The 288358-nt window shown below is 41.6% G+C and overlaps 12 protein-coding genes and 2 long non-coding RNA genes across 30 annotated transcripts in view; 7 read left to right on the plus strand and 7 right to left on the minus strand.

The window, feature by feature from the left end:
* The window catches only part of LOC124178825, a 6871-nt gene extending 6149 nt beyond the window's left edge, over positions 1-722 (plus strand). Inside the window, exon 1 of the mRNA XM_046562528.1 lies at positions 1-722. This exon is cut by the window's left edge and continues 6149 nt beyond it. The gene's annotated coding sequence lies outside the window, so the exon portion shown is untranslated.
* Positions 723-8117: 7395 nt separating this feature from the next.
* Positions 8118-10644, minus strand: LOC124178836 (autophagy protein 5). Its single transcript, XM_046562569.1, has 5 exons — positions 10598-10644; positions 10162-10338; positions 9685-9887; positions 9157-9479; positions 8118-8955 (listed from the first exon to the last, which is right to left on the minus strand). The coding sequence occupies exons 2-5, from the start codon at positions 10315-10317 to the stop codon at positions 8822-8824; spliced, it is 816 nt and encodes a 271-aa protein (XP_046418525.1). The 5' UTR covers positions 10318-10338; positions 10598-10644; the 3' UTR covers positions 8118-8821.
* A 26176-nt stretch (positions 10645-36820) lies between these two features.
* On the plus strand, positions 36821-60375 carry LOC124178912 (zinc finger protein GLI4-like). 4 transcript variants are annotated; one of them, XM_046562710.1, is made up of 4 exons: positions 36821-37064; positions 52263-52625; positions 58326-58469; positions 58582-60375. In XM_046562710.1, exons 2-4 carry the CDS (start codon positions 52264-52266, stop codon positions 59747-59749), a joined length of 1674 nt encoding a protein of 557 aa, XP_046418666.1. In that variant the 5' UTR covers positions 36821-37064; position 52263; the 3' UTR covers positions 59750-60375. The 4 variants fall into 4 exon arrangements, with proteins under 4 accessions (XP_046418666.1, XP_046418668.1, XP_046418667.1 ...); XM_046562712.1 differs by having other exon boundaries at positions 36824-37064; positions 52413-52625; XM_046562711.1 differs by lacking the exon at positions 36821-37064 and adding an exon at positions 50652-52171.
* A 1274-nt stretch (positions 60376-61649) lies between these two features.
* On the minus strand, positions 61650-67057 carry LOC124178911 (nuclear pore complex protein Nup54). Its single transcript, XM_046562708.1, has 5 exons — positions 66748-67057; positions 64008-64466; positions 62902-63809; positions 62147-62374; positions 61650-61922 (listed from the first exon to the last, which is right to left on the minus strand). Exons 1-5 carry the CDS (start codon positions 66845-66847, stop codon positions 61800-61802), a joined length of 1818 nt encoding a protein of 605 aa, XP_046418664.1. The 5' UTR covers positions 66848-67057; the 3' UTR covers positions 61650-61799.
* On the plus strand, positions 65372-66516 carry LOC124178915. Its single transcript, XM_046562715.1, has 2 exons — positions 65372-65514; positions 66047-66516. Exons 1-2 carry the CDS (start codon positions 65479-65481, stop codon positions 66419-66421), a joined length of 411 nt encoding a protein of 136 aa, XP_046418671.1. The 5' UTR covers positions 65372-65478; the 3' UTR covers positions 66422-66516.
* A 1415-nt stretch (positions 67058-68472) lies between the features above and the next one.
* Positions 68473-78110, minus strand: LOC124178910 (gamma-aminobutyric acid type B receptor subunit 1). 6 transcript variants are annotated; one of them, XM_046562707.1, is made up of 14 exons: positions 77984-78109; positions 77660-77794; positions 76800-76944; positions 76404-76502; positions 76184-76318; positions 75929-76099; positions 75301-75799; positions 75056-75183; positions 74690-74982; positions 74339-74582; positions 73374-73581; positions 72851-73245; positions 72534-72672; positions 68473-70094 (listed from the first exon to the last, which is right to left on the minus strand). In XM_046562707.1, exons 3-14 carry the CDS (start codon positions 76932-76934, stop codon positions 70075-70077), a joined length of 2466 nt encoding a protein of 821 aa, XP_046418663.1. In that variant the 5' UTR covers positions 76935-76944; positions 77660-77794; positions 77984-78109; the 3' UTR covers positions 68473-70074. The 6 variants fall into 6 exon arrangements, with proteins under 6 accessions (XP_046418663.1, XP_046418662.1, XP_046418660.1 ...); XM_046562706.1 differs by having other exon boundaries at positions 73374-73617; positions 77984-78108; XM_046562704.1 differs by having other exon boundaries at positions 68473-72672; positions 73374-73617; positions 77669-77794; positions 77984-78110.
* Positions 78111-78239: 129 nt separating this feature from the next.
* Positions 78240-81374, plus strand: LOC124178914 (mediator of RNA polymerase II transcription subunit 22). The gene is made up of 2 exons (XM_046562713.1): positions 78240-78964; positions 79670-81374. Exons 1-2 carry the CDS (start codon positions 78862-78864, stop codon positions 79987-79989), a joined length of 423 nt encoding a protein of 140 aa, XP_046418669.1. The 5' UTR covers positions 78240-78861; the 3' UTR covers positions 79990-81374.
* A 971-nt stretch (positions 81375-82345) lies between these two features.
* LOC124178909 lies at positions 82346-115562 on the minus strand. The gene is made up of 4 exons (XM_046562700.1): positions 112492-115562; positions 93812-93985; positions 84508-84694; positions 82346-83235 (listed from the first exon to the last, which is right to left on the minus strand). Exons 1-4 carry the CDS (start codon positions 115261-115263, stop codon positions 83033-83035), a joined length of 3336 nt encoding a protein of 1111 aa, XP_046418656.1. The 5' UTR covers positions 115264-115562; the 3' UTR covers positions 82346-83032.
* Positions 115563-117950: 2388 nt separating this feature from the next.
* Positions 117951-120270, plus strand: LOC124178728. The gene is made up of 2 exons (XM_046562299.1): positions 117951-118359; positions 118713-120270. Exons 1-2 carry the CDS (start codon positions 118335-118337, stop codon positions 119558-119560), a joined length of 873 nt encoding a protein of 290 aa, XP_046418255.1. The 5' UTR covers positions 117951-118334; the 3' UTR covers positions 119561-120270.
* Positions 120271-125916: 5646 nt separating this feature from the next.
* On the minus strand, positions 125917-126636 carry LOC124178731. The gene is made up of 3 exons (XR_006869886.1): positions 126279-126636; positions 126063-126159; positions 125917-125972 (listed from the first exon to the last, which is right to left on the minus strand). It is a non-coding gene; the product is annotated as an uncharacterized LOC124178731 (long non-coding RNA).
* A 190-nt stretch (positions 126637-126826) lies between these two features.
* On the plus strand, positions 126827-205007 carry LOC124178727. Of its 6 annotated transcripts, XM_046562298.1 has the most exons (6): positions 126827-129022; positions 171634-171797; positions 198857-199070; positions 200734-201041; positions 201676-202012; positions 202626-205007. In XM_046562298.1, the coding sequence occupies exons 3-6, from the start codon at positions 198873-198875 to the stop codon at positions 202800-202802; spliced, it is 1020 nt and encodes a 339-aa protein (XP_046418254.1). In that variant the 5' UTR covers positions 126827-129022; positions 171634-171797; positions 198857-198872; the 3' UTR covers positions 202803-205007. The 6 variants fall into 6 exon arrangements, with proteins under 6 accessions (XP_046418254.1, XP_046418250.1, XP_046418251.1 ...); XM_046562294.1 differs by lacking the exon at positions 171634-171797; XM_046562295.1 differs by lacking the exon at positions 171634-171797 and having other exon boundaries at positions 126840-126874.
* Positions 179056-184342, minus strand: LOC124178730. Its single transcript, XR_006869885.1, has 3 exons — positions 184213-184342; positions 179732-180072; positions 179056-179605 (listed from the first exon to the last, which is right to left on the minus strand). It is a non-coding gene; the product is annotated as an uncharacterized LOC124178730 (long non-coding RNA).
* Positions 205008-206561: 1554 nt separating the features above from the next.
* On the minus strand, positions 206562-213211 carry LOC124178726 (PHAF1 protein CG7083). 2 transcript variants are annotated; one of them, XM_046562291.1, is made up of 8 exons: positions 212999-213211; positions 212326-212408; positions 211261-211509; positions 210870-211088; positions 210334-210483; positions 209864-210028; positions 209167-209346; positions 206562-209071 (listed from the first exon to the last, which is right to left on the minus strand). In XM_046562291.1, exons 1-8 carry the CDS (start codon positions 213060-213062, stop codon positions 208874-208876), a joined length of 1308 nt encoding a protein of 435 aa, XP_046418247.1. In that variant the 5' UTR covers positions 213063-213211; the 3' UTR covers positions 206562-208873. The 2 variants fall into 2 exon arrangements, with proteins under 2 accessions (XP_046418247.1, XP_046418248.1); XM_046562292.1 differs by having other exon boundaries at positions 211282-211509; positions 212999-213210.
* A 1345-nt stretch (positions 213212-214556) lies between these two features.
* LOC124178725 (phosphoenolpyruvate carboxykinase [GTP]-like) lies at positions 214557-228680 on the plus strand. 3 transcript variants are annotated; one of them, XR_006869883.1, is made up of 11 exons: positions 214557-214571; positions 221251-221384; positions 222307-222667; positions 223239-223499; positions 224451-224635; positions 224747-225141; positions 225262-225609; positions 225672-225938; positions 226040-226551; positions 227434-228101; positions 228180-228680. XR_006869883.1 is itself a non-coding variant. In XM_046562289.1 (8 exons), exons 2-8 carry the CDS (start codon positions 222384-222386, stop codon positions 226496-226498), a joined length of 2199 nt encoding a protein of 732 aa, XP_046418245.1. In that variant the 5' UTR covers positions 221242-221384; positions 222307-222383; the 3' UTR covers positions 226499-227015. The 3 variants fall into 3 exon arrangements, 1 of the variants encoding a protein (XP_046418245.1); XR_006869884.1 differs by having other exon boundaries at positions 228423-228680; XM_046562289.1 differs by lacking the exons at positions 214557-214571; positions 227434-228101; positions 228180-228680 and having other exon boundaries at positions 221242-221384; positions 226040-227015.
* Positions 228681-288358: the final 59678 nt, after the last annotated feature.

Raw genomic sequence — 288358 nt, forward strand, 5'->3', positions numbered from 1 at the left:
GAAAACAAAACAATTGAAATACCAGTACACGAAATATCACGATGGTCCAATGTAAGTTATATAATATGTTGATTATAGGGTGTATTTATATGAATATATACACATAAACACACACGTGTATATATATATATTCAATACCTGTGCCTTAGAAACTGTCGTATCGTTAGATTTAAACTTTACGAATTTAGTAAGAGTGCATAAATTATTGACGATCGTGTTCATAATAAAAGTTTTAATCCATGTCGACTAATCAACTGTGAATCATGCCTTATGTAATACAGGGAAAATCATAATAACAGAGGCCTTCATAGAAATTTTTAAATTAAAAACTTGAAACACTCTTGATAAGAAAGCTATTATATTGTATAAGAATAGAAAGGGAAGAAAAATCATGTAAATTTAAGCCATAATAGTTGAATAACGCCATAATCCTTACTCAATAAAAAAAAATAGTATTGTTGAATGACTGACAAAAGAAAATAATAATGTAAATCTTAATTATGTATATGTGATGAATGATCAGTATCTATATTACCGGTTGTACAGCCTCCAGAGTCTAATACTAGAGCAATATATATATATATATATGTATATGTATATATATATATATATACTAAGCGATTGAGTAATAAAAAGATCTAGATTTATATTTATCAAAATTATATTTTAATACAGGAGTTCAATTGTTATAGCAAGAATGTAGAGCGCGTGCCTCTGAAATTTTTCACTGACAAAAATCTTTGTGCCTAATTTTTGCAAAAACAAAACGGAATAAGCAAAATAGAACAAAAGAGAAGCGAAGCAAAAAAGGCCGCAACAATTCTGTAAACTTTGCCGAAGGCAGCTCAAGGTGTGATATCGAACAGTAATTTTATTGACTAATTAGTTAAACGATAATGATACATGTATTCTAAATTTTTGCAGTTGAGAGTTTCAGGCGCCTACTGATATTCTATTAAACATAAATACAAATAATATTCTATATTTACTATTGAACAATTCACGTTCACACGAGTGTATATTGTTCGCATATCAATACATAAAATATCATTTTTATAACGTGATTCATCGGCAAGCAATTAATTTTTTGTACATTCGAAAAATATCTATTGTATAATTAATAGTGTATTATATAAAGAAATTTACTGACCTTGGAAGCAAATATAAGAGATTATTTTTAAACAAATGTATAATTGATTAATTTACATTCCGCTGTTTAATCATTACAGTTTTCCTCCTTCGTTCTGGGCACGGCTACTAAAGTCCAGCTAATGGCCTACCACAAAAAATCTGGTGTAGAGGTACAAGATGCTGGTTCAATTAAGCCGAATTAACAAAGTTCATGTTTACCAGTGAAACACCAGCATTACCGCGTCCGCAACGTCACGCCTCACACAGGAAGTACTAAAATATTTTTGTGCGTAATCCCTTCTAACTCGTGTGTCACAAGTCAAAAAATAGAATCTCGCGTTTTTAGTGACAATTTTTCGTAGGTCATTGTTCCCTGATATCGCACGGACACACCACGACGAAGACGGACTTCATTGTCAGCTAAATAAACGTATAATAAATTACAATAAATTACATGGGTGAATCTATAATAACAATATATATTCGTAGGTTTGACTACGCTAGTTTTATGCCTAGGTGTTGAGAGTGCTCCCTGTACTCATTGATGACGCAATGTAATAACTCGCGTATCGCCATCGGTGTATCATTGTCAACTATCAGCTTAACAAGAAATTCTTGTCGGATGACGCTGTTTTCGATTAGAGGAAATCAGATAAATTCTCGTTGCCTTTTCTGGATATAGAAAAACAAAAGTGAACCGGTTATTCTTTTGTCAGGCTTACAGAAAAATATTCCATTAGACGCGGGTGCGCGGTTGGGAATCCATAACATTTTCCACTGATTGTGAAATAATATAATCGAGACGGCAATATCATTGTAGGTATACCACTTCGAGCATATACCTATGTACACCTATGCATACATACTCGTTACAGTATATGTCGCATATAACGGACTAGTTAATGATTGCCGCTCTCTCTAACGAGTACGAATATTGAAGTAAATCATTCTTAACAGTATTTCTGGAAATGAAATACAGTACGATGGTTGAAAAAGCATCAACCATCGCTGCAAGCCCTGATCGGGAACAGAATAACTCGCAGAATACCAGAGCTTTTCGATTACACAGGAAATGAGGTAAATGATATTGTGTCCGGATTTTGCTAACAAACCTTCGGTGACACACAATAAATTTAGTCAAGAATCCACGGAGTGAACCGAACTTGAACGCAATATGAAATTATAATTCAGTTATCGCGCCCGCATTGTTAAATTATCCTTGGGAACTGACCACAGCTAACAATGGGAAGCCGACTATGGTTATAATTATTTTCCTTGATGTCATACGCGAATCTCACGGTACCGCGGAGACAGTAAACGGCATAGATATTAATCACAAGGCTGCAGATATCGTGAGTCATTTCGCGATGCTTCGGCCTCGTCGACTCGTCGTCGGTCGTTATCGCATATTCGCATCGTCGTTTTCGCACGCGCGTTTGATTGCGTCAATTCTCGGTAAAGTTGACCGGCTGCTAACTAATTGTGAGATTATTTTTATTTCTTGTCATTACAAATCCCTGCAGATAAAAATTCCTGATACGAATACCGTTTCCAATTGCGGCAGAGCGGCTGCTGATACCGCGCCAGGAGGATTTGCAACGTGTTGTGAAAAGACGTCAACCTGCCACTGCCGTGGACTGGTACGATGATTTGAAAAATCAACAAGTACGGTAGAACATTTTCACCAAAAAGCACCTCGTGTGCAAAAACCTTGCGCCTAATACGTTATATTGAAATCTACCAAAAAAAGTTTACTTTGCAACTTAGAAACCACCAAAATGACGGTCTATACTGAAATGAGTACCAGTAATGATACCCTTATCTGCAAAAAATACTGTAATCGATATCTTTATTACCAAGTGCAACGTAACTTATTTGCAAAAATATGAAATCGACACGAAAAACCAACAATTCGGGACTAATAAAAAATTCGGAACACCTACTTGGTGAGCTACTACTTTGTATAAAATGAAGAATGTTGAAAAATGCTGATGAATTGTTTACAAAATTAAATCGTGTACCACACCACCGTGTTATCATAACTAGACCGTAGTATCGCTTTATTTTCGTCTCCATGTAAGTTTCGTATGGGTCGAGTGACTTTCTACATCATTTTTATACTCATACTGCAATTCTCTTATTCCATCGACCAAATATAGCTAGATTGACACGCGCTCTTGTTTCTGTCTCCATGTAACTTTGGCATAGAGCGGTACCTTTCTATGTTATCTTTATGCTCGTACAACTTTCAAGCGAAAGTGGTCTGAAGACGACGGAGACGAAAATTCTTCGGAGTATATCTCAGCTCTCCGTTCACTGATTTCATTGAAATAGATCCATTGATTAGATACCCACGTTCTAAAATTCTCCAATTTCGCCATTAATCGTCAAAGGGGAGAAATATGTGATAATATTTTCGCCGTATTGGCCGTAGGCTTCTCTTCACGTTAAAGAGACTACGTCGGCTTGTGCGTGAATTTTTTTTTCAATGTACTCACAATCAGTGCGTGACTCTACTGAGTCTCTTGATGCATCGGCTCGCGAGTAAATAAAAATTTTATCATTTTTAAATATACTTGGCGCGAGCCTACCGAGGGTCTTGATACACGAGAAACTCTTATTCGGTCTTTTTCGTAATATATCTGCAGCATTCACGCATTGTTCTCTGAGATTGATACGTGTCTGCGTATTGGAAAACGCACGTGTCCAGTATATTCTACATATACGTATTGTCGAATTTCACAGGTACGTTGAGATGTGTGATTGCGGATTACTCTACGGAATAGCAATGCTTTCGGGACGTTTCTCATCACTAATCGCGAACCGTGACGATAGCTCTGCCGCATATTTGGACGCCTAATTGTCCCGTTTTCGCACGGGCGTAATATGTTTGCTAGCACGCAACGAGTAGGCACATGATGATGATGATGATGATAGAAACGGGGCAAGGTATGCAATGTGTATAAACCACGCGCATAGTTATTCTGTTACGCAAAGGTATAAGCGCAGTTGGGGACTTGCGCAAGTTCTCTCAAGTCAAGACGAAGTCAATACGTCAGACTTGCCGTCCGACGTGCAATGAGCAGGCTGTTATTATAAGCTGTGATTGCTCTTATTGTTTATTTACGATTAAATACCAGAGAAGAAGGCCTACATGAATTCACAGCCTCAAAGCTCGACAGTGGTTTTATTCAGTGATAAACTCTCAAAATTAATTATTGCGGTAACAATTGCAAACCGATCTAATTATAGTATATTTACATATGCTAATCAAAAATTATATCATCTACTTTGAAAGTTGGCCTGCCAAAATCAAAACTCTGTGAAAATTTCATAGCATAAAAATATATTGAGGTTATACATTCACGTGTTCACTGATGAATTAGCGCAGCGTTTTTCTTATTTAATCAATTCCTTAATCAATTTAGGAAATGAACTGCGATAGTGATTTACTTCAAATACCGCGATGAAATATCGTTACTTTATTATGCGTCATATTAACACAGAACCTTACGATTTCTCCGATAAATATTCTGAAATAATATTTGTTAATAAATTTTGAAGAGAAAATTACAAACCTTTTAAGGCTTCCCTACGAAGGCCTTAACGGTTTTCTCGATTCACAGGAATTTGACGTGGGAAAAGGCGTACCGTTCCACGCTCGTTATTCAAATGGGAAAGCGTGTATAACCCGATTGAGTTACCCTATACTCACATATGTGTGCTAGTTCTAGCCAGAATGCTATATATATTAAAAGTTTGTATGCTGTTATAGGTATTTTTGGCCAATCAATGCAGGAACACCAACCAGCCGTCCAAGATTTACAACGATTTCTTCTCTTATAGGTTTACTCCGTATTTACCTATATATAATACCACAATATATATTATATCTATATGCGCGACTGGCAGGCACGACTACTTCACGATGCACATTCGGGACCCAGGCACGTAGGATATATGTATATGTGTGCTCGTGCACATTTGCACCGAATGCGAATGTTAAATGCACTCCCGGCTTGGTGCAGTCTACGTCAAAGTAGAAAAAGATGGAAATAAAATAATAAAAGACATATGTAATAAAATAAAAAAAATAAAAAAAAAAAAAACAAAAGAGATTTACGGAGCGTAGTAGCGGGCATTGTGTTCCTTATCGAGAATGGTTGCAAGCGAAAGCAATTGCAGACCAGATGGTTGCAGCCACAGAGCGTACGCGGAGTTACTGTAGCGGCAGCCTGCAGCAGCCATTGGCCTCAACGGCAACACCAGCAGCGCTAAACAGAGCGCAATTGTTGTTGCTAGAAGAGTTGAGACCCGTTACCAAAGGCCACGATTATACCGCATACCTGTGCATAATTGCACTGTGCGGTCACACTGTTATCAAATTAACCGCAGATTTGGATCCGAGATTAAACCTAACGCATTTTCAATACGCACCTGTCTCGGCTTGCATGTTTGCAGACGCATGCTTATGCAGTTTATTATGCTTTACCGTAGAAATATTCGCGAAAAATGTCAAATTTTGAGGTAAGTTTTTTGCCCAAACTTTGTAGGTTTTGTCTCTGTCTTGTGCAATAACTACGTGTGGCGTATGCGAAAAACCTATATCTGCGGTAAAAATCTAGTCAGCTGCATGAATGTAGCTTTTCAACGAATACGAATATTTCATATATTTTCACTTCATATTTCCAAGTTCGCCTTTCAGCCCGTTGCTAATTGTGAATATTTAGGCACTACGCAAACTGGAAGTGCGGTAACACCAAATCAACGTATTTTTACGCAATCGTCTACCTTAACAAAGGGTCCGTTTATTAGCCGTTATTGCTACCGTATGATATTACAGTCTATTAAGATGTCAATTGATATACACCAGCCTGTAAAAATCTTCAACAAGAATTGGCCCGACATTATACACGTGCGGGTAATTAGACACGAGATTAATACGACAACCGAGCAGACTAATGCTCTCCGTTATGCACATGGACCACCCTTCGCGATCCATTGTTCGCTATTAATTTAACATGCTTTCACGACTCGATAACGCATATCCCTCTCCTGAACAGAATTAGGAATAAAAACGTTGCAGCAATTGATTTATGAGCAAAACCGACGAGTTTTTTTCCCCTAAAATCAGGTACACGTAACGTGCCGCCGTATAACGATACATAACGCGTATGTGCAATGCAGATAGAAATACGCAGGCACGTAGGTGTAATTATAATAGTTAACAGCGTTGCCTCTTCTGCGGATGTGGAAAAGCAAAGGGGGAATATACTAGATTTGGCCCGGGGCCAATTTTCAGCGTATAGACACGCAGCGGCGGCATCGAGCCACGGCTTCTCTGCGGCGGTAGATGTCCACCGATTTTTCTTTTATTTCCTCCTTGACTTTTTGCTCCTTCGCTCTTCCCCGCAGAGTCTACAATTCTCTTTGTGTAATGCACTCGCTTACAGTAGCCGTATTATTTTCGAACAGCCGCGCTGTCTCGAGAGCTTTCAGTGGGCGACAAGTTCGGAGTAACGAAGAGCGTACGTAAGAACAAGGGAACGAACTCGGTTGGAGATTAGCTGGAAGGCGACGAAGAGCGCTGTGCGTTACGAGAATACACATACCTGTAACCCACATGTTAGCCTGCGTACAATACGGAGGCGAAATGGATTCGATCATAGTGACACGTGGCGGAGCGTCTTTGTTAGATTGCATATTTTTCGACTCTGTTAAGCGTACGTACAACGGAGAGTCCGAAATGCATTTCTCATAACGGAGTATAATCCAGCTGCAGTAACTAGTTTAATACTTAATGCTGCTCCTTAGCTCTGTTCTTAATTGCAGTCGAGGTAGAATGTTGTTTCTACGCGTTGCAAAAGCGTTAGAAATGTATTTTTGTCTCGATTCACGCTACGCCACTCCGTTCCGACACCGTGTTATTATAGACAGAGGCGGCAAAATATATTCTTACGTCATTATTATACCCTAGTCGCTGCGAAAAAAGAAAATGTGTAATATAAAAAGTCATCTTAACGTAGCTCTCGCAGCAATTGCGCCTGAATGAAAAGACCTTTCAGATTTTTATTCCAACGTCACATCGTGCGCCACGACCACAGGTTGGCGCCATCGGTTGGCGCAGCCTCAATATTATCGACCGATGCTCTGTCGGTAAGCCAGAATGGCTACAATACAAAAAGAGGTTGGACAGGAGTTTACGAAAATTCCGGATTGATTCTTAAACATATTTTCGAATGCAGTGAAAACGCATTTTGATTTTTATCTTTTTTCCCAAAATTCCTCACAGATGATGGCATACAATTTGTTACAGCGGCATCGAAGTTGAAACTGGACTTCAGGATGGTGAAAATATACGTAGTAAAATTTCGTTATCACAGTTGGCCGATTGTGAATTAATAGATGACTGCAAGATACGAATGTCCGGATCACATAAAAGGACCCCAAGACATTCACAAACGCTATCAGGACACAGCTCTGGTGATTTTTAAGGTATTGACATTTTTTTACCGTATACCAATTATAGAATATATTGCCATTAGCACAAGGGAATGAAAATTGATCGTAATAAAACGTTGATGATTTCAGGAACATCAAAACCGACCATGCTTGCAAAATTACCTGAGCTTTGGTCCGAGTCGCAAAACAATGGAATATAGCAATAATGGTAACGACGCAGTAATTGTTAAAAATGTTGCGAGATCAACGCCGAACACGACAAACGCTGGAGAGATATCAATGAAGCCAAATGCAGCTTGCTCAATAATTTGATAACGATACACACGTACAATAATAAGTATTAATGCGGTTTACTAACGAATTTGTGGTCAGTTCGAATGCGATGCTTGAAGAGATGTGGGAACTGAAGTAAGAAGTAAAATTGAAAGAATCAAGAAAACGGCTTCAAATGACGTGAATGCGTAAGAGCAGTTAAGCGATGTAGTGTTATGTCTTTGATACAAGTAAAAAATATAGCGGCAAACTCATAGTAATTATTTTATTCATCACTTATAAGAAATCCAGCACATATATACATAGAAATGATTAAATATATTACTTATGCAATAGTATAATATTCGAATTTCATTCAAAATTTCGTCTATATTACTTCGGGTAAACCGAAATTCATTGTGAAACAAATATACCCAATTGATTACTTGACTTTGAACCCCAATATAGTGTCAAGTGAATATGAAGCACCATAAATTTCGATGTTTATTCGCACGGAATTCAATAATTTCACTTGTTTTCAAAAAGTTTTTCATTATCACTGGATTTAACCATTGCGAATTGAATATAAATCAGAAGAATCGTTCATAAAACAATCATGAAATAAGATATCCATACGAGTATATCATTGGCTAAGACTCGTTACTGTAATGAGGAATCTAAAGTTCATGCGTAAAAAGTTATAAGAATTAAACCTGAGAGTTGATCTTAATCTTGCATTTTCAATACATAGTTGTACACAGGTAGCCAGTACGACAGCGAGTTAAATGAACATGTACCTGCCTGATACGCGACAATTTACCAAGTCCTTATCGCCCGTTAAATTATGAACAATACGTTGGTGTGCAAACTCCGTCAATAATGGCATTGCATCGAGATGCTGCATTCGGACTATTTTTCATCGAAAATAGTGCGACAAAGAAGAACAGATACAAGTCACGTATACTTTCGTCAGTATCTACTTCGAGGTTACTTCTGGTGACCAGTTTATTAGACATAAATGCAAAAAGTTATCTGGATAGCTGAGATGCTCTGATAGCCATTGAAGCGGTGTTTCTGGTAGAGGGGTAATTCCATGTGTTCTCACAACCACTGTTTAAAAAAAAGAAGTTTTGTGAGTCTTACACCTTATACCTTAGATACTAGACAAATAATACATATACACGGCTGGGAGTAACATAAACTATCTTCTCATCAATTTGATTTCACTACCAATTTAATAAATACCACTGCTTCAGAATGAGTGACAATAACTAATTTACGAGTTTGCAATGAAAAAAAGTAATTGCAAACCTTTTTCTTGGTCAGGAAAGACTTCCGACAACAAATGGCCTAATTTTTTTCTCTGCCCCTCTTCGTTAACAGGTTTCACCAATTTTTGAATGTACTTTTCTTCACTGAGGTAACATCTAAAGGGTATATATTTGAAACCATCGTCATTGCTAGATTCCATAAGACGCCTGTTGATGGCCCAAAATTGGTCAAATTTATCATTCAGTAACCCAAGCCACAATTGATTATGATCTTTCTTTTGCATACTAGATACGACTTGTCCTCTGTGTTTCAGTACATCAGATTCTTTGATACAGGCCAGGAAATACGATTCCACTACTTCCCTAGAATCAAATGCATATGGTTTAAATATAATTTCCACTTTGCAGTAACGTCAACTTTGCACTACACTCAATAATTTAATTGGGTAGAACAATGTTGATGGTTTAATTTATTTTATTTCATGTATGATCATAATGGTACATGTACCCTTTAAAGTTATTCCATCTTGTCTGTAACTAAAATTAGCAACACAGAAGCAATTCATACTTATTCTGACAGTGCATAATGGCATTTTCTGGAAATTTGTCAAAATGGACAGTGATATTCCAAGGCAGTTGAATATCTATGGCATGCAGGTCAAGTAATACGCCGATTGGTAGGTGCCATTTCAATGGCGCTCCATTGAATTCTAACCACATTTCATTATCCTGTTTATCCTTCTGTATGTGGCGCGTGAAATGTTTGCGAACCTAAAATGCACAAAACTTCTAGAGCTGAAATAAAAAGTAGGTGTATTCTGTGTATATTGTTTGACTTATCAATAGTCTATACATTTTACACAGATAATGATGCAGATAATAGCTGCGTGATTTTCTCAACATCAATTCGTTAAGAGTTATTTATTGATGAATGAAAACCTACCCTGAGACGTATAGATTGTTCGAAAATATTCTATTAACTTCAAGTTACTGGAGATAATTGTACTTAATGATATTGTGTAATGTGCAGATTCATTTTACTCACCTTGTCAACGCAGAGAGGAAAATAACTTAACCTAGGGACCATCAAATAATAAGGAGCTGGAGCCTGAAGTTCACAGACTTCTTCTGAATCAAGTTGAAAGCAGACTGGAACCTTGCCTTCCCATATCTCCCGTAAAACTTCTCTGTCGTTAGCCATGGTGACGACCAATTGACAAACCTAAAGAACAATTTGTCGACCTTTGATGCTTACTTTCTAGCTTACACTGACGGGTAATCACTTATTGAATAGGTTATGCCCTCCATCACTTTATCTTAACGCCGTGACACAAGTGCAAACTGAGTGACTGACTAGCGAGGCATAAATTGGGTGGCGAATATAGAGGAATAATTATACGTTCCAGGAATGACTATCGCCGTTTTATCACATGACAATTCGACTTTCATCTCCGATTTCAACTCGGGATTTGTGAAGTTACCCAGGTATAAGTTGTGACCGAGTTGCTCGAGGTGTAACCACGACATACACGAGAGCTTAGCAGTTAGGTGGATACTAATGTACACTGTTTTACCTTGGAATACGTTCTGACTCTGCCGGGGTTCTTGCTGAAAAACAAAATTACCGGTAGGTGGCATCTTCGGCTCAATGTAAAGCTTACTAAGGTATATAATATTCTGTTATATTTTATTACCTTAATACTCTCGTTGATTGAGGAATATAAAAACAGTTGCCCTAATGGGCTTTGGTGTGGCAACTGAAAATCGTTGTGCGCTTGCGCTCCCTAAGATGTTCCAATAGTAGAGTTGAAAACTTATTGCAGGACATCAGAGAGTTACCGATTTCGACATGATGTTGGCTGCATTCACCTTCCGAGTAACACTATCTTCGCAATGGTAAGTCCAAGCCGGTACTTAGCCTGTGTGTGCTTACGGACTTGTCGGCGATAGAAGAAATCAATAATGAGAAAAAATTTCTTCCGAAATTCGTAGCAATACAGTGATTTAATTAAAGTATAGGTACCCGAGAGAAGAATTTATACATAGATCATAAATGATAATAGATCAAATGTGATAATGATGCAGAGCCAAAAAGTATACATATATATGCGGTCCATGAACGATATTAATACATATGATCCATTTACGATTAATACGTGATGAATACTACAAATTTTATAATTTTCCGAGAGACGAAATAGATTATCTACAATAATCGGCTATAATATGAAAATCGAAGAATTATTCATTTCGAAATCGGATTCTATTCGACACGCGCTTGATGTATTCCATAACATTAGTATTCATAATTATTCCAACAACTTTTCATTTGCCCTCTCGAACTTAAATTTTCGTAGGCATAGAATCGAAACGCTGTTTTAGCTAGTCGAAATTGAAGTATCTACGTTGGGTAGAGAAGCAGAATTGTTTTTCGAAACGTGTTCGTATGGAAAAACATTCAGAGTAACTGTGATACATCACGGATCAACTAATTTTAACCAAAATAAGATGGATGCTCCGTATACGAGATAGTATTTAACGCAGTGTCCTGATTTAAAGAACTAAAAAGGTGATTGTCGACGATTTTTGTGTTTTTGACAGGGAGAGATGGAACGAAGCTTCTTAGAACTTCGAGTGTATTTGACAACACATATGAAAAGTACGAGCAAATATTTTTATCATCCAACCGTCACAAAACGGCAGTGTTATTAGCTGACCCGTTAAAATTGTGAAACCTAAAATCATTATACATCTTATCATATCATCATACATCATACATCGTACATCATACATCGTGCATCATACATCATCATACACAGTATTAAAGGTCGAAACCAAAGTTTGGATGTCGGATGTTCAGAAAGTGACGTCACCAAATCAAAATCAGCTAGCCGAATTCCTCAGTCTGGAAACAACCGCGCAGTAGAGCGGACGGGTGAGAGTCGCGCTCCGCAAATTTCGAGTACCAGGTTCTCAACCTCCCGGATCCCGCGCTTCGGGTCCGCTACGTATTTCGAGTACCGGGTTCTCAACCTCCCGGATCCCGCGCTTCGGGTCCGCTACGCGGTGAAACTCGACTTCCAGGATAAGCGCTCCGTGGTTCCTCGTTCATGTTTACAATAAATTATTTCAATTCGTTTTTCGCGCAACCCCAAATTCGGTAGCTGTCAGTCCGCTAATAAAATTTCTCGACTTCCAGGATAAGCGCTCCGTGGTTCCTGGTTCATGTTTACAATAAATTATTTCAATTCGTTTTTCGCGCAACCCCAAATTCGGTAGCTGTCAGTCCGCTAATAAAATTTCTCGACTTCCAGGATAAGCGCTCCGTGGTTCCTCGTTCATGTTTACAATAAATTATTTCAATTCGTTTTTCGCGCAACCCCAAATTCGGTAGCTGTCAGTCCGCTAATAAAATTTCTCGACTTCCAGGATAAGCGCTCCGTGGTTCCTGGTTCATGTTTACAATAAATTATTTCAATTCGTTTTTCGCGCAACCCCAAATTCGGTAGCTGTCAGTCCGCTAATAAAATTTCTCGACTTCCAGGATAAGCGCTCCGTGGTTCCTCGTTCATGTTTACAATAAATTATTTCAATTCGTTTTTCGCGCAACCCCAAATTCGGTAGCTGTCAGTCCACTGATAAAATTTCTCTACTTCCAGTATAAGCGCTCCGTGGTTCCTGGTTCATGTTTACAATAAATTATTTCAATTCGCTTTTCGCGCAACCCCAAATTCGGTAGCTGTCAGTCCGCTAATAAAATTTCTCGACTTCCAGGATAAGCGCTCCGTGGTTCCTGGTTCATGTTTACAATAAATTATTTCAATTCATTTTTCGCGCAAGCCGAAATTCAGTAGCTGTCAGTACGCTAATAAAATTTCTATAACTTTACAATCTTCTCATAATCTTTTTGGTAAAATATGTCGATAAAAAAATTATATTAAACCTTACACATTATTTTTGATTTGTTCTCATGCTGAAAATATTTATTAGTATTCGAGGTATAACTCGAGGTGGTTGGCGGTGGTTAGGGGTGGTTGCGGGTAATCTCGGTGATTCAGAAAGGGGGACGAGGATTTGTGCTCGGTGAGTAAAACACTTTTATAATATTTGATGGCAATTATAATTATATTTCATCTAAAATATTTCAAACTAGTCATGTTTACATTAAATTATTTCAATTCATTTTTCGCGCAAGCACATATTCAGTAGCTCGAATAAGCTTATACAATTTATTATATTATTAATTAATTAATGAATATTCTTATAATATTTAATGGCAATTGTAATTATGTTGTATTCAAAATTTTTCAAACTTGTCATGCTTGCAATAAATTATTTCAATTCGTTTTTCGCGCAAGCACAAATTCAGTAGCTATGAATAAGCTTATACAATTGATTATATTATTAATTAATTGATTACTCAATTACTCAATTATATTAATCGTTACACAATATTTTCGATGTGTTCTTATACTGAAAATATTTATTACTATTCAAGGTATAACCTGAGGTGGTTGAAGGTGGTCGGAGGTGGACGAGGAGGAGGACGAGGAGGACGAGGAGGACGAGGAGGACGAGGAGGACGAGGATTTGTGCTGGGTGAGTAAAACACTTTTATAATATTTGATGGCAATTGTAATTATATTTCATCTGAAATATTACAAACTTGTCACGTTTACAATAAATTATTTCAATTCATTTTTCGTGCAAGCACATATTTAGTAGCTATGAATAATCTTATACAATTTATTATATTATTAATTAATCAAATAATATTCTTATAATATTTAATGGCAATTGTAATTATATTTCATCTGAAATGTTACAAACTTGTCACATTTACAATAAATTATTTCAATTCATTTTTCGTGCAAGCACATATTCAGTAGCCAAGAATAATCTTATACAATTTATTACATTATTAATTAATTGATTGATTACATTAATCCTTACACAATATTTTTGATGTGTTCCTATACTAAAAATATTCATTACTATTCCAGGTATTACCCGAGGTGGTCGGAGGTGGACGAGGAGGAGGACGAGCTGGACGAGGAGGAGGACCAGGTGGACGAGGAGGAGGACGAGGTGGACGAGGAGCAGGCGGGGTAGGTCGTGGGAGAGGACCTCTCCTCTCCTCAGAGGAGGGGAGGGGGGGGGGGGGCAGGGAAGGGGTAGAGGTGGGCGGGGAGGGGGAAGGGAAGGGAAGGGAAGGGGTGGGGTGGGGAGGGGAAGGGTGGGGTGGAGGACGGGAGGGAGGGAGGGAGGGCGGGAGGGAGGGAGGGAGGGAGGGAGGGAGGGAGGGCGGGTGGGCGGGAGGGAGAGAGTGGAGGACGGATGTCGATGCGAGCCCGTTAGAGTTAATAGAGCAGAACACCTCCCCGCCCTCCCGCCCTCCCTCCCTCCCTCCCTCCCTCCCGCCCTCCCTCCCTCCCTTCCGTCCACCACCCCACCCTTCCCCTCCCCGCCCCTCCCCTTCCCTTCCCTTCCCTTCCCCCTCCCCGCCCACCTCTACCCCTTCCCTGCCCCCCCCCCCCCCTCCCCTCCTCTGAGGAGAGGAGAGGTCCTCTCCCACGACCCACCCCGCCTGCTCCTCGTCCACCTCGTCCTCCTCCTCGTCCACCTGGTCCTCCTCCTCGTCCAGCTCGTCCTCCTCCTCGTCCACCTCCGACCACCTCGGGTAATACCTGGAATAGTAATTAATATTTTTAGTATAGGAACACATCAAAAATATTGTGTAAGGATTAATGTAATCAATCAATTAATTAATAATGTAATAAATTGTATAAGATTATTCTTGGCTACTGAATATGTGCTTGCACGAAAAATGAATTGAAATAATTTATTGTAAATGTGACAAGTTTGTAATATTTCAGATGAAATATAATTACAATTGCCATTAAATATTATAAGAATATTATTTGATTAATTAATAATATAATAAATTGTATAAGATTATTCATAGCTACTAAATATGTGCTTGCACGAAAAATGAATTGAAATAATTTATTGTAAACGTGACAAGTTTGTAATATTTCAGATGAAATATAATTACAATTGCCATCAAATATTATAAAAGTGTTTTACTCACCCAGCACAAATCCTCGTCCTCCTCGTCCTCCTCGTCCTCCTCCTCGTCCACCTCCGACCACCTTCAACCACCTCAGGTTATACCTTGAATAGTAACAAATATTTTCAGTATAAGAACACATCGAAAATATTGTGTAACGATTAATATAATTGAGTAATTGAGTAATCAATTAATTAATAATATAATCAATTGTATAAGCTTATTCAAAGCTACTGAATTTGTGCTTGCGCGAAAAACGAATTGAAATAATTTATTGCAAGCATGACAAGTTTGAAAAATTTTGAATACAACATAATTACAATTGCCATTAAATATTATAAGAATATTCATTAATTAATTAATAATATAATAAATTGTATAAGCTTATTCGAGCTACTGAATATGTGCTTGCGCGAAAAATGAATTGAAATAATTTAATGTAAACATGACTAGTTTGAAATATTTTAGATGAAATATAATTATAATTGCCATCAAATATTATAAAAGTGTTTTACTCACCGAGCACAAATCCTCGTCCCCCTTTCTGAATCACCGAGATTACCCGCAACCACCCCTAACCACCGCCAACCACCTCGAGTTATACCTCGAATACTAATAAATATTTTCAGCATGAGAACAAATCAAAAATAATGTGTAAGGTTTAATATAATTTTTTTATCGACATATTTTACCAAAAAGATTATGAGAAGATTGTAAAGTTATAGAAATTTTATTAGCGGACTGACAGCTACCGAATTTGGGGTTGCGCGAAGGACGAATTGAAATAATTTATTGTAAACATGAACCAGGAACCACGGAGCGCTTATCCTGGAAGTCGAGAAATTTTATTAGCGGACTGACAGCTACCGAATTTGGGGTTGCGCGAAAAGCGGATTGAAATAATTTATTGTAAACATGAACGAGGAACCACGGAGCGCTTATCCTGGAAGTCGAGAAATTTTATTAGCGGACTGACAGCTACCGAATTTGGGGTTGCGCGAAAAACGAATTGAAATAATTTATTGTAAACATGCACCGGGAACCACGGAGCGCTTATCTTGGAAGTCGAGAAATTTTATTAGCGGACTGACAGGTACCGAATTTGGAGTTGCGCGAAAAACGAATTGAAATAATTTATTGTAAACGTGAACCAGGAACCACGGAGCGCTTATCCTGGAAGTCGAGAAATTTTATTAGTGGACTGACAGCTACCGAATTTGGGGTTGCGCGAAAAACGAATTGAAATAATTTATTGTAAACATGAACGAGGAACCACGGAGAGCTTATCCTGGAAGTCGAGAAATTTTATTAGCGGACTGACAGCTACCGAATTTGGGGTTGCGCGAAAAACGAATTGAAATAATTTATTGTAAACATGAACCAGGAACCACGGAGCGCTTATCCTGGAAGTCGAGAAATTTTATTAGCGGACTGACAGCTAACGAATTTGGGGTTGCGCGAAAAACGAATTGAAATAATTTATTGTAAACGTGAACCAGGAACCACGGAGCGCTTATCCTGGAAGTCGAGAAATTTCATTAGCGGACTGACAGCTACCGAATTTGGGGTTGCGCGAAAAGCGAATTGAAATAATTTATTGTAAACATGAACCAGGAACCACGGAGCGCTTATCCTGGAAGTCGAGAAATTTTATTAGCGGACTGACAGCTAACGAATTTGGGGTTGCGCGAAAAACGAATTGAAATAATTTATTGTAAACGTGAACCAGGAACCACGGAGCGCTTATCCTGGAAGTCGAGAAATTTTATTAGTGGACTGACAGCTACCGAATTTGGGGTCGCGCGAAAAACGAATTGAAATAATTTATTGTAAACATGAACCAGGAACCACGGAGCGCTTATCCTGGAAGTCGAGAAATTTTATTAGCGGACTGACAGCTACCGAATTTGGGGTTGCGCGAAAAGCGAATTGAAATAATTTATTGTAAACATGAACCAGGAACCACGGAGCGCTTATCCTGGAAGTCGAGAAATTTTATTAGCGGACTGACAGCTACCGAATTTGGGGTTGCGCGAAAAGCGAATTGAAATAATTTATTGTAAACATGAACCAGGAACCACGGAGCGCTTATACTGGAAGTAGAGAAATTTTATCAGTGGACTGACAGCTACCGAATTTGGGGTTGCGCGAAAAACGAATTGAAATAATTTATTGTAAACATGAACGAGGAACCACGGAGCGCTTATCCTGGAAGTCGAGAAATTTTATTAGCGGACTGACAGCTACCGAATTTGGGGTTGCGCGAAAAACGAATTGAAATAATTTATTGTAAACATGAACCAGGAACCACGGAGCGCTTATCCTGGAAGTCGAGAAATTTTATTAGCGGACTGACAGCTACCGAATTTGGGGTTGCGCGAAAAACGAATTGAAATAATTTATTGTAAACATGAACGAGGAACCACGGAGCGCTTATCCTGGAAGTCGAGTTTCACCGCGTAGCGGACCCGAAGCGCGGGATCCGGGAGGTTGAGAACCCGGTACTCGAAATACGTAGCGGACCCGAAGCGCGGGATCCGGGAGGTTGAGAACCTGGTACTCGAAATTTGCGGAGCGCGACTCTCACCCGTCCGCTCTACTGCGCGGTTGTTTCCAGACTGAGGAATTCGGCTAGCTGATTTTGATTTGGTGACGTCACTTTCTGAACATCCGACATCCAAACTTTGGTTTCGACCTTTAATACTGTGTATGATGATGTATGATGCACGATGTATGATGTACGATGTATGATGTATGATGATATGATAAGATGTATAATGATTTTAGGTTTCACAATTTTAACGGGTCAGCTAATAACACTGCCGTTTTGTGACGGTTGGATGATAAAAATATTTGCTCGTACTTTTCATATGTGTTGTCAAATACACTCGAAGTTCTAAGAAGCTTCGTTCCATCTCTCCCTGTCAAAAACACAAAAATCGTCGACAATCACCTTTTTAGTTCTTTAAATCAGGACACTGCGTTAAATACTATCTCGTATACGGAGCATCCATCGTATTTTGGTTAAAATTAGTTGATCCGTGATGTATCACAGTTACTCTGAATTGTTTTCCGTACGAACACTTCTCGAAAAATAATTCTGCTTCTCTGTCATTTCAGTTTCTACATTTTCGACAAGAAATACGCACTTCATCTTTCCTGCCGATTCCAGACTCAAGCGACTTCAGGGACAAGCACTCAGTGATTCCTGTGCTCCAGGTCCGCTACCTGGTGAAACTCCACTTCCAAGGAGAAGGAGGAGAAGGACGAGGTAGACTAGGAGGACGGAGATAGTCGAAGGTGATTGAAAGTAGTCGGAGGTGGTAGGAGGTGGTTCAGAGATGCTAGAAGGTGGTAGGGGGTGGTATAAGGCGGCAGGGGGCAGTGGGGGGTGGTAGAAGATGGCTAGAGGTGGTCGGTGGTGGTAGGAGGTGGACGGAGATGGTAGGAGGCTTTTGGAGGTGGTTGGTGGTGATCGGAGATGATCGAGATCGACGAGGTCGAAGAGGACGACGCGGGGAGGAAGGAGGAGACGAAATTGGCGGAGAGGGAAGAGGTGGACTCGAAGGACGAAGGTGCTCGGAGGTGGCCGGAGGTGGTTGACAGTGGCTGAAGGTGCTCGGAGGTAGTTGGGGGTGGTTGGCGGCGGCTACGGTGGTCTTTGGAGGCGGTTGGCGGTGGACGCAGTTACGCGTCTTCTCACGGGCTGATCGAGTTGACCGACATTTCTATGTCGCCGTCGACAAGTAGTCTTACGTACTCACTTTGTACCGACTCAATCTCAAGCTTCCATACCGACACTACTTTGGCTGCTTTGAATGTCGGTGCGAGCACGTTAGGTAGAGTCGATAGAGCAGAACCCTTTTACGCTCCCAAGCCCACCCTGGGCCCACTTGCCCGCTGAAAACTAGTTACAAAAATTTACCCAGGGATATCCGTCCATATATTCTTCGGTCAACGGTACTCACAATTAGCCTCTCATCTACCCCGATTGAATTAATTATTTCGGGAATCGATTGGGAATCGAGTGTAGGTGATTGAAAGCGTAATCCCGAAGTTTGATAATCAATAAATTATTCATAAAAATTAGAGCAAATTCGTCTAGGGAATTCAATTGACGATTACCCCTCATTCACCATATTTTTCGTCAAATCCCATGTTATATAATGTAATCGTATGTTCGTTGTTGGCGGGTATTTATTATCGTACCCTCGATCTTCAATAATTAACCGTGTAGGTACTTGTAGAAATTAAAGAAGGTTGGTTCATGAATATGAAATTTTTTCGATTTTATATAATTGCCCCAAACCTCAGGAATTTCGCCGAGAACTTTCTATTTTTCTATTTTGGTGATATAATATGTTCGTTCTTTTCATACACAATCGCAAGGAGCACAATCGTTTGTAGCTCGTTCGGAGTTCTTTAATAGAGGTTCCCTGACGATTAATAGTCGATTGTTTATTCATGAATATTAGAAACCCATTCATCTAGGGAATTGAATTATGTTTCCATTTTTTCAAGTGCGATCGTTTTGTAGTTTGTTTTCGCCTGCCAATTTTTTGTAAAATCAGAGTCGGGTTATTAATTCTTTCACGTAACATTGTCGAATCTCTAATTCCTATGACTTCCCCGAATCGACTTGGAATCGTTTCCACTCTTCAAAAAAAGTCGAGGCATAATGTCCCGGTATCCGAAATCTTCGTCCCTACCCGTAGTATTCCCTGTAGCTTTGCCGAAGTTATATGAAGACTCACAGCCCTGGGTTATTTTTCGTGACAGATCGGTGGGTCTGGGCGAGTTTGATCAGATTTGGGGTTTTAATCATCGAGAAATTCACAATTTGTGCCGAAAATTTATAATTTTGTGAAATAAAAGTGTCAATAATTGGGTCCAAGGGTGTCAATAACTTCTACACTTACCTTAACCTGATGGTTGACAAGTAACGGAAAACCAATTTTCTGCGTATTTTCTTTGTATTCATTCAGCTGTTGTTCTTTTGCTGTATTTCGCATTCTTGGATGCTCTATAAGGACGTGATTTTGCGACAGGAATTGATTGCGCGCAGTCCGAATACACTACGAGCAACGGATCAAGGGTAACGACCAGAAAAAGAAAATTTGCACCAACTTTCCAAAGGAATGTGGAAGATGAACCTCAAACTCATAGATTCATAGTTTCAATTTCAGTTTATTTAAGATTCCTTAATCGTAAAACAGGTGTTCTGGTGTCAGTTTATAGTACTTCAACAAGTTGCCAAATAGTACTCAAAGGGAAAACAGTAAAAAATGCAGGAAAATAATTAGATATGACATGAAGAATCTAACTAATGTATGACAGAAGAGAAGTGCAACATACATAATCTTAGGGATTATTATTATTAGAAATTATAAAAAATATAATACTATATCGATATGATTGTACTTTGTGAGTACCTAAATATCAATTAAATAAATTCATTTCTTCGTATTTTCTGCGTAATTCCTTTGCCGTTGGTCGCACGCCCTTTTTGGTGCATTTTCTGTGCTGCTGGGGGTCCAATTATTCAAAAATGGGTCATACAAATCGAATCTAAGACAAAAAATTTTTAGCCCAAAAAAACAGTAAGGCTAACCCCTTTGCATTTTAGGCGAAAATTTTCGCGATTTTGAATGTTGCTAAAGTCAATTCTTTGATGCACTATTCCGACACTCTCCTGTGTGCTACAATTCGAAGTATAGCAATTACAATAATTTTTCACTCAATCTTGTCATCGTACATTTAATTATCGTTGCATGAAAAATGTTGCCGTTCTTAAACGGGTAGTTGAGTGCTCAGGTTTTTCTCAATATGCATACCAATAATATTATGCAGACATAGATCTTATTGTTAGTAGTTTTCGAAAATTTATAGGAAATACTGCAATCATAGACGTACGGAGAAAAGTAAACGTTGAAAAATGCATTTACAGTGTCAAACTTTCTTGGTGCTGCTCCGTCTAATAGTTGTTCTAAAACATTTAGATTACACGTACAGTATTAACACTCTTCAAAGTGTATTTTCAATTTTCCGTAAAGTCGTAATTGGAAGTTAACTAACCCGTGATATGCATTCCGTTAATTCGATTAAATAATAGGTTATTGAGTAATTATTAAGTCCCATTAGTAGATTAAACGGTCAATCATTATCCACATCTTGATTATTATTTATGATTAAGTAAGATTATTAAGACTCGTTATCTATCGGTGTAAAGTACAGTGCATGAAAATGCTGGAGAACAGCATTCATTAAACGAAACATTATTGTTCAAAGTTCTGCTCCAGTAAGAAAATTGGTTCAACAACACACACAAATCAGATTCGTCAGCTTATTTCAATTAGGCTAATTAGAATAGTTATCCAGTGAAAATTTAACGACGTTTAATTACGCCTTCATTCGAATAACGATAAGCTAATTATGAACTTTGGCGTCAGTCTCTAATCGGCAATGAATTGTGATGATACGCAGTGGTAGCTGACGGCAGCGCAGAAACAGTCTCTTGTTTTAGTCGTTTTTCAATAAAATATTAAAAGATTTAGACATTTATAACCGAGATGTAGACGTTATAGGTATGTGTAAGTTTAATGTGTTAAAAGAGTATCGATTGACTTGATCTATGGAAGTTGAGTATCTGGTAAAAGATACATTGAAAGGACTTTTTTCCCGCATGCATGAAGCTATAACGGTCAAAAGTCGAGTAGATAACATGGCACACAATTTCTCAGCAAATATTAGACGCCGGTATTATTATATGGCTACGAGATTCATGACAGGGTCATTGTTCTGCTGCCCGAGTGGCAAATCAGATAAGAATTAGTAAGTACACTGTGCCCAACTCATTGCAGGAGGAGTAAACCATTGTTATAAACGTCGTTCTTCTTACTCACGATCCCTCGTTTAGCTTGTTAGAAATGCATAGATATTCGGTGGTTACCACCCGCAATCCGTTGTTCGAAAGTCACCTACCATCATTTAAATATCTTCCCAGTTTTCAACCGGATTTCCCTAAACGTGTCAGCGGTTGTGTTGCTTAGGCTTTCATCCCACTTCTATAGGGAAACCTTGCACACTGACTAGTTAAGTATAAGGGTTGGGCTAGGTTCGGCTAAGTGGCGGTGCGGTGGGCGCGGCGTCGGGAGTTTGAGTTATGAATATCGCTGAATATGGGCTCGTTTCCGGTCTCACCGGAACTTGGCGTTAGCAGTAGTTGCCGATGTAGCAGGTACTTCGTGTATAGGTATATGTATACTGACTGCCAGGGCTTACCAGGAGTCATTTCACGCGTCGCAGCTCACGGAAGCAAACGTTTATTTGAGATTTCATCCATAAATCTACCCTCTATATATAATACATAATGTGTTTACGGGGGGTTAAGCATTTGACTAATAATTGCCCCACTTGCCCGCTCTTTTGTAATTAATAAACGACCGTGTTCGCGTCGCTTTGGCCGTGAGAAACTAGGTGTACACAATTTTACGAAAGGTGATTATCAATCTTCTGACAATTCCCTGCAAACAACCTTTCCTCATTTTCCTGACATGCTTGTTATGCCTTTCGCGCCGATCTGGAAACACCTATGATTGTAAACTTTCCGTATATGTTACGCTCGAATAATCTAATAAGAAATTACCGTAACGTTGTCTAGCTTGTCATTCTTGTAAAGCGGCTTCCTTCGACATTGACTGAAGTTTGTTTAAAAATAATCTGTCGCACCGTTCACCAATTATCGATATTTTTTAAATCCAACAAAAATCCCAGTTTTGATTACGATTCCAATGCAGGACTCTGTAAGACCCGGAAATCTCATTCAATTAAATTCGTATTGTCCTTTTCACGAGCGGCTTGAACCACCTCCGGCTAGATTGATAGGTTGCCCTAATGGCGATACCATTAATGATTGGAGAGGTGTGATTGCCGGAGCCTTTCATCGACGGTATAGTGCGACGGCCTTCAAAATACGTGTTCAGGTTAGAGCTGATGGCAACACTTTTGCCATCTGTCGCCCGTGTCCGACACATGTTACGTTTTCTATCGAAAACAATCGTAACCTCAGCCAGGTACTTTCGTTTAGGTTCACTCTGAGGCGCTCTCCGTATGTCGGGTAGTCACCTGTTAAATCGAACCGAATCAAAATAATATCACGGTGGGTGCAAGAAAACCAGGAGGAACATCGATGGGCGAGTGGGGGAGAATAAGCTAGGCCATCGCACCAAAGCCTCCTTAAATGCAGCGAACGTTTGCGTACTCACAGCTCTAAATTTAACCGAGTTCAGAGATAAGAGGCCGTGTTTGTGCCTTACAATTAGATAAGATTTTAACCTATGTCAATTGTCAAACTTTCCTATACGCCTGTCGGCTATTGTAAATATTCATTATTAGTAACCGTTTTATATGTATTTGTATGACAGAAGTTTCGATAATATCGACGGGTCCTATGGAAACAAAGGTATTTTCTTCTAAATTTTGACTAAAACGGGCATATCTTGAAAGACGCTACAGCAAGTGCAAACAAAGCTTTATACACATCTTTTAGAGCCGATTGAGATACGTCCGTTCTACGTTTCTCGGCGAAATAAGACCGTTCTAAACGCCTCGCCGAAATACGTCGGTTTCCATACCAACTTGGCTGAACGTTTTCCTAGACTGGTTACGAATCTTAAACCTTGACGGGATTCTCTCACCGCGCCGGCATCGAGCATTCCACATTAGTGGTCCCTCAGTGCCCACATCCGACCCTTGAATGATCATGTACCGTTCAATGAAGCCTGCAAGTAGTCGCCGTGATCGGTGTCCTTTGGAATGGGGGCCATTCTCTGTAGCTGACGAGGCGACAAGAGGGATGCTCACGAATCCTTCGGATTGCTATTCGTACGCTGATCCTGGCATTCTAGCAATACTTTCACCTGAATCCGATTTTATAGTTTAGCTCCATGCTGCTTTTGGGAAGAGAAAACGATGATCGCCTACTCCGACGAAACGTCTGGCAATCGACCAGGGTCGTCACTGTTCCAGGAGATACGAAATTCCATCGATGCAGAGAAACGATTTTTCCTTAGTAAAGAAGGCGGACCGCGAGAGCCGGAGGGCGCAAGAGAGCCGCTCGCTCTCTCGTGAGAGGCAAGTGTCTCACGGGGCCTGGATCGGGCCCCACGAAGGAGAAACGAGACGCGCAATCTGAGGAGAGGGGGGAATCACCTGCGGTGCACCTGCTGCGCAGGGGGCTCACCTCGGGCCGCGTATTAAAACTATCGCCCTGCATCCTCCGTCGACACGAAATGATGATCAGGCCTCCCGCCTCCCGCTCGAGCGCATTGCCAACGTACTTCCAGTCCGCGTCTAGCCCTCCGCTTTGATCCGGGGCCGAGGAGGTGAGCGGGGCGCCAAGAAAGACGGTTACGGAGGTTTCCGCCGAAGGAGGCGACGTTGGGTGACTCGCCGCCCCGCGTGGGACCCACCAAGGGTCAGGTGGACGCGGAGGACTTCGCCGCGGCGGACGACGGGCCTCGAGCCCCGAACCTCGCGCACCTGCTACACACCTGTTGCTCCAAACCCGTACGCAAAGAACGCCAAGAGCTTCTTCGAGGAGACTCTCCTCCTGTATCTGTCCCTGATCTAATGGTTCCCGGCTATTATCGCGACGCGACCGTTTCATACCTCCATAGCCCCACCCGGCTGTCGGTTCCTCCGGAAGCCGAACCGAAATTCTGTCAAAGATACGAGTCGTTCGAAATCACCCTGGATTGGTGATTATAGTGATTGTATTCGAGAATCAGTTGCATTGCTCGACGTGTTGTTCGGTATTTGGTACCGCGTTGCTGTACTCGTCCGGGATGACCTGATCGTTGGAAAAACGTAATTATACTCGCTTGCGGCTGAAATAACTAGATCTTTTTCATAAACACTGTCTAATGTCTCTCTATCGACTGGTATTTTTCTTCAGCCGATATGCAGCCACGATGATATACAAGGTTTGCGTTATCATAACTATCCAGCATATACTTCAGGTGCGGTTATAGGTTATCCTTATCAGCGATCACACGAGACTTTGCAAGAATTTTCTCCGAATCTGTCCAGCAATATTTTCAATGAATAAAACAAATATCCACAGCCTGCAATCAATATCTCTGTTTATTGTTTACGGTGTATAATTACGACTTGGACTGTGTTCGCATGCTCATTGGCGTTACCAAATGAAGAACGAAAACAATAGCAAATTTCACACCGTATGGAATAACCCCGTCGACAGGGGGACCTACGCAAGACTTATAAAGCAACAATGGAAGCATAATTGCAGTCTGTGAGCAACCGTTGAAAAAACGTTCGACGTCGCGTCAGGTGCCAGGTGCCATTTGCTCACCACGAAGGATACAAGTGTATCGAGGCAAGTGTATCGAACAAGTGCCGGTATTTAAGTGGATGCACTTAACGACGCTCCGGCGTCCCTTGCCCTCGGCACCCCATCGCACCCTCTCGATTCTGACATTTCTGACCCGGCCACATATCTCCCGCACTTGACGTGCAGCGTCGTGTACATTGAATTCGAGGGAACGCTACACTTTCTACAAATTTCCGTTGCTCAACGTCTTCGGATGGCCAATCCCCCACTTTCGTTCGTGTCCTCGAAGGTGCACCTTACCGTCCAAGGGCCAGCCTACCGGTCGCCGGCCGGTCGCTCGGTCGTTCGGCAGGTTGCTTAGGCCGCGGTAGCAGCTGTATCGAGCATACAGGTGAAACGCATCACCCCAAGCTATCGCATCCTCTCTCTTTTCAACTCTCGCGTGAACGCCCGATGCTCCCTCTCAGTTTTTTCTCTTCTCCTTTTTCTGATCCCTGCCGCCATAAACAATTCTTTGACAGTAGACACACGACGGATTCGAACCCATCCCATGTTGCACTTCCGAGGTGTGGTCGCTCGCGCTACGCACCTATAATTGCCAATTAGCCATCAACGAGATGCAGTTTTGAGAGTAATCACTGTTCCTCGTTTCGCTGGGTTACTTAGGCATTTTTTCCGATCCTGCTAATCAAAATTTCCATCACAACTGCAGAGTCAATCTTGTACACCTTTCGACTCGGTGGAGAAGATTTCAAATTGGAAATGATACAACTGCGAAAGGGATGTAATATTCTTATTCATCCAAAAATCATAGCCTATCACAGGGCCGGTGAAGAATTTATACAGTATACCACAATCGGCAAGTATTATTTTTACCCTGATCATGTATACGTTTACGGAGCCAAAATATAAAAGAACAGACGGCAGGACGTTCGGAGGATAAAAATTGACAAATCTGAGACAGTGGTTTTGTTTTCCCCAAGCGCATCACGGCGTGGGGCTCCCAGGGGACCGGGTCCAAGATCTTGGCTGTCTAGGTAATAAATCTACGGGGTCGACGAGAGGATTTTAAGGTTCCTGTCTTCGAGGAGGCTCGCGCCCTGAGAAGAAGAAGCTGCTGCGCAAGCGCGGGCGTTGTGGGAACCCGAAGCAACCCTTTGAGACGCCGACGACTAGCATCTCTTTCCTTTGGCTGGGGGTGAAATGAAATTGATACCCAGGAGATCGGTTTCACGGACTATATTTGAATTTCATTAACGCAGCATCACCGCGTTCCAGTGAATTCGAATAACTCAGGGATAATTTCGAACGTGTCCCTAACTGCTGCCGTGTTTGAAACGCCGAGGAATCAGAGCCGAGGGACCGAATAGCCAATGGTCCATGAATTTCAATTCAGAGAGTTCAGGGCTGACGTGTAACGACCGCAATTCAGGTAATCAACATAATTAGTGCAACTGTAACCTTATACCCACGTTTCCAGTGTAATTTGATCCACTTTGGGTCTCCACGGTGATTCGAGTGATAGTGAATCAGCTTTGTCGTAACCACATCTTTCCAAGTTTTACTTAAGGGTCGTGTCCCGCCGTAATTATCCTGTACATACCTACTCCGCTGGAGTTCACCTCTGGCGATATCACGTCTGCTGGATACTAACGAGGCACGACTAGAAATAAATATCGTAGGACTTGAAGTGTGACAACGACTAATCGAAAGAGCGGACTCACCTCGGCCCTCAAGTGTGGCATCGCCACCTCATTCGCCGTGCACGCTCCAAGGCCAGTATATTAATCTGTATTCGAAGGAACCTTGGGAGGTGTGTATGAGATTGTTGACGAAGAGTATAAATGTACGGGAGTGAGGATTCTCCTCTTGAATTGCCTGGCAACAATAGCGACACACCTTTACACGCGAGAAATACCTACCTTCTCCCACATTCACCTGCTGCTCGTCCGACAATCAGCTGCCGTGTAACGGCCAAGACCTCACCGCACCGCGCCGTGCCGAGCCGTGCCGCGCCCGGTTCAAGAAGAAGACGGCGATCAGCGGACAGGGGCATGTGGAGAGTGCGGAGGAGCCAACCAGCACCTTGCGCCTTTCTTTCAGACCTCTTTATGCCCTGCACTACCCATATGCCTCCTCGCACATGCACTCGCACCCTGACGTCGAGCCCTCTCGCAGTGATCAGACCGGAGCAATTTGATTTTGTCCTCGCGTAGCTGGACCGCGAACATTCTCGCTTCTTCGGCTGCACGTTCATGCCCATCGGTATATCATCCGCGTACAAGGACACGCCTCGGGTTTGTTCAGGTTCGCAAGACGGTAAATGAGTTGAGGAACAGGGCATATGCGATAGAGGAGAAAAGCTGCGCGGAGGAGAGCTGCCGGCATGCAGTGACCAAAGCACCCACAACCACCTTCGAGCTCCCTCGACAAGGAAGTAGCAAGTGCCCGGGGTGGGAACTGGGCACGCACACACGCGGCTGTGGTCATCGAATTAATAAGCCATCTGCTCCGTTTCTTAAGGAAGTCAATGTTTAGGAAGTCCATGGGAAGCGGGGGCAACGGAAAACTCCACAAGTGTACGAGACATGGGAACTTGAAGATACTGGGTTCCGTTTGCCAAGAATTCCCGCCGCGCCCACCGAACCTCAAGAAACCGGTGGCCAGCAGGGTTGAAAGTCTGTGTAGATAGCGTAGAAGTAAACATATGACGTAACATCACGAGAAATACTGGATTTAAATTGGATGAAAATTGCTCCGCGCCGAGTCCTGCGGCGGAGGGTACAAGCTGAGATGAATCTTTGGAATGAGATGAAAGGGCTGGGGTGGAGGAATGGAGGGGGAATGAAGGTGGTTGGGAGGCTGGGTACGCAACTAAGATAGGATCTGGGATGGCTCCCGTCTTGAGCGTGACTGGAGCCGAATACTGGCACCGTCCTTTGATAATTGCCGACGTATATAAGCCCGCTGAGAAATATTGTTTTGACGTTCAATTAGATTTTTTCTTATTACAACCTTCCGTATCAATTCCTGACCGGTGACGCATCGGTGCTTATAATACGTATAGTCCGTGGAGCGCTTTAAACAAGTTCGCGGAGCACGATCGGGAATAAAAAGAGAACTCGACCTTCTCTTCTCCCTGGTATTCCCGGCCCTCGCACAGCTCAGGCCCTTGGGGGCAGCTCCTTTTAAAGCTGGACCCAAAGGAGAAAAATGGGCCAAGAGGGAGACGAAACGATGCATAGAAATTTAAAAAAATTAAAGAAAGGGTCCTGGGGCCATAAGGAAACTAGTTACCGGCAAAGGCGTCCACACAATGCGAGCCCTGGGCTCTCCTAGGCGCCTTCTTCGTCTTCTATTCAACGTTCTTTTGAATAGAGTTTGAAAAAAAGAATATATGTGTATATATATGTATGTATATACGTGTGGGTGGGTGTATATAAAAAACGTGAGTCGCCCTATTTTCACAAAGCGTACATACTCCTACGTGTTGATGAAATATCAAAAGGCTTCTCCAAAAATATGTTCCTCGGTGTGCTCAACCTATGTACATACATGCTGATTATTCTGTTCTGGCTAGTATACTCTAGATTGCTACACGAGCGCTAACTATTTACAATCTTCCACGCACAAGTTAAACTCAACAAAAAACTTTCCGTCCTTCTTATCGCAATAACACACCAGCTTGTACGTGCACCTCTTTTATCCAATTTCTAAATCAATTCTATCAAGACTCACGACCGCGGGGGAAAACGCTGACATTGTTCACTTACATAAAGATACAAATAGCTGCTTGATAAATTCTCTGCAGCACACCTGTAAGTATACATTAGTTTGTCTTATCGAATGTTGACTAAAACTATGGGTAATTAATCGCGGTATTCAAATTTCAAGCAGCAATGTATATCAGTTGGGCTGAATGACTATTGTCAAAATTCGGTCATAAATTTTAGAGGCCCTGACCTGATGGTCTCTAGACACAATGAACGCGTGACGTAACTGCTGTGGTAGTTGGATTGACACGTCGAACTTGGTACATTGATTATTGTAAAGTGTAAAAACCTGCACCATGAACGGTGCGTAGGTTCTAATAAGGCAATTATCGCGACAAATGACCGTTTCCAAATCTATACAACATTGGGGCGCTGGTACTTATAGGGCATACCTTTGATTTGGTTGGTAATTTGGTGTAACACTGAGAGTTACTGAAGCGCAGGATAACCCGTTCCAGGCAGACGTCATGGTCACGTACTCACGCCCACCGCTCCTCCTTGTCATCTGTCCTACTCGTGAATACGTTAACGGTTAAGGGGTACATAATATCTCAGCTGGAAGGTCGAAAGAGCGGCTGAATATCAGATATTTTTCCTTTATGGTCACAGCTTTGAAACCAGGCATTCTAAGAGTCGCAAAATCTCTGTTCAAGACGTCCCGCAGCTTCCAAAGTATAAATATTGCACTAACCCCAAGCAAAAGTCCGTGACATTGCTAGATGTTCCCGGTATAATACAGATTGTACCGAATATACCCTGGGGAATGTATCTGTATAGAATGAAATCAGCGATAGCACAATTTTCGGCATTCTCTGAAAAGCATGTCTATTTCAAATACAACTGACGACAAACTTTGAACCCGTCTATTTTCCCGTCATATAAACAAAACAATCCACTAATTCTCAACCGAAATTGAACGAAGTCCCTCAGATGCTGTTATCAGACGAAACACATTGTCCGCTCTGTTCAAAGCCTGCAACGCCGGTGCATCACCGACGCAATAATGTCACCGCGTTCTTGCGATCAGTCGAAGCCGTGTGTGAGCGCAGATTTTGACTATACGAAACACGGCTTTTACTGCGGTGTCGCAGGCCTTAGACTGCACCGAAAGGGCTCTTGCATTACGCAATGCCGCATTACGTCGTAAAGCACGAAAGCCGAGAAGGAGGAGCAGGAGGGTAGTGGAGGACCAGGCCAGGAGAGAAGAGCCGGAGGGGTCGGGGGGGGGCGGGTTCCAGGCGGGTGCACGGGTGCTCCTCCGTCGACGCAGACTGCGTATCCACCTGTTGCCCCCCTTTCTCCCTCACATCCTTGGAGCCTGGCCTTTCGGGCCTCCGGTTCGGCCTCTCCTTCTCGCTCGCAGAGAGAAAGAGCGGCACACTCGCGACCGACACATGAACGCACACGAAGAGGCTCACCCTGCAGATCCGAGGGGCCCCGGCGGCCGGAGGAAGGGGGGCGACCCCGACGGACGTAGAATAAAAAAGAGAAGAGGCCGTCGGGAGAAAAAAGGTAAGCAAGCCGCCCCCAGCAGAGCCGAGCCGGCAGCCTCCTTCTCCTCCTCCCACTTCACGTCCTTCATCCTCCTTCATCCTACCCGGCCTTCCTTTGGCCCACGACGATGCACGCTGCGCTCCGCCAACGTTCCTTTTACGTGCGCGCATGCAGAGGGTACTTTCGGGCAGGAAATCAAACCTCTGTTGGTCGCCGCGTAACCGAAAAAGTAATCTGTCTCATTCCCGCGGTCTGTTGTAGCCTTTCCCTGACCAGACCGTGAGGACTTATCGCGGGTTCCCTGTGCCGGTGGAGAGAGCTTCGTTCCGCTTCGGGGTGCAGGACGAGCTCTGGTCCACTTGTTCGATTAGTACCTGAAGGCCGTATAATGCCCACCTTAAACAGGGGTGTCGGTGGAGGAATCTTTTAACAACCCTCCACGCCTTATGCCACCGGTTCGTCAGCCTTTTGAGGAACAGTCAAGTCAAAATCAGGATCTATTCGCAGTGGAGCCGTCCATTCCTGACCGCAGAGTGAGATCTCCGGAGCTGGTAACGCGTTTTTTATTATTATTTTGAATTTATTTTCTCGCGCAGATACAGTGCACGGAATAAAATTTTACTAAGGAACTTTCGGTAAAGGATCAAGTCCACGCCTTGCATGTCGACAGCTTTCACTGTGATTTCATCCAACAGTTGGGAGTTCTACGAGCTCACTGATCCTGAAGCGTACCTCATTATTATACGATATTTCATAAGCTTAGTAAACTGAACGTATTAAGTAACTAAGCTAAGCTCCGGGCTATGTAATTATTTCCTTGAAAATTTAATAAATACGAGTAAGCGAACATACAACTGGATCGTCAATATGTTTGATTTATTCTTCTACTTTATAATTCCAGTGAGCAGGATATTCGGATAATTTACAGAAGAAACTTCTGCTTGAACAGTTGAAAGTATAGAAATTTTAAGCGGTAGAATGTCACCGGTATATTGGAAAAATCTGGGGAATATCCCATCCAGCGTCGCTAGATTAAAGGAACTTCACTAAAGCGTAATAAAACGGTTTATAAGAAGAAGAAAAAACAGTGGCATCATTCGTAAAACTGCTTGACATGGACTTAAGAACAAAACAAATAAACATTTCATCAATAAGAATAATATGTTGATTATAATAAATGCGATTTGCGCGGTGAATTCAGCCAAGCGTTCGTCGAGTAACAACCTTGGGCGAAACGCATGAAATTGCATTGAATTGAAAGGCTACTAATGACGAGTGATTAGATGAGAGAGTATCTGTAACTAGCACTGTAATCACAGTATCAATTGCAGCTGACGTTTCGCTTTGTCCGTTTCAAAGCGTTTGAGTGAGCAAAAAATATCTCTAAGGGGCAGATGGCAGAGCCAGAGAGGCAGAAGGAGTTTCCGGAGGTCAGAACACGAGACTTTCACGCCTTCGGAATGACAGATAAAAACTTGTAATCCGAGTCCGTAGGGATTTTGCTCAAAGTTTGAAAAATTCCATTCAGGTAAATCGAACGGCTGCACAATTACGACCGCCTTGTACTTTGATACCGAGGTTAACAACCTGTGAGCTTCTATTCGTGCGGGGACCTGGAATAGTTATCGTCTAGACTCGGTGGGTTCCTTGTGCCACCCGCATAGCAGAGCCCTTATGGCCAAGGTTTTACAAGACGATTTCATAAGCGATTAGATAAGGCGGTCCCATGGCCCGGGATCAGACCCCAAGGTTTCGTAAACTGGATTTTTATCAGAAAAACAAACACGTCATTTTAGGTTGACGATAAGAGGTCCCTTCGGCACCGGTGACGGGGAATCAGTTTCGATCCACCGTCTCTCTGAACCCCTAAAAACCTCGAGTCCGGACGGTCGAATACGGTTTCCGGTCTTCTTACCTCGCCTTGGTAAAGTTTTAAAAAAACACACTCGATGGACTAGTAAGGCGCGATAGAGACTTGTTACGTGTCAAGTGTTTACGTGCAGCTTCAATACGCTCAATAGCACTCAGTTCGCAAGATAACAGTAATACAATCTGTTACATTGACTGCAGTTCCACAGCGATAAGGTAGGTCATCCGCCGATTGACGAGCTTGCACTCTTCTACGCGTCTTCAGATTCAACGCATCGCTCTCACTGCAATCTCTCACAGAATTAAAAATAGTCACTGGCACTAAGGTTCGATTTCTATAGTTAGTCGCCGATAAGCAATAATTGCATAACAGCGAAAATAGTCTGCTGCGGATAGTCGCTTCCAGCCTCGGATTCATCTCTCAATCTCTGCTTAGTTCAAATTCACGGAAAGCCTTTATTATCGAAACCACGTGCCCGTGGTAACGAAACGGAATGGATCCGCTGATGGAGTTGATGCGGCAAAAAAGTCTAAGCAGAAAAAACAACTTTTTACGGTTTGACAGTGTCGAACAAATTCGTAACCGAATTTTAGCGAGCAGGGGGACGCGTCACGGATGGTTTCCCTCAGCGAAGCCCGGAGGGGTTCCTCAGGGGTCTTAAGGGGGCCTCGGAAGGATCGCAACCTGAGCCTTCCTCGTGATCCCAAGTGACCTAATTGGGACCACCGGGGTGGCCCAAAATCACTCGACCAATCCCAGCGCGTCCTCGAACATCTTCTAACTTCTAATTGGCTTGATTTATTTCCAAAGGTTTCGATATAACCGGCTTAGTTTTCCGAAATTCCTCGAGGAGTTATCGATATTGGCGAAAGGATTCCGCCCGGGCCTTTGGCTAAGTTCGAGGTCAAGAATTTTGACGATGTTAACGTTTCAATTTTTTAGTCTTGAACCGGATCCTGGAACATGACCCACTGAATGGGATAGCTGAGCTATCCGGGACTCAATGGGGGACTTTTCATTCAAGGAATCACATCTGTTTCTCTCGTAGTCTCGTCGTGTTGCAGTAGAAGCCGATTAATTCACGTAGGACACCACGTTGCAAGTCTCATCTACCGTATGGTGACCGGTAGACGAATCTTATCAGCAATTGAACGTTACGCTTCGGAATTAATCCGTATCATATACGCTATGGTCTGCACGTTTTTCTTGTCTTATCACCCTCTCAAACTGATTTATTTCTTGAATCTACTCTACCATCTGCGTTTGGTGCAATGCAAGAAGAGCTACTCTGCGTGACCCCGTCTCTCACAGCCAGCGGCAAGCCGTGCAGCAAAATCTAGACAATCCATGAATTTCGATGGATGTTCAGTCCGCAAACTATAGCATTGGGAGCATCGAGGTCGTTCCCAAATCTTCAATCTAACAATAAGTGAAACGAATATTCTACTCGATACACTTGATACAGATACGACATGACGCAACCATTTTCAAATACCTTATTATATAATAAAGATAGGGTTGTTTTGTCGCCGTCAAATTCCTCGAACAAAGATCGTTCGTTATTAGACGGATTTTCCTCTCACCACTTCACCCTGTTGTTATTATGAACTTGATTTGAAGTACAAAGACGTCCGTGCTTCTTTAGCGTCTTTCTGAGAATAGCTTGCGAGTCGCTTAAAACGGATGGCGTCACACTGATGCAGAAAATTCGGCGGAATGTCGTGATCGGCGGAAATGCAAAGAAAGACAACGACAACGCCCAAATATTTACGAATTCGAACTTTCTTCGTACTTTACTCCCAACTTGTGGCCTTTCGAATGAATCTTGGACTTAAAATTAAATTACTTTTCCGAGTGTTATGTAACGAGGAATGGGAAGAGACTTTACGAACCGGTTAATTCGAGATAATGATCCACGTTTAAACGATAGTCACTTCACCATATCGCAGTCTGTATAATAGGTCTCTAAAGAACGACTGTCACCGTCAAACTCCGTCGTAGAGTCTCAACAACTGTGTCCCAAGTATGCCGCCGCTGTTACACGGCGTTTCTCTTGCCTTACAATTACCTATAATCGATTGCTGTACAAATTGACACGCCTAAAAACGTTTCTGTTTGCAAGTTACTTGAACCTGGCACAGAAACACTCAATAATTATACACATTTGAACACCCACCAAAATATTCCTCTTACTATCATCTCACAATAAGATTTTGATTCTAGCAGAAGTTTCCTCCTACTAACATTATTGTCATATATTATACTTACCGGTCCAATTTGCCGTATACTTAGTAGACTTTCAACGGTCCAGATTTAAGAAATTTCCGTCCGATCACGGCACACAATCTGTTCCACAAGCAAATACCCCGCGGCGTATTACGAGCGTGATAAAACTTTCTTCCAGCATTAGGCATGAGTGTCCGACGTACGCTTATCGTCACGAACAGCGCGGGATCACCGATAGTGCGAGGACCTCGATTTCATAACCGCAACGCGCATGAGTAGCTCCGCGGTAATACGCGGGGGGCAAAGGGGGCAAGGGTTTAGAGGAAGGGGTGAGTCAACCCTCTCGGATCAGCATTCCCCGGAGGAAAGCCGATCCTTGAGTGATCTCGGAACATGCCTGCGTACACGTATCTCTGAAACAAATATGCGTGACGGGTGACAGAGAGCCCCCGTCAGGGTACCGTGCGTGGGACAGAGAGTGTGCGTTCCTCGCCCTCGCGTGGGCACCTTGCGTCCGTCCGTGCGCAGGCCGCAGGTATCGAGGCGGCTCGAAGACGGGGGATTGTTGCCGGTGGGTAACGACCACCGGCAACGTGCCGTGCGCGCAGGGCGCAGGTACGCAGCTCACGCATGCACGGACGCATCGCGCACGCACAAACGCAGGTAGGACCCGGGGCCCTCCTCGAGGGATAAAGGCCCGGCACAATAACGACAGCGGCACGGTATCGAGAGTGCCTCGAGGTGCGGCTCCGAGTCGCTTATTCTTACCCTTCTGGACGTCTTCGCGACGTTTCCATCACCCGCGCGACGGCGCCGGAATCAGGCGATCTCTGGGTGAACAAGGCGTACACAGAGGGAGAGAGAGAGAGAGAGACGGTTGTGGGATGAGTAGAGTGAGGAGCCGTCGTTGTGCCGTGGCAGGGGGCCGTCGTATATTAGGATGATGCTCGCGTATATGCGCGCGCCCGGTGAAGAACCGCTGGGTTGTTTGAGCCCTGGTGCACCTCCGCAGCGCAACGGGAAGAAGCTGCCTCCCTGCACGGTTGTAAGTACATATATGTACGTAGGTGCGTGCGTGCACACCTAGTAACTACCATGAGTAAATTCGACCTCCTCTACTAGTGCAGGCGGCGCTCGACGACCCCGCGGGCTCTCTCTTATTCTTCATTCGCTCTCGCAGGGGATTCTCTGCAGGACCCGGCGAGATGCTGTGCGTGTATCATTTTCTCGCGTGTACGTAGGTACATGTGCGGCCCGCACTCCAACACTAGCATACCAATGCTCATGGTGTGCACCAGCAGCGGCAGCAACAGCAGCAACGGCAGCAACGGCAGCAACAAGAGTGTGTGATGCGTAGGTTGGCGAAGCGCGCGCATCATGCGTGGAGAGCCTGCCTGCCTCCTCCTCTCCTCCTGCCATACCCCCCTCTTTCCCTCCACCCTGGCCCCTTCCCCCTCCCCCGGCCTTCTCCTCCTCGCCGCCGTTTCCTCCGCTCTCCGGGACGCGTATCGGGGCCCTTCGGGGCCCTCGAGGCCCGCGCCACACCATCAACCACGCGTATAGAGACCCTGAAAAAAGAGAGACCCAAATCCCATGCTCGCCAACCGGCCGGGGACTCGCCCCGGACCCGCTACGAAGTCGGGTAGGACCTTCCTCCGTGACTCGCCGCTCAGTCAGAAACCATCCTTGGGATCACGCGGCCAGCCTGCGAGCGCTGTCCATGAAAATTCGAGAGTAGAGAAACCCACGTGTCGTACCATTGTATGCCTACAAGTAAACAGTCGTTGGCTGTTTGGCACTTTGGTTGAATTTATAGTTGATTTTTTTTTTTTTTTTTTTTTTTACCAGTTGTTTGCTTTTTCCACTTTACTCTCTCACTCTCTCACTCTCTCTCTCTCTTCTCTGCGTTACAAACGGTCGTTTGTTATTGTTGTCTCTGTGAAACTGATCATCGTTCTCACCCTTGAAGTTACCTGGATCTGAGGGGTTTTTTCAATATTTTCGTTATTGAGATACTCGTATAGTTTTACACGATCATTCTATTACTTCTTTTTCAACTTTTATTTGTTGTGTGAACAATTCGTAACAGTGACATGAAGAAGGTTCTTCAGTTTCAAAGTTGATCCCTAAAAACGGATAGTTTGACCCTGCTGACATACTATTGGTGAGTACCGTCACGGAGTTATTCCTCTTCCTAATTCCTATACGTATATGTATGTACTCTTTTCGCCGTCATTGTTGGGTTTGGTCAACCTTATACCGGATCTGGACCTTGTCGCCTCAATAATCAAACGCAATCGACCTTTCTTCATTATTTTACCTGTTGTAAGATTTACGTACACGCAATATGTACGAAATGTTTCTGTCGAAATTTTTTGTTGAGGCGACAGCAGTTGCTTCATTAGCATCGTATTGTACAGATAATAACAATAATAATAATAATACGACCGATTATTCAAAGACGTGCAGAGTATTTGTTAGAATGAAATGTAATTGACTAACGAGCAAGTCGGCCAATGTCCATGATCAAATGAAGAACAATGCAGTTTGTACGCCAGGTAGAAATATGCGACCGGAGGTATTCATTTCGAATTCATTCCAAGCGATAACCCGTTCGGAAGCTAATCGGGATTCAGAAGCATTCGAGGGAAATTAGTTAACCGTGTTTTAATCAACTCGACTCACTCCAAGTGAGCCAAAGAAAGATAAGCGAGGATACACGATGCCGCTCGGACCGAAACGTACTCTGGCCTCCAGCCCGCATCAATTTCTGTCCTCTGGATCATGATTGTTCGTTACAGGCGAGAATTCTCGCGTTTGCGTTATGTGAAAGAATTGAAATGGACGACAATGAGAAATAATCGAGTAAAAAATCACTGAGCATGAACGACAGGGAAAGCAACAAGCAAGTTTTAACGTAATCACGAATTAAGAAACCGTCAATTCGGTTGTAACGAAAGAGTATCAGGAGCGTTGATCACTGAAAAACAGTGTAAGTGAATTCAAAGTCTATATGCGAGGTATTCGTGTTGGTGGAAGGCAGCTTCCTCTCGTCTCGAAGAAATACGTTGGCAATTTTTTCTTTTCCACGTGTGACATAAGAAGCGAGAAAGATCTCGTCAGCAGTCTCCCACACTTTGTATGGACGTACGATTTTGCGCAAGGGCATTGAGACGCCTGCATGGGGGGATACGAAACTCCGACAATCGATTATTGTTATGGCATTTGGTGGTACTCAGAATCCGAAATCTCTGTACCTGACCTGAGATAATCCCATCCTGGGGACCCATAGAATACACGCTCGGTCCCCCATGGACAGAAATGGTAACCTTAGGGGTGTAGGCCAAACCCCGGTTATTGTCACGGTGTAGCGAATCTCACAGCGTTGTCACCCTGAGCTGTGGGCTCCTAGTTAGGGGAAAGTTGTGCGTTTCCTTCTCTCTGGTTTTGGAAAAGGGGATGGAAATGTCCGTCTTTCTGTATCTATGGGAAAATTTTTTTAAAGTTTTCTTTCCCTTTTCTCAAATCGAAAAACCGTTTTCCCGCAGAATATTCTCTCTTATATTTCTACACATGATTGATTGCCATGAAAACAAAATTAGTGCAATTCTCTACTAACGATAAGCTGTCTGTAGAAGATTTAATTTTCAATCTCAGAAATCAGTGTCAGATGTAGTTTAAATTGCGTGATACATTATTCATCGAACCAAAATTAAACCAATAAATCGTAAACGATTATATCAATCCCCTTTATAATTGTTCAGCATCGAGATTGACAACGCCACGTTAAATCCTCGTCACAAATTCTTCTCAAGGATTAGCCGAGGACCGACCAGCAATTCTATTTTGAACACGTACTGTGTATATTTATCATTGCTCGACGATCTTTCATCAAACTAGTGATATAACATTTTTTTCGTAGCTTGTAAAAATAAATTCAAACATACCTTGACCGTTTTTGAACTGTGATAATTCGTCTGAAAAAAATAACGAAATTATATTAATACGCTGGTTAAAAAACTTGATCATACGTAGAACCAGAACGAAAAACCGGACCTCAGCGATCGTTGTACACGAAGAAACAAATGTATAATACCAAGATAAAGTCACCGTCTAACGATCGCCCGTATACCAAAGCCGGCAATGGACGTAGGTCCGTTACCAGCTACATCCGTTGGACGAGAATAGAAGAGAAAGAGTGAATCTCACCTATGAACCGTGGGCAACCGTTAGATCGAGTCCGGGCCGTTTTAAATTTTTTAATCACGGCTAGAAACACCTTAAATCGGGGATAGCGCCTCGCAGTACGGGACGAAAGGTCCCAAACGGCGATCCTGATGAACCGGTATCTTCCCGCAGGACCGTTGCAATTTCTTCTCCCCGTGTCCCAAATGGGAAAGACAACTCGTGGGGTGTGACTTGTCCTCGTCTGCAAGAATACCGAATATACAGGTTTCATTCATTCGTATGTTAATGCCCCTCTCGTGGAGGTTTTTTGGCCGCGCATGGCAAGGGAGAGCGAAGGAGAAAAAGTAGGAGAGAGAGAGAGAGATACGGATAGTACCGGCTTCCGCAGTGTCCCACCGAGGAATCTTGCGCGTTACACATTTGCATACCTTCGTCCCGCCTGGGGAATCCCTGCAGGTTACCTACCGTCCGTGGGAACACACGCCACGCGGCGTATCCGCTCTCCGCGTCTCAACAAAGTCTATAGAGGCGGATTCTGGTCTAGGTGTGCGTGCCCCGTCGATGATGATCCCAACGGTCGGTCGGTTGCCGCGATCCTGCAACAAACGGACGGAGGAAGGACGGATCCGTCCGCGGGGGTTCGAAGGCGTCGCCGATGTGTGCGTGTCCGGCAAAACAACCACCGTCTCTCGAACAATGCGGTGTGTTTGGGTCGATTTTCGTTACGCGACCGCATTGTGCGCCACCCGCTGCAGGAACCAACTTTGTTGGGACCTTTGTGGTCGAGGAGGTTGCTGGCAAAGGCCGTAAAGAGATACCAGCAGCTCCGCGTGCTACCTAGAGACGTCCGAAACGTTGGACCACCACGAGTCTCGCCGAGCCAATGCAATTAGCAACAATGCCGAGCGGCCCCCCCGCCAGGATGCGGCCGAGAAGCTCTCCGCGCCTTAGACGCCTTCTACGACCTTTCAACTCGCATAAATCTTTACGCGTATATCAAGCCGAGTTTCATATACGTTTTTACGGCGTCGCGTCGCCACCGCGGCCGGTGACTTCGCGCCATTCGACTCGGTAGTAAACATATCGAAGGTGGATATTTATCCCGGTAACAAACGCACACCTTCACCTTCGCGCATATGCTTAACGGAAAGGTGAACTACGCGCAACGTTGCGGGGTATTGACCACCGACTCATAACGCGACACCTTTGACTTTCCCCTTACCGATTTACGATCGGTACAATCCGCTACCCTCGTACGACGGTATTTATTATCAAATTATTGTTTGGAAATCGCGGTAAGAAATACGCAACTGTAGGTGCGCGAGTGTGATCAAACGTAACGTTTATACCTGTAAAGCTGTATTCCAGATAAGCGAGAGCAAACGATTTGTCGTAGACTTTGAACGACAAGTAAAATTTTTTACTTCGATAGTAAATTTCGGACAATATTGTAGAGGATTCATTCTCGTGCACATCGATTAATTCCTTTGAAAATTTACCATTCGTGTTATAGGTATAGTGGAACATTGTTTATTGACCGTTTACGACTGTGATAATAATTAAGACTGTAAACCGTTGCGAAGGCATTAACCAAAACACTTCCATGATCATATCCCTCGAGAATGCAATGAAACGTAAACAGTATTAGTATCAGTGCTTTTGCTAATCGACATCCGGTCGGCGTAAAAACCTGGACAGAGGCGTGCAGCGTGTGTAGGTTCTTCTACTAATGTTATAAATATCGCTAGATCATCAATATCGCTTTATCGCTGCACACAGGATGCATAACGCGTTAAACGAGAACGACGCAGTTTTCAATTGAACCAAGTTGACTCGAGAAAAATAAAAAAAAAAACTCGTTTTTGGTTTTCTTCAATACCAATTCAACAAATCCCAGTGAATTTTCTTGTGCTTTCAACTGCGGGATCTATCTAAATGGTCTTTTCGTCCGCGAGTAATATTTTACAATCAATTTGTCAAGATCGTACGAACGTGATCGGGTACGAACGTGAATAATACACCGATCCATTGAACAAGTCGTTCAGCGAGACAGCCTACTATCGGATAGAATTGCAAGACTAACAAATCAAAAGTACGGTCCGTATCGTTAACAAAAAAAGGACTTGTATATCGCTTGAATAAGAATAATGATCGGCGAAATATTTGTAGGAAGAAACGTACTATAACCACGTTCGTGATACCGGATTGAAATTTTGTCGATCCGATGCGATACCAAGGTATTACAAGGTATATGACACGGTCATAAATAATCATAAGAAGCGGGCGTCTCTACTCGTTACAAAAACACAGGTACGCGGCGAACCGAGTTTCAGGATGTTTCTCATAGCCACAGTGTAGGCGATTAGATTGATTGGCCCCGAATCGGTCGGTGCATGTAATGGCCTGAATTACGCGCTGTGAACCATTCCGCTGCGGTCGTCGGTGAAACACCGTTCGAGCATTCGTTCCCTCCTGCCGCTTGCACACCGAACCGCGACTTTCGGCCCGGATCGGGAGTTTTTCCACAGCGTTACAAGGAGCCGCGATGCGGAAGACGGACGAAGAATCCCGGCCGTCGACGGGAAGAGCTCTCGGATCTTCGTGTGTGGTCCTCGCGGTCAGCGAGAAGTGTCATTCCCCGTCGTGTGTGGCGCGGACCGTGGCACGAAACTATCGCGCATTTTTTTTCCCCTCTTTTCCGCCTCTACAGGCTTGGTGACATCTTACAATATCCTCTTTTAGGTCGCTGCTCTGTATATGGTCACCGCTAAGACCGGCTGAAAGAGGACAAAGAGAACCTCGTGGGCGCCGAAGGTGATGCAGGCCCGTGTACGAAGGGAAAGGTGAAAAGAAAGAGAGAAAGAGATAAGGAAAGAAAAGAATCGAAGAGTGATAAAGAATGAACCCACACGTTTTATTGCCGGCGGAGAATTAATCCCGATAGATATATCCGTAGAAGTGCGTAATCTTCCTTGTCCTTGTTTCTCTTTTCACTGCGGATCCCGCATTCCGTCCTGCGGGGGGAACCACGCGTGCGGCCTGAAAAACACCTCACGGAAAATACTCAGCAGTAATTACCGTTCGGAGCCTTTGGTCTCAAAAAGATCCTAATCTTTTCCCTAAACGCCCACGCAAGCCAATAATTAATCACAAATTTCACACCTCGGTGGATTCACCCTGCCGCTGCTGACTGCAGGCCCGTATACGCGTCCAGGGATGTTCGGCTTTAGGTATACCCGTGCGCACTAGACGGTGCAGACCTGCGGGACACTCCTTCTGGGTCTTCCCCCGAACGGCGGGAATGAATAGCCCTGAGACGCTTCGCCGTAAAACGCCATGAAACTCCATGGAACGCCGTGGTAGTGCGACGAATGGGTAAACTGACCCGCATTGACAAATGATTTGGTTCTACGGTGATGCAGTCTAGGTGCGGAGACCTCCCACGTCGCCTGTCTGCCGTCGGCTCGGTCAAGAGAGACGGAGAGAGGGAGAGAGACGGTGCCTGGTAAACGATCCTTCAATTTTCCGGCATCCTTCTTACGCAAGGCCTTTACGGATGCATACCTGTGTATATATATATATGTATATACTTGTATATATGCATGTACAAGAAAGGATGTGACGTAACTGCGTGGGTAATTGACGGGGTCGTGGAGGTTCGCGGTTAACATTGACGCCCAATTTCCTTACATTTTATCAAGTGATTCGGTCCCGAGTTCCGTGATGCTCGTAGCCTTGCAAACACACTCATTATGCAAACTTGACGTGTCAGTAGCTTGAAGGGTTGATAACTGGGAACGTCAGTTTTGAAAAAAAAGAGTGTGCGAATGCGCGGTCCGACCGCGGGCCGAAGACGAGCCGCAACTCTCGGTGAGAAACTGAATAAAAATCAACCAAGTCTACCCCCGTTGCCCTTCATTTTGAAAATCAACATAATATATTCCTCCCAGGGGGCCGGATGCCCCCTGTAATTTGAACCCGAATGGATGGATCCGGCGATACGGTATCCCCCCGCAGAATGCATTTCCATAATTCGTTCTTTAAACATTATTTTTAATAGGTTCGTGGCGCCAGCAACCGACAAAGGGGCTAAGGGCAAGGGCGAGTGAGTTAGTTATAGCAATATACCTGTGGACGCGCCTATATACGCGTGCATGCACGCCAGCTTGCACGCACACCTACGAACGCCCGGCGAGAATAGGTAAAAGTAGCCGGTCGAGTTGAGTCGTTCCGCGTCTCGACTCCGCGTGGGATTCGCAAGGGATTTGAGAAAACGACGGGTGAAAGTTCAGGCGAAGTCGTTCCTCTCGCGCTGCCACGCAGACGCGTGGGGTGTCTCTCCGGGGTGAAACATAAATACGACTCACCCGATACGGTTCACCGTATTTTCCCGAAACACGACATTGCAGGCTGCGTGTGGTCCTCCCTCTCACATACCATAAAACGACTCCGTTTACCGGAATCTGCCGAGATTTGCATTTGCTTGACGCACGGTGGGTATAGCGGAGGGTATAATACTCCGGTGTTTACATTTGTCGAAGGGTACCGGGCCCCCTCCTTTGCTTGGGACAATATTGGACGACGGCCTCGACCGCAGCCAGCCTGCGCACTTTCGTCGGGGGAACTACCCTGCGGGCATTCCTCTTCTCTTTAATTCGTCCTTGAGGGATAAAAAAGCGAAGAAAGCTTAGAATCGGAAAGAATTTATAACTGTACGAATCGGTCACATTCTTGATACAAAATATAAATAAATATGCGCAGTCTTCGAATGGCGAAATGATTGCATTCTTCCTCCGATCAGAATAAAAAAAATAAATAAATAAATAAAAGAAAAAATATTCGTTCAACTTGAGGTACCTGTACACGAAATTGCGCCGGTGGGGCTAATTTATCGTTTATTCTGGCTAAGAGTGGAATATTAATATTGCAATGGCGTGTCGAGCTCGAATATAACGAACGAGACAGAGCACGGCTACTGGTCGCAGCGGGAGACCGCGGTAGGGGTCCAGGTCCACGTCCCGCAGCCGCTGCTGCTGCTACCAAGAAGATTCTCTGCTCTTGGTCCCTTCCTCGGCCCCCGAGGCATCATCAACAACAACCACCGTCCGCGGCGGCGCGCGGCGTACTATATACTTCGGTTTGTTCCCTCCGACATACAATATAAGGTGCAACATGTAACGTCGCCATTGCTGCACGGCCGCTGATGTCCTTCTCCCGTAGATCATGCGGGCGGCTACGATTTGCCCGAGTGTGCGTGAACGGGCGTTACACTATACGCACCTTGTTCTCGGTAACGCTGCAGGATCTGTGTGTGTGTGTGTGTGAAGAGTACTCCGAAGGAAACGACGGGATTAACCAAACGAGCAAACCGAGTTATTCATCTTCGGTTATAGACATTCTTCGTAATTATCATCGACCGGCCCTGAGGACCTGCAGAATTTTTCGTCGTTCTTCGGACACGTCGACGTGCAGAGAGAGAGAGAGAGAGAGAGAGAGAGAGAGAGAGAGGGAGAATGAGAGAAAGATCTCCTCACTGACAAAACGAGATAAGGGGGGGGCGCGAGGACAAGAATGCCCCTTAAGCTGCTACCGGGCTGATGGGTAATTTGAAGACTATACCTCCTCCCGGACTGACCGAGAGATATTTCGGATCGGTATGGAATCTAAATGAAAAATCTTTCGGCCCCTATCGCCGCGGGATCTTAATCTATAAATACCCTCCATATTTCCTCCGGAGTTTCGAACGACGACACTCCGCCATCAGCGACGAAGAAGGAAGAAGGGTGTGCGCCGTGATACTGACGGCTCTGGCCCGGGCCAGGAACAAGAACAGGACCAGGACCCCGGTCGCCGTAGTGTCGGCATCTTCTCTACCTGTTTGCCCCCTTCCGAAGATCAAAAGGCGCCGCCCCGCGGCACCGTTGTTCCCGGGGTGTCATATAGAGTGGCACCGGGGGAGATGAAGCCTCCCATAGCCTGCCCTAATGGTCCGGTCGAATCTTTGGATCCGGGGGTGGCTTCGCCCTTAATAAAACGCAAATATACATCAATTTTACCTCGCGCCGATCCGAAGTGAGGAAATTATCCATTCACGGAGAAAGGTAAATGTTCGTCACAAATTTGAAATTATCGTTCCGTATACCTTCCCGTCATCCGTATTGCTCCGCAGCGATACGTGTCGGTCAATTAATTTTATTCGTCAGTAGATAATTAATTGATGTCCGGATGACATAGGTACTTCCTGCTGGATCGTTTCAGCCTGAAATTGAAGAACGGAGAAAAAAAGAAATGGGGGGGGGGGGGGGGGAGGAATCACAAGACACCGATTAAAGTCTACTGTAAATTAAGATTTCCTCAGTCGCACCGTATATCAAAGTGACTTACCTGCGCGAATGAAAATTATAGAGCAAAAGATTTACGCCACAGCTATACCTGCGTAGATACGTCACACGAATGCCTAATCGCTTCGACGCCTGCCAGCTCGCACGGTCCTCTTTTCGCAACAATGAACCGTTCCGTTCTTTTTTCATTTTTTCCTTATCACGGTGTTCCTGGTTGGGCGTGACCGCGCGAGGCAAAGGGCAAGAAAACGGTTGCGAAGCATCGTATTGTCGCCAAGCTGAATACGATTGTAAAACGTTGCATGCACGGCAGAGCGCACGTGACAAGGTTGACATTGAGTGCCTACACCTAGCCACTCACGGTATCGCCGTTTCGAGATATGTCCCCCGTAAAGCGTAACCAGTCTAGACGCGATGTCAGATTAGTTATCTGCGTCTGCGAGATGTTTCAACAGCGAACATTGTACGATGTTATAATATACTACACCTGGGTAGATGCTTGTCGCTGAAAAAGTTATAACCACTTTTGTTGATTCAAAGCCGATCGTCAGATAAGAATGTAGATGAAAACTCACCATTTCAAAGCTCCTATCTTATGTACGGGTGTCGAGACTTCACTTCCTAGCCGCGCTCACCTCGGGCCTCATTTCATTATTATCAGTAACATTATTAGTACATGCCGCTCGATGGACTTTGCTCGAATCCGATAATTTCACAATCAGATTTCGGACAGCGTATAGTATACGTATGCGTATGTACATATATCTATAATATCCTTTCAGACCTCTTATCGATCTGCGACGAAGATGAGAAAAGAAAACCTACTGGTTTAAGATTGTGGCGCCTCTGCGACGAAGGACCGTTTGAAATTCTATTATAAACGTGGAGCGAGAACAAAGCGTGGTTTTAATTTTGAAACGGGTATAGGGATGCACGCGATGCGGCGTCTCGTTTTCCTCGTATAAATACCCCTAGGAAAAGTGCGCGAGATTGCAAGCCATCGCGTCTCAAGTACTCGAGTATAGGTACGCGTAGCCCGCAACGTGCATGTAAGGTCATGCACAGCGGGGGTATATTTCGAGTAGAACCATAAGGTATTTTAGTTTCGCTGTTGGGGGCTCGAAGGAGTTTTTTAAATACCCTTTGGTTGGCCTCCAAGAGGCTAAGAAGTGGTCCCTGCCTCTAAGGGCCGTGGGAGAGCCCTGATACGTTTTCACCGCTTATATTTCGCCGTCCGACGACGAGGCGTAGAAGGATTGGAAGAAAAAAAAAGGAAATGGAATCGAAATCGATTTCACAACGCGCCCGGGTCGATAAATATTCATCACGTATATGTATATTGCCACAAACGTGCCGTAAGGCATCCGAGAGGTACTAATTTTGCTGAAAAATTTCAACGAATCTAAGCCCCCGGTTTCGTAAGTAAAGTGCACTTATACAATGCACGCGATGATCGAAGGGAAAATAGTGTCGCGTCGTGACGAGTGATAAAGTTCGATCTTACACGGTACCATATATTAAAAAATCTCGAAGAACGTCGTTAAGATCATTCGGATAAAATCGTTTAGAGCGAGCGGCATGCCCCGGAAAAGATCATCTTGGCAGTTAAGGCACAGAACATTGTGGCGGTCGTGTTTCCCGAGACATTCTCAACTTTTCAAATCCTATCTCTGACCCGGCATCTCGGTCGTCGCTGAAAATTTTTACAATTTCGTATTCAGGTCCCTTCTTTCCGTCTTTCATCTTTGATTCTTCATCTGCGATTTTACGCAGGTTGTACTCGTATGTTATGGCAAAAACAAAAATAATACGTGCCTCGGAATTCTTTCACCCACATTTCACTTAATTCGGTAACTGTTACTCTTCTGGTCCAAGGCTCTAAGCATCGTATATGCAGGATAGGTTCTTCGACCACTGTATTACTCGGGTAATTTGCACCATTAATTCTAATCCAGACGGTAATTGACACACGTTAAGTTCGCGAGCTGATATGAAATGTAAGTAAGCAATGTATAATGTACGTATGTTACATTTGCATACCTGCACCGTAGTTTTACCACGTGCTATTCCCGCGTTTACACGCGTATTTCGGAGATCAGAAATACGCCTGTAAATTAGACGTCAATTTCAAACGTTGGATTTAAAACGAACGGTGTCGATTATGATTACGATTATGATTATTATTATCTTCGACCTTGCTTCAAATACGAAGTAAAAATATCTGAACAAGGATTAGAGAATCACAGATGAAGTATGGATGGATATGGATGACAGGTTACATCATACCCAGTTCTATTTCTCGATTCTCCGTTATTACTCAATTTTCTCATACCAAATCCCGCTTATCGTAATCTTTATGAGTAACGGATGGTTGTGTTATTTTTATTTATTTTTTTTTATTTTTTATTTTTATTTTACTCACAGGACAAAAAGTTTGTTTGCAAATAAATTCACATTCAAAGATTTTCTACATCGAATCAGTACACAAACAAAAAAAAAATAAAAATTATGCACATTCATTAACGTAATGACTTCGCAATTACATTATACGCAACACTTACATAATTACTGCCAAATCAGACTAACTGGTATACGTATATGATAAAACTCAATAAAAAAAAAAAAGATAATAAACCGCACCGAGATTTGGCACATGTGTTTATACGTCTGTTACGTATGTCTGCGTGTTAATGTCTTCCACGCGCGTGTAAATAAGCATGACTACTCTTGCTATATCGGATAACGCACACTAGCGGCAGTAAATCCTCGGTATTCCCTTTATCTACGTTTATCAGCAAAAGATATCGTCCGGATGGCCTAAAATTTTCCTCTCCAGCAGCGACCGGATTTCGCTTACGCGATACATACACAAACTGCAGGTCGAACTCGTTCTTCGCGGAATATGATAACGGGTTAGGCAGCAATTACACAACACTATTATTAACAATAATCGATGTAGACACGATAACTAAACTTTTACATCAATTTCAATCACTGTGTTATCTATAAGTTTTAATTTCTCGGATGAAAGCGTCGCGGTAGATATAAATTTTATCGCAAGACAAGAATACTAATTGGACTCTGTATTATTGTTGTTTATAATATTGTTAATCGTACGTATTGCGAGTAAAGAAAAAAAGAAAAACTGAACATGTACACACCTGTTTGAAGTAAATTTCATTATTCGAACTTGCGTAATATCTTTGGAATGTGTTGTTAACGATGCATTAAACAAAATACCGTTGTTTTTAACTCAATTAAATTTTCAACAGACTTTATTTACAGATTCATAATTTCAGAGATTCTCGTATAACGTTGATGCTGCTGCATGCTCATTGTCGGTACTTCCGTGCTGTAGGAAGGAAAAAAAGAAGAGAGGATCAATGCACCACATGTCAGTCCTCGAATTCAAAAATTGTGAAAATTAGTATACTTTTCTCCAAAAGTGCTACAATAGTTGGCTAATTCAATTTGCCCAATTTTAAGTCCACCTCTAGATACATTCGCCAACGAACAGGATAATTTCCCGAACGGAGTTATCAGGCGATCGTTTAGCACTCGTTATGTAAGTTTGTTTCTCCCCACTTAAATAGGCCGCAGACAGACATCAGCTATAAGGGGGATATTTAACTCGGTAGGTGATAATTTATCTAATTTCTAAAGTAATTACCACACGTGAATACTGTGTGTGCGAAAGGATTAGATAGAGCGGTTCGTAAATGGAATAGCTATACAGGGTATTACTGTTCACGTGAGCAGCGAGTGCTTTTATTTCCATTACCCCGCCCGCCCGTCTGTGCAGCGGTATAAATTTCGGCGACGTGTGTATTCATCGTGTATAACCACTGCCAGGGCGAAAATTAGTCTTTGATAGCACTTACTGTTAAATTTATTCATTTCGCGCAATTGATTCGTACCTATAATAGTGTTGACGGCGTTAATTTAGCTACGGCGTTCACGAAAGAATCCGTACAAAGACATATGTATGGAGAAAAGATTTGTCAAATTCTTGAATAAAACGAATAACGTTTTAATTAACAATATAAATGATCTTTCTTCGGTTATATGAAGGATTTTTCGGTAATCGAAGAGGAATTCCTATTTCTGGACATCAACCGGCATAACATTTGTCTGGAAAAATCTGTCTTACGCTATCGCTATCAGTCGCTTATATCTCCGTCACAGATAGACAATATGTTATAACGTTCAATAAACTAATAAAGAAATTACCGCTCAACCGCGGTACACCGCCTTCATGATTCAATATTACCCATCGATGGTTTTTTCCAATACTCTTGTCGAATACGCCACCACATAAAAGAATGATCTTCCACTCTGGTAAATTTCCGATTTATCTATTTACTCATCTGTTTATCTATTTATCTACAGTTAACGAGGCATCGCAAGGCGTCCGATAGCATGAATTAAAGTCACCCAAACACTGCAACATCTCTGTAATTTTTTCATCTTCTAAACGTTGGTATACACGGCGACGAAACCACTTATCGGATAGACACACTTATTATTATTACTATTACTGTTATGCTTCTTTCTTCATTTTTCACAAGATAGTCTACTGAGGATTCATTTCGGTACGTTTGTCATCGATACGACGTTTCTAGACGGGAGAGCGACATGGTTACAAAACGTATTTGCGGAGACCCAACGAAGCAAATACAAAGAAATTTGATAATTTCAATTTCAAACTTGTCAGGCTTAGCAAAAAATGCGTCGTTTAAACCGAAGCAAAACATACATAATAAGTATTATAATAGCGCGTATATATTTGCCTCTACCGATAAAACTTGATAAAGTGTAAAGGGTTTATCTGACCGGCAGGGGGTCGAGTATCCGGTTACTTGCGGTGAAAACCGGGCAGATTATTTGCGCTGAAACATGCCGCGTGAAATTATAAGATTACCGCGGTCGTACGAGTGCGCCTCACGTACGCGGGCCTCGCGTGTGCGAATACGCGAAGAAGCAACGGCACTCGTGGGGTCTTAGACCATTTGATGAACGTGTGTAGGTGACCCGTGCTATCAACGCGTCACTCGCCAGACGTCTGGTGATGCGAGAGCCGGGAACGAGGCCCGTTTGTAAGCCGCGTCGCGGCGCAGCTTCGCGTGTGTTAGCGAGCATTCCGCGTTATCAATAGTTCTAATTGACCGAAGAGTGGGGACGACGAGATAGCGCCTAAGTATATAGGGGGCCCGGTACCGGGGCGAGCGTAGTTTGCCGCTTGGCTCTTCGACGGATATTTGAAGGACACCGAGAGCGAGAGCACCTTCTCATCTGCGCTCATTCGAACCTACGAGCTTTCTCAGCCTTTGTCTCAGTCGTTCGGATTTTCAACCCTGCATCGCGCGTTCGGTCGGAAAATCATACCCGTGTAAGCGACCCGCTGACGGCTCTTCGCCGCAACAAGTCTGCTCCGATTTTCGCGGCAACCGGATACCAATCATCGACGAACGAGAGAAAGGGAGCGCGCAGAGGCGTTGGGTGGAAACCGATCGAGTGTCAATAAAAGTCGATTTATACCCTTCGACGCGACTTGACAAAACTGCAGCCTGCTGAAATCGCTTGAGCTGATTCGGGACACGGTTTTGTTCGAGAAAGCCTGGAGTCGAGTTACGAGACGTGAAAAACGCCACATCATTCCTCATGGCTACTAACAGTGAGAAAGCATTTTCCTAGCATAGGAGAAAAACCTCGTATCCAGGGAAGTCTTGGTTACGAGTGTGGAAGGCTGCGAGACGTGGTCTAGACGCAGGTTTGAATTTTAGAACGATTCGTCTGTTCTTCAGACAATTTTTACGACGACTGAAAGAATAATTGAAACGCGTAGACATTCAACGTGCAGTTTCGTCAGTGTTTTTCGTGTGGTAGAAAAATAATTTCCTACAATTCTCTCCGAAGTGAATCAACCGTGTTTGTCAAAACTATTTATCCGATCGAGTATAGTTATGTGTTCCATAAAATACAGCAAGCAGTTTCTCAGCTATCGCATACTAAAATCAAACCGGTTCAAATACATCTGACGATACGGACTCGGGCTAAATTGTTGTATCAGTGCGCTATAGTGTTTACGCCCTATTTGTGATAGCTGCGGTTCCGTCGTCGCAGCCCCGCATGACCTGAAACGTCTTGCGAAGATCAAATACTAAGCTTCGAATGAACAAGAGCTGGGAGTCCGTCGTTCTCAACTAAAATCAACCGGGAAAAAATTTCATACGAGCTTTGGCAAAAGAGGAATTATCGATCCCTTGAAAGTCGTTAGTTAGGCGAAGATTTCAGGATCGAAACAAGGAGAAGAAAAAAGTCTCAACCCTGCTTCGAAGAAAATTAAGCGGCAAAGAAGGAGGAGAGGAGAGGAGAGGAGAGGAGAATAGAGAATAAACCTTAACAACAAAAACGTTACTATTACTCGTTCGGTAATCGTTAATTAAAAGTAATACTATCGTGTATAGCGTGTATCGCGTGGCGCACCGATAATTTTATTTCTTGTCAACACGATCGTAAAGAAGACGATATCTACTGTCAGTAAAAATTCGCTTTTCCCGGGCCCCGAGTCCACAACTCGGGATCCGCCAAAAACGGCCCTCAAAATAGCAACCTAAGACCGGGGGCAGAGGTAAAAAATTGATAAAGTACCGATTCAACATCCGGGAAAAGTTCATCGCCATACCCGACAGAGAATATAAATAAAAAACCGAAAAACCAAACACATCTGCACGTCTTTGAGGTACCGCAAGGAGAAAGACCACCCGAAACCTATAAAATAGCCTATTTCGAAAGTATCTGAAGTAAAAAATGATCCTTTACGTTCCCGGCAGAATGCCAACCCACGTTAACCCCTACGGCGTGGCTCGCTACCCGGGCAGCTTCCTGGGCAGCGCTCCTGCGGGCTACCAAAGCCTGGCGAACACCTTCTCCGGCGTACCGATTACCACCAACTACCCTAATCTGAGCCTGCACCACCCTAGGCCGGACTTCTCGGCGTGGCCGCATAGGATGCCCGTCGAGGAAGAGCTGGGGACTTCCCCGCCAGCAGGACTCCCTAGCCTCGGGGCTTCCCCGAACTGCAGCCTCGGCACCGCGGGTCCTCCGAGTCCAGCCCACAGCGACTCTGACGCTTCAAGTTCCAGCCTGGAACTCGGCTCCGTGCGGAAAGGAGAGAACACGCAGCTAAAATGCAGGTGAGCTTCTCCACGATCTTTGTTGTTTCGCTGGACTTTGCGTGATTTCGATATTACTTTTCTGCTACTCTAATTAATATCGCCCCTGCAAGGTGACGCTGGAATTCTTCTTTGCATTGCGATTTTCTTCTGTATGATAAACTTTGTCGAATATCGGAATTATTTCTCTGATGTTAGTGTAATTATGCAGTTTATGCAGGGAAATTAATAACTCCCATTTCGTGTGTATACGACTGCGTCATGTAATGACACCGTGTGGAATTTTCCGCAATACACGGAAAGCGGCTCTTTCAGCCTCGTGCAGTGAGAGGCTAAATGACTGCTAATTACAGGGCAGACACACGTCAGCCAAAACTGATGAATGACCACCGTTGGCGATTAGCACTTTCACCGACAGACGGTATTGACTTGGAATCATGTACTCTTGTTGTTAGCGTAGTGCGAACTGCAGGCCAATCACGGCATCGTATATTCGCGAGTCAATCGGATGTCGATTATGACGTCTGAATTTGCGACTAGAATGAAAGGAACTGATACACAAGTCGAGAAATTATAACGTTTCATTTCGGTAGGGCTCCAATTGCTTATAAGGACACATATTAAAAAAAAAAAGAAGCAGAAGATATTCTAGCCGTGCGGGACTCGTGAAACTCATACGAGACGTGGAGTTCCAGATAAGTGAATCGTTATCAAGCTGGATAGTCTACCGGGAGATAAAGTATCCCGGGGAATACTGCGACGCAGAAATATATTTGATCTTATGTTAGTCATCTTCAAATATTTATTATATAATAATATTGTTCCGTTAAAATGGGACTTTGCAGCAACGGAGTTAGGTTGAGTGACCGGTTGCTTGTTGTCATACCGTGCAGTATGCAATATTTTCAGGAAATTTCATCGAGAAATACGTTTATAGCTGTAGTCCTTCCTTCAATAGCATACGCGACATATGTACATACATACGTGCGTGTTGAGTTATTATTCTGCAATGCGGGATAAGTACGCATACTGACGATGAGAGAAAAGTCGTTGAATCAAAAGAAATAAAAAAATTGTTTTGATCAACTAAATGCGGGGTTTACGGGCGGCGAAACGAATATTTGGTTATTACAACAATTTAGAATTTGCACGAGCTAAATGAAAATTACTTCTGTTGACTAAATTATTATTTACCACGAATACGAGGATGTACGGTAAACGAAATATTAAGTTGTATCAACGACCTGTATTATATAGTTAATATGAAAATCATTTTCTTAATCTGAATATCCTAGTTTTTGATCCAACGAACGTTTGATCTATGCAATATCATGTTTATTCTTCAGTAACGCAAATAACTCATAATTGTTCGCAAGTCGGATAAAACGCATATGTAGTTTCCAATTAAACCGCGCGATTTTTTTCAGGATTCGAACCAGGGACCGCTTGCAAATATCTATCCTCCTACCTAGTCGCACATCTGTATTCACTGCGCCAAACTATCCCACAGACTTCGGGTTAATTTTTGCTCAGTTAAATGAGATTTACTCGACATAAATATTTCGTTCGTCATTGGCCCAACACACTAAAAACTTGGATCAACGAAGCAAGTAGTATCTACAAGATGTAGATTTGTCTCGGCTAAGAAACTTTATTTTTCTCCTTCAATCATCAAAAGTTCTTGACAAGAAACATATTTAGTTCGTTCAACCATACGTATTCAACAATGTATAAGTTTGAACGGAAAGAATAAAAATTAGCTAGTTCGACGAAATCAATTTGTTAACTAAATCACATGTAGGGGTTGATTCAAGAAGATGAAACTTGATTCCGCGGAATAGTGAAGTCTTTGACTACAAAAAATTGTCAGTTGAAGCGATTGCACGCGTTCAATCGAAGGTGCCCCCTTCTTCAACCGGATCATTGAGTTGACGTAACTGAATATTGTTTGGACCTATCACATTTTCGATCAAATTAAACGCATAATTCAAATAACTCGTTCGGTTGATTCGACCTGACAGAATTTATGATGCTAACTACGGTATGTTCATTTTCAGAAAACAATGATCGAAGGTGTGTAATATCAGGTTTGGCTCCGATGAATCGCCCACAGGGTCAGACTGCGTCTTTGGGAATAAAAGATGTATTTGAAAGATAATGATAATAAATAAGGGAGGATAAGAAAGTAACTGAGACTAGAAGAATAATCGCAGTGTTGTAACGTGAGTAGCGCTGTATCGAAAGAATCTGAAAAGTAAAGAAACAATGTTAATTCGTGGTTGATTGAAAAGGCTTGTCCAGAAATATAGGCACAGGTTGGGTATTTTAAAAGGTGAGTAGACAACGTATCCAGAATTGAAGGAAGGAGTACACAGAATGCGTTTCAGTATTGTAACCGAACAAGTCGATCGGAGAACATCGCGCGAACTAAGCGCTGTAGACAAGATTACACGAACTAGGTGTAATCAAGTCTAGGGCGTGAATTAAATGCTCTTAAGAAGGTTGCGCGAACTAGGTGCAATGAAATAGAAGAGGGTACTCATTGTCAACCTTTTATGTAACCAAGGTATGGGGTCTTTCGATGATCGAAGCTGATGTCAACTCGGCGCTGGTCAGACTAGAAATGAGCGTCGCTCCGCGGTGACGCTTTTATAAGAAGTGGTTGGTCGTATCATCGAGCGTTCAGCAATCGCTCGGTGACGTCACAATTTTAGAAATAGCGACCGAAAGATTCTCTTCTCCCTTGCCGAATTATGCTCTTAGGTGATCATTCATTCATTGTAAATTTATACATGCCAAATTTGTTAGTTTAACTACAATAAAGAAACATATAACTGTAAGGTTATTAAACAGAAGGAACAATTTTTCGTCCAACTAAATCGATTCGGTTGATTCAACGACGTTTTTCTCCGTGTACCTATACTCTGTGTAGGTTGTTTGATAGTAAATAACGTCACATTTCGATGTTATTGTTAACTTCTTGACGTGGTGTTGGTGGTCAACTGCTGTAAAAATACGCCGTATTTATGAAATGCAGTATCTCGTGTTATTGTATTTAGTTATAACCGGTTACTAGACATCATTATCAGCCATCACAAGTCTGTCTGAAGACGATGAATTGTTGTAATTAATCGCCAACAATATTCAATAGCGGTGGGTCGGCTCGACGTGGATTATAAGTAAAAAAAAAAAAAAAATACAGGGAGCATAGAAAATCATTAGCGGTACAAAATTATTGTCTCAAACAAATATGAATACTTATTTAAAAGACATTAATTTGAAACGATTAATGACGTAACATTGGATGTTAAACAGTAATTATTCAATTCCGACTTGTACTCGCTTACATTGTACTTTTGTTTACTTCGAGTAGGTAGGTACATTAATTTTATTCAAATAAATTAAACTTGCGTTTCATATCTCGGATGAATGCTAATTGAACTGGTTCTTCGAGCATTCTCGATTCTCTTTTACATCTCACACTTGTAATTTGCAACGTAATTGACAGAGTTTCTTTACGTGCAAGAATTTCACATAACTAATTGATTTTCTTGCATCAATCAACTGCATTTATCAAATTTTATGAATGCTTTGATTTGTCTTATAAATGTTATTCAATAAAAAAGTTCAAATTTTAATTTCCTACTCGATGTGAATCTATATATATATATACGTATGACATTTGAATTAATTATTTTTTTTACATGGAAAACATGTGATCAAACAAACGTAAATATAAAGTAAGAAAAATAGAACTCCACGTTACGTTTCTACTTATGTGTAAGTATATTGATACAAGAACTTCTAATGGCGACAAATGAAACTTTTTTTTTTCTTTTATTATTTTACACGAATTGAAATAACTCCTCTATAGACACGTTTTTCTTCGTACACTCGTTTACCTCGGAGCTGTAAATACGCCGCGAAAGAATTTCGAGTCCGCTGCTATTGATGGGATATCGCGCTCTCGTTGGGTTTCGTCGATTTTAACCGCAACGCAAAATACTCGTAGCGGAGTCGAGTGTAAGTATAAATAATACATGTGATCATCACGTGAAAGATAAGGACGTCGTTCAAATCACAGAAATAATTCATTGTATAACACTATACACAGTGCATCGTTGTAAAAACAAGTTCAACTCGACTGGTTGCAGAAATTATAAATTCATGTTACATTACACATGGGAGAACGTCAAGCATGGAGTTCACTAATTGAGGTTCAAGGAAACGCTGCCATCGCAAACATCATCCTTCGCCTTGAGAGTCTTACATGGCTCGATGGCCGGCATTTTGCCGCTTGTACGCGTTACATATCGGACGAGCTAATCTCGAAATGTACATATTTAGGAGAATGTTGAACGTGAAAACACCCGCGGCGGCACAAACAGTGCATCTATATCTGTGCAGTGTGTACGAAGCACGTGTACGAATAAGGAGACCCCATTATGCTTCGTTTCGTATCACCGTAATCGTCCAGCAGACGCACGAAATGCCCGGGATTCAATTCGCAGAGGAATTCAGAGGCGTTTCTTTCTCCCATTTTTTCTTATTTTTATTTTATTTCATTTTTTTTTTTACCAAAACGCCGCATTGAATACCCGAAAGAATTCGTGCACACATTGTTACCATACGTCTATGTGTATATACATATACATACATAAATATGCGCATGTATACACACGCTGTGTATGTGCAGGCTTGCAAGTTTAACATTGCCTTGGTCTCTTGACCCGCGCCGGTCTTCAGTCAGTGTCTATTTATTCGCGCAATATCATCGTCGTTGATTATATGAAAGGGTTGAATTTAGTCGCTGTGGTACATAACGACTCTCGGAATAGTGTATACTATATCAGGATCTCGCGGCTCGAGAGATAAAGTGAGGTCAAACGGAGCCAATTGTAAAAATGAGACCGTCGTCAATTGATAAAAATGTTTCATTGAATGCCGATGACGCGGTTCCATTGAAATTTCATGAACGTTCGTCGTTATTATTTCCAATTTCAAAGTGGATATCTTTGATATCAAAATTATACGAAGTCAAGTAGAATCTACTATTCCCCGCCATAAAAACGATTTGTGTAATTTCAACAGCAGAACTTGAACGCAGTGCAAAGTTTACACAGTAAAGACTTTTAACACGGTTAGCCAATCAATGACAAATACCAAATGATACGAGAGACAATCGAATGCTGAGTTTAGAATCGGTGCTAGACTGCCGAGGTGGTGATTTTAGTAAACAGGAAAAGCTCAACAACCAAAAACAGTAATAAAATCGACACTGTAATTTTAAAGATAGGTGTAGCTTAAAAGCAATTTACACGTTTACGTCTATTATCAGAGAAATACGAATATAAAGACGCCCAACTGAACTTGATGCCGAACGGTGGTTATACTTGCGATGTGGGAGAGGCAGCGGAAAAGGAAAATAAAAAAATAACCCAATAACTTACCTATAGTATTTCGTTTAGCCTGTCAGTCGCTACAAGCTCCGAAAACTTGTTTCATTTATATTAAGGACGTTGAAGGTTTCTTCTCCTCCGGGGTAATTACGGTTCCCCGAACGAGGAGTTGATGGGCTGTAAATAACGAAGAATGAATTAGACTTAAAATATAAACTCAAAGACTATAAAAATTGAAATAAATTAGATACTCGAGGTATGCTTACCGATATTAATTTTCCTTTACCTTTTCTTATATTCTCTATTTTCTGTTTTATAACAGGTGGATAAATTGCGGTCGGTGGTTCGCGTCTCTGGAACAACTAGCCGGACACGTTGCGAGACTGCACGCTGCTCCCGGGCCAAAGGGGCTATTTTACTGCGGATGGGAAAGCTGCGCGAGAGGCGATCGCGGATTTAACGCCAGGTGAATATTTACAGATTCCATTTACTGCGCGTAAAACGGGAACTCGTCCATTTGTCACAGAATTGAAAATTTTCATCGATTCCTTTACTGACGACCTCCGCTCTGGTTGCAGGTACAAAATGTTGGTGCACGTCCGCACTCACACTAACGAGAAGCCGCACCATTGCTTCCAGTGCGACAAGAGCTTCAGCCGTGCGGAAAACTTGAAGATTCACGCCCGTTCTCACACCGGTGAACGTCCCTACGTCTGCCCGGTTGAAGGGTGCAATAAAGCGTATTCAAACTCGTCGGATCGTTTCAAGCATACGAGAACGCACGCGGTGGATAAACCGTATTGCTGCAAAGTGCCGGGCTGCCCTAAGAGGTACACGGATCCGTCATCGCTGAGGAAACACGTGAAGACGTATAGACATTACGTGAACAACAACGACAAGATGCTGCAGGTGAAGAGTTTCGACGATAATGTTAGCCAGGATAAGACGAGCTTAGTCAAGTCCGAATCGGACAAGAAGGATTCTAGCATCGAAAGCAACACGAGTTTGAGTCCGAAGATGAGCTACAGCTTCGAGGAGCAACAAAAGTTTGTCGAAAGGAACAATTTTTACAATCTTGAACAGCAGGATCAGGAGCATCAAGTTTCGCCGTCGAAATTCGAACAGGATGTGAAAATTTATCCAAGAGTTTACGACGAGAATTACATCTTACCGCAGAGAATTCAAGTGAATCCGCTCTACGGGCAGAGTCCGAGCGACGACGTATCATCGCCACTTACTAGTCCGCCCCAAGAAATATATCCCAGAATTAGCATGCAGTCGACCCCCATAAAGATCGAGGAACCGAGCGTATGTCCGAAAACGACTACCGTCGACTACCGAAACATCGAATCGATCGTAAACAGCACACCGAAAAAGGAATCGTCGATTTGCGAAGTGAGGAATTCTGTGATAAGGAGGGCCGAGGATGTCAAGATGGACGTGGAACAACGGACGAACACCAAAGAACAAAACAGCGAATGCTGCTGCCACCGAAAATGTTGCATTCACGACAACGACAGCATACTTAAAAAGACGAAAATTCTCTCTGATCTGATTTTGAAGACGCAAAACCCGCTGTTTAGGCATCTTCTAGGAACGGTTGACTTGCAATACGGCCTTCAAAACATGTGGAATAATATGGCTGACACGACAAATACTTGCGGGCAAGATTTGAGGGTGAAGAATAACGACACCGTTACCGAAATGGAACAAGATCTACCTCTAGATCTGACGATTAACAAGTAATTACATCAATATCGTGCCTACCAAATACTGTATATTCAAGATTCAAATCTCTTTCAGTAAATACGATCCACCTGAACGAATAGCGAACGTTCCACCATGGGAAATGTACATGTAAAAAAACTGGAAAAGATGATCGAACATTCGTTACTCGACGAGTGCCTTATGAAAGGGATTTCAATCCATGTAACCGGTGTACAAATTCCGTAACTGTTTTGATCAAATAGTAAAGCCAAATATATTACGTGTAAGAATCGATCGGATATATTCGACAATCAAATATGATTTGCTCAATATAATCTATTTGCCTTATCATGCCTTAACTATTAAGTTACAATACTACGCTCCAAGTTTGTGCCAAAATGTTGTCACTCACCACTAGCTTATATAATCGAGCACTGTTATGTAATATACTCAACATGTATATACATATGTTCACACTCATAGGCGACATATATGTATATATTTACGAGCGTTCAACTCACATGATGAAAAACAAAAGTGAGCAGCATTTTGAGTTAATATCTTTTTGTATTTAAATAAAAGTATGAAAAAAGTGCCTTATTCTGTGAGAAAAGCTGTATAACAATGTGACTAGCTAATAAACCGTATTATTTATATGAACACTATCCCTGAGTCTGTTATCTCTTGCCTACTTCTACCGCTGGCGCATGATTCGGCTGATAATACGTTGTATTCGAGATAGATGGCAAGAAAAGATGTAGGCTACGTTCAATGCCCTGTGCAAACATGCATTAATAATAATTAAGATAATAATGCCAACCATTGTTACGTTACGGAGAACTAAATGCACTGTAAATTATTTACTACTAGAACAGTCCGTAAGTAATAACGTTGTCTTGAAACGGGGACAGTACAATGCACACGAAATTTCTTCAAGTGCTAATAAAACAAAAAATGAGATTGTAGTATTATTGAAAGCGTAATGAAATACAGCATTTTTAAACGCATTATATTATTGTGCAAAGTGCATTCTTTTTTCATTTTCATTTTGTTTTGTAAATTTTCGCTACTCTGTTTTCAGAGAGGAGGCGTAGTTATTACAATGACCCCGAAAATGAGAATTCGAGTTGTAACTAAATTTCCGCCTTCTTAACCCTTTCGGCCCGAGCGGTGACTATAGTCACCCAACGCCCGACGCTCGCTCTGTACGAGTGGTGACTGTACGCTTGCCGCGACTGCTCGGTCAGCGGAGACGGCGCGACGTAGAATGCGTCCGTACCGAAAGGGTTAAGAAATAAGACTCGCATCCAATGCAAATTTTCAAATGGACTTCTGTCTGTGTGCGTGCATATTATGTAACATTACAATTCACCGTGGCGGTTTTCCTCATTTCGAAATGATTAGAGTTTCAATAGAATCGCTTCAACAGTTTCTGAAATGTATTGTAAATTCTGCTATTTCAAATAGCTGTAAATAGTCGCTTCATCATAGCTGTACACACACGTATATTCATATAAATGTGGCAGACTTGGATAAATGTCTTTTAAATTTTGATGAGTAACATTTTGATTCACGACATTAAAGTAGTCTGAATATGAACATGATACTTCATCATTGCAAGAAAAATTTTTATAAAGCGGGACGGTTTTGTCAGTCACTTACCCCCTACAGTCTGATATATCAAAATGATAGTTGATATACCAACTTTTACACACATCGTACAAGGGATTTACGCTGATTCAATTATTCGTCATCAACACACATCCGATACATTTATAAGACGTGGAAAATATCCATTTATGAATTGGATGTGGTTATGTATGCGACGGTTCAATAAATGTGGCGAGTCTTTGCTTAAGCAATGAATTCACTTTCAAAACAGGGTGGGAAATTCACTGCTGACGGGTGTCCGGCATTATTACGAATCAAGTACGGTAAATTACAGCAGTTTCAAAGAAGTTTATTACATAATTGTCCGTAATAGATAGAAAGCCACTTCCCCTCGTTTTCCGCCATCGCAACTTGGAAATTGCATGACCGGTGCATTTTTTTTCAAAAGACTTGACGATAATTAACGATACGCTGTATTTCAAGAGATGCTGTGACTCGTGAGGAGATCGGACATGCCATCCTTAATTATTTTCAGGCACTCCAGATCAGCGTTGATTGTAGAAATGAGTTGAGACATTCCTTGCTGTTCCATAGTTAAATACTGCAACGAAGGACAATACATATTAATTGATATTAGCTAATGTAAAGCAATGTAAGGATACACTTGTCTCGTACATCCTAAGCTGATACTGATCAGTTTTGTTAAAAACAAAAAATTAGTTTTAAATGTTGACCACAAAATTGACTCTGGTCTTGCAATTGTGATAACTTCATAATTAGGAAGAGTAAACTAAATTTTGTACTAAAGATATGAAATACACTCACGGTTTTAATATCGTCTTGGGCAATAGGATCCATAGTATATCGTTCGTGGTTTTGAGAGTCCATATGCCGTCTCATTCTCAGTTGTGAAAGCATTTCACTGATTCTTCCCTTAAACTGTGTCGGAGCACTTATTTGCGAATGCATTGCTTCAAACCTATTTGTTAGCACTTCTTCTTCAGGTTGTAATGCTAACCCAACCTTGCGCGTTATTTCTTGACGAACCAGCACCTAGAAATTCATTTATGAAACGTATTATTACATTAAGTAATGCAGTATGATGGTAAAAAAATTTGACCAACCCAAATGAAATGGCCCAGTATACGGAGTAAGTAAAAAAAAATCGCACCAAATTTAAACGTGAATAAAATCCGAATGCATTGACTTTATTATGAAAATTTTCTTTTTTGCTTCAAATTAGGACAATAAACAATTTGTTTCGCGTTTGAAAATTTGAACTTCAAATCACAATTTAAGATGGAAATTCAGCTAAACATTCTTTAATAATAATTTTTTTTTATCCTCCCAGCGAATTTTGCAAAATCTGTTTTTCAAGATCGTGTATCTCAGCAAGGATGAAGATTTTTTAGATTTCCGAACACAAAACGAAAGGTTTATGTTTTTAATTTCGAGTACAAAGAGTTTCGAAAATTGGTCGATGCGTTCGAAATTTATTCACGTTTTAACTCGGTCCGGTTTTTTTGGCCCACCCAGTGCGTAGAAGTAGAATGAAATAAAATTATCAAGATCCTCTTCACCTGTAAAACTCGGTGTTGCAGCTCGAGTAAATTTCGTCGATGTTCTTTCAATCTTGCTTGAGTTGCAGTGTGTTGTCTCTGTAAACTTTGAATTCTTTCTGCAGCCAAGTCTAGAAATGCTCTATGCTTGGCTGTTTCTTCTTCTTGGCATTTCAATCTATATTTAACTTGATTGAACCCAATCATTGGCACTGGAATATATTTCTCTGGGTTTGGATTATCTAATTGCGCTTGCTTCCATAATCTGGGATCAATAGACGACGGTGGGTTATCCAAATATTCCTTCAGTTGACTAGGGTCTAATTTAACCTGTGGAAAAATATTTTCCACGCCCATTTGGGCCAGCTGTTGTTTTTGCATAGTCTGTGTAAAGAAGCTAACTAACTCGTTTGCCGGAATTTTCCTAGACAATCCTGTCACACCTTTTTCAGATACGCAAATTGTCACGTGACTTTTATTGTCATCTGTCGATTTTATAGTATCAACAGTTAATGTTAAATTTGGTTTATTTCCGAGAATGGTGTTGAGTGATGTGATCAACGTCTGTTTTCCATCTTTTAATTCCTGTTCTTTTTTGTTGAAACAAATAACGACCAGTCCATCATTGTTATCTGCATCTGGCATACAGCTATAACCAATAGCTTTGAATCTACACAAAGGATTTTCTTGTGTCAAATCTATAGGAGGTGCCACTGACGAGTAGTAAGCTTTTCCAGTACCCCATAATGCTTGGATCAAGTTCCATCTTGCTATGGTATTATCACGTTCGTCATTAAAAAGTTGGCAGTTAAATACTGCATTATAAAGTGCTTCCGATATCGCATTCACAGATTGTTGCTGCGGTTGTTGCTGTTGCTGCTGTTGTTGCGGTTGGGTAAGAGTTGTTCCTAACCCAGTAAGACCAGAACCTGAAAAATAACGTCTTAGGTAAAACCATGTCTCTCATAGTGGTGAAAATATTTCAAGTACGGGCAATTAAAATATAATTATCTGTCCTTTCTCCTCTAGCGTTTGAATGCATTAAGATTGTATTAGTACAAGAGTTCCAGAGTGCTTGGAAAATATATTATTTCTAATATTTTTTCCAAATTTGGATTTCAGTTAACCTGTTCCAAAGCTGCTGAAGCCTGTTGTATTTACTGCAGCTGGCTTAGCACCAAATCCACCAAATCCTGTTGTGCCGAATCCTGTTGTTGTTGTGCCTGATGTGCTAAAGCCACCAAATAAGCTCGGTGCTGAAGATGTCGCCATGGTTGGGAACGAGCCAAATCCACCGAAACCTGTTGAACTTGTAGTCGCAGTTGTCCCAAATCCACTGAATCCTGTAGATGAAGTTGCTGGCGTACCACCAAATCCTGCACCTGTCCCAAACCCGAAAGATGAACCTGGAGTGCCAAATGTTATCGTACTCGTGGCTGGTGTTCCAAATCCTCCGACTGTTGATGTACCAAAGCCACCGCTAGTTCCAAAGGCAGGTGCTTGTGTTGCAGGGGTACCAAATCCTCCAAGAGCTGGTGCTGATGTAGCTGGAGTGCCGAATCCAAACGATGGTGTACCAAAACCAGCTAAGATAATATAAATAAAATGAATTACTCTTCGAAGCAAACTTTTTTCAATTAAAAAACAAATTATTACTTGACTATATTTCTAAATTACAAGTGTGATAATTCTGCTGTCTCTTTTTACACATTATTCAATAGTTTGATGTGTTGGCGGGTGTGAGCGTATTATATTATTTAATGGACTTGGTACAGAAATTAAATTCATGGTGAATAAATACCCCATTTCTTAAATCTTTCAAACTTGTCATGTAAGAATTTTAGCATTGTGCCCTAGTTGCAGATAATACAATTATGTTCACTATTCGGAAATTGAATAGGCAGGGTCTCATGTATATGCAAAAAGCAACTCATCTGAGGCAATGTAATATTCTGAAGTGTCAAACGCATCCTTGAACTTTTATTCCAGTGTATTATGAAAATTTCCGATTTACATCAGAGTTCAAAGATCAAATGTTCGCTATAAAGGCAATTGTACCAAGCCGTCAGATGTTTTCCCCAGAAATCATGGATGACGTGGTAATAAAAATCACTGCTCGACAAAAGACAACCAGGTGTGTCTAACAATTTCAATATGTAGACAGATTTCTAGGGGAAATGTCAAAACGTGACCAAGTTTTTGATGTCAAGAAACATGAAATTAATTTTCTTCTGAAGTTCTATTTATCGAATTGTAATTCTGACTATATTGATGAAGTATAATTCTTACACAATATTTGGTAAGAGGGGTTTCCTATCTATTAAAATTATGTATCACGAAAAATATGAAGTAGCACAAAAGACGAAGATTTGCCTACGATATAATGTTTCTTTCGTCATTTCTACGTATCTCTGTGGTGGGAAAAACCGACCACGAACATCCGGTTAAATATGACTTCAACAAGTTGTCGGAAACTGATACTTTCCTTGTTCCAGCTTTGAGGGATTCTCGGCTGCTCAAGCATCAACAGGGTTTAATGACTATAAAGCTGTCAGTGAAGGTAAACGTAGTGTGACTATTTATTTTTCGCAAATCAAGATGAGCTTTTCCAAAAACGTAAAACACCAACGGCTGGTACGTATATCAATATTGTACTACTATTATCATACTTTATAATCAACTAAGCTGATTCAAAATTTGGATACCATGTAGATTAACAATGTGTTTGTTGACTTTACAATACAATTAACATAAAATTACCTCAGTTTCTCATTCACCCATTGCAACGCAATAAGAATAATGGAAATACTTTACCATGCTTCCAATTCTAATCCAAAGCAACTAAATCATTACTCATACGATGAACACACCCATCCCTATCCACGCCAAGTGAGTACTAGTCCTGTTGACGAAGTTACGGAGTTTGAAAATGAACTGGGAACCACAGGGGAATCATTTGGAGTAATTTAAAGTTCCCTTTATACATATTCGATTACCGTCATTGTCAGAAATTCCGCACTCCTTGCTCATTGTAACTAACCAAAGTTGATGAAACACACATATATATAGATAATAACTTGTGTGCAATAATGATGTGATGAAGATTTTTTGCTTTGTTCTCAGACTCAATATTACAATATTTGGTACTTTATTATTTTATTTCCAGGATACTACAGCCGATATGTCCACTATACTGCATGAACTATCTGAAAGCACCACGCCGATTGTTACTACTCAGACTACCACCACCGTGCAATCCATTGCATCTGGTCAAAATGGATCTTCAGACGAATCGAGTCAAACGATATTGATAGTTTTGGGATTGCTCTTAGGAATTCTCGTGCTAGTATGCTGCGTTCTTGCCTGCATACTTGCCAGACTTAGGAGAAAAGGTTTTTGCACAGTGCAAGGTAGAAATCAAGAGACGTGCGACGAAGAGTGCCCAGGAGAAGATATGGATCTCGGACAATCAACAAAGAATTCAGAAGCATCAGTGAAACATATGAATTCTCGGTCGTCGGATCAATTGCTCAAGAAGTAACCTAACGCAATAGATGTTTCATACTCTGAGGATGATTTTATAGGTTGGAGATTACGACTGAGCTAGGATTTGGAATAAAAAATGTCATATTAACTGGAAAGAGCGGAGTGTCGTGGTCAATCTTTGGTAAAGCTTAAACTACCCAGACAATTCGATCGCTCTCTACTGCCTTAAACACATCGTAGTGCAATTCGTAAGAACGTAGATACTTTTTTCGTGCCGATCACATCAGCGAATTTAGAACTAATAAGTAAAATTGATTGTTATGAATTCGTAGTCATTTAGGTTATTGTTTGAAAATACACCAAGTTCTAGTTCATACTTACTCGGTTTCGCTGCTGTGGCTGTGCCTGAAGCTTGCGCCCCAAATCCAAAATTTGGTGTTGCTGAGGGGGTAGAAGTCCCAAATCCAGTACCAAAGGACATTTTGATAATTTGTTTATTTGAAGAATTAGTACAAATTAAGAAACATAACCCCAAATAACACTGGCTAATACACAGTCGGAAGTTCTATCATACAACACGCGCACACGAAAGTGATATTCTATGTATTATTCGACCAGAAATAAACTCCCAGCTGTTAATTGGCCGTTCGATCAACTCTGTGATATGATTGGCTCGCAAAGCACGCTTGCGCTCTGTAATCGTTCGTCAGGTCCACGGCGTGGTTTTGTTACAATGAATATCCCCGAGCAATCGAATTGCTTACTCGTCAGTGACGTCACTTGCGCGCAATTTATTTGAATGATAGTAATCACTGTACTATACCTATATCATGTACAGATATTTGAAATTTGGATAAGATTGAACTATCAAACTCCGCTTTTACAGATTGATACCACTCTTGTATATGTTTATTTATGTATAACCAAGTATTTACACGCACCGTTGACTGAAGACTTATAGTCTTCAGTCAACGCACGCACCTTGTACTACAATTATTAGACACTTTGTTAATAAATCATGACTTTTGTGCTTTTTTAAATTTGCGTTTTTCTCGACTAGTTACTAAATATATGACGAATTTATCTCACGTAATAGTAAGAATTATATTTTTTTGAAGCATCTTCCTATCGTTGGCTCTAATGATTTGAATTATGAATTGAAGAGTTACTCTCATTTCAATATCATGATTTTACAGCAGGGAGGTTTTACAATATTTTCCATAATTAGAGAAGAATAACCACTTAATTTCATTCTAATGGAAAAAAATTGCTACTGTATTTGCGTAGTGTCCTATACATGAAATTTAATTTCAAGTTCTTGAAAGTAGACAAGGATATTTGTACATTTACTTTATTTGTTTGCCATTATACGCTAATAAAATAATACTGACCCATCAAGCTCATAACTCGACTGTTGGACTTGTGTCACCAGGACCTGTGGAATTTACTAAAGTATATCCGATTAAATAAAACGAATAAAAGATCCAATTAAATTATTTAAGGATGTATAGGCGTGTGAATCAAAATAGTGCTAGGTCAATGAAAATTATACAAATTGTTCTCACTTTTATTTTAAATGCCTAACTGTTTTCCATAAGAATCAGTGTAAGATCACGAAAAATTAAAAGTATAATAACTCCGGCATGATTTAGACAATAGCTTAAAATTTTAAACGGATATTCAAAATAAAAGTGAGAACAATTTGTACAAATTACGTCTTGCTTGATTTATAAATCGAAACATAACATGCACAATCGTTATTAGATAGTACCTCTCTCCTTATAGTGGAGGCTATAAGAAATATTGCGATTGCTGGAGAAAACGTCCTTATTTAGTCTTTCTCCATCCATGGCTGGAACGTCATGTAATTATCCAGTTTTCCGAAAAAAATTTCTTGCACTCTTTGTTTGTCTTCCACTGTAGTTTCCTTCTTCTTCTATTTATATGGTTAATCTGCGTTTCCTTCTATAAATGGACTCGTGTCTGTGACAAATTTTCAATGATTCTATCAACGGCACCATAATGCTTATTGTGTAATTTGCGCAACCTAATGTTGGCAGAAAAATATAAGTTTAAGAAAAAATCGTAAGATACAGCACAGCATTATTGAATTATACTCGCTTTATTGACACATAATGTCTTATAAGAAAACGATCTGTTAGTCTAGTTGCGTAGATTTGAAATATTCTTGTAGAATCTTTCCGAATACTTTTATTATAATTATATTGTTACCGAACGAAATAAACGTTCCAGTTATTCTTTGCGTACATCAGCAAATGAAGTAATTACCTCAGTTGTTTGCTCGAAATTGTACAGATTGCATTACAACAATAAAATGATATCGTAAAACAATATTTTCACAGAGTTTGTTATGTAACAGCCAACATTTATGTAATTCAATTTCATGTAGAAACACTCAATAAAAACTCCTATTTTCTATAACGTACATATACATGTATTAATATATATATTTTACTTTCTTCAACGTTTGATATTACTTATTTAAAATTTGTAAAACTCCAACAGTGCTCCAATTTCTCATAACGTACACTATAATTAGATTGAAATAATAAGTATATAGAATATCGTAGCCAGAAATCATAATTAACCCTCAGAATGTGATGAACAATAGTTGGAGAGTAAGTGAAAATCTAATTTCATACAAGTCTGAGGTGGAAATTTTTGAACACTGTAGTTCCCTTATGTATACCTAAATTACACGAGGCAAATAAAAATCTCATAAACTACCGATGATCCAGTATATTGAGCGTAAGAAAAAATAAAATAAATTTCATTAACTTCGTGTTATTGAATTTCTGATTTAAGATATTACAAACCGGAATTTCTCCAACAAATTAATCAATTGAACAGCTATCTATGTATCTATGCGTAATTGTTACTATGAGCATCTCAAATATCGTCGTGACACAATGCGAATATAAATAGCAAATCATTGTCCAATTTTCGTCAAACATACCTGAAAAATTGATATAATTTTTTATAGTTTACATGAAAAAAAGGTGAAAAAAATAACAGAAAACATACTATTTTCTATTAATCGACAGTATAATGACATCCCCTAAATTCTAATTGTCATATTTTAGCTGACTATTCAGATATACCTACTAATATACTACACATGTTGGCTAAATTTATATCAACTATATTGGATTTTTTAATTGCAGTCAAATCACAATAAAAACTTAGATGTTTTTGAAATATTCAAGACTTGTAGTAAATTTTTACTTGTCATCTTTATATTTCAAATTAAACACGTGAGCAAAACTATTATAATCATATGTAAAATAGATATCAAAATTAAACTTTGGTATTGAACCATTTTACATTTTGCTAATCATTTATCGTTTGACGTTATAATATGAGGAAAAATCGTATTGCTTATTATATATGTATGATATTTGACGTCGAATTTATTTGTAAAGAGAAGATGAACAAATCGTATGATTTCGTTTGATAACTGACTCTGTTGTATTTTTGTAATACGACTATTAATAAACATATGGCAAGTAGTAAGGACATTTCGAATTAAAAAAATTGCTCTTCTCTGAAGTCAAATCACCGTAGTCAAATCCAATAACGTACATAGTTGGTTTTAAGGTATACAAGTAGAATTGCTTGACTGGCTGAAAATCTTTTAGTTAGTTTCTTTATCTAATAACTTTTCATCTAAAGGACGACAGCCCCCAGTCACCCAGCGTGGTCCGTTTCTAAAAACAAAAAGTTAAATTCCGTTTTTTTGAAATATCATAAACTTGTCACACACATATATAGCGGTTTGTCGCATTCATAAATAATTTTGATTTCACATTGATCACTTGATGGCTCATTTGAAATGATTTCTCTCCATTGATCTAGTTATCGAAGGCTTGCATGAAAGCTACAATGTTATACTACCTCATCAAGACTCCCAAATAATTTATGAATGGACACGATATTAAGCGTTTAAATCTCGTTAGCATGTCTAAATATCACTTAGTCAAGTCATTATTCTACATTTTATTTTAATTTGGGAGTAAGCTTCATGAGGTTTACATTAATATGGAAGTACTTTAATATTATAAGATTTTGTCTAACGAGATTTAACTGCAATTATTACATCTAATTCTAAAACAGTCACTAATTCTGAGAATAAATAATTTATATCTCAACTTTACTGTATTATAAAGCCCAATTAGAAATTGCATTTGTATTTTCAAAGAGTAAAAAAGTGTTTCTTTTGTTTTGGACCCATCAGACTAAATTTGTCATAGGCAACAAAGATTATTTTATATCCATGACGAAAGTGCATCAACAGACGCGGAATTATTTAACGGAACAAAAATAAATATAACCGTATACACTAATTACATTAAACATCGATTATCATAAAATGCATTTATGCGTATAGATCTTGTCGTTGTGAGATCAGAAAAAACTTATTTAGGCCGCAATCTATCATTTCTATGAGATCGATTTTGTGCACTTTTAATTGTAATAGGTCCCAAATTTTTTTCGGATGAGACAATTTTATGCAGATTATTCGTTAATCTCGTTACATACGGGGTTACTTACAATAGACACGATAATTTATGTGCGCATAATCTACATATTCCTGCACATCTCATCACTTTCAATATATGAACGCTGCTAATTCATTGATATTCGAACGTTTAGCATTGCATTTTTTCCATCACAAGCCATTGCCGACTTGATAAACATATGTTAGTTATGACAAACAAATAACTATAAGATGAGGATTAGGCGAATAGAACTACTCGAATGTCGATAAAGATTGTCTTTTGTACTGAATCATGACTGACATTGATTTGAATTTACAAAAATTAGTTACCGATATGCATGGAACATAAACTTCTGATAATTGGTAATTGATATAATGATTCGAATTTTTCGTAATATAAAAGCATTTGGCCCGATTTCTCATATATTATATATCAGAGAAAAGCCAAGTCGTCGGTTGAAAGCAACAACATCCTATCTCAGAATTTGGCTCAACAAAACTTCATATCAGATTTTAGTTCAACAAAACCCTATCTCAGAATTTTGTTCAAAATCATTGTATTTCCTCGAAGATTACTTTGGACATACAACGTTGTTCAACGAAATTCTAAGATGGGGTTTTGTTGAATCAAAATCTGAGATACGATGTTGTTGCTCTCAGCCGATGAAGTTATCTTTATTGTTTCGAAGTTAAGATGAAGAAAGATGGTTAACAAACTGTAATTCAAATGTAAATACGCCATTATTTTGACGTGGATCATTTGAAAAATTTATTACAGTATTTATTATCTCGTAATCTGAAAACTCAGTTTTTTCCAATTGTATGAGTAAAATTTCGATCATACAGGGTCATTCATTGGTTCCTCAACCTGATCCTTGAGCAGGAGAGTTAAAATCGGTTGCGTTAATCGCACTCGTTTTCATTATCCGATGAATGGCTCGAGAAGTTCTCTGTGAAGCTGTATTTCTATAATAATCCAATACATCCCCTTGCAATTGAAATTATATGTGATTTTCTAGATACATTTCTCATTCAAATAGTGATATAAACGGGTCAGAATTACAAAAGAAACTTTTTAATTCACAAAAAAAGATTGACCTGGAAAATATGAATAAGAAAATGATATGAATAACATGATACATATTCAGTGAATTTTGTACAAAATGCAAGTAATGATAGTCCATTGAAACACGAAAAATAAATCTACAAGTATTGCTCAGCGGACAGAAAATTATAATCTGCAATTCTGTTTAAAAGAGTTTGCAATCAATTCTCTGTAGAAAGATTGAGTGTTGAAATATAACACCACGAATAAAAACAACTTATTTATATACAAACAATAAGGTGATCGTAACAGCAACAAAAACAGTATATACGGCGCTATGATTTAGCAAGGTTAGGAGATAAATGAAATAACAGAAAGAATAATTTAAAAAATCATAGAACATTTCCAACCGTAGCCCATGTGTTGTAATACTTGGAAGAATTTATCTAGCGTTTGGACAAAAAAAATTTGCAACTGCTATGCGAAATACTTTGATTTATAAAAGAGGAAATAGAACTGAAACATTTTACAGATAAGATTCTGAGAACTCAAAATCAGAAGCTGAAGCACGAGATGATCTTGTATATATGGAAATGCCCCCACCAATCGCACTATCAGACGTTCCTTCTCCGGTTACAAAGTCTGCTACAATCAAGGAATCCTTCGGAATATTTATTGGACCTCCCTTAGTCGCATCCCTCTCGGCTAATCGTTGTTTCAACATTCTGATTTTCTCCTCTTTCTATCGTACAAAGAATAAAATGTTACAAGAATCCTCCACACCCGCTATTAAAACCATATATATATATTCAGTACTACACATACATAATTAATACTCTTGAATGAAAGTCATCGACATACACAACATTGGAAACACAACTGTACATTCAAACGTATAATTGATGTGAGGTATTGCTTACCGCTGCAATGAGCTTTTGCAACTCGTCATTTTCGATCAACAACTTCTGATATCTTTCTTCATCCTCTTTGCATATACCAACATCAGGATTATACTTAGATTCTGCCTTATCCCTTGGATGCCGTATAACTTCGATAACTTTGGGTACAAATATTAAAGCCATGCTTAGAAAGCAGCAGAATATGATAGCTAATGCAACAAAGGCAAAACTCGCATCCTGTTGACTTGCAATCACCATTGTTACCGGGGCTGTGATAAGGCATAATACTACGACATTGTAAATCGACATTCCCACGTAACGTGAATCGTTAATCTGCTTCACTTTAATACTGCGTGTCTCATAGGCCAAAAATAGACCAAATACCAATACAATGCCTTTATACCCATATATTAAACCTGAAATACATATTCACTCACTTTTAGTTAAAGTTTGGCTTGGAGCGAGATGTTATATTCTGTTGCAGGATTATAATTTAAGTATAATATCAACTTAGATTCGTAAAGTGTTAGGAGAAGCTATTCACCGAGCCATATTATGTTATGATCACTTTCGCAGTGCTCTAACTCCGGTCTAATCCTGGCATCGTCATCTCCATACAAAGATGGCTCTAATTGGAAGACCTCTATGCGCCGCTGCAGTGGATCTAACAACTGCCATGCGCTCAGAATTATAACGTCGATTGTCAGGAGTGCGCTCACCATTGTATAGAGCTTCCACGGCTGAATTTTCTTCTGTATAGATGAAACTTTTTGTTTAACCAAAAATAACTAGAAAAAGGGTAAATATTACGAATACAGGGCTGAATTGTGACCGATCTGAAAAACATGCAGGATCAATCAATTAGTAATCTTTGCACTATAGTTACTACATGTGGCAAATATCTATTCTATGTCAAAGTGATATATCACACAAGGGTCAATTCTTTATGGGGGGTGCATAATTGGTGTAATATAATATGCCGTGTAGTTTGATAAAAAGCACATTTCCACGGATGTAATGGTAAAATATATCGATGACCTGGGCAACATACATGATAGAAAACAATACCTAAATTGTTTACGGCTTGCATTCAAACTTAAACATACCTACTCTGCAATATTATTTACTTATACCTATGCGTGGACACGTATGTTCTCATTACAATTTGCCAATGAGTCTATATCATGCTACTAAATCGCTGCATTCCTCGATTTATATAACCAGGAGACGTTCTATGCTACTTGTGAAAAAGTTGGTATCATATCAATGATTTTCTGTATTAACTTCTAGTCTATTCATTGTTATTTAACTTCGTAAATGGAATATAAAAAATGTATCTTGAAATTTATCTTACTCCAAACCCTTCGATGTTATTTTAGAAAGCGTACAGATTACTTTTATGGAATTTTACATTGTGGAAGTTTCCTAGTTGAAAATCGGGCTTTTTCATTAAAAATAGGATTTCAGGTAGGCATTAGCGCACAGAATATAAACACATCTATATCTCACCTTAGCTTGGTCGGCTTTAGTTTTGGTCGTCAGTCTATGTACCCTCCAAACTTTGCTGAACATCGCTCCAAAAGCCAAGGTAAATCCAGTCGATAACATCCAAGCTCTAGCTTGACAAATGTTTGGATACTCGGATGGTTCCACAAATCGCCCGTCAGCTCCCAGTAAAAATACAGATACTAAGCAAGTGATAACACCCGTTAACATTATTGTATTGCAAATTGGATGTGACGACATGATCACTCTGGAAGTAAATGGCACAATGTATAAACAGTATTAAGCATTATTGCAGTGGAAAAAGTTATCTACAACAAATTACAATTATTCTTTCAAAAATGCAAACGATTTTACCTCCTATGTCTATTCCAACTATTAAAAACGATCAAGGCCATCGCTATTACGATTCCTGCCGATGATACCGTGCCCATGCATATGAATAAAGGCAAAGAAACTGTTCGCAGGACTCTTCGAACAATTGTTCGATCTTGTGGGGCTTTACCACCAATCCACCTCTCCTTGTCTAGCCACGTTAAATTATCACTTTGAGTGTCATAGTATCCAAGTTTCACATACGTCCCACCTACAACCTGTTCTATTTGCGTCAAAGCAATTCGATCTCCTTGGGAACTGAATGCTACATATCCCTGAAAACAAATGTGCGTCAAATTAAATATTGGTCTGATAAAGGCTTATTATCCATAACATTAAGTGACTTACAGAAACTCCAAGGAATTGTGTTGAGTTTATTGCTGAATAAATGTCATCGGCTATCTCTTTATCGGTATAAGTGAAATTTTTCAAACTCTTACCAAGTCTATTCAGTTTTTCCATTGTTTTGTTAAATGCTGAAATGAATCACACATAAAATCTTTAAATTTGACAATATTGTGAATAGCCACGAATACCTAGATAGTGTGATGATTTTCACAGTTTTAAAAAGCGATTCATATAAAAGCTCTCACCCAGAGCTACCGACCAGACAGCATCATAAGCAAGTGGTGCCTCTTGATAACCCTCAGGATATCTATTGTTATCAATATCATAGCCATGTGCCTTTAACATGTCATTCAATCTTTGTCTGAAATCCTCTGAAGTCATTCCGCTAATTGTTTTCTGATTATTCTGGTTCCACATAAGGGCTTCAGTCGTCAAATGGCCCTCTGCGGCCTGTCGCATTTGTTCCTTTGTGCAAGTTATGCCTTCCTTATCCAAATTCCTTTCAAACCAGTCATCTTCGTACCAGCCGATAAAAAACCATACGTAACTCTTGCCATAAAGCTTTTGATGGTAAAGTTCGCAGAGTACCCGTCTGGCTGCAACGACGTAAAATAAACCCACTATTACTCGGGCATCTTGACGACGTAAATTTCTAACTGCGTCCGCAGGGTCTGACAAAAAACTCTGGCGTGTTACAATTTCAATTCCAGCCTCCTTGCATCGTGCTTCCAAATCTTCCACGGTCTACAGAGAAATTTGTGTGTAATAATTAATGTTACGGAATTACATACTGCGCTGATGAAAAGTTTCGTTCGACTAAATTGCTAAAATCGACTGAATTTTATACAGTTAATAAAAGTCTTTGCCACATACAGAGATGAATACTTCTTCGGCTTGCTGTAAAATGGCCACTCGAGACCATCCAAATTTTTGGAGTAGCTTGATTCTCGTTGGATTATGTACCGTGGCTGACGGATGAGTTCTGAACAGTGTAGGAAAGCGATTACGATCTGATAAAGCTGGTGATGAGGCGCCATAGCATAACTGAAAATATAAGGATATGTATTATTTTTATTGCGTATAGTCAAATGTGTAATTTGCATTCGTCGAATATAGCTAAGTACTTACAACTACCAAATTCCACATTTTAGCAGCTTCAGCAACTGTGGTACAAACTGTGCTGCAGCCAGCTAGTAACATTAACTTCTGAGGTTTGTTGTATAATAAATTGTACATGACAGATGCTCCCAGTCCTGGCTCGCACTGAAATAAATAATTTGAAAACTCAACCTGTTTCATTTAATATACCAACTTCGTAGATAAAAATTTGTTTTGTTTTTGCAATTACCTCGCTGTCATTTGAATGTAACTTTAAAGTAAATCCAGGTAGTAAATCTTTTTGACTATTCACATCATCCAGGGCCAGGTTTGCTGCTGGCATGCATGCCTAAAAAGCAATATTTATCCCTTCGTATTTCTTTTATTTCAGTACAACTTTGTAAATTATATAAATGATAACAAAGTAAATTATACTCAGCATAACAAGCAACTGAAACTACAGCTAGCAATATTTTGGCAAAGAGGAAATTTCACAATGCAAGTTACGGAGCAGCAATTTTATTATATTCGTTCAGGCCAATTTCAGTTATATAGCCTAGTGTTTCAACTTCATAATGTGTATAATATAAAATATAAAAATATCACTGCAGATTTCTTGAGATTTGAAAGTTCAATATCGACGTACCTGACCTCCCTGCCATCCGCCTTCTCCAGCAATGGGAAATATGCCACCAATGTGCAAGACGTTGTCCTCTGGAGGTAACAATCCTCGAACGACGATTGGAATCAATGTAGTCACAGCAATGAAAAGTATGAACATGGTTGAAGAACTGAAAAAATAAATTCTGTCTTATTTTAGTGGAAATTCATATGGATGTATAAAATCTATTCCATTCCTTGCAGAATAATATCTCTACAATTTCTATGAAAATTTTAACTTCCTGACGTTCCGCACAAATTGGAATCTAGCCATTTCTGAAAAATTTCTAATCAATCCTTCTTAATACCTTATACAATTATTTATTTTTCAACTTTGTCCAGAACTCATCTTGTATTGAACACTTTCTAAAAGACTCTAAGAATATATTATTTCCAGAGATAATCACAAATTATTTAAAAGAATTTTCCCATCAGGAATATTGTTCCCCATATTCATTTATCAATTGATCTACCCACCACCCATGGTTATCAAATAGTATGAGGCCAGCTGATGCTGGATGTTGAGAGATTTGCCATACAAATTATTATGAAGCTGAAGCTACCAACCAAAGTTAGGGGCCAAACCTTTTAAACTTTTTGGTATCAGAAAAATGCAGTTCAGTATTATCCTCACAATTCTATAAAATTATTGTGAGTTCAAGGTATTTCACATAATTTTGATTTTCGGACTTCACTACTTTATTCGAATGAACATTAGAACGTTTGTCTGCCAATTCTGACGACTAGCTTCAGCCTCGTCACATTATTCTTATCAAAGCAGTTACTAAAACACGAATATGTATAAAATATCATATACTATGTAAATGACAAACGTAAAATTAATACCTTGCTTACGAGAATATTCAGTATAAAGTTAGACCATCAGTAGCTCAATCTCCAATCATTGAGATGTGAACTTTGGGTCGTGAATGACTGAGAAAATCCATTGTAATGAGGCCAAAAATCGAAAGTCAACAGGTGCTGTAAAAATTAATTTCTGTATAGCTTATTCCTTATAATAAATCAAAAACTCCCTCAATTCATTAATAGACACCTCACTAAAATACCTTTGAGAAGAACTAATCTTTATCAGATTCAGGGTTGGATTCTAAATCAATTGATGATAAAAAAAATGGTCTAAGCAAGTTTTTTTTCGCAGTTTTTACCCACCTTGAGCACCAAGCCCTGCTGAGGAGTGATTTTACTAAACCAGGATGGCTCTTGTGTGTAATTCACTTCATATTGATTTCAGCGCCTGGCCCTGGCCCAGAGGGCTGTGTGTGAAAGAGACTTGAGGTGGTGGGGGGTAGATATGGAATCCGTGTGTCACAGCTTGAGGAAAGTCCGTGCTAGCGATGCACCTTTATGTTAGAAGAAACCGAAGAAACTTCATCGCCGAACAGCATCTTCGTAAATTTTAAAATTGCGTGACTGAAATATGACGATTGACGACATTAATTTTAATCGATATTAATATATGTACACATATAGACCGTAGCTGGTGATAACCGCGAATAAAATTGTTGGATTACAAGTTAAATTTCAAGGATTTAAAAACAGTGTAACGAAACTAAAGCTAAAATTACTGAACATTTCAACATAAAGAACATACATGTCCATGGATTACTGACAATGAATGCTAACATGACACGTTGACTGAACATCTTCAGTCAACGCATGACATTAAAACATGGCAACAATGAATTGCAGGTGTACGCTAAAATTAGAGCATTTAACGGTATTCTGAAATATCGGAGGTACATGCCAAGGCGGATCACCTTTACTTTGTTCTGGGAATGTTTTGGCAATTCGTTTGGCGCTTGAACATGTTCAAATTCGTAAATACCTCATGCGATAAGTCGGTGACGTCATTCCCTAACCGGCTGTCAGCTGATCGCCAACATGGCAGTCAAAGCTGAGAGATGCCTCTTCGGTAGTTTGGTGAGAGCCTTCGAGCCACTTCGAGCGTTGTGTTTCTGCTGCGGTGAACTGTCAATTCCGTATATTCTTGATGTTATCAATTCGTGAAGTAAAATATCTGTCAAAAAATGTCGGCCCAGCGAGCTCTGCCTCAAAGCAAAGAGGCATTATTGAAATCTTATACAACAAGACTGAAAGACGATGTCAAATCGATGTTGGAAAACTTCGAAGGTATAACATAACATAACCTCAAACAGGTTTTATATATTTTATATTTGGTTTGCTATTTATTCTCCTTTCTCTAATTGTATTCAAAATGAGTATCACTATAAATTATTAGAATATTTCATTCTCACGTGGCTTTACCTCAATTTAATTGCCAATAATTTTGAATTCATTCATCACGGATCTGTTGACATCCGTGTCTATCGACAAATTCCAGTATACTGAATTCCCTAGGTGTGACTTACTAACAAAGTAAATGTCCAGAACTGCAAAACTTGTCCTCGTATGGATAGATGCCATTGAAGTAAAAACTGTAAAAAAGAAAGTCTAGGCTGATTTTTCGTTTGGTATAAATACATCTTTCACTTACGACATCTTGGGTCAAATGAATAGTCTACTAAACAGGCTCAGTTTGCTTAAGATGACAATATATGATGATTTTCTATTTTTTATACAATACTTGAGCAAACATTTTTGGAAGTATAAAATCAACTCAATACTAAAGTGTCCGTATCATGGCGATTCGTTCATGTTCAATGCCGTCTTGTGATAATTGTTTCTAATTCCAGGGTATCTAACTGAGAAGTGAGATTTTTTTCATGACTGACTAGATTAATATAAATTCCATAAATTGATATGTATTAAATAAAGAAACTGTGTTAATAGACAACAATTCATTAATTGATGAAATGTTTCTTGGTATTTTTACAGAAATAGTTAAACTGGCGAAAGGTGAAAATGATACCCAACTATCACGCATGACACAGTGTGAACAGGATACATACGAAATGCACGTCAGAGCGGCAAACATTGTTCGTGCTGGAGAATCTTTAATGAAGCTCGTATCTGACATAAAGCAATATTTAATTTTAAATGATTTTCCATCTGTCAATGATGCGATTACACAGAATAGTAAATTATTTCGAACTAAACAGGCTGAATGTGATCAAAAACTTGCTTCTTTAAGAGATGATATGGCTGCCGATCTATATGACTTGGAAGAAGAATATTACACGTCGATTTATAAGTGAAAAAGTGTTTTGCACTCAAGAGAACTGAGAAAAATCAGAATATTCATTATAAGCTCGGCTTTGAGCCAGTGTAGATATAAGGCAGCCCTGTCTCAAATTGTAATGCAATGAGTAAAATTACCCATCTATTCTAGTGAAATATTTTGTATAATTGAATAAATAATTGATTTTACTAAAGAAAAGTCCGAGAATTTCTTCCATATCTCACTTCTTCAAGTGTTACTTATTTGTAGTGCATAAAAATTATAAATATTTTAAACTGAGGCGAAAGAATATGAAAGTGATTTACCTGCGAATAGTAACTGGTATAACAATCATCTACAATATAATTTCAATCAGTATTGTATTTACGGTACTGCGAGTAGAATGAAAGGAATCAATTTGCATTTCAACGGAAATCAGGCAGATTTCGAAGCTACGTAATCATTGCACGCATGATAAAACAGTGGAAAACCGTCGTGACCATAGTTTTTAGTTTAATGATTTCTTTATTACTTCAATATTTCGTAACACGTAGTTTCCAGTACAGTAGATACATCACACAGTTTTTTTATATTTAATATTTTTTTTAATTATTGTTTTGCTAATCAATATGTATGATTTTAGTATAAATCAATGCTTCGTGGTAATTATAGTCTTATGATTAATGTAATACTAGTTGTTTAATCAAATGATGTAATATAATTAACATCTTGCATACTATGCCGATGGATATATTACGATACTGTACAATAATAATTTACATAAACTTACGGAGCCTGCGCAAATATATCAAAAGAAACTTAATGGAACGATGTAACAATGTTCTCACACAGTTGAGGGTAAACAGATTTACCGACTCTTGGAATGTGTAATGTTAAGTAACCACTTCAGATTTTTCTAGCCAACCAAAACCAACTGTACTAGCTTCAATAGGCTACTAAACAATAAGGGTAAAACTAGTACATAAAAATCGTACTAGACACAGGAGTACAGTAAATCTTGTTATTAATATTATTGGTTAATCCATTCAGTTACATCACGCAGACTCAAAGGAAAATTTGAAATATTCCGCAAGTGAACAAATTTAAAAGAAAAAACATTACGATGACAGGTAAATGCCGTGACATTGACGTACCAGCTAAATTACAATAAAAGAAAAAATAATAACATTCAAAATGAATAGTAATAAAGAAAAAAAGGAGAGCAAAATTACGAAGAATAAAACATTACATCACAAAGATGAAATTCTATGAAATGATTCACTCTTTGCATACAGATTTTCAGTTTTAAATATCACCTTTGTATTATTGTACATATAGTGAGAAGTTTTTTGGCGGTCGTCTGACATAGCTTTGGTATATCAAAAAACAGAGTATACCAAGAAATAGTTTACGTCAATCATACTCGCCAAAAAATACTTGTCGATGATGAACTTTTGATCGAAATTTTAAAAAATTTGGCTTTCAAAACTGGAATTTTCAAACTTACACTGAACTAAGTAAGACTTTATCACGAGACTTTTAATACCAGTGCTAACTGGTCACTGAGCACTGAATGTAAACGATTGAACCGTTCCATAGCTTCAATTTAAGTTATATACTTATATCTATCATATTTTTATTCAATCACACTTTAAATACTACACTTAATATTTTTAAAGGGAATATTATTTTGAACATTACGGGTTCAGTTGATTTCAGCTCCGAAACACCAATAAAAAATCATCAACGAATAACACACTGAATGACAAATTATGACTCATAGTTATACTTTTAAATCAATAAGAAGTTATTGAATTTTTCTTTATCGGAAACGTTGACAAAGACCGTATTCCAATATGACTTAAGACCAACAATAATTTAATATATACAAAATTTAAGTCACTTAAGATTAATAATCATAATTAACAATTAGACTTTCCAAATTGGTACTTTACCCTAGAATTCATCAATTTTGACAAATACATGCTCTTGGTCCACATCCAAACACAACATGTGAGGATGAAACACATGTAACTAATTCAAGACCTTATTGTATTATTTCTTCATTTATTTCATTCAATGCTCACCCTGCGGCTTGATTCGACAATAAGTGATGCTCGAGTAAAAAAAAAAAATTCGATTTAATAATTATCTTCTTAAGTCGTTAGAAAATTGGAAATTTCATACAAAAGGTAGGAATGGATGAAAATTCACTTCAATGTGCAAACCACTGTACGGAATGAAAGAATCTGGAATTTTCAATTACATTTTATCGTTTTAAAAATAATACGCGGTAACTCATCCTAAGTAGACTTAAACTCTACTTTGGCAAAACGTTTACAAGTCTAAACTTTAGTGGGTTTTTCTATTTTCACAAATTTTTCACGATCTTGTATGATTAGTTTTTTATTTATTAATTTTTTTTTTTTTTTTTTACTTTTCTTGTTCTTTTTATACAAAGTTCACTCAAAAGCACGCCATATTTTTTTTTTTTTTTTGCTAAAATCCCATTACTATCATAATTTGAAATAATCTCAAAAGTGACTTTGAATTATCTTAAAACGTCCTAGTAAACTTTTCTCAAAACTGATATGCACCATCGTCGTCCCTCTCTTACAGAGGACAAAATATTTGGGCTTTAAAAATATATTGAAAGGGTGGTGTGTTACATTTGGCAGTTATGTTACGCTAATTCAGTATTCAGAAAAGCCTGACTTACACAACAAATATATATGTATACATATATGTGTATATTGTATAGAGTAAATGCATATACTTGGAATGATGCTGTTCACAGGTTATTTCGCTGATTAAGCATTTTCTTATTATTCTTGTTATCCACGAGTTGCTTCTTACGTTATCAGCAACAACTCGATCGCTAATTCACTACCAGAATATATTTCTAAAGTGTATAAGTATATGTATAATTAAATTAATAACTATGTATCATGCTTTCGTACTGTGAGCATTCGTCCAGCCAGTATCCTGCGCTTAACTAAATTGTATAAGCATATAAATAGGTTTTCTTCCTCATTGCTTTTTAATGACCATTCAAAGTCTTATGATCGAACTAAACATTATTAAAACAGCAAATCTGCCGTCGTTTCGGATCCCCATGCACCGGCGTCTTGGGCTGGTTTCAAGTAGTCGACTTCCCCCAAACTTTCGGGTTGTTCAACGCGCGAAGCGGTCGAGGATGGCGATGCCCTGGTGACCCCAAGTTCAAATCCTTCCGAGGCCAGGTCTACTTTGCTCGGAGTGTAACTGGCTAAACCACCTCCACCTGCGAGGGACAAGCACTAGCGGTGAGCAACTTACATGACGTAGTACAAAGCATCTAATATTATACCTACACATTACGGGAAATAAAAAGGTAACTAGGACCGTTTTATTGAGGACAATGGAAAAGATCTCGGAGGCTTTTGTCCCATGCCGTTAGGTTTGCAGTAATTAGTGTGAGACGTCGTGCCGCCGTTAAACAATTAAAAAAATTACGTCTTCCAGCTACCTCAATTAACAATTTTCATAATATTTGGTAAAATGAAATTGTCAAACTTTCGGATCTGGCTACATATGTATATACACATACAGATTATATCGAATGAAAACTCAATGGAAATTACCAGCAGTAACATTAAAACGTGGGTGGGGCGGAAGAGCAATCTTTTTACTAGCAATGTGAGTAATAATTACGATAACCAATCTATTAATGAAAACGATATCAGATGCGGATTCATCATCAATACCATCAATCTTAAACAGTCTACTGATAAGTAAGGATTTCCTTTTTTGGTAACTGAATATAACGTACCAGGTTGTTGAAGTAAGTAACGTTAACGTCACGGAACATCAGGAAGAAATAAGAATAAGTTCATGTACTGATTATTTTTCAACTGCGAATTTTTCGCAAGTGCAAATACAACCCTACTTAACGTGATGTTAACTACACAAAAGACTCTACCATTGGGTCAAAGTCAAGCAAACACTGCGAGGAACTAGGGTTTACTAAATCGAAGCAAGGTTTCGTTTCTTCATCTGTAAAATACCCGAAAAATACCGAGAAGAGTTAGTGAAGATATATCATTAAATACCGTGATTATTAGTGAGTTGATTAAGAGTTTGATTAAAAGAGATTAGTGATACATTATAGCATGCCGTACAGAATTTCGGCAAAAAATTGTTTACACTTCAGCTGCTGCTACGAATTGTTTGTTGTCGAAAATAAAAAAAATTATGAAAATCTCTGTTTATTAATCTGCCATTAATATCGTCAATATTCGTCAAACGCCGTACGTAGCATGTTGCGAAAAGTGTGCATTGCGCATTCGGTGATTGACATAAAATTTTGCATGTTTGCATATTTTATATTGTTTACACTATTTTGTTAGCCTTTGTTATTCGGCCTTGCCAACGTCGTTTTTCCTACCACAATACACGCCGTGTATATAAAATTCCAAACTTTATATTATTAAAAAACGAACGAGGAAAAAAAACAATAGAATAAATTAATGTGCGTCGAGTTGACTCGACGACTAGTAGAAAATTTTAAATTTACCTAAAACAGATGGAACGCCCGGCGTTGGGCTGACTGACGGTGGTCGGTTATCTACAGCATCTCTGGTAGAATCTGATCGGTCAATCGAAGAATCTGATGCAATTTTACTACTCTCCCCTACGAGCATCGACGCCTCGCTTGGATATTCAAAAGTTCGTGTCGCCGTATCGTCAAATTGAATGCGATGCTGAAAATGAAAACACACAAAATTTAATCACTCATATGTGCGGGAAAAACTGTACAACTGTTTCTTATATAATACATTGAACATTGCGACGGAAGATGGTATAAGCATCTGATAAAAAAATAAGAAGCGGATTTCCTGGCGTGGTATATAGTGGGGGGGGTGTTAATATAGAATCTCTCACGATAATACATTTTTGTGTCAGGTTATTTATATTTGATTACCATTACGCATAAGATCAAGGATAGTAAAATTGATGAACACGTCGTATTTGCCGTCTGGCCATAGCTTTAAAGGATCCTGTATTCCATTTATAACAGTAACTAGTCACACTCGCTGAGTTTTTGACTGAATCGAGAATGGCGTCATCGCCGGTATAACACCTATTCATTGCAGGAAAGAAGTCGTCATCTTCATTTTTGTATACAAGTAAAAGTATTTTCATATTCAACCAGAAACCCGTATGTAACAGGAATATGAACGTACATTGCGTGTACTGCAAGATATGTGAGAGAAAAAAAAAAAAAAAAGTTATCGCTGAATGACGAGTGATTGAAAAAACACGTGCCTGAAAATTAAATTCATACAACAGTTAGTTGTCGTCGAACATTATACTGACAATCTTTATTGGTAAAGAACGACATAAAAATTGCTTCATTATTTCAGAATTATGTATATCAAGAATGGCACGCGCAGTTTTTCCGACAGGATTGTTTTACATATATAAACATTATAACATTATTACAATACCGTATAGCAATACTTCTGAATACATCGTAACCGTACCGGTGATTATTTCAAGCACGAGATGACTGCTTACAGCGGTTAATTAAATGAATCCACCGTTGTTGCTTTACGCTGCTGTGACTATATAATGATATCATTTTGAAAGAGCGCCGATTCCACTGCACGCCGCGTATTTCATGCAGCGAAATTAAATAAGTATAAATAAGTAGGTACAAGTAACCTTACTAGCTCCGCGAGACTTTTTCCTACACTCTTTTACTTTTTTTCGTTTGCTCTTCGTTTTACAACAAGAGAGTGTAGTTACTTCGTACAGCATGCAGTTTCCCGGTCTGGTAGTTCAAGCGATAATAAAAACCGTTAACACAAAGATAAAAAATGAACTAAACTTCAATGAGTAGGCATCATAGATATTGAAAATTGCAAGTATACAGAAAGTATGATTCAGTGTCCAATAAATGTCCGCTTGAGTAAGAAATTGAGTCACCATATTTTTGCCCTAGGCCTAAAAAGATGACAAATGATTGAGTAAATTATGGTTCCAAGTATGTGCAGCGCGCACACTTACAAACCATGAATGTACTTCGGCATGTTCGCCATCGAGACCCTTTTAATTACCGGGCAAAGTACATGAATAATCGACAATTGCATAGTACGTGGCAAGACATATGCGTGCGTATACCGACTTCGGGGAAGAATTTCTAACGGTGTTAATCGCGGTATAGTACCTACAGCGTCAAATAGTTTACAATTATTGTATAAAATTACCCGCCAGCGTCGGATGCGGCAAAAGCAGCAAGAAAAATGCCATCAAGCGTATAATTTCAGCGTATAAGGATAATACCAGAGTAGCTTGCCTAGCGGTCGGTAGATGCAGTAGTGAGTCGGTAAATAACCTGCATGCGTTGCGTCGAGTGTGCGAAATTCAACAGTCAAAGCGGGCGCGACACACACACGCGCCTATAAATGATACACACGGATGTACACCGTGTGTTATTATAAACGGCGAGTAATGTAAACAGTAAACAATAAAGCCATTCCTCGTCGGCGTTCACGTTTTATCACAACGAAAGCCGATATCCCCACGCAATTTTCACAAAGTGTGTGCAGTAAGAGACAGAGCCTAGCGCATCGGATCACGGATAGCAGAGGACGAAGCGCGAACAGCTATCTGATCTCTCACCGCAACCTATGGCAAATTCCATGCAAAATTTTTTCGCGCAAGGCTTTCTTATTTTGTAATAAACGTGTATAAGTTTTCACGTGATTATCCTCCGTCCATCCGCGATATTTGCGGGCACAGACACACATCCGACAGTTTGCGAATATCGATAGATAGAAAGTCAATTCCCGCTTCGTTCTGAACTCTGCAAACTCGTATGAACAGCCTTTCTTTACGGCGCAGCCGATACCAGTCACAGGTTTCTCGAACTCGAAACAACGCTCTTTTCGTGTACACTGTACACACGATACGGTATTGTCATTGAACATGATAAACGCTTGGTCAGAGATTGAATTTCCACTCGTCGACACGCCTCGATTGTTGAGCAATTCCGACAAGTTCACGCAATGATGTATGCGTTGAACCCCGTAATTGGAACGCCGGCGATGACAACAAGAAACTGTGATCGTATTTATTCCGGTTCAAGTCACGGCGCGTTCGATCCGCTGCTATAGTTATCAATTTCTCAGGACGAATTGAGCCTGGCAAACTCTTTCACCTTCTAATTGAAAGATTGTACAATTTCTCGACGTTCACTTTACGCGAATGATACGAAAAAGAAAAGTATCTTGTCAGACGTAAAGGCGCATTTCTAGTGCAGTAATGGTCGATGAAACAAAGTTCATTAAATGGTTCTTACAAAATGAAATTGGAAAACAAATTTCTTCGAATTGCTTTCATTAAAAGAGCTTCTCATCGTTAAGATCTGATCAAAGTACCTCGTTATTACCTTTGGTGTGTACAAACATAGTGTTTGATAATAGACTCTGAACACGTAACTGACCAAAACTTTGACTTTGGGTTTAATGGAAACAACAATTGTATTCTACTACAATTACATTCATTTCGGGAATGTTGGACATTGCGTGCATAAATAGCGTTAATAATGTGGTTGCATGACCAACTGGTGTCATTGATTTTTCACAAAAATTAGTAAACTGGTAACTACGGAAATAAAACGGTTAATCAAACTACTTGTTTCGCTGTACGTTCCTTCAAAACGGAATCTCATAATGCATAACGGTATGTATAAGATAAACGTAAACTGCACCGGCAGCAACTATGCATCGCACAAATTGCGACGCAAACTCGGCTCAACTCTCATTCAAGACGTAATTATGAAATTATTTCATTTTCTCAAGTAAATTACCCCTGAAGTTGTGGTTTTTATTCTTATAATTTTTAAATCGAAATACTTTACGAGGGCAAACGACCAAATTGAACCTTCGAAGCAAACAATGCTGACATAGTACGCTAGTAATATAAAGCTTCTTACGGTGTGCACGGATAATTTATACCTTGAAGTGAATGTCCGAAAATTCTTCAGGCTTCGACGATCACTTCCAGTGAAAACAATCGGTAACCCTCGAACGTATAAACTTCTATGAAAATAATTCTCTAATTTTTGGTACCTATTCGTAAGTTATATTATTTTTAATTTCCACATCATAACAATTTTTTACTATACGAATATTGAATTCATTAATAAAAATGAATACCATACGTAGAGCGATATTCTTCTTATAATTTTTTCAACCGTCCGCGTTTTCTCACCGCCTTCTGGATGCCGAAATTCATCCCACTACTATAAATACCGTTACAGCAATCAGACGGCCGTCGCGTTGGAGTTCATTGCGTCTCAGGTATCCGTTTGTCTATCATTTACATACGCAAACGACCTAGCCCGAGGCCCATGCCTTGCTGCCCATAATTCTCTTCACCTCTCTCCGTAATTTTCTTGCCCCCGAACTTGTACATACATCCCTTTTCTCCACGACATTCCGGGTCGGAATTAAAAATTGAAAAATGCCGGTACCTCACTCAAGTGTAAAGTATGTACTTGACAAGAAAAAAAACAAACGTTAGAATCATGCCAATGTTGCAGCAACCAAGTTTATTGCTGACTTGCACAATTCCGTGGTCTGGAGAACATTCAAAATTATTCTGTCCTGCAAAGTATTCAATTTTTTAAACTAATATACATATATATTCTCGTTCTGCTTCTATTTTATCATCTATAACGGTTATAATCGAGTTCCACAGATAAACAATGATAAAAATATTTCAGGTACTTCCCAACGCTTTGCAGTGTACAATTTTCACGTTAGACTTAATTACCAAATACCTGCCTTAATCTACTGTGAATAAATACACCGTGTAACGTTGCGGAATCGGTATTATATACGAGTCTCGAAGCTGTGTCCATTCAAGACTATAACCGTAAAACACAATAACACACGTATACAGGTGAACCTATTTCACTGATCGGTGTTGAAAATCAATTCTTAGTACAGTACTGTGGATATTTTTACAGCGTGGATAGTTACTAAAGTTGCAACCTGCTCTCGAGATTAGGTTTAAATCGCTGCACAGCCTTGGGAGTCGGCCATATCGCGTCTCGTGGACGACCACGCTTTACACCAAGATATATTATTATATACTTTCTGTGGTTATTATCCTTTCGCAATCGACGACCACCAATCGCCAGCATTTTATCTTTGACTTATATAAATTATGTGCATCGTGTAATGAAAATCGAAATTTATCGTTAATCCGTGAAATAAAATCGGCATTCAAATCCAAACTCGAGACTCGTCTCTGATAGATCGTGTCGTACGAAATTCTCCAGAATGTTTATTATGTAAGTATATCGGAAAAACATGGGGATAAAAATACGAGAAATAAACATCGATGATTTATAACGGTTGAAAAAAAATCGATTAATTATTCAGAATCTACCTACAACTGCAGTTGTCATACGTTATTCGATAAGGTCAAACGAAGCGCCGCAACGATTTTAGCGGGTACAGAAAACCGGTAAGACCGATAATCGATCCAATTCCCATTGGTGACGCAATGCGATAAAATATATCTAGGCGTCCGAGTGAACCCACGTCTGTATATTAAAGAAGAGCGTCGTAATTTTCAAATCTATCAGGTGAACATGAAAATAATCTATAACAATCTCCGTAGTCGATACGTAACGCGATCGGCGCGAGATGGAAAAATTCATACCTACAATTCGAATCGACTTGAACGGTTAAAGGAATAAAAAATAAATATTCATATATAACGAGATAAATTTATTTTTTGTCAAGGAGTCTCGCACGGGAAACTTGAGATCAGGCCGCAACTTTCGCAGCGGCCTTGATAAAACGTTCGCTGCGAATTAAATCGACTGCAACTGACCTCGCGACAGTACGAGTTTGACAAATACACGCCCAACAATTAACGGTCCTTAAAGACTGGGACAGGCCGCAAAGTCCGGGTTGCGGAATGGTGTTGATATAATTCGAGGTCCCAGCGGCGTCTCGAATATCCCTGCAGCCAATCTGTCCGAGGCGTTAAAAATTACGATATGGACAGTTCCGTTGAACGATAAAAATTTCACGAACGTCATCGTGTAGAGGGTTTCAAAATTTCCCACGGTAACCGAGAGATTGTATTACGTACCATAGATTGAAAATTGAGGAGCGCAATGTCCGTATCTACGGAATCTTTTTACTACCCCGAAGTGATCATGGAAATATTGTAGTAATGTTTCGTAAATATGGATTTATGCGACGAACGAATGGCAGGTAGAATGGTACTCGGTATTATCGATTTACGGCCTATTCTTCGAACGCTTCGATGATCTCTGGAGAGCAACTTCGTTCAATCGCGCAGTTATACGTTTACTCGCATACATGTACAGAGAAAGCTCAGCAATGACCGTAAAAAACGTGAAGGTATATAACAGCAACCCGGAAACTCAATGAATAGACAAGTTATTTTGCAGAACAATAAAATGTTAATGTCAACGTTCACGCGGAGTAGTTTGTTCCCCGCTCGCGAATAAGCAAGTATAATTTGAGCTGTAGAAGCCTCGAGGCCGCAGCGCCGGTGATTCGAAGAGCATGGCAAGACAAATTTGCGAGTAATCAAGCGGTGAAAAGAGTCCGCAAGATTAACGCCAGGTTCCACCTCGATTCCCGTACAGTGAATGCATCGTGAAAGTGATAAGCGTTACAACGGCTGGACAGTCGATACTCGTAGAGAAGTGGTAAGTAAGGTGTACCGGAATCGCTGTCCGCATCGGCAAAGAGAAATTGTTCGATGATCCTAACAAAGTGGATCGTAAAACGAAATTATCCGTCGTATCTGCTTCTTTGAGCATGCGGAACACAGAAGAAGTGTCTAATAATTTTCATGGGAAAGTAGTTTCGACTTTTATAATGAAGCATTTCGCTGATGGTTTAATAGGTTTGACCGCTGCTGCTGCAGCGGGGAATTTGTAGAGCCATGTTAGTTTACAACGTGTGCGTTTCGGTGTTTTTCAAAAATCCCAACTTTCACAAGGGGCATACGATATCGGTATAACCGGTTTACAGTCGACGTTCGGAAGATAACGTCTTTTACGGCGATATATGGAAAGAAATAAGAAAAAAATTATATATAAACAAGCTCTGATGCTACTAAGGTGGAATCTATATCCTACATTCACAGAAACATGAAGATTTCTATTTGGAATATCGAGAACGCGTGTCATACGTTTCTCTACAAAAAAAAAACCAAGAATACACTGTAACAAATGCAACCCTTGTTACTTCTAATTTTGAATAAATACTACAGTTTCACGGTGAAAAATGATCATCTTTTCCAAAAATTTTTAACCCACTTGAATTATTCAAATACTAGCAGTAACAATACGTGATTCGTGACTTAGGCAGTCAAGAAATCAAGAGAACGTTTCAACCCTGCTAATCACTGTCTATCCAGGTTCGGCTCAACTTCTTAGCCCGCAATTTAACTCGCGTGCATCACACACACCAAGCGTTGTTAATCGTTTTTTATTACGTCGATAAGATAAATCTTATCTTTCCCTTATCGCTTTACGGATATAAATTATCAAGATTCATGCTAAAAACAATCCTCTGGGTAAACTCTGAAATAGCGCTGAAGATCGATGTCCGTGTATTTTTGGGGTTATTCGCCGCAGGCGGGCGTCGCGGCGTCGCGACGCGACTTGCAAGGGCAAGTGGAGTTCACACACGAACGAGTCGCAGAGAAAAAAGGAAGAGAAAAAAAAACCTCGGCGTGGGATCAGTTGGGATTTTCACGTGGTTTAGATAACCGATATTTATACTCTCGAAGAGCTATGATAATCATAACACGTCGTTCTTGAGTCGAAAGCAAATATAATTAAATATTATAATGTGCAGATTTATAGGCGAGAAAATGAAAGGAGAAAAAACAGAATCTGATATCGATCTGTAGTGATTACGAAATTTTAAGAAATTCTTGCGACAGAAGAAATAAACTATTTTTTTTTTCAGTTTTTGGAATCCAAGTTTTACATTCGTTACGTGTGATTGGCGCAATTGATAAGTTTTCATTTACTTCAATTTGTTGCTCTAGGATCAAAATTAACTTTTTCAACACTTTGCACTCTTTACCAAATTTCAACATCGATTTTTTTACACTGAGTACATCGTAGTCTCCATCACGTATTGTGTGATCTGAAAAGACGATATTATATAAGGTGTTGCGACGTTGTAGCAGGCGCACACGTGTCTTTTAAAAATAAAACAACCAATCGATCAACCGATGAAGCTAATGAATGACTGCGTGTCATGATATAAAATCCCAGTGAGTCAAGAGACCGAGAGAAAAAAAGTGTGTGGGCTCAGATACAAGCACATATATACCCCGTGAGTCGTAGATTATTTTTTAATCTAGACAGCTACGAGTTTAACGCCAAAATGCATGGCGGGGAAAATTTTGCACAAAGCATCGCAACCGGGCGTTGTTCGAACTCGCGATATCGCGAATTCGATCAGTTTCATGGTACGGACACCTTGTGAACTTCAATCTTAATCGTGAATTTCAATATTTTTATCTACGTACGTATAATATATCATATACATAAACACTTTCGAACATCCGCGATCAATCAAATAACCCAATACAGCAATAACGCTGGAAATCGTAAATTTTTTTTTTCTTTCAAGTGCAGAGCAACAATCGCTTACCACCGGCAAATAAGCATCGCGGTGCGGTGGATCGGTGCATATGATAAATAGCGAATCGATGCTTCGTTAAACCGAGACGGTATACGCATACCTATACATGCGGAGATATTGCTGCAGTGCGTACGATGCGTTAGTTACGCGCAGCGATGAGGGAGGAGGGATGCTCCGGGAAATCCGTTATGCGTCACCCCTGCATCGAGGGGTTGGCAAAAGTGCAGGGATGACGCACCCCGAGTCATCGTCGTAACGCGGCATGAATCTTTTCTGGAGCAGAGCCAGAAGCGAAGCGCCGACGGAATAATTGATTAACGCGAAGTTTGGGCAGAAATTTCCTGGCGCCAGGGATGCTGGCTGACTAAACGTGCGTCGTTCATGCATGGTCCGGGACTGCAGAAGGACGATCGCATTAAGGGACCATTCGTAGTATAGCGGGTCGAAAAATAGCTGATATTCGCGATTTCGCGATAATCGGTCCGATTTTTTACGTCAAATCAAAGCACTCTCACGTAGCACAGAAAATTAATTTTCATCGTTTTTTTTTTATTTATATTTTTTCAACGGTTTTCTCAAAACGTGGTGTTTCAAAAGAGTTTTCGAGCTACCTGTCTCAAATTTGGACGTAACATTCTTCACGCCATTCTTTATCTTGCTATGGAAGCTTTTTTTTGTAATCTTCATATTTTTCTTAACGAGAAACTGTCGAAAAAATAGGTTAAATTCGATATTTTTTTTTCAAGCCACCTATGTTCCGTCAATATGTATAAGAAAGAAAAAATAAATAAATAAATAACCTCTATAGCAAGATAGCGGCTTTCATACTGATTATTAATCTTTTTACAAATTTTGTTTCATATAATATTTACGGCCACCGAGGGGACTCCTTTTTTTCCAAGTGAATTTCAACCTTACAAAATGAATTTAAAAAAAAAATGAAATTTTGAAAATTTGTTTACTGTTCTTTACGAGTACTTTGATTTGACATTGAAAAATCAGATTGGTTAGCGTATTTCAACCATCGAAAAAACAATGGCGAAAAGCAGATACTTTTTCACCAGTTTCGCTAGAATGATTCCTCAAGGAGACGAGCTCGCAATGCCTACAGCTGGGTGTAAATGAAGGGTAATCGTATGTGTCAAGTACTACCTTGTGGTTGCGAGGTTGTTTCGACAAGTTGCTCCTGCCATTGATGAGGATATTGTCATTGAGGAAACTAACGTTGCAGGGCGACGGCGGTCCTCCAGTCATTTCCCATTCGGCGTCGTCGGTCGTCGATGCATCCAACGTGGCGTCCAAGACTATAATGCCTCCTTCGCCAGCCTGCAACCAAGGAAGTGAAATATGGCTGTTATTCATCGCGAGGACGGGTTCAGAGTGAAAACCAGAGAAATGATTGGTTATTTGAATATGTACATTTGCGCGAGTATAAGGTTACCTTGACATGGGTAACCATAAACACGTGACAAAGGTTAAAGACGCGGGCGAGCGACCACGTTGTGAGAGAGAGAGAGAGAGACAGAGAGGTGCTTAAGCACCTCGACTGGCCGACGGTTATTTTAATTGCGATAAGTGAAATTTACCCTTATCCACATCCAAACGTGATCTAACGATGGCCGTACTATATCGCTATAACGAATCGATAAATCGAAGTTAATTGAAACGTCATGTATGTGATTATGATTAATGCAGAAGCGGACAGGCGCCGAGAGAGATGGAGAACATCGATCGCGGCTGACGGTATTTTAACGTGGTTACGATCTGTGCAGCGCGTTTACACGTGTCTCTGTCAGCGGCGTCAATCTCGTGGCTTGAAACAGGAAACCGAAAGTGGGGTAATAACATACCTATATAGGTACATAAGCTGTACCAACGTTTAAACGACGACGCAGGCAAGTTCCGTATTACCGATATTGATGATATGTTTCAAGAAGAAACACTATCTCAAAGGTCAAGTTTCGGTCTTGACACAAATTCACACATCCCAAAGAGAATTTCTCTCATAGTAGAAAATCTCTCGCACAGCAATACGGATAAATGCTTTAATCTTCCGGCTAACTTTTTTTCGGTCCGAAATAAAACGCGAGTTAAATTCTGTACGAATTATGTGACAATGGCTGGCGATGCAGCTGACGTGAGAAAACGGACTGCATTGTAGCATAAATCGTATAAACTCGAAGTCGCATTTTATTTCAGACCAAATAGAAGTTAGCCGAAAGGTTAATGCATTTATGCATATTACCGTACATGTTGTACCTAAGCTATACGTCGTTGGAATAGTACATTTTGCTGAAACAATCCAAACCCAGTTCAAAATCGTCAGACATACATGCAAAACGGTATGAAATTCCGCAGGTATCGAAAGGAAAGGTAAGTCTGTAATTCGCTCAGAGAAAGTGAGTCTTTATCGATACTTCGGTAATCGCGTGTTACCGGACACACAACGGAGGGTGATTGGCGAAGAACGACGAAGAAGCAAGAGCATTTTCCACACGCTAGTCGCACACACCGCAGTGGCGACGATGCTTCGACGTACCTACAATAGGTGCCTACATCCATCCTACAGCCGGCGAACGTGAGTATACCACCGCATACGTGATACAGGCACCGGGACGCTTGTTATTACGGTCTCTTTTCAATTCCATCGTCAATGGGACATCCTGTCGTCTCGCCAAGTCACGCGAAAGAAGGACGGACGGATGCCTACACGGTATGAAAGGATGAACTCGGATGCCTGCATCTGGTCTGATGTCAGTGGCAGCCTCGAAGAACCTCGCACCGTCGATGTTGTCATTAAAACCGTCTCAGCCGGTTCCGCTCGAGGATTTAATATCGTGCAGGTGATGGAAAAACCGCGAAGAACCGTGTATCCATCCTCGTGTTACCGTCGATATTGATATGACTGAAAAATCGTGATATCGAAGGTTTTTAGTGAGGCTCGGACGGCGGTTAGTTAGTACACTACCTTACAGGCGAGCTCTGCCGTAAAAGAATTACCGATAGTATCTCCCTGGCGCGTCAATACTGTAACATATGTTTACATGGTAATGGAGAAAATCAGATTAAAGGTGGCCGCGAAACTTGGTGAAGTGTAAAGCACTTATTCACGTATAAGAGTATAATTCATCTTGACAGCAGATCACATCTCTGCGGATAATCTCGTTACAAAACGTGTACGTATGTATGTACCTACGTGCGTGCCTACGAATGTCGAAATAACGCCGCACGAAATTCTGGACAATGGCTAAGGTTTTTTGATTGCTGTGCGATTTTGATATTACGATACGCAAATTCTCATGATTGTCCTCGTTTGAATCGGTAGATACTGAAACTATCTTTGCTTACAGATAACGTTTCAAATACTACAAAAAAGAAAAAAAACTGTAGCTTAGTTAACTTTGCATGAGGAACCAAATTGGAATATCTGGTATTAACTGACCGAATTTACAAGCGTATGTGTAATGTAACATTACATGTAGTACAATGGTAGGAACAAGTTTTTGTCGGATGCCTCGTCGTCTAACGAATCGAAAGAACGGTTTGTTTAATGACTTGACTCGTACGATTTCTCGCTGGTAATACATTCCCTACCTGGCCTGTTATATGATCTTCTTTACTTTTCGTTTTGTTTTATGTTCTGTGTTGTTGTTTATTTTTTGTCAATTCTTTTACTCGTTTGCCGGTCGCTACTCCAGTGAATATCTATAGAAGTAAAAAAGAAGTTTTAGTGCTCGCAGATTCGAATTGCGAATTAAATATCCATATATAAATCAGAATGCATGGCGTCTTGGGAACAGATCCACCACGACGATACCCGTACGGCATTGGATAAAATTTTCAGTAGCCGTTCCGATTCTTAACACAAATGAACGTTACACGGCTAGCTGTAAACATGATCGTATAATTACAAGTGTCGTTTGAATTACTTTCAGACCCTCGCCTCGCGGTCACTCGGTCTAGAAATTTTTAATCTTGCAGCAATTAACGTTCGACAATAATTGTAAAAGAGATTCAGTTAACTGTTATCTAGCTCAGCCGTCATTCGACGACAGTCGATTAGATCGTCGGTAATTAGTACTGATTTCATTAATACTCGGATGGAAATGAATTATCGAGAGCATGCCATTGCTGTTGCAATTTCTGCCCTACATTATTTATCAAATCTGAAACTTGATTGCGTGTATCATCGTCTTTCTCGTCAAAGAAATAACACTTACCGCATAAAGAAAACTTTGCTCATCGCCATATAAAGGCCTGAAGCAGCGTGCGGTCCGATGATGAAACGGTCAGTCAGTGACTGGAACCGGAAATACAGTTGCGGCAGACAATTATACCATACAACCACTGCTACTATTTTATATCCGTCACCTATTTTCATTTTTCCAACAAAAGTAGAGTACATTCTATGCTCATGTAGTGCTAAGGTGACTCGTGTCACTGTCGCCCGACATTTAAAGTCGCGTTCTTTGTCCTACTCAACTAATTGCCGGTCCTCCACATTCAAGTTCGGTTAGACGACATGACTTTCGTCGACCTATTATGCCACGTATCTTCGTTTCGGCTGCTACTTCTTGGCGAAAAACTTTATATATTTCTACTATCCCGCTGAAGACAAGTATCCATTTGTTAATGATGTATTCGCTATACATTCTCAACAAAAAGTGAGTCACGTCGACAATATCGAATACTTTACGATTAGATAATAAATCGGAAAAAATTCAATCACAATAAATACGCTAAGAAGATTGAATTTGAATAACAACAATGCCCAAAGGTTACCTATAAATTGTTTAACAATTATACAGGGAATTTTTTTTTTCGTCATGGAAAATGAATTCGTTGATTTTTCTAAATACATGCGAATATTTAAAGAATTTTCTCATTAGTTTGAAAATTGGATTTTCGAAAATTTTTAAAGACTGTGTTTACGAAACTATTCGTTCAATGTCCCGGAAACTTCCAAATTGTAATACACAAAGTTTTTACGAAGTGTTTAGAAATTTTGTTGAAAATTATTATCCTTCTACTTTGCCGTCTGCGTTCAGTTTACGGTTGCACGATCGAATTCATGGTTAATAGATATGCGAATTTATGCTCAAACGTTCCGACGATTTGGACGTGTGGTATTTCCTGTTAATTTCCGACTGGAAACAGGCCGATTAAAGGCCATCAGTTGAATCGCCGAGGAGTCAGAATTCCGACGCCGGAAATGTAATTCTCTCTGTCAACGAGCATGCTGCTGGAAAGCATCGTGGTTACATTGAGAAGGAGGAGATGGACCGTCCCGCGATCAACAAATTCGAAACCCCGAGAGCCTGAGGGCAGGCAAGCGTGAAGCGACATACCTGATCACCTCATTTTTCGAGTATTCAGGTTAAACTTTAACCACGTTCTAGCGTTACGACTTGCGGTCGCCGAATTAAGGTCGCAAACGTTGCGCACTTCTTTGTTACAGGGGCTTCAAGCCCGGCATCGCGTTGTTTAAAATTTGATTAATCCGGTTGGCACGCAGTTAGGTTAACGCGCGTCATCGAACCGGTCTCAGGGGAACCGATAACGTGAAGGGATAATGAGGATACCGAAGATGATAGGAAAAATTTCAGAGGCTTATTCGATACCCGTGAACGTCGACGACTCTGTACACCCAACTTCTTCATTGGACGTGGAATGACTTTAAATGTAAGAGAAACAGTTCCGAATTGCGACTTGCGTTATCTGAACGATTCTTATTCAAGTCGTTTGACGTTTACTTTATTACAAAATTCACTTTACGTTACCGTTTATCGCGTGTGTGTATCTCAGGATGCGGAAGGATTGAGGTGAATTATTTGAGTAGAAAAGAAAAAGTAACATTCCGGAATTCGAATGTGTGCCTTAATTGAACTTGAATAACGATTGCCGTTCATAATATCCGAACGTTCACTTATCGGTTGATTTTGCTCCTATAAAAAACTGTGTAAAAATTAAGTATGATTCCCATGGTATTAAAAACTTTATAAAATGAATGTCAATTTTTTGGCAAAAACTATCCATAGGTAGACATATAAATTATATTCTTTTGCATCAAATTTAAAATACAGGCTTGAATGGAACACGTGTTGCATATCACAATGCATCGAATGATGAGATAAAAATGTGAATAAAATTGCAAAAATGAACAAAACGAACGAGCTATTGCACGAATAACTGAGCAAAAAAGCAGGATACCAGGACGGACGAGGGTTCAAGGTCTGAAACTCAGTGATACGAAGACCAACGCGGTGGACATTTGAATGGAAAAATGGTATGGGAGTTTCTCATGGCACATGGAGGGCAGGCAAGCCAAGTTCATTGTCATCATTCTCCAACGCGAGGTTGCATGCCATGCCAGCGCCGACGAGGACTATCGACGATCGCGCCAAGTTCGTTAAAAAGAAAGAAAAACGCACGCGATGTATATGCACTATCTTTTACCGCGATGAGAAGCCTTCGGCGTACCCGGCGAAAATTATACCCCATATCTCGTCCCTTTCACGATGAATTTCAACATTCGGCTGGTTTCATAGTTTTATGTATTTTCTAGAGCTTTCATTTAAGCCCTATATCAATACGATCGATGCACGGAGAGCCGAAATATATAAGAGTTCTAACATTTCCAGCATCGACGGAATCGTCAATCCGATCAAGAATTTTCGTTCGTTTCAGACCGCAAGACTAAATATATGACATACCCTTGCACTGTATAGGTATGTATATGTCATGTTAGGCTAAAAATAGCTTCGAGAAGCGTATGTAGATAACACAAGAGATCGCGACACGATCGCTCTTCTCGGTCGATGATAACTTGACAATATGGTAGTGCGGTATACGATTGAATTTGGTAAATAATTCGTCAGCTGCGTGACATATGATGCGAATGAACTAACGGAAAGAATGTCAGAGCCAGTGTCGAAGAGATTGCAAGTGTAAGAAATAAATCGGTTAACATCGTTGACGTCGATTTTTTTTTTTTTATCTATAATAATGTTGCGGCGTAAAAATTGGACCGATTATGGCTTCGCTTTCTTGAACAATGATGCCTTCTTCACTTTTAGGCTTATGAAAGCATAGTAATTGTTGAAACAGTCGGGATGATGAATAAGGAAGCATTTGAACGCGCTCTAAAGCGAACGTGTGAAAAATTTATAAAGTGTATTTTACAAGAAGAAAAGTTGCCAGTCAGATACTCGTCAAAAAGTTATTCTGCTATCGAGTCTGACCGCATGGCGAATATTTTGAGATCAACGTAAGATAATTTAATTTTTTTTTTCTGAATCTACATCAATGTAAGAGTTATTTTGTTTCTTTGTTCATACTTACTTATCAGTCTTAGTTGGATCAGTTTAGTGTCAGTTTGACCCCAGTTTGAAGCGGTGCAATTCCAGGGAGATTTAAAAGCTAACAATAAGAGTCAAGTTTCAATCATGCTTTTATTGTTAATTAACGGACATGTAATTGGCGGTAGTGTGTAATTTGAATCTATCTTTGTAAAGGATGAGAATAAATTTTTAATGTACATGGCGAAAGGTTTTTGCTTTTTGTGGAGATACGATGTCCCCCAGGAGGAAGACAACTTTTTTCTTTCAATCCATTCCAGCGGCGGGGTTCAACTTTGGTTTAAAAAAAAAAAAAAAAAACAAATTGTAAGAACCGGCGCTCCGGAGATATTCGAGGACCCGACGATGAGAGAGTAAAAAGAAGGAAGAAAATGTACACCATTTTTAACTCACGTAAATTATTCCAGCTTCGAGGCTCAGCGCGATCACGGATTTGGTTAGAAAGAGACGGGCCTCCGTCAGTGTTGGCATAAATTTTTTTTACATTCGATATCGAAAATAGGTGACTCGGATATTTCTGAGTAAAAGTCAAAGGGCCGTGTAGCAGCCACGAAAGCGAGAAGAATCTATCGAATCGGGATATAAGGTGTATAATACAACATCATGCAGAGAAATTTAGTTAAACAAGAACTATTAGATACACGCAAATTCCCGTTTACAAGGTAGGACTAAAAATTTTCGCAAGTCACGAAACGCCGAGAATGACGCGAACTTTTTGCATCGAGCTGACTGCCGTTCGGCCAGGTCAGCATTTTCGAATTTGTGAGTCAGGGTCTTCGGGTTCTGCAGGTCATCATAGACGCCGGATCGGATTTCAAATTCTCCGCATTAATACCTAACCGTAAATACGTGTCCGCTACAACTGCGAAGCGTTACAAATACTTGCAAGTAATTTCATTCCTTTTTCTATATCAGGATGATTTTTTTACACATTTCTACGAGTTCGTTACACCGCATCATCATATCTTCGTGTCGAGTTATCATAAATAATAATGGCAGTTATTACGTACACGGCAAGTTTCGACTCCGTGTTAAAATTTGGGCAACTACAGGTACAGGTACAAAATTCGAACTCTTTTATACCGTTTGGTATTACACGCTTGAGGAAGTTGACGAGATGACCGCACGCGTAATAGGTATTACACAAACAAGATTGAAACACGCGGATGCTAACAAAGGCTCTTCATCACGATATGACGAATACGGACCGACGGCCTAGGAGGTCGTAATCGTCAGCACAATCTTCGTGGAATCGACCGACAAGGAGTGATGCAAAAATCATTCATCCAACTTTCTTCGGACCGAATATTACGGCATACGAGTGACGTATTCCTGCTCGAAAGTATAATTATTGCAAACAATTGTTGAGACCGAAAATATACCCCTTAATTAATTTCGTATGTAAATATGTGAGCACAGTTTTCTTTTCTTGTCTTGTCATTGTGTACACGGTGATATTTGTACGCGAATTGTAATAAACGTGGGTAAATGTCAAAGAAGATAACGGTTCGGGACAATGCTATGCAATGCCGTACTTAATTGTGATTGTGATAATTGTTTTTTGTTTTATAATTTGATAAAGCCGACCAAGAAAAGAAACGGTTCTACGCTTTAACGCAATAAAAAAAAAAGTCCGCCAAACGACTCCGCCTTTATTCCAAGCAGCGATACGGTTACTTCAACTATATAAGAACCATATTTTTGATTTGCATCGAATATCATGATTATTTTCGACTTCACTACAGGGAAAATGAATCAAGAATACGGTTCTTACTTCAGCTCCGATGATAAACATGTCTCCTGATGTTCACCGTTCGTTGGTTCGTTCGTCGGATATTTGGCACCAAATACGTGACTGTAACAATATATTCGGTTTAGTTGTAGCGCATGGCGTTCAGAGGCAACGCAATATAGACGGACAGCGAATCGGTGTATCTAACGGATTTTACCGCAAAGTAACGAAGGCGTTTATCTCGAGAAAAGAATTTAAAATGATACAAACGGAAACCGCGTGTATCCCGTCAACTTAACAACGGTGACGTTATATAGAAGGAAAAAAAAAATTATAGAAGACAATGAGAAATTGCCAGTTTAAAATGTCAAACAATATATACACACGTAGTAGCATTGACACAGCCGTCCTGTAAACAATCAGAAAATGAAAAGCAGATACTCGCTGTCAAATCTCGCAGGAACAAATAAGATCTGTAATGCTGTTAGAATGTAGTGTAATGCTTATACTGATAAGCACAAGGTTCGTTCGCCTCTTTGGATAAATCGTGTAATAACAATGTAATAGTCGCGATTATTCATGTTCTTGCACTCGAGGTATAATGTCCGTTAAGAAATAGACTTAATCCTCGTCATATTACATATTCCAGCTTCTCGACGATTATTTTTAACCCTCGAATACGAATATCTCATTAGCAAGTCGTCTGTAATGCTTCTCGTACGGTGGTTGAATTGCTTGTAACAACGTATAAATCACGAAAGTGAGTATCGCACTGAAGTATACACGTGTATTTATACAAACTCTTCCAAGTTTTTGACCTTTATACTTGCCTACCTACACGTCATGCCTCTACGTGAGGATCGTTACGTTTTCTTTCTCATGAAGCGGGATTCAATCCGTCACTGTTCGGGTGCGTAATCTCAACGAAAGAGCGGCAAGAAATAAAGAAGAAGAAGAAGAAGAAGAAGAATAAAAGATGAGAGGAGAGGAGAGGCGAGGAGAGATGTGTATAATACATGTACAGCGGGAAAAAAATTGTCCCTCTTCTCTAACCAGTATGTAAACTCCTCGTTGCTCAAGGCGAGACCTTTTTAGCTATAAAGAGAAATTTTCACTAATTATGATCCCGCATACAGTCATATACCTATAAAGTATGAACATGTGTAAATCGACGATGCGCTATTTGCTCTGCTAGAGGAATCCGACTAATAATCGTATCTAGCATCGCATGAAAAATCTGATATTTACGTGTGATTTTGAAATAGTGCTAACCGGACATGCCGCTAATCGTAAGAATAAGAAATTACTCGGGTATTGTAAGATTTGTTGATTCGTACTCTTATATATATTATATACCTACCTACCGTGTATATCTAGTAGAGAACTCGACGTTCCATTTTACGTCCGTACTTTACACATATACCAATCGATCGATAAGATCGGAGAATTTAATACGACAAGCGAGTCACGTAATAACGCCTGGTGTTCGCCCGACACAAAATAAAACTAAATGAGTGTAACTTTCTAGCTCTCCCCGCTAGTGAGAGTCGAAAAATTATTACGGTATTGGCTAGCAGCAGATGCAACGTGATATTTTGAAAGGTCTTTTGGTATATTACGTCATTCCTGAGTACTAACGATTATAAATCAGGACTAAATTATTCATCGATGCAAAATAATACGACAATATTTTCGAGAATTGATTTTAAAGAATCCGATCTATTCTATATGTTTCTCGGTCCGAGAAAACTTACCTGATACTACCAGAGCTATGTTGGAACAACCGACCATGGTCAGGTTCGTCGACATGGTTCTGATAATGTTGTCTTCCGTATTTGGAAGAAATTGTTTCGTTAGTCTCGGCATGATAAAAAATCCCAACATTGACAAACGGTCGCGTTTTGAATAGGACAGTTTTTTCGTTACTCCGATAATCTTTCATTAGAGAATTCCATCGAAACATTCCGTTCAACTATTTTTTTTTTTTTTTTATTTACGCTCCTCATCTTTCACGCCGAAGTGACCAAGAAGATGGTACAGAGCAGAGTTGATTGGCAGGTAATTGATAAGCGATGCAAATTCATGTTCAAGGAATTTCATCAAACAGCCGTCACGTTTTCAGGCATGCCTGAACTCGTTAATATAGAGACGTGTTCAATTTCGCGGTTGATGGCCTGCCGGCTACCGTATCACTTTATGATCCTATTCCGTGATCATTTGCCTCTAAATCGCCGTTAGAACGAGCTACGAGATATCAAGTGCGAGTACACAGCATAAAGCAGAGAGAAATATTCTGCGAGGAAAAAAAATATTGATCATTTACCACTAGAGTTCCAATATACGAGATGAGAATATGATCCAAAAATTTTTCGGCCGGAAAGGATGTATAAAGTGTATAGTATATAATATGTATATAATAATACATGCCGGCTTGGATTGGTTTGAGAATACTTTTTACTGCACACCGAGTGCCACTCATCGCCGATGATGAGTCACGGCTAAACCGAGCACTCCTTTAAAAATCCATACACTACACGCCTAATCGCTTAATCATTCGACAAAAAAGCGTCTCTCCTCCGAGTTGTCACATTATAAGTACATACAATATACGAATGAAATGCATTAAATGATCAGGTACACGCGATAATTAATCAATAATATACGACCTGCAGGTAAAACCCGCGCATAGATACGTGTATGTGGTTAAACGATGTGAAGATTGATCGACAACGGTGCAGGTTAAAGTTACGACACTACCTGAAAAATCAGTCGTATTGATTCCCAACTCTCCCTATGTGTATTTAGTAATTTTCTGAGTAGAAGAAGGACGACGTGTCGCTATTTGCCAGCAGCCACGCCTGCGCGATGGGGGCCTCACCTGTAATCTTTGCTGAATACACGTTGACGCGAAATTCTCGCTGGCGCGAATAGGCGAGTGAGATGGACAGCGTTCAAGATTCAGTGAACGTAAGATGTACATGCGTACATGTGTATATCTGTGTACACATCGTAAGCCAGGGGAAGGGAGAAATTCCTATAACTGCAAAGTGGTAATTTATGCACATGTGTCAGTATACATAGTCGAGCAAACCTGTGCGAAATCGTTATTCTATCGCTGTAAACGATGACATTCCATTTTCATCGTATTTGATTTTTACTTTTTTTTTTTAAATAACATTCTGGTCCGAAAAATTTTGAAAATGTGTTTAGAAATCTGCGATTTTCATATTTTACTTTTACATTGAAACATCGTGCAATTTCGATAATGGAAGGATAAAATTGAAATGATGGTACTCAACACTTCTCTGGGGATAAACAGAGAGCGAGTCATTTTCAAGATGTGACGGCTATGCGTTTTCAACTAAACGTGAGTTAGGTCGACGGTATTGAATACCTTACGATAAGATAAAAATCGGTAAAAAATTAACCGCAAGAAGGGCGATAAGAGAATAAAAATTGAATGATAATAATTTCCAAAAGTTAGCAATAAATTGTTTAAACAAAACATTGTTTTAACAAATTGTCAGGGACTATTTTGTTTGTTTTTTTTTTGTCATGAAATGAATTCGTTTTTTTCTGAATACAAATGAGTTTTTAAAGAATTTTCTTATTATTTTGAAAATTCGTTCAATGTCCTGGAAACTTCTTAATTGTAGTGTACAACGTTTTTACGAAAGAGTATCCAAAATTCACATCTTTGTCTGCATTTGTCAAAATTTAAAATCTTTGAAAACGAGAAATTTCAAAACAATGAGAAAATTCTTTAAAAATTGATGTGCATTCAGAAAAATCGACGTATTCATTTGACGTGACATAAAAAAACGTTCCCTAAAAATTGGTTAAACAATGTTTTCTTAAACAATTTATTGAAAAGTTTTGGGTGTAATTATTAATCAAATTTAATTTTCTCATCGCCTTTATCGTACTTGATCTTTTTTGTTGCGATATTCACGCGACATTCATTGACGTAACCCGATTCGCGTATGGTATACATGAGGTCAGGATCGAGACGTCGCTCTATCCACGAATCCACAGTATTTGTGAAAATACGCGAGGGTCGAATATCGATACGGGGAAGCAGCGAATTCGTTTAAAGCCGGTTGACCAGTAAGTCTGTCGCGGGGAGGATAACTGCCAGCCTGGTTTCAGGTCCAGTTATAAGCCTGTCCTAGGCCACATTCCGACTATGCCACACGCTGGACGAACACCATTTAACGACACTGCAGCAACACCACTGGCAGCAGCGTTCAGCCGAGGAAAATGCCTGCTTTTTAAATAGGTAACGTTGCTATAACCGCTACGCGTATCGTTGCGAAAGTAAGAACGTAAGTTGTTCCGAACGTTCGTCTACTATTCGGGCTTGTCGCCGACAACGAGGAACACAAAATCGGAGAGAAACCGATCGATGAAAAAAAAAATCGGATATTTATTATCATAAGCAAGGCGTTAATTTCATCTTAATTAATTGGTTAAGTTTTCAGATAGAAAAAAACGAAATAGAAAAAACGAACGAAGACTATAAAAATAAATTTCTCGGGGGGAGAAAGTAAGATCGAAAACGAATTTGTGCATATGCACGATTCATGTATTATTCAATCCGCATTCGGTGGTAGAAACATAATGATACGTTTTGCTGTTTAACGACCAAAAATTTTTTCCCGCAGCTGCAAATATCCTGCGTGTTAAACTTAAATAAGCACATACACCGTACGGTGATAATTTTAGTGCGAAAACAAGGTTTTCTATCTTAACTACATTTATCTGTGGTGGATAGGCTTTTTTTCGCCAGTTTTAATTTCGATTTCGTCAATTTGAAATTAATTGCCAGGAAAAAACAAGACACTTTATCGTGACAGTAGTAACAGAAGCAAAATTTATGATCTGTCTGACAAAACAATATAATATTCTTCAATTCCTAAATTGAAATGACCCGAATTGACAGAGGGTTCTGTATTTTTTTTTCTTCCCGACACACACCTCCCATGTTAATGTTCGGTATGACCGAATAACCAGGTTCTATTATTTTCTCGTGACAGTTCGGGTGTGTTATAACTGCAGAAGAAACATTTATACTGTCATTATAAAGCGATAAAAAATGAATGGCCAGCCATCGACATGCGACAAGCATTAAAATCGTTGAGACCGAAAAGTGAAAGGAGATGAACATCGTTGAAAAAAAAAATTACTCATTCGTAACTTTGATACGTAGTATCGGAATTATCTGTTTTTTAGTTCCTGCAGCCGCGTGCACGTCACGCGTTATACGGAAATCTCCTAGACTGAGCGAGAAGATTAATATTCGAAAGAAATAATTGTACTTTGATGGCGTTAATGATTGTGAACCCGTATCATAAAAAACGCGAGAGGAAGAAATACAAGGAAAAATCTGTTTATCGCGTAACTTGCAGTGCTCTGCACGATTTTATTCAGAAGCAACGTTAAATGTCCGCTTATCTTTGTTCATCAGAAGTAAATTACCAGAGAGGATGCGGCGTTATCACTGGGTTAAGTTAAACAGGACGTTGCGGTGGGATGTCCCACTCAGTAACAAGCAACAGTAACCGGGACTTCCTCGGCCAATCTCTGTTGTACTCTCAAACTAACCGACTACCAATTTCATTTATTCTACATTATACTCCGCTATGAAACGGTGAGGGAATATAAACGGAAAGTGAGAAGAAAAAAAATGACAGCGAACAATTCAATCATCATTTGTAGATTACAGAATTTATTTCTTCATTCTTTATTCGTTCCCGAATTTTTTCACCGTGCTTCGTAAAATTAAATCTACATATATGCTGATCGAAGAGAAATAAAATACATATTACAAAAAACCTTAGCGACATAACGTTGCGCGTAGGTAGAAATATTTCGCAGCTCGGGTAGACAGGCATCATATTTATAATGTGTTTGCGGGGCTTAAATGGAGTTTATAACGATCATAACGGTTACATACTTGAATAAACATATCTTTGCAAGGATTTGCACCGTGGTCGTTACATCATTAGCCATGCCCGAGGAATTTTGCGTTGTTGTTTTTAAATTCGCGATGTTGGACGAAGAAATACGTGTGCATAAAATTTATTTTAGAAACAAATATAATTTACATGATATTGCTTAGTGTTTGTTGACAACGTAAGGTTTGCGCATCGCCTTCATTGTTTATCAAAGTTATACATATACGCTCATATTCACATATATGTTATAAACCGTACCTACCTACGTTATCGAAATTGTACATTTATAGTGCTCGTTACATATCGGAATCATGTGGCGTAAGACGGAGTTCTAATAATACGTAATTTTGTACGCATGTAGTTATATATTTTCACTTTTCATCAGTAATGTACTTATTTTTGGTGCAGATGTAGTTATGGATACATTACACAATACGTGAAAGAAGGTTGCAAGCCTCGCCTTCCGGTCGCTCATTTCACTTACATAGACAATTTTGTGCGCTTCTGCCCTTATATTATTCTCAAATACTTATAATAATTATAGGAGTCAATGCAACGCTATAAATTCCCGATTGTTATAAATAATAACACATGAAATGAAATTAATGATGCGAAATTAAATTTTTGAGAACAATAATAATAATTACATTGTTGCCAAATTTTACTATTATACGTGCACAATTTCGAAATTGCTGTATCAGGGTGGCCACTAAACCTCCATCACTAAATTTCCCGACTTTTCCAGGTTTTCCGGAATTCCCTGACCAGTATCTACTCTCGTTATATTTGTAACAAAGGAACAAAAAGTCATTAACGACGTCATTAATTGAGGATGAGAATGTTGTAATTAGAAATTTTTTCAAATGACTAGAGGAAAGCCCGTTACGCTTTACCGCGGATTATATCGTTACGTGCAAAATGTAGAATCATTGGGAGTCTATAAATTAAACTCAATCCAACAGATAAGCGATTAAGCCGAGATTCAGCTGATTGTGAGTCGTGTCAACTATTTAAAAATTGGACAAATTTTAGTGCAAGCAAGATACTAACAGTAGTCTTGTACGATATATGAAAAAAAAAAAAAAAAATTCTCTTCACTGCAAAGAGAAGCCTACGCGGCCATATGGCGAAAATGTTATTACATATTTCTCCCCCTTTCACGATCCACAGCGACATGAGAGAATTTTATGTAGAACATGGGTTTGAAGAGCTTTCATTTAAGCTCTATTTCAATACACTCAATGAACGGAGAGATGACATATATTTTTCTGATTCTCTATACTCATTTGAACGTACTATTTTTGATCGTCTGGTGGTTTCTGATAATTGCAAAGTAAATTTTTGCTGGTAGTTTCCACTTTGATGTCCTTGGTGCAAGTCTTTTGCACCACTTGAGATGCTTTTTATGGATATACTTGTACAATTGAATACTTGAGTAACGGAAAACTTAATCTGTAGGTTAGCACTGTTTTCCTTATCACCATCAACCGCAAACAAAGCGGTTCATTTATTGTATTCCTCGTTATAATTAGCTTGGGTCTCTGTATTACATCATGAATCTGAACACAAAGAATATTAAAATATAATACTTGAATCCAGTATAATAACACACAATTATTACCATTATTACACTGTAACGAAAAGCGACGGATCCGTGAAAATTTAAAAACTCACCCATTCGTTCAAAAGTCAATAATGATGATAATAATTTAAAAAAAAAGCAATCGGAGAGTACGCGAATTATGTCGGTGTAGTCGAGAAAGAGTTTCCTCACTTCGTCGAGACGTGATTGATAAGAGGTAAAAGACGCTTCTATTTATAACGTGTGTACCTGGGTACCGACGGTACATACGTTCATACATATTACCCGGTCGTGACGTTAGATTTACCGGATCGCACTCCCTGGGACTCGTATATTAGCATACCAATTCTCCTTCTTCTCCCCGACATTGTGCTTCTTGTTGTTCCCTTTTCTGTTGACATTATGCTAAGCTTCGAAGAGAGAGACTAAGAAGCTGACGAACTTGCCATTGTCCGTAGCGGCTATTTTCTGCCTTCAAGTTTATTATATACTCTCTTGTCTCTGAGTCGGGTCTCCGATCCTCCTCATGCATGCTCTGCGATTCATAGATCATGTACAGAGACCGTCGACTCTCTCCCGTTATTAGTCCGCTCGTTGTGAAGCTGTTCTCCTGAAGTGAGCTTCTCACTAAGGATTTCTAAATTTGTGGCAAAATTTCAATATCTGCACGGCGCGCGAAGTCCGAAAATAAAGTCACTGTATATTGGATTTTTTAATCTCCAAGAGAGGAGGCCCTTCCAGTTCCCGGTTCGTTAGCCACACCACAGACTCTTTTGTTGTTGTTGTTGTTCGAGAGATGGATGAAGGATTCTCTCCCTTTGACCGTCATACTTTGTGCCTTTGTAAAAACTACTCACCAAAACACGACGCGAGATCTGCGTTCGGTCGTGTAACAGGTAACGCGCGTGCTTTTAGCGGTAAATTCGGTCGCTCTTTTCTTCTCTCCGACGATTATACCTCCTACACCGTATCGTCTCTCCTCGCTACAAAGAACTTTGCGGAATCTCCGCAGGATATTTATCATCCCGGGTATACGACGTCGTATATTTTACGTTGGTATGGTATACCAACATGCTCCTTTTTCATTCCCTCGCTCACCGGCATCCGGCTGCCGCTGCTGCTGTTTCTGATGCTGTTGCAGCAGGAGTGGAAACTTTAATGTCAGGATTCAAGGATGAGGTGTATCAATGAAAAGAATTTTTCAAGTTTTTAAGATATTCAGCTTGTCAATATTTCTGTCTAGGAATATAAAACCGAGGACGAATGAAAATCGTTATCAAATATATAAATATATATATATATACGTATGTATGGGGCATTCTATTTCAGATCGATCTGAGTTTGAAACTTGACCATACCGATTTGACTTGCGATTTTGTAACTCTAGAAAGCAGTAATTTTTTCTTCTAGAAATTTTTCAAAACGACCATATTGACCATGTACCGTGATCAGGACAATTAAAAAATTTGAATTAAAAAAAAAGCAGCAAAAAAACTATAAGATAGGTTAAGCTCTATAGCATTGGTGAATCTTCGCAGGCATATCCGGTTAGAATTTAATACGTAATTGAAACAGCTGTGGTATTACAACTTGACTAATGACTATTGAACGAACGATCACAATGTTTAAATAATTTTTCTTACAGTTACATAAAACCGACGAATTTTTCTCAAGTTTCTCCGAGGTTTGAATATAATGTTCCTATAATTACTACGACGCACCGCGTATACAGTTTTACAGTATATGCGACGACACTGATCGTAAGACCCTTGTGAGCGAAGCCCTTCGAAGAGTGACGTCAGAGAGCAAAACCGGTGCACATGTAGCTTGATACCGTGCACGAAAAAAGAAGGGAAGGTATAAAAGAAGTTCACAATAGCCGGGGTCACGACCATACACCCGATTTTCTTGCTACACTAGGAGTGGTGGAGGTTAGCTACAGTAACGATTTCGAAACGCGAATTTCTGTTCCTGATTTCTATTCGTATAATACCAGCCTGTCTCTTCCCGTTCTCATTAGGTACTCCTTGGTTGTTCTAACAGCAGCATGCGTATAATGATACGGCAAAGTGATATAAGTGTGAAGAATCGGTGATAATGCATGCAGGGGCGAGAATGAAAAGAATATCCCTTCCAGCCGGAATACCGAAGTTTTCTTCACACGCGCGCATTACCTGGATTTTCTCACAAGGGTCGAATGACTCTTTATTTCACATCTCTATGCATATAACAATGCCAAGCTGGGCCATCTGAATTCTACAGCGACCGTCAAAAAAATTAATCGCATCGTTTTCATAATGTATTTTTAATTTCTTTCAGAGTGAAATAAGCTAAAAAAATCGTTAAGACGTGAGCTTGCATTGGAATAATGAAGCATGTATACCTAGATGGAAAAAATCTAACGTGATTAATTCCAACAATAAACGTGAGAATCATACGAGAGGCTTTGCGGGTAACGATTAGGCGAGTCAATTGATAAAATCGAAAACTCGCGACGCTGCAAGTATACCTGGAGTGAAGAAACGGCGCGCATGCTTTGAATAATGAAAAAAAATTATTAGCCTTCTTCGAAATTCAAGACGCGATAGTTACTTCCATCGGGCAGCGACGGTTTTAACGAGGCTCAATCTCTATCGAAGAAAGTGAAAGACTCGAGCAGAGGCCACTGTCTCCGGATAAACGTCCTCGAGTATCGCGAAGAACAATCTCTCCTCGTGTTCCGTTGCTGAAACGACGATCTACCTTGATGGAGTTGGAAAAAAAGAATCACAGAGCCACATTCACAGGTCTCTTTCACTCCTTTGTCAATTTGAAGTATCGGTGAATCTGTGACTTGATCGTTACACGACGGCTACTTGGCATACGGATCAGTGTTCAGATTACTTTGAATAAATGATCACACAATTAAGTATTATCGGTAGGAAAAAATGTTGGACGATGATGAATTGCGTACTTGCGGTATAGCCGTACAATCAAATGGTATTTGTAGTTCGCTGACTTTTCTAGGTGTTCCAAAATCAAAATCCGTTAATATTCTGGTGTGAAACACAGGTTTCGCAGTTTCGAACACCAGCGAACCGCGATAGCAGGTGATGATATTAGACGTAGCGCGTTATTTTCCGTAATTGAGTAAACTTAGCGACGTCCGACGTCGAGATTAGTTACAAGTGCGCCAACGGCGTAAGAATAAACGATTTCCTCACCTTTGGCTTGACGCGTTTTCTCTTAACCCTCAGCCCGTCGTTCTCAATGTAATCCGGCACCTCTTCGCGATTGATGAAATTAAATACCATCGTGTTGTTCTGATCGTTCCAGGGCTTGGTATCCCACAGTCCACCACCACCACCATTACCACCATTACCACCATTGCCACCGACACCTCCACCACCACTGTTGGAGTTAGTTTTCTTCACTGGTTGAATTTCCTCGGCACTCTTTAAACTGACGACAACTTTGGTCGGCTGTTCGATGCTCTTCGCCCTGTTGATCAGGTTCTTTTCGATCTCTCTGTTGCTGAGATTCTGTTGCGGCACCTGCGTCTTCGTCGATACCAACGGTCTGATTATACCGATTTGTTTCTGGGGCGGAGAGGAGCTCTCAGTCTTTTGCGTCTTTATCATTTTCGCTTCGTTGCATTGCGGGTATGACGTCGTGCTCGTCGTGCTCGTCGCGACGTTTGACTTGAGCAATCCGAGGCTGGATATCGCCCCGATCGGCTTTCCGTCACCCTGGTAACTCCTGGCCACATCCTGGACGCGGTTGACGGTCTTCTCGGCGACGACGCCCGCTCCGTCCTTGCCCTCCGTCGCTTCGCCGTTCGCCGTCGGTTCGACCTTGTCCTCTGACTTGGTCACCGGGATTTCGACGGCTTTGCTCCTGTCAGGAACCGGCGGAGGCGTCCTTACGACCACGCCGGGAATCGCGGTTCCGTCTTGAGTGTCGTCAGTCTTATTGAAGGGGGCTTCGTTAACGGATCTCCGGGCACAACCAGGTAGGTAATTTTTCCCGCAACTCGATTCGGGCCGGTCGTTGAAGCTAAACTGCATCGTCGTCCCGGCTTTCGCGATGTTTTCCAAAGCTGTTTTCGAAATGCTTTTACCTCCATCGACGACCTCCTCTCCCTCCTCCCTCTCATCCCGCCGCTCGCCGAGGCTCTCGACCGGTGAAACGGGCCGCGGAATTTCCATTCTCTGCTCACCGGACGTTTCTGCCCCGGCTCTCGAGGGATCCGACACCGGTTTCGAAATTTCCAACTCCGAGGAGGCTACGGAGGAATTGGCGAAATTATTCTGATCTTGGATGATATCCTTCTTCGGAGACAACGGGGAGGACGATTTTCCCGGGGATATTATTCTCGGTCGGGGCTCCGGCGTCGAGGGTGGCGATTTTATTTTCGATTTTGCGAGAAAGGGGGGCTCGGGACTCGCCGCCGGTGAGAATTTGAACTTGCAGAGCGGCTCCGGCGACGCTGATGGGGAGCGGAGTTTTTCTATCTGTTGAAACTTGCTGACGACGGAGGAAACCGACTGAACAATGGGCTCGGTGATAACGCCTTCGTTGTGGAAGTTACTATCGGGATGTTCGAGTCTCTCTACGGTCGGCACAGCGGGGACGGTGAAGCTTTTCTTCGGCGAGCTAGGCGGCAGCTTGTTGCTGACACCGTTCGCAAACGGTTTCGGCTGCAGCGGGGGTTTCGGTATGACAATCTTCTTCTGGTTCTGGGCCTTGAAAGTGTCGTTGATCGTCTTGAAGGTAGCGACCTTGGCCGCGACCTCGCCCTTGGGTTTCAGCTTCTTCGTCGACCCTTCGAATATCCGCATTGTGGTTTTGACTAGATCTGGAGGGGGCCGTTCGGTCTCGTCGACGACGAGTTTCACCCTCCGAGGCTTGTTGAGCGGCTTCGGTCTGTCCGGATCTCCGAGCTTGCTTTCGATCTTCACGGAGGTTCGGTCGATCAGAATTATGTGATCATTCGGCTCGTGGTGCTTCTTCGCAACGCCGGCGGTGAACCGACTCGGAACAATGTGCGGGGTAAAATCGTCCGACACGGAATTGTATCTGAGGAGAGTCTCGACGCTGCGAGCCCTCTTCATCGAGTCGTTGCCTCGATCGGCGTTCCTGTACCGTTCGCTCTTGGCCAAAACACCGGGCACGGCGTTCCTCTTTGTGTATTTCCTCTGGGACTTTTCGGCGGTAACGTCGTCGTCGCAGTCGAGCAGATCCTCGAGACTGGCGGCCCGGCGAAAATTCTGCACCGACGGTCTGCTCTTGTTCATCTCCCTGAGGGTGAGGTTAAGGTACTTGCTTTTCAACCTGTTCACGATCCCCGGTCCGTACTGCAGCTCCTCGGAACTGTCGCTCTCCCCGTCCTCGCTGGCCGTTCCGTCGTTTGTGAACTTTGACAGCTCCATGTCTGCGGACTTGCTGGACTTCAACTTGCCCGCGATGTCTCTTGACTCGGATTTGTTGTCGACCATTTTATCGCTAACCGCGTTCAAATCATAATCCGCGTCGGAACACAACGCGTCCGTATCAAGGCGCATGTTGCCCGCGACTGTGTGTCGCTGGCGATGATGATGGTGCTGCTGCTGGTTTTGATGGTTCGACGATCCGCCGTCGGCGGCGCTAGTTACCGCCGAGTGAAACAGTTGCTGGTGAGGAGCGAAAACACCGACGCAATGCGAGTCGATCGCGGCGGCCGCGCCGCTCGTTCGCTGCGCCGACTTGCAGCCTGCTGCACCACCACCACCACCTACTACTACACATTCGTGCTGCCCCGAAAGAACGCTCGTCAAACCGTTATCAAAACTCTCGGCCCCTCCCGCGGAGCCGATTACGGCCGTGCAAAGTTTCACGCTGGCTCCGTTGCTCGCCAATACCTTGCTCTGCTGACGTCTACGCTGTATCAGGTCCTTTTTCCATTGGGGAATATTCTCCGACTGGATACCCGTCGACGAGCTTGTTGTGGAGGCCATGTTTCCCGCACCTCCCTCCTCAGCGATCCTTACCTGCTGCTTATACTCGACTACCGGATCCTGCACATTTCCCCCCCCCCCTGCTTCCGACGATGTTCTCACCTCGGTTTTCACCCGCACCTTATTTCAATTTGTTGTATTTAATAAATACTACGCCCGGGACAAGTCGACGACTCCTCCGGTTCGCCCGATACACCTGCCCGACACCGACACGGATGATAAGCCCTGCGTGTCGCTCGCTGGGGCCCCGCGCCCCCAATGTGACGTCACACTCGGCACTCGCCGCTCGGCGGCTTCCCAACCAACCGAGTCTCGAACCTATCTCGAATGTCTGCTTGAAAATCGAAACGCCCAGATGCGCGGGCACCGTCCGAATCCAATGCTGACGCTTGATCCTTGCGCTGTTTTTCGACTTTTAATCCCCCCTTGCAGGGGGAATTTTTGTTTCTCGTTCATTACGATACGGACGACTGGTTGAATTTTCCGCACTTGAGAACGGTAAATATAAGGTAGCGAATCGGGAACGGTAGAGGTGTAACGAAATTCATAATCATGACCCCGTTACAAACGTGTGAAAATTTTAATCCACGCCGAGTGCGGCGATGTCGTGCTGGCCGAAACGCGCCGCAGTGAAAGTAAAAAACTTTCAGTCGCGACGATCAAGGTCATGCGTGTGTTGCACACATTCTCCGTTGGCGGAAATTATTACAAGCGGAATATTTGAAATGCCGCATCTTTGGTGCACAGTGCTGTTCACGGCGTATTTTATTGTAAAATTAGTCATCACGTTCGAATGAATCGCGTGCAGAACCCGAATAACGGTCGTTAAATCTCGCGATAAAATTTGACGAGTTTTACCGCTATGCGGGGAAAGTTCCTGTCAGCTGTTACGGAAGTCGGATGATTCACGTCGAATCCATCATTCTCAGCTTAGCATTGTGGTGTTAAAGATAACGCACGACGCTTAACCATGCGCGATTTGCCGTAAGCCAGTAAGAGTGAATTTCAACTTTTGATCCACGCTCTTGTTACGTTGGCTATACCGTTCTGGTTACGCCGTTTCGCGTACGACTCTATCCTCACAAATTTCATAACTATATGTTACCCAATAGCCGTATACGCGCGAGCTTACACGAGCTTACCGTTACACCTGGAATTCAAAAACAAACCACAATACTAGGTGCTCGTTATACATTATTATGTGTACCAATGACGCTTTTTGCATGTTCAATGAACGTAGTGAGTACCGTGCGTAATCGTCGTAGGTTTCCTCGATTATACCATAACGCGTCTTGTACGAGACGCGCTAACTCGAAACTTGACACTTTTTGTACAAGTCTATACACAGTGAATATTACGTACAAGGTAAACTCTTCTTCCCGCAGAGGTCGTGGTAGATACACACGGTAGCTGGTTTGCTGGAGCTATTATTATTTTGACGCAGTAATGAGACCGCATCAAAATACGCTCCAATTAGTTAGGTTAATAGTTTAAACCGCGCGTTCTTCTCATACAGGTAAGTAAATTATCGCTCTGCACAGTTAAAAAACCAGAATTCTCAACACTTATGTCGGTCGATGCACCGCAACATTCTTTAGATAGCTACAGGATCGTAACATCGTCATTTTTATTAACGTCGACGGATAAACGACTCATTTTCAGGTAAATGTATAGTAAAAAATCGACCCTTCCTTTCGGGGCGCATCGGGCATTAAGAATATTTTGACACTCCAATTGACTGTCTTACATGTAAGTGACAAAATTCGCCGAAAATTCCCGTTTGACAAGGTTGTCAAGGTGAGTATATAACATAAATAAGGCGAGAATGTCGGTTCACCTTTGCGGTTGCAATTTTTGCTCATTTTAACGGGTTGTCGGCTGTATACTTTGGACTGAGGAATCCGCACCGTCGGTAACTAATAAGAATACAGTTTCCGGCACAACTCGAAAATACAAATGTATTGCATATCTTTTAACTCGTTCAAGCTAGTGATGGTAATGCTATCAGACAGAATGGTATGAAAATGAATTTTACAAGTAAAACACCACCATTGACGTACAGAAACGATTGAATTTAAAATCAATTTCAGATGATCAAGAAGATTAAATGATACACGGCATTGCGTGCATATAATAATAATTGAGTCCTTGAGAACCGACCGTGACGAGGCTTGACGATCGACGTTTTCTCTCAAATAGTTCTACGAAAAAATTGCAATTAACCACGATCGACGTAGCCGCTGATTGTTGCTTCTGTCCCGCGGATACGAAATAATTACCATGGGCTACATGAATATCGCTGTAACAACCTCGAGATGGATTCACTAAATTGTCACGCATCGCTTCGTCGACGGATATGTACACAATGCTGTTTACTGTTGACGATTAAAATTGCGGCAATTATACTAAATTTTACAGTTTGCAGAATCGATGGAAGCGAGCAACATGATATCCCGTAATAGCTACAATAAAAAAAACTGTATATTACGCACAGACACCGCGTTTACAGTACGAGAACGCAAACAATTGGATAACCGTTATAAAAATACAGTTCGTGATCAGTTCACGCGTAAACATGACCGAATATATCATAAGCAACGCCTCGTGGACTGCTTAAAAGAAAAAAAAACGAAAAAGGTAACGCCGATACTGTAGAATATATCACGAAGAGTCATTCAAATCAATGCTGAGTAGTTCGCGATCAGATTTTTTGCAACCGGAGAGGCACGCACGACCCGTACGTGATCATGACAATATTTTTCGCCCGTCAAATCGTAAACCTCTAAGTCTTATTTACTTGAAACGATTTCCGTGCGTGCCTGAAACCTTCTTTTCACAATTTTGCCGCGCGCTGATTGATCGCCATTGAAGTGCTGAACTCGTTGTCGTCCAAGATGGCGACCGCTCACGAGCCATGGTGCGTACGGAACCAAAACCAGTTCCGCAACGAACCAGTTTGGAACTAGTTTTCAGTAGTTTTTTCACGAGCTAGCCGAGTTTCAGGCCAATACTTGGCAAATGTGGATTTCGCTTGAAACCGGCGTAACGAGAGGGAAGTCTAGACTCTGAGAATGGCCGAACATAATTCAAAAAACGGTAAGCGTGAAACTGTCCATTCGACGCTAGTGGTTCGGCGATTACCTGTGTATTCCGTTTCAACTTATTTTAATCTACACCCAGAGCGGCAGACAAACAGCCGAAGATTGTTATCTGAAAGTCAAGCGTTATGCGCAGTTCTTGCTCTTTTTTAAACTCTTGCTTACGAATTTATTCAATCATATCAAAAAACAACAAGGTTAACCTAACCTCAAGCCTAACTCTATCGACCACTGACATTCGATGTATACAAGACGAATATGTAGAAATCACTCTTCCTTCCACTTTTCAATTGTATATTTTTTTACAACATTATGACAAACATGAAAATTACATGAGATATTTCACCCTAGAAAATGACGATATGCTGGAAATAAAAGTGGAACCTGCCGTTCAGTCGTATACAGAGGTAGAACATGGATACGCGGAATTTGAGAATTCAAATCTTATTCCATCGACGGCTGATGTAGGCGCGCTGAACTTGTGGACGAGCAAAGCGACTAGCTGCCTGATTACCCAGTACAAAAAGTACCGCTCTATGGTTGGTCAGACAACACGAATGAAGAGTCTGAGGGAAATGTTTGAGATGGTATCGTTGGAGATGCAGAAGTATGGCTTCTATTTCAGCGCCCAAAAGTGTGAAAACAAATGGCGAGTATTGGAACGGAAGTACAAGAATCTAGTTTACCGTGAAAAGTTGAAAAAGCCTGGGAGAATGAGGCACTATGGACACTGGGAGCATAAGATAGCCTTGGATGAAATATTCAATGAAAGGAAACGAAAGATGTACTTAGATGACAATGATTATTCACCGCCTGGTGCCTCGAATAAGTTCACGTTAATCTTGCCAAAACCAGGCGGAGATAGCTGCAACAATACAGTTGAGGCCAATCAATCTCAACCCGTCGAAGATCCGCTGGCTGGAGCAACAGTAAATTCTCAAAGTGCCAAGGAATCTGATGAATCTGAAGACCTCCGGACCTGTTTAACCGTAATGTTTGAAAAGTTTTTAGCAAGGATGGACAAAAACTTTATCACTCAACAGCAGAATAAAGAGAGAAGACACAAGGAGAAAATGGCAATTCGACAAAGCGAATTGGAGCTACAAAAGAAACTGTTCAAATTAAAGGAACAGAAAATGGCTCTAAAGAAAAGTCAACTGTTAGCTGCAGCTCAACATGTCCATCTAAATATGGAATGAAAACCAGGAAAATTGACATTTCATACGCTCAACAAATCTACGTTTTTGTACATTGAAGAACAAGTCTTTCTTTGTACATCAAATTCTGCATTCAGCACCGAAATTCAATCTCTGATATAAGTTACCACTGCTCCAACAATGAAAAACTACGCTTCTAGTGATAAGTGTGTAATCCGATTGCGGCAATGTGATTTTAAAGTGGTATCAAAAATTAATTTATTAGTTATTAATTACTTTAATAACTGTTACGATGAATTTCATTGATATTTATAAAGTTTTGTATACATTCCCTGCAAACGTGTGTATACGATTTTCATTTACGTTTATTGTACAGTTATTGATCAATCTAAACAAATAGTCATAATCAACTTCAATTTAATTGTCCGCTGGTTTTTCTTCGATAGCATGTTACTCTAGGTAAGCGGATCTACAATTATGACCTTACCAGCAAACTAACGTAGTTAATTCTATTTATTCTGTGTTTTATAAATAGTTTTGCACTGGCATTATCATTTATTTGCGAATGACTATAATGTATGTATGTACGTTGACAAAACATTGTCATGACTAGCGCTATTATATATATTATACATGCGCAAGGCAGGGCATCCTAGTAATACAGTACAACGGAGTATCTCAAAGTTATCTAGTATTTAGAGCTGTCATCAAAATACTCCTTTTTTTATACAAATAAATTCTTTATTACTTCATTTATAATTTTTGAAATCAAATATTATATAGTCGATGAACTGTATAGACTTGTTATCAACCTTGCATCTCCATTTATCGACCGTAAGTAACATAACGAGTTCTGGGGATAAGTGAGCCACGAACACGAATTTTACACCGCTACTCGGTAAGCCGTCCTGGATACCACTGTTGGCAATTTTTATTCGATCGACATTTTATTAAAGTTCGAGCGATAACGTTTTGAATTTTTTTTCTTATATCTCCATTCTCAAAAATGTACGGTAGTCGTGTATTTATGTAAATTCGAACGGAAAACGTAATTCCTTCCTCATAACCATACAAATTGCTCCGAAAATATTTGTCCTGATTAATAAAAGATCTCAAATAATTTTTGCGATGAACGAAAGTGCGAAAAAAACGGCATGCGTGGGGATTGAATTTTTGTTGATTATGAGAACGTTAAGCGCTTGGCAAAGAAGACTTCTGTTCCAGCGTAGGGTATGCCTGTGTTACGAATGTTGCTTCTGTAATTACGCCTATCAATTATGGCCAACTACTACGTGTGCTCTATACTTGAGCTGCTTCTGATGGCTTAATTTATTGGGTCGAGCTGCAAAGGCTGCAGTAACTGACCTTATTGATCGCGTATAACAACCACCCATTGAGAAGCATTTCGCCGGATTACCTGTCCTCGTATATATCCACGAGAACCATTAAACGCTAGATCATTAATTTTCTTCACTCCTTTTTTGATACTCGTTTTGTTTCTCTTAATTGCCAACCCGCAGGTGGATCGTATGAATGAATATTTATTTTCTCGCTCATGACACGGAAATTGCAGCAGTTTTACCGTTACATGCCTATTCTGCCACGATTATGGCAATTCAGTGTGCAACTTGTGTGTCATATTCGTTAATCATTATTGATTGTAACTGTTCAACTAATCGAATAATCCCAGTAATTTCGTTCTCGTGAACTTCGTATGTCCGTATGTACATGTGTGGCAACTACCGTTGAAATTTCATTCAACCGATGCACCTTTTCTTTGAATTATAAAACCTTGATCGAGTGTTCCATGCTGCAGTAAACGACAAAGTACGCACAACATATGTCAAATGGAAGTATTAATTGATCATTGTTCAGTTATGCACTTTAATATTTAAACTGATCGTGTGTCAGCCTCGAACTGAAAGTAAGCCGATTATTCGAGAAAATGCCATAGAGTATCAAATTTAATTTGTGCTATTAAATGCATTTTGAAAAGTTGCAGAGCGTATTACAACAATGAACTGAGTCAAAGAGGTCTGTGGGTCACGGTGCTCAATGAACGCGAATTTTTCTCATTGTCCACGAGAATTATGGGAACATAAGAGCAGACAACTCGCACGGGAAGATTCCCATGCAAAAATAATAAAGCGAGCATATATTTTCTCCTAATTAAAAGTTTCGCGAGCGTGGCGGGGATGTAAAAAAAGTTGCATACCGCAACAGCATTCCGAAGCAGTCAAATGATCAGAGACGTTGGCTTTACAACCCATACCTACGTGCGGAGTACACGAAACAAGTCAGGGTAGACTGCCGTACATCGTTGCTCGCTGGGATACGGTGTCACCTTACATTATCCAGTGCGTGACGATTATCAGAATGGAATTTCGAAAAATCCAACTAGGTATACACGATACGCAAGACGCGATCGAGAGTTTCCTGTCCATGCTCATCTGCACCATCTGAAAAATGTAGAAGCAAATGAATCGGAATAAAGTAGAAATGATCGCGAACATGCGGGCATAATTCAGGCTCAACAACCTCGAGCTGACATCTCCGACGCTTATGTATAACTACGTGTAACATGTATGTTATATTGATCCACATAACTGGTGTAATTGGGGTTCGTCAAAAATGTGACCGTATCGATTTTTCACAGGCCCATTACCACAGGGGTGGAAATCTCTATTTAATTAACACCCGTAGCGTAGCTGTTTTCTTCTTCTTTCGGCGAGAAACTTGACCCGAATGCCTTACGCGGTAAGGCGGCAGGAATCTTGGTTAAAATGCCCGTTCCCAAATTATTTACATAGTAGCGCGTGCAGCAAAGTCACCTACCTCAACCCCGCAGAGTTTATCGCTTATATTGCACAGTGAGTGACGAGCGTTTCTGCGGCAAACACATGACCGCCAGTTTCTGATTTTCTACGTTGCTTCAACTTGTTTTCTCACTTCTATCTGGCCACTTAACACGCAGTAATGGCAATTGATTCAACCAGTTGGTAAGGGAACAGAGGAATTCATTGAATGTAATTTAATTTAAAAAAAATGTTTTGCTACAGAGAACAAAGTTCATTACATTATGTTCGTCAAAGTGACAAGTTTTTCGAAGGCCTGGAGGTTTAGGAACACGCAATCGTATCTGCCGCAGGTGGGGTACGATATATCTGCGCGTCATTCACCCTGATCGTCTTTCTTTTTTTTTTTCTCTTTTCTTTCCTCACTTTATTACGTCGTATATAAAAACTCGAACCCCACGGAACGCAATTCAGGAAAGGAAAGTCCCATATAGATTTCAACAATTGCTTCAAGTTATACGCAGCGCGTTGGCCTTGCCCCTGCAGCGATATTGACAGTGAAATATTGTAATACCTGCTTGAATTTGGCGAGGAAATGGTTTCGATCGGCCACGAGGAAGGCGGTGAGTATTCGCAAGGCAAATAGAGGCAAAATTGCGATACTTTGCCACTCGTGGCACGAATAACGTGCCACAAGGCTGCAGAACGCTCGTCACGTTGAAATGACAGGGTAACATTTGCTACAGAAATCCTACACTGATAGAACCCCGCCACTCCGTCAAGTGTCAGGTTATCTAGAAGGACCGAGAAGATTGGGAACTGTATAAGCCACTCGTCGATTCACCAAACCGATTTTATCCCACCGAAGCTACTGGACCGTGCCGGATATTACGATTGCTTTTTGCCCACCGGTGTATCTGCGTATATAAAACACTCGGCGGTTCAGTGGAGAAAAAAATTGTTAACGTATCTTGCCGCTATATTCTCACGATAAACTCGGTAATTGAATAAGCGTATAAGGGGCGAGTGGGAGGGGAGTACAGCTTGCACGGTCTAAAATCATATCTATATTTAAGAGTTTTTTTTAAAGAAAGTGAAAACACATAGAGTAAATTGAGTTTGAAGGCCTCATTATTTCTAGTTTCAAGAACATTTTAGAATTTGTTCATTGAAAATCATAACAAAATGGCAGCATGATGCACATAAGTAACCAACGACCACGTTGTCAATCCGGTGGCGCAGATTCTTGGTCAATTTTGATTCGATCGACTTAAAATTTTGACAGAATCTTCAAAACTTGTTCATCGATTACAGTTTGTGGCTAGATTTTTGAATTTCTATCTCAATATTTTTTTCTAAAAATTTTCTTAACCATTTTTTGTTCATAATTGCATATATTTGGAAAAAAAACTTTTTTAACATTTGAGCTACGAACTCCAACCCGAAAAGGTGTTTTTAACTGAAAAATTTTTTCTATCCGTCACAAGGTGGATAGGGATATCAGGAGATGCGCCACCGCAAAAGCTCTTGAGATCGGAGTCGTTCGCTACTTGTGTGAGCAATTCAGCCATTTTGTTATTAATTTCAATGAATTTTGTGAAAATTCTAAAATGTTCTTGCAACTATAAATAATAAATCCCTCAAACACAAATTGCTACAAGTGTTTTTACTTTCTCCAATAACGTAAATGTTAAAATTGAAAAAATTTATGCCACGTTCACAAAATCAACTATATCAACTATAAGTGTATGGTAAAATTGATATTGTGTTTATAGTGCGCCAAACGATAATTTGAGTAAATTCTAGTATAAAAATTATCTTCCCGACTATAATATTTTAATTATACAGATTTTTAACTATATGCGCAAATTTTTCTCTCAGTGTAGGTGGAACTTACGTACACGGATCCAGAGTCCGAGGTGAAACCTTCGCATCTTTCAACTTCGTAAAGGTGATCCTGAACATTTACCCAGGGACCCATGATTTTATAAGATAGAATGGCTAGGTCCTACGGCCACCTTGTTGCTGGTACATCCCACAAAGCTGCAGTGACGTTCGAAGCTGCCTTGTAGGAGATAGTCCGCAAGCTACTTGGAAGGGATACGGTGATTTGGCAATTTCGGAATCTCAACGGTGTCTGTGTCCGGCCGACACTTTCTGACAGATTCTTCGAAGTTGTGGCTATTCTCCGGTGATTTACAACTATACCTCGATATTCCAAAACCTCCCAGTTGCTATCCTCTATTGGGATCGATCCTTCGGGTTTGTGCAGGCTTTCGCTTTCGGGTTTGCGTATGGTGACGTAACTGCGCTTACGCCACTTTGTGAGATACTAGACAGAAACACGAGATTTACCAATTTTCAAAATGCTTTTTTTCTTGTATCTGTGCTGCTAGCGAAGTATCTGTAATTCCTTGGTGAATATCAATTCACGAATCCAATAATCTATGAGAGAAATAAAAATAATAAAGTTCATGCGAACCTCGAATTTGATTGAAAAACTTCCGCAATAGATAAGTACAAGCGATGGATTAGATAACTATAAAGCGAGACAGGTAAACCGGTCGTGCAGCCGGATGAAAAGAAGCGAAACTTTTTTGTTCGAAGCCGGTGTTAGTTGAAATTCTCTCCGTGCAATACTTATTCATACATACAATTAGTAAAGTTGAAATTATACGATTCATTAAAGAGCCGAGGTCGCATTATTCTGGACTTCGCTGCTCACGTACAAACTATACGGTTAATTGCTAACAGCAAGATGAGTATATATATATATATGCAAGAATATACTTGTGTCTGTGCAAAAACACGACACTTGTATTTACAATTCCAGATTGTTCGTTCTATTTATCCGTGGCTGGAAAACGAAGGGGACAGAATCTGGTATACCTACTGCTGCAGCGTCGAATGAGAAATAAACAAAGAGTTTTCGGCAGACACGTCTGAGTTATTATTTCAAAGGAAGCCGATTTTATTTCTCATAAAACCAGGAGAATTTCGGTAGACGCGTATATAACGCACGGCGGCAACTGCGAATGGATTCCAGGAAAGCGATAATGTTATTATGCAAATCGATTTAGGCTGTGTGGCACAAGCGTGAGGGAGTTACAAGGGGCGAAAATATACCTACGTACACGTATGGCTTTCGGCCGTCAGGTATTTCTTCCAGAAGTAGCCGTGGATGCGCAAGTCCGGGTTTCGTTTGATATACAAACACCTTCGCGAGCCGAAATATACGGGTTCCACATCGACCTTAAAATACAATGGATATAATTTATAGCTCGAAGAGCCTCTAAACTAGCCGCCAACCTGGGGTCCAATTAGGACATCTACGATGGACCAATGATAGTGGTTAATAGTGCGGCAAAAATCTTCAACCCGTTACGAGTGGGTAATAAATTATCTATTTCGAAAGAACAAACCGCGGAATTAGATACTCACCGGTAAAATTGTTATTGCGGTTCACTGATCCTGCATCTTTGTTTACCTCGGCTGTACGGTGCGTGTTTTTTTCCACGCACATGTACCCGTATACGTTATTATACCCTTGTTCAATTCGTGACCGGTTGAATAAGTAATTGCTGGATTTATGTGAGCCTAAAGATTTACCGCACAAAGAGAAATTTTTCCATACACGTATAACGGTCTGCAGGCTGCGCCTGCGTTTCAAACATACGAAAATATTCCTCAATAATAACAACAACATCAACAACAATAATAACAATTATAATCATAATCGGCTTATTTACCTTTATCCACAAGAAAAGAATTCTTCCTGCTCAACACGCAAAAGAATTATCTATACGCCCGGCAGTCGGAAAGAATAGCGCCTCTTCGATCCAAACACTGTAAATTTTAAAGTTGGAAGTGAGCATGCATACAATATGCATGGTATACAAGTCTAGAACAAATTAGATTCAGGCTGGTACGAGGTAATGTTTTTGCTTACAGTTGGGTAATTTCACCTGCGTTATTTTCAGCGCATGTAAATGGGTTCCGTGCTGAAAGGTTTCCTCTGATTACCCCGTGCGCAAAGTCCGAAGCGGAAGATTCGAAGATCCTGGATCGTAAAATTGAAAAGGATGATTCGACCTCTTCGTACGGTGCAGCAATTCCAACGTCCCATCCATGAAACATCCATTCGCAATGTTTGAAAAGTCGATGCTCCTAGAGCAGGCCAGAGCGGCTGAAATCGTTGGCCAAAATTCAATTTTGAATAGTTCGTATTAAGTTTGTTAAAAAATGTTTAGAAACCGGTTACGTCGCGCAGGCCCGGGCCAAGGCACAACAGTAAAGTTGGGCACAACAGTGAGCAAGTATGGGTGGACCTCGACTCCTCGGCTGACTTCAAGTCGGAACATAAGGCTGCCGGTACACCGTACACCGTGAAGTACGCCGACTCAGCGCCGCTGTTACTACAGCTCGTGGTGTAGACACGCGATAGTTCCGATGATCACCGCGGAGAGATGAGGGGGCGCGGAGCGGAGGCGGGTTCTTCAGTTGAGCGGCAGACACGACGCCGTCGGTACGGGAGCGGAATGGGAGTGAGGCTCGTTTATTGGTAAAGACGAAAAATGATATAATGGAACGAAAACTGCCCCGGTGCGAAGAAACGTCGAAGAGGCGCTGAGAGCCGGTATAAAAAACGCGAGTGCGGTTAACCCGCGAGTCCCGTTTGCACCCTCCGATGTCAATTGTTCGTTGTTTTGTTTCTCCTTTCGTTCCTAGGCAAGTTGCATAGTTCGTGCCGATCCGACGATGTATGTTGACGATTGTATCGTTATGGTGATGTGAAACAATCGCGCGTCTCGTGCTATGTCACACGTTATTGAAAGACAAAAACGCAGGCGTGATATTGACAGTGTGAAGAAGATACGAAAGAAAATAAACAAAACAACAGCGTCGATAATAACCGAACATTGTAGTAATTTTCAACAACTTCCTCAGATTTTCTCACCGCGAACGTGTTCGACGGTGTGATTTATTAATCTCTCTATTCGCCACCGAGTAGGTAGGTAATTATCCAAAAAACTCGCTAAAGTGTCCCACTAATGATTAATTCTCCGCACATCTACCATCGTGTTCGCGTCTAGAAAAAAAAAAAGAAGAAAAAAAAAAGCAATGCAATACGAACCCGGATATCGAACAAAAGTCTTTCAGTCAACTTGCCTTTCGAGGCGCGTATTGCGCGTTTTCGTAGGTATTTCGAAGTATCAGGTGATAAAGAAGAAAGACCAATTGTAAGAAGAAGAATCGTTAGCGTACATACTCGGGAGTTGTATTGAAACTGCGGAAACAATACCGCTTGTACATACGTATAATATACTCTAATTTATACTCGAGTGGTTCTCGGTTCTTTTGTTTTTTTGTTTTTTGTTTTCTCTCTTACGTTTTTCTCTTCCAACTGTTTCGTTTCTTCTTGTCGTCGCACGGGCTTACCACACGTGCCTCTACTTGCGTAACCTGTAATTATTGAATATTAAGGTGGATATATGCAAGGCTAATGTTTGCATCTTTATGTATACGCCCGAAGGCCCCATCGGAGTAACAGGACTTTGAGTCCCTGCGCTACGTCGTCTCCGGGGCAAGAGAAAGAGAGACAGCGAGGAGGGAACGGGACCTACCGGAGTTATAACAGAACGTCCTCGTCGTTGCCGTGTCGTTCTCTCTAACGGCAGGAGAATCCTCTCCTCGTCGGCACTTGACTTTTTTCTGGCTGCTTAAACAGTAAACACACACCCTCCTCACCCGGGGTGGCTGCTGTATCAACCAGGAATTTTTTTCTTATTTTACCTCGACTCCGACTATCCACCTCCTCTCTGTGCTCGCTGTTTGGCAAAAACACCAGGATAAATAGGACCTTGGATATTTTGTCGCTGCTGCTCCACCCCCGTTGTTTACTCGCTATTGCAATACGTGACGTAAGAATAACGAACGGAGAACAATCATCGTATACATATGTATGTATGTCGTACGAAATGTGGGAATGAAACCGTGACAGAACTGCGGTTGTTACACGGATGAGTTCGTACGAGAAGAAGACGGATGAAAAAACTTTGCATATGTGTAACATACCTTGTTGGGTTGGTATTGCAATTAACCGAGTTTCACACCGTTTCAACTAATTCTTAACATACACGCGTATTTATTGCAACACACGGAAGACTTTTGAGATCTGATAAGGCAATAGATAGGAATATCGATACATCGGTTACGGTAGATTATACCCGTGTAATACCGAGGGAGGATTATTTACATAATTTTATCGCGTTGTTATTGGATGGTGTTTAGACTGTGACTAATTCAAAAGTGCTCCCCCCCCCGCCCCCGACTTTCCTCCTCTACTATCTTAAATTTTGCGGCAAATTTCTTCTTTCCTCCCGAATGAACGAACCGCGTGCGTCGAATGTGCTGCGGGGAAGTGAATATACACAAGTTTACTTGCAATTGTTTACCGTCAGGCCGTGGTGTATGTGTTGTTGTTAACTTGTATACCGGAAAAACAATAATTTATTTTAAAGAATATTATTGATTTTTAATTTATTAAACCTCCTCGAATCGTGATGCGCTACTCATCGTTCAGTGTTTAATTAACTGCGGAGTGGGTTCGACGATTTTAACCGATGGATATCGATGGATAAAAAATAGTGAGGAATTGTTACGGCGGTCGTCATACTGCAGAGATGAAGACCACGCACAGAGCTCTAAGGTAAAACACCATTCTATCTTACAATATGCCTCCCATGTATCTTTATAACCACTTACAGGCAGGATTTCTCTTCAAGTTGGAGTAACGTTATGTATGTATTATATACATGGTGTACGATTATTACCACATCACCGTGCCGTGCCGTTCGTTCGATTTTATTAAACACGGCGTTTCGTCGGCATCGTTTGGATTTAATTAATTGTAAGTGCGGATTGCATATCCATGTGTTTGGAACGGGAATGAATACGGCTTTAGTGTTGCTCTTTAGCTTTTGAAAAAGAATTTCATCGGTTTTATTACATATATCTCTCCTTTTCCATCAAATCGAATCTTAACTGTGACGTGAAAACATTCGAGGTATTTGTTGGCAACGAGCTTCGCCAGTGAAATCACAGACTTTTAATGTGTTCTACCAGATCTTTTATTAGGTATGCTAATTAATACATAACTGATCTCTTGACGTGATCTTCTCGATTTCGAGTGAAATTTCTCTGGTGGAAATCGAGTTATATTTTTCTCGAGAAACTTTCACAGGATCAACGATTTGAAATTCATAGAAACGCGCTTATCCGACATTCAGCGCGATGAATCTTCGTGTTTACCGATGAAGTATCTGGTATAAACAGTAGTATCACAGGTAGCCCGATACCTGCAACTCCGTAAATCGTGGAAGAAGTAATGACAAATCTATGCAATAGTCAATCGATGTAATTACTGTTAAACCTTGGAGTATGGAGAGAAGGATCATCGATCGTTGAGTAAAACAACGCAATTAGAGACCCGTAACCCGATGTGCATTAAAGCCAATCAACTTGCATTACAGAATTAGCGAACGCAGCAGCTAGGACAATTATTATTATAGCTGTTGCATGCAAGTATTATCCTAGTACGGTTGTCTGCACTTTGTAAGAATCGATCAGAGTTAAGTTACAATGAAAGTGAAAACAAATCCGGCGAGAATGAAAGAGGAAAAAGTAGGAAATATCTGCAACGGTGTAAGTCTTTTCTACGTGTCGTGCAACCTGTTGGAACAAAGATTTTCTTCTTTTGCAGGAGTGGTTAAAGGGTTTATATAAATCTGTTGTACATACTCACATTCCACATCTTGAAAGCAAGCAGCGAACTTGTGTAATATTCAATTTTTATTATTATTTTTAAAAAATGCCGACTGAATTGTACGCACATTATCAAGGAGATATTATTTCTTATGCACGTATAACTCGACATTCTAGGTTACCAATTTTCTTTCTAAGATGTATATTAGGGTGTTTCAAAAAAAGACGAATTTTTTTTTTCTCTTATGGTGTCCAAAAATTGATAGTATACCTGAAAACAAAAATTTTGGCGTCAATATGAGCTCTTAATATCAGTAGTAAGGTTTGCCTGTATCCATTTCTTTATTTTCCATTTAAATAACACGGGAAACTTTTTTTTTTTAATTTTGAATTTTTATTACTTTGGAACGGTTCATCGTAACAACAATCTAAAAAAAGAGATTTGTAGGAAATTTCACGCTCTACAAAAAATGGCCGAAGATTAAAGTTCCTCAGATCAACCGTTTCAAAGATATCAGCGATCAAAAATAACACTAATAAAAAATTTCAAATATTTTCCAATAAAACTACAAAAAAATATCATATGCCATATTTATATTATTTTTTATGTAAAATTACTTTAATTTCGTTAACCTGAGACTGTAAACTTTTTTTTTTTGCTAATTAATTCAATACTTAACTCACAAAAAGCACAAAAATCATTTATGTGATATTTTTTACCTTTATATTTATGTATTTGTGCTTTTTGTGAGTGCTTTTGTGAAACACCCTAGTGTATATACACGTATCAATGAATCATTTCTCATGGTCCGGGTTCTCCCTGAAATACACGTCGGCAACTCATAATTTTTTTTATCCATACGAGCGATAATTCAATTTTCAACCGTATCAATACTACGCTGCACTATTTACCGTTTACGCTGCAAAGTACAATTATTTTATCTTCTGTGTTGGATCTATTCAACCATATTGAATGTGACGATCTTTCGTCTATGTAAATCATACTCGAGAAGATAACTGGATACGGGAAGTTTCCGTTACAAAATGGCGTGATATTTTTGAAAATTTCATTGATTGAGTAGTACTGAAGTCATCGACCCCTCGTAAGTCTCAAATTTTACATTTTGTCTTCTCACGGGCTCACTGCTGTGTGCATTGAGCTTGAGCACGTAACTCGAGGTTATTATACGTTAAACCTCGATCATTGGTCGATTGTCACGTGGACTGAGAAACGTTGTTAACGGCACACGGTATAATTTTTTCCTTTCGCTTCCTGCCCTCCCCCGTTTCCTATCTTTGTTCCTTAAAAATATTTCATTTAATTAGTACCAACCGTTCTTGTTTGAAAATAAATGCGCAGTAAGCAGTTAGGCAGGTACAACATAATTGCGACCCAGCCGTTATAATTAAAGATTTTATCGTAATCCAGCCGCAAACTGTTAACCGTGGCCACAAATATCACGCCTACTATGTTACCGGCTTTACAACGAATATCCGCATTCGAATTCATCCACGTGTGCATCGTCATAGGTATAATTTATAGTTGAAAATAAAAACTGCTGTAGTAAAGTAAATGCATAATATACACGTACACCCATTACGTATCAATGGGGAACAACTTCGCTGGCAAATATTTTAACTCATAAATGATATTGCAGTATGCTTTTTCTTTTCTCAGTTCGAACAACTCTTCATTGCTTGTATATATATATAATAATAGAACGATTATTTCAGTGAAATGAGACATGCTTGTCGTATAAATAATCACTATTTCAGCGTTAATTATTGCGATACGACGAGACGATAAAAGTTAACTGGTTTTGTACGACACCTTGTAAGACGTTTTCGCGTTTCATATTTCACATGAATATTACGCCCGTGGAGCTATTTCGAATACTTGGAGCTGACGAAGGTGCAGAGGGAAAGAATCCCATGCACGGTCGTCTCAACTCTCAACACCAGCGCACAATAGTTAAGGTGCGCTTAAATTATGGGCTGTTCGCGGGCAGCTCGACCTCTTCTTAACGCACCTGTAGTGAATTCAGATGTAAATTCAAAGACAGGACGGGCCTGCCTGCTGCAACGAGAGGAGATTGCTTTTTCAGTCTCATTATAATGAATTCTTTGCCACTTTGCAAAGCGGTGCCCCGGTAACATGGGGAAAAAATAATAATAATAATTAACCAGTAATCAGTAATCCGTAAGCCGCAATCAGTAACCAGTAACCCGTAATCCGTAATCAGTAATCAGTAACCCGTAATCAGTAACCAGCAATCAGTAACCAGTAATCAGTAACTCGTAATCAGCAATCAGTAATCCGTAATCAGTAATCAGTAACCCGTAATCAGTAACCAGTATCCAGTAATCAGTAACCAGTAATCAGTAACCCGTAATCAGTAATCAGTAACTAATAATCAGTGATCAGTAAGCCGTAACCAGTAACCGGTAAGCAATAGCCAGTAGCCAGTAGCCCGAAGCAGTTTTCTCAAGCTTATTTGATTTCTTGTAATTATGAATTAATATAATTAATATAATTCATAATATAATTATTAATAATACGTTTATCGTATACTGTTATACGTTTCTCGCAATGAACTAGGATTTACCTGCGATAAGAAATTTCGCAGCTTTATCATGACGGTGAAATATGTGCGAAGAATTTTAATATCAAATGTACTGATCGTACATTCGCCAATATGTAATCTGCAATTTTTATTCTCCTTTCTCTCTCGCGCTCGAATTTTATTGAATCATGTGCAGCAAGAGACCCAAAATTCATCATCCGTTCAAAGTTCCGATCGAATCCAAGCTTGATCGAAAATACAAGTTTTTAATTGTGAATTTCGATGTAATATTTTGACAAATGAGAAGAACGTAATTAGCCGTCTTGGAGTACCAAGTGATGAAATTGTGGCTAAATATTACATTGATTCGCAATTTCGTTGGCTATTAGAAGACTTTTCGATTAAGCTTGATGGATCGGAACTTGAAGTACACAATTTATCGAGTTGACATTTTGGAAAAAAATATAAAGGAGAAGTACATATTTCTTAGATAAATCGAAGCCTTTCATTCACGGTGGGGCATAAAACCGATCAATTCTATAGTTTTCGGTGTAAAAAAACGTTTCGTCATGGAAACATTAGACCCTTGGTTAAGTTACTAAAGTGTGATTTTATATTTCACGCCGGGGTGAATTACACCTACTATTTGACAGTTACAGTTCATTAGCAAGAACTTTAGTTGGATTAATTAAGCTGCTAAAATACGACATTGATTTGTATCAAAGAAAAAAAAAAAATTGTAAATGTTAAATAATATCTGCGGAATAAGAAAGAAATATACCCATGATATGAAAAGTGGCTTTATGCAGAGAGGGCTTTTAAATTCGTTTTCATAGTCGTGCGTTAACGAGCTTGCCGTTCAAAAGCAATGCGAAGAGCTTTTTTCCTTTGTTCCGCGAAACAGTTTATTGTTTTTTGTTTACTGTACACGAAATTTGCCTACCCCCACATCAGCGCTTTATCGTACGGTATGCATTACGCTACCAACAGTTGTAACCGTTAACGACACAAGCAACGATACAATATCCTTCTACCGGGTTTCGGAGGGGACTCCAAAGTGTTTGGAAACTGGTGCAGCATGGGAGGGTAAGAAGACGCCTCCGCAAAGAACTAAAGCGCTTATCAAGGTCTGGTGACAAAATACACACGCAATGTTTAACGGCAAAACCCCGTCTTTGTCTTTGAGATAAGCTGGACAAACCCCGGCGGAGGAAAAGGAGAAAAAAAGGGAAGTCGTAAGTTTACCCACCTACGTACCTACCTAAGAAACCTATCCCACCTACCATCTTTCGTCACGGCCTGCTTCTTCTTCGCCCGAGACTCGCGGCGTCGTCGTTTGTTTACTAAACTTAATTTAAACAGGTACGCGCTCTGTGTATAATATTATTTTCCCATGGACAACAAACTCGGTCAGTTGAAGTAAACGGTTAATTTCATTCATTGACGTTAGTTGTGCGGCTCAAACGGCACATCCGGGTTCTTTTTGGGACTCCTCTCTTACGATGATATTTATATATGTATATATACGTAACACCGACGATCGACCGATCCGTCCTCTGCCAAAAACTAGATCAACAATCGTTACGACGAACTATAAATTAATCGGCTCATCGGATCAAACGATACTTTATCACCGATGGTCCCACCGAACGAACGGTCTTGCTCTGATAACTGCGAGCTATTCTCTCACCGGTATTATTGTTGCGCTTGCTGCCGCAATGCCCAAATAACCAGGCATGCGCAGGTCGAATTCTGTTATATCGCTGGTAACGAGATTAAAATAACCTTATAAATTGCGTATGCCTAATTTTTTTATTCTATAAAAAAAAAAATTTTTCAACGCTTCGATTTATATACACTAAGGTAATTTGATTTATCCAGCATTGTTTTACGCCAATAATGAAACCGCGTAGAGCGGTTTCATCCGTAGTATACAGTGTAATGTATATTTGAATTCAATTCGCGGTGAAAGATCTGCGGTAAAAAAGAATCAGTTGAGAAAAATGCGCATAAACTGCATGAAATTTTCTAGTAACTGCGGACGGAAAAAAAACAAGCTTCAACAGTCGTAAGGGAAATTCGTTCTTACAATTAGAGTTTTGAATGGCAGTTGCTTGGTTGTGAACTCATCCATGCATGGCTATTCTGGTCAATCAGACACTTGTGTGATCTTAAGAACTGCGACAAACATGTCAATCTACCTGTCCAAGAATCGTTGGTGAAAAAAATGAATCATCATTGTCGTTATCAGTTTAATACTGTTATTTTTATAGATACACTATGATATCAGTTTCTTCGATCGCGAGAGTGATACATCTCGTAGAAAAAAGGCGTGTTTTACCGCTCCTGCAGGGGTCACATATTTAATCACTCTCTCGACCTTAATTATTTCCGTAAAAAAGTTGTAGCATTTGTTAGAAGTTTTTCTTACACGACATGCTGGGATAAACATGTGCCGAAAGACGGATGGGGGTGAAAAATTAGAACGGCCGATTTATACAAGAACCAAAATATCGAATTTTCAAAGACGTGAAGATGTATTTCGTAGAATTGAGAATATAGAAATTCCAGAAATACAGAAAGGTTATAAAATATAGAAGAACAAAATTAAAAATCTGTATACGATTATACACTTTGGTATTCTATATTCTGATCTCTATTTTTCTCGACTTTTTACATTTGTTAAAATCTATAAGGTAGGTATTTCCGCTTCATTGAAAATTCGATACTGTGGCGCTTCTATTCTCTGACCTTTCTATTCTTTTACCTCCACCCTGAAACACGTGGATCCTTGGAAAGCGGATCAGTTAGTATTTTTAAGTTGTATATACATAATCTTGTAAAATCGATAATTGGCTTATAACGAAGTACGTAATGTCGTCGCCTCTCGTAGCGTCGCAAGTATTTTAGTAGAATAGCTATTCTTAACGAAAAAATTACGGTAGTTGCTTCATTGGTCAGTCAATATGGTTTACAAGGATTGAATATATTTAAGATGTATGTTTATACAGTTACTACCGTTTATTGTAATAACGCATGTTCAGGAAAAATCTTTACTTCGCACCACTAGAATTGTCTGAAATTCAGTAAATCATACCGAAGCAAACATACCCATATTTTTCAAAAGCTAACTTATTGAAAGTTATTCTAAGATTGCAAAATAATAAATTTCTTCCTGATGTTTCGCGACGTTAACGTTACTTGTTTCAACCTCGTAAAACGTTGGTAATCCTTCGAAGTAAATACTTGGACGGCAAAGTGAAAAAGGAATGTGAATAAAAGAAACCAATGTTGCAGCTGTTTACATCGTATTCCAATGCACGCATATGTTATGATTGTAGTGTAAAGTCGTCGCAGGACCATTGAATATTTTAGACATATGCCTGTATCAAATATCCTGTAAAGCTCATCTATGCGTTCGCGATATCTGCAATTCAACCCGACGGAAATGGTTTCCAGTAATTGCTCTTTCGTAAAACATTGTTCGGGAAGCTCGGTGTTCAAGAGTGTGGAAATATTTCGGCAAATAATAAAACTCGCGTTTAGACTGCGCATCCCGTATCGCAAGTTGTTTTATTTAAACCTTATACGCAGGTAGCGTGCTTTTATCATAAAACACGGATACGCAGGCAGTATAACGCAATATATAATACTTACGATAACGAAATGTGACGATGAATTTTCGAGAAAGAATCGTTACTTCGTAATTTTAGGATTGTCTGAAATTCAGTAATCCACACTTGAAGCGAAACGTATTCGTATTATGAAAACTAAACTCTTGACATTAGGATCTTTCTAGAATTGTAAGTCAATGAGTTTCTTTTCGATGTTTTGTTACGTTAACTTTACTAACTTTCACCTTGTGAAATGCGACACAGAACTTTGGACTTTGCACATTACAGTTTTTAAAAACCATCTCGTAACACGCCAACAAGCTTTAAGGCCACTTATAGATGAGCAAACTTTGGCTGTCCTGATGAGGATGATGAAGATGATGTTGTTGCTACCGCTGCTGTCGCTGTTGCAACTGCAACCAACGCGTCTCAATGATTTAGAATTACCGCTAGCAATAGGACGAGGAACCAGAGAATACGCAGGAAATTCTCCCCAGCGATACTGTGCAATTATAATTAAATTCTCTAAAGCTATCTCAAAACGTACAGCCAATTTTCCTCCTATACTTGGTATTGAACGATTCTTTTTATAAGATGATTTGTGATACGAGTAGCGTGGAGGAAAAGAAGTCGAGCCAAGAAAGCTGCTAACTAAACTATTCGCAACACGCGTCGGAGACCCAGAGGAATTAAGAAAATGAGGCTGCTGTGGTAAATGTAAGAGGAGATATACAAGAATGGAAAAAATAAAACGTCGATGATCGATCGTTTGCCGATTAAAATTTGCATAGTCTTTCAGACCCCTCCGAGGTATGTGCGAATAAATTCACGACGCCCGCGTTATCGTCATGACCCCGCATTATCGTACCTATCTATGCGCATATAACATGCAAACTACCACCTGTATATTCATAGCAATACGTATGAATTATTTACGGTAGGGTGTCCGGCTACTATCGACTCCATTATTCACCGTTATGATTATTATCGCTTTTCACCAACCACGTATGATGGTGGTTTTTTGAGTTTTCGATGTTTGAAAAAAAAAAGAAAAGAAAAAAAATGCATGGACGAGAAAGCTAATAGTGCGAATTCGTCCGATACTCCTTTACATTGTCGTATCAGTAATCTGAAAGTATTCTCTCTTGTTTGAAAATTTTCTCGCTTCTATGTACGCAAAAAATTGTTGAGGATTTGTCTTGGGATTTGTAGTGCAAGGTGTTTGAAAGAAACGAATGTTATTTCAGCGGATAAGTCGGCTTATTTTAGGTATATGGCAAGCTACTTTTCGAGAAGCTTAATCTTAGACGGAGAGACTTTTGGTATTAATGTCTGCTTCATCATTGCTTTCTCCATAATTGCAATGAAACGTAAGAATTTAGGGATAATCTAGGTACTTTAACAGTTATTCCTACGATAATAAGAGATCACAGTATTTCTATATGAATTATTATAATCTTGACGAACAAGAGTGTATACTTTCCATTTATTAGAACCAATATTATGTATTGTTGAGGAATTGGGACTGTGACAAAGTGATAGATATAAATAATAAGTTTTCCGAAAATAACTCTGAGAGTAAGTATTTTGAATAACGTGAGTCTTGAGAAATGCATGAAATTTTCATACATTCTCCATAAGCACGTTTATTGAATTGGCAGAAACTTATACTTTCTGCAACTCTGATTTGAGAGTAATTCTAAACAATTATTTTCGAAAAATAGTTTTCAAAAGTTGAAGCGTATCGTTTTGATTATCAATACAATGTGTAAAAAGCGTTTCACGACCTGATGGAGATGGACGTTGAACCAGAGGTCGAGGTATTCGAGTTCACCATAAAATTCAATCTAATCATTTTCAAATACGCTAATTCTCAAATGTAAGGGCGTTATGTGTAATGTAATATTCTTGTGAGTCATTTGAAAAACAAAAAAAAGATATGAACCCGGCATTTTCACAGTGACTTCTTGCGAAATTCAACTCGATTGTCCGTAAATTCGTATATTTTATTATAATTATGGATGAGCAATGAAGCAAACGTGATGCAAAAGTCTCTCGTACAGACTATGTAGGGTGAGTTACTTGATGCATCAACAATGGGTCAAAGTGACGCACGCAAAAGGTGGTCGTGTCAGAATGATATTGATATCGAAGGATCTCACTGCAGTTTCTTCAATGAGTGAATAATCACACATGTATCTTATTTTGCGAAGATTACTGTCCGATATATGTCAGCGATTGGCGTGATCCGGACCGAAGAAGAGAGGAAATTTCGGTAAATGATCGGAAGGGTTTTAACCGGTTTAAAAATGGTGAGAGAAGGACGGTTATGACCATTGGAAAAGGAGACGGAGGAGACCCCGCTAATAGTCGTTTCGATATTTTATGGATGACCCAGTCTGGTGTGAACGTGATTGAGTCTCCGCCGCCACAGACTGGCGAGCTGAGACCACTCAAGTTTTCATAACTTAACGGTGTCTCGAGACAGAAGCTGCACCGATCAGCTTCTGTACGGTATTCTGTTGGAAAATATGAAAACATTAAACTCTTCAATTTCTAAGAATCTTGAAAGATTTACGAGTTTGAAGATCTACGGGAGGTCTGGATGATAATTTTCATTGATGTAAAAACCACGATGAAGAATAAATTGCGCACCGAAACAATTGAGAAGATTCAGGAAAGTTGAGTCTCTCATCTCTCGCGCTGATACAATTTGATGGTATATGGTGTACCATCAAACTCTAATACAATGGTCGGGGAGAGCTGTTGAATTTATTTCTCTCTTATGCTGGCAGTTTTCTCTGCTTATTCTATTTCTGTAACTGTACTACTTTTTCTTTCACAGTAAATTCAATCTCAATCCCGCGGTAATTGACGTACGATTTTCATTTCTTGATAACGGTAGAACTGGTCAATTCTGTAATACGATAAATTTGATTTTTGTATTATAAACTTGTAATAGCTATGTGTGACATACATCTCATCGATACAGATTCATCGATGATATTGTTTTTGTCGCTACAACACCGTCCATATTATTTGCGATCAGAAAGTGAAATGTCGAAGAAAAAATGATGGTAATTTTTCCCGTTGTTTCCCTCCTAAGCACGGCAGGTATACCTGGATGATAGTTTGAAACAAAGAAGCTAAAATAGTTGAAAAAAACCTCGCGAAAAAGGAAGAAGAAATACTCTGCACAGTTCCAACAATTGCCGATAATTTTCAATTCCATTTATTACTTCTTTCAAAACTATGTCGCGATTAAATCGATTGAACGCAGTGCTGTGTGCAGGCGGGGTAAAAATTTTGCGGTAGAGAAAATTAAAGTTAGTAACGTTAACGTAAACCATTGATTTAAAATTTACAATTTTAGAATAATTTTGAAAGAGTTGCTTCCGTAATACGAGTCTTCATAACAGGTGTCAAATGCACCGTGAAGCTAACGTCACAAACTTCGATCTCGCGGCGGAAAAGCACGTATGCATTTCAGCTGGTGTGTTCATATACCAGGGATTTAAATGTCGATACTGATTGTCCGTGGACCGATGCAGCGACAATATTGTCACAGGAACCATTCCGCTACGTAACAGTAGGAATAGAAGTGGCAAAGCCATTAGGTGTACAACGATAGGCAATCAGGTCATTCAGGATGACCTCACGTGCGCGAAATCGTCGGGATCAGCTTGACGTGTTTAATTCGCTTTCAATTATTTTGATCCGTTTAATAAAATTGCAGGTCAGAGTCGAGCGGCTCAAAGTCTAGGTATCAGGTACGAAAACGGCGGTAGCAAGAGGTACTTTACCACTGGCTCTTAAAGTTTTATATACCGCGCAGTAAAGCAGCAGCAGCTGCTGCTGGGGAGATTTTATACAAACTTGAGGCGAATTTATATTCGCAATGGAGCGATGGAGCTGATGAACTCTCTTCCTCCAGCCTGTCTGCACGATATAATAACGGCCGCAATACGCTGCGGCGGACAATGAGCAATATCACCGCGTTCTTCTCACGATCTTGGACCGGTTTAAGTAAAAATCCGTGAGATGAGCCTAATTGAGATGGTACCATCACTGCTACATCTCTCTGCTCACTGCCGCATGCCGTCGTAAATCGGTATCTTAAGTCACGAAACGGTTACGGTGTACGTACCTACGTATCTTTTGTAATTATATACAGTGGCCAGTAGTGTACCACCCGCTCGCGAATTATTCGCTCGGTCGTGAAACTTGTTACAAGGTACAACCTACATTGGGCGACTCGAAGCTGTGCGGGTGATTATCCCGCTTACTACAACAATTTTCTTTGTCGCCTTCTACCCGGTTCAACCGTCGTCGACGCGATTCCAATGATTCATAAACCCTACGTCAATGGTCCATTGTGGAGTTTTGATAATACGCCGATCCGAGGACCATCATCATCATCATCGTCATTATCATCATCATCATCATCACATCATCATCATCATCATCATCATCATCATCATCATCATTATTTACTTTTGAGCGTTACAGAATCGATTATCACATAAATTTCGCGCTGTTGTAACGTGTCCAGCGAGAACGAAGATTGAACGAAACCAATGGTTTAGTATCCACGACGAGTCCAGGAACCTAAAATTTATCAAGTGTCTCATCAGAAGTCTTCTTCTCATTTATTTCTCCAAATATACGATTCGCGATTTACAGTCGATGAATTGAAGCGAAACGTTTCAACGTGTCAACCGTGAAACCTCCGAACGTTGACAACCGTGGTGGGCAGCATTAAATGAGCACAGCGTTCGGATCAATGCAGTTGTCTGCAAAATTGCCCGTTTCAACGTACACGTAACACATGCTACCCAACGATGTTCAACGTTTTAATAGCAAGGTTCCAGCGATGCATGGTCTCGATTCGAAAGGAGCAAGCGAGCACCTCCTAGTCGTCGAAGCCACGATAGTGTCCGTGCCTAGAAATAAGAGGAACCCGTATGTTCTCTGGGGCCCCGTGTAATCCAAGGCACGTAGGACCTTGACGTAATAAATACAAAATGCAACTAAGACCCGTGACTAAATAATGGTAATGTATATTTCGTGACGGTTGAGGGTGTAGCCGTTCCTCTCGATATGCTCTGCCGCCGCCGCCGCCGTTACGAGTGCAGTGTCTTATGGCGAATGTCTCCTCTGCGGCTATTCTTCTGCAAGTTGAGCGAGGAAAATTGTGCACACGCCGAGGATTAAAGTTACGATAGCTTGTACAGTCTCGGGGAAAAGTTTACTCTTTCTTGTCATTTTCAAAACTGATGACCCATACTCTGGCAAAAACTCGCGTTCCCTTCCGTCGCCTCTCTTCTTCTTACATGCCCACGAGAGAAATACACTTTCATCTCAGCTTCGTGTACGGCAGTTCGTACTGTACCACGACCCGAGCATCGAGTTACCCGCAAGTGTTGCATCATTTAGTGGGACTCCTCGGGACACAACGTTTAAATAGTTTATTTCGAATTTTCCGCAGCGTAGCCGTTTCTCTGCGATGTGTATTAAGACGAGAAAAGAAGGGAATAAAATTCTTCTCGCGGTGGTGCGATAGAATCTTTTTTTTTCAATCTCGATGAACTATTTAGACCGACGTTTCGTTCCTTTTTTCTCCCCTGCTGTTGTGGATTCTGGCTTTATTACGGTAATATTCACGTTGCCTAGTTTGCTTGTACAATGTACACGTACACGTACGCTGTACTTACTCGGTATTCTGCTGAACTTGACAAATTCGTGTACATTACCGCTCGACGCACGTCCTCGTGAATGCCTAATTTGATCTATGGAAAATAACAAACCGTTCTGCCAATTTGTTTATATTCGTTCGTCCGAATCGATGCAATTTCGCCCGAGACATCAACGGAATATTTTTTGCTCCAGACAATTTCTATTAATTCTTTCCAGTGGCGACAAAAAAAAAAAAAAAAAAATTTACAAAAAGCTATGCAACTAAAAACTGCGAAGAGGATGATTGAAAAACAGTTCGCTCAACTGCAACAGACAGAAATATATAGACCTTGTATAAATATTGAATCTTGTACAGTATAACATGTACATGTTTGAATGAAACTTACGCTAGTAATGAAGATTTCTCTTGACATCCGTTTGCCATGTGGATGCTTCATTTATATAATATAAATTTCGACTTCTCTTTGCCACTCTCGAATAAACTTTGAAGCGCCTGCAGACACAGTTTATTGCCGAGATCTTGGATGTAAGAAATTAGCTTTCAAGTTTATAATTCAGTCTTGTGTGCTAGGGTCGGAGGGTTCTGAGGTATGGAAAGGACTAAAGTTTAGGTCGATAACGCATATGTTACACCGGTCCTCGGCAAGCTTGAGAAGGTAATAAACCAGCCACCCCAAAGGCTGGTTGGAATTCGCGGATAGAGGACGAGGTCGTATTCCTGATCTACGCTATAAATTCGAATGAAATTAAAATAAGAAAATTGAATCATTCGGTGCTTTCACGATTCGATGGGCAAATGGGCAAAGAGTTTGTGCTCCGAGAGAGAAAGAGAAAGAGAGTGAGAGATAGATATAGGGATAGAGAGAGAAAGACTGTAATATATCCCACAATATTATCTCCAAATTTTATTTATGGGTATAATAAGACGTCGGAAATGTCACTTCGACCGTAAAAATAGTCAAGAATATTACATTTCACAACGAGTGTAAAAATATGACTATCGCTGAATTATTTCCACGGTTGTATAAGTCCTCGGCCCTCGTTTACAGTTGTTTATTAGCCTCTGTTCATTTTCATGGTCAAGAAGAGAAACAAGATTTTTTTCTTTGCAATAATATATTTTTACAATCTAAAGTATATATATAAATCTAAGGGTCTGACGAAAAAATTTAAAAGACAGTATTTTTCTCCGACCGAGTTGTAGGATAAAATAGGATTGGACGTAACTACGCAAACCTATAACTGTAGTAACGTAAACTGTTGAAAGAGTACCGTGTTTTCCTCTCACAGATATTGTTCACGTTTTATGAATCGATCCATGGTCCAAACAGGAAACTGACTTTCCCGTTGAACACAGTGATTAAATTAATTGTAAGCTCTAAAGTATAATATTCTAATTGGAAAAAATTGAAAACAGAAGAAGGAATAACTGATTTGTGACGCTGGTACCTAAGTTCCAAGTCGGTTCATTCGTTCCGCGATCAGCCCCCGGCTATGTCTGCCCCGGTTTGGCGTAGGGTTATTACGATGATTCTCTGACGGCGACGGCGAGAGAAGAACGACGTAAGAAGAAGGCAAATTTGAAAAAACGAAATCAACAAAAACACACATTCAAAGACTCGAGGGTAACTGACTGACTAGCCGGTAATATTTCGCCGATCGTACTTTCGGCAGGATCAATAGAGCACGCTGACCGAAGCACCGCGCAACTTATTGTTAGCCATAAGTTGATGGATCGATACCATTGTACCCATGCTATAACTGGAAAAGGTATAACACACCCAAGACTCCCCGATGTACCTGTACGACTCGCTGCCACGCTTATACGAGGGTTCGCCTCATTTCCTGGGTTCGAACCCAGAAACTCGGACCTTACTTACACTCTGTCAAACACATCCGATGCTCTGCTTCCGGGGGCGGGAAAACGGCTTTCGGGGTAAGTGAGCATCCGGGTTGGTCACGGCGCGATCGTGCCCAGGTTTCGTTGGGGCTTACGTTAAAATTACGTCATATCGTCAGATCGGATAAGAATTTCGGGCGTTAATTGAGCCACGGTACGATTTCGGACGAACTTCAAAGGTTCCTGTAACACCAAATATAACACGCGGCGTGAAAACCCCGTACCTACTACGTTTCTCGTATTTCCATTAATCCCCCCCCCATTTTCTCTCTAATGCGCTTACGGGGGTCAAATTTCAGCAGGTATACCTCTCTTTCTCCCTCTTGGCGATGGACGGCTTCGTGTACATGAGTGTGAGTCGTTTTAGGTAGGTATATAAAAATTGTGTACATATATATACACACACACACCGAGTCAGTAACAATTTTTCTCTCTCAACTTAATATAGGTATATGTTGTAGACGTATATACTATATAAGAAGTACGCATTATGATCCGCTCTACTTCTTTGCACATCGACCGTCGGATAGATTGTGTTATCGCTGTTTCGCACCCACTCGGATCTTATTTTGAAAATTTACAAAATCGTCTGGATACTCTGTATTAATTTGTCAATCGCTGTAGTAGGTATACGCAAAGGGGGAAGGTATACAGAGATGAATAGAAAAGCCTGCGAGGGAAAACCGCGGATGATAGATTAGCTACCTGCGCGATTCCGATACTCGGAGACCACCGACTCTATTTTGAAGTGAAAAATACAACGTGTCTCTCTCTCTCTTCCCCCCTGTCCCTAGTCCTATCTTTCTCTATCCCTCCCGATGGCGCATGAATATCGCATGAAAATATATATGTGTACCTACGGTATAATCCACGCGAAATTATGTAACTTGACTATACCCTGGTTCATATGCATGCATGTACGCGATGAGGACAACATGTAGCCTGCAGCGCACTGTCACCGACTTTAAAAAATATTTACATCGATTTATTACGCTCCGAGGAATTCAATTTTATAAGGATACTTGCGCCCCGAGCTATTTATACGTTTATGTATGTATAAATTCTGTGCAGGCAAAAAGATCTTTGCGGTCGATCCTCGCTTCGCTCCAGAGCGAATGGAAATGTATCTTCGTACTACCTTACAGGGGACGCTTCGATGCAATTATGCTCGTCCGTAAGTGTACAACTGCTGTAGTGAATCGGATTTTTTTTAAGCTAGAAACTGTTATGTCAAGTCGATTCGTCCGTTGTTGAATTTGGTGGAAACATTCGTCCCTTCGTGTACCTACCCTGGTACCCAGATGGTGCAAATAATGATGCCGCGACAGTCTTGAGTTTTTCTTGGGAGTTTACGGTGTTGCAGTAAGTTCCTCCGTTGCCAGGCATACCGTACGTGAGAATGGTTTATTGCCGAGAGGCGGTATTTTTAATTGCAACTGACAACTGGCGGTAGTCGGACATCGGCGAAGGGCCCTTTATTCATTTTCAAACGTTCCTCGTTTCGTGCCAATTGAAATTGCCCAAAACTGACGATGAAGTGGAATAGAAGAAGAGAGAAGAAGAAATGTATAAAATGAAATGAAAATGGAAGAAGTCGAAAGAAAGGATGTTCAATGATGCAATTTTGCGGATGTTTGTAGGATTCGCAACCGTGAACGAGATACATATATATATTATACGCAAAAATATAATTCCAAAGGCAACATATTGATGCACTTTAGCCAGGTTTCACGATATTTGTTGAACGTGAACAGTAACCAAACGTACGGGGACCAATGTCCCGTGCAACCAGGAAATTATGCCATTAGGCTTCATTCGAACGGTTCAAATTTTAACGAGACGGTATAACGTCGATAAATTATAGCTTCGTGCCGTCGACGTCCCATATCCTACGTCACATGTACACGATTTCACGCTACACCATACCGATACCATACGCATGCCGCTCATTGATATGAGGCTGAAATTGGTAACATAACCCAACGAAACATCAAGGAAAAAATCATTATTGCCTAGTTTTAAAATTGTTTTTATGGGAGTTGGCTTTTCAAAATAAGATTATGGTTTGTTCATCGTGGTTTATTAAATTTCGGATATTGCTAAAGGTGCCGAGTAACGATTTTTTCCCAAACATGCATCGTTACAATAACGTTACCAACTTCACCATCATTCGTGGATACGGGGGGGTTATTGATGGTTAGGTTCAATTTTGAAGTACGATAATGAATCTCTGCGTTAAATAACGATACCTATAACGACATTTTTCTTCTCACCGAAACACTGCGTCGTCGAAAATATAACCGCGACCGGGTTTTCTTTTCACAACTCGTGTAAGATGACGAAAAACTCGGTACATTATTGCTAGTATTATTTTGGGAACAACAGTTTTCTTTAGGAAATTTTTTTGCCGATTGTTGGTTACGTATATACTATATATGCGATTACCAATGCTGAGGACAAAGGTTATTATTTGCCTAAGACGATTACCGAGTATAACCGCGTGTGCGAAGCAACCTCCTGAATCTGCAAGTGACTGTGAATGTGTGAACATATTTGAATGAAACAGGTTCAAGGATCTGTTTGTAAGTTACGCTCGCGCATCTGTTCTCCGTAATATCTCGCATGATGATCGTAGTAACCAGCGGTGGTCCGTTTTGCTCCTTTTTCATCAACAAGTTTAACAAATGATCGGTTGTTGCTCGTGGATCACTACCGTATAGCGCGCTTAAGGGAAACCCGGTGAACGGTTTCACCTAAGGAAAAACACTAGACTATATAATTAACGGGACGATGGTAATTACTGGTCCACATATGTAAGCTCGCATAGAAATTATACGTTGAAAAATCAATCCGCTCCTGATACACAGCTCTGGTTGTATTATTTGTTATTTAAGCAGCTTTAACGGCCGAACGGACAGAAAATTAGGGCTCGCTATATGATGATAAACCTGTGATCATACTTCGAGAGCGGACAATTGACTCGAGAGCATGACTTTTGAATTGTTCCGAAGCGTATCGAGACTTTACTCGCTTCCATGATCTACTAGTGGAAGATTCTCTGCACGTCGAAATCAGAATCTGTAATTTTTCACCGTGCCTCTTTTCGCCGTGAATTCAAATTTTTGAATAAAACCTGAATATCTTTCGGCTTGGGGCACGTAGAGTTCCGTGGAATAGTTATATGTGCGTACATGCAACCCGCATGGCCGTAGGATAGATACTGACAAGAGACTGGTCACTGGGTCGGAGCTTGAATGCCGGGTGAATGCAAAATAGGGCAGGGAATTTTTCATGCGAAACTGGTGCAGAAATAACTTGTACATTTCTATGCTGCAGCGGTGGAAGACCTTGGGGATACTTATACGTATATGCGCGAGAATTGGAAAGGTTCAGAGTCGATCCCAAAACTTTCCTGAACACGGTATCACGTCAAAGAGAAATGCTTGTTCTATTTCGGATCTGTGCAGGTGCAGGTACAAATTGACTCGCCTCGGTTGAAGATGAAAATGTGAAATCGCGATTACTTGATCGGAAACTCGAGGACTCGATTAGACCGCTTCTATATAAGATACGTTTCGAGATCATCCCGACTATCTTGAACATCGTAGAACGATGAAATCACGATTGTCTAGTAAATTACAGGACTCGAAGCGATTGAAAACTGTGTTGCAGATCAGCGTGACCTTCTAAACAGCGATTATTATCCCGTGAACCGTAAATAGAAAGATGCACCGCCATCATTATTTGTACAGGATGATATGCAACAGCTATCTGACTCTGAAATTGAACGGTATCAAAATCATAGTCACTCGGTGGCGGTCTATGAGTCATAAAAAGCTTATCTGAAACCGGCGTAAACGCGTTTCTAATTTTTCCACGTTAAAATAATGAACCCAGTGACGAGCACTGTGAACTCTTCTCATGGTCGGTAAATCAATATTCAACCGTACCGCCTGTCGTCCAAGCGATCGAACTTGATCTTGAAATTCTACGTCGAAATACGATCGGCTTCGCTGGACGGTCGTCTTATTGGTACGTCGAGTCACGAGTGTTATGGGGTACCTACAAGGAAAGAATGGTAATCCAAATGAATTGGCATCGACTGCCGGCTTGCGGTTGATTTCAAGAAATTGAGATCCAAGCCCGAAGTCGAGACGTCTTTGTGTGCACCTCCGTAACCTATGCGGTATACACACTGCACACCTACAAAGCACGTGGAAGATTAAGGTGGGAATCGATCCGGAGCGGCGTCGACGGCTCGACTGACCAACGGAGTGGTCAACCGGTTTTTAGGGTGACCTGAACTAACGCCCGCCTGTGAACGAACGAACGAGACGAGCGCGGTCTTCGGCAAAGGCTCAGAAGCGGTCTTTGCACGTGTAACCTCACATACACCTGTCCACTCGCACCACATCGCGAGATCGTATTCCTCAAAGAGTCTCGGCGCGAAATGGTTATGTGGACATATCGCACATACCATCGACCGTTATGGCGGCCATACTAATTTTTAAAAAACGGATCTCGGATGATTGGGAATCGGCGGAAACGACCAACGTGTGTTTAATCGTTTACCTCCCAAGCTTACGAGAGTCTCGGGACTTACGCCTTTCAACTGGACATGGAAGAGCACATTCTCCGTAACGATTACTGGGTTATTTGGCTAGCTAATTTTTCAAGTTTCCAACCGTTAAACTGGTCCTGTATCTGGAGACAACTGTTGGAATAAACGATAGGTGGTTCCAGCTCTCAAATAAATTATCCGCTTCGGTAACACCATTTCTATGCCAACGCGTCAGTCGTTCCGAACTTTTCCCGCATCGATTGGAATTGACAAAAATTACGGTCAACGTTTGTGGGAAATACGGGATGTTTATCTCGTAACTGATTACCGTCATGCACCACCTGAACACGCGGAGTGAACTCGACTCAATATACATCTTACACGTACAGATGTGGATGTTTAAGAGTGCGGTAAAACAGAGCCTAGCCGACGATGTCGGTTATTCGAAAGCGATAAAAACGCCTAACTAGAAGGTTTGCAAAGGTGCTTCTCGTGCTCTCGCCGGGTCAACGTAAAGTTTTCTAAGTCCATTTTATTACCATCGGTTTTATACATATTCACACGCAACGTGACGAAGGAGAGCCATATAAATTTACTGTTTGGTTAGTAACGACCTTCCATCGTTTTATAAGTGATAGTTTCAGAAGAGGAGAAGATAAGCTCTCGACGTCTTCGGTCATCGAAAACGTCCATAAATTCATTCGTCGATGCCGTCGAAACGGTACGCTCTTCGTTTTCGACCCAACTACAGGAATTCGGCCTGCGGAAAAGCTGGGAAATTTCGGGGAATTCTGTTACGTGTTCTGGAATTTTTATATTTTCTTACGCACTAGTGTACGTTTCTTTGAAATGTAGAAAATTACTCTCCGTGAAACAATTGAGGGGGTAGTGTGAAAATGGTATTACAAGTGAGGGAAAGCATGGTTTCTGAAGGGATTTTAAGAATTGACAAATAGATGTTGAACACTGTGGAAAATTTACGAAAAATATCAACAAGCGCTAAAAACAGTCGGTACTGTCGGATTGATGTTTCCGTTAGTTTCCGTTACTTTCTTATAATTGGAGTGTTTATTGATATATTTGGTAATTCAGTCCGATCAAAATTGAAATGAAAGAAAAATCGAACCATTTTAACTTGCGTTGGAGATATCTGATGTCTAATTTTGTAACTAATTTACGTGAAAAAAGTGAGTCTTCTTTTTTTTTTATTTATTCAAGTTGAGTCGAAATGGTTCGCACCGAATGTTTATTCTCGACTGGACCATGCAGTTTTTACCATTGGAAGTGTAACAGCTATTACTGGAAATTTTTCAAATCGACGAAACAATTCCACGTTGTCTGAAGATTAACTGGTTTGGCGAGGTATATGTTTTTCTTTTCTGTTTCTCTCTCTTTGCTTCTTGTCTTTTTTCCTTCATATATTATACACATTGCCTTTTGTCGTACCTCCTATTGTAATTTATTGTTAGCCAAAAAGAATATGCCTTCGCTGTGAAAGCGGCTTGGCATTGTTCGTCTCGTTTTGGGTCAGGACTCTCGGACAGGTACTGACAAAATTAACGAAAAGTTAACCAATGATCCATGACGTGAAATACAGTGGTGCACGATCTTATCCGATTAACCGGGCATAGTTTGAGCATAAAAGTTTGGAGAACCACGCTGCAAAGACTGTCTCGAAGTTACGCAGTTATTACAGTCCGAGAAACTTTGATTGCCAAGGAAGTCTTGAGTTTCGTAAAGTTTGAAAAAATTTTTTTTTTGGGATAAGTACATCAAGGGAAAATCTTGTTCGTGCCTGCGTTTATTTTATCCCGTTGGTTAGTTGCTCGCAGATGCCGAGTCAGTTTTTAGCTAGTTAATGATATTCCATGCACTCCGTACGTAAAAATACACATCGAACTTGGACAAGACGTGACGACAGCTTTTAACGTTTGCATTTTAAAACTGTAAGCTCTTTGCGGAGGCGGATATTATAGTCGTGGGTTTGAGTGATGGGGGAGCTCAGCTGCCTGCTTGTGCTTTGATAAATTGAGGGGTAGGATCAACTTCGTTACTTATTATCGCGTCTTGTTTCCGATGAGGACAATTAGCTTAAAAAACGCGGCACCAGGATGGATTCGCGCGACAATATGAGAGAGCTGGAGGATATCGTGAACTTGGATTTTAAAGAAAAATTTGTAACTAGACAAAATTATATTTTGTACCCGTGTTTTATTAGCGTGCCTAATTAACGTCACAGTAGCCAATTATTCTCGTTTTCGTGTTTACAATTCGTTACAGCTTCGACTTACTCAACATCCACTGCAGCGTGTAATAATTATTATCTAAACTTTCTATCTAAAATCGTGAAACACGGGTTTTGGGTCGCTCGCTTTAAACCGCAGCGGCGTAATTCACACCGCGTCACGTCAAAAACTGAGTGAGTTTAACTTAATCTTATAAATTTAGCGATCTGTGGACTGGAGTGGAGAAAAAAATGTCGCCACTCGTGATTTATCGAGGGGGGAAATTTATATTCCGTTTCGTTAGAGAGCGAAAAAATACTACTTCAGGTTTTGGAAGAAAAACTGTGCTATATATTTTCACGTAGGTAATAATCCTACTTTCGATTAGGCACCTCGGCTTGTTCTCATATTCAGGCATACAACTACGGTGTGAAAATCCAATTAATGGCCGGTAGGTATAATATAATCTCATTAAAACTTTTTATCAGGTTATTGCGTGGAGGGGGAATAAGAGAATGAAAATGGAAACACCTCGAGTCGCTATCGTAGAAGAAAGAAATTTGAAACTAATTGAAAAATTCTCACAGCCATGCTGTTCTGTTAAGGCCTTGCGGCGGTAATCCGAAATGATATTCCGGAGGTGATTGAAGAGGAGCCGTAACGCGGCTCTGCTTGACAATAAGTATTTTCTCACGGAAGGTGGAACTTGGTTATCTTTTTCAACTAATCGCAGGCCCAAGGATAAATTGGAATGAGGAGAAGCGGGAGAAAAGGAAGAAGAATCGGACTTTGCGCAGTCTTGCCTTTCAAACGTTACAATTACGACGTTAAATTCTTATTTTAAGGAACTTCTTGCTTCAATTACCCACTCGGTCATTCGCTAATGGCTCGTTTGAAATGAGTTCGAGTTCGAGTATCTACCGGCTGACAGGGTGGCCGTGACGAGCAGTTGCCTTTTACTGCGTTCATCCAATCATTCTCGAACATCCAACAACGGTTGTCTCAATTTAATTCGTTTCAAAAATCCAGATACGTTTCACTTTTTCCTGGAATAATTAAATATGAATTAGTCGCATTAAAGTCTCACGGAATATCCGAGCGTATTCGATGTTCTTGTAAAAATTCAGTTTTTCCTACCGACAAATCGAGAGATCAGTTGCAGCTGCTACGGGCTTTTTTACCGGTCAATCTTACCACTCTCGGTCACTTTTTGAAAATATAACAGACCACTGTGTACGAACACAGATTTTTCACGAATACAATTCTGCTAATATTAACTGGACCGACGGGTTCAGCTTGATTAAACAAACTGTTAAAATATACGTTTGTGTAATCGACCAAATTTTTTTTTTTTTTTTCTCGACATTCATACGGTATTTCTGTAAGCAGTGGGCGGCGAGATATTCGAAGGAGAGAGTAATTGAGAAAATAGACTAGTGTAATAAACTCGGTTCACTTTTTCGTGTAAACGTCTAATTTTTAACTTGTACGTATAAACAGCTAGAAATAGTTGTAAGATCGTTGTTCAAAATTACGAATATTCAATCGGCAACTTAATCATGTGGATAAATATATTTTTGCGAATGCAAATATTGTGCAAACACGTCGATCAGTGTCCTCCGAGATGTAGTAGGAACAACGTGACCAGTTTTTCTCAGCAATTTTCGCGTTTCCGTCCGCCGTACAAAGATGTCTTTCCGGTTCTTGGTTATGGCTGGCTGCGGGATATCTCCAGAGACAAGAAGACGGACGGTTAGACAGTCGGTCCGAGCGAAACCAGGCGCGACGTTTTACGTCCGGCTCTGTAAGTCCTTAACGGCCTTGTCGCTTTTTAAGAGGAGAACGACCTTCGCTGCCGAGATCGCGTTTCCGACTCTAGATTTTTCTCTCCTTTATTATATATACTCATTCTCATCGTTGGACACAAAAACTTGCCTGCAGTTTCCGCATTCGTATCGTTACATATTATTGTACCTATACAGTATGTCATGGTATCGTTACTTTTGCTGCAGTAAGGAATTGCGGTTTTTTTTTCTTCGTATCATTTTATATCTACTTTGGCATAAATTTTTGGACTAGAAGAAAAGAGAAAAAAATGGACGAGGATCGACGATCGTTTGGAAAACATTCTCCAATAATTTATTAAAAGTCGCGAATGAAGCTTATGTTTTATATCGATTAAATGATTTGTGAAATGTTGTAAAACCTCGGCGCACATAATGATGAAATCTGTTTCTAATGCCTTATCGGGATTCAAGAGTTCTTGCATTTACTCAACGATCTTATTTCGTTCGCGTATAAATATAATCTCGGGGAAAATGAATCTCATTAAGTAATTTCCAAAGCTTTCGAAATTCATTAGAAGACCCACTGAATTTCATTTTATTGCACGATTTCAAACCGCTAAACGGGCACTTGATTTCCATGAGAGTCAGATAGATAGCCCAGCTGACTTGGTTCGTTCGCTTCGCACTCACAGCTTGTATGATTTTTCAAACATGGAGCTGTAATTTATGTGCATAGATACTTTATTATTATTAAAAGTGTAATTTATCGTCCTGAGAAACGCTCCATATTGCTTGCAATGATCTCTCTTACACCGTTATTTTATATTTTTTCGTTCAACTACGATAATACTACGGAACCCTGTTTGCTACGTTACTGGCTATGATGGGTGTATGGTATAACACATCTTCGTTGAAATTAATTTCAGATTGATAGAATTTTTTTGCCCCCCTCATCTAGTATAAGTTTATTACTTACAGTGGCGAATTTGAATGATACCTCGCGGTGATTAATGTGACGCTTGACATTCTGAAACCGGTAAAATATTGCGGGGTTATATAAAATCCAGTCGTCATCATCAGTCGAGTAATTACTGCATCAGGATTCATGCGGCTTTCTTCGACGTACTTTTTCGTCTGCTTAATGCACACACACAGCTTACAGAAAAGCGCAAAATCACACTTGGAATATTCGTTCCTCAAATACCGCGTCTATTATTTTACGTAGAGTATGGGATGTGAGGTAGATTACGCGCTTGATATTATTTTTTTATTTATTTTGTTTTTTCAATTTGCAAGCAGTTCGTCGTTGGTTAAAAACTCGCGACTTTTATTTTCACGCGTAAGATTTTGCTTTCGTCGTGTAATCTGTGTGACGCTGCAGGTCGATTAAAGCCGATAAGCTCTGCGATTTAATTCTAACTTTTCGTCACTCTTTTCGAACGTTTACAAGTTTTCCTAATTATTTAAAACCGCCAATAAAGCTTCAATGCGAAGGCATATTACGGTGATGTACGACGAATTGGGCCAAGATGCGAATACCGCAAATCTACGACGAAAAAGAAAGACATAAAAAGTTGAACTACTTTAGAAGGTTGACAAGTTGAATGTAATATATTTAAACACAAGGCGCAAAGTGCGGGTTGATTGGTAACGGACGGATTAACGAACTATTACATTTCTTCTCTTTTGGATTCCCCGACGATGAAAAACTATGGTATAGGTACGGTATAATTGCGAATTATTTTCTCTGTAAAAAAACAAGAAAAAAATAGTTGAACAAACGAACGGTGTGTAAACAACTTAAATGGGCATAATTGAAAAAAAGCGTACCACCAACACAATGTGCCACGAGGTGAAGAGTGGCTCGGGTGGATAAATAATTTTTCTCACTTCGTAAAGCAGGTCATTTTATGTACAATTCAACGTATACGGTTTGACCTATATTGGCTAGTGGGTGTTTAATTTCTCACTTTCTGTTCCTTATTTGTTCCGGGTGCATCAGCACGGGTGATTATTAAATATACGTATATACGTAGCGCGGGGATACGTAATACGTAATACGTGAGGTATTGCAGAAATTTAATCGTCGTTGCGAATGATTAGAAATTGCATAACCAAATAACTCTCGTTCGAGTAATCGGATCCGACGATTAATTGCATTTTCATTCATATACGCTCATCTAACTGTGCCATGTGTTATATGTATAGTATGTACATATCTACGTATTATATTATATATAGGCTTTGATTTGCAAGTCCGCATAATATATATATACAATACATATATGGTAACTTTGTTTTACATTAAAATAAAGAGGTTTCACAGATAATAAAGCAAATTCAGCGAAACACGGAAAATAATGGGGTAAAATCGTATATTCAAGAAAATGCCTGCTCTCAAGTTAACGTCTAGAGAAAGGCTGTTTCTACAATAATGGTGGTTGGCGCAGCAACCCGAGTAATTCACCTATCCGCAACATGCTTTTATCTCGAAGGGGTGCGATTCCCTCGGTCAAATAGACAGAGTGAGAAGGTACCTTCGTTACAATACGCATGTTTGCAAATATGCGTCGGGCAAGATTGACGCGAAAATTCCCACGATCTGCTTATCCCCGTCTCATCTGCGTTACTTTGCTATACGCGGCGCGAGCGATTGGGGAATTATAATGTCATTTTACTCGGCACCATGTGTTTGTTTATCTGCGTCGGACAATTTAAACACGAGTGATCAATATCTCTCGTTCGCTCGGCTGTTTCGGCGCTTCGCGTTGCACAGGTAGGCTGTATCGCGGTTGTGTGGGTTGTATGCTGGACGGAAAAATTTTTGCGAAAGATGTTCTGCGCATGTTCCGGACCTTGACCCGCACTCAAGATTTGCATATCAAATCTCAATCAAGCCTGCACGCTGACGTTTCTACGTATAATAAAAATACGAAAAACTTACTCTACTTTTAAATACATGCATGCAATACGCGCGCCTACGGGCGGCTACGGTTTAAAAAAATTCCCACCGTGCCGCTGATTTCTGTGCTATACTGGGTCGTTCTGAATCTGATTGGAGCACACTTCTTTCTGACCTACACGCATTCATCATCCGCTCTGTGCGCACGGCATCAGGAATAATAAATACGCCTTGAATTTGTAATCCTGGAAAATTCGCAGTACGTGGGTACCTAGCATGAACACATACATACGTTATTACGCGTTCACGTTTAAAACGAACAACAAAAAATGACAGTAAAAATTACACAATCAATCTTTGGTAATAAATGAGACTTGTATTATAACTCGCGTAAAAATTTATGTGATCCGTCTGTGAAAATACGTACGTTGAATTTAGAAATTATTATTATCGTTATACGCATATACGCTAACAAGCAAGTTTTCAACATTAGGAAAAAAGCAAATTTACATTTTAATTCTGTACGTTTACCTCCGATGCGGAGGAAAAATCATACGACGCGTTCTGTGTATTTTTTCCTATATTTTTAATTTCATTGGTGGTTTTATATTTTCGTTTCTTTTAATTTTTCTTCTTCGTATGCAATGATTGATTTTCCAAATTGAAATATAACAAATAAATGATCAAAGTTTGTTCAAGTTCCATTGATTGATCATTTTCGAGGCAGTTTCCGAATGTTTAAAAATCTTCTGCAGTTTCTCTGCGTAAAACGATACACAATTTGACAATATATTCCGTGTACCTGTATCGTCGCATAATTATTTTTATTCATATTCAATCGGTTACCGTGAAATTATCGTCTTTCAACCTCATCGCAATCGTGTCATACGTTGATTTATTTGAAATTACCTTTTTCTTTCTCACGCATATCTCGAGCGAAAAGTGAGCTGTGATCCGCACAATTTGCGGTTAATAATTCCCAGCAGGTAAAATCGGCGCGTATTGTGTTGGTTCGACGAGTTACAATGTACTTTGCAGGGATGGGATATATTTATATACGTTACGAACGTATCTCTCACGGTCTTCTGAATGTTAATTTTCAATCCACTGCGAAATATCGTGCAAGCAGAGAAGTTTCAGGTTCTTGCTGCTCCGTCTGCCGTGAGAGAGGCGAGCATTGATTCGAGCTCGAATATCCGTGCCTATACATGCATATACATACATATATATATATATATACTGTGCATACAGGCATTCAGCATAGATGTACGTACCTATTAGGTATACCTAGATATAGTATACGTACATGTATACACCTTGTACCTTGCATCATATCGTGTGTAATTTTGCTGGAGACGGGGGAAAATGAAATCGGTGCGAACTGCCGGCTGAAAGCGATAGAGGAAAAAAATAACATGAAAATAAAATAAATTGAAAAACGCTCACCGGCTTTTAGTCTCGCTTGTTTTTGCCTGATCCAGGGTCGGTCTCGAGCTCTGGATCGTACCTTTACCCCCGAGCCCTGTCGCCCTCTCACCCTCTCTCCCCCTGCTCTTCTTTTTATTCCTTTCTACTTTTTCTACTTCTTCTTCTCCCTTTCTATTGCAATTAATAGTAGGTTATAATCTGTCCGTGAATAATTGACGGAACTTGATTCCTGTTATTTCGAAAAGGCCTTGAGCCTCGTCGCGTCCTTCCGAGTTAATATCGTATTTTACTTGTACGCGTATAACCACCCCGACGCTTCGTCCTGCACTCCTAACTCCGATATAACGACGAAGTCGTCACTCCTCGTCACGGATAATCGACGTCCGTTTGTCAACAGACATCGAGTGATAAGAGGAATAAAAAGAAGAAGAGGATGTGAAAAAACAACTAAAGAAAGCCAAAAATCTTTATCGAATGGAAAAAAATGGCACAGGGAAAATCTGGAAAATCGGGATAACTCGGGGAAATTCTTACAGCGGGAAAAAGTCGGGGAATTTCGAGAATACGACGGGAAATTTTGAGTCTGTCGAAGAAATAAACTTGTTCTCACAAAGGGTACTGCAGTCGATCTTAAGAAAAGATACAAAATTGCACTAAAAATTTTTAATCGTCGCTCCGCCTCGTACATTCTATGTATGTTACTTTACCAAACCACCTTTCGGTGTTTTGTTTTCACGGAAAATCGGAAGCTGTTACTTGTAAGTTGATAGTCAGGCAGTAAAATTATAGCTACTACTTTATATCGAAGGTATTAGTATTAATGTGTAAAAAAAAAATTGTCATCAATCAGCGGCATGTTTAATGAAAGGTTATTGGAAAATATCCTATTTTCAGGTTGGAGTGTCTGGAAAAGTCGGGGAATTTCAGATTCCAAATAGCGTACAGTACGAACCCTGAAAAACACCCTCGTTACATTTAATTACACCCGATAATTCACCGTTAGATTAACTCTTGCTCGACACCTTTTTAATCCGTGACAGGAATATGGCTATCACCGTATCAATTGTGCAGATGGTCACAATCCCGACACCCTAAGCTATTCACCCTTTTATGGGCAGGTTTTGTTGACTAGGATCGCTTCCCTGACCCCGAGGTTTACTTAAACCCTGGAAAGCCGGGTTTCCACGTTCGTTGTATTACCCGCGAATTACGCAGCTACACGACGACGAGGCAATTTGTCGGGAAACCTTTGGGATTAGCTAACGCGCGTGTAAGAACGAATCTCTCGTATCCCGCAACACTCTTCTTTGCAAATACTATGCGCATATTTGCATTCATTTTCCCTGAGAAAACTTTTTTCAGTACCTTACGTAGTTGTAATATAATGTGACATGATATATTTTCGCTGGTTGTTTTACGTATACTTTTGGCCATTTGCCGAGCTCGGTGAAAAATAATTGGCTTAACCCTTGGTAATCCTACGAGCGTTGTACAATAATACGTTTGGGGAAAATTTTCTTTCTCCTTTTATTCTTGCATTGGATGTAAATTATTGGCAGTATGAAATTTTTTCTTCCCCTCTTCAATCAATCTTTATAAGCTAGGCTGCAACAAAATATCATTTTACAATAATTATTGTATTTGGTCAAGATGAAACTACAAAGCTGCGTAGATTGTAATTTGTCAGAAATTGGCTAACGTATTTTCTTTATACCTTCTTGTTCCTCTTTCTTCTTTTATCTTTCATTAGGTATTTTAACCAAGCACCAAAGTAACGACGACTATAAACTGCCGAAGCTTGTTACCGTAGCTGTTTTAACTGCCGTCTGAATTGAACCATAATTTTCACCGAATACATAATAATATTACAGACTTTCTGGACGATATAAAGGTGTTTCAAAATTTACGTTACTGTTGTACACGTGGAGAATTATGATACGCGTATCTACATTTATTCATTTATTTAAATATATACTTGTATCTACATTCGTAACAAATTGCCGAAGATACCAACTGTTATACAGCCACGTAATAAAAATTGTGTATTAGATTGCGCGTCACGACGTTTTCGCGAGATTCGTGTTGTATGTAATACAACGTGCACCAAAGTACAGGTATGTATTACGGAGAGGATCAACCGGTCGAGAGGTTGAACGATAAATTGCGGACGAATTGATAATGAATAATTTTGAATAATCTTACGGTCATAACGGTATTGATTTATCATATTTCGATACTTATAACTAACTCTTTTTCAACCTTTCTTAACCGCGGACTTCTGTGTCGTGAAATAATAAATATATTTGGGTTAGACCTTTGACATTGACACCGAGATGAGATGAGGTGAGATGAGTCTGTGGACCACCTGGTTAGGAAAAGCTGTAATATAACCAATTCTCGCATGTCGTGCGGTGAAAACTTGGAGCGTTTACAAAAAGTTCAAAGTTCAAGGAGCCCCGATCGTTGTTGGCAACTTTGTGCCGCATGTTTATTGCGTTTAGGCGATACTGATACGTGTTATTAGAACTGTGTCATGAATCGTTGCGTGGCAACAGTTTCGGCACGAAACGTATCAACGACTCTCCCCATTTTCGCTTTCGCATTCCATTCTTCGCGCGATCGTGAGATCTTCGCATGATCTATTTAACAGCGCCAACGACGAGACTTTATAAACTGTTATTAACACGTTGAGTCAGGATAAAGTCTGTTATTAAACTAGTATGCATATTTATGCGATAAAGCAACATGTGCCGTGCATTTAAAATGTTGCATAACTCATTTTGTGAGATTATCATGTATAACTTACGTACGCGTAACTCTCCAAGCACGGCAAGTCATACGTATTTATATTTAGATTCCGATTTTCAACTCGCCAAAGAATGATCGTTGCTGATAATATTCAAAAAAAAAAAAAACTCAGAAGAACGAGACGCGTATTATATAACATTAGCAGATGTATCTTACGAAAACCGAACACGAGGATTTTAGGTGTTGATCGGTCTGTCGTATTTAAAAATTTTATGCTTGACGTTGAGACTCGGGATGCAGTAGAATTTTTACGTACAGTGGAATTCGCTCTTTTTGTCAGGTTATTTACGTCCGGACGAAAAACGACCACGGGAATATTTATCGTTTATTTTTTCTTCTCTTTATACATATATCATAGTATAGTTATATTTGATGTATAAAAGTTTCACGGTCAGTTGAATTTTGCCGTACATTATCGAAAAATACCACCATTTTTTTCCTATAGCCACAAAAAGGTGCAGGCGCGATTATCACACAGATGTACTACATTTTTTTTTGCGTAGAATGCATTACGAAGCCACAAATGTCTAATTCACTCAAGGATTGTTTGCGTTTTATTGGATGTCGCCATCCGAATTTTTTTCTTACACTTATACTTATAATCATTATAATCGCAATAACTACAACAACAACAACAACAACAATAATAATAATAATAAGGTCTATATATATATAACATCAGCGTGATTCGGAGGCGATGCCTTTCTGCCCCTCGTCTTAATGGGACAGGTATAATTACGCATCATTTGATACATGATACCTTATATTTTCTGACGATAAATGTTTATATATCGTAAGAATTGAGCAATTAATGCCCGGTAGTTATGTCCGTGGAATCGATACTTATCGCCAATAACAGGTGAACGTGTCATCGTTAGGCTTCGGACACCGAACGATTCACGCATTATACAATATGTGTTTCCAGTGTTATTGTTGAGTTACCGGATCCCCGTCAACCGGAATTAATCGCTCATTGTGTATGTTATTCTAATGGAAGATACGTGTTTTGCCGTTTTGGAAAATCACCCGCCTCGCTCGAATCACTTGAACCCCTCCCCTCCCCTCCCCTCCCCCTCACCGCCAATCTGAAGTTTGTAATAATTACATTACCGTTACAACGTTCGCGCTTCCCCAAACCGTACAATTTTCTTTGAAAATTTACATGTTTTACGAAAAGGAAACTGTAGATTTGCGTGTACACTGCAGGTTTCGTCGTTCTCCGTGGACGTGGCACTTTTGAGAAATCAATTTGCTAGTTTTTAGGGCTCGAAATGGAATCCAGCTCCAGTGAGCTTGCTGAATTAATGTGTTGATAGGTTTGTGAATTAATCGTTATAATTTCGCTGAATTAATGAGAATTGACTGAATTACTGAAACTCAATTGGAATAATGAAAATGAACTGAGAAATAACTGAATTATGGAAAATTTAATCAAGTTGATTCGAATTGGTTAGATTCGTGCCATAATTATCTGTTTACTGCAGAGAAAAAAAAAAAAAATTGAATGTAAATAAATAAATTCGTTCGAATTAACAGGAAATATAAAAGAATGATCGAAATATTTTGAAACTCACTTGAATTAATGTGAATTATCGAGAATTATCGACAAAAAAAATTGATATTTGTGAATCGATATGAAATAATTTGAATTAAAGAAATGTATCCGAATTGAAAAATTACGACGAATTACACGAGTCGATTTAAATTAATTTAGTACAAAAAATTATTGCGTCGCTCAAATCTCGAGTTATATTTCCCTCTTTAAAAGTCCAGACGTTATAGATTTGAGGAGAGGATGGAAAAAAGTAACGATCATTTCAACTTTGCGTTGACATGCAGCGAAGTCAAAACTTTAAGATAAATGACAAATGGCTGAAGTAGGCACAAAGGCATGACAGAGGAAAAGAATCGAGCAAAAGTGCGTAAATTTTAAGCGGAGGAGTTGCCAAATGAATGTTAATTGCTATTTAACGAGGCTGGCTTGGACCCGAATGGAATTACGAGATTACCCCGCCGTTGTTGGACGAAGGCAAGCTTTCAGAGTCGTTTTTTCTCGTTCGTTTTTGACGTGAATAAAAGATGCGAAAATATTATTTTTTCTCTCTTCGGTGTACGATTCAAAATCGTTTGCAAATAAGACGCTTGAACCCGTACACGATACTTCGAGTATTTTGTAAATCCGCGCTGAAATTTGCCTGACACTCGTTAACAATGAAATTCTGCACACGAGTGGTGTATTAATATTTGTCAACATGTCAAACGATCCGATCTTTGCTTGTTTACTTACATTCACTGTCACGTCACGCGTACACAGAACCGCCTCCTTAAAGAACCATTTAAGGTTCCATTTATGGAAATGAATCGTTCGAGCTGCTCGGTGAAAATGTTTCTTCGAATTGTAAAGAAATGACGAAGAGTAATCATTGACTCCTCTTCCTTTGCAACGTTTGTCAACGAATCCAACGAATCGAGGTATGAAAAACGACAACTGCCAATTATTGCACTAATCAAATCAAAATCGAGCAAGCTAAGCCACGAGAGAAATGTTTTGTGGCGCGATTCTTCTATTCCAGGTACGGGGAATGGACAATTTATTCATCGTGTCATCGGTTCCCTGTTCCTAGTTTGTACTGCATACAGTCACGGTATCCGCTGCTGCTGCTGCTGCAATTACATTACAATCCACATTCCGTTTGAAGAAACAAATATTAAACGCCTATTCATCTCAACTGTCCACAATAGAATAGAGAGCTTGGCACGATACTGGATTCGATCAATCTCGACGGTCATGCCACTGACGTTTGCCATTAATTCACTTCACTCACTTTCCGTATATCCTTAGCTTACCTTAGGCACACATTCAACGATTGAATTTCAGAAGCATTTCTATTTCAATCGCGTGTGCAGGTATCGGCCTGAACTTATGCGATGAAACGCTACCGAACGCCCGTTACACTTGACAAAGGTCCGTTTTATATTCCAACTCGCAGTTGCGGCTCCTTTGCGAATTCGCTAAGCGTTCTTGACGATTTTCCCGTCAAGTTGTACCGCGGTCGAGAGAGACCGACGATTAATAGATGACACGTTATAAGGGAAGGCGAGTTATAAAGTACTTTTGAAAAGGTCTTTGAGTCCCAAGCCCAATTCAATGTGAATTCTTTTCGATGTGAAGGAATACAAGCGATTATTTTTTTTATTCTTTATTCGTATATTGTATCTATTTAGCGGCTGGATTGATTACGTGCGAATTGTTGTACAACAAATGCGAACAGTTATATCATCGCGTAACAAGCAGATCCGTGTGTCAATGACAGACTCGAAGAGAAAAAAAGCTTGGCTTGTATGTCGGAGGGATTTTAATACCTGTGACTGTCGTACGAGAGAGATAAATATGACTGAAATTTATTACAGCCGAGTTTGGAGTTGCAGAAGAAGGTCTGGTTGTCGGTCCGTTGGACAAACCATTCGTCCGTTTGTCTGGACCGCTTGTTATATGCATCGAGAAGAAAAAAAGGACATGGGCGTGTATACGACGTTGAAGAATTAAGATTGCGACACACTGACCCAGAAGACTGTAACTACGCGTTGCAACGATGTAGAGATGATCAATGTTCAAAGGGAGAGAGCTTCCGTGGCTTCAAGCGGATATTCACGGCGCGTCAAATTTCACGGATATAGGTTTTTCACTCATGTCGTATCTTATGAAATGGCTCTTCTTTGAAACAGTTTATTCAGCAATGCGATGGAGTTATTTTTTGCACGATCGGGGTGGCCACACACCTGGAAAACCTGGAAATTTCAGGGTATTTAAAAGGGTTCTTGGACAACTTTGAGTCGTCGGGGAATTATTAATTTGGTCATGGAAAAAACCTGAAAATATCAATTTTCTATCATGGGAATTAGAAATCATTTTTTGAGGCAACAAGTTTACTTTTTTTCTTCGAGAAAACAAATTAGCGTAAACTGACTTTTTTGTACATTACATTTTTCGCAAATTCGAATTGAATTTGAATCGAATATAGAGTTAATAAGCTAAACGATTTAGGTTTTAGTAATTTACTATAACTGGTAAAATGTCAGGGAAAATTGGGTCTTAAGGTCCTGGAATTGAGATGACATTTTTTTGCCAATAATTTGTAGCCATCATGACGATGATCAACGAACCGACAGGGGTTTCAGAAGACCCGGTTCTTTACTTACGAACATGAAATCGGTAAATTTGAACTTTTCGATCGTACAAATGATTCGATATAAAAAAAAACAAAGAAATGGAATTCGGCAAAGATGTCGGTTGAATCGAATCGGGGGTGGAAGCACGAGGCAAAAGATGAGCTAAAATCGCATTGCGGATCTCCGGATCCGCACCGGGATAGTCCAGGGTCAGGGGAATCATCGGGAATTCGGATCACATCGCGTCGGTACGAGAAGAAGTCAAGGGCGGCAGACTCCGAGGCGCCGCGATTCCACGTGCAACCCCCACGAGGCTTTACTTGTGGACTTTGGCGAGGACGCGGAATCGATTTACGTTAGTCATTGGTTGGCAACAAAGTTTGCGAGAACGAACCTTGAGCCTTGCTGAACTCCTCGACTTCCTCCTACCTTACACTTTTACGATATTGCGACGAGTCGTGGTCAACCATCGTGCCTGAAGTCAACCCTTTCGTGTTGAGTTATACGTGAGGCATTCCGCCTCGAATCAATCCACGTCTGACCATCACCATCGGCGTTTTCTTTTTCGTTGTTATGTATGGTGTAGTGCTGAAGAGAACAATGAAGAAACACATCTTTTACAGAGTTTTAGGTTCCTTTGACCGTGGATTTGATTTTTATACCGTTCCCAAGAACACGATACCCCAATTTTTTGAATCAATAGTCACGAATGATTAGCTTCGAATTGTTCTCATGTATTTATTTGTTAAAAAAAAAAGATAATTTGTAGACAAGATGGAAGGCAAGCCGATGGTTTAGAAGCTACAGGCGAAACAAGTAATTGAAAAGTGAAAAAATAACGATTTTAATATTAATTTGTATGTTTTAAATTCATCTTTAATTCAATGTTTCCCACTTGTGTTTTTGAGAGCAGTAAAAATCAAACCCGTGGTCAAGAAAATCTAAAACTCGATAAAAGATGTTTTTTTTTGTTTTTTGTAGACTACACCGTACTTGAAAATAAAAAAAAAAAAAAAAAAAAAACGACGACGGTGAGGGTTAGACGTAGGTCGGTTTGGGGTGGAATGCCTCGTATAATTATTGATTTTGAGCTGCAGTTGACGCTGGACTACTGTATAACAACATTTGCGGTCAATTCGGAAAACGGGATCTAATATTGTTGGATTGGTAACAAATCACAGTTTAGAGATGTCTGTGTACGCAGAATTTTTTTCTAAGCTGTATATTTACACTGGCAATCGGTCAGCTTTCGTTTTATGATTTGATTACATGTATTTTTATCGGGGTATAAACTAGAGTACAATTTTTATGCGTGAGAAAGAACCGCGGGCTGTTAATCTTCCGAACCGCAAAATCTGGATTTTATAAATCTCCGAAGCGAAGTACCTACCTCTTTGCACCAGTAATTATCCCAGTTGATTGCTGCATTTCATTGACAACGAGCTCAGCAGCTCTGCCGATGCTCGGCTGAGAACATCGAGTCGAATCGCCTCGAGCATCTTTAAGTTCAAGAAACGTCGTCACGGTGTTCGGTGTAGTAGTCCTTTTTTTTTTTTTTGTTTTTGATGTTTTATTCTGTGTCTATTCCGAGGTGGAAATTGGAGGAAAGATTTTTCACATTTTGGCACATCTAAATGGAACATGGTAATCGGTTCTTGGATAATCAATTGGTCGAGAGTAGTCAAAGGAGGGCTTGGAACGAACCCAACCTCAATGTTAAAAGCAACAATTTCGTTCGATTCTGTGTACTTCACTGTATTATACACGTACGGTATAATAATTCTGTAGCTTTTACATCAGAAAACCGTCGATGGTTTAAAGAAAACTGACGTTGATATTCCGGGATGTTTTTCAATCGATCCTAATTATCGGTTGTTATTTGTTTGGTTAGAAAATAAGCACTTGAATGGCGATCGAAGGAGACTTTACCCCTCGGTGATATCTTCTTCGATAGCTCATTCTATAATTATCTGGATATTAGTAGCCGCGATTGAATAATTCGATATTATGCATACGTGGATCGTAAATTAATAATTCCTTTCGTAATAAAGAATTCATCGTCATACGGTACGTTTATACCCATGCACATCCACCACCGAGAAAGAAAGTTTTTAATAACGCGGTTTGTTTTTTGTTCCAGGTGAGGTGAACGTCGAAGATGGCGGGGTTTTACTGTAACTTAAGTTTAACGATGCAGCATAAAAACTGAGACGGCTGTGCAAGACCACGGTATAGGTATATTCTTAATTTATCTCGCAAAGTCAGGCTGTTATACGATCGTATTTTTCACTTACTGATTGCTAATGCGGTGTATCATATAGATACCCTTCTTACCGAAGTTGCAACTAAACCAGCGATTCGCCTCAACGTATATTATAAGCATACATTTACCTTCTAGGTACTCTACGATATCTTTCAACGGAATTTAGTGCGCTCGTATGTACTGCATTTATATCTTGGCGAAATATAAATTTTTATTTATTTTTTTTGTCGGTCTGTGGGATATATTTTTTACATTCTGCACCATTTAACATCGATATGACCCTTTCGATTTTGAAACAAAGTTTACACAATTATTGGCTATGTGTTCACATATCACAGAGAAACATAAACTTGCACTTTATTCGTAATTCCTCCATCATCGAAAACTACGGTAACTGTAAATCTATTAATTTTCACCATAGCTGTATCCTGAAAATCAAGTTAATTTTATTGTGGATTAAAGAAATATTTATTCGAGTATATGTATTCAGAGCGCGAAATTCGACGATCACAAACATTGCGAAGAAAACGATAGCTACAGAATTCACATTGAAAATCATATTGCACGAACTGAGAGAAGTTCGATTTACAAAAAACGTTATTGTCAAAACGTTTTGGATGAAAAATCCCAATACCTATATATATTACCGCTAATTCGACGTTACGCGTTTAGCTTTTGACCATAAGCCGCTGCACATGATCAATTCATCGCCGTACGATTGTGAACGTAATAATGATAATAATTAGCCTGTAACCACTTTTCAAGTTTCATCCGCAGGTGAACGTTATGCCTGACATAATTCAAACACGCGAGTCTACAGGGGCTTGGTAACTAGCTTGCCGGCTGCCAGCTGCAGATTCAAACCTATTTACATAGGCACCCCCACGCTTTATTTGCACTTTGGAATTCACGTTCATACGAATTTAAATTAAGACGTATAGAGTCGTTTGTAATTACTCTCGAATAGACGGACTCGGGCTCTCCTTCTTCTTCTTCTTCTTCTTCTTCTTCTTCTTCTTCTTCTTCTTCTTCTTCTTCCTCTTCTTCCTCTTCTTCTTCTTCTTCTTCTTCCGTACGTGTATGCACAACGACGCCCTGCAAGGTGAAATTATCTTATTTTATCAGCATGTTCCCGCCAAAGGTTGTATCTTGTTGTGTATCTCCTTCGAAACCTGCGTGCTCAGCGAGCTAGCTCCGGCTGTCACATTTTTACACACGAGGCTAATACGCTCTCCGCAGCTCGGCCGTGGTTATTTCAACCAACGTTACAAGTGTCGTTTTTCTCGAAATACGGCAGACGGGCATAAGTACGTAGGTATAAAAACACAGCAAAGAACATACGAAAAACACCACATCATACGATCGTAAATTTTTGTACAAATATTATACATCCCGCAACACGAACAACGAACCTAAACGTTTTCTTTCGCTTTCGCGTAGGTGTTCAATTTTTCCTATCAGCAACACCCTGAACCAACCAACAAAACCGAACTTTTCACACTTGTAACCTGGAAAAATTTACCGATCACTAACGGTATTGCCGACGTGAGGATGGCAATATCTCGCTTGATTAGATGCCATAAAATTTTATCGAGAACACGACGTGGGATGGAAAGTCTCTTCGAACGGATTACCTACCGTTCAAGAATTGGAAACCGATAAGAAATCATGACGCAAACGGTGTAATGAACAGTTCATGTGCCGGTTAATGGCAATGCTTTGCGAAGAACGCATACAAAAGGGTTGAATTACCGGGACCTCTGCATATACAGCAGCTGTGACGTCGAGGAAAGTAGATTCTCAAACGGATGATCGTCGAAAGCGTGCGTTCGAAGCAACGCCTAATTATTTTGTTCCTTCTTTTGTTTTTTAAATATAAAAATTAATTTTTTACCACATACACGATGCATCGGGAATAATTTTACCCGTCGTGCAGTTAATGCGAGCGTTGAATTAACGCTACCACATTGCTCGGGACAGTGTCGCTCAGCAGCTGACGCGTTCCTTGTAACATTTGAGGGACCATCGCTCGCGACGGGTGCAACTAGGTAGGCGAATTTATCTAGTCGCTAGTTAGAGCGATGGAACACTTGGCGTGGCGGCAACGCTATTATATATGTCGGGCTGTTTCAGAGCGGGTTTTATTATTGACCAGGCTCTTAGTAAAAGTGAAGGTTGGTTGTGTCTCGAAGCCTGACCTTTGCGCCACTCGCAGGCAGCCTGCAGGACAGTGAATTCAATACAGGACCTCACCTTTCCTCATTTATCTATGCTTGTGCTTTATTTTTAACGGCCAATTTGTATCCTGCTTTCGGTATAGGTCGTGTGATTCTATTATCGAACAACAATGGATCGTGAAATTGTTATTCTTCAATCGGATATCGTTAATATCTTTCGATATTTGTACGTACGTGTATCGTACACCAGTTACGTGGCTTGCTCTATATCTTTTCTTTTTCTTCACCTCGGAATTGGTTATGATTGTAATCGTTGTTGTTTCGGTCCCGCGGTGTTCAGTCATCTTTGACTTTTGCAAAAAGCCAAGAAGTATCGGTGGAAATTATATTCCGCAATTTACGGACTACCTTAGAATTTATTTTCGTTCAGGTTATATGTGAGTTTGTCTGTATACAACTCAGAGGAATAAAAGATGCGATCGATAAACCGATTACCGTCTCTATGTATACCATGTACGTGTTGCCGTAGGAATCTAGAGGTTAGAAATAATACGAACACAGTGTAGATGGGCGGAGTAGCAGGAGCAGCAGCGACTGAGCTAGTTTCCTAGCTACCGTATGACCGCATGCACCGCATTCAACGTTTAAAATTAGAGAAATCACCTAGAAAGACGATACCTGTACGACCACGACGATGAAGATAGATTTCGAAACCCGTGGAAAAAGAAATCCTCTCTCACGTATCGCATGCATATGTAACATGCAGTGCCTAAGCCATATAACGTATGTACCAAACCGTGGTTATTTACCTCGAAAAGGACGAATCACGTGGTTGTGGTAGCGTTTTATTGTTGGAAAGGTTCTCTTGTATTCACTCATACATATTATCTGGCTCCCGTGGGTAATTTAGGAAAGTACCAAACGCGAGAGAGAAAAAGATAAAAAGTAGATAATAAAATATTCCGGTGGTTGTACAGGTACCATGATTAATTTTATCATTACCTTACAGGTACGTACCTGCACAATATCGAATATATGCAAAATTGTGTCGACACTTGAGGTGTAAGTCAAGCTATCGATTATCACTTCTTAAAATCTAAAGTGTTAAGGGTACCTCCTATCGCCTGGGTTCCTGCACTGTTTGCCAGGTGAAAGTCGCTCTCTTAGCACCGTATATCTCGCTAAAGTAAGCGAGTATTGTACAGTGTGTGTGGATTTGTGAGTTTGTGTAGAGCTCGAACGACGAGTAATTCATTCATTTTCTACACGTAAGTTATCACACCTATTCGTCGAGGATGAAATTATCGCGATCTGGTCTATTAAAGTATCTTTTCATGCAACGAATTTCATCTCCATCTCTTACTCTCTCTCTCTCTTTTCGCCTAGATGTAAAGGTACAGGTAGTCCTGTGTTGTTGCCTTGAAACAAAATGGGATAATTATAAACGTTCTAAAGTCAGATGATCAGTGAAAGCCAGTTGATCGTAGTGTCCATTGTTGTTAGTCGATCAACCGTCACTTAGATTCATATGAAATACAGAGGTTACAATCTCGAAGTTTCTCCTCGTTTCAAATTTCTGTGCAGTATTGTAAGTGTAAGCAGTTTCTGACGACAATTACTGAAATCTTTCCTCACTTCTTGGCTTCTCCGATCCCCCCCTACTTCGGCATTGTCAAAAATTTCTAAAGTTTCGAGTAGGGTTTATGGTACATGTCGCAAAGTCCTCCAAGTATGTCAATGAACTCGGAAGAAAAAGTTCAATTTATCCGTTGGCCTGATGTTCTTGTAAAGAGAGAGAGAAAGGTTGCGTGAGTGACCGTTTGGAAAATCCTCCAAAGCGTCCTTCAGCACGAAAATAACAGTCGTTACATAGAAAGACACGTACACTGTCCATCGCCTACCACGACAATACACATTATCCACTGTAATTGGTGGTAATCGTAGATAGAAGAGATAGTAGATTCCCTTTGAACCGAGGCCGAGGAGGAGAGCGTCAAGGCTAGGTGAGAACATGAATCGCGAATGAAGCTGGAGGCCAAGGGGACGTATTTTTGCGGTAGTCACACCCACCCGTTTTATACGCGTCCTCCGTGCACACGGAAAATCTGGCTGGCGTCAGGCCTTGCTTGCTGCTGCTGCCAGTTTATTTTACACTTTACACACGGTGCACCGTTGTGTGTGCGACGGTGGGGAGAAGGAGAGAAATATACGACCTGCAGTGGCGGCGTCGGGGAACCACGACTGCTAACGCTGGTGGCTAGGGATGCTGCTGCACTGTTGGGACTAACAATAAGAGGTGGGCCCGATGGTCGAAGAGGAGAGATGTTGGCCGAGAGATAGCGCCGTTTCTACGCTCCACGCGGCCTGCCGCTGCTACCCGCTAACTGATTTCAGAGATTTCTTATCCGATATACGTATTATATGTACCTGGCGGAAACCGCGCGTAGGTACATTTGTTTCTCATTCCCATGCATGTCGCCTATCGTCTGTATACGTCTCCCGATCATCCCGTAGTCCCGGTCTAATTCTTTCTCCGCTTTGATCAACTGTTATTCGGACATGAAATTCTCTTCAGAGACGCGTTATCATTTGGGCAAGTGTACGCGTTACCGGTTCGAGATGCAACGCGTACAACGTGAGCATTCAGCTCCAGTATCACCTGCATACCTTGATTGGCTTGTCTCAAGTAAAGTTGGCTAAGGTCAGGGCTGAATTATTGGCTCTCACGAGTACACGTAAGAACTCGGTGAGGTCGAGTGGTCGAACGAACTAACGAAGACGGGGTTCGGTGTCGTGGGTGTGCGCTCCTTGGGATCGAGTAATAACAGAGCTCCGGCTCTGACTCGCGCAGGGTCAGCGTCCATTGTGACGTGATTTATTGGGAATAATTATACAAAGGAAAAGGCTTCACTCGCGGGCTTTGAGACATTGCTGTAATACAACGGCAAAGAGATCTTATTACCAATTGTACCCTCCGACCGTCCGTCCGTAGGCGGGGTCAGTACGAACGGTCCTGTTGTTATGTAAGAACGGAAAAGGACTAACGATCCTTTCTCACGTGATTCGCGCTTGTGTGCCTCTCGCCTCTCTTCAGCATGCAATTTGCGAATATACCTCGCATGTATCCAGACCGAGCGCATGACTGGCACTGACAACGAGACCCTGTTGAATTTGTAATTTACTTTATCGTTTCTGAGCTACTCTCTTCTATTATTCGCTCTTTCCTACTTTCCTACTTTTCGCACTGCAGCCTCTTTAATTTCCTAGGCATCGTGCATTTCCGTCTCGTTACTTCAACGCGCAAGTATCCGCATATTCTCCGCATGTTCGGATAAGCGTACAAACGCGAGACGATAGTATCGGTTAATATAATATTAAGCCGTTGTAGCTGCCGCTTCTGGGCGATTTATGGAATTGCCAACCTTTCTTGTTTTTTTCTTTTCGGCTACATGCGGTTGAGCGTCAAATCTTCACGGAATGACGCTGTACTCGATCCGCGTATGGTAGGAGGGTGCAATCTGCGGGTAACGAGAGTAACAAAAGACTACGACAACCTTATCTTAGTTGGGAACAAAAACTACCTCGAACGCTGCCTCCCACACTATAGCAGAAAAGTGAAAGCTGGTATGTACCAATCTAAACTATAATATATATACTCTATATCCATGTATCCGTTTCAGTCAATAGACGTACATACCTGCACCGACTATAGACGGATAGAGTATATTCCCTCCTGCACTTTTGAACTATCGAATCTAGACCACGAAATGTGTCGCAATGTTTTTCTCATTCTTTACCGAGATCTTGTGCTACATGTATAGTATACTCTCTCTTCTTCGCGAAATGCGAGACTGACTGACGTCAGACAGCTGTACCACCTACCTGTCGTTATATGTATATAATATTGTATCCAGATCGTTGTTTGAATTTGAACGAGCTGCTTCTTTGTCAATAAATCCAGTGGCAATCGCAAAACCGTTAAGTGACTTATCACGGGGGCGGATAAGAATTACGTACCGTTTACGTTCGTACCGAAAATATGGGAAATATGCTCATCTGTATTCACCTCATTTGCGAGTATAAGATCAAGTTCCTTCTTCTCACTGACGCAGTGAACATTCTCGACTTGGATGTTTACTCCCTTTGCCCGTTGTGTATTTTTCCTCGAACAAACGAGTTTGCAATGTCTCTCATACGTCGCCTTACGCGAGCGCTGTAATTGCATAAATTGCTATTACGATGTTTTTAGTCTAGCCATCGCGTTATATATATCCTCCGTGTATTATAGTACGCGGTGGGTAGTTTATGGTTCACGGAATACCAAGTACGCGGTTCAAATTTTCTTTATAACAACTTCATCCACCGGGTATTTCTACTCTCGTTCCCATCGAGAAAAAGATCTAACGTCACAGTGCTCCGGAGTCGTTTCCAGAGTCATTTCAATTACATCTACTCGTTGAAAGTTTTTATCCATCCTTTCGCCATGCGATTATAGCCACTCGTTATATTGTTCCATGAAACAGGGCATAATCGTTGCGACTGAGGCAAATAGCCGGAAGTAATTCATTGATCAAATATCCCGTGTTTCCGAACACCGGAAACAGATCTCCAGCACTCTATAGACGCGTCGTATTCAGCAGGAAACTATCGAATCCCTTACTGTCAGCATACTCGGTTATCAATGTCCATTTTTAATATCTACTACAAGGAACTCACTCGCGTGTTATGCTAACCTAAAACACGTCATACTCGGGGTTAGAGTCTATGCGGTGTAACCGGTGCGCCAAAATTTACCTATTTATAGTCAGAAATGAGATAACGTTGCGTTTAAAATTGCGTGCGGCGTAACCAGCTCGGTTGGGTGTGGTGGTCGCTTTGTATACACTTTGGTATTATACGACAGTGAAACCAGTGTGCCGTGGACAATGGTTCACAACAACTTGACCGGGACGGAGTTTCGGTCCGATCGTCGACACGCGTGTGCGTAAACTGATTAACATACACCGTTGGAACAGTTGTAGTAAGAATTTTATTTATTGTATTTCTATAACTACTTTTGCCACATTTTAATCAAGGTTTCAAAATTAAGAAGAGAAAGAGCGGCCCGGTCTGTCGCCCTTTCCGGCTGGTAACGAAGTTTCCCAAATCCACCTCGCTCCCAGTACGTCCCTCAAAAATGTCTTTGAGTGGTGTCGAGTGCTCTGTTGGTAGTATACGTATACGGCCGATAGCCGATCCCACGGGTTTACGGCTGAGCCGGTCCTCTACCGAGAATGGAAATATTTACATCACAGTGAACGCGGTTATGACGATGTTGGAAAAGTTGACATGGTTTTTATCGTTTCAAAATGTTGTGCCTTATAAGTTCGAGCTACCCCTTTTCAACTTATCGTTCCTCTTCTTTCCGAGAAAATAGAAAGTTATTGTAACCACCCCGAAAATGAAAAGTCGCGTTTTCACCATATCTCGACGTTTCAAGGTCGACAAAATCACCCCCTGACCATTTTCGGATGAATCCTTGCGTGGTTTCATGTACGTATACATGTATGTATTGTAACGTGACATTTTTCGAGATAGTTTGGTAACAATCCGAGAAGGTGATTTAGCAAGGGCCTGGATAGTTTAGTGGTCAGAACAGTCTCACGGTAAACGAAAGGTTCCGGATTCGAATCTCGGTCCAGTCCAAATCGTGAAACATTTTTTCCGGACCCGCAGGAAACGTACGTCACAAAATGGCGCCTCATGTGGGAATTGAACTTCAGATGTAGGCCATTTTGTGACGTGCGTTTCCTGCAGATTGGAAAAAAATGTTTCACGACCTGGACAGGAACCGAAGATGTTCAAGTCTAAAGAAGCACCGATCGTGTCGAGATTCCGTTGTATTACAGTAGTGGTGATTTGAAACCGTAACTACATACTGTAATTCAATGGAATCTTGGGACGATCGGTGCTTTTTTTAGCCCTTATGTGCGCACCCGGTTACCCGGGTATGCGTTAATGTGGTAAAAGTTGGGTGCGCACATAAGAGTTAGACTTGAGCACCTTTGATCCGGGTCGAGTTCAAGTTTATTCATATTTGAATAAAAATTGGTACCGCAAAGTTTTTTGGGTCGCTAATCATGAAATTGTAAATTATTCTTCTTTTTCTCAATAAACTTGGAACCTGCAGTGTGAGGACGGAAATACCGAGGGCTGACTCATGGCCAGTCCAAAGCCGCTTGTTCCACTCCATTTTCAATCGCTCCATTAGCGGTTGCAGGTGACGACGTTGAACGGCACGGTCAACGCCGCCACACACTCGAGTCGTCGAGTGCTGATGTCTATGGCGCGAAAATCACTATCTGATGGGAACTAATCGAGATAATTGTACGATTACTGGTCAAGATTGTCACGTAGTAGTGGTAGCGGTAATTGAAACGAGTTAAAAGAACACGCGATCATCGCTTCGGACACGAGGTTTACGGTACGGCTTGTAATCATCGATCAGCGTAGTTACAGGTATAAATCTACACTCAATATCGATGTCACGCCGGCAGATACTTTACTACAGGGCTAGAACTATAGTCAACGCCGTAATGGCTATCTTCTCCGCATTTTCCCGATTCGAATTAACCGTGGTATATGAACCGGATACGGTGATTTCTGGAATTGCGCGTCGTTCAAAGTCTTCGTCAAAAAGAAAGAACCTTTCGTAACTCCGGTATAAGGCTGCCTTAGCAGCACATTTGGCGGCCAGTAGTGGGACTTTACCTTTTCCGCTTATCCGCTTCAGAGACACCCCTGCCCCTCAGCCAAGCTCAATCGAATCAAGCAGGGCTTCTCGCAGACCGTAGCCAACCAGGGGTTGGTTAGCTGTTCCATTTTATCCAGAGACTGAAGGGGTTATACGGGGAATCGTAAGTCTGCTTACATAATATTGATTAGGGTCTTTTTCGGGATCGGTGGTCGCATGCCTCTGAATATCTTGAGATTCACTTCGGGAGCGGTATAATACACCTTTCACAGGAGCACCGCGGAATTCGTTACTCTCACAAATTCTCTTCCTGCACCACCATTTATTATACTTTTAGATCGGGGTTCCGGGCCGAACGTGCTTCGCCTTTCGACGCACTTTTGCACATTCCAAAAGTTAAACACGGACACGACTGATGTATTTCTTAGATCTGTACCAACTATGTATTGGAAATTCAATTTCTAGCTTGGATATATTTTCTATGGCTACCTGATCCACCTCGATACAGTTTACTCGAATCTCGTGGTGTACAAGTCAACTTTCACAGTTGGAACATAATAGACATACTTTAATTAATCGCGTCGTAGTGGTTATTATGAAAAAATTTGAGACTCGATTATTATTCGTCCATCCACGATCGTTGGGTGTCTAACTTTCGCGAAAAGAAAAGTTTTTAAAGATCATGACAAATATCTCTGACAAGATTTACTTACGTTGTAATTTTTTTTTTTTTTTTTATCCAACCCTTCCAAACAGTGACCATCTCCTCAATAAACTCGTCGTCTCATCCAAATCACGATAAAGGTTACACCGTTGACTTCAAAGTGTACATCGGCGATGCGATATACCTACTCACAATCAGAGAGAAACTTTCCCATCCATACGTGATGCACCGAAAGGGCAGCTCAAATACTTATTCACAATGACTTGGGCAATTACGTCTATACCCTCTGAATGTCAACTCTCGGTCTCTATCTTTCGCCTTGCAATATGTAATACCTATGTATTCCTACCGTCTCTCGATCTCCGCTTGTACTCCAACATTCTGCAGCAAACATGCAGTTAGCATATTGACACAGGGCTGCAAGAAGTCGGAAGTTAGATACACAGACGTGTACCAAACTCGAGGAGAGTTTGCGTGTACCGCGTTCCAATGGACATAAGTCGGTAGAGCGTACGGCAACGAGAAACGAATTTAAGTACTCTACATCTCCGCAGGGCTTATCTTTTGCGCGACATTCAGCGATAGTTCCTTACAGTCGCGTTGGCTCTAAGAAACGGCGTTGATACGGCGGGGAAAGATGGAAGGTGCGTGTAACGCGTACATATCATCTATGTACGTACCGGTGGTACCTCCATTTCCCGTGGAATTAGTCGCTACTTATTGTTAGTTAACCAGTATACCTTTCCACAAGAAGGAATCGTTACTACGAGCGTAAATAGAAATAAAAAAATAAAAAATAAAAAATACGGCTCGTGTTAACGGTCAGAGCCGAGACTTCTGCATGCAGACAGCGAGGTGCAGCGGCAGGTCTATCTGAAACTTGCGTTACCGGAACCTCGTCCCACGGTCTTCCGCCCGTCGAGAGTCGGCGGCCCTTGAGCCCGGCTTGTAACTCCGAACGGTATTCTTCATTCACCTCTGCATGCGCGTATGATTATCCCTGTATACGATGCTGAAACTTTGACGATCCTTAACGTACCCGCAAACTATTATCCTCCATTACCGTCGTCATTATATTGCCGTACAATAACCCGCACATGCACGCGTGTTCCTCGTATGTACAAGTATTACAGGTATATATCGTGTATACATTATACGGAGGTAGGAGTCATTTTGCCTTGCGGGCATCGAAACACAGCGCGGACCCTGTGCTAATTACCTTTAACACAAACTGCCAGTTTACCCCCACGAATTGAGAGGCAAAGTGAACGTTCGTTTACTTTATCAATTACCTATCAATTCTGACGAATAATTACGTTTTCGCAAACACACACGCACTGCGGTGCAAATGTGGCCAACATGGGTTTGCAAATATCTGGCTCAAATCCTAACTTTTTCTGGGAATAATTCTTCGTAGCATCAACTTCCTTTCCGTCGATTTTTTTTCTCTTTTCTATGCCTTCTCGAAAGAAATTTAACATCAACGTGGACTTACGAGTACCTAGCGCAATTTCGAGGGCGACTCGATCCAGAGCCAAAGTCGAACGACGAAGGTGGTCGAGCGGCCGATGTGAAACAGGTCTGAGTGCCGTTTTTTAGCCCGAGGTTTTGATACTTGTCGGACCTTCGAAGGGTCGACGTACCGCCGTGGGAATGTCCCTTTTGAGGAAGAGGTTCCTGCATTGAGCTACCGGTGCCAAAGCATGTCGGCTTCGCGTTCAGTCGGCAGCGAGGTGCATGTATAACTTTGTCATTCGTCTCTGCATCATCGGTATGAGAATTGTTTTAATTTTCTGTCCTTTTTTACCGGCGATGCGCTGATTTTTTTGCTCTTTCGTTTGTTGAATTTTAACGGCTCCTTTGTCTCGCGGTGCTTTTCCTTGTACGGGAAGTCCGATGCTCGAGTGTCTGATCACCGTGGCACGATTACTTCGAACTTGGCTCAGGTTTAACAAATAAAGAAACGGGGTCAATAAATAAAGGCAGAGAGGAGGGAAGGTGAAAAAAAAAAAAAAAAATAAAACAAACGATGGAAGTAAACGAATAAAAAATAACGTCATTTCTTACCTCACGGATCTTTTACGTCGTGTATAAGGTGAGTCGGCCAATATCAATTTCAAATGTGCAGGAGTCTTAATACTTGGGCGACGAATGCCGCGTCGACTTGTTTTCTATACAAACATTTATTACGCTCGTGTTCGTGTATGCTTGCGTTATATCTTGCAGCACGTATTACGTGTTTGATTGGAAATTTTTAGTTTCAATTACCAACGCTGTATATCCGTACGTGTACACATAGTACTTTATTTTATTTTTTATTTTATTACCGATGTACGCGTGTATCGACGATTCCAATTACAGAAACAGCTATTATGGGTATATGTAGAGGTGACGTACGTATTACGTATTACATGATACATACGTGTATATATGTATTATATAAAATACACCTGAGACAAAAACCGCAAAAAACAATTTTGCTCAAAATGATGTTAGACTTACATTCGCATCGCGGTCATCGGCTTCTCGTATTATCGCGTCGAATCAATGCGACCCCGGCTGTAACTGTTACCTACGGTGAATAATGGAGATATGCGACTGTGGGAATAAGAAACGGTAAAACATTGACGATGGTTGTAAATATTTACAAAGCACATCTGGATCAGCGTTATTTGTCGATCTTCGTCACAGTTGTGCCGCATAAACGCGGGTGAGATTTAAAATTCACGAAATGGATCAGAGTCAGCCTGCAGCTGCTTTCGCGTCGGTTCTTGGTCTCTTGGTTCTGGTGTGCTCGAGCTGTTATTACACCGCGCTTATACCACATACGTAGATGTAGGTGTACGTACACGTATGCGCGCCCCGATCACCTGCCGTAAGTAACAACTCGATATTAATATTTCATGCCTGCCCACGCCCTGCGTTTTCATTCGTACACACTGACGTAGCTCCTGTACGAACCGATCATCTCGTGGACCACTGACCTTAACCCACTAACACATCTTCGGAGGCGCACTCTCGGCACAAAAGGGCTCCTCGAATCCCCCTCAATTCTGGACGATTGACGATACGACGAATCGTTCGTTCCTCACTCGTTTCAATCCGCTTCGTTCCGCCCGCCTGAACATGCCTAATTGCGAGTCGATTGTCCGCGTTTGTCACTGCGGGAGAAGAGAAGAGAATAAAGGAGTGGCGAGGAGAGGAGAGGAGAGGAAACCAGAGGAGAAGAGAAGAGGCCAACTCGGCATCTCCGCAGCTCAAAAGCCCGGACGCTTTGATCGCGAAGGTCGACAGTTTCCTGGCTCTCTTTTCTTATACCTATGTTGAGTTTGTATGTATGTATATATATCTTCTTTCTGCATGCATTAGTCCGGCTTGTGATACGAAGTGCAGCCATTTCGAGGGTGTAATAATCCAGGAGCATTCCACGCTTTATGGAATTTCAGTATTTGAGGTGAAAATGACCGTCAAGGAAAATGTTTATTCTACGTTACTGTATAGACAGTGTTTGTGATAAAACTCTCTGCTGTGAGTTGTTACAATCTACAACGCGATACTCAGATTACGAAGTCCGTGCAACAGCTTGCAGCGTGCGGATGAAACCAAATGTACGCAAGGTAAATTTCCTTTCCAGGTGCGTTATAACCCGGAGAGTACAGCCCTAATCACACGGGCAAAAGAGAAGGAGAAAGAGCAAGAGAGCCGCAGGTGTTGAATCCGATGTATCCGTCCGAGTCTCATTATCAATAGGAAGGATCCGCCGGCGATGCGAATCAATGATGTATGCCCGCGTGACCATAGGATAAGATTTACAATACGACGGTTACAGTCGGGCTGCATGGGCATGGGCACGGACAAGTAAGCACAGGAAAGCGCGTTGCTGGAGGCACGTGTTTGTCTTGGCTGCTTCACAAACAAGCCCCGCAGGGAACACGGGTACGCAGTTCCAGCTCTCGGATCGCACCCCGCGATCCGTCGATGCAACCAACCGTCGCACCTCGGAAGGTCTTCCGATACTCTATGGGGGGAGGGGATCTGTAAAAAGGCACATTGTACCTCTTGTTACACGTTGGCGTATATCCAGCGACGGCGGTAGATAACGAACGCCTTTGTACGCCTAGTCGCTGTTTCTCGGCTACTCCGGGGTGTCTGATACCTTACCTTCTTCTGCCTTGTACCTTATGCTCGCACGAAAAACGCAGGGATGCAGACGGTGCCGTTGGTGTGCCGAGGTTCCGGATAACGCAACGCAGAGAGACGTCGAGGCGAGCTGGGTCATCCATCGGGCACGTTGTTTGCGATTACGCTTGTCGCTCTCGCCAAGTGCTCCGAGTCGTCTCCTCTTGTACAGAGGTAGAGATTTTCGCACGCGGCGAGAGAGATCGGCGTGACACAATTTAGTAGGCATTGTTCGCTGACGTCGCGTCGTCGATTCTGATGTTGATGCGTTAACCGCGAAGACGTCGAATCGCGGTCTTATTCGTCCAAGGGATCAACGAGGTCTGGGAAGCAAAACTGCCGACAATGACCGAGAAGGAGGGAACAAAACGCTTGGGAAACTTCGAAACGGTAAAAATAGTGTATTGTGGCACAAGGAGGCAAACTCGGTCTTTTCGGGCTGAGCGTAAGTTTGCAATGTGAGTTTTAGGTGAGCCGAGGACTGATATTGCAGATACCTGAGATGAGAAAACTGTTACCTCCTTGTTGCACACGATTCTTTGTACAATAAGAGAGTTAGTTACGCGTTTTTTCACGAAGCACGAAATTGAGGTTAGGGTCGTGTAATGTCAGGTTTGTTCGCGACAGCGCACGCGCGCAACGCGGAAGAGACTACTTTTACTTTTTTAACCCCTAGGGCTCGAAAGTGGTATTTTCAGTACTCCGCGCATGCGCATACGTAGATTCACTCGACCTTCGTAGAAACGCTTACTTTGTGTACGGAAAATACGCGTGAAAACACGAGTAAAACAATTACCGTGTATTTGTCTTAAATTTACAATAAAAATTTGTGATTTTACTAAAATTTATAGAGAAAACAAAAAAAAAGTAATTTGAATTTAATAAATTTTGTAGTAAATTTATTGCAATTTTAACTTGAATGAAGGGTAGATGTATGGTGAATTCGCTGTTCCGTATGCGAATGAAACTTCCAGTACGGTATAGAAAGTTCCATAGAGAAATATTTAACGGTGTATGTAAAACCATGCACGATGCGGCCAGCAATGGTGTGTTACTAATTTTATACCTATGCGTGCGCGTTCGAGAACCACCGCATGCGAAACAACGACGTATTTTAACCGCAAACTATATTATACATCGGCGATGTGGCTTTTGCCAAAAGAATTTCTCAACCTCGACATTCTGCCGGCGTACAGCCGGGAACTTTATGCCGTATAGCTTTACGCGGTAGGGATATTGTCGCAATTATAAATTTTACGATACTCTTATCGAATGTACATCCGAGAATTTAAATTTCACGACGTATCTCAATTCGCGAGGAAATAAATATCTCCATTTTATAAAGAATTATAAATTGTCACGTATATTTACCCTTGTTGATTATATCCAAGTTCCGGGCAACGCTTTGTCTCCATGATAACATACATAGGTGTATTTGGGGAACAAATTTATACCGAATTAGAATAATTCAGATATAATGGTATATGGATTGTCGTTAACCGATGCTACAGGTTTCGCGAAAGAATTCGAGCTGACCAGTGATTTTCACGTAATAAGCCAAATTTCAATCAACATATGCCCGCGTTGAAAAATAATTAGGATCGGGTAATATTTTATGTTGAAAAAATAACCAAAAGTCTAGAACGTTTGTTTTACTCTCTAGAAAGTACAACGAGAGAATCTTTCACGTCTTGTCCGAGAGAGGTCAATGTGTGTAACCCGTTTTGTAATACTACTCCCTCCAGGTTAATGTGGTGGTCAACGAGTTGACGGTGCAAACAAACATGACTAAAGTATAACTAGAGAAATTAAACGAGAGGGAAACTGTCTCGGAGCTTCTCACAGAAACCAAAAGTTACTTACAGACACACGTAAGTTGTTCAACTATGCATTAGTCTGTTTAGCGTTTTACAAATATATATATATGTATATATATATGTATACAGAGCGGCAATGAAAATAAGAATTATGAAAGGCTAGGAGGTGTGCGAGAAATTTTGCAAACGAGCGCTAAGGATTACGTTAGAGACAATTAGCATACTTATCTATGAAGTGTTGAATTCTTGCTGCAAACTACTCAGGCGAGGAATCGCACTTCGCTCACGAAAAGGTCGGAAATGATCTGGGGAATATTAAATTATAAATTTCCACGGTCACCGGATGGTGCAGAAAACAAACATGAAGAAGCGACCGTTGGTGCATAACTATAAGTTGAACGAGTTTGCAGAGCGTGGGTGATACTCGCAATCATTGAAGCTTACCACAGTCGAGGCTTTCGCTATATTATATGTCGGGTATTCCACGTCAAATTAACAGCCCATGTACCTCAACTGCCCCGATTTTAATAATTTTTTAGTATGACGTTCCTACCGACCTAAAAGGGTCTCAAAATTTTTTTCAGATTTTTTTAGCTTCCGGTGAAACTTGAAAAAAAAATCGAAAAACCAATTCCGAAAACACCATTTTTATAAGTCTGAAAGTATTCACAATGATTCTATGATTTCAAACGTGATTTTTAAGCACCACACGATAATGGGATCTCAATATTTACTATTGTTGTCGCAAGTTTTCAGTTTTTCCATGCCAGAATTAGAGTTTTTTGTTTTTTTGTTTCTTTATTTCTTTATCCCAAGGTCACAGATCACGGAATGATGAAAATAATACGAATCTATTTAGATCAAGGCATATTAGGAGAAAACAAAAAAAACATAAGCAATCTGGACAAGGAATAACTATAGACGTACGAAAAAAGTAGTGAATATTGAGATCGCATTATCGAGTAGTGTTCAATAATTACATCATAAATCACAGAATCAGTGAATTTTTTCAGATGTAAAAAAATGGCGTTGTCGGAATTGGTTTTTAGATTTTTTTTCAAGCTTCATCAATGGTTAAAAAAAAAAATGTGAAAAAAATTCCAGCACCCTTTTTCGGATCGGTAAGAACATCGTACTAAAAAACTTTTAATATCGAAGGGGGTGAGGTACGTGGGCCGCTAATTTGACGTGGAATGCCCCACATACATGTAGGTATACTGCCAACGGCTGATCGTAGCGGAGAGACGGCCGAGGTTGATATTTCACGAAAGCCAGGTAATAATGCGAAATACAAATCGGCCGACTCTAGGGCCGAATTGAAGCCCGCGTTAATCGGACAGATTATTATCGTCACGCACCGGAGGACGCGAAAAGTGCTTCTTCCTTGTCACAAATAGCGGGGGCGAAGGTGCGACACGGATTATTCCGTCGGTCGCATGTTCGTCGACCACGTTCCGTTCCTTACGGGTGCAACGTGATAACGAGGGCAGACACACTCCGTTTTACCTAACTCGGGATACTCGGCTCTGTATACGCGGTGGCCGTAAACCCCCTTTTATCCCCGGTAATAACGCCTCGCACTTATGCGATAACTTGTGCAAGATAGCGCGCGCGTATGAGTGAGCGTGTGTAATAACCGCGGCGCAGAAAACGAAAGCCCTTTTAGCCTACTTGTATATAGATTCGAAAATTAGACGAGCTATAACGCGTCGCTATTTTATCGCACTGGGTTATTTATCGGGTACCTAGTTCGTTTTACGGGTCATTTGCGATTTACAACTGTCTCGGGGGACCCGGCAGAGTGAATTTTTTTACGCAATATTCCTGCTCGCTTCGCGAACGTCGGCTGAGTGTAGGTAGGGATTCTGATCATCCGAGAATACATCACGCCCATCTTGTTTCTCGTCGTTCGAATTGCACGTGTATCACATGTTGTGGGTATGGCAGAAAATGGAATTAGATCAGACGCCGTTGTGCTCCATGGAAGTTGTCTTACAGTAGCTTATTTCATTTCGATATACGGTGCGTGTGTTCGAGGTGTTCGTCTTGCGGTGTGCAGTGTTCGAACAAGCATAGAAAGGGAATAAGAATTTTCGGGATAATTTATTTAAACTTAAGGTGAAGACATTAATCGACCGTAAGTTGGAATTAGTGCTGACGCAGCGTCGTTATATAAGCACGTATAACGAATGACAAAAGATCGAAAAATGACTTTCTCATTCTGCCTTTTTGTACACATATCCAATGACGAGTAAAATTTCTGGACATTAGTGTCAACGGATGAAAAATGAAATTAGAATTGTTCAGAGGAAGTAGTTTGCACGAACGAGCGCGGTGATTAAATACATTCAATAACTACAATGTCGTGTAAATAAAAGTGCGACTCGGGGTGGCAAAAGTTTGGGCCGAATGCAGGGACGAAGGTTGAGACGTCGTCTCTACTGCGTTTGAAGTTAGGATAAATTTGAAAGGTTGTCGCGAGAGATGACCGAGAAGAGATTGCGAGTAAAGAAGAAAGTCAAATGCTCGTACCGCGCCTTATACACGGGCTGTAATATGTATAATATGTATAATATAACGAACGAACCAACCGCGTGCGAATGACTGCAACCGGTGATAACTCATCGTCGTTGTAACGTGACTTACATTAATCCGACGTCACCCCGAGTCCGGGTCTTGGATAATTTCTCCGTCACTCCAGAGTCCGTATTTATCACGCAGACTCCGCATCATCGTCTTCGGAACTGGTCCAGCCGGATGAAAACTCACTCCCCCGCATCCTCGCCGAAATTCGCCGACTACGAATTCTATGTACAAAGCTGCAGACTTTCGCCCGGCAACGAAACTCCGTGAGTGTAAATCAAATTTATTGTTATTGTACCTTTTTTTTTCCTTCCCTTTTAACTTGTTTCAAACAACGCTTGAGTTGAGGAAAGAGTCTCGTGGTTCTACGGGAGAAGCTTCCTCGATACGGTTAAAAATAATTTGACCAAACGCGTGGATGTGAAAGTTGAAGATAAAAAAAAATCTGGAAACCTCACGGAATCTTTACAGTCTGGAAAACTTGGCAACTTGTTTTTATCGTCGGTGAAAGGGAAAAAAGTATATGAAAATATGACTCGGATGCGGATAAGGCATTGTGACATTACAGATGCTATAAAAATTAGCGTTTCGGTAGAGATGAAGACTCCTTTTTATACCAAATTCGCGACGATTTTTATCGTGGTCTCTATAGTCGACAGGAACAAATTGAATTTCGGTTCCGTATAATTCGTCATCTTTATATACGCTTCGATTAATGGTGTTGTTTAAATCCTGCGGTGGTTGGAGTATATCGATCCGAAAATAACGAAAAAAGGGTTGACCGATTTTACCTGGGGAACAGTTATAGCTCCGTGAACTTACAAAGGAGGGAACCGAGACTCGGCGTTGTACAAACAACGTGGCCTGATATATCCGCGTGCACCTTGGACAAATGCATGCAACGTGTACGGTGCGCGAATGCGTGCGTATCTATCTGTATGCACGCGTACGTACGTGATCGTTACTTCATTATTCACAGCGAGTCCCGTGCGCCCCGTACCAACGGCTATTTATATAAAACCAGATCCCGCACAATGGCAACTTTCTACACCCACACAAGCTTAAACGGACGCGTGCGCCGCTGCCCGATGCTGACCGCATCCGGTGTGCACGAAAACACAACCAGTTCCTCGCTCTCGCCTGATCTGATCTAATTCCGTAAGGGTGTCGGCCATCCGACGTTACACGTACCGCGTTGTACGGAAGGCCGTTTTTCACCCAGCTGGAATTCTCGTGGATTTCTATTGTACGCGCGTAAAATGGCATCGCCAGATCCTGAAAATCGCATGTGTGTTACGTACGCAGCTATATGCGTATACGCATATATGCATGTATACGGGGAGATTCCGGATCTAGATAGACGAATGATGCATTATATGCGTAAGAATCGGCGCACTGTCGATCTACGGCACTTTCATCATCACGGGCGTATTTTACGCCGTGCAGTATCGTACAGGGACATTCTAATGTCGATACGCGAGTCAATTAACGAAAGTTGCGTATGTTTTTTTTTTTTTGTCATTGTGGAAATTTTTATATAATAGAATTCTAGCGTTGGATTTGGCGAAGGTGAGATATTTGAAGCAAAATCGTAAATTTTTCGTACGGGGGAAACGTTTCGAGGTGTTTTATATTTGTTCTCTTTATTCGTCAGTCGAATAATGGGTAAGGTTTTTCAAGCGGAAATTATTGTACAGTTTTCAGTCTCCGTTAACGGTACGATAATTTTGAAATGGCAGTATCGAATTGGTTTACCAAATTTGAAATATCATTGACGCGAAAGCTGGTGATAAACAAAAAGAGAGGGGAAAAAGAACAGTATTACCCGCGACAAAATGAAAAACGATACGAGCCAGAGAACCAGCTGTCTCCTGTCATACGCAGTGCGGATACATATCACAAAAGCAAACCTTCTACCGACCGAATCGACTTCCGAACCCGCGCTTTGACTGTAAATGTATTCGCTATGCCTGTATGCATCGTGTATGTATGTAGGTATGTAATATATAATGTAGACGATGCTTTTTATGCCCAGGGGAGATTCTGGCAGATGACGGTTCCTTCGCGGCGTCACATTCCGAGAAAATATTTTTTTATTTAAACCTCTCAGCTACGGGGATGATTTTTATTTATTCAAGCCTTTCACGGTAAGATCGAAAAGTCTGAAAGGTTGAGAGATTTTTCTTCGGCAGGCGATGGTAACACGACTCTTCGACCATTCCCGCGTCCATACTTATTTCCGCGTCTATAGAACAAGCATTCCGGTGGACTGTGTGCAAAACGTTTTTCGCGCGTAATAGGAACCGGATATGAGCAAGGATATATGTAATGGGTCGAACAATGACCCGGAAGTGACGGCGAATTACCGAGGCGCCGGGACACCGGTTCGTAAATTAAAGAATTTATGAAAATCTTTTACCCAAGCTGTGTGTAATTAAGGATGAAAAGTGACGTCAGGCGTAGACGGAGCTAAAGGTGTTTCAGGATTCTGCTGATTAATCAGCGAGTAGGTCATCGGATTTTAACATCTCCTCAATCCGTCCGGGCGTAAAACTTGGACGATTATATTCGGGGAGATTGTTGGTACCGGTGGTAATTATATAAGTAATCAAACGAGTTGACTTATCGTCGGGGTTTCGTAAGTTTGAAAATCTGTTTCATGTTCCTTTGTTTGAGTTCTCCCACCCTTTCATCTACCTATCTTCTTTTTAACCTTTTCTCCATTTACCTTCCAGTTATTTGATCTTCTATATTGCCTCTGCAAGTTCACTCGTTTGGAAGAGAGCTAGCAGGAGAGACACCGAGGAGAGAGAAGGTCGACCGCTTCCGACTGTACATATATTGGATTTTAAAATAAATGAACTCGGAGCAAGCGCTGAGTAATTCAATAGACCGGAATAGAAAGATTCAGGTGACGTTACTCCGTATAATCGGGGACAGAGACTGTTGAATGACCTCGGTCACAAATAGGTACAGAATTTTTCCTCGCGTATTATAGTGAAATATCAGCAAGTGTGCCGTGTCATTTCTGACTTGTTAATTTAGTCGCGAGGGTAAGCATGCAGCAATAACTGTATCGTCGGCATTGCCGTTTCATTTTGCTTGTCAACGTTTTATTGTTAGCTTGGTCCTGTGTTCACGGTCCGTCTCGAACTAAGCGCAACAACGACCGAGATAGGAAATTACGGAATGTTGAATCGCTTCGCTTCGCCCTTCGGCTTACGATGTTTGCGCCCGAGGCCAGAGACGGCGAATTACGCTTGTCTGTTAGTCCTCAAAACGAGCTAACGAACGAATTAGGAACAAATTAAGAATCAGGCAGGCGCAGCTCGCAGAAACGACGTCGCTCAAGCGCGAATATAACAAGGTGGACGAATGATCGAAGAAAATTAAACCTCTACCTGCACATCGACAATGAGCTATTGGCCAAGTGGTCAGGTCATTGAGAAGTCAGTCAGAGATACTTCTCAATTTCTTCACTTACCGACTTCGAATTGGCTGTCGTTAATTGGTAGTCGGTTTGCAGAAATCTTCGAACTTTATTCACGGATTCGTGTAGTCTGAAAATTAGGACGCAGAAAGTGATTGGAACGAAGTTTGTCTTGTACGGGGTGAAACGAGTCGATGTCCACCAACGATAAGTTTTGAAAGCACTTATAACACACCACGCAATCTCGTAACTTCAGCTGTCCATATGAGGCATGGACCGGCTCGTCAAAGCCAAAAGCTTCGCTACGTTCAACGTTAAGATATACACGTAAATTTATATCCGTATGAGAAAGTCTCGCGAAGCCTCGGTAGACGGGCTTAAGAGCTTGTTAAGAGGGAAGAAGACGAAGAAGAAGAGGAGGGCGAAGACGACGAGGAGGAATAAAAAGGAAAAAACAATCGCAAGAAGGCTTACTACCTGACTGACTGCATGTACCTGTAGTTATAGAAGCTGATACAGGGAGTTGAGAATCGGGTATGGATGGTACGTGGTTGGTACATCAATACCTCATTACTGCAGGATGTGCATCGTTCCCAAAGAGTATACGCCGGTGTTCATTAGACGGCAATATGCAAGATTCTCGCATCCATCGAACACAATGGATACTCTGTACCATGGTGCGTTAACTGCGCGCTTAGGAACTCCCCAACTCCCCGTATCGTTTCGACGGTATTTTGCAACCGTCGATAAGCCCCGTTCCCTCTATAAGATTTTATAGCACCGCTCTTAAAAGACTCGAAAGTCTTTCTGGCCGTAGGTACAGAGATTCGCACTAATAAAATTATCCTCAAACGGCCTGCGACGACGCTTCGAGACCTCTTACACGTGCTGGATATTATTACGCCGATGGCGATTCGCACCTTCCTCGTCACAACTCGTAAATGATGAACGATACGCAAATTAGCCAATTACATTCTGAATCATATACGCGTCGTATGATAAAGGATCCCAGGTAGCACGTATTCACGTCTCGTAATTATACTCTAAAAGTACTTCGAAATACTTATACCGATGATAAAAAATCAGTAAAATTAATCGGATATCATCAATCCGCAGTTTATCGATGATTGACAACTTGTAACCGTTAATGAGGATAAATTACCACTTTACCGTAAAAGGTCTGAGAGATAAAGGCGTCTCTTGAAATTTCTCAGAAGAGCATAGGCTATCTGAGAACTGAGGAAATTTTTATACGTACCTGTTGTATTAACAACTACATCGGGCTCCGACGAAAGTCAATACAGCTCAAGACTGAATCCAGTGAGAAACGGACAGCTGAGAAACTTGTTGCGAACAAATAGAGAAAAGAAGACCTTTCGTCCCACTTCCCGATTAATTCCGTGATAAAGAAGGAAAGTTTTTTTGGCGAATTGAATCTATGATCGGTCAATCGAGATTCGGACATTACAGCATGAAGTAACGTCGACTTTTAAAAAAAGAAAAAAAACGAAAAAAAAACAGGCTGCCTCGTGATATCGGCACTCTGTATCATATTTTTATACTCTTATCGATTAGATTTGATAAGAATAGGTTTGAAATACTTTTTCATCATGTTGCGATGAATTCCGCGCCCGTTTTTCACGTCCCAGGGTAAACAAAAGTAATCCCGTAACGTCAAACTCATCGTTGAACGACGTCGTCACCGATCGAGTTCGTCTATAAACAAATGAAAACTTTGCAGTGAATCCGCGGTAACGTCGCGGCGTCGAAACGATGCTACTGACAATAAATACAACTTTTCCTGTGCGGCGTATCGAGCCGGCAGTCAGAGGTGGTTTCTTCGCATAATCCATGAGAACTTGAGAATCGCATTTGCACACCGAATGGAAAGTTCCAATTATACCTATACCTACCTCTTCGCGATCCCTTCTACCTCTCTCTTTCTCTTGCTGACTGCGACGATCTATTTTTAGAAGACATCCTCCACCGATGGATGTCAATGCTTTTGTGCCTCATTTAAGTCACAAGGATTCTACCTCTGGAGGACTTCTTCGCGGTGTTGTAAACACGCGGGAGATGAAAAAAAGGCGTCAACTTATACCGTCGAGCAAGTCTTTCCAGCATCCATTTCGTCGTATCGAACTACGTCGAGAAGTGTCCGTGTTTTCTAAGGATCGTCGTCCTGCACGAATCTCGTAGTGTTCCTCGCAACGTCGTTTTAGTACTGCTTTCGTAAAATTCGAATATCGAGAAGAAGAGCTCTAGAATTTTTTTGACAATTTTATAATCCGCATACTTTTCACGAATATAAAACTTTGGGAATCGATCTTTTTTTTAATCTCAATACACAGCGTCTCCGTATGACAGCGAATCGAAGAAGTTCGCTACATCGGTCTGTTTATACGACGATAATATATCAATCATGAAGGAACAACCGATGTGAGAAGTGGAAAAAAAATAAAATAAATAAATAACAGTGTATCATTAAAATAAACACACAACCGAATAAAACGAATTCGGTTGAAAAAACCAGCACCTAACGAATCCCACGGCGAGTATACACGAATGTGATCCCGGGGGGCTTTTATAGAAGGGTATGGGGGACGGGAGGGAGAGCCTGGTGGGAATAAATAGGAAATGACGGGGGTAAAAAATTAATGAAACAAGAGTAAAAAATGGCGACACTCGTGCCTTAGGAATCCTGCCTGGCAAGGCCAAGGAACGGCCTAGCCGGCGGCTATGTAAAACCACGTTCGTCTTTCTTGTCCGTCTGTGTACGTGTCTGCGTCGTCCACGTTGTCTGTCCGCGACCCGCGGTACGGGTATAAATATACGCGGATGAGGCACAGAACCCGTGTGCAGCTATTACGTGCACGTATCGAGGCATACAGGGCCTTTCAATATCGTGCCTAGGTTACAGGCAAATACTTTCGCATTATGACCAAACTGTACCACGTCTCCGGTACCAGGCGACGTTGACCCCCCAGTTCGTCAAGAGGATACAACAGGTAGGCATTGCATCGCTGGCCACCTTGTCGCAAACACCTCGCGGAACCGTTGACTCTGTACGGAGTGTAATTACGGTTGGAAAAAAGGAATATCGCGGAAGCGTAAAAAGGTTTAACGGTTCCGTGGCACGACGCGGTGCAATTTCTAAATCGACCTGTGCACACCTTTGATCATCTCACGATAAGCTTCACTTTCCCTCGCCAACCATCGTCGTCTAAGATTCCTTTTTACGTTGTTTTTCATTCTTTTTTTTTTTTTTTTTAAATTTTTTTCTTACTCTTGCCTCTTGCCATTCGACTTGCACTTGGAAGTCCCGCGAGTACGAGTCTCACCGACTCTGGAGGCACGGTAGAGGTGTATAAAGCACATAGAGATTTTTCTCGTTCGAAGGTCCTTTTCATTCCGTGTTTACCGTTAGTTTTCGATTTAACTTTTATGATTATGTTTATACCGAATGAAAGACAGAAGTGACGACCATTTGATGGGCACTCGTCAATTTGTTGATAGGTTTTCGATGTTTTCCGCCGCTTGAATACCGGCGTGATACTAATTGTCGATGTAAGATTTCGTCTACTTCGGGTCGACCGCAGAATGATCAGTTCTTGGTGATTGGATTATTGCCGATTTATAGACGGTCCCCTCAATCAACCTGCAATAACGTAGATCTTTTGATGGAATAATTTTTTTTTCGTTCCAAACGAATAGGAGGACTACGTTCAATTTCGATTTGTTCGTCCAGTCCCGCTGCTGAATTACTTGTGGAAAAAAATTTACCGCGGTCCATTAACTTGTACTAATCGAGAAAAGATTACAGCGAATCTTATTGAATCAAATTGCCGGGCATTTCTGACGACGGCCTGCTTGAAGGTTCGTGCAAAAGGTCGAGCAATTAGGTTTCACTTTTTTCATACAGTGACGAGGCTACTCCCAAATTCATAGAGAAAGATCGGTGTCGTAGAAAATTGTCGGACACTGCATTGTACATTGATGAACATTTTTTTCGACAAGTTACGATCACCAAAATTTTCTCTATTCGAAAATTTCATGGAATGCCGCAGGCTGTACCGAACGAAGCACCGGATAGTTTCAATCTACACGCTCCGACGGATCCGAGATCGTATTTTGAAGATAAGTATCTCTTAACCCACGGATTAACGTAACAACGCAACAAGTTGGCTTCCAATGTGTCGTTGAGCGAATGACGAGCCGTTCATTGCGCGGCAGCTAGAAGTTTCCTCTCTATTTTCTATCATCTAACGTGAATTGAAGTGACACTCTAGCGCAGTGTTTCGCTTGGCTTGAAGGTAATTTTTATCACTTTGAGGAAAGATTCTGTCGCATTATTTATTCATTCTTAACTCAATTCCGGCACCTTGACAAATGATTGAATTATACTTTCACGTTGTAGAAATGTCGACGACGGGAAGCCTTTCCTTACCACCAGATGTTCGTACCATTAGACGGCGACACCATGTAATTCCGTCTGGCGTGTGTCAAGCAGAACTTCGATAATGTTCGACCGGTATGACGATTACGTGCAATGACTGTAGTTTTATTTTATTCTTTTCGTTTTTCTCTTCGCGTTTACTAATTGTTTCATTGTAAGAATAAGTAGCTGTAGTGTTCAAACTGTTTCGACATTTCTCGCTAATCCGTTTTCTAACTTTGTTGCTTATTTATAGCATTGTGAATTGCAGGCTCAATTTTCTTCACCGATTCGGTCACACCAGTATAGTTTAATGTAGTCACACCGCTCAATTGGGACGTATATCTCGTGAAATCTCTGCTCCGGTACCGCAGTAATAATCATTAAACATTGTTCGATAATCGAGTGTCTCTGCTGAACACGTAATAAAATCAAGAGAGTTGTTACATCTGTCGAAACTTACATCGAATCTGTACGAATTGCATTTCTTGGATTATTCAAGCCACGTTCGCTTTTAAATTTCCTAATATAATTCTTTCGATTCCCGCACACGTTTATGCATAAATTATTCTTTTGCTTTGTTACAGTGGAAATCAGATCATATTCACAGTATTAGGATATGTAAAATTATCCTTCTATATTACTTATATTTTTCACTACGTATCGTTGTAACGCACATTACTTTATAGATTGAAAATTTTTCGACATACGTTGAATTAATTTTGAAATTATGTTTCATGTATTTAGCTGATGTCCATAGAAGTACAGTCTTTCGTAACGAATAATATACAAACAACGTCGATTTCACGACGACGCGACGCGGATCCAGTCGTCAAAATAATTGCGCTCGAGGCTTTTACCCGGGGTCTATCTGTCAGCGGTAGGACGGAATCGTAGCGAAACCTGATCAAGTACAACTTGATTCAACCTTTGACATTAAAAATCGAACGCTCTTTCACGATTGAAATTGTACCAAGAATCGGTACGCGACCCTGGCATACTAAACTCTATCTTTCGAATGAAATCGTAAGTGACGACGAGTCGTCAGCATAGGTCAAGTATACGAACTGGTTTTGGGGATCCACGAAGATGCTAATACAATTATCTACGGTCGATGTATTATTAATTTCGAATGACGGTTATCTTTCCACGGATGAACTGCGAAAGCCTCAATCCGAGCAAATTTCTACGACTTGACGTAACTCGTCAAGTCGGAGTTTAAACGACCGTACGTTCATTTTCTGTAATATGGGGTACGTTTACGACTCGTGTGCATGTCTAGCACACGCGGCACAGAGTAAGAGACACGTGTAAGTATGTCAGGGTCGTAGGATCGAGCTGCAATCGCGAGTGTGCAGGCACTTCTGGAGTACAAGAGAGCGCGTGCACGCCCGAGACGGTGGATCGAATGAAAATGTCTCTTGCGCAGGAACGAAAGTGGAAAATGTAACAAAGGAGTCGAATTCCACGGCATCTGCAACGATACTGCACAGCAGCACCGGCATAAATTGGAGAACGCGCAAGTATGCGGTGCAACTGCAACGACGCCGCACGTCGAGAGGTGGTAACTGGGATTTTATCAGCCCTGCATCTTAGCCCTAACCGCGGATTCGAATTACACGAGTAGAGTGGTCGGAATAAACTATTTATAAAATTGTGAAATGCCAACTATAGTTTATTTGTCAAGCAAGGTAGATTTTCAGTCTCAGCCGCGGATACGAATTTGCAAGAGTAAAGTTGAGCAAAAATCGAAAACACCCTAGTCATTGTTGGAAATGGTAAACTAAACTGGAATATGAAATTTCAATCGTTGATTTTTATCGTTTTTCAAGTAAGGTAGAACTCCAGTCGCAGCGACGAATTTAAATAACCAGAGTAAAGTGGTCGAAATGAATTGTGCTCTACAAAATAAGGAAATCAGGAAGGCTCGTTATCGTTAGAAACGGTAGATCAGATCGAAATATGAAGTTTTATCGATCTGTTTGAGGGGTGAACCGCTCTTGATATCCGATGTACAACAGCGTGTCAAGTCTTTGAAATCTTTGTAGTCCCGCGAAGTCTCGAACGGCTCCCGGTTTGCCGTGAAAACTGCCTGTCGCGTGTCTTCCACCCGAGAGTTACTCGTAGCTGTAAACACTTATTTTTTCAATCCCCACAGCGCCGGCCACTCCGCTGAAACGATACGTGTTATGCCTGCGTTATTTCCACGGCACGCGAGGCTGCGATCGCCAGACGCATAACTTTACGAGTTCCTATCATGCGCTCAAATCGGGATTCGTATTTATCGCGTTAGGTTCATTACACGCAGGTATATGCGAGAAAAAAAAAATTCGTCTCTGGTTGTATCGAGTTTTTGCACTTTTACGTGGATGAAAGGAGTTTCTCTTCATTTGTGAAAACTGTTGGCGCCATATTGGACTCAACGAACTGTGCGATAATCGCAGAGTACGAATGCTTAGTTTGTCGCGTTTACTCGCAGTGTCAAATTAATATTTGGCGGGAGATTTCTCTCTTTCGAGTATCTTGGACCAAAAATCTCGGACACGATGGATTATGTCATTCCTTTTATAATTAAACCTTTTCGTCGATCGACTTAATATTTCGGTCCAATCGGCATCTCGTTACTTCGAGGTCGATACAGTGTAAACGTTAATTATCGTTATGGAAAAGCCAGATGAGAACAGCTCTGCTGGATTCATCAAATATTTACCGATGTATACCTATACCTGAGGTAATAATCGAAATGAGCGCGATACAGCCACGGAAGTGTTTAAAGAGCAGCTGCTTTATCATAGCGCATTGGAAGCTCTGGCGAACCGGAAACGGGGTGTGCGTTCGAGTCGGTCGTCGCATAGTCCGGAAGTACTGATGCGCTCAATGCTTTACTTCCTGCGAGGCCAGCAACGAGACACATCATGGTCCCCACTGCGTGTATTGATGCGTGAGATCAAAGCATGTTGCAGCTGCTTTGCCCGTGATGAACATATTGTATCCAGATCTTTATTAGGCGAGGATGCGTTTTCGATATCCTGTATATCTATCAGTGTGCGATGGACCCTCCGGCATACAGACATTAGTTAATTAACTATCGAGAATATCGAGGCATCGACAATTGTTACGAGGGTCGCTTTGAGCGCCGAGTTTAATGTCCGGTGAATTTTCCGATTCACTCACGCTTTTGCCTCTATCGAGAAACCTAATTTATATAAATAGTAATACGAAATTATAACGATTAGATATCGTAATTGTTAAATATTATCAATTTTTCTACGAGCGGAAAAAATTTATAATTTCAACCTGTTTCGAATGGTGGACAGATTTCAGCGTACGTAGTTCAATCACTGTCGATTTCATAATCAAATATACCGTGCGATATCCCGGATTTTCAACAGTGGAATTAAATCACTCACACCGATCGCGCGGAATCGAATTATACACGATGTCGCGCAACTCGCATTTTAATATGACTCGAAACGAATTTGATTCATCTCGCGCAGTGTCGTTAAACTACTGGCAGTAGACCATCGATTTTCTTTTGGTCCTTCTTTTAACTGTCCGTTAAGTTGACGCCATTTTCTACAATAATCTCATGCAGAGAGAGAAAGCGCTAATACACAGGGGACACAGTGGAATGAAAAATGGAAAAACAAAAGCAAAGAAAAATCTTGTGAAAGTTATACAAAAATATGAAATAGTACCTACGTAGAGACTGACAGGGAATTTATCCAATCTGCCTAATTGATTCAATCGAACAATTTATTTTCCGCCAGTACATTTCAGTTAAACTTCACCGGTAGCTTCTTCGAATACTAATTTTGTTTTCGTTTATTTTTCACCAAAAAATCCCGTTCATCTTAGCATAGCTAATTGCTTGTTGTATCCTCGATCCCCTGTCACTGTATATCCCACGTATATCCCTGTGCACAAACATAGTAGAATCGGAGTGAATCGATACTTCGGCCCACCCTCTATAAATAATTAAAGAGCCAACTTCTCCGTAATCCTATCCCCATTCCGAGCTTGTCGGGTTACGGACACAGAAATGAGGTGAAGGTGATCGCAGACTGCTCTGAAATATTGACGCAGGCTTACCGCTTGCCGGTGGATGTGGCAGATATGATCGTACGGCTACTTCACATTTCCATTTCTCTCAGATATATACGTTATGTGCTTATACCTAACTTGATTCTATTCTTCGTTTCGTTAATTAACGTCAATTATATCTGAAATCATATTCATCGGGAAATTAATTATCCTTCGGTTGAATGGATTTTGGTATTAAGATTTTAATTGCTGTAATGCTGCAGTAAAAAAGGCGGTGGGAAAAATAACCGAGAATACTCTTGAATATTGAACTCCTGTGTATAAAATTCGGTGATTCTTCAAGGATAAAAGTTTCATTTATTATTCGTGTATAAATACATCTCATCATTTTCGCCTGTGGTGTCTTTGATGAAAATTGCTACTAATGACGTGTCTTCTTCAGACGACGCGTAGTAAGAATCTGTTCAATGAGAAAGCACTACATATCTGGTGTTGGTGGTTTGGGAAACACCCGCGAGAAACGTTGTAAAGCAAACTTTTTTCCTGTTGATGAATATTTGAAAAGAACCGGAAACGAGGTCAGCCACGTGCGCTAAATTACTAACAATAAGCCGACTCCACGGTGCATTACTATCGCTTCACTACATCGGATATGCTTGTGCCTCACTGTGAAGCTGCGGTTACGACATCCGGATACGAAAAATCTGAAAGGATTCACGGTCGCTCATCGCCTCTTCGCTTCCGAAACTTCTCGAATTTTTACACGCGTCGTAATTCGATACAAATCAAGTTCATCTCAACTTCTCCAAGTGGATTATCGACATTTTTAATGTTCCTTGTCACCTCAGGGATAATAAACTCGATATCGATCTATCAACGGCGAGAACTATTCTTCGTTAAAAAAATACAAATGAAATAAAAAACACAGCCTGGTTTTGTACACGGTTTTCCGTGTATGCCGATCCTCGTAGTCCTAAGAGCGCCCTAAATTCATAGACTTTACAGCCCAGCACTTATACAACGAGCACCAACTGCTCCGTCGCCACCTGACCGTAGATCCTACGACGGACTTGACCGTCCTTTCAGACAACACGCGAGCATGGCGGTGCATAATGTGGGTATACATTTGAAACCACAGTGGCAGGATATATGCACTCACGAACAGTGAGGTGTAATCGCAAGCGATGTGAAGCGCTCTCCGTCGGGAACATAGAACCACTTGACGAAAGTCGAAGTCGGTTCGATTTCAACGTCACTTTTATGTGAAGTACAAAACTGTTACGGTCTCTCTCTCCTCGGATCTGAAAGTAAATTTTATCAGGAAGGATCCGTTGGCCATTGTTGGAGTTTGCCTTACACACGGCAATGGAAACATGGTTTGAAACGTTGTTCAGGTATTCCAAAGTCGATAAGAAAGAACAATTTTTTATCGCTAAATCTAAAATAAGGATGTATCTAATCACCCATTTATACGTCGTGAGAAATCACTTTTTTCCGGATCGCTGGTATTTTTAGATTTGAAAAATATGTAACTCGCTCACGATATTTTGATGACGTTTGGAAGAACGCTTCTTTCTCCAATATATATGTAATTTTCCTTGCATTTGGAAGTCCGCGGTATGAAATGTATATATATGCTGCGGCAGACTGAATATAATCAAGGGGTTGGCTCGTTGGGTCGATGACAGTAATATGGAAGGGCTGCGACAGAGCAACGTTAGGCGGATACTGATATCTACGTTTCGGGAATGTTTTAGTTTCAGCAACGACGAGACTGGTGTGAGGGAAAGTTTGGTAAATTAATTAAATGTAATATCCCTGCCAGTTCTGAACCGAATTTGAAACGGTATAAAGAGCTTTCCAGAACGACAACTGCAAGAGAACTCGTAGTTGTGTTAGCAGACAGTCATTATTGTTCGTGTTCATTTCTCAGACTAGACATTGTACATATACGCGTCTAGGAAACCTCCCGATAGCTGTAGGATATTTAATATATTGGGTGTATCATATACACCAATTACGACACGAAAGGTATATCATGTACGAACGTACAATCATCTACCTATCCAGAGTTGTAAATCCTTGAAGCATCGATTACATTTCGTATATTGAATTCAACCTCAATTGACAGACACTCTGTATTTTCTTTTGCATAAGGTAAAAGAATACCTTCCACGTGTTCCATTATAAGTAGCATTGTACAGCTGGTACATCTTACCTCGGTTGTATACCATTGCTGTGTACGTCGATTAAACATCGCGAATAAAACTGAAGCGAAGATGGGGAAGAGAGAGATAATTGAAGTGATCAGCACCCTCCAATGTTATCAATCAAGTCATTGTCGTCCCCTGCAGGAAAACCCACCACATTCATTATACAAGGGCCTTCGAGCGCGTACAATGACCCGGCAGTTTTTCCGATGTTTTCTCTTTTTTTTTTTTAGCACGTGATATCAATTTAGCATTCCATTCTACCCAATGACAACGACCCATCCGAGGCACGACAAACTGTTTACGGGTTATCGGGCAAAGTTATAATCTTCGTAACGAAATTCCAACGTATATTGTTTCTTTTTTGCAAAATATATTAAAATGTGTTTTGTAGTTCTAAAATTCTAAAATAAAGAAAAACTTGAAAGGAGGTTTCAATTTTTTATAATAATAAAAACGTTGGACAACGGTCCGCGGTATAGAATTTCCGTAACGCAATTTTCAAACGCCATTCAAGTCATAAAACGTGAGAATGGAATTGAAGATTTTCGATTGCAATTTTTGCCAACTCGATTCTTTGACTTTCAGCTTTGACGAAACGTCGATGGACAGTGGTCCTCCTCTGGAAACGCTTACCGAGGGTTTCGTGAGCAGTTCGAAACGCGAAGTGGTCTGCAAGGTATCCACCGCGGCGGAGGTCACTTCCCTGGACGAAGCTAAATCGGTTATCAAGGCTCTCTTGGCGAGACAGCGGGCGCAGGCGCACCAGATGTTGGACTGGCGAAGGGCTCTTAAATTACAGGTATAGGGAAGATCGTCTTAATATATTTAAGTGCAGTGTAAGAGACGCTCGTTTCGGCGACACTGGAACAGCACGTAAGATACGCTTAACAGGCCTCTGAATGTACCGCGCACGTAAGGTACCAGAGTGCGTGTCGTACCTTCGGGAACGCGGTGCTGTTTAGATTGGGCTGCGTTATAGACTTATAGATTAAGGAACGAATCATCTCTGCCAACGGTTGCTCGTCAACCTTAAGCAGTAGTAAATGATGAGAAATTTTCGCGACCTAGGAACAGAAATCGTACACCAAAATTTGCATCCGTAGTCGAGGTACGAGTGGACACGTCCAATTATTGTCGAAGGGAATTCGCGAATACCCGTAACTCTATCGCTGCAGGTTGCGCACACGACTCTTCGGTAGCCCGAAAGCAAGGGAATTTCTTATATAGCATACTCGCGGTGGCTGTATAATGCGATCATTGATTTATTGATTAAATTCGAATGAATCAGATTCTGCAGGATGTCGTGTCCGGTTGCCCGCGCCTTGTTTCGCACGACTAACCATCTCCGCGCGTCTCGGTTCACCCATAAGGAGGCGATTATGAACACGGAGGCCATTGTGCCTCGTAAATGGTCATCTGGGAAAGCCGAATTGTTTGCATACGGAGGCTACACATACCGAACCGTACACAGTGTACCTATACATGCGTCAAAATGACCGCGATCAAATGACTATCGCATATTTATAAGCGTCGATTAATTCTTGTGCTCAGCTCGGATATATGCTTTGACTTCAGGCCTTTAATATTAAACAGTTTCATCGGGGGTTATTGATTGCAAGCAATGCACCTGATTTGATTTTCACTGATTCAAACTGTATAGAAAGTTGCAGTTTAAAAGTCGTATATATTCTAATATTCTGTAATATCTTTACGTAGGATTTAAAATTTGACAGAATTAACCAAGTCCGTAATAAAATTAATATATATGGTTTTAGTCTGCCTTTCTAATTACACGCAATAAGAAGTATCGTATATACGAATGGAGACCGTAACAAATTCCTTCGATGCTGTAAATGTCAAACATATAAATTCTAAAGCGTGAAGAATTTTTGATAGAAGAAAAAAATAAAGAAATAACAAATCGTTATCGATTGGTAATAACAGACCAACGACAAGCGAGGCTTGTCCGATCGAAAGAATTAATACTTTCCTGCTTCTTGCGCTTGTTATTATTCTTGCGCCAGTGTCGGCCAAGGTGCGTACAAGGCATGGTAGTAGGTATAATAAATTAATCGAAAAAAAGGAAAATAAGGCCTGCAAGAATAGAAGGAAATCTAAGTATAAAGTCTTGGACAGCCGCTGTCTTTGCGTCTATCGTAAATCTGAAATTTGAACCTGTTGTGTATCGATGTAAGTATCGGCATACACGCCTGCATTCACGGCGAATCGGTTTTAGAGAGCCTCTAATTGCGTTGGCGTTGTAGCGCCGTTCCACTCGTTTAACCTGCGTATGGATATGTATCATATATATATATATATATATAATATAGGTATAAAATGCGCGTATCGACCCGTGTCCATGTTCGCCACGCGTGTATAACGTGAACCCGGCACACCTATAATACTTTGGGCGAGATGCACCTGCAGCGTTGCGCGTGAATGAACTTTTAACGAACTTGCAGGAGGATCTGGTAGCCAGGCTGACGGTCGAGAAAGCCGAACAACTGTTCGCGTTGTCCTCTCAGCTGCTGTTGTTCGAGTCGAAATTATCGAGGAAGCAGAAGGAGATCGAAGCTAGTCTTGCCCAGAGGGAGGCCATCATTTTGAGACAGCAACAAGTCATCACGGAACTGCAGAGCAGACTCGCAGACAAAAGTACCGGCACCAGGGATTCCCCGCCTTGCGATGCCCTCGACAGACTTGACAGCCTCGGTGACAGCGACAGCGCCGTTGTTCTCGAGGAAACTGCCGATGATCCTGCTCCCCCGAGGTCAGATTCATTTACGCATCTGTAAATCTTTTTTGCATACCTGCGGAGATGATTTCATTTTTTCACTCTGTCTCTTCGTTTCGTTTTTACTAATTTGTCGAACAATCGAAAGCCCGTCGCGTCGTTGTATACTATTAATGCGTAGGTAGAAGAAAGTCGGGGAAACGTGACCATCGTTAACATCACGTTTTATGATTAGGCACTAGTCGTTAGGTACACAATACGATACGTGTAAACAGTCCAATGGATTACAATATGAACCTCTAAATCATCCTTTGCTTCGTTGGTATACTACATGTGCGGAAGGTAGAATTTAGATTTCGTTATTTCTGATTTCATTTCGTCTTTATACCGAGAAGAATAAAAATCAGGCACTTTACTTCCAACTACACAGGATGCTAAATAAAATGGCTTCTGTAAAAAAAAAATTCATAAATTGGAAAGAAATGTGAGATAATTTGCTGATTTATGTATGTTATGTGTAATGATACAAATTAGCGATGAAGAAAACCAAGAAATAAATTGACTGCAGTAGTGGCCGAAGCTCGTGGAATTGAAAGAATTTGTTTTCGTGATCGAATAAACAGAGAAAGAAGCTCCTTGGGCTGTTACCACCGCTTTTTCTTTCCTTCAGGTTTCGATCAAACATCACGGACGTCACGGTGATCAGGTCGGTCTCCGACGCGGTGGAACCATCGAATAAGTACGCCTCTTTACGTCGTTGTAACGGCTACCTACGCAGACCGGAAATCCTTGAAACGGTCTACTCCGTGGAGGAGGACGGGGATAGTGAGAATAATCAGGATCCGTCCGAGTCGACGGAAAACTCCGAGTACGAGGATCGGAGGTCAAAGAGCCTTGGAGGCGGCAAAGGACGTCTGCAGGACCTGTACGGCAGTTTCGAGAGGCTGGCTCAGGAGGCCGATTCGCCACCCAGTGAAAGACCCCGAGAAGAGAGTCAACAGGCTCAGGTATCGCCATCGCAAGATTAATACTTCACTTTTGATTTCATCTCAGCCGTATGCCAAACGTTTTCTCGTCATTTTCATTTTTCTGTCAAGTTCAAGTTTTCAGAGATGGACGAGAAATGTTTTACAGGTATAAGAGTTACTCGGTATTTCGAAGTTTTTCCAGTGACACTTCAAAAAAAAAAACACATATAGACAAGGAAATTACAGGTTGCTTGTTGATTGATTCAGGCTACTGAATGGAAAAGTTGACAAAAGTTATCTAATCCGATAAAAAAGGTTGGAATTACAGTTGAAAGCGTGAACAGGAACACAAACTGAGAAGAGTATTGGAGATTAATCACTTGAGCCTCTTATGGCAAATAAAATTGCCAGCATGGCGAGTACAAGATATGAGTTCGTAAAGCTAGAATCAAACATTTATTTTCATCTTTGTCTTTTTGTGGTGTGTTTTCGAGAGAGAGATGAATGTGTCAGCGTGGCAATAACATGTACAATAAAAGTGATAGAGTTATGAGGTTCTACTAAGAGGTTCGTATAGGCGATATTCCTCCACTTGTTTTGAGTACGTCTTACCCTTTTAACTGCAACGCGGTTGTTTCTGTTTGTCTTTCAGGTGACGTATAACAGGGTAATGAGCAATCACAGATCCGTGACGAAGCCGAAGGACGTTAAATACAAAAGGATAAACAAAGCGAAATCCAAAAGTCTGGAGGAACTCCGGGGGCGTTTGAGAAATTGGGTTGAAAAGGGGAATAAAATTGCTATATCGCTCGATCAATCATACGCCTGAAAGTATTAAATTAAATTAATTTTTAAACGAGAGTAAAGAATATTTTAATTCATAAAAATGTTGTACTACTAGATTTAAGGCAACGTTGCGATCAATTTCAACGATAATGTGGCACAAAGGTAGACGGTATCGCGTTGACCACGATCTTACGAATACAGAGCTTACGCGTAGTATGCATGTGTGGCCGTTAAGATGCTGAACGATGAAGTTAAAAAGAGGACGAGGCAACATCGAGATTTCGGGACCTCGTCGCGTCTCGGGTAAATTTTCTGGCGTGGATTTACATACAAAGCCGCGATGAAAGCCCGTTTTGCTATGTTTTATAACGCGTGTCATGATGTATGTATGTCTTTCAATACAAATTATATTTCACCTGGAGGAAAATTTCACTCGGGGTCGTAGATTTGTTATTATTAGAAGTTCAAGTAACGCACGTTAATGGAAAGCAAAGTGAAATGAGTATTATTAACCGTGTACGTAAATCTTTGTTAATAAATTTACTCGAAAAAACCCGAAAAGGCCTGAAAATCTTATCGTCATTCTTGTCCTTTTTCTGTTGACCCTTTTTTCTGGCTTCCGGACGGCAAAGTTACTACGTTTATTCGCTTTGTAAAAGATCCGGACCACCCTTTGTTATATTGTGGTAACAAAGGATCCAAAATAACCGCAAACCGCAAGATTGCTGCTCGTATCTACATATATGGCCAATTTTGCTATTTAAATATCGTCTATTTAGATCAATACACACCTGAGCACATTTTTTTTCGCGTTCAATCTTCGTCGCAGCTCCATCGTAATTAATATTAACATACAGGTATTATTTATTGGTAATTTCAAAGGATCGCGAGTAATGAATAATCGTACATTACTTTTGCACGTGGGCAGTTGACTTCATTTGGAAATCGAAGAGCAAAAAATTAATATTCATCAAAAATAACAGATTCACTCTGAGTTCGTGAGAATAAATAATATGTCTCCACATCGATTTGTCATTTGTTTTGATTGTTTTAATTTGTTTGCGTATTTCTGTATATCGTCTTATGCCATACGTTAAATCATTTGTAAATATTCGGATTTGTTAATTATTGTATCGAATCGAAAGTCGAAATTATATATTCGCGTGTTTATCAATCTGTGTGTAGCTGTTTCAGCACTTTTTCTATTATACAAATATTATCTATTCACTTAACGGATGATCCAAATAGCATAGGCTATTTGATCTATGAATTTTACTATTTACCTGGAGGTGTTTCAATTTCTTCCTTAGAATCGTAATAATACAGTTATTACCTATTATGATAATTATGTAAAGATACTATAATATACAATCATAGGAATAATCGCAGCAACAAAAACAACAAGAACAACCAAAATAACAATTAAATAGTAATACTAATAATAGTGATAATAGTAATCCCTTTTGTCAATTATCGTAATCGCAATCGATACACAAACTTGAGAAGTTGTACAATTATTAATCAAGAATGGGCCTAATATATAACAGAATGCGAGACCCAAAATTCTATATCAGCTTTTATTCGTGTATTGAGGAGTTTGATTATATCGAAAATAGTATTTTGCAGTACGGTGGTGTGATAATATTACACGCTTGCAATATTGTTGCCTCGTCTCATAATAAGCTACCTCTTTGAAGCACCCAAAGAATCGCTGCTGAGCGTCGATAGTGCGTGCATAATGATGAGTTGATAAACTCGTGTTATGTACCGAGGTACAATGTGTGTGAACAGCGGTTGATTCAGGCATCTGAAATTAAAAATGTTGACGCGTTGTGAAATTAATTATTTTTTTGTGATTTCACCGTTTAACACATTTGCTTCAAGAAATACATAATATTCATTGCTATAAAGGTGTGATAAACGTATTTGTTCGAATTTTATTTTTTTTTCGAAAATATTTTTATCCTTTTTAAAGTATACGTACGTATATGAGCTATAATCTCGACATTCTAAATTTTTTTTTCAACGGAAGGCAGGGCTCCACTCTTTGTAAATAAAAATTTACGACATAAGTTAAAAAAAAAGTGAACATAATATTTCTTATATAAGATTATTGAGATAGACTTAAACATGATTAAAAAGAACTTATAATGCACCAATAAATTCTTATGTTCCTCAAGGCTGAAACAGCAGCCAATATAAACGATCTCTTGCATAATATCTTTAAAAAAAAATATCGTATAAACGGGTGGGATAAAAGGTTGAAAAAGGGAAAAGAAGCATTTCAGTATGTTTTGGCAAAATACCTACGAGTGTATGTGAACATACACGCAATGAAGCATAAATAATATATATAATACACCATTGCTATAGCTTTGTAATATAGATATAAACAATACACTGTACATTCGAGTCTGTATAATCTGCAGCACTGTCCCAGAAAGCAAAAAATCTGACTATATCTTTATCTTAATTTATATGAAATCGTATAATATATGTATATCATTGCTTTGGTAGCACATTCATAGACTGCTTTTGATTATCGTTAATTTTATTTTTATCACTATTATTGATATGTTTATTAGTATCTTAATTCTTAGATAATAACGGTACGGCACTGTTATTCATAAGTTTTAAGATGTTTGCCGTATACCTACTGCTATTATCATTGTTGTTATTATTATTATTGTTTCTATTATTCCTAATATTATTAATATTACAAGATAATAAATTATGAACTTATATAAATAAATGATATATTTATGATTTCGAATTTAAATACCTTCGCCCAGTTTCCCGTACCATTCTTTTCAACGTGATACTCAAAATTATAATTGTGTGTATATTCACGATGTAAAAAAAATCTGAATTGTACAATATACCTTTATTTCAATGTATACCTTATCTACGTATTCAAATCAATATTTTATTGCAGACTTGTTTTATTTCGATAAATTGATTGCTATTCTTCATCGAAAATAATAAAGGTAACTCATATTTTCCTGTAATTTTATTTGCGTGGTGAAATTGTGAAAAATGTAGCGACGCGGATTTTGCACATTTTTACTAAATTTATAATAATGAAAAAAGATATCGATTTTGTTTCAAGTTTTGAAACATCAACAGGCGTGATTCTTTCAGTATTGATGATAATAATTAGAATAATGTAGCACTAATTGAAGATAAGAGTGTATTAAATATTTTACGATAGATTTTTGAGATCCTTTATTCATCAGGTGAACATACAAAAGACGTATGCAATGCGTATGTGTTCTAACAACATTAATTAACAAAATTAATAATCGGTTTTATTTATTAGTACGTTATTTTAATTTTCTACTTGAAAAATAACAACAAAAAATCGAAAAAAGAAATAACAGCAGAGCCTTGTTTTCAGTTGTTGCGCAAGGTTTCAAATAAAAAGAATTCCATGACTGTTACACAACAGGTATGAATAGCAAGACTTTGATCTGTGATGTCAATAAAGTAAGACGATAACAACGCCACGCGAATTATTTATCTATTTAATAAACATATAACGAAATTGGTGTCGATTTAAAACCTTCTAAAATTGTAAATTATTGTCATTCTGATGACAGAGGTGAAGGAATTATTTTCGTGAACAAATTATGGCGGGTAATCCAAGCAAAACATTGAAATTCTGAAAACACAATTCGTAAACTCTATCGGCGTAGCTAAAACAAGATATTTTGGATAAAATAAATAATTCTAAAATATAAAAATTAATTGCGTATTCCTCGCACAAATATTTTGATATGTCTTTGTTTGCTTCCGTTTTTTCAGACGTTTTAACTGACATTTTTTTCCTTCGATCACAATACATACGAAAAATACGTACAGAAATATAATAGATTTATCATACAAAACCATAAAATTGTATAACTGAACGGAAACAACAAAGAACCGTAAATTAAGATATTTATAAAATCGAGAAAAAAAAAATTCTTAACGCTTTAATCATAATGTTAAACATTAATATAAATGTACGCATTTAAAATAATTTTATGTCAATGTTGACGTTGGCGCTGGATCGGTCTGATTATCCTTGGACAAAATTCGGGTCTATAATTTATACAAAGTTTGAGGCAGCTATTGGTGAAATGTGGAAAGATCGTATATATAATATATATGCCCAAATTACACATGAAAGTATACGATAGAGTTACAGAGGTATTACTTGCACAATTGGATGCAATTGGTATATGTATAGCATACTCATATGTATTTAAAACATGTTATGTTGGACACAACTTAATTCAAAATAATTGCAATTAATTTTCTCAGAATTATATTTATGTAGAGTCAACGACGTTAGTCGAATAATTTCAGTACTCTGAAAATTGTTTTACTTTCTTTCCTTTCCTCCAAATTATTTTAACTTTGCCTCAGCTAACGAAGCACATGTCTATCACTAACGATGAAACACAGCTAACAATATAATGGGTTGTGATAAGTTATAAATGTTTGCGTGATATTGTGATGAAACTGTTAATATCTGTTATTCCTGATTTTTCCCCAAATTTAATTATATAACGATTTTTGTTGTACTAGAAAAATATTTAGTAAGTATTGGTATCCATTCGTAAGGAAAAGGTTTTTTTTTTCAACGTCAGAGTACCTGTAGTACTTAGATAATGAGAACATGATTTTAAAAGATGATTGGTAATAATATTCGCTTGACTACGAGAAATTGTTTTCTTTGAAAAATCTCACAATTATTCAATCATATAATTGATTAGGAATTAGAAATTATTAACTAAATCTGTGTAAACTAAATTTCATCACAAAGCTGCGTCACTTGCGGCACTCTAGCATTGCTACAATTATTTTTTTCATCATTTTTTTAATCTTCATCTCTTTTTCTTAAACTACACGTTAGAAAAATTGAGTTATGAAAATTAAATATTAACATTACACGTTACAATTAATTATCATTTATAATTATTTGCATAAATTCTTTTAACTATATAATTACTATCTACGCAAATTTTTATTACTTAATATTTTTATGCTTTTTTGGGGTGAACAAGAGGGCAAAGGCCTGAGTGCGGGGAGACACAGGGTTTTGATTTACATGACGTAATCCACTACCATAAGTATTATAATTTATATTGATAATTATGGCCATTAAGCCTAATATGAAAGTATTGTACTATGATTAAAAACTATTATGTAGAATCGATACCAGGCATTGTAAGTATTGATATGGATAAACAATGTCACCGTATTGGAGATAGAAATCGGGAACCACGATCAGAGAATTGTATTTTTAAGCCCTGGCTTCTAGCTAGCTCCTCCAGGGTTATAAAATTATTTGAGTAAACGTAAAACAGCCATTAACAGCACCGAGGAAAGTTCCACTGACTATTGGCCGAAACACTGTCTATTGAGTTTGCATTTAATATAAATTTACTGAAGCGTTAAACATATATACACATTTACACAGTAAATTGTGTTTATGTATATTTATGTACGCATGCGATAATATTACCTTTTCAATGTTTTCACTTCCATTGTATATAACATTTTTGTATCAGGCTAGGAGATCCACTTATAGATTAGTCTATCTATTCTACGTAGTACATAAAATAGAGTTCGTAATCTATGAATGAATGGTCCTATATCAACTTTGAGTTTAGGCAAGTGAAAAATTAGCAGAGTGATGTTTATGTTAGGAGAGTGAGTAATTTCAAACTGTAATGATCCCAAAAAACTCGAAATGTTTCCTCATTTTCATTAATAAGGCTTCAGGTCGAGAACTCTGCTCATCTGCTGTTTTTCATGTCATATTTTGCGCTGCATTATAGATCTGCAAAATTAACCCTTCTCAATTAGAGATTATCACTTTCCCTTATTGTTTTTTTTTTAATCATTTTTTCACATAAAATATCACTTACTCACGTAGACTTAAATGAATTATTATTATTGTTGTTGTTGCTGTTATTATTATTACTATTACTATTATTATTATTATTATTATTGGTTGTTGTTGTTATTATTATCATTACCATTATTTTGTTAAATTTATCATATTTCTTGCTCTCGTAAAGGAGAAGTGGCAAAGAGTTTTACAAGCAGTTTTGTTTACATGGGTCACGCCGTCTCATATAACGTAACACTGGCAATATGTTGATTAGCCATTACTTCTACGATCACATCGCGAACGCCATAGCAAAACGTGCATCCAAATGGATTTGTAGTGTTGGTCGAAGATGCGCGATTTAATACAACGGGTCGCGCACTAGCCTTTAACTGCTCGCTTACTCTGTCCCATTTAGTGTAGGCAGTGATCTGTAACGCACAAGTAATATGTATATCATGTTGTATATCCATTTCGGTGGCAAATCTTATCAGGCTTGCTTGATTATAATATAATCATGACTCACTGTTACTGGGGATGGAGAAACGTCAATGAGTTTTCCAGAATCGGATGCGCCATTTGTTTCCGGTGGTAGATTCAAAGTGAATTCACAACGATGGTACATATTGAAATTATAATGCCCTGGATAATTTGTGTGCAGTACAAATTTTTTTACCCACTGCGTCTTGGCATCGAACAAAACGTCCTGATTAACAAATGAAAATTTATTACAAACAGCTCTTTCCAGAAAACGTCACTAAATAATTGATTTGAGGATCGTTACGGTTGAGTACGATGCCTTTGAGAAGTAACATCTCTTGCGATACCTTTTTTCTCGAAGTAAAATGAGATATTTTAAAATACGTAAAACTCTGATATAGTGTTTGTGAGCAAGAAAAAAATCGATAGATCAAAAATACGTAGAATTATAATATTATGTTAGTATATTTAACATAAAAATCAACTAGTTGTCAATACAGGTATTGTTGTGTAGTTAAAGAATTTGGCTAACATAAGATTATCAAATAAATCGACACATTGATGTCTTGTGGGATTTCAGATGATCTTTCAGGCAAAGAAGGATTATTTGCATTGTTTCGCCAATAAGGCATGAATTCCATCTTAAGAAAAATTCTAATTAGAGTGCATGTCGGTATTTCTTTTAAAACCAATAGAAATGAAAAAAGTGTTCAATGCGATAACTATATGGAATTAAGTCTTACCAGTCCAAGGGTAAAGTAATTGTAAAAGAAATCTGAACGCCTGGTTTTGTCCCGCTTATGCGCATGGGGACTGTGGATTCTCATTTTGTCCTCTGCTTTGAAAAATACTCGAGAAGGCGCCCCAAGAGCACTCAACACATCTTCACACGAATCCCCGAACCATACCTTAAGTCACGTTTGCAAAATCCATGTATAAGTAGTTCATTTGTTATTTATCTGTACTTATTGAGAAATTCAAGGAAGTAGCATCAACAATATGTTTTATGATTATAATCAAGGTTTTATATGCTTTGAAAAGGTTTAGCAGTCATTTGATCACAGTTACAATTTACAAAATTGTAGAAATTGAAAGGACTTCTAATTTAGTAGATGGTCGTACAAAAAATAGAAATGATTTCTGCTGGCAGTATTGCAATATTTATACTTTTTAATATTCGAATTTTGAAACAAAGGTATCTTGCGATTCTTACCTCTTTGGTAAAACGATGTTTTTTAGGCTCCAATAGAACCCTTGTTGCTGAGCCTCCCTCCGTGAAGAGATGCAATTTTAAACCACGGGTTCGAATTTTATCTCTAATTACTTCTGCCTTGTCCAAATACAAGTTGTTATGGTAGCAGACCTAATAAAAATAAGCTTATTCTTAAAAGTTATGCGTTATTTCGTGATAATATTTGTTATCTTCTAGAATCCACTGGTTGTAAACGTGACATAACTCTATTATTGATCGTTGTGCAACATTCAGTGGTAGATATGAGTAACAAAATGAAAAAAATCCATTTTCCGTAATGTAGATTCCATTCCGTAGATGTAACTCAACTCTGATGTTAGTGTAATCTTGGAAGTGCCCAATTTTTTTTACCGTTACGCCCTTAAAGCAAAGTTTTATTGCCGAACATCAGCTAATCATAGAATTGTAGTTAGACAATTATTACCGATTTACTTTGCAAATTCTTACAATTTACAAATGAAATTTGAATAAATTAAGAGGAAAATGGATATACGAACGAGTGGTAAAGGTGGAGGAGATGTTTTGGGACTATGTTCTTCTCCTCCGCCAGCAGTTCCAGTAGCAACATTATTTCCAACATAAATAGCAGTTTTAGCCACCAGTGGTGAAGCTCCGTTAGAGAATCGTAAGGATCCCAAGCCATGTGCATAGCCTGGTTGAAATTTAGAATCTATTGGGAAGTAGAACGACAGTCCTCTGAAATTCAGAACGAACACCTGAAACAGGAAAAGTTCATTATTATTATTATAAACAAGTGATAAGCGTTAATAAGATTATCTGATCGTTCATACAAGCAGCAAATCAAGTTATTCTTGAAGAAGTACAGTTATAAAACAAATAAGTAATTGAATATCAGATGTTAGATTTGATGAATCTATAATATCTTACACTGCATAATCTCAATTGTACCTGTTTGTCACTGTCGTAGACGCCAGGATGAGTAGCCCCAAACGAATGTTCTATTTGTTCAATAGATGGAAGTACCTCTGGTGAATTGAAAGGCAGACCACAATATTTAAGTTTAACTAGCTTCATATTATATATTTCTATAATTTTCAACCTCTGCGCGACTGGATCGAATATAAGTCGTACCCCGTCATGTGGTAAATTTATTACTAAGTCTACTTCTAATGGATTCTGAAAAAAAGAAACGTCACTTTATCTTACATCGACTCTCTGATTCTCAAACAATCATTCAAGCTTCGTTAATTCAAAAGTTGGTACATGGACTGAATAGTTTTTATTGAGAACAAACAAATTTTTGTTTTTATTCAATCATTCCACTCATAGGAATAATATAAACGTTTTCATGCAAAATTTTAATTCAAATTCGTCTGACGATTTCTATAATATAGCAGTTATACAAATAATAGTTATCTAAAACCTCAGAATATTAACTACAGAAATCTCAGCTGAATTATTACAATTTTCTTCTTTCATATCTCTTCTGTTAGAATACAATTTTGGCAGTAAATTTTTTCAAGTACAATCAATTTACTGCAGATTTGGCTATTTGTTTTGTAAATCACGAATTGATTCGTCTACAATTAATTCAGCAATGAAGATATGAAAAAAAAATCTAAATAATATCAGAAGTATAAATTCCGTCTTTTCATTTTTCAGAAGGTGAACTTTGCAGAGCAAAAATTTGATTTCAAATCTCTTATTGCGTAGAAGCCAAAATTCTGCATAATATGAGATACCGTACTTTATATATTCGATTAGCATAGTTTTCAAATCGAAATAGCATATGTTACGTATTCCGTTTGTATTTATAAAGTTTTACGCGTTATCCCCACCCTCAAATGTTTTGGATCTGTAGGTATGAAGTTCGACTACAGATGTCACTAGTGGAGACTACAAAAGCCCATCCCACTGTTTACACTCCGTGACTGTTGGCATTCTGCCATTATTACTATTTACTGATAGTGATAGTGGATTTGAAATACTTACAGTATCACTGTAAAGAACTTGTACTCCCCTTATAATGCCCACTTGTGATTGTATTATTGCTACAGATTGAGAGAAATGCATTCCTGTTGAAGAAAGAAGACGAATGAGAAAAAAACGAGAGTAGAAATTATTTGCATTAACAATAACTTTCGTACGATAATTACAATTATGTAGTTTAGCTGCAACTAGAAGCACGTTAACGCGTATGTATGTGAAAAGATGGATAAAAGTAAAAGTGTCGAGAACCTTGAAAACAATCGCGGCTCGTATTTAATAACCCGTGAAGAAATGAGCTAGCCCTGCATATTGAAACGGCTATACTCCTTTGTTATAACAATGTTGGAAAATTTGGCGTGAGACAGGTATAAATGAAAATAAAAAAAGCAGAAAATAAACATTCGAATTATGTAATGGAGTTGATGTTTACGTACACACGGATAGGAGTTTGTTTACGTGCAATGATTGTCAAAATATAATTGTTTACCATAACTAAACCTGTAATAATGAATTATAGAAGTCACGAGGGTTGCGATTGGGGCGATGACAACTGTTGAAAATCAATGAAAACATGACGGGATTGCGTTGTGAAAATTTTAACCCTCAAGCGGAATATCGTTTTCAGCAAAATTCTACGTAATATACCGAGAGAATTTACGAATGTTTCGTCACTTGCCTAAAATAAATTCCCACTGCTCACAACCGAGAGACCTCTCGGGTACCACCTCAAGCTCCAGCATCCTACGATATACTCCCAAGCCTATCAGTCACAGAAAATCAACTAAAACCACACAACGCGGCCGTAATTTTTCCGTGAACTGCGCCGTTTCTTTGTTTGCGACGTACGATTTGTGCTTAGCAAGCGGCCATGTTGACTTTCTTGTACCACACCGTCTCCCACCGCGGCTGGCAAACTGTCACCGAACAGCTGATCCCGCGCGCCTCCCCAGGGAAGACCCTATCTTTTGCGGGGCCCCGTGCATATTTCGCGGCAAATTGTATAAAACTCCAGGAAAACGATAGTATTCTCTACCGAGGTATGATCGTGAGTATATTTTCGAAAATTCGATACCGCGGACAATTTCCACGATTAGGTAGCGCTCGGATATTCCTAAACGGCGCGATGTAGCAAAAGTCACGATTTCGTTAATCTCTGTCTTGTCGTTGGTCCTTATCAAATTTCTTTTGTTATTTCGGTGAGTGAAATCGAACTGATACATGTTTGATCTATGCACCCTGCGTGGAAAGGAAATATTTTTTAAGTAAAATCAATTAATTTTTGCTCCATTTCAATACAGGATCTTGAAAACCTGCAAGTAATGACTTTCGTGTACTCCAAGTGAACTTTTGTGCCTCGGTGCATTTACATTTTTTTGCATAGATGCGTCGTCGACATTTGGATAATGCGAAATTTTGTGCAAGATAGTGAGACAATGCGAAATAATTGCATTCTTCGAAATATTCTCGACATAACTCCCACGTTCTTCTGTTTTCATGTAGGGCAACAATTTACATTCCCGCGTTTATTCAACGTAAGAACTTGACGTTTGTACAATGTAAAAATATGTCCTGTCTCGCGTATGTATTATTTTCATTTTCTTTTGACGTGTGTTTTTCGATATGATAAAAAATATTTTTCAATTTGTAATAATAATGACTTGCGAGGTAGTCGCTTCTGAGCTGAAAGGAAGTAAATAAAAGCCTTGCTTCTCCCCATCACACTCGATCAGACACGTCTGTACGTTCCGCATTATCGCTAATGCATACTTTCAACTTTCCACCTTTAGATTATTGGAGTTTCGAACTTTAGAATGCTTGACTTCTAAGATAAACTACTTTTAATGATTGTAAAATTGCCAGTGACTCGACAAATGTGCACAAGTCAGTAGTGCGAGTCTAAATTTTTACCAGTGACATCCGCGTGCGTTAAGTATATATGTATTCCTCTCTCAGATACAGTATCTACGTTATCAGTCGGCCAGAGAAGCGGCAAAAGGTATTTACATTTCTGTGAAATTCTAATGCTGGTAAAATTGCCAGGATTGTCTGATAACAATCGTAAGTTGTCGATATTGCAGCAGCTGTCCTGACCAAAGACTTCTCCATGGTTCTCTGTGTCTAGACAGAGGTCTCCCCCAGTCTATTGGGCTCAAGATCGTAACTGCAAACCTCGTAACCCTGTGCTTTAAAGTGTGCGGAAGGGGATGGGGACAAAGTCGACTTACACAACTCTACCAGTTCTGTTAATGGTATGTCTAAAAATATTCGAACTATTTGGAGTTGTTTCTATGTATTTTTTTATCTCTGAGTTTGAAATGTTTACTACCTTTGTGACAGTCAATGATGGATTCCAACAATTTCTCTATCAATATACCTCTCAAGTTTTACACGTTTGAGATATTCAAAATTTCGTCTTCGAATTGTTCATTTTTCAAACTCTTACATCTGTGAAATATCTGGACAGTCGCATTTTCGAATTCCTTGAATTATACGTGCTGTTTGGAATGAGAAAAAAAAGAAAAAACCAAGCGTGACTCTAATCATAGAGTGTGAACTTTTCGCGATCGGTTCGCGTGACATCGTATGCATAGATGACATTCCTCATTCAAATTGCATCATCCTTATTTACTGCAACATTGCTGTACCGCACATGATGAGTATAATTGCGATGAAGATTGGCAATATAATTGCCAATCAGTAGCAAAATCGTAATTCTCATTAAAAAAAACACTCACTTAACCTCTTGCATACAACACGAGAGAAATAAAGAGAAATAGAGCAAATTTTATCTTATTGCGACTGTCGGCGTCAGTCAATGTGACGTCAGTTGGGGGCTCGACTCGCTCCGCAAACATATCTTGGTGATAATAAATAATATACAGTATGTCGAACCGGGACCACTGGTTTGCATTCGTGCGCTAATTGTAAGTTTACAACGAAGCGTAGATTGCACGCAAATAGAAACCTATAATATACGGCATAAACGTTAGACACGAGCGACGATCCGAAGCTTGGTTGAATTTTAACGATTACGAAGACGTCCCTCTGCGTAATACTTTGATCGAATTCCTTTACACACTATGATTGTCTTGAAATATATTTTTTGCAAGATCCCGTAACCATTTTGGTCGAGCTCCTGAATTCCCGTAATAAGTCTCTAAATATTTTTTGTCGTACCTTGAGTGACAGAATTAATAGCTGCAGTGTAACTAGAGAGTAAATCTCAGGGATTTAAACCCAGATTAGAGTCTTTCGGACCTCTGCTCACAAATTGGTAAATTTATTTTGACACAATTATACCGACGTTTCCGTCGAATTTTGGAAACCATAATATACAAGTAAAGGAAAATAGTTCGTTGGTGAAAATCAACCTTGGCTGGCATATTACATGGATTTACAGTAGAGAGTCACACACAGGCGAAGCAATATCAGCTGTGGGTTTGCGCAAAGATCAGCTTCGTGTTGTTGCCACGACGAAGAGGCACGACCCCCGCGAATCATTCCCCCTTGCCCCTTTCCTCTCAAGCCCTGAGTTTTCGCATTAATCGTAAGTAAATAATAATATTCGCGATAACAGCTGGAGACCTTTAACGACACGTTACCCGCTTGTATCTTACTCAGAGACAAGCCTTCGACATTCCCCTCGTTGTTACCAGAGACTATCTTTCGCAAGTGCAGCCGTAACGCAATATGCATCTCTGTACATACAGCTGTCGTGTGTACTCACTATATGCAGATTAGTGCCAGCGGTAGCTACGGTATGTGATTTCATACCTGAATTCTGATGATTCGAGACCGCGTGTACGCAAGGAATGCGTACAACGTTAAATAGGCCGTTTGATAAGCGACAATTTCATAATATTTTTTTCCAAATATGTTTGTTTCGCTTATTACGATCACGGGCCTAGTGGCGTCGGGAAGAGTTGTATTCAAAGATTGTTGAATCCATTTGTCGATGTAATAATGCAACAAGCTTACACTTCGGTTAATGTGTTGGCAACAGCTTTGGATAATTTTAATCTCGGATCACATTGTTTTGAAATAACTTGATTTCGGGTCAGTCCAATAGTCCGTGATTCACGGTCCACGAACTGCGATCCGCAATTCACAATCCAATTATAATTCGCATGAGTCGATAGCCTTTGCCATTCTTGTGCCACTACGCTTTGCATAATTATACGTGTATACGCATGCGTACGCGGAGGCATTTAAAGCTGCAACGCGCCAGTCTAGCGGGAAAAAAATACGAATGCGTAGGCAGTGCTGATGTATAGTATATGTATAACTACAGCTCTGTTTCGAGTGATAGCAGACTTTGAATCGGTTTAAACCGGCTTACCGGCGGTTTCCGTTCCTGACGTAAAAATCGGCGCATGTACGCGCGATGTAATAATGGACAATTTACCTGCTCCGTACTGAAATCGTTGTACAGATGCCGTGTTATTATTACCGCAAGTTTGTAATTATGGTTCATGATAATTATGAGCGCACAAAGTCTTGTTGACTAAACCACAGCGTCGAAATAATATTGACAAAGCCAGCAATTTGTATACACTACTTTTTCAGTGGCTTATTTCTTTATTTTATTATTTTTCCTTCGGTATGATAAAAGTTGTTGACGTGCATATGCCGACTATCTACATCTTCAGTAGTTTGAATGTATTTCCATCTTTTCAGTTCTACGTAAATCGGAGGTTTTTTCCTCCGGAAAAATATGAATATAATGATGCAATATGCTCAATGCTCTTTGAATTCCTCGGAAGTTAGATATTTAACCCAAGATGTGAACTGAAGAAAGTGTTTTTCCACCATTTTAATGAATAAATTCCAGTATTTCTGGAGTCAATCACTCATTCGATATACGATCTCATTCACCAATAGCGTCGTAAGAATTTTTACTGGGAATACAATACAATTGGTATCAACAATTAGTATTCTTAAAAATTTCCTCCAATTTCCATGCATACTAATAATGAGAATGAATGTAACAAAATTTTAAACGACCGCACCGTAAGATGCACGCTGTACCAAGAGACCTATTTGAGTTTATACGATACTTACCTAAATGACGAAAGAACGAACGTTTGCATAATCTGTCTCGAAGCGATTCCCGTGTGACACGTGGACCGTGAATCGTAAAATGTACCAAACCTAACGAGGCTATCTATTTGTAAACAGAGCGAAGATTGCCAGTTCTTTTTGTCAGGCAGACTTTGATGAGACTTCGCGCGTAACTAAGAATTACATACGTAGAATGAAATCTAAATTAGTAGATCCAGATGTGGGAATCTCTCCTCTTTGTATGATTGGGTTTTCACAAAAGTCTCCCGCTAATGGAGCAGATGAAACACCACTCGCTACGTCTTTCGTAATGTGCACATATTTTGAAGGCTCCGTCTAAGGGCCGCTACCTAAAGATATCGCTTAATCAAATGACCCGGCCGAGATCTTCTTGACCCTAGTGGCTGCCCTGTGGTAGTCTAGACCCTGGAGTTGCCGAAGGGTTGAATATCTTGCAGGATAATGTTGGAGCAGTGATATTCCGCTGACCTTTCGATAGATTATTTCAGTTATCGCGACTTGAATCACCCTGTCTGGCCTTTTTGGAGATCGTTGTCGTTTGGCAGGGAAGTTTGGGTCGAAAGTCTTGCGTAATGTAGTAAATAGCAGTTGTCGAAAAAAATGATGTCAATGGAACGCATGATTCTTTTTAGTTGTTAAATGGATCGTTATACCGGCCTAATCAAGCTTTCATAAGATTTGTCGAACTAAATGCCGTCGACTGATTCTAGCTTCCGTTTTCACATCGAACAACTTCATTGGTCAGCGAACGGATTAGTTTGCCATGGCGTAATGCGGTCAGAAATGAGTCTATCGTTGTTCGGAAATTCCGAGAGATTTTTAACACGCGGATTGGTTATTTACTCCAAATCATAAGCAATAACAGTGAATCCGAAACAAAAGTGCAAAATCATCGTGGACCACAATACTGCGTGCAGGCAAATCTCTGGCTAGAGTGTGGCCGTTGATTAAATTCATGTAATAAAATAATCCACGTTACCGAAGTCCAAGCGATAACCAATCAGAATAAACGAAAGTGCCAAGCCCTCGCGATATCGCTGTATGTAATACACTATACATATAATACGTAGTTGCAAAAATGATAATGAATAATGTTTTGCCGTTTTCTCTTCGATTTTGTGGTTTTGTTAACTCGTGTGTCAATATTTTGCAATTGGTTGAATTTAACTTGCCATACGTTATTCCACTTGCAGGCATACTAACTTCGAGTGAACCTTGAACGTGAGAAAAAAAATGTGCTGAACATTGTCACTCGTCCCGGGTGTTCATTACTCATTGTCAGCAGTTAGCACCCACCTGCGGTATCGAATAACAGAAAACCTATTCGATAGTTGATTAAAAGTAAAAATTTCTTGTAAGAAAAAGCTGGGCGTTGAGAAAGTGTCTTCTTCTGCACGGATTACGCAGTATGTCACGCAAGGATATAAGTAGGTATTGAGAATTGCGAAAGCGTTAAGAGTGCGTACAACGCGTTTGGTTTACGTACGCGATAAGTCGAATTCATGACATTCTGTATCGACAGTTGCACCTGTGTAATTATGCGCTGCAGCATTTTGCGAAACATTTAACCTGCGAACCAATATCCAGTTTGATCCGGAACACCGAGGCTGTTCAGGTTATGCGAGGGTAGTAATCAGTGAAGCAGAAACTGGAAATCAGGCACGAACCAGCACTGCAGTTCTGCCAGTCTCATGACTACCAGTCAGTCTCCTTATTGTTGGTTTTAGATAATGGCATTGTCTAACGGGTTTAAGTGCATGGTTGCAACGCCTGCATGATTCCTTTTTTACAGTAGCCACGTTCGCATTGCAGGCTCAAGTTCAAAGATCGCGTCCGTGTAATCACACTTCGCGTCTCTTTGACGTGTATGCAGAAATTGTCATAGAAACTGCTTTGCCCGGCAAAAGTATTTTTTCTGTCGCTTTCATTTTCTAAACCGCTCATTGGAAGCGATAAATTGATAGATTCGTAATCTACGGGTGATTTCTAGACTCTTGGCACATAGGCGATGGGTCGGGGCAACATGCACGTGTATGGTGGTACACTCGACGAAAGAGAATTGACCTCGGAGCTAGACTGATCGACTCGAGATATACATAAGTCTGAAGATTAAATCGATTTTCGAAATGGGATTTTGGTACAAAGCAGGGTGGTCCTTATTCAGGGTGTCGACTAATTTTGTCCGCCCCACCTCCCAAATCAACTTCAAAAAATAATGCAAAGACAATTGCCTAATTTTTTAATAATTTTACCTCAACTCTATGATAGTCCGCTTTGTGATCGAAGTTTATTTTGAATATGACATGGGAAAAACTTTTTTTCTCAGTATATATTTTATTGTAAGAGTACTGAGGTTCCAAAAAATCTGTAAGTGCGAAGTCTTGGTGGGCATTACTGCTACTATCCGAAGAAAAATGCATCATGCAAGGCAATCTCGACGAATTCGTCAACACCCTAAATAAAGACTACCCTAAGACGTACCTAATTTCTCGCCAAGAATCGCGGTGCATGTTACGCGAACACAAAAAATCTTCGTAACCGCATCGTTTTGACAGCATTCTTATCGCGGCGGAGTTTATTATTGTTTTCAGACTACTTAATTTGGCTGTTATTTACGAGCGTAATTTACGATTGTGAATTTCAGAGAAACGACAGCTTCCAGAGCAAAGTCTTCTTCATGATTCTCGACTATCTGCGCTACAAAGTCTTCGTACGGATTAAATTATTTCTGTATATAGTTATAAGTATTAGAAATTTTTTACGGAGATACGTACACAAGTCCAACCCGATAGTTGAACTGAGAAATGTATATGGTCATGAGCCTCATATATTTTCAAATACAAGAGTGGGCTCAAGTTCACCTCTCTTGTCAATATTTAATCCATCTACAACTTATAACGCGGTGGATATCGGTAAATTCTTGGCAACACAGAAACGGAGTATAAACAATGCATCTGACCATTTTTAAAACTCTTTCTCGTCATAATATGATTCATGAAATGTATTGTAAAAGTCAATTATTATCTGTATAAATAGACGCAGAGAAGAAAGAAAGAAAGAATCTATTCTGGCCCATGTTATACACATGGCGGTTTTGTTTTGAATTTCTTCTACCTAGAAAATTTCGGTACTTGTTGTCAGTTACTACATCAATAATTGGGGAAGTGAACATAGTCTCGGCAATATTATTTTCATAGTTATCGCCTGCGACGTCATTGTAACTATTGGATCTCAGTATTATTATAATGATCGTTGTTAGTACATGCTGTATAATAAATTTGAACGATCTTGCTACACGACCACAAGGTCAGATAGTCTCAAATACAATATTATCTGTTTGAAAAAGTTTCTCACGAGTTTCGAACATTTAAAGTTTTATTATTTTTCGAAGAAACTGCAGTATAGGGCACCTGCAATGGACACGTTTACGTATTACGACTCTTGCTCGAAGAACTCTATTAAATTTAATGGTCTTATAGCGACATGCATAGATTATTTCCACCTCACGAGCATTTTTCCCGATATCATTTCAAATTTTAATTGCTCGTTTGAAGTCCAGCAGTAAAAAATTACTGCAATAAAAAAATATGCGAGTCTATTTCTTTGATAGCGAAGATGAATACGTTGAGTTCTTCGACTCGAAACAGCGCATTGAAAATTTCACGAAGTTACAACTGCTTTTCATTCTATACGTTTTCCCATTCGCCTTCCACGCGCCCACTTACAAAATATGGTGAAAGACTGAGCGAGTAAGAGAAGAGGAGTGGGATAGAAGAGAGTGGTGTAGTTTCTAAATTCCAATGTATAATATTGTCAGCTGGCCTAACACTCTGGTGTTATTAACAGTGAGTCCAGCATCCGGAGTCCGTCGGCAGTGTCCAGCGAGTTCGGCGGCAAGGTTTCAGAAGACGTTTCGTTAATTTTTTCATGGAAAGTCTTCGTCGGATTGACTGACCATAGTCAAAGGGCCTACGCAAAGAGTAAGTCTACACAGTATACGTATATAACGTAATAACGAAATACCTACTTTAAACATGGTATCCGTAAACAAGACAGTCATTCGGTTATCCGCTTCTGATAGATTATCGTGGTATCAAAACAAACGTGCCGTATCCGAATCAGAAAAATAATTTTTTTCCATTAGACAATCAATATTGCTGTCCCTGAAATGTTGAATTTCTAGTTGATTCGCTTTGTTCTTTTACGGTTCGTTAGCCAATAATACGTCTAATAATACATTCAACCGTTACACACGATCGATGTAACAGATCAACAAGTTTAAAAGCTCTCACTCAGAGATCAATTCAGTTCGCCCGAGCGACGCGCACAGAGAAAGCCCGGACTACGCGGAGTTCTATTTTCTCAGGCGAAATGTATTAAGGGGTTAATTGCGACATCGCCGTACGGTTTTGCAATTGGCAAAGAACACAGCGACAGCGAAATTGTGCTAAATCAACCAGGGCATCGCGATTATTGAAAACAAAGAAGATTGTTAGAGAGATAAGAACATGTTCATACCGCGAAATTAGCTTACGTTCGTGTTACAGAGGTGTGTAATACAACACATGACGTAGAATTATCTAACTCTAGCAATTCAAGTGGCGGAGGAGGACAACAAGTTCTTGTTACAAAATATCATTATATTGATAAGAAGGGGGACGGGCATAGCTGGACATTGGTTAACTGTTAACAAAAATAAATAAGTTGACTGCCGATTAAAGCGAGAAAGTAAGGTCGTGCATTTATTGTCGAACATAAATAAGATTAAAAAATTTCATCTATAAAACTCGCGCAAACGGGCACAATCCTTACATCAGTGGACGGCCACGCGTGGTCACATACTCGTAGCTCTGTTGCATGGTCTCTCCCACTACGAGGAAAATTCATTTGTTCGGCCAATAGGCGTCGAGGAACGTGGGGATTGTCAACCGGGCTTAAGGCTGCCGTAACACATAAAAGCGTGCTCTGCACCAGGCATCATGTCAACGTTCAGGTACACTTCGTCCGGGTTACCGATAGCCCGAAACATAGTTCACTTCAAGCATTTCTCCACCTTCAAGAATTCGAAGATCATCAGCTACCCGAACTTGAGATTCAATATCCAATGTCAGAGGAAGACCTTCTACAGTCGTAATTTTTCGACTCTTCGAAAGGACATCGTCCTGCGGCAGGGCTTTGGTTCATCAACGATTTTGACACTTGACAGACGTTACTCTGAACAAGTTCAGAAGATGCCGGATTTCGTGGAAAAATACTATCCGCAGTAAGTCGTTTTGCTCCACTATTGATTTTAATTAAGCTTAATTTTATTTTACTTTGTAAAAAGATTAATCTGGATATAATTATAATTTATAACATAGCATTTCAGCTATGCTTGTCAGCGCAATAATTCGAATTTTAATACAGTGTATTTTGAATGACATATCATGCAAGACTTTAGAACACAGTTTTTCCACCAACAATACGATAACGAAGAGTCTACGAGTCACAGGCAGCCGTGTATGCCATGGCGTTGACGCAACATTCGTATATGTATACCGTACAGCATCAGGAGTTGATTACTCTTCCAGTAATCAACCTCTACCGGGTACAAAACGGGAAGCCCTGGCGCGAAGCAAAGCCTTGTGCTTGATTCGAACCGGAAATTATAAAGCCTTAGAAAGAGTCGATTTACTTTTCGTTAACCGTCGGTCCAGTTGACTTGAGAGATATTACCGAAAGTATATAATCTAGGTGTCCGATAGTTGCAGCTGTACTCTACGCACCATTCAATTTCCAGGGACCGTTTACTTCTCGTTGTAATTTAGAAATTTTTTTAATCTTATCTGGCGCAGAGTGTCCGACGTGGTTACCCACGCCACGAAGTTTTCAACATCCACCGAGGGTATCTACGATCATATAAAGGGCGTTCAAGTCACGAGCCGGTTAGCGAAGCCTCTCGCACCGAGGATCCGAGCTTACTTAGAAGAGTGCGTCGCACTTTGTTGTCCCGATAAAGTTTACGTCTGCGATGGAAGTGAGGAGGAGAATCTGCAGCTGCTCAAACTACTCGAGAAAAAAGGAACAATCAAAGCTTTACCTAAATACGAAAATTGGTGAGTTTCGACATACTTCTATGATCGTCATAGTTATTACAAGCGGTTGACTGATGGATGTGCCGAGGAACTTTCTAATCTTTTTCCTTCATCTCGGTTCTACCTTCTTTATCGCTTTGTTGTTCCCTGTTCGTACACCACCGTCGCCCTAATACGATACTAGAATAATCGTACTTTGCTCGGGGTCAGACCCGCCAGCTGCAGTCTGTGACCGCTTATCACACCGGTTAGTGTCGTAGTTCTAATTCTCGACAAGAATCGTACAGTTGCGGTATTATGATACACAATCAATTTGCTTCCAAATACCTTTCAATTGCATCATTGAAGTATCGATCATACGGCTCAACGCTGACCTAATATCAAAATGACCGACCTGCTTTTCGATCTAACAATAAGTGTCACACTCCTCACACTTGACACCGTTTCCCGGTAAGAGGGCTCTAATGTGTGACTATACCTATGCTATTGAAATCGTTTCAATAATTGGCTGCGTAGATGTGAACTAGATATTGAAAATCTACTAATTCGTTCTATTCAATAACACAAGTAAATGATGTCAACATATCAATGAAGGCGCGAGTAGTTTAACGTTTAAGAGGTGCACACTGCTGTGACTTCTGCCTGTGTGTCGTGAATAGTGGCATATAAATATTCAATCTTGATTAATTTAAACAAAGCAAACAGGCACTTCATTCACGTTAGAGGTTTAGCATTACAATAATGCAGTTTGCTATCATGTGTTGATCAAGTTCTGCATAGCAGTAATCTCTGTTGTGACTCGAGTCAATTCGCTTTGAATATGTTGAGGATAATAGCATTGCCGGAGAGTATCCACCGTATACTGACGACGAGTAAAATTATTTAGCATATCGGTTGCCTTCCGCTCGTTGTTTCGAAAATACTTATTTTATGGTAACATGTATATAATGCCACGATAAAATCAAATCGCAGCTGGTTGGCAAAGACGAATCCCGCCGACGTTGCACGTGTGGAGAGCAGGACCTTCATAAGCACGGATGAGAGAAGCAAAACCATTCCAACCCCGCGTGACGGGGTCAAGGGAACCCTGGGGAATTGGATGTCACCGGAGGACATGAACAAGGCTGTGCTTCAGCGTTTTCCCGGCTGCATGAAAGGTGAACGTATACCTCATGAAGTTCGTTCAAACACAGATGTACGAGTATCGCTGATAACCGAAAGCAGGGATTACGAAGCTCAAGCGTAACCGGAAACCGTCTCATTTCTAGGTCGTACCATGTACGTCGTTCCCTTCAGCATGGGCCCCGTAGGCTCAAACTTGTCGAAGTTAGGCATCGAGATCACGGATTCCGCCTACGTTGTTTGCTCGATGCGAGTGATGACCAGGATGGGCAGTGCCGTTCTTGACTGCCTGGGCAACGACGAGTTTGTTAAGTGTCTCCATTCCGTCGGAACCCCGGCGAGCAACGCGACTCACCCCGTGATGTCCTCTTGGCCTTGCGATCCGGAAAGGACGATAATCCTCCACAAACCAGCAACAAACGATATCGTCTCTTACGGCAGTGGCTACGGGGGCAACTCTCTTCTCGGAAAGAAGTGCTTTGCCCTCAGAATCGGTTCGACGATCGCCAGGGACGAGGGATGGCTCGCCGAGCACATGCTGGTCAGTTCTGCTTGTTAATGTTACGAGGTTCAGGCGTAAGGCTTTTTTTGTTTTCGAACGGTTTTCAGAGACTGCCATGATTCTGCTCTTAATCCTCGTCTTCTATCAATGCTCTCGCAGATCTTAGGAATCACGAACCCCAAGGGCAGGAAGCGCTACATTGCAGCCGCCTTTCCCAGCGCGTGCGGAAAGACAAACATGGCCATGATGCAGCCGACACTTCCCGGGTACAAGGTGGAGTGCGTGGGGGACGATATTGCCTGGATGAAGTTCGACAAGGAGGGAAAATTGCGGGCGATCAATCCTGAGAACGGTTTTTTCGGCGTGGCACCGGGCACCAGTACCCTCAGCAATCCAAACGCGATGAAAACAGTCTTTAAGAACACGATTTTCACGAACGTTGCTGCCACTAGCGATGGCGGTGTGTTCTGGGAAGGCATGGAAAACGAGCTAGAGGAGAACGTGGAGGTAAATTCATCGTGAAGCGATATTGCGCAAAGCAATTCGATCTAATTATTTACGCATTCCAGGTCGAGGATTGGCTAGGCAACAAGTGGATGAGAAGCTCGAAGACACCAGCTGCCCACCCTAATTCGAGGTTTTGCACACCCGCGAAACAGTGTCCTATTATAGACCCGGACTGGGAAAATCCCGAGGGGGTGCCAATTGACGCCATATTGTTTGGTGGCCGAAGGCCAGAGGGGGTTCCACTTGTCTATCAAGCTAGATGTTGGCAGCACGGAGTCTTCATTGGTGCAACAATGCGCTCTGAGGCTACCGCCGCAGCGGAACACAAAGTGAGTTCGATTGTGCCACGGAACATAGTACGGTGATTCAAAATCGAGTTCAATTGCGTCTTCGTATACGTAAGAATGATAACATTTTCGCTTTATTTCAGGCCAAAGTCATCATGAATGATCCTTTTGCGATGCGGCCCTTCTTCGGCTATAACTTCGGCCACTACCTCCAGCACTGGCTGAGTATGGCCGATGTACCAAACGCGCAACTACCCGCCATATTCCATGTGAATTGGTTCAGGAAAGGAGCCGATGGAAAGTTTCTCTGGCCAGGTTTCGGTGAAAATTCCCGGGTCCTCGACTGGATCTTACGACGAGTTGATGGAGCTGATATCGCCGTCGAATCACCGATCGGTCTTCTACCTAGACCTGGTACTCTTAATTTGGATGGTCTGAAGATTTCCATTGACACAAATGCTCTGTTCGATCTCCCTCGCGAGTTTTGGCAACGCGAAGCTGCCGAGCTCAGAGAATACCTCGAGGATCAGGTCAACGTGGATTTGCCGCAAGAAATCAGAACACAACTGAACATTCTTGCGGGAAAAGTCGCCAACATTTAAGCTCACGAATTCATCGATTAAATGAGAATAAAATGGGAAAGCCTTGTCGATGTGTAAGTCGCGGTTTCAATTAATCAGGTTTTGTTATCTGTTGATAATTGTATTTTTTTTGTCTTTGGTTAAGGCTCGAACGGATTTCTTGAATCCATATTTTATCCGTTCGATGCAGTGACATGTATATTTCGAGTCCATTTGCGCATTTTTAAGATTATTTTTAAGGTATTAAGTGTATTACTCTCGGATTCTTAAAGCCACGTGAATTTTTAAATGAGAAATCTCAACTTGGCGGAAACTGGTTGGCACAGTTCCTAACTGTAATGCACTGTATAAATGTGATAATGAAAGTGTTTAAAAATGGATGAATATATGGTATAAATCGGTGAATAGTATTATAAGGAGATTTTAAGTTGAATAGATATTATAATGTACGCTATTTGTCGATGTTTTAAATTTTAATGTGTATAGTTATTTTTATAACGAGGAAAGAAAAAAAAAATAAGAAAAAATATCAAATCACGATCTGTATGTGCGAAAACTTTATTTCAATACTCATAATCTCTTGATTTCTAATTTCCAGTTACTCTAAATAAAAACTATTACCATGTTCGCTGCTGGACATTCTTATTATACGCTCTCGAAACGAATCATGTTAATTAAATATATTTCTTCAACCCCGCTTGAAATATTGATAATAAGCAATCAGTAGATGATCTTAGCGTCTTCATCACATTTTCGTGCTCACGGATTGTCTTCAAAGTTCAACATTAGATCTCTGAATAATGAAAATTCATTTTTCTGTCATAAAGTCCTTCATAAACTTGCCGCTCTGTTCGAGTTGGCGTTAATTTTGAAATTATGAATGTTGAAATGCGAGTTTTTATAACTACTATTTTACGTAAATTGTATAAAAATAACCACATTGTGCAATTTTTCAGGTTATTGGATTCGTCGATGCATGTACAGATCGTTGGGAATGAAGACGCTTACGGTTCTTAAGCCGAAACCACTCTCACATTCATATTCCCAATTTAGTAGCGCACTCTCACACGAAATAGGTTTTTGAAACGAATATCGGAGGTTCCTGGACGGCATTTAGTTTTACGAAGGTAGTGAATAATGCCGCACATATTTTCGGTAGCGAAGTATCACAGTCAAAACTGGGCACCGTTTAGTAGGTGATGATTAATGTTTTGTCGTAAATTTAAAGCATATGGATTTTGTTATTTATTTATTCATGCTGCAATAACGTCAGTTGTTAATGTTTGTATCGTGCCACTTCATTATCGTAAGTGTCCTTTGTATTAACCAAGGCTTTTGTAATACTAAGTACGGTGGAGCACGGGTCGGTAACCAACCGGCATTTACCGTCCAGGATATCTCGAAAATTAGTTGCAAAAAACCTATTTCGTGCTAGAGAGCGCTACCGAATAAGGGGTACTTGAAATGGGTATGCGGGCTCTAAGGTGCCTCTCTGCTAGCAATAACTCAACCAAGAACTCTGCCGTACCGATGAATTTCTGCATTGCCGACGATCGTCTCTACTGCACTTTGAGCGAGAAGTTATAGCTTGAGTCAACGCAGGATAGCGCAGAATGTAAATTCGGTGAGTAACGATTAAGTATAAATTCTTAGAACAATTTATTAGCATCTGTCATAAATTTATTAAAACGATTGTTTTTAGCGATGAAATAATGTCAAACAAAGACTTAATTCTTGATGTACTAAAGATGGCTGAGTCAGGCTTGGAATGTACAGTGAATTTAGCGTAAATGAATTCTCGGCGGATTGATTACTTTTTTTCTGAACGTCTTTCTAAGAGATTTTACATTTCTTCTTTTTGGCTTCGTCTAAAAAATTCTAAACCTCACCAACATACCTATATGATTCGTGCTTTGCGTGACGCGACAGCACTTTGTATTTCAAGCGAAAAAAACCGTATAAACAGGAAAAAATCAACACCGGGAGAAACAAACGACAACACCCTGCTGTTCAGACACCCCTGCAATCTCCTAATTAAACACTACTTTTAATTAACTCTACCGGAGTAATTGCAGTGCACGGTGGTTCTATAACCGTGCGAAATGAAATAATGCGATGAATTTTGACTTGGTGCTTCTCAAAATCCGCAACATTTAGTGTTGGACGGCAATCACGGCAAATAAAATAAAAATCACTTGGCTAACCGCGCGTTTTTCCTTTCCGTCCATGCATTTATATCCGAGTTTTTTTTTAAGAGTATATTCTGTGGGTTTTTATTTGCCATTGCCACATACCTACTATCAGTAGTGAGCTCTTAGTCCAATTCATAGAACTCTGTTAAAATATGAGGGCTGTGTGGGTACCAGAATTCTTCGCGTCGGGAAGAATGTATTAGTTCCGGGTCGGGTTCACGAGATTTTCGGCAATACCGAAAACATTGGAGTTCCCGGAAATATCAATTTTGTTGAAATTTTCGGGATTCCCGGATCCCCCGATGAAAAGTGATGTTTTTTCTTACTAAAAATATTGATGTCATTTAAACATAAGTACTTATTACTAATTACTAATAGTACTTCCAATATTATAAACATTAGTTAAGGTAAGTTACACTCGCTTCGGGTTCCCCACAGATTTCGGGTTTTACGAAGATTTCGGGTTTCCCGGAAAATCCCAGATTTCCCGAAGATTCCGAGTATTCCGACCCTTCGGAGATCTCCGAAAAACCCGATCCGATAAAAAACCGTCCCGGACCCGAACTTTTTCTCGAGATTTCGGGATTTCTCGCAGCTCTAAAAAATATAGTGAAAAAATCGCGAACAACCTAAGCTAAAATCTCAATTTCTCACCAGCAATAAAGTCAAATTTCGCAAGAACGGATGATGTGTCGATAAAACGTCTCAGTTTTGCGACAGATCATCTATATTCAAAGTTTCATAAAGAAGATATTTAGAAAAGATTCTATACCTACTACACAATTTGGAACGAAAGCGAAAACGCCACGATCATTCTGAAAAAGATACGAACAAAAAAATGTCGGCACTGATTTACGGTTGGACCAAAACTGTTTGAGTGATGCAGCTTTAGGTAAAATCATTTGTGAGCCTGAGGAAGAACAACACTTTTCGCGATGCCGTTCTCCATGAATTAATCATCCTAACCAAGGAAGCTGAATTAGATGCCATTTTTTTTATCGTACATCGGCTACCATCCCGTCGATCGAGATCGTAAGGTACTGCACATTAGCAGTTTCCTCACACAACCTCGATCGATGGATCATTTCCTAAACGCTCTCGGTCGTCCGTCGTCAAATGCTTTGGTTCTAACGGCAAACGCATGTGGGCATTGGGTCGCGAAGCGGGTACGCGTATCTCGGCCGCAGTTGCAGTCGCAGTCAGAGTCGCAGAGGTAAGCCAGCCTTTGCTCGATGGGCATCGCGTAGACACGGGCAGGTCCTCGCTGCACGTTCGATTGAATCGCGCACGAGCTGAGCCGAGCCAAGACCTCACCCGAGTTCCGCAGCATACTTACGTAGGACCGAAAGTCTTGCAGTGGTTAGAAGAAAGCCTCCCTCCTTCCCTCCCTCCCTCCCTCCCTCCCTCCTCCGCCGCGGCACCTCCTCGCATCACCATCTTCGGCCTTCCTCCAACCATGCGTGAGGCTCGTCGGTTGCTTGCCTCACCTGCAGCACCGGGAAATGGTTAACATTCAGCTCGAGGTGCATCGCGCTGTGAGCCAGATTGGTATTTACGATTCAAGAGAAATCCTTCTCGGCCAAGAGCCTCTCCGTCCGTTCGCCCGTTATAATTTCTCCGCTAATAGAATCCGAGATTTCGTAGGCGATCGTGCGGCGCATCAACAAGCCCTCCGATCCTCTCGTCCCACTCCTACTGTGGAGGTAAACGCACGTTGCTCACAACGCCGGGGACTATGAGTGAGCTGTTACGCGAGAGTACTTGGCTTCGAACAATGCCAATTTCTCAGCGACGTTGTTCGACGCGGTGCTCCCGGTGACCTGGATTCCTACTGATTACCCTGCAGGTACTTCATTATCGCAGATTGTCGCTCACCGCGAACACGCCTCATGGGAGGACAATCACCGACCCCATTCCCCGACTTCCCTCATCTGTCTTCCGTTACATCATTTTTAACTATTTCAGCTTCTTTCCTGCATCAGTATTCGTACTTGTCGGAATAAAAAGAAAAAAAAACCGACACATACGTTACGCTGACTCCGGCGTTACGCGTTAACTGCCTACCGTTGCGTCACAGAGTCGAAAGCGTATAATCGTATAGGCTACAACCACTGGAGTAGTCGATAAGACCTCGCTAATTTTCTTCTCGACTATACGTTTCGTCTTTGATGTAATCATCGGTATTACTTCGGCATTATCGCGAAAATAATTTCTAGAACCTTACGCATATTTTTCTGACACGACGTTATACTTGGATCTGATACCGTGTTATGAAATATCGCGAATCACTCATTGTCAGCAATGGAATGTCTCGTGGACGTGCACCAACTTGAGACACTTGGGAGTAATGAAAAGGTATAATATGGATGCACGCATACCTGGACGCATATATGTATAATATAAATAATGCCTCTTGGCGACTCGGCATCATTGTTATTCCAAGAGGAACGAGAGAGAGATCATCCTGTCATCCTGTTTGTCATCCTGTTCGCGGCGTCTCTAGACCTTATCGGTTCAGCAGCCACGCGAAAAAGCTCGACTTATGGTCCGCCTTATCGGCCATGTACTAAGTATGGGAGAGTAATAGCCTTCTTATTGAATAGCAAATGCTTATTAGCCATTATCTGGTACTGCGGCGCACAATTCGCGAGCCTTATTGGATGGAAGTTCGTGCAGGCTGAGCGTGGTCACGTTCCTCGTATTGGCCATCGCAGTCGCACAACTGGTGTCTCATCTTCGAGGTGAGTCCGTATTTGGCCGTACCACCCACGCTCGATGCCAGTGGCATTCGAAAGAGGGACGTCGAGAAGGCGGATCAAAGATTATCGCCATTATTATAACTTGAAAATTGTTACACATGATCGTTAAGAATTACAATAACTGCAGAATGTGCGCGGAGTAACAATTACAGCTCTCAAACATATTCGGTTCTAGTCGCAGCAGCTGTCCCATCTCCCCCCTCTATATTCGGCGAACCGCGTTCTTCGAGGTCCAGAATATCGACGCGCCTTATAATCAGCGCATGAAGTGAGCATGGTGCGTCCTTCAAAAAATTGCCTTCAAAAGTAATATTCCAACGCGTCATTTGATCATTTGTGCAAAGAATCGTGTTAATAATGAATTTTTCAGAGTTAAATCTGCTTTACGCACTGGTTCTGGATGCAAAATACCGTTCATGCTTAACGTGGTGGCTGTCTGCTCGGAAACGACATTACCTGGGAATACTCTTGCGAAATGACGGTGGTTTTCGATAAGTCGATTCCATCTGTACCTGAAAAACAGCTTTTACTTTGACTGCCGCTAGCTATGGCTGAGTTGACCAGCCAAGAGTATCCTGGCTTTTACTTGATTGAGACTCTAAGACACTGGGTAGTTGCTTCAATGCGGCTGCATCCCAAAAGACGAAAATGTCCATTTAAAGGTAAGAGTACACCGAAAATACCCCGTACCGAAGTGTGAAATGTTCGCATACCTGCGCCAGACGAACAGCTGCAAACACCGGGAGTAGGCAGGCGTTATGAATGACCCATCGCTATACGCAGACGTAGTTCAATAATCACAGATACCTCTACCTGGCCGCGCCGAACTCACATCACAAACAAGCCGAAAATTAAAGATTAAGTTTTCAAGACGCGATTTGCCTCAAGGTATACGTCGTTTGCTTCCATCTAGGGAAGCTCCATCCTTCTTCGACCTACAAGAGCGAGGAGGATAGAGAGGTAGATGGATAGATGGAGAGAGAGAGAGAGATTTGGCAGGTAGACGTATTATGGCGTTCGGCTTATTGCTAGCGGTAAATCTCGACACTCTCTAGTTTGGGACACTGGCAGAACCTCCCGTACACATCAATGGCCCGTGGATACCTACCCGCACGTCCAATACCCACACAGACAGGGTGCGGTGTTCAGGGCGTTGAGCAGCGGAGGCGACACGACCGACGAACCGGCCGGCAGGTCCCGAGAACCGAAGATGTGACGTGCGTGCCTACGGGAGAGACGCGTGAGCCGAATGCCCGACGACACCCGGGGGCCTCCTCAACGAAGACCCCCGGACGTAATCTCCTCCAAGGGTCCTCGTGGCTCTTCCGCGCACCCCGGGACCCGGCATGATCACGCTGCTGACCGGAGCTCCGTCCACGCGGAAGCCGTTCTGCCTCTCGTTCCTCGGTCGGCCCGCACTCCGGAGGAAGAGACACGTAGCCCAGTCGTGTCCTCGTACACGTCTCCTCGGTCTACGCGCGTGTCCGCACCCGGCCCCCAACGTACGCAGGATGTCAGACGGTCGGCAACGTAGATTTTGGCTTCATCCAGACAAAACGGACCCAGAAAGAGTCTTCGGGGTACGATGATGCCGTTTTATTCATTTTATTAGTGGCCTGCGGGCTACTTTAGAGTCGAGATTGACGTACGAAAACTTTGTCGCGGAAAGAGAGCCTTGAATTTAGAGATCGTCGACGTGGTTTTATCTACGAGTATTCGTTTTTTATTCCAGTCCAGATAGAGAGGAACAACTCTCAAGGATAAAATGAACATGGATCATGTCAATTGCGGGAGGATTTGCTGATTCGCTTTTTCAAACAAAATTATATTTACAGATCTTCGAACGATGTTCAAGCTGTAGAACTCTAATTCCTCATTTACGTACTCTCATACTGTTCACTTCCGGTATCTCACTTCACTCGGCCCGACGCGACGCGTAGCACCAATTTACGTGAGCTGCAGACAAGGGACCGACGGAAGGAACGCGTCAGAATTTTTATTTCTTAGAAAGTCAAGCTATTTGCCGCGTCGTCATTATTCGATGACTTTTCAAGCCTAGCTTACAATTACAGTTTAGACGGTTCTTCCTAGCGTGCGATTCACTCCCGTATCCACCGTTTGGTAAGGCCCGATGGATTCGCGTTATTTCGTTCAATCGTCAATTCGACGAGAAATTGCCCGCGGGGAACTCCTTGGAAGTTAGACTCTGGCGTAGCTCTTCCGAGGATTTTGGCTGAGCATAGACGACGGGAGCGTGATCGGCAAGCGAAAAATTTCGGCACCTCGCAGCCGTCTCTTAGCAGCACATACCTCACCGACGGGAAACTGATGCAAGGAGTAATGGTTTCGGGCTAGAGATAGAGAGGGACTGCATATTATCAATCTTTTCGGTACATTGGATGCGCAGTGAAAAGCAATAGTAGCCGGTATTGCTTCTCTCTACAATGGCGTGAAGTACGAGCGGAATATTTAATTGGTATAAATGTGGGACAACACCCTAGATGTCTCGAGAAATGTGTTCTCCATTGGTAGCCTTCGACGGTACCGGAGCAGACGATCATGCTTCGGTTATATCAGAGGTCCGGCTGGCTGGCCTGGTGGGTATATCTATAGCCTGATTTCATCGTTCCTCCGATGGCTGCAGTTCTCCAGCCCTCTTCCTCCTCACCCTCTCCCGTCCGCTCCCGATCCTAGTGACATAAAAATGCATGACGTGTCCCCAGAATAACTGTTCACACACATATAACATACGACTATCTATACGATGCGAAGAGTTAATACGAATGGCGTCACTCCTCCGGAGACGCAAAACAGTGAGCAAAAGGGTGAGGACTACTGCGAGTATTTATTTATTTATTTATACGGGTAATCATTCTTCGGGTGTTTTTTTTTTTTTTTTTTTTTTTACGCTGGTATTGCAAATTCGACGTCACGGACCCATTGACAAGAAACTTCTGCCCTTACCTCGTTCAACAGAGGTCGAGATTCTGGTGTAGATTTCCTTGTGTTCTTCAAGTTTGAAACCATCCAGGTTTGCAGTGTGACTTCATCCTTATGTTATCTGATCTTTTTGTTTGTTACCTTCAAAGTATTTAGGCCAGTTAGCCAACGTGACCAAATACTCTCTCCGTCACTCCCTATATGTATGCCTATCTGTATTACCGTAGACCCATCATTGATAGTCGTGCAAGCATGTCTTCACCATCTTATTATTATGTATTGAAACGAACTACAGTTATATCCCGGGATATATCCTGCGATATGAAGGTGATGACGACGATGATGACGAATATCGAAGAACAAATTCGCAACGCGACCCTCTCATCGCCTGAGATAAACCACAGCTTCGTAGCTCGGCGTTTATCTCGATTTCTACGAGTGTAACCCGTGTGTAATTTAAACTTCGACAAAGAGCCGAATACGTTCCGTATAACTTTAATAATTGCGGTCGCTTCCTGCGGCAACGTTTGCAGTGTTAGATGGTAGGTCTTTGTTCCGTGTAATTACCAGCTCCGATCTGCCGGCTCTGAGAAGCAGCTGGACCGTGACTTTTTACCTCAGCTACAGTAACGCACACCTTGTTATGCACGAGTGTATGTGAATTTCCAGACAACGATCGGGGGAAGAACTCACGCGAGTGTGCATAGATCCTCACGTTTGTGTAACAATCCATGAACGTGCACAGGAGAGAGTGGCGCGTGCCTCCGTCAGAGGAGATCATTAAATCTCGCAGGCAGCATCTTACTCGCCAGCTGTTCGACCCAAAATGATCGCTGCCTGTGCCATGCCAGTGTAAATGGGGTAGAATCGACGGCCGGTCAACGGCTCGTACATACAGATAAAATCCGAAAGGATTGAGTCTTGGGGAATGGATGCGTGCAGGAATATGAATATCCCTGGAACTGCTAAATGCGCGCGGATTCAAACTTCAAAGCCATTTGATGCTAATTATTTTCATATATCGCGATTAAGTATTCAGAGGGCTGGGTTAAGCTGGTGTTTCTTTCGAAGCGCATCGATGCGGTCGGCGCCGACGATGAAGTTTTCGGTACTTATACTGAGTCATCTACTCGTGTTCGCACAACATTCATACAGCAGGGGTGGGTTTGAGAAGATTTCTGCACAGTCCGATGCGTCATCATAAGCCAAACGGTCTGAGACAATACGTTATAGTTTACTCGAAATTGCTATTATCCTGCACTGTTGGCTTTTTGCCAATAGGTATGAACCCCGGCGTTACTCATACTTCTGTCAACGGTCAGTCACAAGAGAGTGAGACCCTTCAGTGAGGATCGAGTAAACAACTCTTCTATTCTCACTAGTCAAGATTATCCGAGTCATTGCATTGACGCATGAATATACACGTCAATAGTGCATTCCGTATTTATGTACTGAAAATCAATTGTTCGCTGGTGGAAGTGTAAGTTTTCAACATATTATAAACATTTGAATGTATTCACCAGTGTGTATATAATTGACTTTAATTTATTTGCTATCGCGTTATGCGGTTTTATATACACCCTTGAAAAACCTCGTAGTACGCGATCCATTTATTACGACCGCGGTTTTTGCAACTGGTTGAAAATTAACACCCGACAATTATAAAGGGGGAACAAAATTGTTTCCTCCCGTCACGACAAGCGTAGAAAAAGTATTCGATCCAGAATTGCTTAGCGTGTCTGAATCTTGCGTATACTTACTACTCGTTTCACTGAATATTCAACGTGATGCCAGAAATCACGTAAGCCTGTTATTTTCCAATCGAGACTCTTGAGGAATTTTTCCATCAATCTGGTTCGCTGTTACAGCGATATATGTATTCCAACTTTGTTTCTGAATCGCGTCTACTCCGTGGCTGACCTGGAATTGAGCGCGAACCGCGTTGATCACCGTCGCGGATTTAAAGGGACTCCAAGACGTCGGGGACGACGGGCTCGGCTTCGTGTGTGCCTTCTTCGAAGAGGCGGTGATCAAGACCGAAGAAGAGGTTAATTGATAGTCGAGACACGCACACGCTGAATTCTTATGCTAATGCGAGAAAGGACCCAAGAAGACAATACATCCACGCTGCCGTGTTCCAGCCACTGTCCGGCATCCAATGTCCACTGAATTAATACATGAACGTGGAGACAGTCGGTAGGCTCTGATTTTAGATGCGGAGAGAGATCGCGATCCCGACTCAACATCGGCGGGGACCTCGATCAGCCCAACTCTTACGCGCGTGACCTCCTCATTGTCCATCATTTTTATCTCAGCTCAATTCGAACGCACGAAGGATTAACCTTTTCCGTTGAGTAGGAGGTCACGGTGACTCCGAAAAGAAAAGGAAGAAATCTACAGGAATGATTTTAACTAATTAAAAGGAAATTGCGTAGAAATTTTGTGCGATCATAATTGAGGTCCTTAGAGGCCGTTCAAATATTACGTCACGCTGTTTTCGGCCATTTCCCCCCCCCCCCCCCCCCCACTCTTCTTCGTACAATTGAAAATTCATTAATAATATGACGGGTAATATTAATCATCGTATCAAAAAATAAATAAATATGCATAAAACAGACGTGACGTGACGCTACAAATGTACGCCCACCATCCACCGTCAAAAGTCGTCATGGTAAAGCTAACCTCCTCCCTCCCCTGAAAGCGTGACGTAATATTTGAATGGCGCCTTAATTTTTTATTTTTTTTTCATCAAAGATATAAACCTGGTTATGGTAGCCTTTATCGTGGTCTTAGATAGGACGGGACTAAGATAGGATCGTATGTGAGTTGTAATAGATGATGCTTCTTTGGCTAGGAATAATGAGGCCATTTCCTTGATCCCTCGACACATGACTCGATCGATAGTCCACGAAAAACGATATTTCGTCGCGCACCGTATAAAACAGAACGTTGAGATATATCAGCCTGGGCGTGGTAGTCAACAACTGCAAATCCTGCCGGAAACATTGTGTAGCTCGGTGAGTAATTGACGTTTTTCTAAATAATCGTTCACGAAATGATCACGTGACATATGAAATCCGAGGAAGATTTCAAAGAAACTGAATGAGAAATCATTTTGTTTGCAAATACGTGATCCAAGTAATTGACGGCAACGCCCTAAGCAACGATTGATAATCCAAGGATATTTTTGGCTATGTGTATCATATTTATTTCTTGTATGGTATACAGAAATCTGACAGGCACGCGATCGATATCATTTGCATTTCTGGCGGCTCGTAGGATGGATACGTTTCATTTATTATATGAAACATGTTATTTCTAGTTTATTGGGCAAAAGACATATTGGCGTGGAAAATAATGTGTAAAAACCCATCTGATCGTCGAGTTTGTCAACGGATCATTAATTTCCCGCTAAGAATGAGTCTTCGTCTCGCTGGAAAAATTGGCTCACAATCAGCTAAGCATATCGTGGTAAATGAAATGAAATGATCGCAGCGGTGTAACACATGTATTCTAAATACAGGAAGATTTGCTATACATAAGTTCACTCTGGTGCAATCAGAATCACGTTTTGTTTCGTTAGCGTGCAGATGATGTGCATGGAAAAATTTGATTCTCGTTACAAGATAGTAAATCTTGTTAAACTCACGTATAATACACAGTATTTTCCTCTAATCAAGATAAATACCTAAGATTGATCGGTCGCAGTGAATCGTTTTACCCGATCCGTCAACAAAACTCAAACGCAGCATTACGAAATTAGGAATGACGAAGGGGTCTCTCTTTTCAGGAGTTTCTTCGATGATGAAATACTCCTAAATCCGTGAAAGTGTTCGTGTTTTTCTAGGCTTACCCACACTACGCATACGTATAAGTGTAATACTCGCCCGATGTATCCTACCAGTGTGTGCGTCGCGATGCCAAACTTTCGCCCGCGAAGAAATACGACTATTTACATTTGAGCAGTCTTCAGAAGCGGGTGTCGGGTGTTGAGTTGGGATGCGTTTAACTAAATGTCAAAAGAATGGATAATCGTCGTTCGTTCGGTACAGTGCGCAAATGACTTTGGACAATTTTATACCGGATTATTTCCGTGATGCACCCTGTAGGGACCCTTAATTATAAGGAAATCGGGGTACGAATATATTCTAAGCAACTCCGCTGCTTTTTTTGAGTGGATTTGTACCCCGACTTGCTTATAATTATACGCTATCGTATACTTGGGATGTATAGCGCGTATAATAAACTGTCGCGCTTGTTATGCCGGGATCGAAATATCTGATCCACCGGTATACAAGGCTAGATTGACAATAATTGAAAGGCTCCTCGATTATCCCGGCATTTTAATTTGCGCCAATGAAATCGCCGCTGTTTTTCTTTTCTGTTATTTACTCGTTGTTGTGTGTTTCTTTTTCACACTTTTCCTTATCTGGACACTTTGCGCACCTCGCAACGTTTTTGCATGCGAAATTATGAAGATATGTATTCATATTATTCCTCCGGTGTATTTGCGGCGGCGTGCGTTTGTTAACCCGTACCAGACTGCAGCAGCATGGAGACCCGCGAGTAATTCTGCAGCGTCGACTGTTGACCATACCATACGGACGTACACATATACGCGTAATTTACTCACCGCCTATACCGACGGCCATTACTCATCGATTACAATTCACAGACTTTCGCAATTACTTTTTGTTTCCATTCGTGTGCGCAGCCCATCCAGACTCCTCAGTCCCGAGGTGCGTACGCCCATCATGGATTTCAGGGCCAACTACCGAGGAGGAAACTGCGAGCATAATCATCTCGCGGAGAAACGTGAAGAGCTAGGCAGGGTGTCCGATTGCGAGCGAACATCACGTAACTGATTAAGTAGGAGTCGTTAAAAAATGTGTATAAAGTAGAAAAATTGTAATCTGAAGAATTTGGAATTTGTACCCGCAACCTTGACCGAAGGAATTTTAAGAAACGTATAACGACCGAGGATAAGTAGGATAGGCGAATGATAAGAGAGCAGGAGTAACAGTAGCGAAGTTAACGGGTCGTTCTGCCTGGGCACAGAAGATGAGTGCAGCGTTTCTTGCACCGCGACTCTCGCGAGGAATCTCCCGAGGAGGAATCCACCCACCGACACGAAAGCACACGCGAGGTCCTCCTCGGCGAGGCACGTGACACAGGCGCACGCGAGTGACTTTGTAACGTGCGATCAGCCGCGGGGAGTGGTCAGCTCTCGTTAAAATTATACACCCTCTCACGCACTCGGCTGCATGCGGAGCTGAGCTAAGCAAAGGCGGAAAATGTGAATAATCCCTATCCGCGTGCAGTGCGGAGGACGGGAAGGCTGGTACAGCGCCGTTTCTGCAACGGACCGCAGCCCGGAGCGAATCGCTGCCTGATATTTAGTGGAGCGTGTAGCAACGCACTCTCCGGTATTTTGTTACATGCCCCTCGAGAGTACCGTCGTACGCGTTACCTTGGTTTTAGTCGTTATATCATGCGGCCAGAGAGAGAGAGAGAGAGAGAGAGAGAGAGAGAGAGAGAGAGAGGGAAAGAAAACGACAAAGTCGGGTCAAAGACAATGTTGCCACGCGACGAGACCGCGACAACCTTACCAATCTGCCGGAAGAGTTGCGGTGAGTGGCAGTCGTTGACGTAGCTTTAGTCGCCTTTATTCTCATGGACTATCTCCCAGCTCCAGTGTCCACTGAGCTTACAGTATCGCTGCCCGTAACGTTTACCGTAATCTCTGATTAGCCTTTCGCTGGCGAGAGGGAACCAAAAATTTTCGCATCCATCGTGAACTGCGCTATGGATGGCAAATCGTTGGTTGTACTGTATATAGTCGTATTATAAAAAAATAAATAAATGTAGAGTGAGAATTGTAACATCTCTAAAATACTTTGTAAATTGATTGTACGATCAAAGTTTCGGGTACCAAAATCGAACCCGTATAACAGCATGCGTATTCAATTTCTTTGGGTAAACATGCATTCGAAGGAACATCCCCGACTGCTCGTCTCGGAATTAGGAGAAATCTTTGCAGGCGTGCGAAGGCGTTTGGAGCGCGTATCGCGTAGCTTTCTGTTTTTTATCTGTCGAATTTTCGGTCCTACTATACTCCCTCTACACAAAAAGAAGTATTCAGCAGCATCGGTTGATGAGGGCGGTTAACAGACAAGCGAGAAGACGGAAAAATGGGGATGTTCCCATATCAACGATTTTAAAGTATGCCATTGTCATTTTCTTTGCCTGATGATGACGTGTTATTGCTGCGGGGCTACCGTAAATCCGTATATACATATAGATATGGTTAAACATACAATTCGCTGTCGAAGGTTCTGTGGATAACCGAAGAAAGTCGAGGGAAAAAGAGCATCAGCAAATTGAAGGCCAGCAGTCGGAGTGTCTAATCGGTTAGGTATAAGGAATGATTATTAATTACCGTGAAAATCCATTGTTTGATGTCTGCGCGTTAGCTGATTTCCGTTTTTGGTTTTTCCTAGATTTTCCCTGACCGCAAAAGGTCTCGAATAGAAAACCATTCTTGCGATATTATATGGAAAAAAAGTATAGACATGCCCATTTCGACGTATGTAAATGTGAATGCTACTTTTATGGAAATAAATTCAATGTCATCAATTCTACTGCAATCCATTGTGCGTGAAATTATCCACGCCACATCGAGAATTTTTTCTTCGTAGTCATAGACTGTTGTAAAATATCACTGAAATAAAAAAGGTATCGAACCAAACTACTAATTTTTTCGACTTCCAGTTTATTGGTTCGAACAATTTCTCACTCAAAGCAACCACTTTTTAGTTGAAACAAAAATACTGATGCATTGATTTGAATGCCTACATTCTTTCGAGCTTATTGTATTTCAAACGAGGACTTATTTATTTCATAGGATTAAACAAAAAATTTCGGAACAACCTCGCTTGAATCAACAAACCTCATTTAATTCGTGAAAGAATAGTACTTTAACCACTGAAAACATCGGTTGAAACGTACCAAGAGATTAGAAACAATAATCCCACGCTTGCTGAAATAGTAACGTTATTGCCAAATCGTATATTTGGCTTAATGTGATGTTTGTCCGATATAATCAATTATAACTATAGCCATAGAAATGTGTAAGATGTTAAAAGAAGAATTTTTTTTCGCGATAAAAGTTTTGATATTCATTTACGAAGATTATTTTCTTCATCAGATTATATAGTTACTTCGAAGAAAACAAATTCCGTCCAAGTAAATGAGGATATGTGTGAGTGGAATCAAGAAAGAGTTCTTGAGCTGCTAGATGTATCGCATTTAATTCAAGTTATCGACTAATACAATGAAATATAACTTTTCTCAGTTTTAAACAATCACGTGTAGTTGAAAATTGCAAATATACACTTGAAGTTGATTTCAAGAACTATCGAAACCATTGTATACGCGCTTGCAACAAATGAATCATTGTTTCTGCAATATGAACATCATTTCACCGAAATAAAATTCTTGTTGAATCGATAGACTTCTGATTCTTAGATGCGCATCTCTCACGTTTTTCAACCAAAATGATAACTCATTCGAAGTAGTACCAATTTCGGTCACTAAACGGCAGGCTTTCACGCTTGAAACGAAGCTTCAAAGATGTTTATCCTCGAATCTTTCGTTTTACGCAAATCTAGATTCGTACAAGTTTGCTAGCTATATATCATGCGATATGAAGGGATATGGTTTTGATCCAACCATGTTATCAAAAGACTATTTCGGATTGACGCTACTACACTTGTTTGGTGGCTGACAACAGCATATCGTATTGAAAAAAAAATAAACAAAAGTATGTAACCCAGAAAATTTACACTGCATGTGTATATCCTATGGAAAAAAATTACCGACAGATTTTCTTTAAAGTGCACACTAATTTTCAGCCAAATATATTGAATAATGTCAAAGTTATTCTATTTTGAAAACGTTTAAATCATTTTAATTTTATTTCGCTGAATATTTCACAGTAAATTTATTATCCATTTGACTATCAGTAATACATATCTATATGAGCACGAAAAAAGCGGTACCACTTTTGTTTTATGACACATAATATGTGGGAATCTCGAAGCAAACATATTTAAACTATAGCGATGTGATTGTGTTTTTTTATTTGAGGCTTTTCTCAGCTCGTTGAATCCTAACATGAAATCAGACGTTCAAAATTTCAAATAACGAATCGAATGTGGTAAACCAAAATCCGAAAAAATATTTCATGTGCAATGAAATAGTATTTCTCACTATATTAATTTTTTTGAAAGTAAAATATGTTCAATATTATTCGTTATTTTTTATTTAATGTTGCTGTGCACTCTCAGTTCATTATTTAGAAAAATCCTTTCTTGGAGATTTATTATATTTTGTTTTGAACCCACGTTATAAGTTCCAAGCCCCTCAAGTTTTCAGCAGTGGTGGTCAGTTATACGGTACGTTCTTCGAAATATTAAAGGGCATTGAGAAAAAAAATTGACAGCTGTTTTCCTCGCCAATCTCTCGTAGCTACTTTTATCGACGTACCTGGTCACAACAGTAAGAGGTGACCACAAAATCTATACAAGAAATTCTTCATTTCTTAAGTCATATTAATTTAAAAATAATGATTTGGCCTTATTATAAAGATTTGTGAAAAATATTGGCGCATAAAATACAAACTTTGATAATGGACAAAATTTCTGTTAAACAATAAAGACGATGAAAATGGTATTTCTCTATCTTAGTCATAGTTGAATTTTTTAATACGGTGAATCGTTCTTTTGAAACTCGTAGAGAAAACCGCGAAAGCTTTGTACAGTCGTTACATTCGTTCCAGATGCGCCATTTTAGAGATAAATCTTATTGCAGAATTCCGGTGTTCTAAATTCCTGGCCCGGTATGTCTAGACGATAAGCCATCCCACTAAAAATCTGACCAGCAGTTCTAGGCAACTCACAAAACCTCTTCAATCCGAGTAAATTTCACAAGGATCAACGGCTATAGGAGGTAAAAACGTCACCGGCTTCACACAAGAAATCCCAGTAAGTTAATATTTTTTTATTCAAATACATTTTATTCCATGTTCATTTTATCTCACGTAGACACCACGCTCACCAGTTCCGCTGTGGTTTCATACGATCGTCGACTCTTCCAGATTCAAATGTGGTATGTTTTTATCTCAGCAGCTCAACTACGTCCATGTACTTAATTTTTATGTTAAAATGCATCGTGGCCGCTGGTGAACTGGACGATAGATAAGGAATCGGTTGGACCACAGTCGCCATATCCGAAGGGAACTACGTGAATCATACCAGCGGGTAAGAAGACGTTCGGCTCTCGCCAGTTACTTGAATTATACTCATTCTCGCGGTTCTATCTTCTGCTTATGATTCCTTACACCGTATAGTTAGTCATATTTGGTTGATAATGTAATCGGTTTCTCGATCTGACAGCGCGTCAATTATCAAGATCCGGACGTACGGAGTTCTGTCTGAGTATGCATGCAGCTTAATTCGCGCACGTCAAAAGCGGATAACTTTATTTTTTGCACATTGAGTTTGTATAATATATAAAATTAGAGACTTTTTTTTCGAGGCTATTACAACCGAAGATTACAATATTACTGTGAGAAATGGTGGAGAGCGACTACGCGAAACCCGCGTTTATTGTATGATCGATGTATTTGAAATAAGTTCTCTTCAATTTCCTAATGCAACATGCGCCTTGTGACAGAGTTGCAAGGCTCATCTTGCGCATACGTGTAAATTCGCGTGGTCCTTATTTATACTACGTACACGTATAAAACGGCTAGTGTGGGCAACGAATTAGCGCATTCGTTATACTTCTAGATTTATTTAACACTGCAAGTGTATATTTATATAATTCTGGGTTACGCAAGAGCGTAGAAAAAACGCGAAAGAAAGTAGCATTGCTCTCTTGCATTAACCGCAGTCTCCGTATCGGTATGCATGTGCTTTGCTACACACGTAAAGCTCGGTTTGAATGCTGTGCCTACTCGCACCTACATGTTCACGCCGTTATAAGCGTGCCGGCTGCTCGGCTGCAGACCCCTGCTTACTTGTATAACCGGGGATCGAGCCACGAGTGACTGATTAACTAGCGCTTTCCTCGCGACTCATGATCCAGGCTTCACGCGTTGCTCGCGCGTATTTTTTCCTTCAATTTTGCACGATATATTGTATTAGGAATAAGTCGGCGTGCGCGAATTATTTTACCTGCAGTCAAGGTACAATATCATAAAGTTTATACACGCCGCTCGGTTATCTTCCTCCCGTGCTCCTATACCATCTGTTTCTCTCCCTCTTTCTCTTTCTTTTTCCTCGTCTTTATCCCTTTTCCTCCTTCCTCCTCCACACTCTCCACGGAGGGAGTCAAACCGCGGGTAATGTAGAGGCTGGGGATTGAGAGATACGGCTTGAGGAGACGCAGGGAGGCAGAGAGAGGTAATTCCCGGCTGGAAGTCTCGCAGAGGTTTCCCACCTTGTACGGTTTCCCTTCTCCCAACGTTCATCCGTCCGTCCGTCAGTCCGTCAGACTCGGGGGATGATGCGTCCGGTCTATCACCGCAGGGAAGCATCTCTACGATGCGATCCTCGAAATTTAAAAAGAGATCAAACGATTATGAAGCGTACAAATTTTGGGATGAAAAAAAATCCCAACTATCCCACTAACGATATGGTACAGAATTTCATCTCACGTTCGTCGCATTTTCGTCTTATACGTGTATAATAGCACAACAACATAGCCGTGCAAACTTTAGTACAATCGAACTTGTCTCATTTCTTATCGCGGGCGTTTATATGCCCTTCCCACATTTAAGCATGGAGCAATCGGCACGCGGTTTTTTCAACCAGCGCGTACTATTATCATTCTTTTAGATGAAAATAAAATTACTCGCGTAGAATATTTTATCGTGTGATGATTTACAATAGTTGCGGCAGTTTAGTATCTACCGTTTGACGTTTGTCCGTTTAAATTTCCTTACATAGTTCGTGGATTGAGAAAAAAAATACAGTCAATTTTACAGTAAATTGTTGTATTATGTATGTACATTCACTGAATGAGCAGATGAAGTTTCTCAAACGGTCAAATTTTCACATAATCTTTGAGGCTCGGTAACGCAACGTTTATTTTGATCTCTTCGTTCACTTCTTTTTTAAATGTTGAGAAAAAAATTATTAATTTCGACCAGTCCGTACAAATATCTAATCTATCACGGATCACGGGAACGAGGAATGAAAGTTTTCAAGGTGAATTACAGAGCTGACACGGAAATAATTGGATTTAGCGTTAACTGAGGCCTCAGAGATTAGCCGTTAGCGGTGCTGTTAGAAAAATTGTTGAACATCGGTAACTCCGCTCTGGCGAATTGAGGGTTATTAGCTGAAGGGAAGCCGGAATATCCGGAATTCGCAGGATGAGAGAGAATCCTCGGAACGTGTATCTAACCTCGAAGAAACACGTGGATTGAATATTGTCATTTACGCAACCGCAGCTTCGCACGCCAGTACATCGCGGTTTTTTTGTTTCACTTCCTTTCAAATCGAACGCAATTCGCGTCACCGGACGTATAACAGCCCGAGGAAAAGAACTGTCGATTGTGCACTCACAATCAGACTTTCATTCGAAGAACCCAGCAGGCAACTCCTACTCCCCTCGGCACATGGTATCCGCGGAAAAACTCTCGCCAACTTCGCCGCTTCGTTACGTCAAGGATCCGTAGATCCTAATCCCTATCGTGGGTATAAAATCCTGTATATACGTGCAGATACTGCAGTTGGAAGCTTTAACGTGTCTAAAACAGTGAGTAAATGGCCTGCGATTTTATACCTGAGGAGCTCACTGTCTTGATCGATTCCCCTCAACTTCGCAGCGATCTCTCTTCCTTTATTTATTTGCACAAAGGACGGTAAGCGCTTCTGCAACGATACACCCGCAACGTTATTTCCAACGACGTTCCCGCCCTGCAGCGCAGCGGCAATAAATACACCGTGCAGGGTGCAGGAGACCGTTTGCATTGTTTTAAATTAAGTCTCCCTTCCCATTATTATACGCGACGGGTGATGCGATCACCTCGTGAGCCGAGCTATATGTATACCTTCCCGCTCAGATCACTCCGAGTATTCTTCTTCCTCCACCTCCTCCTCCGCCTCCACCGTCAACCTCCTTAGACTTCAGAGGATGCACAGTCTACCGATCTCGTCATCTGATTATACCGAACCGCCGTCCCGTCGCCCCAGCACTCCCTACCTGAGCCACGGATACACGGACAGGCGGTATTCACTCGGGGAAATGACGCACGAGGTCACGTGGAACTTTCAATTTGAGATTAGAAATTGGCGACTCCATTATCGCCGCTATTGAATCGTCCTGTTTCGAAAATTTAGAAACTATCCGATCGGTCTTCCGACAAGATTCAGCTATTCCATAACGTAGCGCAAATGGGAATGAATAGATGCAACATCGGTATAGATAAACCGTGTAACAGCTCTACTCGACCGTTAAAGTAAGACACCTGATCTATGAACCGTGTCCGTTTACCATAAGGGACAGGGGTCCCCTCCCCCATATACTTGCCTGCAGTCCTGTCTGCAAATTTGTCTCTGGCATGCACCCAGGTACAAGGTACACATCAGAGACCTGAAAGTTTCCTCCCAACGACGAGACAATCGGTAAGCTCACATATAAACGCATGTAAGTAATACTTCTATCTATACTTGATATCTCTTGTAAGCTAAATTGCTGGTTTTATTTCACTCTAACGTAATTCTGTGACCACAAATTGAGGGATGGGTAATTTTCGGAAGGTTGAATAAATAGTGTCGGCCGTATATTTGTTTGCGGTTATTTTTCTTCGGTTCTTATTCGAAAATTCGATCAAGGGGGTGCCCTAGTCGATTTCGACGTTGTCAAGTTTAAAATTCGCGTCTCCAACGTCACGGCGTAAGCTGCAGCGTGCGGAAGGATACCTCGCGAGGAGATCAATGACACGTACGACAACGAGAAAATTTCGGATGCGAGTTAACGCGAAGCGGACAAGCGTGGAAAAATTGTAAAATAAAAAAAAAATAAAATAAATAAATATAACAATCGGTACTCCAGCTGGTCCGAAATATATTTCGTTTAAATACCCGAAAGGCGAAATGTATTTTACAGGTGCTTTTTCGGACGTTGCAGCGTCACGTGACTTTCCAGGCTACAGGTTATACCGATACGTACAATGTGAATCCAAGGGTGGGTGGGAGGAGAATCGATGCCGCGACAAAACGAATCGCCAAGGGTAATTTTCGACAAAATTACGTACCAACGAGTCCTGTGATGCCTGCGTCGGGGTAAAGCGAATGTTTAGCAGGTGGTCGGGTACCCCACCCCGTTGCAACCAACTATCCTCCTACTGTACGTATACGTATACGGTGTATGCTGCCCCGAATAACCCGGACCACTGTAACATATGCAGGCGATGCGTCCGGCAACGACCGCAGGTGATACAGTCATACGGAGAGAGAACGGAACGCACGAAACGCGTGAACGCCGTGCTCCGGAGGAGGAGGAGGAGGGTGCTGCTGGTGCTTCGTGTACGCCGCCGCATGGACATACGGCAGGACGGCGCCACGGACGTGCGGAGCTGCGGCCGCGAGGGGACAACGGACCGACAAAGATAGCTAGAGCACTTCCGGGCAGAAGGGGAGAACTTTCGTATCTGTTGCTGCCAGCGGCGCGAGTCACGGCCGAGCGCGCTCACTTCCTCTGTTCTCTCCTGCGGGTCTCTCCCGCCTCTCCCGCCTCTCCCGTCTCTGCTAGGCTGGTCTCCACGATTGGTCTCGCGGTCTTCCCCAGCGTGTGCCTCGTGTGCACCCTGCAGGTATGCCGTGCGTGTATATCTCCCGGAGGAGACGCGACGGCTAAGGTTTTGGTTACCGGCGATCCATGGCAGCATGCGGGAAGAGCCCAAATAAACGACGACATTTTCGACTCTAGGGCCGCAGCAGCGACGTTGGTACCTCGGCTTCGTGCAGACCTAGACCCCTTCGTGCGGCAGTCTCTGGCTTTGTTCTATACGAAATACGAAATGATTAAACATCGCCGGAGCTGTATCATATTGTGAAGACGAAGAGGGAGAGAAAGATGGGGAATTATTATTTCGTTTATTTTTTTATCTTTTTTTTTCTTCTCATTCTCTCGCTTTAATTCTATTCACCGCGACTATAATGGAGATGTCCGATAAGTCGTTACACGTTTACAGACTGATGTGAGGCATACGGACGCTAATTAAGCAGCGTATAAGCTTCTAGATGGTGATTAACAGTGATCTTGGCCTGATAGTTTTCAAACTTTCCAATATTTCAACGTATTGTGATTGGAGTATTTGATAAAAGTTGTAATACCCGAGAACGCAGTTTCCGAGAAAACTTGAGGATAGAATGTGACGGTGCACGGCTACATCGAAAGGCGCGTGATTGTTATGTGCTGTACTGTTGGCTGTGCATAGTATGGTACACCTATAGGTGGTTGGGAAAACTGCCCGTTGGCTAGATTACGTAAAGATGAATGTGAAATTTAATGGAATTGTATATTCTATTTGCCAAGCAGAACGCGTTCAATTAGTCTCGCTGGGTTCGGGAGCATCGCCAACGGACCCATTTATGTTTACCCACCCGTTACTTGGCCGATGACGATAAAAGAGGTCCCTCGGTAGATCGGATATTAATCGAAAATTTCGTCACTCCGCGTCCGTCCGAGAGAAAAGCCTGTATCCGATTATCGGAGTTTGGCGTACATCTTTGCGCTCCTTACACATTCTCTCCTGTTTTTGTCGTACGGCAAGATCGAACCACCGGAAACCTCCGTCTTCCTTATATATATATAATATATATATATACATATATAGATGTACATATCTTAACCTTAAACCAAAACACGGATATGAGATAACGATGATGAAAATAAATTGCTACACGGTATCTTGAGACTTGTTTTTTAGTCTACAAACAAGTTGGCGTATTTGATAAGAAACATGTATAATACTGAAATTTCTTTCAGCCTCCCGGAAGTCGAGGGTCTGAGTGGTCACTACGGTCAGAAGTGGACTTCCGGTGGAACCTGCGGAAGCAACTCGGCTTAAGCTTGCAAGAAAAATAAGGTGAAAAATGCATTCAAGAAGGCGAACTAGCGCTCGCTTGATTTAAGATCTGAAATAAAGCGAGACCATCTTGGTTAGCGCTGGAGATGAGAAGACAATGTAGTATTGTAGTAGCAGCAGTAGCAGTAGTAGCAGTAGTGGCAGTAGTGGTAGTAGTGGTAGTAGGACAGTGCAGCCGAGACTAGTCGCGTTCGATGGATGCGTAATCCAATTGATCGCCGAGTCGTTGATCCTCGCCAAGGTTGATCGCTCGTCCCGTGCTCCAAGCGACTTTCCGTAAGGATACACGAGGTGTAGAAACACCGGTTCGAGCCGAAGTCGGTAAGTTTCAGTCAGCTGCCAGGATGTCTCCCCCATCTTTGGGAACAGAGGCACCCATGTGAGACACCTTCACCTCCGCAGCGTATGCCCACCGCGTCTCTGACGACGAGCGTCTCCCTTCCTCTCCGCAGTATATAAATTTCTCCGTTCCTCTCTCGCTTCACGGACCTTTTCCTTCTCTCCGTTCCTCTCTCGCTCGCTCCAGTGCTCAGGTATAGCGGTGGTGGACCCTCTTCCGCACGCATAAAGCAACCGATGGTGGCTGGTCGCCGCTCAGCCTTACTCTGTAATCAGTAAAGTCACTTAGGTTAGCCGGCCGGCCAGCGCACCCATTTCCTCTGAACGTTGCCCGTTTATCTGGCGTGTCCGTCCGCCCGTTCCCGTCTTCGAGTGCCGGTACCGCTGAGCCCCGAATCCCCGTTTCCCCGTTTCCCCGTTTCCTCGTTTCCTCGTCAACGGCCGCCACGCCGATTTCCGATTTCTATGGGGTGGTGGAGGCTTCCGGATGAGGGGCAGTCGCGAGGAGAACCGCACCGTGACGTCAGAGTCGAGCCAGGTGTCGAGAGTTAGAATTCACATCATCGCTGCATCGTCAGTCTTCTTCCAGCATTAACGAACCGCACGTATCACCGTCCGCATTTCTCTGGGATTTTTTCGATCGGAGCAATCGGACACGTGCGCCACGAATACACGCGATGCTCGATCCGCGTAAGACGACACCTCGCGATTCTAATGTTTCCAGGAAGTTGAGACGGAGATATATATACCGTACACAGGTATACAACAGAAAGCACAGCGCTGTTTAACGAAAGCCCAGCGTCACCGTCCGGCTTGTTACTCTTATCTCCACTTCGCAGCTTCGGCACGACGCTGACCGATCTCACGATAGATCGGCGAATATCCGAGATCGCGTTCGACTCCACGCCCCGATCGCCTGGCAGACGAACCGAAGTCTCGGGTCCTTTGTCACCGCAAACGTCCCGCAAAGATGATGATGAAAAAAAGATGCGTGCCGCAGCCGCAGCATTGGTAACGCGTGGCGGTGCGGGAGGATGTAAGGTACGGCGTATGGGCGAGGGGGGATCGTTGAGCGGGGGTGGTTAGACACGGGGGACGAGAGGGGACAGGGAAGGGGACAAGTGCAGTCAGCAGCATTTTGAGTTCAACGATCTTCGATGCGGGGCGTGACGCGAGAACGCGACGGGTCGGGACGTAGCGATTGAAATGAGACTCTCTAACGTCACCTGTGCGACGCTGCACAAGTTGCGGAGTCGAGGGAAACATTTTTCCACTGACTATAAAAATTATTCAACGACAGATCCGAAGCCCCCGAGGCACGCGTTAATGACCATCGCCTGCCCCCCTGCAAGAGCTCGACGGACATTTCTCGTGTCCTGCGTACATGCGTGCGTGACAATGATGTCGGCAATCCTTCGGATGGATGCAGGCGAAGTTTTGCCGATTTAGCGACTCGGATCGGATGCCAACCGCCCACGTGGACCGTGCCTCTTGGGTGTACCTAGATCGAACATTGGTGTAAGCGTGTCAAAGAATGCGCTCGCACCTTCAATCGGCTCAGTTATCACGCCATCGAGGTCAGGCGAGAGGGGAACGAGAAGGTGAACGTGGGTCTTATTGTACGGGATATTATAATGACTTTACAAAAATACTGCAAGGCCGCTCGGAATGAGATTGTGTAACGTAAACGGTTTTCACTGTTTTAGGATGAACGGAATTCACGGTTCCAAGTCGATGTAACAATTCTTATCAGTCGCTGAACGAACCCCTGTAGCGCTGTAGAAATCAAACTTATAACTATATATAATAGGTACGGCGATGACGATTAATGCGGCAATGAATGAATCAGTCCGCAATTAAGTACCTCGTAAAAACTGTTCACAGTTGAAACTTCTCGTCACGGCCGTGCGCTACGAAATTACGATATTATAGATTTGGATGCCGCATGCATGCCTATGTATATATACACAACGGATGAAGAACATTCGTAAGTGCAGCCACTGTTAATGTAAGGGCTCTTGTCCGATATTTCATTTCATGGCTTATTAACGTAATTACAAGTGTCACGGTAACGACGAATCGACGTCTCTGTACCGCATAGCGTCGGACTACAGTTCACATTATCCGAAGTAGGCATTATGCAAACAGAGCGAGCATCGGTTAGGGGTTATTGTATCACTGAAAAAATATCAACGTTATGTAAATTTCGTATACTCGTCCATACTCGTCCATGAGAACGTGTAAAGTAAAAGACTCGGCAGCGCGATGACGTAATATCTTTATTTTCACACAAGAACACAATATTGACAATTCTGTTTATATTTTAAAGAATAACATTGACATGCCTTCAACAATTCAGATGGTTCATGTTATTTTTTCAACGTTAAGATTGGAAATATTCTGCAATTTCGTCGCATCGATAACACCACCCAGTTTTTTACTCACCTTTCTCTCATTTTCCCAACAGATAAGACACGGTATCCAGTGTCGCTTCCACAGGATTAACTTTGGTAAATTCACAACTCGGTCCTCTGGCCGTACCTACTGCAAAAGGTCGGAAAATGCGCGCACAATTGAACCCCTGGTTTAACCATAATTTGAACTACTCGTTTGGACAATGCCGCTACGAGTCCCAGGTAAGCCCATCGGATGCCGAGGATTGCTAAGCGTTCCTTATCTTATGCCATTACTCAAAATCGCCCGATCTTTCCACGGACGATGCAGCCTGGTGAAATATTTACTGCCGTACATGCGGCGAAAACTCTCTCCAAATTCGCGAGTAAATTTAGAAATCCACCCGTGGCGCGACGTTTATCAGTAGAAGAACTCGTACCCATACTGCAACGTTCAGCGGTAATACCTACGAGATATGTAGGTAAACATGTATCATGTAGACATATGCATTTGTGGATATTGCGTCGATGTATAGGTATGTGTACAAATTTACGGACTTGTACGGACTCTGCGGTACTGCTAGAAATGCACGACGATAAGATCGGCTCATTAGAGACAAACGTTACCATCTTGCCTGACGAAAATGAACCATTTTCTCCTACATATCCGATCATCGGCGTAAAGGTAATTTCCACTAAGGGTCATTAGCGGTGCCAACTCCGGCCAGGCAACCCAATACCATCCAGGAATGATGTTACGAAATGATGACAAGAGATAGACGTGTTATACCTATGTGTGTACGTCACTTTCTATTATTCCAAAAATATCCTCAATGTCGAGAGAGAGAGAGAGAGAGAGAGAGAGAGAGAGAGAGATGCTACATGCGTGTACTTTGTCGCGGTCACTTCAATTTCTCAATTCAACAAGCTAATTTTATCTCGCATTCTCGATAACTCTCCATTACAAGCCCGCTCTGCCAGTAAAATTGTTCATTTATCCTTATTGCAGCGAAACTGTTACTCACTCCCGGACAAGCTTGGCAAAAATTTTGAAATTCTACTATATTTTATCACAAATTTCAACGAATTACCGCCATTTTCTCGTCCCTCGTCGTCCGATCAAGAGTGATATTTTTCTGATTTTTAAGAGGTATGCTAACCAGTCGTCATCGCAGAATTGTTGAAGATTTTCAAAGATGGTGAATTCTATTTTCAGTACTTGGCAATCCAAGCAACGAACGAATCCAGATTTTGCAGATGAATAATTCATCGTCGGCAGCATCTTTGCTTTATTCTTTGGACTTTCGGCTTAGTCTGAAAGGTGCGAAAAATTAACATCCGAATATATTGGTAATCCTGTACGGAGTGTCAAAGTGCCGAAGATAAATTCCACCCCTGTCCGAGTGTAAAATGTACAAGTAGCTACCTGTGCGCAAAGTAGAATTCTGAAAGTGGTGAATCTCCGGAATGAAAGTAAATATCGTTCGTAGGATGAAATAAATTCGTGACATCGTTTTCGCGGGCGGGTAATCCAAGCCTCGAAACCCTCTCGAAGAATTAGTAATAATTGAAGGAACGAATATTGCTGAGAGGTTCGCTTGGATATTGCGTGCAAACGCTGGTTAACGGTACAGCGCCGAGTGAGTCAGAAAAGCCGGTCTATATACCTATACACATCCCAATTTTCACATGTATACGGGGGAGAATAGACTCGCGAGAGGGTAAAATGAAATGGGCCAAAGGATGGGGTTTCGTTCGGCGGTCGGGGGCGGCAAGAGGGACGGAGGGGCGAGGCGGCCGGGGACGGGAAAGGAAAAGGAGAGTTTTGGGAAACTAGGTTCCAGGCTTCGCGTATTACACCTATAGTACCGCCCCGGGCGGAGGCGGGTGTTTCCAGGAAGCCGTGACGGGCGAGAGGACGCGGGAGGGTTGTGCAGAGAAGCTCCGGTGACGCTGGTAGACCGTGCAGAGGTGAAACAGCACCGGCCTCCAGGTATTGACCCGTCGTAGTGTGCCGGGGAGGCACTGTCGTCGCCTGGCAACCGCCCGTGGCCAACACACGTAGAGGAACCTTGAGAGATCTGACGCCGCCGGCTCCCCGATGATGGCCCGCCGGGCGCCGAGGCCGGATAGCCGGCGAAAGATGGCGCCGACGAGGTCATCTCACAGGCGTACTCTTGTACGCGTACCTACGTGTAGGTTACCCGTGACTCGAGGGGTGCCGATTGACTTGGGAATATTCCGTGGTTCGCTATCGTTCCCGGTCAGGCAGTCGCTAACAGTCGCTACTCTGACAATGAGAGCTAATTCGTTGCCGAGTTAACGATGTACGCAGGTACGGACGGATGCTCCGAGGGGGAGAGACGTCGACGACGACTCTCTGGGGGAATTCCCCTTGTCGGATAGGTACGTCTCTTCTTTCCACTGCCTCGGATCTCTGATGTCTTCCTTTATCGCTCGTCTGGCTGTAACGCGGTTCTTTCCTCCGTGAAACGAGACTGCTGGAATGGCGCGGACGAGGAGAATCTGCAACCGGGGTGTACCTACCGTATTACCGTGACGCTGCAGCCCTCTGTTATTCGGTCCGTACCGCAGCGCCCGAAGGAAGCTCAGGTACGAAATTTATCCGCACATTAGCATGGCAGCCGGGACCATGGTAGCGGATGCAGGTAATCCGCCTCGGGATCTCGCGGCGCAACGACACCTGCGGTGCTGGTTCCTGACGGCGGAGAGTTCGGTGATCAGGGAGCGTAGCTGGTGGCCCTGACACGCGTGTATTATACGCCGAGTTTCTCGCTGTCTCGTAAATAATAAATTTGCCAGGTGAGCCCGGCTTGGGTGTGAGTGTAGGGACCTGCGATAGGCCGATGCAGAGGTGGAGGGTAGTGGCTGGAAACAGACCGTTGCTCGGCAACGAGCTAACCACCTACGCGAACCTCGGCGCGACACACGTACGCTCTCCGGCGAGCCACGAACACCCGGACCCACCGACGAAATCAATCCTTGTTTCGATGTACGTGCAGAGGAGGCGAGTCCGTGTGCGTCTCGGACTCGCGCCTACATCAGCCATGATCCTCCTCCGTAGGAGCGGAGCGGAGCGGGTTCGATCAATACCACGAGCCACCGACGCCCCCGCCGACTCGCCTGCCCGCTCATTCACGGCAGGGTTTCCTCCTATATCTTCCTCGTGGAGCTGCGATTCGTACCCGGCATCCCGGAGGTGGACCCCCGGCTGCCTCTCGAGTCACGCCGAGCTCGCTCGGGCTCGAAGCTTGCTCAAGGTACGTACCGCTGCGTGTATTGACGTGGAAAACCACGCCGAGGTAACTTTCACTTCTTTGAATCGCTCTCCGTGTCGATGAGAGATACCAGGGATAGATTATCGCCTTTCCCTCCTTCGAGTAAACAGCATTTTCTCCGAGGACCGAGCGTCGCGACGTTTCGCTGGAGTCCATCCGATATTCCGGTAACGAGGGTATCTCTCGAACATTGATCACTTCGTCGCCCCCAGAATCCGACAGAGCAAATCTGTACTCACGATTGACGGTCGTTCGATGAAGCCGATCCAAGCCCAAGGTGAACCCTGTTGAACGCGGCAACGGGACCAAGGTGTTTGTTCTTCTCGCGCGCACCCGTCCGATGCTCAACAATCCAATGCTGCAGCGCAAGTGCAGTTCGGTGAAACTGATCATCTCGAGTGCAGCGGAGCGAGACGAGGACAGTGCAGTCCTCTGTTAATGCCGAGAGTTCAGACTAATTCTGCTAACCTGTCCGAGTTCTGTCAAGGTACTCAGGCCAGTTCCCACGATGTATTCGAGCCGGGAAATTAGACGTACCTTGCAGCGTTAAGGCTGGTAGAGACGTATCCACGTATAACAGATATCTATTTTATGCTGCGTAAGAAAGAGTGTCTCGTGACGCGGTGATGACTCGATGAAATTTTCGAGGTCTTCGGAAATATCATCGGGCGTATTACTCCGCACTGCCGATGATCGTTATACGGCAAAGCAGCCGTGGAGATTTCCAGTACCCGATCGCACAGTGGAAATCGATAACGATCAAACTCGGCTCAATTCGGGGATCGATGACGAACGGAAGAAATGTCAAATTCAGGGCACGAAATAATTTTCCTATACCTCTTGAACTGGAAACGCAACGCGCAGCCCCCATAGTCGGTCATTAGCGACATTCCGGATCGGCTGACTCATCAGCCGTATACCTACCTCTTATCCTCGGCAACTCTACATAACTCGAAGCGCAAGTTTGCAGTCATTCCTCGTACCCTCTCTTTGCGCTTTCTATCTCTCTCCCTCTCCCTCACCCTCCCTCTCTCCCTCTCTCTCTCTCTCTCTCTCTCTCCCTCTCTCTCTCTCTCTCCTTCTCCGTCCCTCTCGCTTCGCCTCGATATACCCACCACGTACGCATACATATTTATATAGATGTAATTATGCGTTACACGCGCACGTAACTACCGGCGTGTTCTGTTATACGCACACCGGCACACCGTACGGTGTGGATGTCTTCACCCTCGCGGAATACGGATGTAATCCTGTAATTGCGAAGCGTAATAAAATGGCGTGCATACATTGTACGGATAATACGTTCGAGCTAATCTCAAATCATCGGGTAAAATTGATAAACAATTCGGCGATCCGCACTGCAGGGGAACGCGACACTTGCGCGCTGCAGTGCGTTGCACGTTTGTTGCTCTCGCATGTTACAAGTACACACCTACATGTAAAAGGTAGCAGGTTTACTGTTATGCATTTCGTGATGTTATTGGACTGCGAAGGAAATAACAGGATACGCACTGTCCCATAAACATCCTACCGACTGACTGACGCGGCATCTTCGTCAGCCTTATTCTCGCGTTCCGTTCTCTCCCCGCCGGTGTTGTTTGTCAGCGGTGTGTGCCTCGTTATCGACCACAAGCCGACGCGGGCGGTCGACCAGACGGATGGACAGTGCGTTGCGGAGCGCAAATGCTAGCTTCCCGAACAGAGGGAAAACTAGTACAACCCGTAATCGCTACCTGGACTCTTGCGCCGCAGATAACGAGCCCGTTGGGGGCGCCGACGCAAACTCGATACCGCCGCCCGAACCGGACCTTCTCTATCTCGGAATACGGCTAACGCGTCGAAATTTTACTTCAATTAGTGCTGAAAAACACGAGCGTGGATCCGGAGGCTGCTGGAGAAAGGTTTTGAAACTAATATTCAAGGTCGAGAGTTTGCGTCGCATCGATACACGCCGGTACAAAATCTTCCCAAAAGTTATCCCAGAAGCCTCACGACGACCGTGAAGAAAAGTTACCGAACAGCGGGGCGTACTGATCGGTTTGATAGCCCGACCGTTTCAGAGACGGAAATCTCAGCTTGTCAACGAATCGTTCGGAACGTCTCTGGGTAAAATGGAAAAGACTGTGACGGTAAAAAAAATTGGAAATCTCGAATGACGATATAACGTAATATATCGTATTATTGATTGTCTCAAGTAGCGCGCGAACCGGTCTCTGAATACGGCTGATGTACCCACTCGAAGAGGGAGGATGAGTGGACGCAGATTAAATTCAACTCGTGGTAAATGTCAAACTCGGATGACCCCCTTTTCCTCGGTGTCGTCGTCCCAGCTCGGTCGCCCCCGCAACGGAACGGAACGACGCAAGCGAACAATGTAGCGCCAGGGTTCGGTTAAGCCTTGGGGGGGTGGGTCCATGGCTCGATGGGATAGATGCTAGTCAGTTAGCGTCATCATCATTATTATTACACGAGGCATTAGAGGGATGCTGGCACATGACATTTGGCTGGCTGGCATTTAGCGCTTTTTAGGGGCCCCCGCAGCGACCTCGGCCGCCCGCTCCCAGCCCATCCAATTTCCTATCTCGTCCCGTTTCGTCACGCGGTATCCTATTATTAAGAGAGATGATCATCTCCCGCCTTCCGGACGACGCGAGCTTGTCGGCAGCCCCTGTGTGCTCTTCCCACGTCCCGGTGAACGCGGTGAAACACGAGATGTCACCGTGGTGGCAACACGAGTCAAATATTTACCATTGTCAAACTAATGCACGATCGCGTTCCTTTTCGTCCCTCACCCTCTGGACCCGGAGCTTACCGCGCGTGACACGCGTATCCCGTCTCTGTCGCTGCACGACGGCATTACATTATCGATGTATCGGGCTTCCGGCAACGACGCCTTCTGGGTTTCGTCGCTACCGAGTCCCGCGTCGCGCGTATACCGAACGCGGGCGGCTATGCCTCTGCAATACGAATACGAATGCGGATCGCTCTGGAATTCGGCACGATTTCTCATCACGTCGAAATCTGTCGCGATGCGGTGAAAGTTACCCGTCAATCGTGACCGCCTCGAGCGGAAGGACCGACCGACGAAGAGAGACGCCCCTCTTTCATCGTTCGCCGATTAAGGGCACGGTTACAATTCCGCTGCATGCGCCGTGTGTCCGATCACCTTCTGTCCTCCACCGTAATCGGATTGCAATTCCGATTTCCCAACACCATCGAGACACTTATTTTTCACAATTCCCTTTCCGTTAATGCCATCGGCCGCTCTTCTCTGTGCTGCGAAATATCTTCCACATAAAATATCTATACCTACGGTCTCGCGTCAGGCCTGATCGCTCGTATCAACCGTTTGGTAGTCACGCCCCTTCGTCGCGGTGACCGTTTCTTACATCGAGGACACAACGTTACAACGCGCCTGCACAGTGTGGTTACCACGCATCCTTTTATCGTTCCAGATCACGACAATGTGTGTAAGATGATGCAGCCTGTGCATAGGTGTGACTTTATGCCCGGATACCTCGCTTCTGGGCTGTGGTGACGATAGTAATAATAATAACGTCAACAACGGTAATAATCATGATAATAAACGGGCATTATTACGCGCCGCGGCCGAGGGGAAAAGACTTATCACATCTCGAGGCTGAGGCAGATGACGCCGAAGGAAGATCCAGCTGCTCCTGCACCGCACCTCGTTGCACGAATCCGAGAGGCGAAACTCAACTCTCCGAGGAGCGCGTCATCGTCCACGCGAACGCAGCTTGACGCGGCACGCGCGCCAGACGCCGCTGATGTCCAAGTGTGAAGGGGTGTACCAAAAACGAGGTAGGTATGTATCTCGCTTTTTTATTCCCGTTTTCTTCCCTGTTCACCGACGCTCGACGAAAACTTGCCCAACTTTTGCCTTCTGTTCCGCACTACTCGCTTGTAATCACAGTATAGTACCGTGTATCGGCTGACTTCCATCACGGCAGAGTCAAAGTTCAGTGAAAATTTAGAAAGTCTATCTTTCGAAGCTGACTGTATTTGTAGAAACCTTATCGTAATAACGTGTATATCCTAGGTTGACTTGTATGTCGGGCGTTTTCCATTCTTCTTATACGTTCACTTTTCAAACGCCCTTGAGAATCTCACTCACGAACTACAGATAGTTCTGTGATAAGTTTGTATCCGTACGTACTTGCATACTTGGAAAGACGAAAACCTACCAAACAGTCGCATCGGGAAGCATTTAATTTCATTTCGTGCTCGCATTAAAATTCATGATCACGAAATCGTGGAGTCAAGATTTCATCACATTTCCGATCCTGCTTTCATTTTCGGCACACACACACACGTGTATATATATATATATAGCGTTCAGCTGCTCTCGGCGTCCGCCTCAAGGAATCGGTAAAAGTGGCTAGCTGATCACAGATTCCTCCCTCGATTATAATACGAGCAATCAAGCATTTGAGGAAATTCCAGCGATGCCACGCAATTGTACCTCGATGGCAGTTGCTGGATGTGGATGGGAAAAAAATCACCTGATACGTAGGGTGGAGAAAAAGACACGCGTCTCTCAGTTTTTCCGTATAACTGTCACCTTTGCTCCGAGTAAAAGGAAGCGAAAGGAGGATAAATAGAAGGAGGAAGAGGACCAGGTCACCGGCACGTGCGAGCTGTCGGCCCGCGCGACTCTTTAGGCAGGTGCCATTGAACGCTGAGCAGCGTGTGTGTCCTTATACGAAGAGGCCGATGTCGGTGTGGAGGTAAGTTCGTTGCCCACGCGCGTTGCATCGGGCACCTATACGTACATTGCATACAACTGACGCCGAGAGCGAGCTACTGCGGCGGACAAGACGGTGTGCGGGATCGAGACGTACCGACCAACAGACGCTGAAGATCTCGCGCTCGTCTCTCCACCCGAACGGCGCAAGGTGCGTCCGTACCAGATGGAGGCAGCAGCAGCTGTTACGTCGCGCTGTTCGGCGCGTGCCATCGGGTATAGAGAGACAAAAAATAAAGGAAAAGAAACGGGGAGTAAATGAAAATGAAAAAAAGAAACACACGTAGGTACTCTCGCTGTGTGTGGAGGAAAAAATTTACAATGTACCGGTCTATACTCGGATGCGGACATGCGTGTGTAACGCACGGGTCTATGGATAAGTTTTCAGTTCGGTGCGAGGTACGGAGACCGTGCACTTTGTTCGACGAGCAATGTCTCAACCGATCCATGGATAGGAAAGCTGGCGCAATGAACCAGTGTCCGGTCACGAGCTCTTCAAGAAGCCGAAGACACAGGTGTCTGAGGTGAATTTCATCACAGCTTCGCATTGTTGAGATTTGTCCGAATCGCAGGAACTTGATCGAAACCAACCAATGTCGAAGGGTTGAAATTCCAACGGGCCTGGTTCAGATGCCAAGGTGACGTGGAAGAGAAGGCTCAGAAAAATATCCACCGATCGGAGGAGGACCGAACAGAAGCCTTTGTCTGGCGGATGTAAGAATTTCTTCGACGGCATTGAATCGATCGGTGGTCGTAAGTTCTGACCAAATTTGGCGTATGCATATGCATATATATATATCTATATGTATAAGCACGTAAGCTTCCCGAATGATAAAACTCGTCCGAGGATATATAGCGAAGCGAGGGAGGACTATGAGCTGTTAGGCGTTGATTCTTTTTTAGTATACGCATGTCTATGAGGGCAAATTACCGGCGCGTTCCGAATCGATATGCAGACGCTACGAGGGAGACAAGGCGGAGGAAAGCCAATTTCAAAGTCTTTGCCCTCGATCTCCACCTGGTGTTATTATACGGCAGGGTGTAACGTGTACGCAGTCGCAACGCGCGTCGTGCATCGGATCGCACATGTGTGTTCGTCTGGAGCTCAACCGCCGCTATCCGCATCGACGACAACGACGACGAGGACGACTTTATCTCCTCCTCCATCGGCTCGGGGCCCGAATTCTCTCCTGCACCTTCGATCTCCCGGCTCTCCGAGCTAGGTATAAGCCGGCGTCCGCAGGCTCATCCGCAACGCGAGCCGATCAAGGGCAGCGCCCTGCGTCGCCGGCTACTTCAGGGAGTGGCTGCACGGATGCGGTTTGCGTGCAGCCCGCCGCCGGCAGCATCTGCCTCTCGCGTTTTTCGACCCCACCAGAGATTGAGAAGCTCGCCGGGACCGGCGTCCACTCCGGCCGTGCCACCTATATCCCGCAACGAAAGCTTATGTAACGAGAATAAACAGGGTAATAATAATCTCCACACCCCTGCCACGCCGAACGACCGTGCCTACGACTACTATACGCTTCGCCCGCCAGCTCGGATTAATTATCTAATGCCACGACAACATCTGTCATCGTACGCCGGGACGAGCAGGGCGCAGCTTTCGGCCAGTCATCATCCCACCCGTCCTAACTTCATCGTCCAGCTTCTGACTTTTCAGCAACAGCGTTGCGTAGGGTGCAACCAGGGTATAATAAGAGGAGCACGATGTCTGCTGGGCTGTGGCTTTGGGGTCTTATCGTACAAGCGTTTCGAACGGTAGGTACATTGTTGTACCAGACTTCACTGCGGACAATCGAATAAATTTGGACTTTGGAAATATACTCGATTCGTCTGTTTATCCCGTAGAATTGTCGAAATCGAATTATAAGGACAAATGCCTTTATCTTCCGTACACCTTTATCCTGTAATATCGAAAATGTGAATATTTCAACCATCGGGAGAAAAGATAAGATTGAAATGAAACAGATATATCGTTACTTCACCCATAATAAAGTTCACCATCTCGGTTCATTATCGTGCGCATACGTAATCAAAGCTTATTGATCGTGGTGCACGGTCCATGACGTAGTCTTGCGGTATAACAGTTCGAATCGGGTTGAAGCAGAGAGAATCTGCAAAGCTGCGGAGAGTCAAGTCTATACTAAGCAACGAGATTGTGTACAATGGTCACATGTGCGCGTGTACGTATTCGAAAACATTGATAGTGGAACCGCCGCGCTGTGGAGGGACCGCTGTGTTAAAGAGATTGGCTGCAACGGTCAGTTACACGCGCATACACGCATACATGCATACGTATATGTGAGCCCAAGAAAGCCCATCGAGGGCGTAATAAAATACTTTCTGTAAACGATCGCGTCAATTATAATAAGTAATTACATGCACGTGTCCGGCGATATTATAATGCGCATGGCGAGTATGAAGTCTAATAATAAACAAAGAACTTCCTTTTTTCGAACAGTCGTAACGAGGCGAAACCTCAAGAAGGGACCCGAATCTCGGGTTCGCGGTCACTAACTTCTGCCTTGTCGCAATAAGTCCGTTCTAGTCCGACCACCTATTCCGATAACGCTCGGTAAGATTTGCCGGATAATTAATCGAGCAAACAAACTTTGGCCCAATGTGATAGGCGTGGCGAGGTGCGGCGGGGGGCGCAAGACGACGGCGGCGGCGGTAGATCAACGAATTTGCAACATTCTCACGTGCATCCTGTCCCGAGGTCCGAGCACTCTCTAACGCTGTACATACTTGGTCGTCTTTGCCATTAGACCGGCTCGCTGAAGAGGCGAGACCAGAGGAGGAGGAGGAGGAGGAGGAGGAGGAGGAGGAGGAGGGTGGTGAGATCGACCTTTCGGTACCGTTAACTTCGGTCTTGATTGCCCGCCTGGAACTAGCCTCGATAAGACCGCCCGTCCGAACCAAAGGATCAAAGATCAGCTCCGGTTCGGTTCTATTCGATTCTTCGCAGCGGCTCCGAGAGCTCGTTCTTTCGTTCGTTCGTTACGCCATCTCGACCGGGCTCCAGGCGAGCAGGTGCGCGACGATGCTGCCCCGGGCGACGAACAGCTGCCCCGATGCAGGCGCACGCGCCAACCGCACCCACGATTCCGCTACATCGTAACCCATCCGATAAAACGGCGTATCCTTTTCAACGGTCGACACTAGGTGCTCCGTTATCGAATCAGGTCGACTTAATGAAAATCCAATATTCTCCACGACGCGCTCGTCTCCCGGTGACTGATCTTTTCTCGCGTGATCTCTGATCGCACCGAGAGTTGAAATTTCGCACTTTTTGCCTCTCGGAATTCCCCCGTCTGCGGTCTTTCGCTATTCCGTCATGCTATTTTCGCACTTCCAAACATCCCGGACTATATGGCCATGGTATTATCTATCGGGGTCGTCTCGTTTGCTGTGTGTAACTTTCATATCGTTAGAAGCGGTCAAGTTTAAGCATTCGTGGTCATCTTGACTATTTGTACATCCAAATACGACGATAGGACTCCGGACGGAGTTTGTTGGGCCGCGGGATTTCACACGAAAGGAAAATAATAAATCAACTAGTTTCACAAGAAAATGTGATCGGTTCTATACCGTGCAGCTGATACGAAAAATCAATAAGTGCTTAGAACGAAAACAGCTGGCATCCTACATCGTGAAATTTAGCGCAGTATCTTGACTTAAGAAATGGTTTTGAGATAAGCGATCTTGCTGTCCACGCTATCAGCTACGTTTAGCCCGTGACTAACCGCGCTCACTTGGAGTGTACGTGTATAGGCGAGCAGCGCAGCATCTACATCATCGTCGACGGTTACCTGCTCGTCGTTGCTGTGATTCCGAGAAACGCGATTGGGGGAAACGCGTATGCGAACTTCGAACAGACTTCGTCCCTGCATGCCCGCGATTCTTAGATACCGGCTAATCGATACGTCAAGGTCCGCCTTTCCAGGGTGACGAAGAGGAGCCTGTTATGAAGTATTTTTCGACTTCGCGTGAGATCATTTATTTGTTCGCCCTGGTCCAATTACACGCCGCGGCAGTAAATAAGTTAAACACGTACATCTCGGGATGAGTCAACTCTGGAAAGTCGGGAGAATGCTAAAGCTGGTCACTGCGAAAACTCGATCTCTGAACCGACGAAAACATCGGCAACGCGAAGGAAGGAGTCGGATTTATGATAATCATTCGGCATCAGCGTTGAATTGACGAGGGCGTGTGGAATGATCGACGAGGCTGGATCTGTCACTCATGATTGAAATTGAAGGCTACGACGCTCGATATAAGAAACTTCGGCAAATCGTACTTTCTAAGAAATATGTAATTCTACGAAAAAATATTTGAAAGCCCGTACCTACTTAGATTGATATGTGGGAAATTTCACCAATTACAGGCAAACGACCAGACCGCAAAATTGCGATGTGGCTGCAATTTGACTTTATTATCGGGCATACTAAGGCATGAATATTTTCCTAATCTTACACCTCTGGCCCTAACCGTTTACGAGAAACACGTCAATTTGTTTGGCCATCGAAACTAGCAGCTAGCAGGTCATTTTGTGTGAAAAAAGTATGGTTCATCGAAACACAAGGTTTATTTTTCAATATATTTGAAAAACTGTTTATTCTAGACAGCAAAAGAAAAGTTGTTTCAATGATTTCGTCGAACAGCAAGGAATTTTTTCGTGGGAACCCAAGATTTTCGGAGTGGGATGATCTTGGGATAGCGTTTGAGTTAAATCTATTTACACAATCGATCGGAAATCTATAAAAGGATGAACTTTACACTTGGGAAGATCCTCGATAACACTACGAATTAGATTTTTTTCGACAGCAGCGCGTAAGTGCTAAAAATGTTGAGATAAAAATTGAATGGCAAAATGAGTCAAGAAGCTTCTTACAAACAATTAAGCCTTAAGGTTGAAAATCGGGGTATAATCATACTTTGCTGGATCACTGATAACATATAAAAATTAAAATCAAATCAAAATTAGTATACTTAATCTTTTACCGATAACGAGCGGAATTGCCCATACAATATACACGAGTCGAGTATAATTTAACAACTAATTAAAACGGAAATCCGTATTTTCCTCATTTGTTAAAGTGAACGCGAAAGCGATTTAAGAAAATTCATTCCGTTGTAGAGGGAATCTTGGATACCTACAGCTTTTGCCCGAAAGATAAGACGTTCACGACATTTTCTAATCCCACGTCACCATTTAAGGAATCGAAGAAATAAATGGTCGACTTTACGGAAATGCGCATCAACCAGGGCCTTATCCGGCTGGTAAGAAGATGACACACAATCCCCCGAATCCCAAACCACAACCGCATCGTTTTTAAATAATATACAAGGAATGGTTGGAGGAAATTTGAAAAACGCATATTGCCATGGGTATTATACGAGCGTGAAATCGGACCCTAAGTATCACGTAACCATCCTTGCAATCAGCGGCACACGAAAACCTCAATCGCGGAAGTTACGTTCGCGCATATTTTACCACTCTAATAATTCCCCCGAATGACATTGCGCGGTGTCCCTTCAGGTCTTCATCTCCCTTCGTTCCGAGGACCCTTCGAGTCGCGAAGGGGCGTCGGGGTCGGCCTTTGCGTCGGCGTAAGCGTGGGATCCACTTGCCCATTGGTGGGCGAGGACCTAGATCTCACTGCGTTGGTCCAGATCAATTGAAGCCTCCTACTTGATGAGCTGTAGTACTTGGGCTGAACAACCCCGTGATTCCTATTGGTCGACACGGAGGTAGAGTCGGATCTTTGCTTCATTCGCGGAGGGTTTTACGCGTGAATAAGATAATTTATACCATACAAATTATAATTAGCATAAAAAATTTATTCCGACAACATAAGGACGGAGAGTATAAAATCATATGTACCAAGTTTTACCAGATAAGGTTTATTTCTATTTCAGAAAAATATACAACCGCCGGGTTATAATGGTTGCGGTTACTTCGTCAGTCATGCTCCGAACCCATGCTCCCGGACGAGTGTACGTGTCGTCGATATGTTTACATACTCGACTAGCTCTCGGCACTCTGTAACAGCAAGCTTAAATGTGATTATTTAAAGAGAGATACGTGTACGTTTCCACAAATATTCGTTCTTCACATTTCAAATACAATATTTAGGAATTTTCCCAACGCATCGGCTCACCGAGTCAACTGAGATTTCGATCAACTAGCAGCGTTCTTCGAAGATACCGTATATGTAGATTTCTTTCAATTACAATTTGATCGATTATTTTTCAAAATGCGATACGTATCAATCGCTGTACGCTGAGTATTTTTAAACATCACCACTACGATGCCTCCATTTTAGCGTTGTAATTGGTTCTTAATCTGTCGATTCGAATGGCAATCGAAAATTCTCGGAAAACAATGATGCCATACTCAGTCAGCATCTTTCAGAGAACTTGAGCGGCGCCTGATAAGCTCGAAGTTGGAATATACGCCTCGTCTTTTAATGGGTTGATTATTGTAGATCCGGCATTCTGGTAACGATGACTAACGATTAAGGTTTCTTATATAGATAAATAATACGATTGACCTTAACAGTCGGTTTTTCGAAGCGAGAAAATGTCTACATGTGGCGAGTGCAATCGCGATAAGAGATTTAACTCCGGTGATCAGGCAATTTTTCGGTTATCACGGCTGACGCAACGCACCTGTATAATCATGAAACTTGTTACTCAAAGTTTGGCGAGCTAGTTTACGGTGATACTCGATACGCATCTGCAGGCCAACTACGTGATCGATAATAACTATTATCAAGGTCATACAGACGCCACCCGTGCCGATTTTTCCCTGTAGAAAAAGATCTTGAAACGATTTGGATCACCTTAGAATGAATAGTCGAAAGAAAAATAGTCAGAAATACGATTGCGTACCGAACCGTCGAATGGATGATTTTGTATGAACAATGTGTCTGTTTCAGAATGTTGTGTTCAGTTACATAAATACGTACTCCTAACATATCTATCTAACATCGGCTATTTCAAGCGTTTCAATAACAACGAAAACGCCGTTGCCTCGGTGGATTCATATTTGATTCTTTTCGTACTTCGTCGTTGATCTCGGTCTTCGTCATAATTCACACGCCCATTCTGGTGTCCAAACATGAGAAACTAGGCAGGAACGCGTCGAAAACAAGCACAACGTGTTTCATCTGCATATCAGTCGCAGTTGCTCGGACAGAGGCGAGAGGCATAGCCAGACGTTGCGAAGCGGACCGATAAGACGGGGACCGTCTGTCGTTATCTGCAAGCCACATTTCTCCACTCCTCCTCCTCCTCCTCCTCGGTTCACGTAGATCCGGAAACCTGACGAAGTTGGGTATAGACGTATACGAGAGTCGGCCGCGAGTATGGCTAAAAATATGCGTAGGGAAAACAACGCGGAGATCGAAAGGCTGCGGTGACCCTCCCATTTTCCTCGTGCGCACTTTCCTCGATGAAAAACGAGTCGAGAAGAGCACCGCTATAATAGGAGCTAAGAGCGCACGAAGAGAGGCAAAAAGTTGTTCGCACGCGAGCTTCGAAGTCTAGGTGGCCAAGATTGGGGGATGTCACGAGCTTCGGGGCAGGCGTTATTATGCGTATTATCTTGGAAAAGTATTCGAAGATGAATTTTCTTCCTACGCTTGACAGCTCGGCCAGCTCTGCATCAACGAGAGTACAACCGTCCTCCGAAACGGTGAGCTCGCGAAGTTTGCTATCGGTGATGGGGTGAAATGGATTTCTGGTCTCGGAAGGCGAAGGGGTGCGATTGATTCCCGGCGGGACGGGAATACCACCCCCCGGGTCATCAATCCTGCCGAATAAACGGTCAAAGTGATTTTCTGTTGTGGCGAGGATCGCGATGGCAACGAGCCCCGTCTCCCTGGCGACGAGGCTCGCTCATTCGGGGTCTAATTCACGGACACCGGGACGGGGGTGGACGGTCAGAGGGACAGAGGGACAGAGGGACGCGAACGCCTCTGCACCGTTTGGGGGACGAGATAGCGCCACCGAGGGGCAGGTGAGAGGAACGGGGAGAGAGGAGAGACACAGAGAGAGAGAGAGAGAGAGAGAGAGAGAGAGCGAGAGAGAGAGAGGGAGGGAGAGGAGCTCGCTCCGCGAAGCGGGCTCGTATGTTGCTCTATGCGTATCCATGACAACGTTTCAACTTTCGTTGTGAACTTCCAGCGACCCGGTGTGTGTATGGAAAACGGCTCGCGGAGTATCCGTCTCTCTGTCTGTCCATGGGTGTCGGTTTGTCCCACGCTCGACGATGACGGAGGGTGAATGAGAGCGAGAGAGGCGGACACCTGCTCTGCCGATTAGCCTGCAAAAAATAGGCCGGATGATGCACTGGCCATAACTCTGCGGTGTTATAGATAATTTGCCTCGCTGCTAGTGGCCAACGTCCACTCGTCTACGTAGAAACCACGACGTGGTCTACTCTAGGAAATTCACACGCTTTGTCCCATGGAGCAAATGATAATTTGCACGAGAGTTGTTTCATTTCTTTCTTTTCCTTTCCGATTCAATCTAGAAAGTTGACCAGTTTCCTCGTCAATTTTAACGATGTAAATCACGTTTCCGTAACGGTTCACGTAAAAATACGGAGGCGGAATTATTTTTCAGAATTTACAAATTTATTAATCAAACGCGTATTTTGCCTCAAGGAAAGTAAAGCACTTCTGGGCGCGAGTAATACCGTCTTCGAAATAAGTCTGTATTGCCCACGGACCTTTCAGGAGGTTCGAGTGTACCTCCTTCAGCCTTCCTCTGAACCCGAACCATGGCAGAGGCGTGCACAATAAACGCTTATGCACTCCGTTGCGTGACGGCTGCTTTGGTAAGTTCGAGTTCTTCCACGTTACGGTGTAGATAACCTTCACCCGGTCATTATTCTGGCATGTTTAATTGACCGTTTACAATAATTAAAGTGATACATTTATAAGGGCTGTTATTTTTTACTTTTAGCTACTTTCGGACTGACGGCCGAGACGTTTGCCGGACTGGCCAATTTCGATCGGGGGGATAAAAAAAAAAAACCTCCCTCAAGAAACACTTTGCGACGGTGTCCATCTCATCTATTCTTTACGAATCTTTATACGAATCGTGACTTCGAGTCCGAGTGTGCATCGGGTGATTGTCATTCCCGTGAACGTTTCACGCGTGAGTGTACCTTGACGAATTCACTTTCCGTCGGTATTGAGAAGCACGATTAGGTACGCGAAAGTACCTCGAATTATATTGAATTTTAATCTTGGCAAATTTCATCAGAATTTCTTGGAAACTTTTTTTTATCGCACAGTTTCGATTTTCGAATTACAGTTGCCAAGATAACGACGCAAGTGATGAATTTATCGGATCAAGTTGCACATTCTATTCTCTCATCGTCGGTAGGGAAAGCTCGGGCAAATCGGATAGTGATTATTTTCAGGAATCTGTCGTAGATGGTGACACATAACTTTGTTGTACCGAAAAATGTATCGAACATCGACGTCACGAAAGTTCTGGTCACCCTTCGAGACCATAAACATGGACAATTTGGGATTTCCCGGTATCGGCGTTTCATTCATACTTTTGCCAAAATAAGTATTTCAACTTAATAACCTCAGAATCCATCCTTTCCCAATACCGAATTATGGAAATTTGCCAACGAGCACAGCCGATACAGACAAAAAGCGGATTAGTCACCGTCTTTGTGTGTAAAATTATGGGGCCAAACTGTAGACAACAGGAATAAGCGGCCTAAGTCATACGGTATCTAATATACGGGGAGAAAAAGGAAAGCAATTACTCCTGATTGAGTTTCTCGGAGGGTTTAATCGTGTTAAGCCTGTGCTTGGAGGCTGTATATAATGCGGCCAATGCCTCAAACAGACTAACGGGTCTTGTGCCTTTATACTTATCCACTCGGGCTTTGGTAGTTACTTTTGGGAAACGGTCAAAGATTAAAATGCTGATTTATCTCAGTATCCGTTTTGCCTGGGCACTTTGAGCCGCACACTATCTTCGTTAAGTACAGACTCTAACGTGAAAATTAGTTTGTGTTGTGAATTTCTATTGACCGACAATAGTTGGAAGAGTAAACGAATAGAAAAAGTACCGAGTGACTTGAACCTTTTGATTGTTTGATTTATATTAGTATTTTCAAATACCTAAAGTATACAATTTCACTTTAGGTTGTAGTTTGTTCCGAAATAACAGAATTATGATAGCTGCTCCGAAAAGCTGCCACGTCCGGTATGGAAAAAAGGTAAAAATTCGACACTAATCTTGCTCGGACGTTCGCTCGCTCAAGAATTCGCAGATAAACAACAGACTAGATGTCTCGTTTCGCTTGGCGAAAATTCTCACGCTTCGCGCCTTTCCACCTTGATTTGGATATTTTTCTTAACCGCGTAAGAATTGCGTTACGCAGCTGCAGCGATAGAATTTTCCTCCCACATGTCGTCCAGCGTGAGACGCCTAGCTCGTCTGCCATCTCGACAAACGAGTAATTATACCACGACTCGCTGCTGCGGTATAATCACGTTACGAAATAACGACAACCATAAACATAAGTGAACTGCAGAGAGTGACAAGACTCAGGTAATGCATTTTTCACTTCGGTAATCGTTCAAGATCATTCGTCCAGTGAAATTGCGGAAGTCGTTGCGAAATTGGTTCGGCGCGCTCAATTGCCAAAATGGCAGAGGAAAAGAGCAGGGATAGTCCGAAGGTGATTTTCACCTTAAATGACGAAGTGATAGGTCTTCGATTTCCCTGCGTTAAAGTGGCTGTCGAATCAGTCGAGTCAGGCTCGTCGTTGCGCTTGCATGTAAAGGTATACACACTACATACCTGCGTTTTCCACGGGAGGAATTGTTCAGCGTGACCTCTGACCCGATCCCGTGCGCACGTCGCGACGCTCACGCAAGTAAATAAACGACCGTCGCTGGGCGAGTAAAGTGCCGCTGTGCTCTTCCTCTCTGCTCGGGCTGGCCCCGTATGAATATGCAGGAGTGTTGATATCGATCATTCATTGATCCCAAGGACCAAGGGGCATCGGGGTGACCTGGTCCCCGCGTCCACCCTCTTCGCGAGCTTCTCTCGTGCCGTTTCATTTCCGTCACCCGATCGATTCAATTCCAAATAAACGCTCGCAGAAATATGCTGACTCTATTTCCACTACCGCTGTCTTTTTCCTTGTATGTGTGCATTTTCATCGAAGTCTTTCAGGTCTCCGATGACAACGAAAGACCTCGCCTTGGTTTTTCGGTGTCGCTGAAATCACGACGCGAAGAATGCGGTCAAGGTGCTCCCAGAGAATCCACCATTTTTCGAACAACAATCTGGGAACAAGTTCGTCGTGAACGTAAATCTCGATTTCATATATTACTGTAACGGCACGTGTTCGTAACGGGCATCGATTTCATCTGCGCCTAATTTCAGGCGGTTACGAACGTCGATTGTGAAATGAGCCTGGCGTCGTATAAATTAGTACCCTGAAGAAAAAAGAAATTGGTAAATTTCACGAATAAGAAAGTACTGGAAACTTCCGAGATCAGGGCAATTGTTGACCATGTGTCAAATGCGGCGGTGACTCGTGTATCATCGCGTCCGTTTTTGGTCGGGAAGTTCGTGTTTCACCAATTCGCTGCAGTCACGTATTATAGAACACGAGGAAAGGAGATATTATACGAGGGGTACATACGTCAAGTGGGGCACAAACGACGACGATACATACACTTATTAACCTACTCTTTATACACCAGAGAGTGGGTATAATTTGCGAGAAATTGGCAAGAGTTGGAGACTCGAGACAAGCCGTAATGCGGGGGAGTTAATAGAGCGTGAATTAGTCTTCAGCGGCAGCAGCGGCAGCAGCAGCAGCAGCAGCAATAGCGAATTGAGACATGGCGTATGTATCGTATGTATACGTATACGTACAGACGTTGTACATGTTTATCGTGTAACCTATTCCGAGGAGAGAACGAAACCGCGTTTGCTGGATAAATTGATGTATGTGGACGCGTATCGCCGCATGCATAAAGAATATAACAGAGCAAGGCCACCTTCGTCGAGACTTCGATCGCAGCTCGCTCGTCAAGCTGGTAATATCGAGCCAAGTGCCAGGTAAGTAGATAAGACAATGAGACCATCCACAGGGATCAAGTGTATGCAAAGCAGGCGGTTACCACGCAGATAGCCGGCCGCCTCGTACGCGCGTCCGTCTGTTTGTCGGTAAAACATCGGGCACCGCTGCGAGACCGGACGTTTTGTCTGTAAATTTATGCTAATCGTAATGTATCAGTAGCTCTGGAAGCGCAAACCGCCGCTGGGTAAGCTCCGAAGCGATTAACCGATAAAATTGGTGGTATCCTTTTTTTGTCCCTAACGGAGGGATCCTCAGAATGAGCCTGATCCTACACGTAGTAATGAACATGCGGATATAATGAGGATCGGTAAATCGTATCCTTTTGTTTTTTACCCTGAAATCTTCTTCTCTTCGAATCAAAATTACTGTAGAATTTGAAAATTACCAACAATTGTTAGCCATCATTACACGTAGAATGAAACGTAAATTTTAGTTGGTTATCATGCTTCTTTTCATGTCAAATTTTTTCTCCGTCACAGAGGAAACACTATTACTTTACTTGACTGTATCATGTTATATTATTATATCCCCACGAATTCCCAACCGCGGTTGTGAAATTAAGATTGCATTAATATTATTGTTAGTGTTATTCCCCACACATAAAAATTGGTATTTTTATATCGACGTAAGAGTTGATACCAAGAAGTACCGCATGTCGTTGAATACTCATTGCCGTAAAACATGACATGATGATACGCATCTTTCGGATAAACTTCATTATGCTATAAGAAAATTTATCCTCTTTCGTCAAGCTTCTGTCATCGCGTACGCAGCGGCTCGTATGAACTATACGAGAGAAATTTTCAATATTTCTTACAACGCCAGTAGTTAATAAAAAAAAAATCGAACAAGGTCATCTTCGAAGCGAAGAGCACGAAAGAAAATGCTATATCGTATCGTAGCATCTCTCAACGCAGCACTCAATGTTTGGCATTGCTCAAACTTTGGCTCAAACTTGAACGACGAGTTAAAGTCATCGACTAAAATATTTGCTGAATAAGTCCAATATCGAAAGAACAAAGTCTTGGTTCGCTCGGAGGCGGCGAGAGGTGGATGAAAAATCGGACTGCAACGGTACACATACGCAGAAATGAATCGCGCGAATATGCGCTGAAATAATTTCATAATTCGCAGGTATCGCAGTTTCAGGATGGCGAAATACGAATATTACACACTCTGGCGTTGGCTTCGTTTCGCGTTAATCTCAACGATGAACCAGGTATACGAACGAGACGGAATTACAGAGGAAGCGTTGCCCATTTGCGTCAAGCAAGATTCGCATAAATGTACGCACCGTCAGCAGGCCGAGTACACCTACTTAATGCACCATTTGCGATTATAAAGAGGGAGCAGGCTTCGGCCGAGAGACGCGGCGATCGAATATAATTAATCGACTTCTGTGGTATGTAATGCCTTGTAACGGAAGACTCGACACTACGCATTCCCCAATCACCGCATGCGCGTGAATCGGCGCACATATATATGGTAATGAATTATTAAAACTAGCCCAGGAGCGAGCAAATTCTTATATTTGTGACCCTTGTAATCAACTGCGGTATATGGGTACAGAGCCGCAGAGACCGTACCGATTTAGATTGCGATAGAGCTCTCTTATTTCATTCAAGGACAAATTACGGAAGCTTGAGGTTGAATTTCCTGCAAACTGCAGTGATGCCGGAAATTTGCAGGCAAACCAAAGTCTGAAAAGTTGATTATATACGTATGTGTATAACGTAAGAATGTGAAAAAAACATGGTTAACTCATCGAGATTTGGTCGGAACCCGTACAAGAGTCACGGTTCTTCCACCCGAACCGAGGCGAGCCGATGAAATTCACTTGAAATTTTTGCTGACGCTGGCGTATTAATTTATTCTACTGCATTCCCGCAAGGTCGCGGAGTATATTTCACGCAAGGCAAATCCCTCGGCTAGGCTTATAGGTGCTCCACATAATTTCCCATGCCGAGCAACAATCTGCGCGTCAACGGTCCTTCGGGCCGATATTTAAATGAAACTGGGACCCAAGACCCGCAGGAGAAACGGACAGCGAACCGCTGGTCATTCATCCCTCGGTGGAGCTCCGGTGCCGGGCAACGGATCCAAAACGGTCAGATATCTACCTGACCCAATTGAATCGGGGGTGAAATCCGGGCCTCGCAAGGGTGCGCTGATATTGTAATTCCCAAATCGAGGCCGAGACGGCCAGAACGGTCAGCGAACGCCGCAAGTTCCCATGGCTCTCGGCTACCTGATGCGAATGTGTAACAAACCCCGGATCGCCCGATATTACCTGGGCACCGCCGCTGACCGCGGTCACATCAGAGTAGCCATTGTTGGACGGAAGGAAGGACGGAAGGAAGGATGGAAGGAAGGTCCCGTTTAAATTAGTCCGAAAAGGAGCAGGCGTCGGTTGGTGCGTCGAGGCGCTCTCGTTTCGTCCTTACGACCTTCTCGTGCTGAGGCCCGCGGCCGATCCCTGGGAAACTACAACACCGTACGTAAGGTGGTGTGTTTTTTAAACTCCTCGGAGAACGAACGGTTCTCGTCCGTGTGGCTGCCCGCATCTGGACACGCCGACGTGCCTCGCGAGCTGACGGTGTATAAATTGACCGCTCCATTTTGTTGCCCCGGTTTAATCGACGTCTGGAGTAAGGCAGCAACGGATTTTCATCCCTACCTCAACGCCGGCTAGAGTTCCAACACACTTTCGTCGAAGCTGTCGCGTGTACGTACACCAAGTGTAACTTATACGAGCTAGGCGAGCGAGCGGACGGATGATATTCACTTTTTCGCCTCAAGCCGTTCAACGGTCACTTTAATCAGTCACATGCTCGACGGAAAGAGAGAAATAGCGCGACCACTCGATCTTGTTGGTATATCTATTCCTATACATATCTATCCATTTATATGTGTATATACACGATGAATAGCAAGTTTGCTCGCACCTTGTAGTCTCGGCGCGTTTTTCAACTGACATCCCCGGGGATGATAATTCTGCGGTAGCTGGTAGAATAACCGATATTCCAGCGTGTATGCACGCGTGGTTGAAGCAGCGACGGAGGACAACTCCTTCGGTAAACTGAGTCACCTGGGTATCTGCGCCTCGGCGATACGACGCGAGTGTACCTGGTACACATGCTAGTGTGTGGAGGATGATACCCGCAGCGTCGTTTTTCCCAGCTTACACCAAAGTTGCGTAATTAGTGGATCGAGCAACCCAACGAATACCCGATTATACGCACCAACGTTGATCCGCCTGAGCAACTATACCTTGTAAAATCGTGCCTCCTCATGTAGCCGACGACGAGCCGTTGCAGTGGAGAGTTGACCGAGTAGGTATCAAAACTGGAGCGATTAATCAAGTTCCGTTTCTTCTCTTCCTTTTGTCGCTCCGGGGCGAAGATGCGATTCGTCCGAAAGACAATCGGCTGAGGGCAAACACCTTTGGTCTAATAGATCATCGACTCCTTTGTCCTTCGAGGAACGTCCAACGGCTATCCGACGCAACCGAACACCCGAGAAACGAGGGGGACCCGGTCGTTCGGTCCCAAATTGAAAATCGGGCATTTAAATGGACCCGAAGGGTTATCTACCTGCCTGACCCCCGTGCCCTCTTCAATTCACCCCTGCACCGGCCGGTGTCCGGAATCCGGACCCCCTTTGAATCGGGGTCCCGTCGAGGAATCTGGTTTTCAGCACACGATGCCCCCGAGGATCTCGGCGCAGGTATACCTGACCCCTGAATCAAATACCCGGTGGCGAGATAACCTCTTCCTGTAAGATATTGCGGGGTCCCCTAACCGGGGCGCCGCACGCGTGCAGCTCCAAGTTCGTTGGCTGCTCCGCTCGAGCCGAATGGGTTTTTTTCATCCGACCGGACGGATGGACGGAGGAACGGACGGTCAGGGCCGAAAACTTGATGGTTTGATGGCGACAAAAAATATATTCCGGTGTCGGGTGCCTCGGGGTTTTTTCCTCCTTTCGTCCTTCTCGCGAGAATTTCCGGCCCCTCGACGAATTGACCGCTCGCCTCTCCGAGCCGGGATCGTATAACAGTTGATATTCACTGCGAGACCGCGCTGGAAGTAAACTTTTCTGAATTTTTCGTTTTTCGCGAACTCAGAGATTTCGTGTCAAACTCGTGATGGAATGTTCATCTCTCGGTTTCTCTACCAAGGATGCCGAACAACTATATCTAACGTGAACAACGATTTGATGGATTATTTGAGAATGTCGAAGAGGCTTTCTTTGGAACAAAGAAATACTGAGACCAAGGTACTGTAAAAGCTTCTTTATTTGCGAACATTGCTACATTTGATACTCATGTGTATTGAAAAAAGACGTTGGAGCAGATCCTGGAACATCTTACGCAGGAAATATGAGGTTACAAAACCATCAACGTTGGCCAATGGTTCAACCGCAACTTTGATAACCGGCCAACGATTTTTACGAGCAGCCTTGTGGCTGCGAGACTTCAGCCTGAAATCACATATTGCCTGGGGAATCCTTGAGGAAAAGTTGCGGAGGTCCGTTTCCAGCACGTCTCGCCTGACTAGGGTGCGAGACTCGGGCTGTGTGGGATAGCTTAGAAAGAAGCCTGGCGATTGGTGTCTGGTTGCTGGCCAATGAGGGCTCGCTGGTAACCCGCCCACAGATTATAGCCGGCTGTCGGTCCAGCCTTTCGCTTCTCGGAGTCTAGATGCTGGACCGTATGCAGCTGGTTAGCCGTACGTTCAACTCGAGAGTTTTTGAGTAGGATGGAACCTGACATTCGCCTCGCCCAAGACTACCGAAATTTTTGTAACGGCTATTTTGGATGTGTGGTTTTTGATAAAAATTGAGTAGATGAACGAAGCGCCAACGACGGTTGACGTTCAGACGCAGATCGTCGGAGCTGATCGATAATACGTTCGACCATATTATATTATCCATCTTCACCTTGTTATTAACGGGTATTTGTCGCCGTGCAAACCGGATCAACTTGCCTATTCGATGATAGTCGACAAGACGAATATATCTAGAAGCCTGAGTTAATTACATACTTTATTCTTAGAAGTTTTATCGTCGGGTAAATAAGCGGTCACAGCTATCGGACTCGCGTCGTATCCGCAAGCGTGCCCGAAGCAAGTAACCTAAAACCGAAGCTATAAGAAAATAAATTTTACGAAACTTCCTCAACAGTTCTCTCTTTCGACTATTTGCAAAAGGATTGCGAATCTAAATTTTCGACAATTGAGTACGAGCTTTTTGCCACGTACGCTGCTCGTCAACTGACATCGGAATAAAAATAATAAAAAATTTGAGCCTTGAAATTTCGGGGGCAACACCGAAAGGGCCAAGCCCGAATCGGATCCCTCGAAAGGGGATGTTCTGACGAACCCTCGTTAGATCTCCTCTTCAATTGCGTGCGCGAATAGCCGAGCTCCGATTGGCCCGTAAACTGGAGCAGCGCACAAAGGGGGGCTGGTCCAAGAAATCAAGTTATACAAGATTAATATTACGAGGCGCTTACGATCCCCCCAGCTTCTGCCAATCTGATCTTCTCAGTTGATTCAGATCGTCTCGAGCCTTTGCACAGCACGGAGATCTTTGCCGGGACGAATCTAGCTTCCCCATCTTGACGGACGTGCATATTGTCTCGGTGCCTACAAAACCGTGCATCCGTGGACCATGGAGGCTGGGACTTACTTCCGCGGAATCTGATCGTCTACCGCAGTCAGTCCGAAGTTCCGTCAATCGAAGATCCCGCGCCCGTGATCAGGGTAAGTAATTCGTTATACGAATATATTCCATTTGTGCATGAATATTTTCGAATTGATAAATTGCACGTAACGCCTTGAGAGCCGACCGCACGCCGTATACGAAACTACACGACGATGGACGACGTTAATTGAATAAACAGAAACCGTATCATCCTTGTGACAAGAATTCTTTTTTCCGCAATTAGCGATAGACGTTTTCCCCCCCAATTCACCGCGAATACAACTACTCTAATATTATGGTCAAGTATAGCTGTACATCATTAGGCGCAGCACGGTGCGGCGAGCTCGTAGTCTAAATGATAAAAACGAAGGTCCAACGAAGCTTCTAATCTGCCGCTAAATGCACAAACTGGCCTACACACACGATTCATTCGTATGAGTTTCTAATGTGTGCATAGCGGACGCACCGCGGTACCTGACACAGTAAAGACACATTCTGCATGCGACACACCGACGATCCTCGTATAATACGCGATACGACAGAGTCATAATATACCTGTACAGGCAACGAGAGTTTCCGGCGAGATAACTCGTTGCCAGATGAGGTGCGCGGGGTTTCGTGGGGAGGGGGGGTTAAACGATAGGAAAGCTCGCGAGTGTTTGCAACGTGTATGAACACAGGCTTGCTGATTTTACACGTACACGCGACATATACGTCAAAATCATTTTAGTATTGGATTACGTCGCCAATCATTATAAGCATGGATATTACAGCTATCGATTAGGAAAATATAATTGAGGTCACGATTTCTTTTGGGAATTTCCCGCGCGCAATTTCAGCATCGTTAATTGTTGCTCGTGTGCTGTAGGGTCTCCTTATATTCTCGCAAGTATTATACCTGGATGAGGATGTAATTTAGCAATGCAAAAGTGCAAGATTCCAGCTTGTCGCATAGTAAATTTCGTAAATGTTATTAAAATTCTATCTGTATTTCTCTTTCTATTACACACTAATTGATAAAGATTCCTTTTGCACTTTTTTCACGACGAGTGTAATATTTATGCAATTCATATTTCTCATTGCGTAATGAGAATAATATTCGCTTTGTTTATCTTGTTCTTATCGTTAATACCCAGGAAGGGATACGATTAAATAATGTGTTGACGAATGTTTGAATGATTCACAGTTTCTCGATGTACGGTTTTTAATCCCCCCCCCCCTGACAATACCGTTGCGTTACACCTGACAGCGAGCATGCGATGGTGTTGGCCAGTCAAACGAGTGCTGCATTTAATGAGTAAGAGACGAAAATAAGAAACACAATTCTCTTCGATAGCCTTTACGATTCTCAGGTTCCGGAATGCCTTTGTCGAAAAATTTGCGAAAAAACACGATTGCACGCATCGCCTCTCGTGATATTTTCTCCGTATGGCGTGGATCCTCTCAAACGATCTCTAACAATCGTCGTTCCATTTCAATCAGCAATTACGTCTGTGGAAGTTGGGAGTAAAATTCGCCGGTGGAATGAGTCACGCAAACGCCCGATGCCGACGCGTGCGGCCACGCAATCCGGAAGACACGTGATTCACCGGACTAACCACGGCATTGCAACATCCACAGGCATCTTTGACCAACCGATGATTCTTCGTCCCTGCACCGATCGATGGCGTGCCAATTTTCCTACTTACGATCAATATCGGCTTACGATCGCCGCTCGCACTCGAGTCTCCGAAAAAACTTTCGCGTCTAGCCGCAACGTCGCGGGTCGGCGCAAATGAATGCGAGATTCTAGGAATCAATTATTTCTTCCCATTGTTCGCCCGCCGAATTTGTCACAAACGTTTCACGGTGAAACGCGCGCCGCGTGCGGCAAATGCAAATTACACGTCGTCGAGACGCGCTCGTCCGTCTCTGAGCTCTTTGTGGAGGTACATAAAGATTCATATCATTGCGCGCTACCGCTTTTGTTGTCACTCGTCGTACGCCTTGCAAGAAATAAAACTATCGCCTCCGACCAAGTCTTTCATCCCGCCTTTCATGGTCCTCGGACTTTACCAGAGTCCATTGCTTCGACTGCGGGCGTATACACACAGCTATCTCTATATACATCGACCGATCGACGCCAGGGGGAATTCTTGACCGCAGACGTATACCCGATTGGTTCCTTCGACTTCTGAGAGGCGTTCGCGCCGATCGACACCCGCAAGATATGCACGGATCAAAGTATATTTTCCTTGTTCTTCAAACTTTCCTCAGTGAGTAAAATATTTCATCCGATTTGTAAAGTGCCTGAGAGGGATCTGAAATTCGCATCGCTCAATCACCGAATGAAACAATAACCAGCCAAGGGGATCGAACGAAATCAATTCTTCCAGAATCGATCGTACTCCGATATTAATAGCCCGCAGAGTTTACCCCAACCCTCGGAACCGATAAGTATGTAATACCGGCTACAGAAGCCGCGGTATTTCATTGCGTGAATGGAAGCATGAGCCGAAGAGCACACGCCGTAATGGAAACGTGACACGGGATATTCTTCGGCACGCATGGCTCTGAGGAGTCTCGGAGAGGAGGGGATGGGGAAAGGGGTCGCGAGATGTGGCAACGGCACGGAGAAGAGGCAACAGCAGCAGCAACAGCAGCAACAGCAGCTACGATACACGTCGAGATAAGAACGGAGATGAGACACCGCTCGGAACAAAAGAGGGCAGCTAGCCTGGCGGTAAAAGCTAGGCTCAGTTGTAATAACCGACAAGCCGTCTTCGCGTTTCTACATCCCCAGCTGCGCTCACGCCTCCCATGGTTGTTCTCTAGTTGCTCTCGAAACTCCTCGCGCGTGTTCTCGGGACGCGGGTTTCAACCTCGAGCCGAACACACAGTGGCGCTGAGGTTATCTCCGAGGAGGATCGGGTGACCACGTTGACCGGAGTGCTCGCCGCCGCCGCCACCTCCCGCTGCAATTGTCCGAGCTCTTCTCGTGCCGATCCTCCTTGTCCAGCGCCGCGTCAAGCTCGGATGCCACCTTATCTTAATGCCGTTCGTACACGGCGATGCTGCTCCGAGCTGGAGAGGCTAGCGTAGACCCGGCTAGAGTATGACCGCCTCGACCAATACGCATTTTATTACCTCGACGAAGCCCAAAACGAGGAACTCTTTGCCCGCAACGTGAAGCAAGTATGGAGCCGCTTAATAGGCCTGGTTCCGTTTGGAAGAGTTTCTTCGGCTTTCGTTACCGGAGTCGTCAACTCTCTTTCGAAACGAGACGGAACCGAGCTAACGTCCTGACTCCGAGCCAGTTCCGCTCCAGTATCTGTATCCAGTTGGTTCAATGTATAGTCTTCTGTTGTAAGTAGGTACCGTTGCGTCATGTGGAAGAAATCAGAATCTTCGAAATTCGTGGTTAATGTAGCTCTCTCTCTCTCTCTCTCTCTGGTGAGTATCCGTTTAGCTACTTTCTGTCAACCTCCTCTTCCGAACTATTTCCTTCTGTCTCCTGCCCATTTTTGGGCTCTGCTTCCAGGTTTTTTCCTCTCCCGTCGCAAAATTTTGAGCTAAAAATCGTCGTTGCTCTCTTCTGAGCTACGGGATGAGGTAATAAACCGAAGACTGGTTCTTTGTAACCTAAAATTCTTGGCTGTAACCACTTTGACAGTTGACGGACGATTGTCACGTTGTTTACAACTCCCACGCTGCCTTCCCTCTTGCCATTGGACGACCGCTAGGGAATTGCTCGTTGGATCTTCGTAGGACCGCGATCCATCTATCTACAACCTAGGATAGTATAGGTATCTCCGCTACCGGTAACATCTGTCTGCTCCCTATGTCGACCCCTCTATGCTTCAAGTGTAATAAGGCGATAGCCAATCAGCCGCTGTCTTGCTCTCACTGTCACCGTTCCTTTCATCAAATTCAAAAGGTATTTATTTGTCTTACCAATTGGTTGATAGTTGCTGCCTAACTCATCTCGCCACGATGCCTGATAATCAATCGTCGCAGCAAATTGCTGGTAAAAATTCGCTTGCTCCGTCAACTATGCAGAGTGACCAAGTGACACTTGAGTCAATCGTATCTATATTACGTACTTCTGAATCAAAATTTGCTGCTTTTGCAAGTGAGCAGCGATAAATTTTGAGTAACATTAATGCATCTGTAAATGAAATCCCGAAGCTTATTGAAGCAGTCAACATGCACTCTTAAAAAATCGCAAAATTAAAAAATGCCAATGCTCATTTGTTAGAGGAGATTGCGGGTGTCAGATCCAAGCTTAACTCCTCTCCTAACTCTACTCACTGTAACGCGTAGAACGAGATTATTGTATCGGGTCTCCCTTCTGGTTTGCAAGATACTCCCGTCTCTCTTGTACAAAAAATTTTCAACGCACTAGGCATAGCTGAATTGTCTCCTCATATTCTTGCGGTTCGTGTGATGCAGAAGAAAAACTCCAATCTCAATTGTGATCCGTTTCCGTCCTCCTCAAATCTAACCACTCGCGTTTCTCTCTCACTCGCTGTCACACTGACATCTGATGCCGTTTGTGTTGCTGTCATCAACAGCAAGCGTATCAAGCGTGATTTAAAGATAAGTGAAGTTCTCGGCTCAAATTTTTCTGGCAGTATTTTCGTAAATAAGCTTCTGCCTTCGGAAGTGTATAATGTACTACGTCAAGCCAAAGCTCGTGCAGCTGAAATGTCTTACAAAAATGTTTGGGTTCAAAATTTAACTATTTTTGCCAGAAAAGAAAATGATCAACCTTCAATCGAAATTCGTCCTCCTGACGATCTCGCTAAATTAATTTGACTAAGTCACACCAACGACGTTTTCTCACCAGTCTACTAAGCTTTATTATTTTGTTACACTTTCTTCTCATATTTGCATTACTATCCTTACTTTGTACTCTTATCAATTATCTTTAAATCTTCAAACCTTGCGTTGACGGTATTATTACTTAGATCGATGTACTATTATTTCTCTTATCTAAAATACATTACTATGATTATTTACTATTCTTATTTACCATGACTTATTATCTTGTGTATCTACTATTTGTATCACTTTTTGCCACATAGCGTGCTAGGGCATATTAAATCAATCAAATCAAATCAAAAATCTCTCTCTCTCTCTCTCTCTCTCTCCTTTCACAATTTCACGAAAAAAATTTTCACGAAAGAGCTCTTCTTTGCATGCCCAATTCGCATGGCGACAAAAAATATTTGCAAGCTTTTGAAATGCGGAATGCATGCTGGGAGAATTGATACGTGAGAACCCGATCTGTCATATATTGACCGCAGAGTGCGATGACGATGAAAATGAAAAATATAAGAAGCGTATTTCTCGTATGTCGTATCTCGTACAGAAATCTAGTCCGTCGTATACGCTGCGCGAGAAATTGACGTTATTCTGCGTGTCAGCAATTAATGCCGCGGTGCAACAGGTTGGTTGTATATTAACTGGAAGCGAAGTATTTCGAGGCGTTCAAACTGTCAAGCAAGCATTCGTATTGCGTACATGCGCATTTACCTATGTATATATCCGCACGAGCGATGCAGAACTTGTCAGGGGTGACACCGCATATTTCTGAGTGACGTAATTTCAGCTGACCTCGCAATCGAGGCGTATCGGATTTCGAACGTGTTTCAGCGAAGACTCGGTTTTAGGAAGAGAAGAGAAAGAGAATCTTTCCGTTGATCGCGACATTCAAGAAAACTCATACCACGGGATAACGGTTTGAGACAGCAAGAGACGACACACTTCATAGAACATCCCTGACCTCGTAGAAGTTGATCAAACCAAACATAATTAATTAAAACTATTTCTTTGCGTTCTCTCATAGTTGTACAAAAACAAAACTCTCCCTAATAAAAAATAAGCTTAATGAGACACCGAGGGGTAATCAATGGATTCTTTCTTTCCGCATCAGACACGATAATCTATCATCCAAAATCTAAAGTAAGATAAGAGGACGTCTGTAAGAATTACGACGCTTGCTGAATCAACAGTTCGGGGGATCAGAGGGTAACAATTTACGTTGCCGAAGGGTTGCGGCTCCCTTGGGACAAGCCTGACGGTATCGGTCCGTGCAGCAGCCTCTCTCGAGTAGCTGGCCGGCTGTTTCGGAGCTCGTGTCGAGGTGCCGGGGTGACAAGGATCCTCGTGTGCGGTACATGTACCGTGTCCGTCCGGTGATCCTGGTCGGCTCGGTCATCTGGTAGTTGTTAAATTGCAATATTACGAGCTGCCAGCCCCTCCGGGACGCGTGGTCAAGCCACCGCCCTTCTGCCCTTGCTGGCAAAGTCATTGGTCATCCTGAAGTATCCGCTACAGCCGACGCTGCTGCTTCGCCTGCTAATCCATACTTATTTGTAGGGACCCCGCTTCTTACCTGGTATCCGACCCCGCGACATCTTTATGCGGTGTTTTCTTTCCGCATTGTCAGCTCTCGGCCGTCTTAAATTTACAATGCCCGCCCCAGAGCCCGTGCTCACCTCTCTCCGGCGATGAATACAATATGATTCGGACTTCTAACCGTATTTCCCCTCGCCCTCCGCTCTTGCCCATTCCTCTGGTTGAACCTTGCTCCGCAAAGGCTGTAAAGTAATTTACAACCGGGCTTAAAATCTTCGAGCAGGAGAAGAGCTGCCTCCGCAGGCAACTCAACTCGGTACGAGGGATCTGGTCAAGTAAATTCTTGTAAATCATACGAGTTTCGGACGCGGTGACGATCTCGGAAGAAGACATTTTTACAAGATCTGCCGTTTCGCTTGTATTACCCTCGGCATTTAGTAGGTAGATACTTGTTGGCAAAGCGCATAGTAGGAAACGAACGTGCTCGTACACTTTTCACATTTACGAATGCTCGCCCTCTCGCTCATCTGTGCACGTGTGTGTGCGCAGTGTGCCTGCTGCGTGTTCGGAGCAATCTACGTTTACACGTACATATACACGCACGAGCGAACAGCGCGAATACGTGCTATCCGTGTCCAGTCGGTTACGTAAAGTGGGCTCCTTTATTGCACACCTCTTGCGCGTCCACGGCACTAATTAACGCGGGAGAAACCGGGAGTCAGCCGGCCGAGAGATATACGACAAAGCCAAGGGATGCTTGCCAGCGCATTTCACGTTCCCGATGCTGAGCATTTTTTTATTTCTTTTTTCACGGTTTCTCCTCTTTCGAACTTGGGCGAGACTCGGGATGACGCGACACTGACGGACCGTTCTTATATTTACACGCGATGCAGTATCAGAGATTGTCGTACTACTCGTTAGGCACGTTCGAGACTTTTATTCTCAATCTCGGACGGAAGTCGCCTCGAATCCATTTGATAACGCAAGTTTCAGCAGCGGAATAACGATATTCACGATGAGTAGACGAAATCTGACGCCGACGACAAAATTCTCGTTCTCCATCTTCGACAGTTTTCAAATGCGGCGCATGAGGAACGCACCCATCCTGCGTCTCTGATTGCTTTTCGCGTCTATTCGTCGCACCGGGTCACATTTTTCGTTCGCATAGTACGCGAACACACGCACAAACTTCTTGCGTCCCACTTCATGGACGGGCGCTAGTAGATCTGGGTTAGATCGATTTCGCTACGAAGCCAGCAGAGCCAAGGCCGAAATCGTACAACGATAATCTCTGAGCGCGAGAAGTTGTCAGGTTAATCTACTCGCGAATCGGTAGATGATAACGGATTTCATTCAATGTAACGGACTCGATAGCCCGACGCATAGACTGAATATCTCCATTAATCACTCCAGAACCAGTGCGCGGCTATTGTTCTTAGCTCGTATTATTACGTGTATGTCCGTTCCCCGTTTCCTCGACCAGCGACAGTCATCGAGGCTCTCCTGGTATTATGACGTGATGCAAAAAAGATTGCTGACTGCCTTTGCGGAGGCTAAAGACACTTCTCAGCAAAATTGTAAATCGCGCAAGGTCGTCCGGATGTTACGAGATCTGGACCGTCACGCGCCTAAGAAGCGACGCACACGGCTCGCCGGTCTGCCAGCGGACAATACAACGCAACGCGAAGTGGTATTATCGCGACAGGATGAACTCGAAGATAATGCAAAAGCTTATCTACAGCCATCTCCGACAGCTCTCCGCGAAGTAATTATCCAACTGTCTCTCATCCGTGTGTACATAAGGTACCATTTCCTCTGGTTCTTTCGAGTCCTTGCGTCACGGTAACGAAACGTGAATAAAAAAATTTGATTGTCCTTTGCGGAGTTTCAAGATTTCCCCGTATCGAGTGTTGGATCATACTCTGCTCTATTGACCGTGAGTAATTAGATACTCTAGCGACCTCGATAAAAGTTCAGTGTTATCACCACGCGTGACGCGGGCTGGAAAACCGACGGATCGTGAACAAGCGTTCAACTATTCGGTCCCACGCCCCAGGGTCTGACACTTCTGGGCCTCGGCCGAGTCTCCGCGAGGCGCAAGGCGTCGAGACGCTCGTCGCGTCGTGTGACGAGTACCGGAGTAACCTAACTTTGCCGCAACGGAGGTGGCAGATCAAGTGTCCCGGACACGTTTCCTTCCCGCCGCCGGTACCGCCGACCAGTCTCAGGGTCCACCGTGGAGTGATCTTCACTCGCCGCGTAACAGGTACCAAGCGCGTGATCTCTCGAAAACTCCCAGCCTCACCTTCCGGCTGTCGTGTGGAATTTTTTTAAAACTCTCGAACGCCAAGTACAATTAAGACGACGAAGGTGATGCGCTTTGCAGGAGAACATGGAGTTTCATGGAATTGGTGTAATTAGCGAGAGTAGCATCGAGATCAACGATTATACTTTTAGGCGTTATACGGCTCAACAGCCGCAGTTTCGAGGTTCGAAAGTCGTTAAGGCTTCCATCGAAACTGTACGAGTAATTTGCGGAAATCTTGGTCAGGATCTGAAACGTCCTATCTGCGAATGATCGGGATTACTTCCTCGGAACCATCGTTAGTCTTGCAAGCTTCGAAATCAGAGGGCTCATTTGAAAGTAAACGGTTATTTGCTCGTTAGCGGTAACAGTTGAGCGGATGTAATGCAGCAGTTAACGTGGCCGACTCAACGTTAACGTGACTAACGAATTCCCGCGACATGGGTAACGGTACCGAAGGATGGCCTGCATAGGTCGAAGTTTACGCGCCCTTTCGACGAGCAGCGGTCCTTGACAACTCCGTCGCGCATCTATGTACCGTCGTTGCAACACGACGGAGGCACGGTTACCGTACCGAGCCCTGAAACGACACGTGCGCCACCGCATCCAAGCCAGACTTCCGGTCAGTCCGTGCCTCTTCTTCGAGCTGCGATCGAACCGAACGTCTTCGCCAAGACGGAAGACGACGACGAGGAGGAAACGTGAATCGATAATGCCGCCTGCGTGTATCTCGTAACCTCAGCTCAACCACTGCAATATTAATGCCGTTTCGTTGCTGACCCACACGTGTTCCACCTAACTAATGGGGACAGGATGATCGATAACGATTGTCGACAGATTAACGGGGATCTTAAGAGGTTGACCTTTTTCACCTCCTCGCAATCTTATGTTTTGACAAGTATTCACTCGACGGGTTTTCACGAGGAATAGATTACGAAAGGACTCGAGCGGTGTAACGTTAGCTCAAAATTGAATACCAATTGCTCCTTTTAAATACTCGCCGTGTCAAGTTATATAAAGTTTTAGAGCCAATAGCCTCGGTTCGACGCGACTTTCACCTTTGGCTTCAAAAACGAACATCGGTGAGTGGGGGTAAAAAGTTGGAAAATCAAGATTTCGAACAATTAATCTTTCGTTATTTTATTCCCGCATGTTTGAAATTTCGGTATATCGATCAGTCGACATGTTGACCCTTCCAAGTTTTGACTCCCGTCCATATTGGTCTCTGGTAAGCCCCGGTAAAGTCGATTCTGAGCAGGTCAGAAATAAGATTGTCTCTGTCAGCCCTAGCCAATCGCAGCGACGCGTCGAGCAAATGCAGCGCGTGCTATTGAACAAGCCCAAGTCGGACTCTAGTGCTGCCAACCTTATTTATGGCCCGTCAGAATTAGGGGGCGTCGGAACGGACTTTACTCGGGTCCACCTACAATAACAAGCACATAGCTCGGATAGCGCATCTCGCCTGGCACAAGATGCAGAATGAATCTTAAACGCGAGCGTTACGAAGTCGATCTTTTGTTTGATATCAGCAGCGAT

The sequence above is a fragment of the Neodiprion fabricii genome, chromosome 3 (assembly GCF_021155785.1).
Source record: "Neodiprion fabricii isolate iyNeoFabr1 chromosome 3, iyNeoFabr1.1, whole genome shotgun sequence".
In the NCBI taxonomy this organism is placed as follows: Eukaryota; Metazoa; Arthropoda; class Insecta; order Hymenoptera; family Diprionidae; genus Neodiprion; species Neodiprion fabricii.

Excerpts from the sequence above, each read along its gene's own strand:
- LOC124178909 (XM_046562700.1), bottom strand. The coding sequence starts at position 115,263 with ATGGCCTCCACAACAAGCTCGTCGACGGGTATCCAGTCGGAGAATATT. Across the intron at positions 84,695-93,811 it reads AACAACCTCGCAACCACAAG|CATCGCATTCAATTTGACGA; the intron begins GTAGTACTTGAC and ends TTTCATTTTCAG. Across the intron at positions 83,236-84,507 it reads GGGCGTTCCATCTGTTTTAG|GTGGAGGTGGTTTAGCCAGT; the intron begins GTAAATTTAAAA and ends TGTCCCTCGCAG.
- LOC124178725 (XM_046562289.1), top strand. The coding sequence starts at position 222,384 with ATGTCAACGTTCAGGTACACTTCGTCCGGGTTACCGATAGCCCGAAAC. Across the intron at positions 223,500-224,450 it reads TTACCTAAATACGAAAATTG|CTGGTTGGCAAAGACGAATC; the intron begins GTGAGTTTCGAC and ends ATCAAATCGCAG. Across the intron at positions 225,142-225,261 it reads GGCTCGCCGAGCACATGCTG|ATCTTAGGAATCACGAACCC; the intron begins GTCAGTTCTGCT and ends ATGCTCTCGCAG.
- LOC124178727 (XM_046562293.1), top strand. The coding sequence starts at position 184,324 with ATGAAAACTCACTCCCCCGCATCCTCGCCGAAATTCGCCGACTACGAA. Across the intron at positions 184,416-198,856 it reads TCGCCCGGCAACGAAACTCC|CTTTGACGAAACGTCGATGG; the intron begins GTGAGTGTAAAT and ends TTTGACTTTCAG. Across the intron at positions 199,071-200,733 it reads GAAGGGCTCTTAAATTACAG|GAGGATCTGGTAGCCAGGCT; the intron begins GTATAGGGAAGA and ends ACGAACTTGCAG.
- LOC124178912 (XM_046562709.1), top strand. The coding sequence starts at position 52,240 with ATGATCCTTTACGTTCCCGGCAGAATGCCAACCCACGTTAACCCCTAC. Across the intron at positions 52,626-58,325 it reads AACACGCAGCTAAAATGCAG|GTGGATAAATTGCGGTCGGT; the intron begins GTGAGCTTCTCC and ends GTTTTATAACAG. Across the intron at positions 58,470-58,581 it reads GATCGCGGATTTAACGCCAG|GTACAAAATGTTGGTGCACG; the intron begins GTGAATATTTAC and ends CTCTGGTTGCAG.
- LOC124178911 (XM_046562708.1), bottom strand. The coding sequence starts at position 66,847 with ATGTCCTTTGGTACTGGATTTGGGACTTCTACCCCCTCAGCAACACCA. Across the intron at positions 62,375-62,901 it reads TGCAACACCGAGTTTTACAG|GTGCTGGTTCGTCAAGAAAT; the intron begins GTGAAGAGGATC and ends ATGAATTTCTAG. Across the intron at positions 61,923-62,146 it reads CCCAAGACGATATTAAAACC|TATTTAACTATGGAACAGCA; the intron begins GTGAGTGTATTT and ends CCTTCGTTGCAG.
- LOC124178914 (XM_046562713.1), top strand. The coding sequence starts at position 78,862 with ATGTCGGCCCAGCGAGCTCTGCCTCAAAGCAAAGAGGCATTATTGAAA. Across the intron at positions 78,965-79,669 it reads GATGTTGGAAAACTTCGAAG|AAATAGTTAAACTGGCGAAA; the intron begins GTATAACATAAC and ends GTATTTTTACAG.
- LOC124178728 (XM_046562299.1), top strand. The coding sequence starts at position 118,335 with ATGGCCGAACATAATTCAAAAAACG. Across the intron at positions 118,360-118,712 it reads CGAACATAATTCAAAAAACG|AAAATGACGATATGCTGGAA; the intron begins GTAAGCGTGAAA and ends ATTTCACCCTAG.
- LOC124178910 (XM_046562704.1), bottom strand. The coding sequence starts at position 76,934 with ATGTTCATACTTTTCATTGCTGTGACTACATTGATTCCAATCGTCGTT. Across the intron at positions 74,583-74,689 it reads AGTTGGAATAGACATAGGAG|AGTGATCATGTCGTCACATC; the intron begins GTAAAATCGTTT and ends ATTTACTTCCAG. Across the intron at positions 72,673-72,850 it reads TGCAAAAGCTCATTGCAGCG|AAAGAGGAGAAAATCAGAAT; the intron begins GTAAGCAATACC and ends TTTGTACGATAG.
- LOC124178726 (XM_046562291.1), bottom strand. The coding sequence starts at position 213,062 with ATGCTGGAGCTTGAGGTGGTACCCGAGAGGTCTCTCGGTTGTGAGCAG. Across the intron at positions 212,409-212,998 it reads GCAGTGGGAATTTATTTTAG|GAATGCATTTCTCTCAATCT; the intron begins GCAAGTGACGAA and ends TTTCTTCAACAG. Across the intron at positions 211,510-212,325 it reads AAGTTCTTTACAGTGATACT|AATCCATTAGAAGTAGACTT; the intron begins GTAAGTATTTCA and ends TCTTTTTTTCAG.
- LOC124178836 (XM_046562569.1), bottom strand. The coding sequence starts at position 10,317 with ATGGCTAACGACAGAGAAGTTTTACGGGAGATATGGGAAGGCAAGGTT. Across the intron at positions 9,480-9,684 it reads ATTATGCACTGTCAGAATAA|GGAAGTAGTGGAATCGTATT; the intron begins GTATGAATTGCT and ends ATTTGATTCTAG. Across the intron at positions 8,956-9,156 it reads CTTTCCTGACCAAGAAAAAG|TGGTTGTGAGAACACATGGA; the intron begins GTTTGCAATTAC and ends TTTTTTAAACAG.
- LOC124178915 (XM_046562715.1), top strand. The coding sequence starts at position 65,479 with ATGAGCTTTTCCAAAAACGTAAAACACCAACGGCTG. Across the intron at positions 65,515-66,046 it reads ACGTAAAACACCAACGGCTG|GATACTACAGCCGATATGTC; the intron begins GTACGTATATCA and ends TTTTATTTCCAG.